Genomic DNA, 276,768 nt, shown 5'->3' with positions numbered 1-276,768 from the left:
CCCCCAGAGCACATCTCTGTGCCAGGGTGACTGCAGGGACAGAGCACTGAGCGTGCCAGGTGTGTCACCCTCATGTCCCCCCCAGAGCACATCTCTGTGCCAGGGTGGCTGCAGGGACAGAGCACTGAGCGTGCCAGGTGCGTCACCCCCATGTCCCCGCCGTGTTCCCGCAGTGCACATACCTGGAGATCGAGCAGGTGGAGCACACCCACGCCGTGGTGCTGAGCCGCCCTGCCTGGCTCTGGGGTGCCGAGATGGGCGCCAACGACTGCGGTGTCTGCGTGGGCAACGAGGGCGTGTGGACCCGTGAGCCCACGGGTGAGGCTGAGGCACTGCTGGGCATGGACCTGGTGAGGTGAGGATGGTGAGGATGATGACAATGAGGATGATGAGGATGATGAGGTTGGTGAAGATGGTGAGGACAGTGAGGATGGTGACACGTTGATGAGGATGTTGAGGACAGCAAGGACAGCGAGGACAGCACCGTGTCCCCGCTGTCCCAGCCCCCAGCGCTGTCTGACGGGCTCTGCCGGCACAGGCTGGGTTTGGAGCGGGGCGGCTCCGCCCGGGAGGCTCTGGAGGTGATCACGGCTCTGCTGGAGCGCTACGGCCAAGGCGGGAGCTGCAAGGAGGAGCCGGTGCCCTTCGTGTACCACAACACCTTCCTGCTGGCCGACCGCACCGAGGCCTGGGTCCTGGAGACTGCCGGGCGCTACTGGGCGGCACAGCGGATCCGCGGTGAGCGGGGACTGGGAGGACTGGGAGCACGGGGTGTCCCGGAGTGCCCCGAGTGACCCCTCCGGCCCGGCTGGCACAGAGGGCAGCCGCAACATCTCCAACCAGCTGAGCATCGGCAGCGACATCACGGCCGAGCACACGGGGCTGCGGGAGCGCGCGCGGAGCCAGGGATGGTGGAACGGGGACGGCGAGTTCAGCTTCGCTCAAGTTTTCTCCCTGGAGAAGCAGCCCCCGCGCATGGAGGCTGCCAGGGCGAGGTTCCAGGCTGGGAAGGAGCTGCTGCAGCAGCATGCAGGTGGGGAGAGGGGTGGGGATGAGATGGGGATGGGGACAGGACTGGGACAGGGATGGGGATAGCACAGGGACAGGGATGTGGACAGGACAAGGAGAGGGGTGTGGACAGGACTGGGACAGGGATGGGGATGGGAACAGGAACAGGAACAGGACAGGGACAGGAAGGGGGAAAGCACAGGGACAGGGATGGGGACAGGACTGGGACAGGGGTTGGGACAGGACAAGGACAGGGCTGTGAGCAAAACAGGAACAGGGATGGGAACAGGATAGAGACAGGAATGGGGATGAGGACAGGACAGAGGCAGGAGGGGGAGAGCACAGGGACAGGAATGGGGACAGGACAAGGACAGGGACTGGGATACCCATCCATGGCTCCCCAAGGACTGCTTCCATGCTGGCAAGGAGCTCTTGTGGCAGCACTCAAGTGAGGACAGGGATGGGGACAGCACAGGGATGGGAACAGGGATGGCCACCCATGGCTCATCAAGGACTGCTCCTGTGCTGGCAATTCCTGGGGACAGGGCCTGGGATGGAGATGGCCACCCAGTGTGTCCCCACTGCCCATGGCCAAGCTGGCAGTGCTGAGGTGGCTCTGCCTGTCCCTCCAGGTGACATCACTGCAGAGACGTTGATGTCCATCCTGCGGGACAAGGACAGCGGGATCTGCGTGGACACCGAGGGGTTCCGCACAGCCGGCAGCATGGTGTCCGTGCTGCCCCGTGACCCCGCCCTGCCCTGCGTCCACTTCTTCACCGCCACCCCTGACCCCTCCAGGTGAGCCCCACGGGCTGGGGACAGGCATGTGGCATTCCCAGGAATTCTGCTCTCTTATCCCGGCTTCTCCTCCAGGTCTGTCTTCAAGCCCTTTGTGTTCGTGGCTGGCATCAAGCCGGTGCCGCAGGTGAGATCCCCGACCTTCCTGCAGGATCCTGCCAAGCAGATCCCGAGATTCCAGAGCTCCGTGGATCGGCGGCACGAGCTGTACCGCCGGCATCAGGCAGCGCTGGAGCTCATGGAGCAGGACTGGGTACTGCAGACCCCACAGATCTCTGAGACCCCACAAACCCTGCAGACCCCACAGACCCCACAGATCTTGGAGACCCCACAGACCTTGGAGATCCCACAGACCCTGAAGACCCCACAGACCCCACAGACCTCACAGACCCTACAAACCTCACAGACCTTTCCCAACCCTGCAATGGGATCAAACCCTGAGCTCTCTGATCCCACTCTGGATGGGAACAAACTCCCTGAGCTCTCTGATCCCACCCTGATCCCACCAGGAGCGGGGTCAGAAGCTGCTGGAGATGCTGCAGGAGCTGGAGAGGCAGGGCCTGGAGGGGATGAGGGAGCTGCTGCAGGGCACTGTGACCCCCTGCCCAGAGGAGCTGGCTGACCTCTTCTTCGACTGCGTGGAGGCTGAGATGAAGTTTTACACCTAAACCCCACACAGGTGGGTGGACTGGGCTTCCCCCATGGCATTTTTCATGGATAAGGAACCACAAAACATTCCCAGAGTCTGACTCTGACTCTTCCTGACTCCCTCCATGGGTGCCAGCCCCCAGTTTACCCTGGAGGAAGCACCAAGAGGTGGCCACGGCCTGGAATGAGGTGCAAGGGGAAGGACGGGGATAGGGTATGGGATTGGGATCCCTGCCCACAGCTCTGTGTGTGCTTTCCCCCATTTCCAGCCCCGCAGGATGGCTGTAGGGTGACATCCAGGTGGACTGGGATGGGAATAAAACCTTTATTCCTGGCTGCTGCTGCGGGATATTTGGGATAATTTCCCATTCTGTGCTCCTCTGGCACCGGTCTCCTTCTCCAGAGCTTTGCCTGGGGGCTGGATGGTGCCAGGAGCTCGCTGGGACTCACTGGATGCCACCAGAGGTGACAGCTGTGCCCTTGGGGACTGTGTCCCTCGGGGGCGGAGCTGACACCGTTCGGGTGTGTCGGTGGCTCCTTCCTCTGGCAGCTCCAGCAGCATTGCCCGGCGCTCCCACAGCTCCTGCAGCCGGGCCCGGTGCTCGTCCAGATTCTTCCTCCGCCTCTGCCGCGCCCGCCCCGTCAGCTCCCGGCGCAATTCCGTGAGGAAATCTGCCAGGGAGGCACGGAAGGACAGGAATTCCAGGAGATGTGGCACTGGCAGCCCCGAGACCGAGAGTGCTGCGTGTCCTGTTCCCCACCCAGGCACCTCTGTCAAAAGTGAAAGGAGTCCTCTGCTCAGGGTGCAGCTCATCCTCCTCCTCCTCCTCACTGCTGCGAGAGCCTCCTCCTGCCTCTTCCTCAGCTGTGTTTTCATGGATGGGCTGGAAATCCAGCTGCAGGAGGTTGGGCAGGGCTGCCAGCACCAGATCCCTGTGGAAAAAAATGAAGGAAAAGCCAAATTTTCTGTAGCTGTGGGATGGGGAGTGGGTGTCCCATCCTCCTTCAGCCCACCAGAGCCTGGCCTGGGTTTGGAGAGCAGGGATTTGAATCCTTGGTGTTTGGAGAGCAGGGATTCAAATCCCTGGGGATTGGAGAGCAGGGATTCAGAAATGGAATGATTTGGGTGGGAAGGGACCTTAAATCCCATCCAGGGACACATTCCACTGTCCCAGGTTGCTCCAAACTGTCCTGGGACACTTCCAGGGATCCAGAGGCAGCCACAGCTTCTCTGGGAATTCCATTCCATCCTCTCCCCACCCTCCCAGCCAGGAATTCCTTCCTAAAATCCCCTCTGGCAATGTGAATCCATTCCCCCTTGTCCCGTCCCTCCACCCTTGCCCAAAATCTCTTTCCCAGCTCTCCTAGAGGCACTAAAAGGCCACAGCTGGGTCATCCCGAGGCTTCTCCCAGTTTGTGGGGGGTTGTTCTCCCTCTCCTGCCTCTCCTGACCCACCTGTATCCATCCTGCTGGGTGCACTTGTTCCCTGTCAGGTCGAGGATCTGGAGGCTGCGGGGCAGCTCCTCTGCCAGGATAAAGGGAAGCACAGAGGGGTTGAACGGGGAGCTGAATCCCTCCAGCCAAAACTCCCAAACTCCCACGGCTCTTCTCTCATTCCTGAGGCAACTCCCAAAGCAGCACCCAGGGAAACTGAGACAGGGAGGGCGGGGGATGTGAATTCCACACATCCTGGCATCCCCCTGGATCTGTTCCTGCTTCTCACCTGTGTCCAGCACCCGGATCAGGTTGTGGGACAGGTCCAGAGCGCTCAGGTGGGGCAGGGCCTGAAGGTTTTCCACTTTCTGGATGCGGTTCCCAGCCAGGCAGAGGAACCTGGAGAGCACATGGAGGGTGAAGGGGGGAATGTCATAACCCCCAAGTGTCCCAAGGGCTGGAATTTGACTCCCTTCCCCAGCCAAGGGCACCCATGGAAATAAATCTTTGGGAGCAGGAGCTGCTGTACCTCAGGTTGGGAAAAGACTCCAAATTCTCCATCTTCTCAATTTGGTTCTGGAAAATAAAATAGGGAAAAAAACCCAAAACAAACAAAAAAAACCCCAACGTGTTTTTGCCTACTGTGTGAAAAGAAATCACATTTTGGGAATGCTCTGAGATAGGTCCAACCAATCCTGGGGGCACTGGAGATTCTGGAGTGGGAATGGGGTGGGGGAACCCCAAAATTCAGGACCCTGAGTATCCTCCTGTGGCTTTGGAAACATGAGAATTCCAGTGGGGTTGGCAATGGATGGGAGGGAATCGGGAGTGGGGCTCAGAGACCTCCAGAGTGGGACTGGGGTGGGGGGGTCACTGGGAGAAAACCCTCCAGGGTGAGGGGAAAATGCTCACTTCTGGATATTTGGAGGGAAAATGGGAGCAGAAGTGGGGGTATCTGTGCCCCCCAGGAGCAGGGCTGGTGCCGCACAGCTCTGTACCTGCTGCAGGTAGAGGCTGTGGATCCCTGCCATCCTCTGAAGCTTTCCAATGGAGGAGATGTTCTCCCGATCCAAGCGGATGCTGGAGGTGGGCAGCGGCCCCATGGATCTAAAAGAACACAAGAGAGGGTTTGGGGTGCCCTGAGCCCCCTCCCTGCCAGCCCAGGCTCTGTGGGATCCTCACCTGATCTGGGTCATGATGAGGCTGTCGCTGAGGGTCATTCCTGAGGATGGCTCCTCAGGGGCTGTGAGAATTCAGAGGGAGGGTCCAGACCAGGGGTGCAGCCCTCTCTGTCCCCTCCCTGCCTGGGATGAACTCCCCCAAATGTCAAACTTACCCCCACAAAGGCTGTCCCCTTGCTCAGCCATGGTGGGGATGGCCTGGAGGTCCATGTCCTCTCCTCCGGTGGGGGTTTGAGGGGGATGCAGGAAGGGGAAGGGTCTGTGGGAAAAGAAGGTGAAAAACCTGTGGATTGAGGATGTCAGTGGGGAAAGGATTGCTGGGATAGGGGTCAGTGCTGGGACCCCACAGTGGGGCAGAGGGGCTCTGTATCCAGAGGGATTATGGCACTGGAACTGAGGGGGACCAGTGAGACAAGGAGCCCCGGTCTGGGCATCTCATAGACCCCACAATGGGACTGGAGGGGTCACCGGCACCAGGCCCCACTTGAGGGGGAGGCTCTTAGAGACACCTGAGATGGAGCCACGGCAGCTCAGCCGGAGCGGGTACCACGTGTTTGAGGCTCAGAGACCCTCGGAAAGGCTAAAGGGGGGCTCACCGGGATCGATTCCCCGGGTTTGGAACTCAGACTCCCTCACTTTGGGAGGCTCAACCACCCCCGGTACGGGCTCGGAGGCGCCCAGGCCGCGCCGCGCCGTTGCTACGGAGACGGGCGCACCGGAAGTGGCGGGTCCTCCAACTTCCCACAGGCCCTTGCGCTGTCCCGGCCAAGATGGCGGCGCTGGGTGGCGGCGGGACGCGATGGAGGAGGGGTGAGAGACCGGGAACGGGAAAGGCAGTGGGAACGAGGCTGGGACAGGAACGGGAACGGCAATGCGAATGGGAATGGGACCGGGACTGGAAATGGGAATGGGAATAAGAACGGGGCTGGGACAGGAATGGGAACGGGGCTGGGACAGGAATGGGAACGGGAATGAGAATGGGAATGGGGCTGGGACAAGAGTGGGGACGGGACTGTGACAGGGGCTTGGAATGGGAACGGGCCTGGGACAGGGGTGGCAATGGGACAGGGATGGGACAGGGAATGAGAAGGGGCAGAGACCGGGAAAACAGGAGCAGGTCCGGGGCAAGGAGTGAGAGCAGGCCCGAGGCATGGCCAGACCCTGGACCCACATAGCCCCGGGGAGCAGCCGGTACCGGTGCCGGTGCTGAGCGCTGCCCCGCAGCCTGGCTGCCCTCCCTGCAGCTCCTGCGGCGCGGTTCCAAGGCGGTGACGCGGCACTGGAAGGCCATGCACTTCCAGCGGCAGAAGCTGATGGCTGTCACCGAGTACCTGCCCCCACGGCCGGCCGTGCCCCCGCGTTGCCTGCCCCGTCCCAGCACCGGGGCACAGCAGGTGAGGCACGGCCTGGCCCTGCCTAGGCTCTGCAGGGACTGGGGGAGGTGGGACAGAACCTGGCTGGAGCCTGGGAAGATCATCCCAGGGTGTGGAATGCCATGGTTAGGATGTGGTGGGTGGATGGAAGAGCTTTGGCAGGTGCTGGAAGCCAGGTGAGGCCCCATCTGCGGAGTCTTGAGATCTGTGGGGGAAGCTTGAGATCCATGGGAACAACTCAAGATTCATGGAATCACCTCATGGTCCATGAGAGCACCTCGAGGTCCGTGGGAACACCTAATGATCCACGGAACCGCCTCAAAATCCATGGCATCACCTCACAACCCCTGGGACCATCTCCCCCCAGCGCCTCCAGCTGTGGGATCACAGCAGGGGTCCCATCCCATTCCCCTTTCCCATATTCTACATTCCCTGTCCCCTGAAGGGGTCACAGGGGTAGTCCCACATCCCACATTCCCCATCCCATATCCCACATTCCCTGTCCTCCGTCCCCATATCTCACATTCCCCGTCCCACATCCCGCCTTCCCCATCCAATACCCCACATGCCCCGTCCCATATCCCACATTCCCTGCCCCAGGAGGACGGCCAGGTGCGGGTGCTGCGGCGCCAGGTGGAGGAGACGCTGCGGGGCAGCCGCATAGTGGCCGTGTGCCAGTACAACTCCATGCCGGACGAGGACGTGGCCATGTTCCGGCACTACCTGCGCAAGCACAACATCCACGTCAAGTTCGTCCTCAACGAGGTGGGGGCCGGTCCCTGATGGGGGGCTCGGGGCTATGCCTGTGGTTCCAGGGCTGTTCCAGGGCTATCCCGGTGGTTCCAGGGCTATCCTGGTGGTTCCGGGGCTATCTTGTGGTTCCTTGGGTGTCCCGGTGGTTCCAGGTGTATCCTGATGGTTCCAGGGCTTCCTGGTGGTTTCAGGGTATCCTGGTTGTTCCTGGGGTGTCCCGGTGGTTCCAGTAGTATCTGGTGGATCCAGGGGTGTCCTGGTGGTTCCAGGAGTATCCAGTGGTCCCAGGGTTATCCCAGTGGTTCCAGGGGTGTCCTGGTTGTTCCAGGGGTATCCTGGTGGTTCCAGGGTTATCCCAGTGGTTCCAGGGCTATCCTGGTGGTTCCCTGGATATCTCAGTGGTTCCTGGGTGGTTCCAGGGCTATCCCAGTGGTTCTGTGCCTCATCCTCGGCTCTGTTCCAGATTGTCAGGCCGGTGCTGGCGCAGTCCAAGTACCGCAATCTGCTGCCGCTGTTCGTGTGCCAGAACATCCTGCTGGTGAGCCCGGAGACTCGGGCCAGGGAGATGCTGCGTGTGCTCAAGGGAGTGCCCCAGGTCAACCTGCTGGGTGAGAGCCTGCCCTGAGCACAGAGCTGGGCTCATCCAAGGCTGGGAGTGGGGGCCCAGGGCTCAGGAAACTCATCCGGGGCTGGGAATGGGGGGCCAGGACTGGGCATGGGGCCCAGGGCTTGGGGGGCTCATCTGGGGATGGGAATGGAGGCTCAGGGTTTGGGGGGCTCATCCAGGGCAGGGAATGTGGGCCCAGGGCTGGGAATGTGGGCCCAAGGGCTGGGAATGAGGGCCTTCTGACAGAGCTGCACCCCAAAGGAGGAGGGGTAGGCAGCCTGCAGGAGCGAGCAGTCCTTTCCTGAAGGGCTCTGCTATTGCATGCCCATCCCAAGCTCCCGTTTTCCAGGTGCCTGCATCGACGACACGATCCTGAGCCGGAAGGGAGTGGAGAACTTTGCCCAGCTGCCATCCCTGGAGGTGTCCCAGGGGCAGACGGTGGCAGCCCTGTCCCTGCTGTCCTCCCAGACCTCGTCCCTGCTCCAGCGGGGTCCAGCTCACCTCACGGCACTCCTGGATGAGCACATCCGACGGCTGCGGGACACGGGGGGAGCCACGGAGCCTCCCCCAGGCCAGAGCACTGGGAATCTCTGATGCTGGAAACTGGGAACCAGTTCCTTCCCTGGTTGTGGGACATGGAGAGCCCCCCCCCGATAAGGGATTGGGGGATCATGGACACATGGAATCAGCTCCAGCTCCAGAGAGAGGGGTCAGGGACTGGAGGTTTGACCCTGAGGGTCTTGTGGGCCCCCCCCCAGTCCCGTCAGGGAGTCGTGGCTTTCCTTTGTGCTCCCTTGAGAATGTTCCAGCTGTGATCAGGGACCTCTGGGATCAGCCAGAGGAGGAGGAGGAGCACAGAATGGACCCCCCACGGGGGATTTTGGGCACTCCAAGCCCCTTGCCTTTGGAATGGGGGTGTGCTGGAACACTCATCCCACCCGTGGGATCACTGTCATGTCCATTAAAGCTTCTGTGTGGAGATGCCAAGGCCTCGTCTGGAATTTTGGGGGGTGGGTGGAGGGCTATTCCTACCCCCTGAGGGTGGGGGGAGAGGCCAGGGCTGCTCCAAGGGTCCAGGGTGGGAGAGGGAAATCCCAGGGTGGGAATGACCTGGGATCACCTTGGAGGGGTGATCCCAGATAACCCCCGTGGGTCAGTGATTCCTGGGACTTCTGTGGGGTGGTGATCCCTGAAGAGACTTCCATGGGGTGGTAATTCCAGGGATCCCCATGGGGTGCTGAGCCCAGCGGACTCCCATGGGATGATGATCCTGAGACCCCCGTGAGTTGGTTATTCCTGGGATCCCGGTGGGTCAAGTGATCCCGAGACCCTCGTGGGTTGGTGATCCCCAAGCTATCCATGGGATGATGATCCCAAGACCCTCAGCCATCCTGCGACCCCTGCGAGTTGGCGCTTTTAGGGACTACCGTGTATCGGTGATCCCCAAAACCCCCATGGAATAACCAAACTTGGCACCCCCGTGCGCCGCTGTCCCTCCCGGTGGTCTCCCCATCCCTTTCCTCGGGGCTGCGTGACCGGAGCTTCCCCGGTTCCGTGGCCGCTCTCGGTATCCCGGCGGCTCCCGGCGGCTCCCGGCGCCAGCGGCTCCGGTCCTCCACGGAGCAGGGGGCAGAGCCGAGCGGCTCCGGACCGCCCTCCGTGTTCCGCTTCCTGCCGCCGCCGCCGCCGCCACCGGGCAGGATGCGATCGGCCCCCGCCGCCCGCCCGCCGCCCGCCCAGGTGAGAACCGGAGACCGGCACGGGGGGAAGGTCCGGGCCCCGCGATCCCCGGTCCCCGCTGGCTCGGGGGGTGACACCGGTGCGGGGACACAGCGATGGGCTTTGCCCCGCTCGGGGGATGGAGACCCCCGGTGTTACCGGCACAGCCCCGTTCCGGTGCGAGGGGTCGGTGCCGATCCCCGGTAGCGTCTGCGGGAGAGAGCCGGGAGACCCCCGGTGCCTTCCCCTCGGAGCTGCGGGGCGCGGAGCCGCCGATACCGGTACCGGTGCCGGGTTATCTATGGCAGAGTGGTTATCTGCCGGTGCCGTGGTTACCGGTGCCGTGGCTGCGGGTACGGCCGTGACCCGTGCCGCGGTTACCGGCACGGTGGTCGGCGGTGCCGGGGCTTGGCCGCTGTCCCGGGGTTATCCCAGGATCCATCCTGCAGCAGCTTTCGGGACACACGAAAGCCCCGTCAGGAACAGCGCCAGGGGGCATGGCAAGGCCAGGAGAAGCTTCCCCGTGCCTCAGTTTCCCATTCTGGAATCGTGAAGGGCAAATGGAACTAAACGCCCTGCTGGGAGGGCTTTGGAGGGGCCGTGTCCTGGCTTTGGGGGGGGGTACCGGATGGAGCCGGGGTTGATCTCGGTCTTTGCACCGGTGTCACCCTCCTGGCCGTGCCGCGGTTGCCCCGGTGGTGCCCGGTCCGTGGGGCGGCGGGGCCGGACTCTGGACCCGGACTGGGCGGTGCAGCCGAGATAGTGCAGGGAGGGTCAAAGGCTCCGGCTCACGCAGAAGTTTCTGGGTGCCGGCGGCGGTGCCATGCAGGGTGCCCCGGGAGCGGGGGACGGTGGGATCCCTGCCACCCCCTGTCCCAGCCGGGGTGCAGATGCCATCCCTGAGCTCCCTGACCTGCCGTCCCCTCCCCGCAGCGGCTCCCGCCGTGACGGCAGAGCTCGGACCCGCGGCCCCGCAGCCCGGACGAGAGGGGGGGCTCGGCCCGGTGCCCCCTGCCCCCTCTGCTCGCCGACCATGGGCAGCCACGAGAAGGACCCGTCCTCTCCGAAAAGGGCCCTGTCCCGCTCCAACAGCACCGTGTCTTCCAAGCACAGCAGCGTCCAGCAGGTTGGAGGATTTGGGTCTGGAGGGCTCAGAAGGGTCAGAGGGAGGCTTTGGGGGGTTCCCAAACCCCCCTGGGGGTTAGGATGATGCCCCTTAGGGGACCAAATGTCCCTGCCTGGGGATGAGGTGGGCAGCAGCCTCTGGTGCTCGGGACCCCCACGCTGACCCCCATCCCTGCAGGGCTCAGAGAGCTGGGAGGTGGTGGAGGAGCCCCGTGCCCGGGGCAGCCCCGGGCAGCAGCCGCAGCGGCACGAGGGGTACCTGCTCAAGAAGAGGAAATGGCCCCTGAAGGGCTGGCACAAGGTAACAGGCTGAGCTGATACCAGGAGCCGTGATACCAGCTGGTCCTGGCACGATTTGGGCAGGGTGGGCCGGCTGTAGGGACTGCTCTCTGCACCCCCTCCCCCCAAAAAAAACCCTTTCTCCCTCTATCCCCAGCGGTACTTCGTGCTGGAAAATGGGATCCTGAAATATTCCACCACGCGCCAGGATGTGAGTGTGTGCCCAGGCTGTGGCCACGCAGCCTCCCCAGGGACTCAGGGCTGGGGACACCCCCATGGTCCCCCTGAGAAAGGGGGAGGGTCTTCCCCCTGACAGGCGTCCCTGGGCACCCCCAGGTCCTGAAGGGCAAACTGCACGGTGCCATCGATGTCCGGCAGTCCGTCATGTCCGTCAACAAGAAGGCGCAGAGGGTTGACCTGGACACAGAGGACAATATTTATCACCTCAAGGTGTCACTGAGGGGCTGGAGCTGGGATGGGACAAGCTTGGGGACATCAGGTTGTGTCCTCCAACTTGCCCCTGCCCCCTAGATCAAGACCCCGGAGCTATTCTCCAGCTGGGTGAACAGCCTCTGCACCCACCACCACGGCGAGCGGCCGGAGACATGTCCCCATGGGGGTCCCACGGGGACCAGCACGAAGGTGGGTGACAATTCGGGGTGACAGCACCACTCAGGTCCTGGGCAAATGGATCCTGACAGCGACCTTCTGTGCCCTGCTGCAGGGCCAGTGGACACGGATCCTGCCCTCGGGCAGTGCCCCTGCCCTGTCCACACTGTCCAGCTCCCGGGACAAAGTGAACGCCTGGCTGAAGGACAGCGAGGGGCTGGAGCGCTGCTCGGCCGGTGAGCGGAGCCCGAGGGGCTGCACGGGGCCGGGTGGGTGCCCCGTGCCCTCTCCCTGACCTCTGTACCCCGGCAGAGCTGTCGGACTGCCAGGCCAAGCTGCAGGAGCTGACGGGAATGCTCCAACACCTGGAGGCCCTGCACCGCATCCCCTCAGCCCCGCTCATCCCCAGCAGCCAGGTGAGAGGGGCAGCCAGGTGAGGGCGTCCCGTGCCCCTACCCCTCTTCCTGGGGAGGGTCCGGCTGCAGCCCCCTCCTCTCTCTCACAGCCCTCGGCTGCTACGGAGAGGCCGAAGAAGGGCCGGAGGACCACCAGGATCTGGTGCACTCAGAGCTTTGCCAAGGATGACACCATCGGCAGGGTGAGGGTGAGCTGGAACCCCCTGAGCTCTGCCACTGCTTGGCCACAGAGCCCCAGCAGCTGACCCCGCTGACCCCCGTGTCCCCTCAGGTGGGTCGCCTGCACGGCTCTGTCCCCAACCTGTCCCGCTACCTGGAGTCATCGCAGAGCCAGCTGCCCTTCAGCCTCCCCCCGGAGTACAGCCAGCTGCAGCGCAGCTTCTGGGTCCTGGCCCAGAAAGGTGCGATGGGGTGGGGAGCCTGAGCCTGGGAGGGGGTCTCAGGGCAGGTTTTGGGGTGCTGACCCTCCCGGCCCGTGTCCCCTGGCAGTGCACGGCTCGCTCAGCAGCGTGGTGGCCGCTCTGGTGGTCGAGAGGGCTCGTCTGGAGGAGATGCGGCAAGCGCTGGACCGGCAGTGTCCGGCCCCACGCCCCGGCAGCGCCGGCACCGCTGGGGTGAGGGATCACAGAGGACCTTGGGGTGCTGCTGCTGGGGTCTCGGCAGGGTTCTGGGTGACCCCTGTCCCTGTCAGCCCTGTCCTGGCTGGAGGGGACTCGGCTCAAGCCTCCCCCTTCCCACAGCCCGCCCTGCGCCGCTTCCACTCCCTCTCAGTCTCCTCCGACACCACGCTGGACTCGTTTGCCTCGCTGCACCCGGATGAGGTCAGGGGGGTGGGATGGAGCGGGCTGGGGGTGCTGTGGCCCCCCCTGGGATGGGAGCTGAGCCGGTGGCTGTCCCCGCAGCCGGACGCGCTGCCTGCCAAGGGCCGGGAGCAGCAGCTCTCCAACCGCAGCATCGTCTCGCTGGCCGACTCCCACACCGAGTTCTTTGATGCCTGCGAGGTTTTCCTCTCCGCCAGCTCCTCTGAGAACGAGGTGAGGGGGAATTGGGGGGGGACTCTGCTGGTTTGGGGAGGGGCTGTGCTGGTGGGGGGCTCTGTGGACCCCTTGCCATGCTTCATTTCTCTGGGTTCATCTCTTCCCTTTCTTTTCCCCGTCCCACCTCATTAGTTGGCCCGAGAGCCGCTCCCCATGTCCCCCTCAGCCTCTGGACCCCCCCTGCTCCCCGTGTCCCCCCCAGCCCCCCGGACCCCCCTCCCTCCCTGCTCTCGGGGTCTCCGCAGTCTCTGAACCCGGTGGCGGGGGCTGGCTGCTGCTGGTGCCCCCCACCCCCACCACTGCTTCCCATCCTCATCCCAGCATCCCCAGCCCATCCCAGGATCCCGGGGCTCATCCCACCCTTTTGGAGGGGGGTCCTTCCCGGTAGCGCCCCAGTCTCCCCCTTCATGGGGTCCCCCCTACATCCTCCCCATCCCTCCGAGACCCCCGAAGCCTCCGACGGTCCCTGCGCCTCCTCAGCCCTCGGAGGACGAGTCGTGCATCAGCGAGGTCACCACCAGCGTCTGCGAGGAGACCACCGAGCCGGGGGGGCCGGGCCGCCCCCCGACAGGTACGGGGAGCACCGGGGAAGGAATGAGCACCGGTGGGAGAACCGAGGGGAAGTGAGCTCTGCTCCCCGACAGCTACGGGGAGGGGGGCACCGGGGAGGGGGGCACCGGGGACGGCTTCATCCCACCGCCCGCTGCCCGGCAGGAGCGGAGCGCCCGGAGGAGCCGGCGGAGCCGCCGCCGCTGGAGCCGCCGCTGGAGCTACCGGGACCGGACCCGCGGCGGAGGAACCGCCTGCCCGCACCCCCCGCACCCTCGGGGGATGTGAGCCTGTGGGGGCTCCTGCGGAGCAGCGTGGGCAAGGATTTGTCCCGCGTGGCGCTGCCCGTGCAGCTGAACGAGCCGCTGAACACCCTGCAGCGGCTCTGCGAGGAGCTGGAGTACAGCTCGCTGCTCGACAGAGCCAGCCGTGCCCGCGACCCCCGGCAGCGCCTGGTGAGGGGGGCGAGCCGGGGGAACCGGGGACACGGGGGGGCTCGGGAAGGATTGGAGGTTCAGAGGGTATGGGGGGATTGGAGGCTCGGGGGATGTGGGGGATTGGGGACACGAGGGGGATTTAGGGGAGCTCGGGGGCAGGAGGACTCGAGGGACTTTGAGGACAAGGAGGGCACGGGGAGGTCGAGGGCAAGGGGGACCCAGGGGGTTTGGGGGATACTGGGGGTTCATGGGGTGTAAAAGGAACTCAGGGGGCGACAGAGGAAGGACTTGGGGGACAGGGTGGGCATTGGGAGGTTGAGGACACAGGGATGTAGAAGGAGCTCAGGGGACACTGGAAGTTTGGGGGATGTGATGGGACTTAGGGAGTTTGAGGATTTAGGGGCCACAGGGAAGCCTGAGGTCATGTGAGGACAGGGAGAATTTGAAGATTTTGGGGACATGTGGAGGGAAAATGGGGGGAGTTTGAGGATTTAGGGACCTGTGGGACATGGGGAAGCCCAAGAACATGTGGGGACAGGGAGAATTTGAGAATTCTGGGGAAATGGGGAAGCCCGAGGTCGTGTGGGGACAGGGAGAATTTGAGGATTTAGTGAGCTCAGAGTCACTTGAGGACACGTGGGTCTCTTGGGACTTGCGGGACCACGGGAGGACACGCGTGTGTCCGTCCCGGACGAGGTGACAGCGGTGTGGTGGCCATGGGGACAGGTGTACGTGGCCGCCTTCGCCGTGTCCGCCTACGCCTCCACCTACTACCGAGCGGGCAGCAAACCCTTCAACCCCGTGCTGGGTGAGACCTACGAGTGCGTGCGGCCCGACCGCGGCTTCCGCTTCATCAGCGAGCAGGTGGGCACTGGGGAGGGTCCCAGGGGGGCACCCCGCAGCTGGATGGGGCGCTGGCATGTCCCTCCTTGTCCCCTCAGGTGTCTCACCACCCTCCCATCTCAGCCTGCCACGCTGAGTCTGACAATTTTGTCTTCTGGCAAGGTGAGTGCCTAGGAAGGTGTTGGGTACTGGGAGGGTCCCCTCAGAGCTGGGGGAACTGTTGGGGGGCGGGGTCTCAACTCTTCCTCTTCCTCTTCCTGCACCTCCAGACATGAGATGGAAGAACAAATTCTGGGGTAAATCCCTGGAGATCGTCCCCGTGGGCACCGTCAATGTCCAGTTACCCAGGTGAGACCCCAACCCTGCAGGTGAGGTCCCCCCATCCCCCCCCTTGCCCTCCATGCCCACCCACGAGCTCGGAGGTGCCCACAGGACTGGGGACCACTACGAGTGGAACAAGGTGACCACGTGCATCCACAACGTGCTGAGCGGGCCCCGCTGGATCGAGCACTATGGGGAGGTGCTGATCCGCAACATCCGCGACGCCTCCTACCACTGCAAGCTCACCTTCTGCAAGGTGTGCCCCGCCCTGCCCCGCCCCTTGGCCCCCAGGCTCCGCCCACACACTGCTCTAACCCCACCCCTCTGCATTATCACTGGCCCCGCCCTGCCAGGTGTGGCCCCGCCCCATGACTGATTGGTAATTAAACACTGTGGTTTTGGCCCCACCTCTCACTTATGGCCCCACCCCTTCCTAATAGCCACGCCCTTTCCCCAAGTGGCCCCGCCTCCCTTAGTGCCCCACCCTTTCCCAGTAGCCACATCCTTTCCCAGTGCTCATGCCCTTTCCAGAAGCCTCCACCCATCACTCTTTGCCCCTTCCTTTTCCAATAGCCGTATCCTCTCCCAGTGGCCCCGCCCTTTCCCAGTGGCCACACCCTTTCCCAGTTACTCCCCTCTTTCCAGAAGATTCCTCCTCGTGGCCCCACCCTTTCCTCAATAGCCCCCAGTCTTTCTCAATTGCCCCACCCTTTTCCAATGACTCCACCGATTTCCAATGACTCACCTGTGTGCCCGAAAATTCCTCCCATCACTCCTGGCCCCACCCCTTTCCCAATAACCCCACCCCTTTCCCAATAGCCCCACCCTTCCCCAATGACCCCACCCCATCATAGCCACAGCCTCTCCCAGTAGCCCCACCCTTTCCTACTGACCCCACCCTCCCGGCCCCGCCCTTCGCCCTGGCCACCCCCGCTCAGGTCCCGGTGGCCACAGGCTCGGTACTGGGGCGCGGGGGCCAACGAGGTTCAGGGGGCCGTGCTGAGCCGCAGCGGGACGGCCGTGGAGCGCCTGGCCGGCAAGTGGCACGAGGGGCTGCACCGCGGGCCCACCCCGGGCCAGTGCGTCTGGAAAGCCAGTAAGGACCTGGGGAGACCGCCCTGAGGGGGTTACCCCATCCTGGGGAGGGGGGTCTCTCACTTCCCTGTACCCCCCACCACCACATGCAGACCCCATGCCCCGTGACCACGAGAGGAATTACGGCTTCACGCAGTTCGCGCTGGAGCTGAACGAGCTCACGCCGGAGCTCCGCAGGGTCCTGCCCTCCACGGACACGCGCCTGCGGCCGGACCAGCGGTCAGCAGAGCACCCGGGGGTGTGGGGTGGGGTGGGTTGAGGCTGGCCAGCTGGTCACAACCCCGTCCTGTGTCCCCACAGGTACCTGGAGGAGGGGAACGTGCCGGCGGCCGAGGCGCAGAAGCGCCAGATCGAGCAGCTCCAGAGGGACCGGCGCCGTGTCATGGAGGAGAACAACATCACCCACCAGGCTCGGTTCTTCAGGTCTGGGGGGTGCTCTCAGGGCTGGGGGAGCCATGGAGCAAGGGGGATGTGGGGGTCTTGTGGAGTGGGGAGACATTCTGGGACTGCTGAGGGTGCCTCTTGGCTCAGGGCGGCGTGGGGCTCTCAGGGAATGGAAAAACTCCCTGGAAGTCTTGAGGACACCCCATGGCTCAGGGGGATGTGGAGGGGTTTTAAGGGAATAGGGAGATCCCTTGGGAGTCTTGGGATCACCCCATGGCTCAGGGGGATGTGGGGCTCACAGGGAATGGGGAAATGCCCCCGTGGGAGTCCTGAGGGCACCTCTTGGCTCAAGGGGATGTGGAGCTCTCAGGGGAAGGTGGGGCTCTTATGGGATGGGGAGACTTTTCCCAGGTGTCTTTAGGACACCCCATGGTTCAGGGGATGTGGGGCTCACAAGGAATGGAAAAGCTCCCTGGAAGTCCTGAGGACACCCCATGGTTCAGGGGGATGTGGGGCTCTCAGGGGGATGTGGGGCTCTCAGTGTATGGGGAAACCCCCCCATGAGAGTCCTGAGGGCACCCCGAGGCTCAAGAGGATGTGGGGCTTTCAGGGAATGGAGACAGCCCCCCATGAGAGTCCTGAGGCCACTCCACAGTTCAGGGATTTGTCGGGGATTTAAGGGAATGGAGAGACCCTCTGGAGACCTCGTGGCTCAGAGGAGTGTGGGGCTCTCAGGGAATGGGAAAACCCCCCTGGAAGTCCCAGCCCTACCCCTCCCACCTCATCCCCAGGCGTCTGACGGATGCTAATGGCAAGGAGTCCTGGGTCACCAACAACACCTACTGGAAGCTGCGCCTGAACCCCGGCTTCGCCCACCTGGACAGCGCAGTGCTCTGGTAGCCACCCCCAAAACGGGGGCGTGCTGAGCCCCCCCAGCTTCTCACAGCAGTGCCCAGCAGCGGGGCTGGTCCCCCCAACACCTGGGGGGTGCAGAATCCCACCCCCCTCCCCCCCTTTCCGAGCCATTTTGTCGGCGTTTCGATAAAACTGTGATACAAAAACGGGTGGGGGGCACTGGCAATGCCTCCCCCCGGCCCAGGGCAGAGCCTTGGGGACAGCTGAGGCACTTTGGGGGCAGGGGCTGGCAGTGCCCCCCTGCCCCGGGGGCACAGGATGATAAGGGGGGGGTTAAGGGGGTTGCAGGGTGCCCGCGGGCGGGAAGACCCCACTGCTCCCCCCACCTCCCCTCCCCAAAATTGTGCACAGGGGCTGCTCTAATAAAGGCTGTGAAGAGTTGGGATGTGCAGAGATTCCTTCTCCATGCCCCCCCTCCCATCACCACTCCCGGGGGGCTCAGGGCCCCCCCTCCCAAATCAGGATGGGGATGCACGAATCCCTCACACACCCCCCCCACCCCAGCCCGTGCCTCAGTTTCCCTTCCCACACGCACAGCATTGACCAGAGCAGTGTCCCACAGTGTCCCCCCCCTTTTATTGCGATATGCTGCAGCCCCCCCCCACCCCACACTGAGCGTGGGGGAGGGGGTGTCTCAATAAATACTTCAGCATTAACCCCCCTCCCTTAAAAACCACCAACACAAAAAGAAAAACAAAAAAAAAAACCAAAACCAAAACCTCACCACCATCCATCCCCCCTCCCCGACCCCTCCCCGCTCACCCCCGTGGCCCCACCGGGGTGGCACCGGGGGCTGATTGTCAGGCTGAGCCCCCCCTCCGCTCAAATGTTAAATACCGGACGGGGTGGGAGGTGCACACGGGACCCATTTACACCCAGATTTGGGGTGCCCGGGGAGGGTCTGACCCCTCCTATTCCACCCCCCATCCTCCGGGATGGCTCAGTTGCCGTAGAAGCCATAGTAGCCCCCATCGGTGACCGGGTCCTTGTCGTAGAGGTCGCCGTTTCGGGGCGGGGGGGAGCTCTCGGTGCTGGAGGGGTAGGGGGACACTCGCCTCCGCTTGCACTCGTACAGCCCCGAGTCCGACGAGTCCCCCGAGACCACAGCAGCGTGGGGCTCGGTAGCCCAACCCTCCACCTCCTTCCCCTTCTCCTCACGGGGCTCCCGGTACCAGCCCAGAGCCGCGGCACCACCCTTGGGGCCGTACTGCCCGGGGCTCCAGCCCCCCGTCACCCCAAAACCCCCCGGCCCCTCGGGGTAATAGGGTAGGGGCGGGTGTGGGGTGGGCGGCAGCGCGAAGGGTTTCACCCCATAGGGCACCAGTTTGCTCCCTCCGTAGCCACCCTCGTAGCCACCGTACTCCAGAGCTCCTGGGGCAGGGGGCTGCTGCGGGGGGAAGTACCAGTGGGGCGGATCTTTGGGGGGCAGGGGCAGCGCAGCCCCCCGGTCCCCACCGAAAAATCGACCCGGGGGCAGCGGGTATTGCTCGGGTAGGAAGGGCTGGAAACGCGGGGCTGGCAGGAGCTGCTGGCAGCCGGCAGCCTCGGGAGGGGATGGGGTGAGGCGGTCACTCTCCGAGGCCGTGTACATCCTGGGAAAGAGGGGGAACATTTTTTGGTTTTGTTTTTTTTTTTTTTTTTTTTTTTTTTGATTTCTGGGGTTTGGGGCGGGGAGGGGTCCTCCTGCCAGATGAGGCCGGGAGGAGGGGGTGACACTCACGAGTCAAAGTTGTCCCGGAATCCTTTGGCGAAAGGGTTGTGGTCGATCTTCAGCTGGGTGATCTGGGGGGACATGGGGATGGGGGCGTGCTGCTGGCAGCTTGTCTCTCCTCTGGGATGTCCCCCCTCTCTCCCTTTCCCCCCATCTCAGCAGAATCCCACTCTTTGCCAGCTCAGGGGGTGCTGGGGGGGGCTGTGGGATGCTGGAGGGATTTAGGGAGGGAGGTACTGGGATGTGTGGGATGCTCCAGGGGGGATAGTGGGGAATCCAGGGGGAGGCTGAAGGGATCCAGGGGGTGGTTCTGGAAATCTGAGGGGACACGGGCAGAACTGGGAGGCCTCTGGGATGCTGGAGGGATGCAGGGAGAGACCGTGGGATGCTGAGAGAATGTGTGGGACGGTTCTGGGATGGATAGTGGTATTCTGAAGGGATCCAGGGGGTGGTTCTGGAAGTTTGGGGGGATACGGGCAGCACTGGGAGGCCTCTGGGTTGCTGAGGGGTTGTAGCTGGGGTCGCAGGGATACATCCTTGGAGTGCTGTCAGACAGGGATGGCCTGGGGGAAGGCCAGAGGGGTTTTCCTGAAGCTGAGGACATCTTAGAGGGTGCTGGGGGAAAGTAATGGGGCTGCTCTGGGACGGGGTTTGGGTTGCTGTGATGACCCTGGGATATTCTATCCCTGGTTTCTGGGAGGATGCTGGGGGGAATTGCTGGAGTTTTTTGTGCTGTTGGGGGGGCTGTTTTCGGGGGGCTCCACCCATGCTGGGGACGGGGAGGGGATCTCGTACTCACGTCGGCGTTCTGGTAGGCGGTGACGGCGATGAACTGGGTCTCGGGGAAGGCGAAGGTGTGGGTGTGCGGGGTGGGGTACCCGTCCTCCCCCTCGCCCTCCTTCACCTCCGTGACGTGCAGCCGCGGCTGGTACTTGTGCAGCGACTGCAGCACGATCATCTGGGCGTGGAAGGGGAAAAAAGGGGGCAGCGAGCAATCAGGGTGGGGGTCACAGGGAGCTGCCACGACTGCGGGACCCTCCCCTCACCTGTCCGACGTTGTTGGAGGCCCCCTTGTTGTTGGTGAGCTTCAACTTCCCGAAGGAAACCTCCTGCCTCATCCAGTGCGCGCCCGTGTTGGGCGAATCGGGGTGCAGGTACAGGCGGTTCCCTGGGGAGGGGACAGAGGGGACAGCGTCACGCCCACCCCACCAGCACCACGAGGATGAGGAAGGTGATGAAGAGCCCGTACCTGGCATGTTGCCCTCGGCTTTCCCGCACTGCACCCATTTTCCACCCTGGTAACGCCAGTGGTGTTGATCCACCAGCACCACGTCCACGCAGACGCTGTAGTGAGCCACGGGGTTGAGCCCCGACAGGTTGAAGCTGAGGAAGGGGAACATGCGCCTGGGGAGGGGACAGAGGCACAGACACTGTCACCCCCTCCCGCCGCCCCGTTCGGCCCTCGGCGCAGCTTTGGGCGGGGAGTGGGTGATGATGATGATGATGATGATGATTGATGATGATGATGATGGGGAAACTGAGGCAGAGCGGTGTCCTCCCCCTCCCCCGTCCTGCGCCCGGCTGGGTGCCCGTGAGGAGCTGAGTGACCCCGGCAGCTGGGGGGATGCTGTCGGGGCCGATCCCCCCCTCCTCCCCTCCCCGGTATCCTCCTCCCCCTCCCCAAGCACCTTCCGGATCGGAAACCAACACCGCTGCTATTTCGGGCTGGGCGCCAGCCTGCGCCAAGGGCAGGAAGGGGACACGATGGGACCGGGGGGGACCACAGGGTGGCAGCTGCCACCCCCACACCCCCCTCTTTCCCGGGGGAGGCTGAACCCCGCGTCCCCCTCCCCCGGGTGTCCCCTCAAATCGCAGAGATCTCTGCTCCCCGCTCGTGTCCATCACTGAGCACTCGACCCCCAGTAGCCCCAGTAGCCACCAGTGGCCAGCTCAGGTTCGCGGCGGAGCCTCTCAGACGTAGCTGCGGGCACGGGTTCAGCTCCCGCGTGGCTTTCCAGCCATGGAATTTTGGCAACTTCTGGAGCTGGACATCAACGTGTCCCCCCCTCGCCCCTCCTGCTCGGCCACCCCGTTAATGTCACCTCCAGCTGAAAGCCACCACCGGACACCCCCAAACCGGCACGGGGCATCTCCCATACAGGGGAATATTCTTCCCAAATTCCTGAGGGGAGAGGGGAAAAGGGGGGGGTCCGGGAGCCGGGAGGGAGAGGGGGGGGATCGACCCTGGCCCCCGCAGGAAGCGGGGCTCCGGCAGCGCTGGGTGAAGAGCAGTGGAAAGAAAAGTCAGCGGGTGGCGGCTGACTCAAAATTACCCTTGCGAGAGAGTGAGGAATAGAAAAAGAAAGAGAAAAAAAAGTGGAAAAAAATAGAAAGAGAAATTTAAAAAAAAAGAGAAGAAAAGAAAAAAAAAGAAAAAACAAGAAAGCGAAGATTAAGAAAATGAAGATTAATAAAACGAAGATTAATAAAAAGAATGGGGGAAAGGAAGGGGGGGGAAGAAGAAAAAATAACAGGAAAAAAGAAAATTAAAGAAAAAAGAAGAGGAAAAAAAGAAGAAAAAATCAGGATGAGAAGAGGGAAATGGAGAGGAGGGAAAAGGAGAAGATAAAAAAAGACTAAACCCAAGGAGATAAAATGAGTAAAAAGAGGAATAAAAAGAAGATAAAGGAAAAGATAAACAAAAATACAAAGATAAAAAGAGAAAGAAGCGGAGGAAGCAGCAGCCGTGGTGAGGAGCTGCGGGTGCTCCCCGCGCTCAGGACCGACGCTGGTCCCGAGCATCCCGAGGTCCCCCCGACCCCTCGCAGACCCCATTTTCCCCTTTCGTATCCCCAAAACCGCCCGTCCCCTCTGGAGCGAGCACGACGCGGCCGCGCCGAGGAAAGGGGGGAGCTCCAGCCGCTGATAAAAAAAATTTCAACCACATTAAAAACCACCTGGGTACCACCGGAGCCCTGAGCCGAAATACCGGGCCGAGCTCCCAGCGCGGCTGCTGCACCAGCCCGAGCTGCTGCAAGGAGCAGAGATGAAGAAAACAGCATTTTTTTTTCTTTTGGGGGGGGGATGTTAGGTTTTTTTTTTTCCTTCTTCTTTTTTTTTCTTTTTTTTTTTTTTTTTTTTTTTTTTTGCCTTTTGCGCGTTCTCCGGTGCTGCCAGCGGAGCAGCCGGCGCGGCTCGGAGCTCACACGCTGCTGCTGCCGCGGGGAAACCGCACGGGCCCGGCTGGGCACGGCAGGGTGGGGACAAGACCCGAAACTGCGCTCGCTTCGCCTTTATTTTTAAATCCCGCGGTGCTCGAGCCCCGGCTCGGGCAGGACTCAGAGCCCCGGGGTTGGGTCATTGCGGTTTGGGAGGTGCCCACCCCAAACAAACAAACCAAAAAAGATGGGTGGGCACCGCTGGTTTCAGCCTTTGAGGGTTTTGTTTCGGGGCTCTCGGAATTTGTCCTGGTGTGAACCCCTCGGTTCGGGGCGTCACGGGGAGTTGGGGACACCGAGGGGAGAGCTGGTGACACTGCGGTGGTGGGGACAGGGAACAGGGTGGACCCAGGTGGGAGATCGAGGAGATGAAAACTCCCCCCCACCTCAGGCAGGCACGGGGGGGCTGCGGCTTCCTGAGCCTCCTCCTCCTCCTCCTCCTTCGACGGCAGCGCGGGGACCGCAGGAGCCACCACGGGCATGTGGGACATGTCCCAGCCCCCCCTGCACGGCGGCGGGGCACAGGTGTAGGGCTGGGTGACACGGTGTGGTGGCACCACAGTGCAGGGCACGGTGACATGGTGTGGCTGCTGGACATGGGATGGTGACACGGCACGGTGACATAACATGGTGACACACCAATGCAAGGCATGGTGACACACCAACACATGGCACGGTGACACAGCATGGTGACAGGGTGACAGAGTGACACATGGCACGGTGACATGGCGTGGCTGCTGGACACAGCACAGTAACATGGCATGGTGACACACCAGTGCAGGACATGGTGACATGGAACACCTGCTGGACATGGCACAGTGACACAGCATGGTGACATGGGATGGTGTCACACCAGTGCACGGCCCGGTGACATGGCATGGAGACACGGAATGGTGACACAACAGCGCATGGCACGGTGACACGGAATGGTGACACACCAGTGCATGGCACGGTAACATGGAATGGTGACACCAGTGCATGGCACGGTGACACGGAATGGTGACACACCAGTGCATGGCACAGTAACACGGGATGGTGACACCAGTGCATGGCACGGTGACATGGCAATGGCCACTGGACACGACATGGTGACATGGCAATGCCCGCCGTGGTGCCACAGCACGGTGGCACAGCAGGACGAGTCCCGGTGACACGGCACAGCTGCACTGCCCGGTGAGGGTGACAGGCCACAGCTGAATGTCACAGCGCAGCAGGACACAGTGACAAGTCACAACACGGCCTCACCAACCCTGCCGAGCTGCCAGCCGGGCACTGCGTGTCCCCTGCCCAGCCCTCACGGGGACAGCTGCTGCCATCCCCGAGTGTCCCCAAAAGGTGCTGCTGGCTCTGGTGTCCCTCCTCATGCACAGCCATCCCTCAGATCAAAGCCACCCGTCGTGTTTGTGTCCCCAGAGCCACCCCCAGCATCCTCCCCAAAGGCAAAGCCATCCCTTGTGTCCCCGACCTCCGAGAGAGCCCCTGCACCCCGCAAAGGCAGCACAGAGTCACCCCCAAGGGCAAGGACAGCCCTTATGTGTCCCCAAGCGACAGGGACAGCCCCTTGCGTCCCCTCGAAATGCAAAGCCAGCCCCTCGTGTAACCCCAAAACACAGGGCCGGCCCTTTGTGTAACCCCAAAATGTAAAAACAGCCCCTTGTGTAACCCCAAAACTCAGGGCCAGCCCTTTGTGTCACCCCAAAGGACAGAGACAGCCCCTGAGCATCCCCAAAATGCAAAGACAGGCCTTGCATCTCCCCAAAAGGCCCCTGAGCATCCCCAAAATGCAAAGACAGGCCCTGCATCTCCCCAAAAGGCCCCTGAGCATCCCCAAACTGCAGAGCCAGCCCCCGGCTCTGCTGAAGAACCCCACGGCAGGAATTCCCCGTGCCCATCGCTGCCGGGGTGCCGGCGAGTCCTCGGGGTTTTCCAGAAATCCTGCCCTGCCGAGCCCCGAGAGCCACGGGGGACAGAGCGGGGACGGGGACAGGTGTGGGAAACCAGCAGGAGATGGTCTGGACTGGGATGGTTGGGGTGGGATGGCTCAGGACGCTGCGGGATGACACTGGGACAGCAGGAAAAGTGGTAAATCCCAGTGCCTGGCCAGGTTCATCCCAGTGCCATCAAGGTAAATCCCAGTACCACCATGTGTCCCCCCACAAGCCTCAACTCCTTCTCAGGGGTCCACGGGGGGCTGCACCCCATCAGTGCTGAGGAACCAGCAAGATGGGAACATCTCCCCTTGCCCTGCCCCAGAGCGCCCCAGCCTGTTTTGGGGTTCAGGTACCCCTCGGGTCCCCATTTGGGGTTCACGTCCCCCCTCGAGCACCCTGCTGGGGTTTTTCCTGTGTCTCAGCAGCGCTGCAGCTCGGGCCTGCACACTGAGAGCTGCAAAATTAAAAAAAAAAAAAAACCAAAAAAAAAAACAAAAGGCAGCTCAGAGTTGGGGGAAACGGATGTTTTGTGACTCTGAGTTTGTGGCTCTCCACAGCCTGGGGTTGCTGTGAGCCCCCTCCTGCACAGAGCGAACCCCTCCTAAGCCCGCAGCCCCTTCATCGTGGGGGATGGAGATGGGAAAAAAAATCCCCAAAACCAGTTTTCAGGTTGGGTGATGAAAGCAGAGGTGCAGCAGGGTAGGTGGGACCAAGATCTGTAGGGCCACTATAATTTCCAGACCCCCAGCACCAGGTCCTGACACAGCAGGGAGACCACTTCCCCAACTGGGAAAGAGAGAAAAAAAGGGGGCGGGGGGGAAAAATCTGAATTTCAGCACTTTCCTGCACGGCCTGAAGGGTGGTGGGCAACAAACAACAATTTGGGGTGCCCGCCACCCCTTGGGTGACACTGGGGACGTGTCACAGCATCCGTGCCGGAGCTGGTTCTCTCGGAGCATCCCCGAGCACAGCCGGGGGAGCTGGGCCGGGCACGGCCGTGGCAAACCAAGCGGCCTTAACGTGTTTAGACTTCCAACACATTAAGCAGGTCGGGCTCAGCATCGAAGTGACACCATCTGTCTCTCGGCCGAGAGAGCCGAGGGGCAGCCCCGGCGCTGGCTGGGCAGAAAGGGACCCCCTGGGCACGGGGATGGGGCTGGGCAGGGGGGGCAGCGCGGCAGGAGAGGTCGGGGAGGGGTCTGTGCCAGCTGCTGAGGGCACAGCGGGGGGATGCAGCACTGGAACGGGGTTTTGGGATCCCCTCGGGATGAGCTGGTGGTGGTTGAGCTCTGTGTCCGGCCCTGCTGCGATGCCATTCCCAGCGTGATCCCACCGAGACCCCCAAAGCGCAGCCCCCAGGGTCTGGTTCCCCTCATCTTCATCAGCCCGAGGTGAGGCTCAAGGATGGGTTCAGTATTTTGGGCTCCTCTTGGCCCAAATCGTGGCGGCTCCACGGTCCCACAGGGCCTGTATGGCACCCAGACCCCCCAGATCAGAGTTTTGGCAGACCCCCCAAAAATCCCCCGGTTCTCTCCCAGCCCCGGGATCCTGCAGCCCAAACCGGAGGCAGCACGAAGGGGACAGCGAGTGCCCGGCTGTGGCGTCACCAAGAGCGTTTTTGGCAACCAGGACGTGGCCAAAACGCTTCCCCTTCCCTGGTCAGAGATGGGGCAGCCGGGCTCTGCCTGCCCCACAGAGCAGCGGCGGGGCTCCCACCCCAGAGAGGGGACAGGGACAGGGGCTCACCCACCCCCCCACGGCGCTGTGGGGTGGCAGCAGCTCCTCACCACTTGTTGCAGCGCCGAGCTCCGGATCCGGCCCGTGGGTTGGGGCCGGATCAAAGCTGCCTGCAGGCCCCTGGCACCTTTTCCACCCTCCTGACACCGAGGGTCCGGACCCCCCTGTCCCTCCCTGATACAAGTGGGGACAGCCCCAGACCCTTTTCTCCTTCCCACATGCCTCCACTCCCCAAGGAAACAACCCCAGGGGACGTCCGGCATGCTTTGCCTCCTCCTCCTCCCAGGCTTTTCTTGAAACTCAGGAGGAGATGGGGGTCCATAAACACTTCCCAGCCCTTTGGGGAGACGAAGCAGGAGCGCTCAGCGCCCCCGACCTGTCCGACCCCTCTCACTGCCGGTGTTCCCACCCCCGCGCCCCCAGTGCCGGCCCGCACCGGACCCCGCCGCCCCCGGTGCCTGTGCGGGTCCCGGTGGCGCTGCCGGTCTCTGTCGCGGTGCCCCCGTTCCCCCGCTGCTCTCAGGTTCCCCTCGGTGTCCCCATCTCGTCCCCTCCGCTGCCTCACGCGTCCTGCGACAGTTCCCTCTCCCCTCCGATCCCCTGTCCCGGTGCGCTCCAGCCCACCCCAGTCCCCTCCAGTCCCTCCCAGTGCCCCTCTGCCCTCCAGTCCCGCTTCCCCTCGGTGCTCCGATCGTCCCCTAGATCCGCCCCCCCGGTCCCCACGGCTCACCTGCCCTGCTTGGTGATGATCATCTCGGTCTGGTGCTTGTGGAACTTGGCCCAGAGCTGGTAATTGTTGAGCATCACCTGCACCTTCCCGGCCGCCCGGTACCCGGGCAGGGCACAGAGCGGGGGGCACAGCGGGGCCCCCCCTCCGCCGAAACCGCCCTCGGCACCCGCGTAACCTTCCACCGGCCCGGCGGGAGGCGGCGGTGCCCGGTACGGTGGGCACGGCCCCAAGAACCGACCGCCAAAACCGCCGGGAGCTCCGTAGGGGAGTGGGGGGGCTCCCGGTTCCGGTCCCCCCCCGTCACCGAAGAAAGCGGCGGCGGCGTCCCGGGGTCCCGGTGGCTCCTTGGCGAAGCTGGTGGCGGTGCTGAGCATGGGGGGGGCGGGCCGGGGGGCTCCGGTGCCCGGCTCCAGCGCGCCCATGGACGGGCGGGGGGCACCGGCCCCGCTCAGCCGCTCATGGGGGTCCCCACCGGCGGCGACCCCGGGACGCGGCGCCGGTCAGAGCTGCTCGCTTGGCCGAGCTCCCGCCGACCCCTCCATGACCGGTGGTCCCGGGAAGGGTCCCCGAGCGGAGGTAGCCCTGGGACAGCCAAGAGGTAGTGGGGGCAAAAAAAAAAAAAGAAAAAAAATAAAAAAAAAATCCCAACCCCGCAAAAAACACCCGGAAAACCCCCAAAAGTGCCGTGGGGGGAGGGTGGGGGGGGGGGGGCCGTGCCGTGCCGGTGCTCTCACACGCTCCACCTGCCCATCCCCGCGGCCCCGCGCCTCTTATCCAAAGAAGCGGCTCCGCACCGGGAGCTCCGCCCTCCAAGTCCTCCCCACCCCCGCGGGGGCGGCCCCAAACCGGGGCGGGCAGGGGGCGGGGAGGGGACCGCGACACGCGGGGACCGCGACACGCGGGGAGCGAGGGACGGGACGGGCGACACGTGGAGGGGACGTGGGGCACGGCGGGAGGAGATGGGGGACGCGGGAGGAGCGGTGGGACAGAGGCAAGGGTGGGGACACGGGAGGGGACAGGGACAGCGTGGGGACAGAGTGACAAGGGTGCCCACGCTCTGCTGCCCGTGTTTTGGGGTGTGAGGGGTCACAGCGAAGGGATAATTCGGGTCCGCCCCTACTCTGGTGTCGCTGCAAGGGTGACACGCCTGAGGGATGGCACTGAGACCCCCTTCTGGTCCCCCCTCCCGTTCTGCTGTTTTTTGGGGTGGTCTGAGATCCCCGCGAAGCTCAGCCAAGCCATGCCACCCCCCGTGCCCACCGCCGTGCCCTGTCCCGTGCCCATCCCGAGGCCAGGCCTTCCCGGCACCTGTCCTTGACCCCGTAGTGCCTGGGGAAGTCCCGGTGTCCCCTGGAGCCATCACCGAGGCATTTGGCTCTGCCCTGGCCGCTTCCCTTGGCACACGCCCAGCTCTGCTCCCGTCAATACTTTCCATTCCCAGTGGGGCAGAGCCGCACTGGGGGAGGGTGGGGGGTGGCTCGGTGACACCCCGCCGCTCCCACAGCGCATGGAAGGACGGGTGACACTGCCACTGTCCCCACTCCTGGCACCCGGGCTCCTTCCCGACACCTGCTGGATCCTGGAGCTGCGGTGGGGAAGGAGGGAAAGGGGGACCCACACCTGAACCCCTCTGGAGTCCGTGGTGATCCCCCGGGAACAGTGGGAGTAACTGGGGACAGGGATAGGGATGGGGACAAGGGACAGGAATGGGGACAGGGATAGGGATGGAGACAGGAATGGGGATGGGAATAAAGATGGGGACAAGGGACAGGAATGGGGGTGGGGACAGGGATAGGGACAGGAATAGGAACAGGGATAGGGATGGGGATAGGACAGGACTGAGGATGGGAACAGGGACAAGGGACAGGACTGGGGTCAGGGACAGGAATGGGGACAGGGACAAGGGACAGGAATGGGGATGGGACAGGACTGGGGATGGAAGTAGGGATGGTGACAGGAATGGGGACGAAGATAAGGATGGGAACAAGGTGGCAGGAATGGAGATGAAGATGGGCTGAGGACAGGGGACAGGAGTGGGGGTAGGGATGGGAATGGAGACAAAGGACAGGAATGGGGATGGGAACACGGATGAGGATGACAGGGGGGAGATGGGGACACAGAATAGGATGGGGACAGGGATGAGGATGCGGCCCAGGATGGGGACAGGTCAATCACAGGGACAGAGATGAGGAGTGGGGACATCCCTGCTTCTCCCCAGCTCAGCCCAGCTGTGGGGCAGGAGGAAATGGGGAGTTAAGAATGCGCAGGGCGGCCGTGGGGGGTGGATGGACGGGAGGACGGGACCCCCGGGTCCCCATGGGGCAGGCTCGGGAGTGTCCCGGGGGTTGTGTATTGGCCCAGCAGACACAGCTTAGCAGCCATTCGGGCCGGCTTTTCAGCAGCGCCACTGCTCGGAGGGGTCCCGGCCTTCAATCTCTATTCAACCCCCCCTCCCTGCTGACCCCCACCGCCCCCTCCCCACACTTTTTCCGGTTCCCTGAGGTTGGCAGTGGAGACAACATCGCCCCGTTCAGCTTTTCCTCACCCTCCTGGGGCACCCCCAGACCACCAGGGCGCTGCCACCCCCTCCCAACCCACCAAGGAGAGACCCTCACCCGCCGAGTTCCCAAGTGAGAAGGAGAAGGAAAACAAGGAAATTGCCAGAATTATTTATTTCTAGGAGGGGAAATAAAGGCCAGAGGGGGGTTAAGGATGAGGGGGGAGCGGCTCATTAACGGGGGGGTGGGAAACGAGCGCTGAGGCACAAGTGCTCCTGATGTCACCACGTGCTAATTCATTCCCGTTTTACCATCGCCGCCGAGGATAAATTCACAGGGACACCCCCCCGCTGCGGGATCGGCCGGCGTGGCCACCCAGAGGGTGTCGGGCCCGCCAGTGTCCCCACCGTGCCCACAGCTGGGGACCTGCCACCACCACCCTGGGGGTCCCGGTCCTGGATGGTGCCAGCAGCGGGGTCCGCAGGGGCGGGACAAGGACTGTGGCCCTGTCCTCAGGATGTCACGCCCTTGAGTCTCCCCCCTGCCACGGTAAAGTGACACCAGGGACACTGGAAGACGCGGCAGGACTCCTGGGGAGATAGTTGTCACAAGTGTCCCCGAGCAGGGAGGAGTTGCGGAGGGGCAGGAGGGACAGGAGGGACAGGAGCCGTGTCCTGACCGTCACCTTGAACAGCCCCCAACCGTCCCATTGGCCGGCGACAGGGATGCTCTGGGACATCCCGGACACCTCCGGGACACAGCGTCCTTTGGCATGGGACATTCCAAGTGGCCTGAGCTCGGCCCTCCACAAGGAGCGACCAGCGGGATTTGGGGTCCAAACCTCCCCGCAGCTGAGCATCCTCACCCACAGAGCCCTTCCTGGAGTGCAGGAGCTCCGGGACCTCCTCGGGGTTAAATCCCCTCCTTTCCCAGCCCCGTGCCTCAGTTTCCCCTCTGCGGGTGGCTGATGCACGTCGCACATCCGAGCGTCCCCGGTGGGGACTGGTGGTGGCCGAGGCCAGCACCTTGTGGTCGCCGTGCCCGGTCCCTCCTGGCCACCCGTGTGACTTCGGGTACTCTCTGAACGCCCCGCACAGAGGGGCCAGTGGCTCGGCTGTAGGATACGCCCCAGGGCCGGGGACACATTTGTCACCACGGGCCACATCCCTTCCCAAAGCGGCCCGTGTCCATGCCGGGCAGGATTCCCGGGATCCCAAAAATCCTTGAGCCAACCCTGGCATAGCCCCGTTCCTCAGTCTCTCCCAACCCCGGGGTCTCCAGCGCCTGCAGCGGATGGGGGTTGGACCCTTCATGGGGGGATTATCCCGGGTGTCCCCTGTCGCCTCTGGGGAATGTCACCATCCCGCTCCTCCCCGATCCTGGGCATCATCCCACTGATCCGGGGACCAAAACCCTGCAGAGGGACTGAGCAGAGGGTTGTACCCAGCCAGGGGTGCAATTCTGAAGTCCCCAAAGTGTCCCCAAACGCCGCTGTCCCCACACCTCCCTCCAGTCCTGCCCCCAGGCAGGTTCTGGCTCTGCCGTGGAAGGACGAAGCAGGAATTTGGCTTCTGGGCACCGAGGGGAAACTTGGGGGTAATTTTCTTAGTCAATGGCATCGTTCCTGTTTTCATTATTAAAATGAGCGCGAGGGCACCGGGCACCCGCGGGGGCTAAATTTGGTCTCAGGGAAAACCAAAAACGCTGCCCCCACCCCGGAGGAATTTGCATCTCGCTGCTGCTCGAAGGCAGAGCGGTGCCGAGAGGTTCATGGAGGCATGAATTACAAACCGCAGGGCCCCCAGCCCGGCCCGGCCACCTGCCACCCACCCGGGGGACCCCCGGCCCCGGCGCTGCATCCGCCGCCCACCTGCAGCCAGAGCCGGCTGGGAGGGACGGAGCCGCATCCCCGGTTCCCCCCGAGCCGTACTCCGGAGCAGAGCGACGCTGGGAGCCCTCCCAAAAGCTCCCTCCAGGGCTCCCACCCCTCCTGTCCCACAGTCAGGCCACCCCAAGTATTTTGTCCCCCCCCCTCAAAACCTGGCTGCCACCAACAGCGTCCTCTGAGTCACGGCGGGCTGGGGAAATCGAGTCACGGGCGGTGACGAGTGGGCAACAGGCAGATCCAGGGGTGCGTTTGGGGGGGGCTCAGCTCCCCCCCGTGGAGGGTCCCCCCAACTCTGCAGCTCCTCATGCTGCACCCCGGCGTTGTCACCCCCCTTCTCCCTGTCCCAAACCACCCGGGCAGCCCCGCTTTTGGGGGATCCCCACGGTGGGGGTGACCCGGAGGGAAGGAGGGGAGTGGGGTGGGGGTCGTGGCGAGCTCGTTGCCCGTTGAGGATCCTCGAAGAACCCCCCTGCCCAACTCCTGAGCAGCGCTGGGAGGATGCTCAGCCCCGCCGGACCTCACGGGAAAAGGGGGCACCCAAGGGTGACAGGGGTGGGTGTCCCTTCCCCAGCGCTCCCAGGGCCAGCCGGGGGTGACAATTTGGTGACAGCTCCGTGAGGCGGAGGGGGGGGGGTCGGGTCAGCGGTGAGGGGAGCAGACGGCTCCTTAATCTCGGGGAAGGAAGCGGCTCTGGTTACGGAGCTGCCCTCGGTGTAAAAGGAGAGCGACAGGAAGAAAACTCATTAACATCGTTCCAGCCGCTGCCATCCAAAACCCTGCTGGTGCTGAGCCTCTCGCCGCCAGCACCGTCGTCTCCCGTGTCCCTCGTGTCCCCCTCGTGTCCCCCCGTGTCCCCCCGTGTCCCCCTGAACCAACGCCGCTGTCACTGCGCCCCCGGGGAGCGCTGGCTTTGGGTGCCACCGAGGGTCCCGCCAGGAGATCCCCCCCAAAAACTCCTCCCCGGGGTGGTCCCGCTGCCGGAGCTCAGCGCTGCCGTGTCACTGGTCCCTCCTGCGGGACCGATCCTGTCCCCTCTCCCCCGGAGAACCGATCCGCCGTTCGGCTCCGGTCCCTCCTCCTCTTCCTCACCCTGGCCATGGCAGCCAGCGTGGGAGGTTCCACACGGCTTCCCACCGTGTCCCTGGCTCGGTGACACCGCGTTCGGGTGTCACCGTGTCCGGGGTGCCCCCCGTGCGTGGGGCGGGAACACCGGCGGGGGGATCAATGGCTGCGTGGGTGTGCAAGAGTGTGCTGGGGGGTGTCCGTGGGTGTGCGAAGGGGTGTGACGGGCTCTGGGCGGTGGGTGGGGCGTGCCAGGGGGGGTCTGGGGCTCGGGAATGCAAAGAGGGTCCTTGAGTGTGAGACGGGGCTCGGGTGTGCAAGGGGGGGGGGGGGGTCCCCCAAGTGTGAGAGGGGGCCGGGTGGGTGTCTGGGTGTGCGAGGACGCAGCTGTGCCCGTGTGCGCGCATCAGGCTCCGCCGTGCGCGGCTCGGGGGGGGTTCCGTGGGCCGGGGGGAGTCCGTTTCACCCCCCGCCGTCATCCCCGGCCCCTCGCCCCGCTCCTGTACGAGGCGATTTTCTTCAGCGGGAGCCGCATCCTCGGCGAAGAGCCGCGGCTCCCTGGGGAGCGCCGGGGGGCTGCAGCCCCTGTCCGCCCGGCTTAGCGTGACGGGGGCGCGGGGGGCTCCGGGCTGGCGCCCCCGGCCCTTCCTCTTCGTCAGCGGGAGGCGAGGGCCGGGGAGTGATGTGCGCTGCCCGGGCGGGGGGACGGCGGGCGAGACACGGGCTACAGCTTCTGACAACACGCGGGCCCCGCGGGCACGCGCGTGTGCGGGATCACCCGCCCCGCTGCCACAGCCCTCCCCAAAGTTCTCCCCCGTCGGTCGGGGATCCGACCAGGGGAGGGGTCCCGAGGGCTGGGGGACATGGGTGACGTGGGGACATGTGGGGCTGGACCCCTCTGGGATGGGGATGAGGATGGTCCTGCCCCACTGGGATCAATCCTGACCAAGTGAGACCAATCCTGTGCCACTGCAATCACTCCTGCCCCATAGGGATCCATCCTGACCAATTGGGGTCAATCCTGCCCTACTGGGATCAAGCCTGACCCACTGGGATCAATCCTACCCCACAGGGATCAATCCTGCCCCACAGGGGACCGTCCCGCCTGTCAGATCCCATCCTGTCCTACAGAAATCCCATCGCGGTCTGGAAGATCCAACCCTGCTGGGTCCCATCTTCCCCCACAGCGTCCGATCCTGCCCCATGGAGCCTATTCCGGCTTTCCAGTCCCCCATCCTGCCCTATAGGGTCCAATCCTGCTCCAAAGGCTCCCCTCCTGTGATGCAGGGCAGGACGAGTCTCACCCTGATTCCCTGGGGATTGAGGTCCCATCCCACTCTGTGGGGTCTCATCCTGTTTTTTGGGGGCTGATATCCTCCATGGGATCCCATCCTTCCCTGTGCGATCCCGCCCTGTCCTGCACGTCCCCCTCCCGCTCTGTGGGGTCCCACCCTGCTCTGATCATCCCCAGCAGGGTCCATTCCTGCCCCGTGCAGGCCCGGAGGAGCCGATGCGGTTCCGAAGGGTCCGGCTCTGCCCCCGGAGGGGGGGGGGGGGGGGGGGGCGGGGCGGACCGGGGGAGGCAGCTGGAGGCCGGACAGCGGCGGGGACGGACGGACGGACGGACGGACAGACGGGCGGACACTCAACGCGTGCCAAGCGGCAGAGCCGGGAGTTAAAAATACCCGTGGGGGCCCTGCCGACGGAAGTGGAGGTGTCGGCACCGGCTGCTCGGAGCCGGGCGGGGTGGGGGGGGGGGCTGGACTCGGGTGTCCCGGCCCCCGCCAGCGACCCCCGTACCCAGCACCGGGACCACACCGAGATGGGGGCAGCAGCAGTGGCCTCCAGGTCCCCGCTCCCCCCCACCAAAAAAAGCCACAAAAGGGGTAGGAGAAGCATCCTCATCACCCTCACCCCGGGGGGGGGGGGGGGTCACCCCCAGCCCGGCGTGCGCCCCCCGCCACCGCCGCGGTGACGGCGAGGGGTCCTTGGGGAAATGCAAAGTGACAAATGACGCCCCGCGAGAGTTAATTGATGTGACGCGGGGATGACACCGCGGTCGCACCCGGGGCCGGAGCGCGGGAAGAGAGAGGAAAGGAGGAGAAAAAATAATAATAATAAAAAAAATATATAAAAACAACCGAATTCCAATCAAATGTTAAAAATAGGTCACGGCGAAGGAGCCGGTTTCATTTCAGCCGCGGGTTAAAAGGAGCCGCCCGTGGGTCCCCGGAGAGCTCGGACGGTGGCGGGGGGACAACGAAAAGGAAGGAGCGGGGGAGATGGAGGTGATGGGAACGGGACACGCCACCCACACCACGAACCTCTGCCAGGGCCGTGGGACCCCAGCCCCAAATCCCACCTACCTGGCACCCTGCTCCTGCGACCAGGCAGGGCCAGAGTGTCTCCAAAACGGCGCTGTGGCAGCCCTGGAGGGCTCTGGGACACCCCCAGTTTCCCCGTGGGGGAATCGGAGCAGGATCCGTCCGGGAGCGCTGGGCTGTGACCTCATGAGGGTGGCCCGGTGCTGGGGTGGCCCCGCGGTGGCCGCAGCCACGGTCCCGATGGGTCACCGGGAGTTCAGGCTGCCGCTGCCCGTGGCCCCCCGCTCGCCCGGCGGCTGCTGGATTTTGGGCCAGCGGCCAGAGCGGGGCCAGCCGCGGGTCATGTCCCTCACGGCCCCACGCGTCCCCATGGCCGCGGTGACCCGCAGCTCCCCGGGGACGCGTCAGCCACGGGGCCACCGCCATGCCTGGCCACCAGCGCTGCCGTCCCCGAGAGCCACGCAAGGACCGGGGGACACCTTCACCGTCCCTCCTCAGAGCGTCACCCCCTGCGTCCCACCCTGCGGACAACAGGGGGTTCCAGGACACGGAGCTATTTGGGGAGGGGGGTGTTCCTTTCCCGTCACCCCCCCCCCCTCCCTTTTGGATGCTCGATCGGGGTGACCCCGAGTTTAACCCCACTTTACGGCGCCGGCAGACGCTGCCCCGGACGCAGATGGGTTGTGACAACCGAGAAGTCCCCCCCGGCGGGCGCTGGCGAGGCGCTGGCCGTGGCGAGGGGGGGTCCGCGAGCCCCGTGTCACGGCGCGTTGGCTCCGTCACCTCCCCGCAGAGAGGCGGCGGGTCCGGGAGCGGCCCGCGGGTCCCCGAGGGGCCCGGTGGCACTTGTCTCTCCGCAGCAGCCGTGATGGCGCTGGGCACATGGCAGCCGGGGCTGTGTTTGTGTTCCTGTGTCACCCACCCCCCTCCCCGCGCTGTCATTTGAGGCCGCGGCCCCCCGCGATGGCTGGGGACAGGGATGGGGAGGAGGTCGGGGAGGATGGATGCAAAGAGCCGAACCCATCACGGGCATCGGGGAGGCTGCAGTGGTGTGGACAGGAGGGGACACGGCGTGTCCTCCTCCCCCAGGCCGGGGTGCGCTGGGTGTGAAGGGCAGGAGGTCCCCGGGCACTGCGGGGGACGCCAGCGCTGTCCCCCCTGCCCAGGTGTGCAAACTTTGTGTGTCTCCAGGAAGAACCTCTGCCAGAGGTCAGGAGCTGCTGGCACAAGTGTGGGACAGGGACAGGGACAGGGACAGGAGAACCGGGGGGATGCAAGGAGCATCCCCGCTTGGGGTGTGGGTCCCTCACGGTGAGGCAGAGTGGCACCTGGGGTGATGTGGGCAGCGTGGACGGGTGCTGGCACCTGGAATGCAGCTGGATACAGGGATAGCAGGAACCTGTTATCCTGCTGGACACGGGTACCATGGAGTGACCAGGGCACCCTGGGGTGATGCTGGCACCGGGGTGATGGTGACACTGGACATCCAGCCCAGACTTCGCCACCCAGGAGTGATGCTGGTACCAGGTACCAGCTGGGTGAAGTACCTGGCGTCACCTCAGTGTGATATGGACACCCTCGGGTGGTTTGGGCACTTCGGGAAGATCCCGGCACCCCTGGAGAAGGGCTGAGCTGCGAGGCTGAAGGGCAGCAGCGCCGGGCTCTTGGCAGAAAACGCGGGTTAAGATCCGAGCCAGGGAGCCAAAGGAGTTGTCCCCAAGGGGGTGGGCACAACCGCGGTGCCAGCTGGGGTCCCTCCCCACTTCAGGGCAACCCCTCCATTTCTTATAAACGCCTCTGGCACGGCTGCCCCGTGACACGGCAGCTCTGGGGCTTGTGGTTAAACCCCAGGGCTCCGGCTTTGAGTCACACCGGATCCCCGGCACTGAGGGGCCTTTCGGGGCGCCCACGGCTGGAAAGAAACGCTCACCGGAGCAGGAGAGCCGGGCGCTTCCTCGCAGAGCCGTTTCCTATAAACCCCGACCGAGGGGACGCGGGGACGAGCTGCCACCGTGTCCCCCGAGCCCAGCTTGGGGAGGGTCCCTGGAGCTCCCCTGGATCCGTGGGGATTCCTGCTTTGTTGTGCTTGTAGGTGATCCCTTTGGAAAGACGAAGGATCAGCCGGGAATGAGATTCCAGCAGGACCTTACGGGACATTAGAGAATTTTCCTGTGCGACAGCCAGGGGGACCAGGACAGTCCCATCCCTGCGTGGAGCCGGCTCCGAGCTCCCAGCACAGCACCAGGAGCAACCTCGGTCCCCGTGTCCTTCCCCGCTGCCGGGGAAAGCAGGACCTGAGCAGTGAGAATTGTTTCGTTTTTCCCCTAAATGATAAAAACACTGAGAAAAGGGGGAAAAAACCCCCCAAAAACCAAAACAAACAACAACAACAAAAAAAAACCAACCCAACTGAAAGCGGGAAAAAGAAACCTTAGAGGTGCCCAAAATAAGAGGGGGTTTTGCTGGGAAAAACAATAAAATAAAGTTGTCGCCTAGGAAACGGTGAGGTGTGACCCACTGGCATAGGGACATGGCGTGTGGGGCACGGGGGACACGGGGACACGGAGCCAGGTGTGTCCCACCAGGGGTGGGGGGCACAGCCGGGGTGGCAGGGCGCTGCACACCCATGGGTGGCTCTGGGAACAGTGCCCTGTGCCACTGCTGTGACATCCCCGGCCTTTAGTGGGGACAATTCCACCGGGGGTGTTCTCGCTGCCCCCGGGACAGGCGGGAGGCGACAGACCCCAGCCCCTGTCACCGCAAGAAGCCCCCACAGCCCACCCCTCTCAAAGCTGAGCCAGGCCTGGCTTGTCCCTTGTCACCGCAGCTGGCACTGCCAGGCCACGCAGTGTCTCCAGCAGGACTCGGCACCTCACCAAGAGCCACCAAACGCCACCTCGTCCCCTGCCCCGCACCGTGGGGACAGCGGGGTCACATCCCCCGCAGCAGCCTTGGGGCAGAGCAGCTGAGGGGGGCTGCAGGGTGGCTTTGGGGACAGCGTGGGGGTGGCAGGGCGGTGGTCGGGCACTGCAGGGTGGGGAGGACACTCCTTGGGACAGTGCTGTCACCAAAGGCACAGCCCAGCGCTGCGGTTGGCAGCTCCGGGAGGGGGGTGTCACAGGAAATGGGGCCACGAACTCCCTCCCCGGACACCCCCACTTCCCTCCTCAGTGGGCAGCGGAGTCGCGGCGGGGTGGGAAAGGTAAACTGAGGCACGGGGGGGAGGGGGGGGAAAGCCGTGGGAGCCGCTCCCACTCTCGGTGGGGAGGGCTCAAAGTCACCCCACAAGGCCGGGTGGTCCCCACGGGTGACAGAGGGGGTGCAGTGCCCTCACCCTGATGGAGGGAGGTGACAAAATGCCCAGCATGGCACCGAGCCCCCATACCCGCTGCGAGCATCTAGGGATCCCCCAGGAGCAGGGAGAACCCCCAGGAAGCGGCTTTGGGGTTCTGGGACCCCCAGACTCACGCGAGCATCGTGGGGACACTGCTGTACCAGGTGACACATCCCGGAGCTCCTCCCGCCTGAAGGGACGGTGGTTTTGGGGGACCCGGGGGGGGAGCCCGGCAGGTGCTGAGTCAGCAGCAGCCGCCCCCGGGGGGAAGCGGTGCCGGGAGTGCCGGGATGAGTAACGGCAGCGGCGTTTGGCATTTATCACGTGATTTCCAAAAAAACGAGAAAAAGAGAAAAAATCCGGGAGGAGGGAGAAGGTGGGGGGTGGTGAGGAGGGGGGGCCGGGCACCCCCTGACCGCAGCCAGAGCCCGCCGCGCCTCCATCCCAGTCCGAACTGGGAGACAGGACGGGAAGGAGCCCGGTCACACCCTGGGCGCAGCTCAGGCGTCGTTCCCACGCGGGTGATTTTGGGGACCCTTCCCTGCAGCATCACGGTGTCCCCGGTTCTTCCCCCTCTCTCAGGTCCCCCTGGGGCTGCCTGTGCCCACCCGGGGGGGGTGTGGAAGGTGGGCAGGGGCTGCTCTTCCTGCGCCGTGCCCCGGCAGACGCGGAGATGAGGCGGAGATAAAGTTGTGGCGCCGCGCCTTATCTCCTTCACACCATCGCCCCGCGGCACTGGGAACCGCCTTCGCACCCTGCTCGGGGCCGGGCTGAGCTCGGAGAGCCGGGATGGGACCCCCCCTTCCCCCTCCCTGCAACCTCCCCGGCCGGAGAACGGAGCTCAGCCCAGGGGTGCTCCCTGCCCAGCCGGGCTCTGCCCGGGGAGCGGGGTAAAAACCAGCCGGGGGTCGCACAGGGCTGGTCCGGACCCCCCAGCCCGCAGGAGGGGGGGCTGTAGAACCTGCAGGACACAGGGGATGTCCCGGTGCTGCTGCTGGACAGAGGGACAGAGATGTCCCTGCCCAGATCCTTCTCCCAGGAAAACCGGGAGAATGGCACCCCGCCATCCATAGCCCCCCACCCCGGGACCCCCTGATCCTGCCACGCCGGGGTCTGGCCGTGTCCCTTCTGTCACCGACAGCCTGGGGAGTTTTTTTTTGTTTCTGTTTGTCCCGTTTTGTGTCACTCACCTGCCCGAAACGAGCCGGGAGCGGGGACATGGCTGCAGGACACCCTAAACCCTGTCACGCCCAGGGCCACCTTGGCAACACAAGCTGGCTCTGTGGAGCCCCAAACTCCTTCCCCATCCCAACCCCATCCCCGGGGTGGGGGGGTGGGGGGTGCACCTACAGCCGGACCCCCCCCTCTCTTTACCCAGGGACCCCAAGAGAGGAGATGCCTTCACCCCCTCCGGGGAATTTTGGGCGCTGGAAAGGTTTTATTGAAGTCGGTGGCGTCGCAGCGAGGGCGGGTTCCTCCTCCCGGGGGTCCCGGGGGTCCCGGGGGTCCCGGCGTTTCGTGGGGCGGGGGGGGGATGTGCGCTGTGACACGGGGGGGACATGCAGCGCGGAGCGGCTCGGTGAGGGGGGACAGTGCTGTGGACCCCCCCTCTCCCGGCGGCTTTGAGGTAGATCGAACGTGGGGGGGACGGGGGTGACAGGGTGGGGGGCTCAGGGTGAGCAGCAGCCTGCAGCCCCCGGCTAAAGCAGGGGGAAGGGGGATGGGGGGGCTGCCGGGGGGCTGCGCTGTCCCCACGCCGCACTGGAGGTGGGAGGGTGGTCGGGGGGAGCCCCAGGGAGCCCAGTGCAATGCTGGGGGGTGGGAGGGGGGGAGGGGGGGTCCATGCTGCTCCTCGGGGTTCGTTTCTCAGCAGCATCGTTGTGGGGAGGGCGGGGAGAATTTTGGGGGGCGGGGGGTGCTTTGAATGTAAAAGAGTGGAAAGGTGCTTGAACCGGCGGGACGAGGCAAAGGGGACCGAGAACAAGCAGCTGCCCCCGCCCCTTCAAATCCCGACCCCAGCTCTGACCCCACAACCGGGGAAGGGGCAGCCCCTTCCCCTCACCTGCTTCCTGGGGGCCGGACCCGGGACCCGGCCCCTCGGATCCTCCCTGAGATCAAACGGCGACGCTCGAGGGTGCAGAGGACACCCAGGGACACACACGGGTCCCCTCCGGCCACCAAATGGGCACGGCGTGACCCTGGTACCCGCGCTGGAACATCCAAACCTGGCACGGGGGGCGGGGATGAACCCACTCCGAGGAGGCTGGGGGGGCTCCGGGGGGCTCTGGGGTGAGGAGTGGTGAGGGGCTCAGTTTTTTCCGTAGCTACTGAAGACTTGGAGGTATTTCGGGAGCCGGGCGCTCCCGGTGTGTTTCCATGCAGCATCCAAAGGTCGGGAAGTGGGGAGGGTGGGCAAGGCTCAGATCTTGCTGTTCTCCAGGTGCGAGTCGATGTGTTTGACCAGGGCATCGTCCGGGTACCCGATGGGGAAGGCCAGCTGGCACAGCGGGCAGCTCCGCACCTCCGAGTCCACCGTCTCCAGCAGCAGCTGCGTGGGGAGGGGGCACAGAGCCATGCTGAGGTGGCGGCCGCATCTGTCACCCCCTCCCAAAACTCTCCCAAGCCGGGGGAAACTGAGGCACGTCGCCTCACTCAGAGGTGTCACCGCGCTAAGCTTGGAGGGGAGGGGGGGTTCCATCCATACTCCCCACCCCCCAAAACCCCGCGAGGAGATTGGGGAGGGGTCCTTCTTACATTGATGGAAGGCCAGGACTGGGCGTGCTCGGCCCGGGCGTAGGCGGCCGCCGTCCGGTGCACGGTGTCGGCGTCGGGCACGGGGAAACCGGCGCAGAAGGAGGCGCAGCGGATGGCACCGGCCTCGGGGCTGGGTGGGCTGGGCAGCGCCCACTCCTCCTCATCCGACGACTGCTTCTCGAAGCGGACGTGCTCCTCGAAAGGCTCGTGGGCGCTCAGAGGGGCTCCAGCCCCCCCCAGATAAACCTCGCCGTAGGGCCGGTGCTTGGGGAGCGTGGAGGCTTCGGGCTGCAGCCAGAGCGAGCGGCTCTGCTGGTACAGGGCCACGTTGGTCACCTCCGAGTAGCTGCGGCGGCCCTGGAAGCCGGCCTTGATGTGGCGACTCGAGGGTTTGGCGTAGCCCAGCTCCATCCTCTCGCCGGGCAGGCGGTGCGGGGACGCCGAGGTTGGGGACGGGCAAGGCGGAGGTGGCGGCGCTGGCGAGCGGCGCTGCTGGGCGGGCGACTGGCTCGGGGGTGGCACCGGGGAGCGGCGCTGCTGGGCAGGGGACTGGCAAGGGCCGGGGGCCGGCGAGCGGCGCTGCTGGGCCGGAGATTGGCTCGGGGGTCCCGGTGAGCGGCGTTGGAGAACGGGAGATTGGCACTGGGAGCGTCCCGGTGGAACGGGCGAGGGGCACTGCGGGGCGGGCGAGCGGCGCTGCTGAGCCGGGGAGTGACACTGGGACAGCGGCGAGTGGCGCTGGCCTGGCAGGGGACAAGGGGGACACGCGCGGGAAGTGTTCCGCGTTAGATCGGGGCCTCGGGGAATGCGGGGAATAAAAAAGTGTGCCTGGGCATCCGCGGGAGTCCCGGAGGGAAGGGGGGAATCGGCTGTGGGGACCCCCGGAGGGACGGGAGATTCTGGGGTGGGGGGAATGCGGCCAGGGATAGGTTTTCCCAGGGATGGATATTCTGGGATGGGTTTTCCCAGGTGTGGATGCTCCCAGGCATGGATATTTTGGGATGGGTTTTCCCAGGGATGGATATTTTGGGATGGATACTCTTAGGATGGGATACTCCTAGGAATGAATATTCTTGGGATGGAATGCTCCCAGGTATGGATACCCTTGGGATGGGACATTCCCAGGGATGGATTCTCCCAGCTAGAGATGCCCTCGGTGTGGGACCTTCCCAGGGCTGGCCACCCTTGGAGAATTCATCCCCACATGCAGGACGAGGTCACCCATCCCCTTTTCCGGGTGTTTGTGCCCCCCTGTCCCTGTCCAGCACCCCCCGGACCCCCCTCACCACCGTTGAGACTCTTTTCCTGCAGCAGCGCCCGCAGGATCTGGCTCTGCAGGGAGCTGAGGTTCCGCAGGCGGCACAGCTCCTCCGTCAGCTCCGTGTAGGCCAGGGCCAGGTTCACCCTGTGGAGCAGAGGAAACCCGGGATCGATGGGATTCATCGGGGAGGAACCCTTCAGCAGGGATAAATCCTATTAAATCCCTCAGCAGGGGTGAAATCCTTCAGTAGGGCTTGACCTCCCCGCTGCAATTTTGGTTTTGTCTGTCTCTCCTTTTTATTTTTTTTTTAATAATAAATACGATTAAAATAGGTTTAGTGCTACTGCCTGGATGTCACGTCCATCACTGCTCCAGCAAGTTCCTAAGGAAATAACGACCCAGGGTAAAGAAAAGCCACCTCAGGGTGTCCGAAGTTCCCCCTCTCCACCCGGCCAACAGCACCAGATCCAGAGGACAATTCCCAAAAGGGGACGCGGTGGCTTTGCCCCGCTATCCTCCCCCCCCAGAACCAACTCAAAACCAACCCAAATTCACTTTTTTTTTAACTCGAAAGGGAAAAGTTGCAGCCGCGGATCTCGCACCGGGAGCAGCCAGGACGGGGCGGGTGCTGCTCCCCCCTCCCCCCCCCCCCCCCCGCTCCGGGCGCTTGGAAGCGCTGCCAAAATCATCAATTCTGCCCCAAGTTGGTGTCGCTTTCCGAGCCGGGATTCTCGGCGGGGACGCGAAGGGAGAAGGGCCCCGCGGGGTCGGAGCTCGGCGCGTCCCGGCGCGGTCCCGCTGAGCTGTTGTGACACCGCGGGGACCCGGAGCCGCCGCTCGTAACCGCAGCTGACAGCACCGGGCCCGGCCGAACCCCCCGGGACACAGAGAGAGAGGTGGGAAAGGAGGAGGAGAAGGAGAAAGTGAGGGGAAGGATGAGGGGAAGGAGGGGAAAGAGTGTAGGGGGAAAGAAGAGAGAGAGAGAGAGGGAAGATTGGCGGAGAAGCAAAAGGAAAAGGAGGCAAAGGAAAATAATGAAAAGAAGGAAAAAGGAGGAAAAAGAGGAATAGGAGGAAAAGGAGGAAAGGAAGAGAAAGGAGGAAAAGGAAGAAAAGAATGGAAAGGAGGAAAAGAATGGAAAGGAGGAAAAGAATGGAAAGGAGGAAAAGAAGGAAAAGAAGGGAAAAGAGGAAAAGAAGGAAAAGAAGGGGAAGAAGGAAAAGAAGGAAAAGAAAGGGAAGAAGGAAAAGAAGGAAAAGAAGGAAAAGAAGGAAAAGAAGGAAAAGAAGGAAAAGAATGGAAAAGAATGGAAAGGAGGAAAAGAAGGACAATAAGGGAAAATAGGAAAAGAAGGGGAATAAGGAAAAGAAGGAAAAGAAAGGGAAGAAGGAAAAGAAGGAAAATAATGAAAAGAAAGAAAAGAAAGAGGGAAAAGAGGGAAAATAGGGAAAAGAAGGAAAAGAATGGAAAGGAGGAAAAGAAGGAAAATAAGGGAAAAGAGGAAAAGAAGGGGAAGAAGGAAAAGAAGGAAAAGAAAGAAAAGAAGGAAAAAAGGAAAAGAAGGAAAAGAAGGAAAAGAAAGAAAAGAAAGAAAAGAAAGAAAAGAAAGAAAAGAAAGAAAAGAAAGAAAAGAAAGAGGTAAAAGAGGGAAAGGAGGAAAAGAAAGAAAAGAAGGAAAAGAAGGAAAAGAAAGAAAAGAAGGAAAAGAGGGGAAAAAAAAGAAAAGAAGGAAAAGTAGGAAAAGAAGGAAAATAATAGAGAGAGAAAAAAAAATAGGTGGAGAAGAAAAGGATAAGTAGGGAAAAGAAAAGGAGGAAAAAGAGGGAAAAAAAGGAAAGCAGGAAAAGAAGAAAAAGGAGAAAAAGAAGAAAAGGAGGAAAGGAAAAGAAAAAAAACCCCAAACCAAACCCCCAGAAGCCCGGGGGGCACGCAGAGGATGCCACCTTTGTGTTCCCCAGGCCCCTCTTTGCTGCAGAGCTGGAGGAGCCAGGGATGGGGACATGTCCAGCATTGGCACCCATGGGTGCAAGAGACATTAAAATCCACAAAATCTCCCCAAAAATGTAAGGTGTGGAAGTGGGAGGAATGGTCTGAACCTCCCCCCCCACCCCTCCCCTCCAAAATTCCCACCCTGCTCTTTCCAGGTTTTTCCTCAAGATTTGGTTCCTGGTTTTTCCCGGGAGGGAACGCGAGAGGGAATAACCGCGAGCTCGTAAAGCCTAAAAAAAAAAAATTAAAAAAAAAAAATCTAAACCCCAGAAAAGAAACCAAAAAAAAAAAAAAAAAAGAAGACCTGGACGCGGGGGGACCCCCGCCCCACGCACACCGCAGCAGAAGCACCAGAAAATCACCCGGAGACGGAAAACGCCGATAAGGCGCTTTTCACACCCAAAAAAAAAAAAAAAAAACCAAAAAAAAAAACAGTGGCGGAGAGAGGCAGGTGACAAAAAAAGAGCTGAATCGGCAAGAAAAGAGCGCGGAGGGAAAAACTGTGCCCGGGGAGGGGGGAAGGTGCCCCCGGGGAGAGGGGGTGAGGAGCCAGCCGTGCCTCAGTTTCCCCATCCCAGAGTGGTGAATTTGGCCTTAAAAATAAAGATTTTGGGGATTGGGGGATTTTAATGGAGATATTTGAGAGTTTTGATTTCCGTGGGTATTGTGGGAAGGGGGTGAGAGGGGTGGGGGTGGGGGGGGGGGGAGGACAATCAGGGGGTGAGCTCGGGAGAGGGAATTTTATGGAAATGAAGGGAATTGAGGAAGGGAAGGGAGAGACGGGAACCCCCCAGGGAAGGATCCAGCCCCCTCCCCCCCCCCCCCCCCCGGATCCCCACGTTCTGGGGGTGAGCTCGGGAGAGGGAATTTTATGGAAATGAAGGGAATTGAGGAAGGGAAGGGAGAGACGGGAACCCCCCAGGGAAGGATCCAGCCCCCTCCCCCCCCCCCCCCCCCGGATCCCCACGTTCTGATCTGCGCCAGGACGACAGGAAAAGGCAGCAGCATCCAACACCTCTGGGAAAGGAGGGGATGGATGCAGCCCCCCACAACAACACCCCAGCACCTTCCCGGCCCCGTGTGTCACCTTTCATCTGTCCTCAGCTCGGTCCCGCTGCCCGGGGGGCGCTGCCAGGTCCCCGCTGTCACCTCCCGGCGTGGGGACAGCGGGGAACGGGGACAGCGCTGAGTTGAAGCGGGGACAACGCCCCCGTCTCGGTGTCACCGTGAGCCCTTGGGGGTTTGGGGGGGTCTGGGGACATCGACCCCACCTCGGTGTCACCTTTCGGGGTTTGGGGGAGTCTGGGAGGGTTTAAGGGGTCGGGGGACGCTGTCATCACCTCGGTGCCACCATTGAGGGTTCAAGGAATCCGGGGACATCGCCCCCGTGTCGGTGTCACCTTTGGGGGTTTGGGGGAGGTCCGGGGAGTCTCGGTGCCACCATTGAGGGTTTTAGGGGTCCGGGGACACTGTCACCACCTCGGTGCCACCTCTGGGGGTTTGAGGGCTCCGGGAACCCACCTCGGTGCCACCGTCAGCCCTTAGAGATTCAAAGGGTCTGCCCACGGCCCCCTCTCCCCTCAGCTTTCCCAGGATTTGGGGTATTTTGACTCAAAGCCCCAAATCTGTGGGCTCCAAGTACCCGTCCCAGCACCCCACAGTGCCCGGGGATGCCCGGGGACGCCCCTAGAATTTGTGGCTGCCACAAAGGGGACACCGGGAAGTGACAGTGAAGGACAGAGGAGAGCCCTGCCCCCAGCACTGGCACCCAAAACCGGCCGGAGGAAACGCTCGGGTGGGGTTTGGAGCAGAGCTGGAGATGGAACAGCGGCTCCAAGGGGCCGGGAAACGCTCCCGGGCCTGCCCAGGCTGGAGCGTGGCTGGGATGGGTCGGTGCCCGGTGCTTGGGGTGGATCCGTGCCCGGTGCTTGGGACGGTTTGGTTTGGCAGGAATTGGTGCCACGGGGGTGGCGCGGACTGGGGCCGCTCGGTGCCTCCCGGTGACCGCCGGTGCCTCCCGGTGACCGCCGGTGCCGCTCTCTCGGCAGCCGCGGGCCGTCAGTGCCCTCTGGAGGCAGCGCCGAGCCGATACCGGGCACCGGGACATCACATTGACACCGGGAATGGGCCACGGGACATCACACTGACACCGGGAATGGGCCACGGGACATCACACTGACACCGGGAACGGGCCACGGGACATCACACTGACACCGGGAATGGGCCACGGGACATCACATTGACACCGGGAATGGGCCACGGGACATCACACTGACACCGGGAACGGGGCACGGGACATCACACTGACACCGGGAATGGGCCACGGGACATCACATTGACACCGGGAATGGGCCACGGGACATCACACTGACACCGGGAACGGGGCACGGGACATCACATTGACACCGGGAACGGGGCACGGGACATCACACTGACACCGGGAATGGGCCACGGGACATCACACTGACACCGGGAATGGGCCACGGGACATCACATTGACACCGGGAACGGGGCACGGGACATCACACTGACACCGGGAATGGGCCACGGGACATCACACTGACACCGGGAACGGGGCACCGGATACTGGGACAGTGCACAGGCACCGGGAACTGGGCACTGGACACCGGCACAACGCACGGCACCCAGCACCAGGCACCGGGCACCGGACCCTGGGAACGGGGCACCGGACACCGGGACAACGCACGGCACCGGGCACTGGACACTGGGCATAGGGCACCGGGAACCGGGCACCCCGCCCCCACTCAGCTCCAAACCCCGGGGCACAGCGGGTGATTTTGGGGTGCAGGATCCCTCCACTGCAGCACTTCAATTCGGGGACCCCCCCCCCCGGGACCCTGTGCAAAGGTGTGGGGTGAGCCCGTCGTGCCCCAAAGCTGCTCCCGTGTGTCCTCACCCCTCCCTGCCAGCGCGGGGCTCCCCCAGCCCCCGGCCCAGTCCCCTCCCAGCACTTACTGGTCATCGCCCACCTTCTTCACCCAGGCCATGTTCAGCTCCGACTGCTCCTGGGGACAGCAGAGCCCCGGTCAGCACCGGACCCCCACCCTGGGCATGGGGGGAGGGGGTTCTGTGGGGTCAGACCCTGCTCCCAGACACCCCTCAGCACCCAAACCCCACCCACCGGGAATTTGGGATCCTGTGGGGTCACACCCTGCTCCCAGACACCCCTCAGCATCCAAACCCCACCCACCGGGAATTTGGGATCCTGTGGGGTCACACCCTGCTCCCAGACACCCCTCAGCACCCAAACCCCACCCACCGGGAACTGGGGATGGTCCCCAGGGCCGGCCCTGCCCCGCACCTGCTCCCGGGTGTCCTGCAGGTGCTTCAGCTCCTCCTGCAGCCTCTCGCACTCTGCCTTGAGATGCTCCTCGCGGTGCTGGGCTCGCTGGTTCTCCTGCCGCGCCGCCTCCAGCTCAGCCTCCAGCCCGCGGCTCTGCCAGCCCCCGGCTCGCTCCAGCACTGCGGGCACCGCTCGGTTCAGCCCCCGGCAGCGCCGCGGGGTCCCGGGGGGGCTCTGCGGGGCGGGGAGGGGGCGGCTCACCGTGGCTCAGGCCGGGGTTGGGGTGCAGGGCGATGAAAGGCACGTCCTGGGTGCCCAGCCCGGGGAAGGCGCCGCTGTCGCGCTGCCTCAGCTGCTGCTCCAAGCTGCGGATGCGGCTCAGGTGCGTCTCCACCAGCGCCCGCTGCACGGGGAGGGGACAGGGGCTGTGCCCCAGGGCTCATCCTGCCCCCTCCCAGCCCCTCACGCACGGATTTCGGGATGGGTTTTGGATGCGGGGATAGTGGCACGGCAGGAGTTGTTCCCTGGCTGGGAAAGGGGAGCCGGGGGTGCCCGGCTGATCCTGGCACCAGGACAGCGGAGCTGGGATCATCCCTTGGGAAGATGGATAAATCTGAGCATCCCTAAACCCCCCGATGTGGCCGAAACACCACGTCCCCCTCCCCCAAGGATGGGGGACACCACAGGCACGGATGCTGTCGTGGAGAAGGGAAGGGGACCCCGCTGTCCCCCGCTGGTGGCTGTCACCCACCATCTCTCCCAGCTCGGTCTCCAGGTCCGCCTTCTCCACGCACAGCTTCTCGTACGCCTGGATCATCTCCTCCAGCTGCTCCTCCCGCTCTTTGCTCTTCTGCAGCTGCCGGGGGGAAGGTGCAGGGGATTTGGGGGTGGGTGGGTGGCTCAGGGACCACCCCAAACTCCCCCCAAGTCCCCTGTCTCCGCTCACCTCGTGCTGGAACTGGTTGAGCTGCTGCTGCAGCGACGCCTTCTCGCTCTTGAGCAGCGAATTCTCCTTGGCCTCGTAGAGGGAGAAGATGTGCTCCTCGCCGAATTCGCCGATCAGGGGGTACTGGGGCCGCGGGGCAGGCGGTCAGAGGGGTCCCCCCGGCCCCACACGCCCCCCCCCCGGGGCTCCCCCTGACCCCTCACCTTGACCTCGTACATCTTGAGGCGGCGCTTGAGCGTGGAGTTCTCCCTCTCGAGCCCCGTGAGCCGGTTCTTGATGTCATCGTAGGCGGTGATGAGGGCGAAGTGCGAGGCCGAGCACATCTCTCCCGACAGGTCGGTGTTGGGGCTGTCCAGCCAGTCCTCGTCCGGCCCCAGCGCCTCCTGTGTCAGGATGCTGATGTCGTCCTCGAACATGGAGTCCATGTCCTGCCTGCGGGGACACCGGGCACACCGGTGACACCGGGCCAGGCTGGGGACAATGGGGTGGGATCCGGGCTGGGGCAGAAGGAGCTCAGGTGGGTCACAGCGGGGTCTGCCGGAGCTCAGCCTGTCCCAGTGGCAGCGGGTGACAGTCCCAGGAGCTGCCACCGGCAGCGGCTCCGACCCCGCGCTGTCCCCTGGGGTGACAAGGGGGACTCTGGCCACGCGCTCACCTCCGTCCCCACCAGAAAAAGAGAGGACAAAACTCCTGACACTCCCCGCCAGCCTCCATCAGGATGAGGGTGGGAGCGAGGAGCACCTCCGGCAGAGCCCCGCGAGGGGGGGACACGGTGACTTTCCTCACGTCCCCTCCCGGGAACCAGCCCCAGAAATAGCGTCCGGTGCCGCTGCCTCCCGCCCTGCGCCGCACGCGAGCTGCTTCCCGGCCTCCCACGCCTCGCGCAGCCGTGCCCTAAATACCGGCACTGCCGCTCACCCCCCCCGGGAGCCACCTGGCCCCCGGCACCGTCCCCAACCCCTCCCGGGGGACCCCACCCCTCCTGGCCCGCTCTGCCGCAGCGCTTGCCCCCCGCACGAGGGTTCGGGGTGGCCGAGGCTCCCGAAGCCGCTGCCTCCGGTGGCTCCCGGGGTGTTTTCCCGGTGGGAAAAGAGCTTCAAACCAGCGCAGCCCGCTCAGGCGTTGTCCCCCGTCCCAGCCGGGGATCCCGCGGGCACCGGGGCGGCCGCCGGGCACGCGCAGCCCGGGCGGCTTGGCAGACATCTGGGAGCACCGCCGCACAAATAATTCATGGCACAAAGCTGGCAGAGGGAGGAGAGATCTGCAGGGTGATGAGGGGGGGCACAGCACGGTCCCCTCGAGCCGCTGGTGAAGCCTGGGGACAGCCCGACCTTCCCCCCCCCCCCCCCCCACAGGCCGGGGGTCCCGTGGGCAGCTGGGGGCTGCGGCAGCGTCCGCCTGGACACGGAGAGTAAATCATGGACAGACCCTCGGAACTGCGACCCCTCCAGGGGTCTTAAATCCAGCCCCGGGGCGGTGACAGAGGGGACACACCTCTGCTCGGGCAGGGAGGGCACTGCCACCACCCCCTGGGGAAACTGAGGCACCGCCAAAGCCAAGATGAGACTCCCCAAGCTCTGGTGAACCGCCCCTCCCCCAAAATTAAGATCCCTTGGGGGGGTTCCCAGGCCCTGCCAGCGGTGGCACCGTAAGGACAGGACCCTCTTTGTCCCCAGCACACAGCGGCGTGTCCCCAACCCGACCCAGAGAGCTCTCCAGATTGCCGTGCCTCAGTTTCCCCGCCCCGCTGGGGACACCTGCCTTGCAGCGGGCCCCAGGCGTGGGGCGAAGCGGCGCGGGCTGGGCAGGGCTGCGGCGCGGGCACGGGCGTGTCACAGGTGTGTCACAGGCGTGTCACAGGTGTGTCACAGGGCTGACACCGGCGCGTCTCAGGTGCGGGAGCTCCGGACATCGGGCACGAGAGGATGGGCGGGAGCCGGAGCTGCTCTCATCGGGCTCCAGGCAGGGTCCCCGCGGCACCGCCGCTCCCTCCGCGCTCCCGGCCCCTCCTCGAGGCCTGCAAATGCCTTGGGAAAAAAAGGAAAAATGAGGCTCTCCAGGAGTGGGACACTGCAGGAGGGCTCGGCCGGCTCAGAGCTCCGGTGGGGATGGGGATGGGGATGGGGATGGGGATGGGGATGGGGATGGGGATGGGATGGGATGGGGATGGAATGGGGATGGAATGGGATGAGCCAGGCTGTGGGTGCTGCTGGACCGTTGACTCCTGGCTGAGTGTGAGACAGGATTTGGCTCCCCCAAAAAACCTTTTGGGGGTCGGGAGGATGCACTCGGTAGGACCCGGCCTAGGGCAGCCCCTCCTGCCCCGACCCTCGGTGACCGCGGCCGGGAAGAGCCCCCTCCTCACTGCTGGCAGCCCCCGGGCGCTGTCCCGGTTCTGAGGAGCTGGGGGGGGGAGAGGCGCGGGGAGGGGCTGGGGGCACCGCCATGGCCACGAACGAGAGCAGCGGGCGTGGAACCGGCGCGGAACCGGGGGAGAACCGGCGGAGAACCGGCGGGGAAAGGGGGACGGGTCGAGAGCGCTCCCGACCCCGGGGGCCGGGCCCGGTGCGCGGGTGAGCGCGGCCGGGGGTCGCAGTGGGGTGATGTGGGGAGGGGGGGGGATCCGGCCTGCGACGGCCCCGGAGCCTCCGGGAAACCGTCCCCGAACGGCCCCGGCCCGGCCCGGTGCCGCCCGCCCCCCCCCCCCCCGCGCCCGGCCCGGGGGTCGCCGGGCGGGGGACGGGGACGGAAACGCAGGAGGGGTCCGGGGCGGAGCCGGGACGGGATGAGGATGAGGATGGAGCCGGGGATGGGGATGGGGATGAGGATGGAGCAGGAGATGGGGATGGAAGCGGGATGGAACCAGGGGTGGAGATGGGAACGGAACCGGGGATGGGGAAGAGGATGAAGATGCGAATCCAGCCGGGGATGGAGACGGGGATGAGGATGGGGATGAGGATGGAGCCGCGGATGAGGATGAAGCGGGGATGGTGAAGGCGGCGGGGGGCGATGGAGCTGAGGCCGGGGCTGGGGTCGCGCTGTGCCGGGAGAGGACAGGCCCGGTGGGGCGGGGGCTGCCCGCTCTGCGTCCCCCGGCCCCTCCCGCTGTCCCCCGGCCCAGGCCCCGCACTCACCGGCGCTGCTGCTGCTGCTGCGCTGCGGCGGCGCCCGCCGGGATGCGGCTCCGTCCCCGCCCCGCCGGGTCCCGCTGCCGTTCCCGGTCCCCGCCGCAGCCCCGGCCCCGCCGCCGTTTCTTCCGCTCCGGAGACACCGACGAACCACGTGGGCACCGGGCGGCCGCCAGCCCCTCCCCCGCCACGCGCCGGGGCCGCCCCCGGGGCTGTGACCCCCCCCAACCCCCCCACCTCCGGGGCACGGCCGGTCCCGGTGATGCTCGGGAGGGGGGGGGGGGGGGGGGGGGCGGGCGACCCTCACACCCCTCCCGTGACCTGCCCCGGTAACGGCACCACAGACCCCCGGACCCCTCCCGTGCCCGGCGGAGACCCCGAGGGCCGGGGGGCTTCTCCCTTCATCCCGGGGGTCACCGGCATCGCGGAGCCGCATCCCCGCGTGGCGGGGGCTGGGGTCCCGCCTGCCCCCGCCCCTCCAAATCCCCCCCTCTCTCCCCGAACATTTTATTCCGTGAATTGTTCCCGGAGCTGCTTCCATTACGGAATTACATCTTTTCCCTGTGCTGTGCTGGGTTATTAATAGCTGCTCTCCTTTCGCCGCGACTGCCGGGGGGCTCCGGGGGACAGACATCGGGAGGGGGCACAGACCCCCAGACCCGGGGAGAGCACGGATGGATCCATGGCACGGAGAGACACTGGGATGGCACGGATGGATCCATGGCATGGAGAGACACTGGGATGGCACGGATGGATCCATGGCATGGAGAGACACTGGGATGGCACAGATGGATCCATGGCATGGAGAGACACTGGGATGGCACGGATGGATCCATGGCACGGAGACATCAACTCATCCATGGCTCTGAGTGACCCTGGTGGCACAAGATTCCAGCCAGGGCCTCATCCTGTCCCGGAGGACAGGCCGGGAATGGGAAGCAGAGTCCCAGGGATGTGAGATCCTGGCATTCCAAACATCCCTGCCAAGGCCTCTGGAGGAGCTGGGGAGGAAGAGCAGCTCCAGGGATGGGCACTGAGGGGGATCCGGCAGCAAAGCCAAGCTGGGAGCTGTCAGCACCGAGAAATCCTGGTCCTGACCATAGCTCATGTCACGACAAAGGAAAAGGAATCGCTGAAAAAAATCCATCTCGGGATTTTGGGTCCCACCAGGAGGCTCAAAGGGAGCAAAGCTTCGAGCTGGGAGCACCCACGGGATTCCAAATCCAGATTCCCTTTCCTGGTGCTCTGTTCAGCTCTGGGATGACGCCTTGGATATCCTGGAGAGAGCCTGGAGGGGCACGGACAGACCCCTGGCGTGGGGGGTACCACCCATGGGATGCCGAGATTCCAGGAGGTTCCCAAGGGAGCTAAAAACGCACCACGAGGCCTGGGATATTTTTCCAGGGGGGCACGGAGCTGCTCTGACCCTTCCCGTTCCCGCTGGAATTTCCACCAGGGAATCGCGCTCCGCCCTCGGTGCGCGGCCTAGGGAAGGAAAACCTTTGGAATGTCACCTTTGGGAGAGAGAGCAGAGGGGAAGGGCAGGCGGGATCCGCAGGGACGGGATCTGCCGCAAACAGGTCCCCGGCAAAAATTTAAAAAAAAAAAAAAATCCCCAGCGACTCCTCCGGAGGATTTGCTGCAAAGCGCTTTGAAGTGCAAATGAAGGATTTCCGTCGGGTCGGAAGTTAATCTGGAAGCGAAGGAAACATCCCGGAGTGCCCGGGATGGATGCACATCCCAAGGGGACCCCCACGGGGGACACAGGAGGGCCCTGGGAGCTGGGGACAAACCTTGGAGCCACCCCGGGAACTGTCACAGTGTGGGTGTGGGGAGCAGGAGCAGAGGGAGGCAGGATTCCAGATCCAAGATTCTGGAATGGTCTCTCACCTGAGCTGTTCCCTGGGGTTTGGGGTCCTCACAGACTCTACGGACATCCCATGGGATTCCCTGCTCTTCTCAGGGCTGAGTTTTCCATGAAGCCCCATCGGGACATCAGGGAGGAAAGGGGAGCACCGGGAATTCCCCCTTTGATTCCCATGGCCTTTTTTTCCTCCTCTTCCCAACATTTTCTGGGAATTTTGAAGCCAAAGGCAAGGGGATCCCTTGGATCCCTCTGGAATGTTCGGGATCGGCAAAGGAAAGAGCCCCCAGGACCAAGGGGGGACTGCAGCACCCCCGGACATTTGGGGTGCAGGGGCTGAAGGATGCCCCGAGGGATGGGGACGGCTCCAGAGCCACCTCTGCTGCCCGGTTCCATGGGAACCCTTGGGAAAACAGGGAAAACCAGTCCTCCCTTCCCAGCAGCGGGGATTCAGGCAGGGGTGAGGACAGGAATGGGGCAGGAATAGGGCAGGGATAGGGCAGGGATAGGGCAGGGATCCGGGCAGGAATGGGGACAGGAATAGGGACAGGAATAGGGATAGGAATAGGGACAGGAATAGGGCAGGGATGGGGACAGGAATAGGGCAGGGATAGGGCAGGAATGAAGGCAGGGATGGGACAGGAATAGGGACAGGAATAGGGACAGGAATAGGGCAGGAATAGGGCAGGAATAGGGACAGGAATAGGGACAGGAATAGGGCAGGAATAGGGACAGGAATAGGGACAGGAATAGGGCAGGAATAGGGACAGGAATAGGGCAGGGATAGGGCAGGAATGAAGGCAGGGATGGGACAGGAATAGGGACAGGAATAGGGACAGGAATAGGGCAGGAATAGGGACAGGAATAGGGCAGGAATAGGGCAGGAATAGGGCAGGGATGGGGACAGGAATAGGGCAGGGATAGGGCAGGAATGAAGGCAGGGATGGGACAGGAATAGGGACAGGAATAGGGACAGGAATAGGGCAGGAATAGGGCAGGAATAGGGACAGGAATAGGGCAGGGATAGGGCAGGAATAGGGACAGGAATAGGGACAGGAATAGGGCAGGAATAGGGACAGGAATAGGGCAGGGATAGGGCAGGAATGAAGGCAGGGATGGGACAGGAATAGGGACAGGAATAGGGACAGGAATAGGGCAGGAATAGGGCAGGAATAGGGACAGGAATAGGGACAGGAATAGGGCAGGAATAGGGACAGGAATAGGGCAGGGATGAAGGCAGGGATGAAGGCAGGGATGAAGGCAGGGATGAAGGCAGGGATGACAGGGATTAGGGCAGGGATGTGGACAGGGATCCAGGCAGGGATTCAAGCAGGGTGGTGGCACTGAGGGCTCTGGTGACGCAGCGCTGTCACCCCTGAGGCTCCAAAAATCCACTCGTGGCTCTTTTTTTTTTTTTTTTTTTTTTTTTTTTTTTGCCAATTTTCCAAGGAAAATCAACTTTTCCTTCTCTGTTCGGGCTTAGTTGAAACCATTAACCCGCTCCTGGATAAATCCAACGTCCCGGGAATGATCCCGGGAATGACGGCAGTGTCCCCGGGCAGGGTGGTGGCACTGGTGGCACTGGTGACACAGCGCTGTCACCTCCGTTTCTCCCGGAGAGGAAACGCGAGCTCCCCTCCCACGGCGTCTCCGAGCGGGGGCAGGAGCCTGGCAGAGACTCCCGGGAAATGAAACAGCAGGAAAAAAAAAAAAATAAAAATTAAATTAGGGAAAATAAAAATAATTTTTTTTGTTTTTGTTTTATTTGGGAGGTGAATAAACGGATCCTGCCCGTGGTTTGTTTTACCAGGGTTTTTATAGAGCTGGAGGAGCGTCCAGGGGGGTTCGTTTGCTGGTTAATTGATTGATTAATTAATTAATTAATTAATATGGAACTGTAGTTTTTGGGTTTTGGCGGTGGGGGATGAGGGGATTCATGCCGAGGGAAAGGTATCAGGGCAGGATGGATGGAGCAGAATCCTCAGGAATTTGGGAATCTCCGGCGGCGATCCCAGAATTTGCAGGAGTTTGGGATCTCTGGGAATGTGGAATTTGGGAGGTTCAGCAGTTTGGGATCTCTGGGAGCAGGGAATTTTCAACACCACCAAATTCTTCGTGATATAGCCACCCCCCCCCCCCCCCCAAAAAAAAAAGCAATCTCCCCAAAAATGCCAGAACTCCCCCCCAAAAAAAGATGCTGGAAGAGTTTGATCCATGGCCAGGCAGAGATGGGATTGAGGAGGGATGGGTTTGAGGAAGAAATTCCTTGAGATACAGCCCGAAAAACGCCCCTAAAAAAGCCCAATCCTCCCCAAAAAACAGGCCCCAAAAAAGGCCAAAAAACACCCCAGAAAAGGCAAAAAAACCCCAAACCAAAACAAAACAAAAACAAACAAAAAACCCCACCCAATCCAACCCTCAAAAAGCTCAAAAGATGTCCCAGAAATCCATTCCAAAAGCCCCAAAAACTCCAGAAAGGCCCAAGAAAATTCCCCCAAAACTCCCCAAGAAGGCAAAAAATCCAAAAAAAGACCCCAACAACCAAAAAAAGGCTCCCTAGATGGCCAAGAAAACCCTCCAAAAAAACCCCAAAAAACGAAACAAAACAAAACGAGTCCCCAAAGCCTCCCAAAAGGCCCCAAAAAAACCTTTCAAAAAGCTGAAAATTTCCCCAAAATCCTCCCCAGAGAAGAATCCGCAGCCGGGTTTTGCACTGCTCTCAGTGTTTATTCTGCACCGCCTCAGCGGGAACGGAACCGGAACCGGAACCGGCCACCGGAACCGGAACCGGCCACCGGAACCGGAACCGGCCACCAGAACCGGCCACCGGAACCGGAACCGGCCACCGGAACCGGAACCGGCCACCGGAACCGGAACCGGCCACCAGAACCGGAACCGGCACCGGAACCGGCCACCGGAACCGGCACCGGAACCGGCACCGGAACCGGCCACCGGAACCGGCCACCGGAACCGGCCACCGGAACCGGAACCGGCCACCGGAACCGGCCACCGGAACCGGAACCGGCACCGGAACCGGCCACCGGAACCGGAACCGGCCACCGGAACCGGCACCGGCACCGGCCACCGGAACCGGAACCGGCCACCGGAACCGGCCACCGGAACCGGAACCGGCCACCGGAACCGGCCACCAGAACCGGAACCGGCCACCGGAACCGGCCACCGGAACCGGAACCGGCCACCGGAACCGGCCACCAGAACAGGAACCGGCCACTGGAACCGGCCACCAGAACCGGAACCGGCCACCGGAACCGGCCACCGGAACCGGAACCGGCAACCGGAACCGGCCACCGGAACCGGCCACCGGAACCGGAACCGGCCACTGGAACCGGCACCGGAACCGGCCTCCGGAACCGGCCACCAGAACCGGAACCGGCCACCGGCCACCAGAACCTGCCACCGGAACCGGCCATGGAACTGGCCACCGGAACCGGACACCGGAACCGGCCACCGGAACCGGCACCGGAACCGGCCACAGGAACCGGAACCGGCCACCAGAACCGGAACCGGCCACTGGAACCGGCCACCGACACCGGAACCGGCCACCGGAACTGGAACCGGCCACCAGAACCGGCCACCAGAACCTGCCACCGGAACCGGACCCGGAACCAGAACCGGAACCGGCCACCGGACCCGGAACCAGAACCGGAACCGGCCACCGGACCCGGAACCAGAACCAGAACCTGCCACCGGAACCGGACATGGAACTGGCCACCGGACCCGGCCACCGGAACCGGCACCAGAACCGGAACCGGCCACCAGAACCAGAACCAGCACTGGCCACCAGGAGCGGTTCCGGCGCCGCTCGGCTCCTCCCACCCAAGAACTTTTTTTTTTTTTTTTTTTTAATATAATTTTTTTAAAGTAATTTTTAAAAATTTTAATTTTTTTTTCCCCTTGAATTTTTTGTTCCACCTTTGGGAATCGCCGCCCCCGGGCTGAACTAAAAAGGCAAAAGGCGTGGCTGGGATTGCCGGGGTTTGTTTTTAATTTTTTTTTTTTTTTACCTGGATTTGGGGTGATTTCTGTGAATTTTGGGGTATTTTTTTTTGTCGGTTCTGCACGTGGGGCAGAGCACTGAAGGCACATTCATGTCTGATACCCTGTACGAGCTGGGGCAGGGAAAAGGAATCGAAAAAGGGATGGGGAGGAGGAAAAACGGGGAGAAATTTAAAAAAAAAATAAAAATAAAAGGCAAATGGGGAAAGAAAAAAAAAATGAGAAGTGGGGGAAAAGGTGAAGAGAAAAGGGAAAAAAAAATGAAGGAAAAGTGAAAAAATATTTGAATAAATGGGGAAGAAGGGATGAAAAAAATTAGAGGGAGTGGAAAAAATAAATAAGAAAAATGGGGGGAATAAAGGGAGAAAAATGGGGGAAAATGGAAAAAGGAAGAAAAATGGGAGGAAAGAAAAGGGGAAATAAAAAGGGAAAAAGGAAGAAAATGCAGAAAAGAAGAAAAATGGGGGGGGAAAGGGAAAAAAAAGAAGAAAAAAAAGAAAAAAGAAAAAAGAAGAAAAAAGAAGAAAAAAGAAGAAGAAGAAAAAAGAAAAAAGAAGAAAAAAGAAGAAAAAAGAAGAAAAAAGGAAAAAAGAAGAAAAAAGAAGAAAAAAGAAAAAAGAAAAATGAAGAAAAAAGAAAAAAGAAAAAGAAGAAAAAAGAAAAGAAAAAAAGAAGAAAAAAGAAGAAAAAAAGAAGAAAAAAGAAGAAAAAAAGAATAAAAAAGAACAAAAAAGAAAAAAGTAGAAAAAAGAAAAAATAAGAGAAATGGGGAAAAAATGAAGAAAAAATGAAGAAAAATGGGGGGAAAATGAAGAAAAAAAAAAGAAAAATGGGGAAAATGAAGTGGGAAAAATAAATTTAAAATGAAAAAAATTAAAAGAAATGGAAATAAAATAAAAGTGGAAAAAATAAAGGGAAAATAAAGATAGATGGAAAGGGAAAAATAAAGAGAAGGGAAAAAGCAAAAAGAGAGAAAGAGAAAAAAATAGGAACAGGATTAAAAAAATGAAAAGAAAAATAAAAGAAAAACTTGAAGAAAAAAACATCAAGAAAAAATAAAGAACAAAGGGAAAAACTGATGAAGAATTGAAGGGAAAAAAAATAAGAAAAAAAGAATAAAAGGGAAAAGAAAAAAAAAAACGGGGGGAAAGGAGAAAAAAGAAAATATTGGAATATGAAGGGAAAAAAAATGGAATAAAAGGGGGAAATAAAGGAAAAAAAAAATAATTAAAAAAAAAAGAAATTAAAAAAAAATAAAACCTCCAAGAACCAAATCCTGCCCATTTTTCCTGCTCCCCCTCCCAGGAGCTTTCCCGACACCTCCAGAGCTGCAAAGTGAAAATTCCAAATCTCCAAACCCTCCTAAAAATAAAATTTATTTCTTCTTCTTCTTCTTCTCCTCGTTGTTTTTTTGTTTTTATTTTTTTTTGTTTTGTTTCCCCCCTCCCCCCCCCCCTCCTTTTTTATTTTCCTTTTTTCCAGAGGAAAAATTCCGCTCCCGACCCGGCGAGAAATTCGGGAAGAGGCAAAGAAAAAAATATTAAAAATTTCAAAAAAAAAAAAAAAAAATTATTTATTTGGGGATTATTGGGAAAAAACTCCCAAAATCCACCAAAAAAAAAAAAAAAAAATTTAAAAAAAATCCCAAATTTTTTTTTTTCTTATCCTGGGTTTCCCTCTGGAAAAGAGCCAAGAATATCCCAAAAAAAAAAAAAAAAAAAAATTAAAAAATTTCTTTTTTAAAAAAAGGAAAATATTGGGGAATGTTTGACACCATTTTATTCATCTTCAACTGCAGTGGAAAAATAGAAACCTTTTACAAGCGCCGGCGTTGTCAGCTCAACTCAAGTTATATATTTATATATTTTATATAAATTTCTTTTTTTTTTTTTCTCCTTTTTTTTTTTCCTGTTTTTTATTTTTTTCCTCGTGGTTTTTTTTTTTTTTTTTCCAAGTGCAGCAAGAGACCAAAAAACCACATCGAGCCTGATCCCAATCGAACCCCGAAAAAGCAAAAAAAAAAAAAAAAAAAAAAAAGGCAAAAAAAAGCAAAAAAAAAAATCCCAAATAATTCCAAATAAACGGTTTTTAATCCCTTTTTTTTTTTTTTTTGGGTTTTTTTTTTTTTTCAACTTCAATTTCTTCTCCAAACATCACCTGAATTTTTTCATTTTTTTTCCTTCTTTTTGTACGTATTTTTACCTCCGTTTTTGTTTTTTTTTTTTTTTTTCCCCCCACCCCCACATCTTTTTGAACTCTTTGGCACAATTTTGATTCTGCTACAATCCGAGCCAGATCTCCCAATTCGCAGCACTTTAAAAAAAAAAAAAAAAAAAAAAAAAAATTCTGATTTTTTTTTTTCAATTTTTTTTTTTTCCTGACCTTTTATATATATATTTTTTTTTTTGTTTATTTTTTTTTTTTTTGGAATTTTTGAAGCCTGAAACTCGCTGGACAAATGGGATTTTTCTATTCCCTGCAACCCCAAAATTGTGTTTTTTTTCCCCCATTTCTACATTCACAGTTGAATATTTAAGGAAGGAAAGGCGCTTTTGTTGCTGAGCAGGACAAGCCAAGAGCTCCAAACATTCAGCATTCCCTAAAAATAAAATCCCTAAAAAAGCGACTTTCCTGAAATTTTTTTTTTTATTATTTTTTTTATTATTTTTTTTTTCCTCTTTTCTACTATTTTTTCCCCATCTCTTACTGCCTGAACCTCAGTTATGAAATGCAACAGCTGAACCTTTAAATTTTCTGTATATTTTACATTTTTTTCTTTTTTTTGTATTTTTTTTTAATTCTTTTTTTTTTTCCCAGTATAAATTTTTTTTTTTTTTTGTGGTTTTTTTGGGAAAAAAAAAAAAAGCAAGAAACTGCAACGAATTCGAATTTTTTTGTTGTTGGTTTTTTTTGTTTGTTTTTGTTTTGTTTGTTTGGTTTTTTTTTGGGAAGTTGAGAATGTGGATATGACCTCACTCACACACACTCACTCCTCTGGAAAATTCCTTCTCTCTCCTTTTGGGATTCGCCTCATCCCGGAGATTCCCAAATCCCAGGAAACTCCCAAATCCCGGGAAATTCCCATTTTTTCCACCTCTCTCTCTCTCCAGCAACCAAAACCTCACAGAGCACCACTTGAATCCCAATTTTCCCCGTTTTTCCCTCATTTTCTCCTCCGAGTTCAGCCGCTCTTGGGAATTTTGGGGTTGTTTTTTTTTTTTTTTCCCCCCCCCTTTTTTTTGTTGGATTTTTTTTTTTTTTTGGGGGGGAGGGGAGGGGGTGGGAAATACAGAATTCCCTCCTGGATGCCAAAAGTTGGGATTTTTGTTCCGAGCCTCACTCACTCATCCTCAGCATCCTCTCACTCCCAAACATTCCGCACACGTCCTCACTCCCGGGGTTTTTGGGGGGTTTTGTAGGAGATTGGAGATTTTTTTTTTTTTTTTTTCCTTTTTTTGTCTTTTCTTGGTGGTGTTGTCGTTTGTTTTGTTGTTGTTGTTGTTTTTGTTTGGTGGTTTTTTGTTTTTTTTTTTTTTTTTCTTCCAGTGGGGGTCCTCAGGTGTCGTCCCAATGGTGAAGATCTGGGAAAGAGGAGGGGAAAAGGAAAAAAAAAAAAGAAAAAAAAAAAAAAGGGATTTAAGGGGAGAAAAATGAGGGTTTGGGGGATTTAGGGGGGAAAGGGATTGAGGGGGAGAATGGAATGGGGGAGGGAGGTCAGGGGGATTTAGGGAGGAAAGGGGGAAAAAAAAGAAAAAAATAAGGGAAAAAAGGGGGGGGAAAAAGGGGGGGGAAAAAGGGGGGGGAAAAAGGGGGGGGAAAAAGGGGGGAGGGAAAAGGGGGGGGAAAAAGGGGGAGGGAAAAGGGGGAGGGAAAAGGGGGAGGGAAAAGGGGGAGGGAAAAGGGGGAGGGAAAAGGGGGAGGGAAAAGGGGGAGGGAAAGGGGGGCGAAAAAAGGGGGGGGAGAAATGGGGGGGGAAAAAAGGGGGGGAAAAAAAGGGGGGGGAAAAAAAGGGGGGGAAAAAAAGGGGGGGGAAGGGGGGGAAAAAAGGGGGAGGGAAAAGGGGGGGAAAAAAAGGGGGGGAAAAAAAGGGGGGGAAAAAAAGGGGGGGAAAAAAAGGGGGGGAAAAAAAGGGGGGGAAAAAAAGGGGGGGAAAAAAAGGGGGGGAAAAAAAGGGGGGGAAAAAAGGGGGGGGAAAAAGGGGGGGGAAAAAAGGGGGGGGGAGAAAAGGGGGAAAAGGGGAATTAAGAGGTAAAAATATCCAGGGAATTAAGGGGGAAAAGGGAATTCAGGGAGAAAAAGAATATTCAGACAATGAAAATGAAGAAAGCGAATTCCAGGGGGAAAAAAAAAAAAAAAAAAAAGAATTCAGGCAATTAAAGGATTTAAAAATGTGGAGATGTGGCTCTTGGGTTGGGCTCCATCTTGGAGATTTTTCCAAATTTCACAATTTCAGGATTACAAAAAAAAAAAAAACAAAACAAAACAAAAAAACCAACAAACCCCCCCCCCCCCCCCCAGAAAACCAGGAAAACAGAACTTTGGGAATTTTATGACTCTTGTCAGGCTCTGCTGAGCCAATAAATTGATTTTTCAGGTGGGGGGGGGGGAAAAAAAAAAAATAAAATCAGGATGAGCCCTCACCAAGCTTGGTTCTTGAGTTTTCTCAGCTCTTTCGTGGCCCAGGTGGCGAGGGTTTTTGTTTTGTTCGTCTTGGATCTCCTCCCTTCTGTTAGCAGCTCATGGATCATGGGTCTGGCTTCTACTAATTTCAGGACATCCTTCCCAAAAGCTGTACACAAATCCCTGGAAGCAGAGAAAAATTAGTGGGGTGAAAAAAAAAAAAATAAAAATAAAAAAAAATTTAAGTGGTACGAAATGCTGGTCAGTTTATTTTGGGAAAATGGCGATTTAAAATCGTGGTTAAAAAATGTTTCAGATTCTTGGTGGAATGTTGATTTCTACGTTCTCCTTAAATTCAGCAGGGAAAATGAAAGGAAGTCAAGATGGGATTCTCTGTTCTTCCCTCAGGGTAAAGAGGTTTTTTTTTTTGGTTTTTTTTTTTTTTTTTTTTTTGGTTCTGAACTCTTGGAAAAATCCTAAATCTGGGAATTTTGTGATGACTTTTTTTACCTTTGGAATTGCTTCACACCTGGAGCCAAACCCCCAAATCCCAACCCCAAAACTGGCACTAAACCCTTCATCCATTCAGGAAAAAAAAGGGGCAAATTCCAAGATTTCAGCCCAATTTCCTCTGCTCCCTCAAGATCAGGGGGTGTCTTTTTTGTTCCTAAATTTCTGGAAAAATCCCTAAATCCAAGATTTTTTTACGATGACTTTCTCACCTTTGCAATCGCTTCACACCTGGAGCCAAACCCCCAAAACTGGCACTAAACCCTTCATCCATTCAGGAAAAAAAAGGGGAAAATTCCAATATTTCAACCCAATTTCCTCTGCTCCCTCAGGATCAGGGGGTGTCTTTTTTGTTCCTAAATTTCTGGAAAAATCCTAGATCTGAGATTTTTTTTTTTTTATGACGACTTTCTCACCTTTGCAATCGCTTCACACCTGGAGCCAAACCCCCAAATCCCAACCCCAAAACTGACACTAAACCCTTCACCCATTCAGGAAAAAAAAGGGGCAAATTCCAAGATTTCAGCCCAATTTCCTCTACTCCCTAAGGATGAGGGGTTTGTTTTTTTTTTTTTTTTGTTCCTAAATTTCTTGGAAAAACCCTAAATCCGGGATTTTTTTACGACGACTTTCTCACCTTTGCAATCGCTTCACACCTGGAGCCAAACCCCCAAAACTGACACTAAACCCTTCATCCATTCAGGAAAAAAAGGGGAAAATTCCAAGATTTCAGCCCAATTTCCTCTACTCCCTAAGGATGAGGGTTTGTTTTTTTTTTTTTTTTTTGGTCCTAATCTCCTGGAAAATCCCTAAATCCGGGATTTTTTTACGACGACTTTCTCACCTTTGCAATCGCTTCACACCTGGAGCCAAACCCCCAAAACTGGCACTAAACCCTTCATCCATTCAGGAAAAAAAAGGGGAAAATTCCAATATTTCAGCCCAATTTCCTCTGCTCCCTAAGGATCAGGGGGTGTCTTTTTTGTTCCTAAATTTCTGGAAAAATCCTAGATCTGAGATTTTTTTTTTTTTTTTTAATGACGACTTTCTCACCTTTGCAATCGCTTCACACCTGGAGCCAAACCCCCAAATCCCAACCCCAAAACTGGCACTAAACCCTTCACCCATTCAGGAAAAAAAGGGAAAATTCCAAGATTTCAGCCCAATTTCCTCTACTCCCTAAGGATGAGGGTTTTTTTTTTTTTTTTGTTCCTAAATTTCTTGGAAAATCCCTAAATCCAAGATTTTTTTACGATGACTTTCTCACCTTTGCAATCGCTTCACACCTGGAGCCAAACCCCCAAAACTGACACTAAACCCTTCATCCATTCAGGAAAAAAAGGGGAAATTCCAAGATTTCAGCCCAATTTCCTCTACTCCCTAAGGATGAGGGTTTTTTTTTTTTTTTTTGTTCCTAAATTTCTTGGAAAATCCCTAAATCCGGGATTTTTTTACGACGACTTTCTCACCTTTGCAATCGCTTCACACCTGGAGCCAAACCCCCAAAACTGACACTAAACCCTTCACCCATTCAGAAAAAAAAGGGGAAAATTCCAAGATTTCAGCCCAATTTCCTCTGCTCCCTCAGGATAAGGTGGGGGTTTTTTTTTTGTTCCTAAATTTCTTGGAAAATCCCTAAATCCAGGATTTTTTTACGACGACTTTCTCACCTTTGCAATCGCTTCACACCTGGAGCCAAACCCCCAAAACTGACACTAAACCCTTCACCCATTCAGAAAAAAAAGGGGAAAATTCCAAGATTTCAGCCCAATTTCCTCTGCTCCCTCAGGATAAGGTGGGGGTTTTTTTTTTGTTCCTAAATTTCTTGGAAAATCCCTAAATCCAGGATTTTTTTACGACGACTTTCTCACCTTTGCAATCGCTTCACACCTGGAGCCAAACCCCCAAAACTGGCACTAAACCCTTCATCCATTCAGGAAAAAATGGGAAAATTCCAAGATTTCAGCCCAATTTCCTCTGCTCCCTCAGGATCAGGGGGTGTCTTTTTTGTTCCTAAATTTCTGGAAAAATCCTAGATCTGAGATTTTTTTTTTTTTTTTTATGACGACTTTCTCACCTTTGCAATCGCTTCACACCTGGAGCCAAACCCCCAAATCCCAACCCCAAAACTGGCACTAAACCCTTCACCCATTCAGGAAAAAAAGGGAAAATTCCAAGATTTCAGCCCAATTTCCTCTACTCCCTAAGGATGAGGGTTTGGTTTTTTTTTTTTTTGGTCCTAATCTCCTGGAAAATCCCTAAATCCGGGATTTTTTTACGACGACTTTCTCACCTTTGCAATCGCTTCACACCTGGAGCCAAACCCCCAAAACTGACACTAAACCCTTCATCCATTCAGGAAAAAAAGGGGAAAATTCCAAGATTTCAGCCCAATTTCCTCTGCTCCCTCAGGATAAGGTGTTTTTTTTTTGGTTTTTTTTTTTGTTCCTAAATTTCTTGGAAAATCCCTAAATCCGGGATTTTTTTACGACGACTTTCTCACCTTTGCAATCGCTTCACACCTGGAGCCAAACCCCCAAAACTGACACTAAACCCTTCATCCATTCAGGAAAAAAAGGGGAAAATTCCAAGATTTCAGCCCAATTTCCTCTGCTCCCTCAGGATAAGGTGTTTTTTTTTTGGTTTTTTTTTTTGTTCCTAAATTTCTTGGAAAATCCCTAAATCCGGGATTTTTTTACGACGACTTTCTCACCTTTGCAATCGCTTCACACCTGGAGCCAAACCCCCAAAACTGACACTAAACCCTTCATCCATTCAGGAAAAAAAGGGGACAATCCCAGGATTCCTCCTGGCAGGAATGGGATGGGGAGGCCTCACCCTATGAGCCCAGCAGCACAGGCCACCACCCCGTCCGTGTGATCCTCGTCCCCCGCGATGTGGTCAATGTAGGACAGGATAAATTCCACCCTGGGCTGCACCAGCATCACGTCAGCTGCAGGGGAGAGGCTTGGTCAGAGCTGGGGAGTTGTGGGATGGATGTTTTGTGTTCCCAAAACAACCTGGATCCCAGCTGGAGTGGCTGCTCTGGGTGGGATGGGGAAACCATCTTGGGTTATTTGGGGTTTTTGGTGTTCTCTGCTTTGTTGTTGGATGGGGCAGGGATGTGGTAAACCCAAAAGCTCAAGGGGAAGTCCTGGAATTATGGAAATGTCCCTGGAATGATGGGGTGTGGGACTGGGAGTTAAGGGGAAAAAAATAAAAAATTAAAAAAAAAAAATAAAAAAAGGGGTTCAGGGGATTAAAGGGAGAAAAGGGAATTTGGGGGAAAAAAATGGGGGAAAGGGAATTTAGGGGATTAAGGGAAAGAAAAGGGAATTCAAGAAAAAAAACAGGGGAAAAGGGAATTCAGGGAAAAGAGGTAATTCAGGGAAAAGAGGTAATTCAGGGGAAAAACAGGGGGAAAAGGGAATTCAGGGGATTAAGGGGAAAAAGGGGATTCAGGGGATTAAAGGGAGAAAAAGTTAATTCAGGGGATTAAAGGGAGAAAAAGGGAATTCAGGGAATTAAAGGGAGAAAAAGGAATTCAGGGGATTAAAGGGAGAAAAGGGAATTCAGGGAAAAAAGGGAATTCAGGGGATTAAAGGGAGAAAAGGGAATTCAGGAAAAAAATGGGGAAAAAAACAAGGAAAAAAGGGAATTCAGGGGGAAAAAAGGGATTCAGGGAAATAAAGGGAAAAGAGGGGAAGGGGTTTGGAGGTGAACTGGATTTTAAAGGAAGGGAAGGAGCAGGGATGTGCCCATGGATGTGACAAACCCCAAAAGAAGACTTTTAGCAGATTTTTGGGAATATTTCTCCATTAGAAGAGATCTAAGTGCCTAAAAATCAGGTGGACGTGGCACAGGGATGTGACAAGGTTTTGATCAGATTTTTGGGAATGTTTCTCCATCAGAAATGCCCAAAAGCCAGGTGGGTGTGGCACGGGGACGTGACAAGGTTTTGATCAGATTTTTGGGAATATTTCTCCATCAGAAATGCCCAAAAGCCAGGTGGGTGTGGCACGGGGACACACGGCAGGAATGTGACAAGGTTTTGATCAGATTTTTGGGAATGTTTCTCCATCAGAAATGCCCAAAAGCCAGGTGGGTGTGGCACGGGGACGTGACAAGGTTTTGATCAGATTTTTGGGAATGTTTCTCCATCAGAAATGCCCAAAAGCCAGGTGGGTGTGGCACGGGGATGTGACAAGGTTTTGATCAGATTTTTGGGAATATTTCTCCATCAGAAATGCCCAAAAGCCAGGTGGACGTGGCACGGGGACACACGGCAGGAATGTGACAAGGTTTTGATCAGATTTTTGGGAATGTTTCTCCATCAGAAATGCCCAAAAGCCAGGTGGGTGTGGCACGGGGATGTGACAAGGTTTTGATCAGATTTTTGGGAATGTTTCTCCATCAGAAATGCCCAAAAGCCAGGTGGACGTGGCACGGGGACACACGGCAGGAATGTGACAAGGTTTTGATCAGATTTTTGGGAATGTTTCTCCATCAGAAATGCCCAAAAGCCAGGTGGGTGTGGCACGGGGATGTGACAAGGTTTTGATCAGGTTTTTGGGAATGTTTCTCCATCAGAAATGCCCAAAAGCCAGGTGGACGTGGCACGGGGACACACGGCAGGGAGGTGCCAGTGCCTGGTGATTGTCAGGATCATTCCCCAGGATCTCGGGGAGGATCCCAGCAGGTTCCCAGCAGGATCCCAGCCCGGGGCACTCACGGTGAACGTTCTCCTGGTCTCCCTTGAGCCCCTGGATGATCCCAGTGTAGGCCTCCAGGCAGCCCTCCCGCAGCTCGTTCAGGTAATCCACCATGTCGTAGTCGGACTGGGGATGGACACAGGGATACCTTGAGGTTTGGTTTTGAGGTTTTTCAGATTCTGCACTGCATTAGTACAGAACTCTGAACTTCGCGTGCTCAAAACACAAAAAACAAATTTTTTTTTTTTTTTCCCAGCCCACAGAATCAAGGACAGCGCTGCAGCTTCAGCCCCAAAAAGTGCAAAGAGCAGAGAATTGAGGAGAGAATCTGGGACTGCAGAACCTGGATCTGGAATTGGTCAATAAACCCCAACTTATAAACTTATAAAACTGAGAATTCTGAGTCCATCTTGGCCAGGCTCTTGCACTGCCCAAGGCGAATCCTTGGAAGGACTTTAATAAATCCCTGCTTTACTCCTTTAACTCTGTCCAGCCTCTGCTCCCAAGCATCAGGGTGAGACCCTGGGAATGCCCCCTGGGATTTGGGACAGCTCACCTTGTCCACCTGGGCCTGGGATGCCTGCTGGAGGGTGTTGAGCACCACGTCCAGGTACTTCTTGAACTCGCCCCCGATGGCCAGGGCGATGTCCCCGAACACCGAGAGGATCTGTGGCTTCACCGACCTGTGCACGTTCTCATTCTGGGGAAATAAAAAATTTAAATATCCCAAAATATCCCTGGATCGGTGTGGGAAGGGGGAAAGGAAAAGAGGGAATGGAGTCAAGATGCGCCAGGGGGTTTGCGTGGGATATTTTGGAATGTTGCTCCAGTGGAAGGGTTGTGAAATGTTGGAGCAAGTACACCCAGGGGTGGGAAAATGCCTGGAAGTGTCCTGGGAATGTGGGAGAGGGAGGGGGGAAAGGGGAGGGGAAGGGGAGGGAGGGATTCAGAAGGAAAAAAGGAACTGGAAGAATTCAGAATTTGGAAGGAATTCAAGAGGAAAGGAGGGAGGAATTTGGAAGGAAGGAATCCAGAAGGAATTCAGGAAGGAAGGGAGAGAAAGGGAGTGGGAGAGATGGAGAGAGCAAGGAGTTCAGGAGGAATTCAGGAAGGAAGGAGTCAGGAAAGGATTCAGGAATTTGGGGAGGGATTCAGGAATTCGGGAAGTTTGGAAGGGATTCAGGAATTCAGGATTCAAAAAGTCACGACGGAATTCAGGAAGTCGAGGAGGGATTCAGGAATTTGGGATTCAGAAATTCAGGAAGTCAGGAAGGGAATCAGGAAGTCGAGGAGGGATTCAGGAATTGGGGATTCAGGGATTCAGAAATTCAGGATTCAGGAATTCGGGAAGTCGGGAAGGGATTCAGGAAGTCAGGAATTCGGGATTCAGAAATTCAGGAAGCCAGGAAGGGACTCAGGAAGTCGAGGAGGGATTCAGGAATTTGGGATTCAGAAATTCAGGAAGCCAGGAAGGGAATCAGGAAGTCAAGGAGGGATTCAGGAATTTGGGATTCAGAAATTCAGGAAGTCAGGAAGGGAATCAGGAAGTCGAGGAGGGATTCAGGAATTGGGGATTCAGGGATTCAGAAATTCAGGATTCAGGAATTCAGGAAGTTGGGAAGGGATTCGAGAATTCAGGACTCAGGAAGTCGAGGAGGGATTCAGGAATTGGGGATTCAGGAATTGGGGATTCAGGAATTCGGGAAGGGAGAGAGAGCTGGGGAGTAGGAGAGAGTGAGTGAGGAATTTGGGAACGGAAGAAGGAATTCATGCAGCAGCCCAGGGAGCTGACAAACGAGACATTCCCTCAGAACCCAAACCCCTTCCTCCCCAAACACCTCCTGGCCGCCGTTCAAACCGCGCGGCGCCGCTGCCAAGCACGAGACGTTCCCGGCGGATTCCTCCCACTTTTCCCAAGCTTCTCCCACCTCCCACTCCCCCGGGGAAGTGTGTGCACCCAAGTGTTACTCGGGAATCTCCCACTCACCCCCAGGTTCTCCAGGAGCAGCTGCATCACCTCGTCGCAGAAGGGGAGGATGTTGGACTGCAGGGCTCGGCACAGGTCCCCCACCAGCCCCACTGCCGACAGGCAGACCTGCAACAGGGATCAGCTCCAGGATCTGGGATCGTCCCCTGGCAATTCAGGGTTGTCCCAGAGCATCCAGAGGGATGGGAGGGTGATTAAATCCTGGGGGTAACGAGCTGGATGACAGCGTGGAGGTGAGGCACGAGCGAAGCACATCCGGGACGGGCAGGGATTCGGGTTGGAAAAATATCCCCAGTTTCCAAAGGGAAATGCCAGCCAGGATTTGGGGCTGGGAAAACAACTCCAAAATGCTCATGGAGGACACCAGGATTTGATATTCCAAGAAGAAATCCCAGCCAGGATTTGGGGCTGGGAAAACAACTCCAAAATGCTCATGGAGGACACCAGGATTTGATATTCCAAGGGGAAATCCCAGCCAGGATTTGATATTCCAAGAAGAAATCCCAGCCAGGATTTGGGGCTGGGAAAACAACTCCAAAATGCTCATGGAGGACACCAGGATTTGATATTCCAAGGGGAAATCCCAGCCAGGATTTGGGGCTGGGAAAACAACTCCAAAATCCTCATGGAGGACACCAGGATTTGATATTCCAAGGGGAAATCCCAGCCAGGATTTGATATTCTGAGGAGAAATCCCAGCCAGGATTTGATATTCCAGGGGCAAATCCCAGATAGGATTTGGGCTGGGGGGAAAAAAAAAAAAAAAAAAAAAAACCTCCAAATTCCCCTGGAGGGCACCTGGATTTAACATTCCAAGAGGAATCTGCTGCCTTATCCACACTTTTCCTTGGAAGCAGCAAAGAAAAGGTAAGAAGCTAAAATTCCATACTCCGAGGTGGTTTGGATTTTAGAATCCTGGGATTGTTTGGATTGGAAGTGACCCCACTGGATAGGCAGGGACACCTTTCAATATCCCAAAACTCATCCGGCCTGGCCCTGGAAAATTCCAGGGATGGGGCAGCCACAATTTCCCTGGATAAAAGCAAAGGTTGGATCCATACCTGGTACTCAGCGTAGTTTTTCAGCCCAATCCCAAGGAAAGGCTTGAAGGCATCCATGTACTTCAGGAATTCTCCACCCAGGACTGTGTAGGGAAAAAAAAAATGAAAAAAAAAAAAAAATCCCAATTTTTTGGGTATTTGCCATAAACAACAAATCAGATTTCCCTCAAATTGCACCCAAACCCAGTGAAAACCAACTCTCCACTCAACAGCTGGGAACAGCTGGAATGGATAAATTCCCAGATTCTTATTGGAAGTAATAAGAAAATACACCAGATGACAATTCCATGCTCCAAGGTGGTTTAGATTTTAGAATCCCAGTATTTCTTGAGATGAAGGGGACATTAAAGTGACACCTTCCACTATTCCAAATTGTTCCAAACCTTGTCCAACTTGGCCTTGGACACTCCAGCCATGTGAACACTGCATCAGTCCCATTTTTCTTTAAAAATAATAAGAAAACACACACACACAAAAATTTCTGTGCTCCAAGGTGGTTTAGATTTTAGAATCCCAGAATTTCTTGAGATGAAGGGGTCATTAAAGTGACACCTTCCACTATTCCAAATTGTTCCAAACCTTGTCCAACCTGGCCTTGGACACTCCAGCCATGCGAATACTGCATTATCCACATTTTTCTTTGGAAACAATAAGAAAAAACAAAACTCCATGCTCCAAGACGGTTTAGATTTCAGAATCCCAGAATTTCATGGGATGAAGGGGACATTAAAGTGACACTTTCCACTAACCCAGGTCGCTCCAAGCTCATGGAGCACACCCCCACTTTCCCCACACCACCCAGCCATAAAAAAATGCCATTTTTTTATCAAATTGCCCAAAATTCCCGGATCCAAGCCCACTGCTGACCTTCCACCAGGGTGCTGACGGCCATCAGGGCGTCCTCCTGCACCCCCCCGGAGCCGGCCGTGCTCTGGAACATTCGGAGCAGCGACGCCATCACCACGTCCGAGATCTGCAGCGCGTCCTGGTGCTGCACCTTCCGCAGCACGTTCTGAGGGAAGAACCAGGGAAAATGGGCAAAAAACATCAATAATCCCACAGGTAAAGTGTTCCCGTACACAGCCCTGGGTGCTGCAAGTTCTGAGGGAAAAATCATGGAAAACGTGCAAAAAATATCAATAATCCCACAGGTAAAGTGTTCCCGTACACAGCCCTGGGTGTTGCACCTTCCGCAGCACGTTCTGAGGGAAGAACCAGGGAAAATGGGCAAAAAACATCAATAATCCCACAGGTAAAGTGTTCCCGTACACAGGCCTGGGTGCTGCAAGTTCTGAGGGAAAAATCATGGAAAACAAGCAAAAAATATCAATAATCCCACAGGTAAAGTGTTCCCGTACACAGCCCTGGGTGTTGCACCTTCTGCAGCACGTTCTGAGGGAAGAACCAGGGAAAAGGGGCAAAAAACATCAATAATCCCACAGGTAAAGTGTTCCCGTACACAGGCCTGGGTGCTGCAAGTTCTGAGGGAAAAATCATGGAAAACAAGCAAAAAATATCAATAATCCCACAGGTAAAGTGTTCCCGTACACAGCCCTGGGTGCTGCAAGTTCTGAGGGAAAAATCATAGAAAATGGACAAAAAAATATCAGATAAAGCATCCCCACAGCCCTGGGAGCTGTGCTGAGGATGAAAGAGCTGCTGTTTGAACCCTTCTGCTGCCAAAAAAAAAATCTGCTTTTGTGGTTGCACAGTCCCGTTCATTTGGCTGCATTCAGATTTTCCAGCTGAATTTCCCTTTCCTGCTGCATGGGCTGTTCTCAAAGCTTTGCCATTTGTAAGCTGGAATTAAATGTGACTAGCCCAAATTTAGCCTATTAAAAAAATAAAAAAAAAAAAAACTCAACAACATAATAATGAAATATCTTTTTTTTTTTTCTGTAGCAGCTGAGCTCAAGTTTGACTTCTGAATTAAAGTTTAGAAATGCTTGAAGTGGTTAAAATACAACAATCCCCAGGAAAAGAAAAAAAAATCTTAATTTCCAGAGTAAAATAATTATTGAAAGTTTAATTTTGCACTCCACAGAGATGGACTTTGGCTGTTTATATAATTAAGACCCGATTTATGGAATTACAGGTTGGTTTGGGTGTTTAAAAATCCCGAAATTCCATGGGCAGGAACACATTCCAATAAACCAAGTTGTTTCCTTCAGGGATGGGATTTTTCTCACTTAATTTTAAGTATCAACAAATGTTTTTCCAGCAAAACAACAACAAAAAATTAGGTAAAAGAACAATATATTTGATTTTTCTAATACTACAAAAAGCCCCTCTGCTGAGTATTAATCAGTGTTTTTTTAAGTATTTGATGCAAGTGAGTGAAAAAAGTCGGGTGCAGGAACAATAAAATAGAAATGATAATTAAATTAATTATTTAAATAATAATGAAAAATTAAAAATTTAATTTAAAATTAATTTAAATAAATAATTAAATTAATAGTTTAAATTGTAAATAATAATTAAAACAGGCAGCTTAATTCCACCTGGACTCCACTCCCCTGGCAGAGATCAGTGCCTACCCTGTGGGATTCCAGGGTGAAAATTCCCCATTAAAACTCTTCCTAAGGACAGAATATTCCCATTTCCCATTATTTTCAAAAAACTACCCCAAAACTGGAGAATGAAAACAACCACAAAGCTTTTGAGGATGAAATTCAGGATTTCTCACATCAGTCTGGGTTGCTCTGAGCTGATTTTTAGGATAAAAAACCCTTTTTTGAGTGGTGTTTGCAGCAGTAAGCACTGCACTGGTGGCTCCTGCTCGTTAGCAGATGTTTAATTGGGAATTCTGAGGACACTGAGAACATTTTAATTGGTGCCATTTGGATCAGGAGCACCAAGCAAGAGAGGCAGATGAAGGAATCAAAGCCACGAGGGAATTTTTGTTGTCGTTGTCTGTGGGATTGTTGAGGCTTTAGCCAATCCAAGAACCAACCTGACAGCGCAGACAATCTTTATAAAATCCCCAACAGCATTTTTGAGTCACATTACCCTGAATTTTGTCACTAGAGCACAACTTAGAGACTTCTGAACCTTGCATCACCTCCCACGTGTCAGCTGGGACCCAAAATCCACTTTTTTCATTCAATTCTCAGCACCTCAGCAGCTGAGGTTGGAGCCCCAGGGGCACCAAAAAGCATCGAAAAATCACTTTATTCCCACAACAAACCCAGGAGAGAGGAATTTACCTGGAGAGTAGCACAGAGAAGGGACTGGAGATCATTGAACTGGATTCTGTCAGAGGTGCTCTGGATGTGAGACTGGAACAAGAACAAAACCCCACGTGTGAAGAGGCTGCCTGGGATCCTGGCAGCTCCAGGGAGAGCCAGGTTGTACTTTAAATATTTGTTCTTTTTAGCTTTCAGAGCAGAGAGGCTGTGAAGAAGCTGAATATAGAATCCCTGAGTGGTTTGGGACCTTAAATCCCATCCATTCCCATGGGCAGGGAACACCTCCCACCATCCACCATGAATTTTGGACACTCCCAGGGATAGAACATCCACGATTTTCCCTTTTTAAAATCAGAATTTACCCACCTCCATCTGCAGCACTTGCTGGAGCCTCTCCATGATGACCAGCGTGGTTTTTTGGACAGCAGGATAACAGTCCTTGGCACTGTTTTTCACTATTTCCATCAGGGATTCATAGGCAGAACTCCTCAAGTTATTCTGGTGTCCATCAGGTCTGCAACAGAAGGAGGAAAATTTGCAGCTCCCAGTGCTTGGAAACAATTTTTTTTTTTTTTTATTTTAGTAAACCAGCAACAGCTCCATTTGAGTGCTGTGACAAGCAGGAGCCCCTTGAAATAAAGGGGATTTGTGAAGCCACTTCTGGCACATTTCTTTTTAGTGATTTTTTTTTGTTTGTTTGTTTTTAAAATGATTTTTCAGTAGCTCTCACAACAAGGAGAGGGACAGAAGGAGCCTTGGAGTTGATGTAAGGTGAGCAGCACTTCAGAGTCACTCCCCAGACACCTCTGAGGGTGTGAAATTTGAAATTAAGGCACCTGAGATGATTGATGAGCTCCAGACACTCCACTCCCGGCTGGATGTAAATAAAAACAGGGAAAGAGTTTAAATTTTGGACTGGGATAATTTTTTTTAAGGAGAATCAGCAGCAAAAAGGCTCCATCAGTCCATGGAGCTGACCCAGGGATTGAACCTGAAGATGTCAGATTTATGTGACCTCCAAGCCACCACAAAATTTTGAGTTTTAGCTTTCTTTTTCTCCATGAGAGCAAACTATTTAGCCTCATCCGTTTTCTGTTTCAGCTGGGATGTGAACAGGAGATGAAGTTGGGAAGGGATGGAACCCACACAGAAATAATCAGGAAAAGGAACAAACAGGGATCCCTGATAATGTCCTGCTGCAATTCCTGATTATCTTGTGACTGCACAAAAAGGGTACAGTCTTAAAAGCGTGGGGTTAAACTTGGAGATGTGAGGGGAAAATGGGAGGAGAAAATGGGGGAAGTGTGAGGAGAAAATGGGGCAGATGTGAGGGGAAAATGGGGGAGATGTGAGGAGAAAATGGGGGAGATGTGAGGAGAAAATGGGGGAGATGTGAGGGGGGAAATGGGGGAAACGTGAGGGGGGAAATGGGGGAAACGTGAGGGGGGAAATGGGAGGAGAAAAAGGGGGAAGTGTGAGGGGGAAACGTGAGGGGGAAAATGGGGGAGACGCGAGCGGAGGAAACGGGAGGAGAAAATGGGGGAAGCGTGAGGGGAAAATGTGAGGGGGAAATGGGGGAGATGTGAGGGGAAAATGGGGGAAACATGAGGGGGGAAATGGGGGGAGAAAAAAGGGGGAAGTGTGAGGGGGAAACGTGAGGGGAGGAAACGGGGGAGACGCGAGGGGGAAAACGGGAGGAGAAAATGGGGGAAGTGTGAGGGGAAAATGGGGGAAACGTGAGGGGGGAAATGGGAGGAGAAAATGGGGGAAGTTTGAGGGGGAAATGTGGGGGGGAAATGGGGGAAATTCAAAGGAAAACAGGAATGAGACACTCCTGGACTTCCTAAAACCAGATATGGACAAAATGATGAGAAACTGTTCAGTGGGACGAGCTGTTTTCCTGGGATTTGTATCCTCTATTCATCTCATTTGTTTTTGTGGTTTTTTTTTTTTTTTTTCATTACCAAATAAAGCCACGCTTTAATCCAATACCAGATCTCAGCTGCCAGGAACAGCTCAAGATTGTGGAATGGGAAATAAATGAAAAAAGTTGGCTTTTTTGGGTTTTTTTTTGAGAAGTTTTTACCTGTCTGCAGTCTCCAGCAGTTTCTGCACTATCAGCTCGAAGGAGGAGGATAAGCAGTAGGTTGCTGGTTCTTCCTGATCATCAGCCACATCTGCAGCTTCATAGGCAGCTTCAGCAAGGCTGGAGAAGGCCTGAAAAACAAAATATCTATTGGTTTTCCACCCTCACAGATCCAGATTTCCAAATCTGATTCCCAAATTCAAGTTCCAGCAGTTTTCATTCCAAAAAAAAGAAAAAAAAAAGAAAAAAAAAAATCAAAAAATCCAACGAACAAATGCACGTGCAAATAAAAAACCACCAAACTAAAAAACCCACCAAAAAACCAAAACACCCACCAAACAGAAGAATACTAAACAAAAAATCACCAACCCAACAAAAAAACACCAAAGGAAAAAAAGCAAACAAAAAACCCAGCAAACAAAAAAAAAAAACCACCAAACAAAAAATTCCTCAAACAAAAAACATAAAGAAACACAGAACAAAAAAAAAAATCAGGAAAAAAAAAACCAAAAAAACCCACCAAACAAAACAACCAAATAAACCACCAAATAAAAACAAAACAGATGCAAAAAAAAAAACAAGTTAAAAAACCCCACCAAAAAAAAACCATTTAAAAAAACCCCACCAAAGAAAAAAAACACCAAACAAAAAAACCACACACACACACACACAAAACCCCCCCCAAAATCCCCAGTCTAAAAAGTGTGCAGAATGAACAAGTCCAGAGCAGTTTAACTGTTCTCTAGGTGGGTGAGAGGAACTCAAATCTAAAACAGGTGAGCACATAAGAACCAACAGAGCTCAGCAAAACCCTCCCAGAGATGACAGCAAGAAATAAAACCTGAAATAATTCACAGGAACCAAAATCTGAAATAATCCACAGATGAACAACCAATAGAGCTCAGCAAATCCCTTTTAGACCTGGCAGCAGGAACTAAAACCTGAAATAATTCACAGGAACTAAAATCTGAAATAATTCACAGGTGAAGAACCAATAGAGCTCAGCAAAACCCTTCTAGAGATGGCAGCAGGAACTAAAATCTGAAATAATCCACAGATGAAGAACCAACACAGCTCAGCAAAACCCTTCTAGAGATGTCAGCAAGAAATAAAACCTGAAATAATTCATGGGAACTAAAATGTGAAATAATTCACAGGTGAAGAACCAATAGAGCCCAGCACATCCCCTCCAGAGCTGGAGCAGGAACTAAAATGTGAAATAATTCACAGGAAATAAAATGTGAAATAATCCACAGATGAAGAACCAATAGAGCTCAGCAAAACCCTTCTAGAGATGACAGCAAGAACTAAAATGTGAAATAATTCACAGGTGAGCACAGAATAAGCAGCAGAGCCCAGCACATCCCTCCCAGAGCTGGGGCAGGAACTAATATGTGAAATAATTCACAGGAACTAAAATGTGAAATAATCCACAGATGAAGAACCAATAGAGCCCAGCACATCCCCTCCAGAGCTGGAGCAGGAACTCAAATGTGAAATAATTCACAGGAAATAAAATGTGAAATAATTCACAGGTGAGCACAGAATAAGCAGCAGAGCCCAGCACATCCCCCCCAGAGCTGGAGCAGGAACTCAAATGTGAAATAATCCACAGATGAAGAACCAATAGAGCTCAGCAAAACTCTTCTAGAACTGGCAGCAGGAACTCAAATGTGAAATAATTCACAGGAACCCAAATGTGAAATAATTCACAGGAACTCAAATGTGAAATAATTCACAGGAACTCAAATGTGAAATAATTCACAGGTGAAGAACCAATAGAGCCCAGCACATCCCCTCCAGAGCTGGAGCAGGAACTCAAATGTGAAATAATTCACAGGAACTCAAATGTGAAATAATTCACAGGAACTCAAATGTGAAATAATTCACAGGAACTCAAATGTGAAATAATTCACAGGAACTCAAATGTGAAATAATTCACAGGTGAAGAACCAATAGAGCCCAGCACATCCCCTCCAGAGCTGGAGCAGGAACTCAAATGTGAAATAATTCACAGGAACTCAAATGTGAAATAATTCACAGGCGAGCACAGAATAAGCAGCAGAGCCCAGCACATCCCCCCCAGAGCTGGAGCAGGAACTAAAATGTGAAATAATTCACAGGAACTCAAATGTGAAATAATTCACAGATGAAGAACCAATAGAGCCCAGCACATCCCCCCCAGAGCTGGAGCAGGAACTCAAATGTGAAATAATTCACAGGAACTCAAATGTGAAATAATTCACAGGTGAGCACAGAATAAGCAGCAGAGCCCAGCACATCCCCCCCAGAGCTGGAGCAGGAGCTTTCCCAGCGGACGCGCTCCCGGAGGGCTCTGGGGGCTCCTCACCCAGCAGACGTTGGTGGCCACCCTGGGCTCAGCACCCAGCCCCTCCATCAGGCACTGCAGCAGCGGGGCCAGGTAGATGTCGTTGATGGCGGCCTCAGGTAACATCTCACAGATCCTGCCCACGGTCCAGGCTGTCGTGTCCCTGACCACCACGCTGGGATCCTTCATCAGCTCTATCAACGTTGGCATGGCCTGGGGAAGAACCGGGTGAGGAAGAATATTCAGTGTTTATCTGGATTTTGTGGTTTATTTAGGATGTATTTTATTTGATATTTATGTTTCTAATTATTCTCTACGTGACGTCTTTTCCGAACATCTTCAGCAAGGAGGGTTTTACTTGGCGTGCTCGAAGTGAAGGTGAATTCTATATTCAGTAAATATTTTAATTTTCACTCATTCAAGGGAATTTCCTCCCATATTTCTTCCTATCAGAGTCCCAGAGGAGATTTGAGGTAGATCTGGGTTTTGGATCTGCATTTCAGATGTTCAGATTTGGGTTTTGGATCTGCATTTCAGATGTTCAGATCTGGGTTTTGGATCTGCATTCCAGATGTTCAGATCTGGGTTTTGGATCTGCATTCCAGATGTTCAGATTTGGGTTTTGGATCTGCATTCCAGATGTTCAGATCTGGGTTTTGGATCTGCATTCCAGATGTTCAGATTTGGGACATGGATCTGCATTCCAGATGTTCAGATTTGGGACATGGATCTGCATTTCAGATGTTCAGATCTGGGTTTTGGATCTGCATTCCAGATGTTCAGATCTGGGTTTTGGATCTGCATTTCAGATGTTCAGATCTGGGTTTTGGATCTGCATTCCAGATGTTCAGATTTGGGTTTTGGATCTGCATTTCAGATGTTCAGATCTGGGTTTTGGATCTGCATTTCAGATGCTCAGATTTGGGACATGGATCTGCATTTCAGATGTTCAGATTTGGGACATGGATCTGCATTCCAGATGTTCAGATCTGGGTTTTGGATCTGCATTTCTGCATTTCAGATGTTCTCCTCTAATTAACCCAGGGCTCTAAAACTCTCCAAAACCAGGTAAAATCCTTTCAATTTCATTATTTTTTCCATTTTTCACCACCACCCTTCCCAAACCCTCACCTACACCCATTTATTTTATTTATTTACTTTTTTCCACCTCCACCTCCCCAAACCCTCACCTACACCCATCTATATAATTTTTTTTGACTTTTTCCACCTCCACCTCCCCAAACCCTCACCTACACCCATTGATTTTTACTTTTTCCACCTCCACCTCCCCAAACCCTCACCTCCACCCATTTATTTTTTACTTCTTCCCACCTCCACCTCCCCAAACCCTCACCTCCACCCATCTATATCAATTTTTTTTTAATTCTTCCACCTCCACCTCCCCAAACCCTCACCTACACCCATTGATTTTTACTTTTTCCACCTCCACCTCCCCAAACCCTCACCTCCACCCATCTATATCAATTTTTTTTTTACTTCTTTCCACCTCCACCTCCCCAAACCCTCACCTCCACCCATCTACATCAATTTTTTTTGACTTTTTCCACCTCCACCTCCCTAAACCCTCACCTCCACCCATTTATTTTTTACTTCTTCCCACCTCCACCTCCCCAAACCCTCACCTCCACCCATCTATATCAATTTTTTTTTAATTCTTCCACCTCCACCTCCCCAAACCCTCACCTCCACCCATTGATTTTTACTTTTTCCACCTCCACCTCCCCAAACCCTCACCTCCACCCATCTATATCAATTTTTTTTTTACTTCTTTCCACCTCCACCTCCCCAAACCCTCACCTACACCCATTTATTTTATTTATTGTTTACTTTTTTCCACCTCCACCTCCCCAAACCCTCACCTCCACCCATCTACATCAATTTTTTTTGACTTTTTCCACCTCCACCTCCCCAAACCCTCACCTACACCCATTTTTTTTTACTTTTTCCACCTCCACCTCCCCAAACCCTCACTTCCACCCATCTACATCAATTTTTTTTTTAATTCTTCCACCTCCACCTCCCCAAACCCCTCACCTCCACCCATCCATTTCCACTTCTCACTTACTTCTGCCCCCTACCCCATCCCCAGCAGCTGACCTGAATGACCAGAGGTTTGAGCTGGCTGGGCTCTGGCCCCTCCAGGATGCAGCCGAAGGCCATGACGGCGGCGTCGCGGTAGCGCCAGTCGGGGTTCTTGATGTGCTCCTTGATGAAGGGCAGCACGTGGGGCACGATGTCGTCCTCGCAGCACGTGGCCAGCAGCATCAGGCACACCCCTGCAGCCTTGCACGGGTTCCAGTCGTCGTCGTCGTCGTTCTCGTCCTGCCCCGAGGGAGGAAAGAGCAGTTTTTAATATGGGGAAAGGGTTTTGTGGGGTTGGGGAGGGAGAAGTGAGGAGGAGATGGTGAAATCCAAGGGGAAAGTGAGGAAATAAAGGTGAAGGAGACAGAAAAAGGGTTTTGTGGGGTTGGGGAGGGAGAAGTGAGGAGGAGATGGAGAAATCCAAAGGGAAAATAAGGAAATAAAGGTGAAGGAGACAGGAAAAGGAAATGAAAGGGTTTTGTGGGGTTGGGGAGGGAGAAGTGAGGAGGAGATGGAGAAATCCAAAGGGAAAATAAGGAAATAAAGGTGAAGGAGACAGGAAAAGGAAGGGAAAGGGTTTTGTGGGGTTGGGGAGGGAGAAGTGAGGAGGAGATGGTGAAATCCAAGGGGAAAGTGAGGAAATCCCAGGGATTGGGAGCTCTGTGAGGCAGGGGATGTGCAATATTGGGATTAAGATCCCAAATATTCCCAACAGGGATACAGGGAATCACCAAACTCCTTCAGAAATCACAAATGCTGGGAAGCACAGCCCAAATAAATCCCTGGAAGTTTTTAATAGGGAGTAAATAAATCCAGCCTCAAAAATCCCAGGGATTGGGAGCTCTGTGAGGCAGGGGATGTGCAATATTGGGGTTAAGATCCCAAATATTCCCAACAGGGATACAGGGAATCACCAAACCCTTTCAGAAATCACAAATCCAGGGATGTGATCAGGAAAAAAAGGAGGCAGGTCCCAGTCTCAGCCCAAAACTTGCTGCATCACTGGCTCAGAGTGGTGCATGAAAGCTCATCCCAGACCAGGGACTGCCTCATCCTGGGGCGTTTTTGGGGTCAGAGGAACCCCAAAGCCAATTCCCAAAGGATGCAGGGGAGCAGGAAAAGCTCCAGAGCTGCAGTTCCCTCGGGGAATGTGGCACTCACCTGTTTTGTTAAGGTCTGGGTCAAAATAGGGACCAAATACTGCAGAGCCCCCTTGGCATAGAACTTGCTGGTGTGCTCTGGGGGCCGTCCTTGTTCTGCTGCCTGCAGACAAGAAAAAGAGGTGAAAAGTTTATTTTCATCAATATTTTTATCTAGTTTTATTTTTTTTTCAACACTAAGAGGTTGAATGATTAACTCCACAAGGCACAAATTCACTTTTTTTTTTTTTCTTTTTTTTTTTTTTTTTTCAAATCCCCCTTCCTACCCAGCAGGAAATCTGAGTTGCCTCAAGGGCACTTTGCACCGAGTTAAATATTCCAAAAGCCACTTTAATTCCTCATCCCTCCTCACAGGGTACAATTATCCTCATTTTCACTTGTCAGGTGTAATTACCAAATGACCCCGAGGTGAAGGAGCAAAAGGTTTGGAGCAGATAAACCCCACCCCACTGCTGCTGCCTGTCCTTTTATCCTTGATTTTTTTTTTTCCTTTTAATTTTAATTTTTTTTTGGGAATCCAAGCATAAACACAGATTTAGGTACTTTAAAAAAAAAAAGGATGGGATTCATGCATAGCCTTTCAAAATTTCATTTGTTATTGACCTCCACAGATAATTTCTGCAAAGAGCATCTGCATGCACAACAAATTCCTCAATTTCCATTCCAGCTCCAGCCACTCCACAGGATAATTACTTTTATTTCTTCCAGAATTCCAGGTTTGACTTTTAAATCATGGATTTTAGGGAATGTGAGCTATCTTTTTGGGAAAAAAAAACCAAAAAAAACAAAAAAAAAACCAAAAAAACCCCAAGCCTCATGGCTCTGACAGACACAAAAATTCAAGGGTGCTCCCAAAATCAGCAGGGAATGAAAAGATTTGCTCTTAATTCCATGGGATAATTACTTTTATTTCTCCCAAAATTTCAGATTTGACTTGTAACTCATGGATTTTAGGGAACGTGAGCCATCTTTTGGCATAAAATTCCTTATGGTTGTGACAGATCCCAAAATACTTGTCTTTATTTCATTAATCCCACAGATTATTTCCCTGTGATAAGAGCTGCACGTGGATTTAGGTGGAAATAGGGAATTAAGAATGGTAAAATTGGGTCAATTGAACAAAACCCACCAGGTTGGAGAGGGCTGGGAACAAGCTGGGATTTTTCCAACCCAAACCATTCCAGGATTTTGGGATTAACAGGAATTCCAAGTGCAGAGTCAGTTAAAAATCCCCAATTTATTTGGGGGAGCAGAACAATGAATTCCACTGAGCTCCTAATCCCAAATATTTGGGGGATCCATTAACAAAACAAGGGGAACAGACCCACACAGCAATGATTTTCAGGGAATTCCATCCCATCCCAAATCCCATCCCAAATCCCATCCCATGCCCATGGCCAGGTCCATCTCCAGGAGCTGTGATGGGAACAGAACCACCCAGAAATGGTTTTTAGGGAATTCCATCCCAAATCCCATCCCATGCCATGGGCAGGTGCAGCTCCTGGCACACCCTGGAGCTCCAATGGGAGCAAAACCACCCCAAGGTGGTTTTTAGGGAATCCCATTATCCCGTTATCCCATTATCCCGTTATCCCGTTATCAGCCCCTGGAACTCGGATGGGAACAGAACCACCCCAAGGTGGTTTTTAGGGAATCCCATCCCATTATCCCATTATCCCGTTATCAGCCCCTGGAGCTGGGATGGGAACACAGCCACCCCAAGGTGGTTTTTAGGGAATCCCATCCCATTATCCCATTGTCCCATTGTCCCATTATCCCAGCTCCAGGAGCAGCCCCTGGAGCTGGGATGGGAACACAGCCACCCCAAGGTGGTTTTTAGGGAATCCCATTATCCCATTATCCCGTTATCCCATTATCCCGTTGTCCCATTATCCCGTTATCAGCCCCTGGAGCTGGGATGGGAACAGAACCACCCCAAGGTGGTTTTTAGGGAATCCCATCCCATTATCCCGTTATCCCATTATCAGCCCCTGGAGCTCCGATGGGAACACAGCCACCCCAAGGTGGTTTTTAGGGAATCCCATTATCCCATTATCCCGTTATCCCGTTATCAGCCCCTGGAGCTGGGATGGGAACAGAACCACCCCAAGGTGGTTTTTAGGGAATCCCATCCCATTATCCCGTTATCCCATTATCCCGTTATCCTGTTATCAGCCCCTGGAGCTGGGATGGGAACACAGCCACCCCAAGGTGGTTTTTAGGGAATCCCATTATCCCGTTATCCCATTATCCCATTATCCCGTTATCCCATTATCCCATTATCCCGTTATCAGCCCCTGGAGCTCCGATGGGAACAGAACCACCCCAAGGTGGTTTTTAGGGAATCCCATTATCCCATTATCCCATTATCAGCCCCTGGAGCTGGGATGGGAACAGAACCACCCCAAGGTGGTTTTTAGGGAATCCCATTATCCCGTTATCCCGTTATCCCATTATCCCGTTATCAGCCCCTGGAGCTGGGATGGGAACAGAACCACCCCAAGGTGTTTTTAGGGAATCCCATTATCCCGTTATCCCATTATCAGCCCCTGGAGCTCCGATGGGAACACAGCCACCCCAAGGTGTTTTTAGGGAATCCCATTATCCCGTTATCCCGTTATCAGCCCCTGGAGCTCCGATGGGAACACAGCCACCCCAAGGTGTTTTTAGGGAATCCCATTATCCCGTTATCCCGTTATCCCATTACCCCGTTATCAGCCCCTGGAGCTGGGATGGGAACAGAACCACCCCAAGGTGGTTTTTAGGGAATCCCATTATCCCATTATCCCGTTATCCCATTATCAGCCCCTGGAGCTGGGATGGGAACACAGCCACCCCAAGGTGTTTTTAGGGAATCCCATTATCCCGTTATCCCGTTATCAGCCCCTGGAGCTCCGATGGGAACACAGCCACCCCAAGGTGGTTTTTAGGGAATCCCATTATCCCGTTATCCCGTTATCCCATTATCCCGTTATCCCATTATCAGCCCCTGGAACTCAGATGGGAACACAACCACCCCAAGGTGGTTTTTAGGGAATCCCATTATCCCGTTATCCCGTTATCCCATTATCCCATTATCCCATTATCAGCCCCTGGAGCTCCGATGGGAACACAACCACCCCAAGGTGTTTTTAGGGAGCTGCAGGCCGTGCCCACCTCCGAGGCCTCGATGGCCAGGTCCATCTCCTCGTCGCACACGTTGGACCAGAACTCGATGCCCTGCAGAGCCACCTCGTCTATGTCGCTTTTCATCGCCTCAATCGTGATCTGCACGGCCGCAAAATGCAGGAAAAACCGAGAGGTTGTTTTTTTTTGTTTTGTTTTGTTTTTTTTTTTTCAGGATTTATGCTGGAGTACAGCTTGTTTATCAACGCTGTCGATATCAGCAGTTTGTTCTGTGAGGGTTTTTGTTTCTGTTTGTTTGTTTTGGTGTTTACGAGCCCTGGCGTTCCATCCCTCGTGTCAGCGAAACGCACCCAAAGATGATAAAAAATTAAATTCAACACACGGTTTCCGCTTGGAACAGTACCAAAAATAAAAAAAAAAAAAATAAAAAAATTTAAATTTAAAGTTTTGTTTAATGAATTTAACAGAAGACCAACCTCCACCCCTAAATATTTCACCATAATAACATCAAATTTTTTCTATCATCAATTTACTTGACCTGATTACTTAATACGTGTTTTGCTCATTTCCTCCCCTAATTAATTTTATCTGAAAGCTGGAAAATTTCAAATTAATGAACCAAAAACCACTACAATCCCTCCTGAAATTCCTCCTGATTTTTTTGGCTGGTCGGGAGGAGGTTCTGGATTGTGGAAAATTCAAGTTATTGTGGTTTAAAATTCCAAATAATCTGATTTTTTTCTTTTTTTTTTTTTTTTTGCCTGCTTTATCACCTCTAAACCTTTAGGAAGGCTGTGGGTTTTTGTCCTAATTGGAATCTCCAGGCTGGAAAAGCTGATGGGGTTTTTTAGGGATTTTGCTGGGATTGGGATTCCCAGAGAAATAAAGGAAAATCAGGAATGAAAGTTTTTAAAGAGATGGACAGGACCCTCAGATAAATAAAAATGGAAAATGTAAATAGAAATTAAGGGGAAATAAATATCAGAAATATCAGCATAAATAGAGAGAGCAGAGAAATAAATATGATAGAAATAAGAATAAATATGATAAATATAAATATGATAAATATCAATATGAAAAATATAAGTATAAATACAATTATAAATATAAATGTAAGAAAATCAGATTAATAAATATGAGAAATATCAATACAAATAGAGAGAGAGCAGAGAAATGAATATGAGCATTATAAATACAAATGGGGGAGAAATCAGTGAAATAAATGTGAGAAATATAAATACAAATAAACACGAGGAATATAAATAAAAATGGGCAGAAATCAGAGAAATAAACCTGAGAAATATAAATAGAAATGGGGAGAAATCAGAGAAATAAATGTGAGAAATATAAACACAAATGGGGAGAAATCAGAGAAATAAATGTGAAAATTATAAATAGAACTGGGGAGAAATCAGAGAAATAAATGTGATAATTCAAACCACAAATAAATATGAGAACTATGAGTGCAACAGGGCAGAAATCAGAGAAATAAATGTGAAAATTAAAAATACAAGTGGGGAGAAATCAGAGAAATAAATGTGAAAATTAAAAATACAGGTGGCGAGAAATCAGAGAAATAAATGTGAAAATTATAAATACAAGAGGGGAGAAAACAGAGAAATAAATGTGAAAATTATAAATAGAAATGGGGAGAAATCAGAGAAATAAATATAATTCAAAACACAAATAAATATGAGAACTATGAGTGCAACAGGGCAGAAATCAGAGAAATAACAGTGAAAATTATAAATAGAACTGGGGAGAAATCAGAGAAATAAATGTGAGAAATATAAATACCAATGGGGAGAAATCAGAGAAATAAATGTGAAAATTGCAAATGCAACTGGGGAGAAATCAGAGAAATAAATGTGAAAATTATAAACATAAATGGGGAGAAATCAGAGAAATAACAGCGAAAATTAAAAATACAAGTGGGGAGAAATCACAGAAATAAATGTGAAAATTAAAAATACAGGTGGGGAGAAATCAGAGAAATAAATGTGAAAATTAAAAATACAAGTGGGGAGAAATCAGAGAAATAAATATAATTAAAAACACAAATAAATATGAGAACTATGAGTGCAACAGGGCAGAAATCAGAGAAATAACAGTGAAAATTCAAGATATGATTAATTAGAAAGCACTCACAGCAAAGAGGGCAGGCCCCATGTAGGTCTCCATATATTGATAATAAAGGGACATTATCTTCACCAGGTTCTGCAAGGCAGCCACTCGTACCTGCACACAAAAATGACAAAATAAACCCATTTTAAATTCATTCTTTATTTTCATTTCTTTTTTTTTTTTTTTTTAATTATTATTTTTTTTTTTATATAACGGGATTTTGAATTCACTCACCCTCGTGTCTGGACACTGTGTGGCTTCACAGACTACTTGCATAATAAAGTGCCTTTCAGACTGAAAAAATAAAAATAAAGAGTGATAAATTAATATTAAAATGGGGTTTAAAAAGAATTTAAAAGTTTTCGCAGCGAGGGGGAATTTAGGTCTGGACTAGCACAGGTACAGGGCAGCTCTCCCTGCTTTATTTTAATTTTTTTCCTCAAAATGGGAATTGTTTCTTCCCCAAAAATGGGAAAATTTCCCTCCTCAAAAATGGGAATTTCCCTCCTCAAAAATGGGAATATTTCCAACCTCAAAAATGGGAATTTCCCTCCTCAAAAATGGGAATTTCCCTCCTCAAAAATGGGAATTTCCCTCCCCAAAAATGGGAATTTATCTCTCCTCAAAAATGGGAATTTCCCTCCTCAAAAATGGGAATTTCCCTCCTCAAAAATGGGAATTTATCTCTCCTCAAAAATGGGAATTTATCTCTCCTCAAAAATGGGAATTTATCTCTCCTCAAAAATGGGAATTTCCCTCCTCAAAAATGGGAATTTCCCTCCCCAAAAATGGGAATTTATCTCTCCTCAAAAATGGGAATTTCCCTCCCCAAAAATGGGAATTTATCTCTCCTCAAAAATGGGAATTTCCAACCTCAAAAAAGGGAATTTCCCTCCGCAAAAATGGGAATTTCCCTCCTCAAAAATGGGAATTTATCTCTCCTCAAAAATGGGAATTTCCCTCCCCAAAAATGGGAATTTATCTCTCCTCAAAAATGGGAATTTCCCTCCCCAAAAATGGGAATTTATCTCTCCTCAAAAATGGGAATTTCCCTCCCCAAAAATGGGAATTTATCTCTCCTCAAAAATGGGAATTTCCAACCTCAAAAAAGGGAATTTCCCTCCGCAAAAATGGGAATTTCCCTCCTCAAAAATGGGAATTTATCTCTCCTCAAAAATGGGAATTTATCTCTCCTCAAAAATGGGAATTTATCTCTCCTCAAAAATGGGAATTTCCCTCCTCAAAAATGGGAATTTCCCTCCTCAAAAATGGGAATTTATCTCTCCTCAAAAATGGGAATTTATCTCTCCTCAAAAATGGGAATTTATCTCTCCTCAAAAATGGGAATTTCCCTCCCCAAAAATGGGAATTTCCCTCCCCAAAAATGGGAATATTTCCCTCCCCGAAAACGGGAATTAAAAAATATATCATTAATTATAAAAAGTAAAACGAAGTAAAGTAAAACAAAGCAAAATAAAGTCAAATAAAAGAAATAAATTAAGTAAAATAAACTAAAGTGAAATCAAATCACTAAATTAAGTAAATTAAAATAAAATAAATGAAAGGATAAGAAAAGAAAAGAAAATGTCCAGGAATGAGGCAGTTGGGGCAGCCAGGGAGCTCCTGATGGGAACATTTTTATTTCCTTCCCCTTGGATTTTCAGGGGCAAAGTTGGAACCTGGTCAGGGGGGGGTTAAGGGAAAGGCTGATCCCAGTTGGGACTGGGATTGGGAACTGGGATTGGGATTGGGGACTGGGATTGGGATTGGGGACTGGGATTGGGAACTGGGATTGGGAACTGGGATTGGGATTGGGGACTGGGATTGGGATTGGGGACTGGGATTGGGAACTGGGATTGGGATTGGGGACTGGGATTGGGAACTGGGATTGGGGACTGGGATTGGGAACTGGGATTGGGATTGGGGACTGGGATTGGGAACTGGGATTGGGGACTGGGACTGGGATTGGGGACTGGGATTGGGGACTGGGATTGGGATTGGGGACTGGGATTGGGGACTGGGATTGGGATTGGGGACTGGGAACTGGGACTGGGATTGGGGACTGGGATTGGGGACTGGGACTGGGATTGGGGACTGGGACTGGGATTGGGGACTGGGATTGGGGACTGGGATTGGGATTGGGGACTGGGACTGGGATTGGGGACTGGGATTGGGATTGGGGACTGGGATTGGGATTGGGGACTGGGATTGGGAACTGGGATTGGGATTGGGGACTGGGATTGGGATTGGGGACTGGGATTGGGAACTGGGATTGGGATTGGGGACTGGGATTGGGAACTGGGATTGGGGACTGGGATTGGGAACTGGGATTGGGATTGGGGACTGGGATTGGGAACTGGGATTGGGGACTGGGACTGGGATTGGGGACTGGGATTGGGGACTGGGATTGGGATTGGGGACTGGGATTGGGGACTGGGATTGGGATTGGGGACTGGGAACTGGGACTGGGATTGGGGACTGGGATTGGGGACTGGGACTGGGATTGGGGACTGGGACTGGGATTGGGGACTGGGATTGGGGACTGGGATTGGGATTGGGGACTGGGACTGGGATTGGGGACTGGGATTGGGATTGGGGACTGGGATTGGGATTGGGATTGGGATTGGGGACTGGGATTGGGGACTGGGACTGGGATTGGGGACTGGGATTGGGGACTGGGATTGGGATTGGGATTGGGATTGGGGACTGGGATTGGGGACTGGGATTGGGATTGGGATTGGGGACTGGGGCTGGGATTGGGGATTGGGATTGGGGACTGGGATTGGGGACTGGGGACTGGGATTGGGGACTGGGACTGGGGACTGGGATTGGGGACTGGGATTGGGATTGGGGACTGGGATTGGGGACTGGGATTGGGGACTGGGATTGGGATTGGGATTGGGGACTGGGAACTGGGACTGGGGATTGGGGATTGAGATTGGGGACTGGGATTGGAATTGGGGACTGGGATTGGGGACTGGGATTGGGATTGGGGACTGGGATTGGGATTGGGGACTGGGGCTGGGATTGGGGACTGGGGCTGGGATTGGGGACTGGGGCTGGGATTGGGATCAGGGATTGGGATTAGGAGTCATCCCATGGGATCAGCTCTGGAGTCATCTGGGAACAGAGGGGAAAAGGGGGAGAGGGAAAAAAGGGGGAGAAAGAAAAAAGGGGGAGAAAACAACAAAAAAAAAAGGGAATAAAAAAGCCACTGCTCCCCTTCCCTGAGAATTCCCAGCATTCCTGAATTCCAGGAAGGCCCCAGAGCTGAATCCAAGTCTCAGTTTCCAGTGGATTTATCCATCAAAACTCAGCGTGGTGCATGAACCCTCATCACTGACCACGGACTCAGCAGCCCCAAAAAAATCCCACCCCGGGATTTGAGGATTTGGGGATTTTGGGATTTTTTTTTTTTTTCCCCCATTCCTTTTTTTCTCACCTCTTTGTCAAAGTTTGCTTTGGTGAATTCCAAAGAGTTCAGGAGTGCGTTGGTAGCTGCAAGCTTCACATTGTTGCTGGGCTCTTCCTTTCTCATTCCCTGGATTATGGCAGTCAGGATTTCATTGGATTTGTCCTGGAGCTGCTCTGGATCCTGTGGAATAATAATAATAAAAAAAAAAAAAATTAAAAAAAAAAATTAAATTAAAAAAAAATTAAAAAAAAAAATTAGAAATTGGACGGTTAACTCATGATTTCAACAGATTTTTCCATGTTTTCAAGCAGCAGAATCGACAGATAAAAAGGGGATTTTTTAATTTTTTTTTTTTTTTTTTTTTTGCCAGAATCTACAAATAAAAGTTTATAGGATTTGTGAGGGTAAACCAGGAAATGGTGGGAAATCCAAGGAATTCTTGCAGCTCTTGGGATGGGAAGGAGAAACCTGAACTGAGCACAAACCCTCCAGAAATCCAAGTGAAAAATGCCAAATAAATCCCACTGGATCCTACAACCAAACTCCAGGATTTGACTTCATTCATAAAAAGTTTAAAAAAATGCTGATTTCCAAATAATTTATTCATTGGGCAGAGACTTTTAGTGCTAAATTTTCCAATTTTTTCCCCAGACACAGAACAAAAAAATTGCAGCAAGGCCAAGAACTGCAAACAATTAAATCTTTAAATATTAAATAATTGTGAAACCACCAAGGTTTAAAAGAATAAAGTTGTCAGCAAGCACTAAAAACTCAATTTTAATTCGTGGTAAATTTGAGACACAAATAATGGGATGAATTCACCTCAGGATTTATCCAAGGGATGGATTTGAGATTCCCAAACTCTGTCACAAATGGAAAACTTTAAGGCAGGATTTTAAATAGAAATATTTCAATGAACAAATTCAGCCAAAAAAAAAAAAAAAAAAAAAATAAATAAATAAATAAATAAATAAAAATCCAGAGGTGAGTGGATTCCACAAAAGAAAAGGGAAAAAAAAAAAAAAAAAAAAAAAAAAGCAACAAACCCTCCAGAATTCCAGGGATTTCTCACAACCAAATTTCCTCTTTTATTTCTTTTTCTCTCTCTCTCTCTCTCTCTCTTGAAAATAAAATCCAAATAAAAGCTGCAAACTCAAGATTTCTTTTTGCTGCATCTCTGCACTGAGATTCCAGCAGGGAATATTTGGTGGCTCCCAAAAAAAAAAAAAAGCAGCTCCCAATCCCATTTTCCAGTGGCAGCTTGGAGTTTTCCAAGAAATTCACATTAAATTCTGCAAATCCTTGATAAACTCAATGGAGATTTGATGGAAGTTGTCTCAAAGTGCAAAATATTCCTTCAAAATGAGAAATGTTCCCTCAAAAATTGAAATAGTCCCTCAAAAATTGAAATATTACCTCAAAAAGTGAAATATTCCCTCAAAAAGTGAAATATTCCCCCAAATATTCCCACAAAAAGTGAAATATTCCCTCAAAAATTGAAATATTTCCTCAAATATTCCCACAAAAACTGAAATATTCCCCTCAAAAAGCAAAATATTCCCTCAAATATTCCCTCAAAAATGGAAATATTCCCTCAAAAATGGAAATATTCCCCCAAAAATTGAAATATTCCCTCAAAAAGTGAAATAGTCCCTCAAAAATCGAAATATTCCCTCAAAAATTGAAATATTCCCTCAAAAATTGAAATATTCCCTCAAAAATTCCCTCAAAAGTGGAAATATTCCCTCAAAATTGAAATATTTCCCCAAATATTCCCTCAAAAATTGAAATATTCCCTCAAAAATTGAAATATTCCCTCAAAAAGTGAAATATTCCCTCAAGTATTCCCTCAAAAATTGAAATATTCCCTTGAATCTTCCTATAAATATTGAAATATTCCCTCAAATATTCCCTCAAAAATGGAAATATTCCCTCCAAAATTGAAATATTTCCCCAAATATTCCCTCAAAAATTGAAATATTCCCCCAAAAATGGAAATATTCCCTCCAAAATTGAAATATCCCCCCAAATATTCCCAGAATATTCCCTGAGAAATCAGGGAATCCTCTCCAGGAGCAGAAAATTCCCTGGGAAATCAAGGAATTCCCTCCAGGAGCACAAAAATCTCTGGGATTCCTCTCCAGGGTCATCGAAGTTTCTTGGAAATCAGGAAATTCCCTCCAGGAGCAGAAAATTTTCTTGGGAATCCTCACCAGGAGCAGAAAAGTTTCTTGGAAATCAGGGAATCCCTGCCAGGAGCAGAAAATTCTCCTGGGAATCCCTTCCAGAGTCATAAAATTCTCCTGGAAATCAGGAAATCTCCTCCTGGTGCATAAAAGTTTCTTGGAAATCAAGGATTCCTCTCCAGGATCATAAAAGACTCAGTGAAATCAGGGAATCCTTAAGGTTGGGAAAGCCCAAGATCCTAAAAATCTCCTGGAATTGTGGTTGGGAAAGCTCTCCAGGATCATAAAAGCCTCCTGGAAATGAGGGAATCCTCAAGGTCAGGGAAATCCTCCAGAACCATAAAAGTCTCCAGGAAATCATGGAATCCTTAAGGCTGGGAAAACCATCCAAGATAATAAAAGTTTGATGGAAATGAGGAATTCCTTAAGGTGGTGAAAACTTTGCAAGGTCATAAAAATCTCCTGGAAATCAGGGAATTCCCTCCAGGATCACGAAAGCCTCCTGGAAATCTCTGAGGGCAGGAAAGCCTTTCAGGATCATAAAATTCTCCTGGAAATCAGGGAATTCCCTCCAGGAGTGTAAAAGTCTCTGGGAAATCAGAGAATCCTCAAGGTGAGGAGAGCCCTCAAAGATCATAAAATTCTCCTGGAAATCAGGGAATCCTTAAGTTCAGGAATTCCCTCCAGGAGTGAAAAAGTCTCCGGGAAATCAGAGAATCTTCAAGGTCAGGAAAGCCCTCAAATATCATAAAATTCTCCTGGAAATCAGGGAATCCTCAAACTTGGGAAAACCCTCCAGGATCACCCATTGGGGAATCCTGGAACGTCCTGATGGGATCACCCAGCCCAAATCTTGGACACCCCAAAATCCTGGAGCTCTGGCAGGTTTGGGATCACAATAATTCCCTGGAGAGCTGCTCCAGTGCCTGACAACCCTCTGGGGAGAAACCCGAAATCCAACCCAAAAAAAATCCAACCTCAAAAAACTCAACCCTAAAACCAACCCAACAAATCCAAAATCAAACCAGAAGTCCAACCTAAAAAAGTCCAACCCTAAACCAAATCCAACAAATAAAATTCAGCCCAAAAGTCCTACCCAAAGGATCTAAGCCTAAACCCGACCCAAAAAACCCGAAAAACACAAGAAACCCAAAATCCAAACCAAAAGTCCAACCTGAAGAATCCAAGACAAAACCAATCCCAAACCAAACAAACCCAGAAAGTCCAACCCAAAAATCTCAACTCTAAACCCAACCCGACAAACCCCAAACCAAACCCAAAGTCCAACCCAAAGAATCCAAGACAAAACCCAACCCAACAAACCCAAAGTCCAACCCAAAACCCAATCAAACAAACCCAACCCAACAAACTCAAAATCAAACCCCAAGTGTAACCCAAAAAAATCCAACCCACCAAACCCAAAAATCTCAAACCTAAACCCAACCAAACTGAATCGAAAAAACTCAAAACCAAACCCAAAGAATCCAACCCACCAAACCAAAAAACTCAACCCTAAACCCAACCCAACAAACCCAACCCAACAAACCCAACAAACCCAACCCAACAAACTCAACCCAACAAACCCAACCCAACAAACCCAAAAAACTCAACCCTAAACCCAACCCAACAAACCCAACCCAACAAACCCAAAAAACTCAACCTAAACCCAACCCAACAAACTCAACCCTAAACCAAACCCAACAAACCCAACCCACCAAACCAAAAAACTCAACCCTAAACCCAACCCAACAAACCCAACCCAACAAACCCAACCCAACAAAGCCAAAAAAACTCAACCCTAAACACAACCCAACAAACCCAACCCAACAAACCCAAAAACCTCAACCCTAAACCCAACCCAACAAACCCAACCCAAAAAACTCAACCCTAAACCCAACCCAACAAACCCAACCCAAAAAACTCAACCCTAAACCCAACCCAACAAACCCAACCCAACAAACCCAAAAAACTCAAACCTAAACCCAACCCAACAAACTCAAAAAACTCAACCCTAAACCAAACCCAACAAACCCAACCCAACAAACCCAACCCAACCCTTCCCGGCACAGCCTGCCGACCCATCTGGAGCCGCGCCGGGAGATCCGAAACGCCGGGGAATCTTTCCCGACCCCGAAGCCCGGTGCACTCACGATGTCCTGGCAGATGTAACCGATGGCCTCGAGCGTGGACTCCTTCATGTGCTCGGTGCTGTGCTGGTTGGTGACGTTGGCCACCAGCTGCGGGATCAGCTCTGGCCACTGGTTCATGGGGATCTCGGCGCAGGCGATGCCGGCCACGCACTGCGACGCCGAGCTGGGCCGGTACGTCTCGGTGCCCAGGGTCTGTAGAACCTGGAATGGGGTCAGGGAATGGGATCGGGGCATGGAAAAAAAAAAAAAAAACACCAAAAAAAAAAAACAAAATCCCACGGCTCCACCCCAAATCCTTCCTCTCAAATCCACGTGTTCCTGCTGGAAAAGCGGTGGTGGGGATGTCAAGATTCCAGCTGGGATTTCTCGGAGCCCGCGGTAAAGGGAGGTGTGAGAAGTTGGATAAATCGGGGTTAAATTCACCCCAAATGGTAAATTTTTAATTTAAAAGTCCAGGTAGTTTTGTTGTGTGTTGGGATGGATCAGGAAGATTTTTGGTGGTGGGCTTTGAGAACTTCTCCTTTGAAAATAAAGGGAGAGGAATCCTTCCTTGATTTTTTCAGCTTTTCCTGTTGCACGCCTAAAAAAATTTTCTTTAAAATATAGAGGGAGGGATTTGCATTTTTCCTCCTTTTTAGTTATACACCAATAATTCATTCATTAAAAAAACAGTGGGATTTTTACAGCATTTCCCAGTCATTCACCAATAAAACTTTCTTTTAAAAACAAAGGGAGGAAGTTTCATTTTCCCATAATTTTTAGTTATACACCAATAACCTTCTCTAAAAAATGGAGGGACATGGGATGATTTTTTTTTCAGCATTGCCAGTCATACACCAAAAACTTATAAAAAAATTGAGTTGTTTTTTTTTTTTGTTACTTCCCCTTGGACACCAATAAGATTTTCTATAAAAATGGAGGAAGGGATTTGCATTTTTCCAATATTTTTGGATGCACACCGAGAAAACTTTCTTTAAAAAAATAAAGAAATAGGGAATAATTTTTTTAAATTTTTTTTTTTGTTCGATTCCAGTGCACAAGGACAGCTCCTGGTGCCAGTAAAATTCCATGGAAATAAAGGATCAAAGGTGCTCTATCATCTCTCACCCGAATTTATCCCTCGGATGTGGCCGCCCCTGGATCCCTGGAATGTCCAAGGCCACGTTGGATTGGCCTTGGAGCACCCTGGGATAGGGGAAAGGTGGGAATGGATGGAATTTAAGATTCTCCCAACCCAAATAATTCTGGGATTATAGAGAGACATTCTACTAACACACACAAAAAAAATAAATATAAAGCTGACGGCCGAGCTGAATCAATCACAGAACACTGCACAAATCCCAGCACCGTTTTTTTGCTCCCATCAGCCAAAAAAAAAAAAAAAAAACCCAACAAAACAAAAACCACTGAGCCACCACTTCTGTCCCTGCTCTGAACTCCAACTGGCACAGGACAAAAAAAAGGAACCTCGGGAAAAAATCCATTTTTTTTTTCCTAATTTTCTACCTGGAATTTGCAAATTTTTTCCTATTTTTCACTCTCAAATCTTCCTGGGCCTCATGTGAATCTTGTTGAGACTCAGAGCGTTTCAAAGGTGTGGATGGGGGTTGGAGAGCACTTGGGGAAGCTCTTCTCCAGAAAAGGAAGAAAAATCTTCCTTAAAAAGCATCTCCTGCAGAAAAATCAACGCCCAGCCCAGCCGCAGGGGAAGCCAGGGAATCCTGGAGTGGTTTGGGTGGGAAGGGACCTTAAATCCCATCCCGTGCCACGGGCAGGAACGTTCTCCACCATCCCAGGCTGCTCCAAAGCCCGTCCAGCCTGGCCTGGGACAATTCCAGGGATCCAGGGGCAGCCACAGCTGCTCTGGGAAATCCCTGCAGTGTTTTTAGAGCCTCCTTGTAAAAATCTTCTGCCAAAAATCTCATCTCCATCAATTCTCTTCCCCTTTAAAACCATCCTCCCCCGTCCTACGGCAGCGTTCCCTAAATCCTGGAATGTCCTGAGCTGGAAGGGACCCCCAGGGATCATCCAGCCCAGCTCCTGTCCCTGCAGGACACCCCAAAATCCCACCCTGTGCACCCCTGCCAGCGCTGCCCAAACATTCCTGGAGCTTTGCAAGCTTTGGGATCGCAACCGTGCCATGGGCAGCTGCTCCACTGCCCAAACACCCTCCAGGGAAAACCCCAAAATCCAACCCAAATCTCCTGGAGCTCTGAGAGTTTTGGGATCGCGACCGTGCCATGAGGAGCTGTTCCAGCTCTTGAACACGCTCTGAGGGAAACCCCAAAATCCAACCCAAAATATCCAACCCAAATCTCCTGGAGCTCTGAGAGTTTTGGGATCGCGACCGTGCCATGGGCAGCTGCTCCACTGCCCAAACACCCTCCAGGGAAAACCCCAAAATCCAACCAAAAATATCCATCCCAAATCTCCTGGAGCTCTGAGAGTTTTGGGATCACAACCCCTCCAGAAGGAGCTGTCCCAGCCCCCAAAAAACCCTCCGGATGAACCCCCAAATCCCAACCCAATAAATCCAACCCCGTAGCTCTGGAATCTTTGGGATCACAACCATTCCATCGGGAGCTGTCCCACCACTCAACCAACCTCTGGGGCCAAACATCTTGGTCCAAATTCCACCTCAAAACCCATCCAAACAAACCCAACTCCCGGAAGCAGCTACGGGAAAACTTCTCAGGTGGAAAACCACGGACGACGCACCTCACCGACCTCCCCGCCCCCCTCCCAAGGGTGGAAAAAAAGGGGGGGGGGAAAAAAAAAGAGGGAATAAACCAAAAACTTACAAAGTTCTTGACCTCCCTGCGCGCGTTGGCGTCGATGGCGAGCCATCTCTGCTGGTACTGGGCCTTGATGTCGGGATCCTTGGAGGTCAGCGAGTTCTTGATCTGCAGCCCGGCGGCCACGCGCGCGACCTGGCTGTTCCCGGGGTTTGCCAGCACTTTGGACAGTTCCACCAGGAATGTGGGCTGGAGGAGACAGCGGGGTCAACCCCCAGCCACCCCACAAACCTCCCCTGGCCCCCCTAAAGCCTCCCCCAGCCCGGATCTAGCCCCAGATTAATGGTTAAGCTCCTCACGAGAAGCGACGCCGGGAAGCGCCGGAACCTCCGGTGGGATTTTATTTTTTTATTTTTTTTTTAGAGCTGACGCTGAAGCCCAGTTGCCTTCCCTGCTCCTGGCATGCCCTGAGAATTCTTTTAAATAAATGGATTTATGGGGTTAAAAAAAAAAAAAATAATGGTTGTTCTAGGTGGGAATTCAGTGTGGAAAGGAGGAATTCCCTGCTCGTCGTTTTGGTGATTTCACACCAAAACTGGGATTGGTAAAATGTGGATTCTGTGATTTGTGACTTTCTGAAGTCTCTGCTGATCAAAATCATTATTAAGCCCTCAAAACCATGATAAACCCTTCAAAACGATGATTAACCCCCCCCCTAAAAAAAAACCACCCAAGTGCACACAAAACCCCCGGCATTGCTGCCACTTCCTTTGCTAAAACCTTTCATTTTGAAACCTTTTCTTTGAAACCTTTTCTTAAATTTCTCCACGTTTCAGAGGCTTCCCTGAAGTCACGTCTCAGCAGAGAACTTTTATTTTTCCTGAATATTTTTTTCCTCAAAAGCTTTTTGCCTGCTCAGAAAACCCTTCCTAGGAAACACCGGGAGCAGACGCATCGCTTCCCAAACCTTTTTACACCAAGCAGAAATGTGATTTTCCTAAAAACCTTCAGGTTTTTAAATAAATCCGTTTCTCAAATCTCTTAAAAGAAATCTTACGATACACCTTAAAACCCTAATCCTAAAAATTTTAGGGCACCAAAACCTCATTTTTATAACTAACCCAACATTCAGAAGTTCAACAAACGACCCCAGTGCCTTGGACTCCACGTTTTCAATGCCCAAGCCAAGCTCTTGAGACAAAATTCATTTTAGTCGTTCCATCCCCTACTCTTCAACGTTTAAACTGCACAAGTTGGGGTCCAAAAAATGGGGGAAAACTTAAAGGGATTGGGTGCAAGGCTTTGGAAATATTTTCAATTTAATGCAGTACAATAAATCCTACAAACAGGCCCCACCAAGCTACTTCAAACCAAATTTGAAAGTCTGATTTTATTAGGAGTGAGGAACCAGCCAGAATTAGTTCACAGGACAACCCAGAAGTGTCGCTGCCACCTTGGACAAGAAAACTCCTGAAATTCACAGGTGAAGAAACACCCTTGGGATTTTCACCCATAAATTACCAGGAAAATTTTGTCTTTTCATGAGGCTTTTTGGGCTGAATTCAACAACAACAACAAGAAAAGGGCAGAATCACATGAAACCTCCCAGACTTGAGAGAGAAAGCAAAGGCAGATGTGCCTCACCTGGCTCCCACCTGCAGAGGTGGCAGGGAACAGCTCAGGTAAAAGGGATAAGTTAACTAAAAGGGGATAAATTAGGGGTGAAGAAGAGGAAGGGGATGAGGAAGAGCAGGAGGCTCCATCAGGGAACTGAGAGATGCTCCCAGCTCCTGGGGCTCTCCTGTCCCTTCCCACCCATCCTGTGGTGGGGACAGGCCTGAATTCCACATCCTCATCCTCCTCCTTCATCCCCACCCTCCTCCTCCTCCTCCAGGACTCACCCCCCTCCCAGCCTGGACCATTCCAGGTCCCCGTCCCACACAAATCCTCGGTCCCAGCCCAAGCTCTGCTCTCACCCAGTCCTGCCTGTCACAAAGTAAAAGTAAAAACGGAAGCTCGCAGTAATCCCACAAAGGCAAAGAGGAAAAATGAAAATCCACATCTCCCTCAGCTCTTCCCAACACCTGGAAATCAGGACCACGAGCAGCTCCTGCCCATCACCCCAAAATCCCTCACACCTCACAGCGCTGGAGCTCCAGGCTCAGCTGGGGGGGTTCTGAGATTCCACCAGCACCAAGCCACAGGATTTTTCCCTCTAAAGTCAGGTTCAGCACAAAGGCTGCATCAATCCCGATGCCGAGGGGGCCTCACTCTCCTTCCAAGAGCAGCAGAAACACAGAACCTCTGTGGCTTTCCCCACTCCCACCAAGCCAGGGGAGGGAACTGCAGGTGGGGGGGACAGGTGACAGTTTTGGGGGTGATAATGGGGGTGTGACAGGGACAGCACCGAGACACCAGGCCCCAGCACCCCCCAGTGCTCCCTACCCCTGCAAGGACCAGCCAGAGCTGCAGCCCCACACCTTGACTAAGCAAAAACCCTTCTCAAGCACCACCAGCCTCAAATCCCCCGCTGCAGCACGGCGGCTGCACCCGGGAATTCGGGCTTTATTTCTTCCTCTTTCTTTCCATTTTTCAGATTTCTTTCCCTCCTCACGTTTAAGGTCACCGGGGGTGCAACTCCCCCTGCCCAGCAGAGCCTCCCTCCCCCACCACACGCCCCTGAGCTCCTCCCCAGGCTCCCGACGCTCCGATCCCGCCCGGCCGGGGCTCTCGAGGGGATGCGGCGGCCCGGACAGGGGTCCCGCAGGCAGCAGAACTGGGCAGCAGGACTGGGCGGAAATTTTACGGGCAGTAGGACCGGACACTATAACCGGGCAGCAGGACTGGGCAAGGATCCCACGGACAGCAGGGGTGGGAAAGGGTCCCGTTAAGACCGGGTGCTAGAACCGGCCGGGGATCCCGCGGACAACTCGGAGCGGAGGGTGGGAGCGGGCAGGCGGACTGGGCGGCGGTGCTGCCGGCACTCGGGCCTATCAAGGGTCCCGCGGGCGCTGGAAGCGGCCGGCGGGGCCGCTCCGGGGTCCCCGAGGGCAGCCGGGCTTTAGGACCGGGCGGCGCCCGGGGCCGCGATGGCCGCGGTGGCCGCACATGGCCCGCGGCCGCTCCCGCACCGGCCCCGCCCCCAGGCCCGGCGCCGCGCGCTGATTGGCTGCCGGGTCCTCAGGGCGCGCGGTGATTGGCCGGCGCGGCCGCCGGGCGCGGGCAGGGGCGGCAGCGGCCATGGCGGCCGGGCCGGGCCGGGCCGGGCCGAGCCGGGCGGGGCGGGGAGGCCGCGGAGCGCTCGGGGCAACGCCGGCCCCGGGACCGCCCCGAGCGCTCACCAGGTTCTCGATGGCCGCCTGCTCCAGGAACTTCTGCGCCGCCTCGAGCTCCGAGCAGTCTGCGGAGGGGAAACCGGCGTCAGCCGCGGCCCAACCACCCGGGTCCTCAGGCTCCGAGCGCGCTCCTCACCGTGCCCGGGAGCCTCCCCGCCGCCACGGTTCCCGCCCGCCCCAAGGCCTTCCCCGCCGCCCACGCCCTCCCCGGGGCTGCGGGCGCGGCCTCGGCCGCCCCCCGGGTCGCGCGGCCCCCGCCCCGCCCGGCACCGCAGGGCCTGCCCGCCCCGGGGCCCTCAGCCCTCAGCCCGCGCCCTACCCGGCGAGACCGTCTTCTCTAGGATGGTGATGAGCTCCATGGCGGCGGCGTGGCGGCTCCGGCGCCGGCGGGAGGAGGAGGAGGAGAAGGGGAAGGGGAGGGGGGGGGGGGGGAAGCGGGGCGGGCCGGAGGAGGGGAGGGAGGGAGGGGAAGGGCGGAAAGCCGGGGCCTGCCCCGCGGAGGCGGCGGGCGGAGGCCGGGGCGGAGGCGGTGGTGGCTCCCGGTGCGGCTTTGGGGCGGTGGCGGGAGATTATTGGAGAAAAAAAAAAAAAAAAAAAAAGAAAAAAAAAAAGGGAAAAAAAAAAAAAAAAAAAGGGCCGCGCGAGCGGGGAGGCAGCGGCGCGCGCGCGCACCGGGCGGCGGAGGGATACGCCAGGAGGCCCCGCGCGCGCGCCCCGCGCCCGCCGCGCTGATTGGCCGGCGGGGCTCCCCGGGGCGGTGCGCTCGGCTTCCCATTGGTCGGGCCGGCGGCGCGAGGCCATTGGCGGGGGGAGGGAGGGGGGGTCCCCAAGGTGGGGGGAGCAGGGGAGGAAAGAGAAGGGGCGGAGCTTCCGGCGGCGCGCGCGGGGATTGGGCGGGGCCGGGCCGAGACCATTGCCGCGGGACGGGGGGAGGGGGGGGGATGTGAGGCGCGACCACATGGGGAGCGGGAGCGGGGGGCGACACCGGGATGGCCCGGACGGGCAGCGCGGTCACCGGCGCTGCCACCGGGTCTCGGCCATCCCCGGAGCAGCTCCGGGCACCGGAACCGGCTTGGGAGGAGCCACGTGCGCGGCGCGCATAGCGGGAAGCGGAGCCGGCGCGGGGTTCCCGGGGCCGGGGATGTGTCCGGTGTCTGCCCGGCCGTGTCCGGTGTTTGTCTGAGCCGTGTCCGGTGTCTGCCCGGCCGTGTCCGGTGTCTGTCCGAGCCGTGTCCGGGTGACCCCTGCAGGGTCGCTGTGGCCCGGGTATCCCGCAAGAACCGGCGCTGTGTCCCGCGGGCCGGTGCCGGTGAGCGGGGGTGGCTCCGGTCCGGTCAGCACCGGGCACCGGCGGCGCGGACTGAAGCGCTCCCCGCGGAGACGGCCCCGCCGGAACCCGCCCTGCACCGACCCCGGTGTCCGCCGAGCGCCCCCGCACCGGGCTCGGCACGGACACCGGGGGTCCCTCCGCATCCCGGCGTGTCCCCAAAGCGGGGTGACACCGGGCACGGCCCGGGGCTGGACCCGCATCCTTGGGATGCGGGAATGGGAAGGAAAAGAGGGAGAACGGGATAGCAGGAGAAGGGCAGGACGAACTGCGGGTGGCCAATTAACGGGCCGTGATGGGGAGTGCTAATTAGTGACACGTGCCGTAAAGAGCAGAGGCCGCGGGGACAAGCGACAATTCCCGGGACACAGCCCCGGGAAGGGAAAGGGAAAGGGAAAAGGAAGGGGAAGGGAAAGGGAAGGGAAAGGGGAAGGGAAAGGGAAGGGAAAGGGAAAGAGGAAGGGAAGGAAAGGAAAGAGGAAGGGAAGGAAAGAGGAAGGGAAAGGAAAGGAAAGGAAAGGAAAGGAAAGGAAAGGAAAGGAAAGGAAAGGAAAGGAAAGGAAAGGAAAGGAAAAAGGAAGGATGAGCGTCCCGGGCGGGGAGAGGCTCTTGGATCAACCGCAGGATTCCAAGTTCCTGGGAAAGGGACGCGCTCCAGAAACGGGATCCGATGGAATGCGGGGGAGAAGCAGAAGGGAGAGCCCGGCTGGGAGAGGGCGGGGTTGGACAGGGCTGGGGGAAGGAATTCCTCCCTGGAAGAGGGATTTTTGGGTTGCGTTTGGTAGGTTTGGGGGGTTTCCTCCAGACGGTGTTCGAGCAGTGGAGCAGCTGCCCATGGCACGGTCGCGATCCCAAAACTCTCAGAGCTCCAGGAGATTTGGGATGGATATTTTGGGTTGGATTTTGGGGTTTTCCCTGGAGGGTGTTCGAGCAGTGGAGCAGCTGCCCATGGCACGGTCGCGATCCCAAAACTCTCAGAGCTCCAGGAGATTTGGGTTGGATATTTTGGGTTGGATTTTGGGGTTTTCCCTGGAGGGTGTTTGGGCAGTGGAGCAGCTGCCCATGGCACGGTCGCGATCCCAAAGCTTGCAAAGCTCCAGGAATGTTTGGGCAGCGCTGGCAGGGGTGCACAGGGTGGGATTTTGGGGTGTCCTGCAGGGACAGGAGCTGGGCTGGATGATCCCTGGGGGTCCCTTCCAGCTCAGGACATTCCAGGATTTAGGGAACGCTGCCGTAGGACGGGGGAGGATGGTTTTAAAGGGGAAGAGAATTGATGGAGATGAGATTTTTGGCAGAAGATTTTTACACGGAGGCTCTAAAAACACTGCAGGGATTTCCCAGAGCAGCTGTGGCTGCCCCTGGATCCCTGGAATTGTCCCAGGCCAGGCTGGACGGGCTTTGGAGCAGCCTGGGATGGTGGAGAACGTTCCTGCCCGTGGCACGGGATGGGATTTAAGGTCCCTTCCCACCCAAACCACTCCAGGATTCAATGACCCAGGGAAAACCCTGGAGTGAGAAACCCCTGGGAGCAGCTGGCCCCAAAATTCCCGTTCCAGCTGCCAACATCTGCCTCCATCCAGGGGCTCTGAGCAGATCCCGGCTGCTTCCCAAGCCCAGGGCGTGCAGAGGAGGAGTAGCAGCTCCCAGAGTTTCCCTTCCCGTGGGGCTGAATCCAGAATTCCCGGCTGGATCCAGCTGGAAGCTCAGGAAAATCTGCCCGGTCAGGTCCGCGGTGCCCGCAGGGCTCCCCTGCCCGACCCAGCAGCGATTCCCCACAGCCTGCAGCCATTCCCTGAGGGAATTCTGGCCCCCAAGGGGGGATTTTATTCATTCCTGGGGAAATGGGTTCGCCCAGGGCTCCAGGGAATGCCTGGCATTCCCTGAAAAAATCCGGGTTACAGGGAATGGTCAGCATCCCTCCCCAAAATCTGGGTTACAGGGAATATCCAGAATTCCCTAAAAAAATCTGGGTTACAGCGCTGTCCATCATTCCTCAAATAATCCAGGTTACAGGGAATATCCAACGTTCCCTAAAAAAAAAAAAAAAAAAAAAAAAAAAATCCGGGTTACAGGGAATATCCAGAATTCCCAAAAAAAAAAAAAAAAAAAAAAAAAAAAAAATCAGGATTATGGGGATGTCCATCATTCCTCGAAATAACCCAGGTTGTAGGGAACGGCCAGCATTCCCTAACAAATCCGGGTTACAGGCTATGCCCATCGTTCCCCCCCCAAAAAAATCTGAATTCCAGGGAACGTCCACCATTCCCTAAAAATTCCGTGTCCCAGGGAATCCGGTGGATCCCTCGTTGGATCCCTCAGATGTCCCTGGTGGGATCCTCAGCCCCAGGGAACGCTCCCAAACCCCGTGGGCAAAATCAGGGAATTGTGGAATGGTTTGGGTGGGAAGGGGATGAAATCTCATCCAGTGGTGTGGCCACTTCCAGGGATGTGGCAGCCACAATTCCCTGCTTAATGAACACGATTCCCTCACCAATTTCCCCCAAACTCCATCTCAGCCCCTCCCTCACCCCAAAAATCTTCTCTGTCCTCATCCTGCCCTTTTCCCTGGCATCACTTTGCCTCTGAATTTCCCATGGAAAGAACAAATCCCGAAGTTATTTTAATTGGGAATTAAAGTCCCCTCAGGCCCAGCCCTTCCCTGACCCCCCAAACCCCATCTCAGCCCTTCCCTCACCCCAAAATTCCTCTGTCCTCATCCTGATTTTCTCCCCAGCACCTCTTTGCCTTTGGCATTAAAAATAGAAATTTCCAATGGAAAGAACAAATCCCGAAGTTATTTTAATTGGGAATTAAAGTCCCCTCAGGCCCAGCCCTTCCCTGACCCCAAAATTCCTCTGTCCCCGTCCTGATTTTCTCCCCAGCACCTCTGCATCCAGCAATAAAAATAAAGATTTCCCATGGAAAGAACAAATCCCAAAGCTCAGTTCTGGGGTCCTGGGGGTAAAACAACCCCACATTTGGGTCCTTTTGGGGTAAAAACATCCCCAGATTTGGGTCCTTTTGGGGTAAAAACAACCCCAGATTTGGGTCCTTTTGGGGTAAAAACATCCCCAGATTTGGGTCCTTTTGGGGTAAAAACAACCCCAGATTTGGGTCCTTTTGGGGTAAAACAACCCCACATTTGGGTCCTTTTGGGGTAAAAACATCCCCAGATTTGGGTCCTTTTGGGGTAAAAACAACCCCAGATTTGGGTCCTTTTGGGGTAAAACAACCCCACATTTGGGTCCTTTTGGGGTAAAACAACCCCACATTTGGGTCCTTTTGGGGTAAAACAACCCCAGATTTGGGTCCTTTTGGGGTAAAAACATCCCCAGATTTGGGTCCTTTTGGGGTAAAACAACCCCACGTTTGGGTCCTTTTGGGGTAAAACAACCCCAGATTTGGGTCCTTTTGGGGTAAAACAACCCCACATTTGGGTCCTTTTGGGGTAAAACAACCCCACATTTGGGTCCTTTTGGGGTAAAACAACCCCACGTTTGGGTCCTTTTGGGGTAAAACAACCCCAGATTTGGGTCCTTTTGGGGTAAAACAACCCCACATTTGGGTCCTTTTGGGGTAAAAACAACCCCAGATTTGGGTCCTTTCAGGGTTTAAATTGAACCCAGTTTTGGGTCCTTTTAGGCTAAAAATAAACCCAGATTTGGGTCCTTTCAGGGTCTAGATTAAACTAAATTTTGGGTCTTTTTGGGCTCCAAATAACCCCAGATTTGGGTCCTTTTGGGCTGAAAATAAACCCAATTTTGGGTCCTTTCAGGGTGTAAATGAAACCCAATTTTGGGTCCTTTCAGGGTGTACATTTGGGTCCTTTTGGGGTAAAAACATCCCCAGATTTGGGTCCTTTCAGGGTTTAAATTGAACCCAGTTTTGGGTCCTTTTAGGCTAAAAATAAACCCAGATTTGGGTCCTTTCAGGGTCTAGATTAAACTAAATTTTGGGTCTTTTTGGGCTCCAAATAACCCCAGATTTGGGTCCTTTTGGGCTGAAAATAAACCCAATTTTGGGTCCTTTCAGGGTGTAAATGAAACCAAATTTTGGGTCCTTTCAGGGTCAAAATTAAACCAAATTTTGGGTCCTTTCAGGGTGTAAATGAAACCCAATTTTGGGTCCTTTCAGGGTATAAATGAAACCCAATTTTGGGTCCTTTTAGGTTAAAAATAAACCCAATTTTGGGTCCTTTCAGGGTGTAAATTAAACCCAATTTTGGGTCCTTTTAGGTTAAAAATAAACCCAATTTTGGGTCCTTTCAGGGTGTAAATTAAACCCAGATTTGGGTCCTTTTAGGTTAAAAATAAACCCAATTTTGGGTCCTTTCAGCCTCCAAACAGAGCACAAGCTGAGGACGTGAATTTCACATTGACATTTTTATTAACCCCAACCGTTTGAAATTTTTTTTTTTTGTTTATTTTTTTTTTGTTAATTATTATTTTCTACTCTTTTTCTGTCGATTTTTTAAATAGATTTTTTTTTTTTCCCCCGAGGGATTTTATTTTTTTTTTTTCCGCCCCCCGAAATCCTTTTTTTTTTTTTTAAACAACGGCACAAAAAACATCCCCCTCCCCCCCCCCAAAAAAAAAAAAAAAAAAAAAAACAAAATAAAACCCAAAAAAAAAAAAAAACCCAACTGCTCTGGGAGGGGGGGACGGCAGAGCTTCTTCTTCATCATCTTCATCATCTTCATCATCCTCATCATCCTCATCATCCTCACTGCTTTAAGGCTTCAAAATCCAAAAAAAGCCCCGGGCTGGAAGGGGGAGGGGAGTGGGGAAACACAACTTGGGAGGGGGGAGGGGGTGGAGAATTTTGGGGTTTTTTTTTTTGGAGGTGGGATTTTAATTTTATTTTTAATTTTTTTAATTTTTTTTTTTTTTGGTGGGATTTGAATTTTTTTTAAATTTTTTAAATTTTTTTTTTTTTTTGGTGGGATTTTAATTTTTTGAATATTTTAATTTTTTTTTTTTTTTGGTGGGATTTGAATTTTTTTAAATTTTTAATTTTTTTTTTTTTCCCGTGGGATTTGAAATTTTTTTAAATTTTATTTTTTTTTTTTTTGTGGGATTTTAATTTTTTGAATATTTAATTTTTTTTTTTTTTGTGGGATTTGAATTTTTTAAAATTTTTAAAAATTTTTTTTTTGGTGGGATTTGAATTTTTTAAAATTTTTAATTTTTTTTTTTCGTGGGATTTGAATTTTTTTAAAATTTTAATTTTTTTTTTTGTGGGATTTTAATTTTTTGAATATTTTAATTTTTTTTGTGGGATTTTAATTTTTTGAATATTTAAATTTTTTTTTGTTTTTGGTGGGATTTGAATTTTTTAAAATTTTTTAAAAATTTTTGGTGGGATTTGAATTGTTTTTAAATTTTAATTTTTTTTTGGTGGGATTTTAATATTTTTTTAAATTTTTTAAATTTTTTTTTTTTTGGTAGGATTTTAATTTTTTTAATTTTTAATTTTTTTTTTCTGGTGGGATTTTATTATTTTTAATTTTTTTTTCCTGGGATTTTAACATTTTTAAATTTTTTTAAATTTTTTTGAGGGATTTTAATTTTTCTTTCTGGGATTTTAATTATTTTTTTAAATTTTTAAATTTTATTTTGTGGGATTTTAATTTTCAATTTTTTTAAATTTTTGTTTTGTGGGATTTTAATGTTTTTAATTTTTTTTATTTTATTTTTGAGGGATTTTAATTTTTTAAATTTTTTTTAACTTCTAATTTTTTTGGTGGGATTTCAATGTTATTTTCATTTTTTTTTGGTGGGATTTAAATTTTTTTTTTGGTGGGATTTTAATTTTTTTAAAAAACTTTTTTTTATTTTGGCCGCATTTTAAAGTTTTTAATTTTTTGGTGGCATTTTAATATAATTTTTTTTTTATATTTTTAGGTAGAATTTATTTATTTTTTATCAAATTTCTTCTAAAATTTTTTTGGGTGAAATTTTCAATTTTCTTCAATTTTTTATTTTTTTGGTGAGCTTTTAATTTATTTTTTATCATTTTTATTTTTTTATCATTTTTATTTTTTATTTTAATTTTTTGTTTTCATTTTTAATTTTTTTATTTTAAATATTTTTTAATTTTAAATTTTTTTTCATTCTAAATATTTTTTTCATTTTTAATTCTTTTTTTCATTTTAAATCTTTCTTTCATTTTTAATTCTTTTTTATTTTAAATCTTTTTTTCATTTTTAATTCTTTTTTATTTTAAATCTTTTTTTTCATTTTTAATTCTTTTTTATTTTAAATCTTTTTTTCATTTTTAACTTTTTTTCATTTTAAATCTTTTTTTCATTTTTAACTTTTTTTCATTTTTAACTTTTTTTCATTTTAAATCTTTTTTTCATTTTTAATTCTTTTTTCATTTTAAATATTTTTTTTTCATTTTAAATTCTTTTTTATTTTAAATCTTTTTTTCATTTTTAACCTTTTTTCATTTTTATTCTTTTTTCATTTTTATTTTTTTTTCATTTTTAATTTTTTTTTTCATTTTTAATTTTTTTTTCATTTTAATTTTTTTCTTTTTTGGGGGGGGGCGTTTTGTATTTTTTTCCCAATTTTTTTTTTTTTTTAAACAGCGAGATAACACCAAAAGGGTAAAAAAAAAACCCCAAAAAAAACCAAAAATAGGAGGGGAACCCCAAGATCCTCAGGGTGGGGAAGGCCTCGAGGAATCTCCCAAAAAAACCCAAAATTCTTTCAAACCAACCCACTCTGCCTCAGCCTCTCCCTGACCTCAAAACCCCAAGTTTCACTTTTTTAAAATTTTTTTTATTTTATTTTTAATTTTTTTTTTTTGGGGGGGGGGGGGGGGGAGGTGTGAAAGGTGTAAAAAAAAAAAAAAAAAACAAACAAAAAAAAAAAAAAAAACCCAAAAATGTGTCCAATAAGTGTCAGGAAAAGGAAAGGGTTAAATATTTTAAGCACTGAGGAATTTTCACAGTTTTGTTATGCTCTATTTTATTACTATCATATTTACAGATTGGTTTTTTTTTTTTCTCTCTCTCTCTTTTTTATTTTTTTATTTTTATTTTTGTTGGGTTTTTTATTTTATTTTTTTCTCTCTCTCTCTGTTTCTCTCTTTCTGTAGAATCGTTGATAAATTTATTTTTTTTTGTTGTTGTTGTTGTTGTTTTTTTTTTTTTTTCCCCAAATAGAATTTTCTCAAATTCTTGGAGTGTGAGCAGGAATTGGTTAAATTCTACATTCATGGTCCAATCCCCAAGGGCTTGAGGAGGAGGAGGAGGAGGAGGAAGGAAATAAAGGAAAAATAAAAATAAAAAAAAAAAAAAGAGGGGGAAAAGGAGGGAAAAAAAACAAAAAGGGAAAAAAGGAGGAAATAAAAATAAAAAGGAGAGGAAAAAATAAAAAAAAGGGGAAAAAAACGAAACAAAAAAAATAAAAAGAGGGAAAAAAGGAGGAAAAAAAGAGGAGGGAAAAAATAAAAGAAAAGGAGGAAAAAAAGAGGAGGGAAAAAATAAAAGAAAAAGAGGGAAAAAATAAGGAAAAAACAAAAAGGGAAAAAAAAGAGGAAAAAAAAGGGAAAAAAGGAGGGGAAAAATAAAAAGGAGGGAAAAAAAAAAGGGGAAAAAAGGAAACAAAAAAAATAAAAAAAGAGGGAAAAAAGGAGAAAAAAAAGAGGAGGGAAAAAATAAAAGAAAAAGAGGGAAAAAATAAGGAAAAAACAAAAAGGGAAAAAAAAGAGGAAAAAAAAGGGAAAAAAGGAGGGAAAAAAATAAAAAAAAAGGGGAAAAAAGGAAACAAAAAAATAAAAAAAGAGGGAAAAAAGGAGGAAAAGGAGGGAAAAAATAAAAAAAAAGGGGAAAAAATGAAACAAAAAAAAGGAGGAAAAAAGAGGAATAAAACAAAAAAATGAGAAAGAAACAAAAAAAAAGAGAAAATAAAAAATAGAGGAAGAAAGAAAAAAAGTTAGGGGAAAAACAAAGGGGGAAAATAAATAAAAATACGAAAAAAAGGAGGAAAAAAAAGTGGGAAAATAAACAAAAATGCAGGGAAAAAATAAAAAAAAATTAGGGAAAAAACAAGAAACAAGGGGGAAGAAAACCAAGAAAGGAGAAATTAAAGGAAAAAAAAAAAGGAGAAAAAAAACAAAAAAAAAGGAGGAAAAAAATCAAAACAAGAGCGGGAAAATAAAAAAAATACAGAAAAAACAAAAAACAATAGGGGGAAAAAAGCAAGGGGGGGGAAAAGGAAAAAAAGGAGAAATAAATAAAGGGAGAAAAAACAAAAAATAAGGAAAAAACAAAAAAATAGGAAAGACAAAGAAGGAAAAGCAAAAAAAAGGAGAAAAAAAAGAACAAAAAAGAAGAAAAACCAAAATAAGAGTGGGGAAATAAACAAAAAAAAAAACAGGGAAAAACAAAAAAAAAATAGGGGAAAAAACTCAAAAAAAGAGGGGAAATAAACCAAAAGAAAAGGAGGAAAAAAAATAAAAAAGGGGAAATAAACCAAAAAAAAGGAGGAAAAAATGAAAAAAAAAGGAGAATTAAACCAAAAGAAAAGGAGGAAAAAAACCCCAAAAAAGGAGGAAAAAAAACAAAAAAGGAGGAAAAAAAGAAAGAAAAAAGGAGAAATAAACAAAAAAAAGGAGAATTAAACCAAAAAAAAAAAAAAGGAAAAAAACAAAAAAAAAAGGGGAAATAAATGAACAAAAAAAAAGGAGAAAAAACCCAAGAAAAAGGAGTAAAAAAAAACCCCAAAAAAAGGAGAAATAAACCAAAATGAAAGGAGGAAAAAGCTAAAGAAAAGGAGAAATAAACCCACAGAAAAGGAGGAAAAAACCAAAAAAAAAAGGGAAAATAAACCAAAAAAAAAGAGAAATGAACTAAAAAAAGGAAAATGAACTAAAAAAAGGAAAATGAACCCAAAGGAAAGGAGAAATAAACAAAAAGGAGGAAAAAACAAAAAAGGGAAAATAAACCAAAAAAAAAAAAAGAAATGAACTAAAAAAAAAAAAGGAAAATGAACCAAAAAAAGGAAAATGAACCAAAAAAAAAGAGAAATGACCCAAAACAAGGAGAAATGAACCCAAAGGAAAGGAGAGATAAACAAAAAGGAAAGGAGGAAAAAAACAAAAAAAAAGGGAAAATAAACAAAAAAAAAAGGAGAAATGAACTAAAAAAAGGAAAATGAACCAAAAAAGGAAAATGAACCAAAAAAAGGAGAAATGAACCCAAAGGAAAGGAGAAATAAACAAAAAGGAGGAAAAAAACAACAAAAAAAAAGGGAAAATAAACCAAAAAAAAAGGAGAAATGAACCAAAAAAAAAGGAGAAATGACCAAAAAAAAAGGAGAAATGACCAAAAAAAAAGGAAAATGAACCAAAAAAAGGAAAATGAACCAAAAAAAGGAAAATGAACCAAAAAAAGGAGAAATGAACCCAAAGGAAAGGAGCGATAAACAAAAAGGAGGAAAAAAACAAAGGGAAAATAAACAAAAAAAAAAAGGAGAAATGAACCAAAAAAAAAGGAGAAATGAACAAAAAAAACGGGGAAATGACCCAAAACAGGAGAAATGACCCAAAACAGGAGAAATGACCCAAAAAAAGGAGGAAGGAGCCCAAAGGAAGGAGGGGGAAGCCAAGGGGCAGAGAGCACAGGAGAGAGGCGGAGCCGCGGGGATCAGCGGGGGAGGCCGCAGAGCGGCGCTCAAAGCCCCAAGCCCCGGTGGAGCTGCGGGGTCACCGGGGGCTATCCCGGGGCTATCCCGGGGTTATCCCGGGGTTATCCCGGGGCTGGCCCGGCTCCCCCCGGCTCTCCCGGTTCTCCCCGGCTCACTCGGGGCCGCGGCGCTGCCGCAGGAAGCGCTGGATGCAGTCGGAGTCGCGGCGGAGCCAGGCGCAGTTGAGCAGGATGTTCTCGCAAACCGTGCGCTCCGCCGAGGGAGCCGGGTGGCTCTCGAAAAACGCCTGGGGGGACAAAAGGGACACGGCCGCAGGTGAGCGGAGAGACCGGGGGACATCCCCAGAGAGACCGGGAACATCTCCAGGGACACCGGGGGACATCCCCAGAGAGACCGGGGGACGTCCTCAGAGAGACCGGGGACGTCCTCAGAGAGACCGGGGACATCCCCAGGGACACCGGGGGACATCCTCAGAGAGACCGGGGGACATCTCCAGAGAGACCAGGGGACATCCTCAGAGAGACCGGGGACATCTCCAGAGAGACCGGGGACATCCCCAGAGAGACCAGGGACATCCCCAGGGACACCGGGGGACATCCTCAGAGAGACCGGGGGACATCTCCAGAGAGACCGGGGGACATCCTCAGAGAGACCGGGGACATCTCCAGAGAGACCGGGGGACATCCTCAGAGAGACCGGGGGACATCTCCAGAGAGACCGGGGGACATCCTCAGAGAGACCGGGGACATCTCCAGAGAGACCGGGGACATCCCCAGAGAGACCGGGGACATCCCCAGAGAGACCAGGGACATCCCCAGGGACACCGGGGACATCCCCAGAGAGACCGGGGACATCCCCAGAGAGACCGGGGACATCCCCAGGGACACCGGGGACATCCCCAGAGAGACCGGGGACATCCCCAGAGAGACCGGGGACATCCCCAGAGCCCCTGGGTTCATCCATGGAGCTCTGGGTTCATCCATGGAGCTCTGGGTTCATCCATGGAGCTCCTGGATTCATCCATGGAGCCCCTGGATTCATCCATGGAGCCCTGGGTTCATCCATGGAGCTCTGGGTTCATCCCCAGAGCTCCTGGGTTCATCCATGGAGCTCCTGGGTTCATCCATGGAGCCCCTGGATTCATCCATGGAGCCCCTGGGTTCATCCATGGAGCCCTGGGTTCATCCATGGAGCCCCTGGATTCATCCATGGAGCCCTGGATTCATCCATGGAGCCCTGGGTTCATCCATGGAGCCCTGGGTTCATCCATGGAGCTCTGGGTTCATCCCCAGAGCTCTGGGTTCATCCATGGAGCCCTGGGTTCATCCATGGAGCCCTGGGTTCATCCATGGAGCTCTGGGTTCATCCCCAGAGCTCCTGGGTTCATCCATGGAGCTCCTGGGTTCATCCATGGAGCCCCTGGATTCATCCATGGAGCCCCTGGGTTCATCCATGGAGCCCTGGGTTCATCCATGGAGCCCCTGGATTCATCCATGGAGCCCCTGGGTTCATCCATGGAGCCCCTGGGTTCATCCATGGAGCCCTGGGTTCATCCCCGGAGCCCCTGGATTCATCTGGGTTCCCTTTGTGCTCCATTAGAGCTCCCCATGGATTCCCTCTGGGTTCCCCATGGGTTCCTCTCTGTTCCCCCTGGGCTCCCCATGGTTTCCCCATGGATTTGGGATCGGGGACTGGGGCTCAGCCGTGATGCTGAAGCTGAGGTGTTGGGTTGGGGTGAGGGAGGTGAAAAATCACCCGGAGCTGGTTCTGGAAGTTTGTCCAGAGCCTGGGGCGGCTCGGGATGGGAACCTGCAGGGATTGGGGAGTTCCTGAAGGGGACTGGGGAAAAATCCTGCAGGAGAGATGGGAAAAATCCTGCAGGGATGGGGAAAGAATTCCAGGGACGAGGACAGTGACTACCAGTTTAACTGGGCTCTCTCCCCAGTTTCACTGGGCTCTCTTCCCCCAGTTTAGCTGGGCTCTCTCCCCCAGTTTAACTGGGCTCTCTCCCCCAGTTTAACTGGGCTCTCTCCCCAGTTTAACTGGGCTCTCTCCCCAGTTTCACTGGGCTCTCTCCCCCAGTGTCACTGGGCTCTCTCCCCCAGTGTCACTGGGCTCTCTCCCCAGTTTAACTGGGCTCTCTCCCCCAGTGTCACTGGGTTCTCTCCCCAGTTTCACTGGGTTCTCTCCCCCAGTGTCACTGGGCTCTCTCCCCAGTTTAACTGGGCTTTCTCCCCCAGTTTAACTGGGCTCTCTCCCCCAGTTTAACTGGGCTCTCTCCCCAGTTTCACTGGGCTCTCTCCCCAGTTTCACTGGGTTCTCTCCCCCAGTTTAACTGGGCTCTCTCCCCAGTTTCACTGGGCTCTCTCCCCCAGTTTCACTGGGCTCTCTCCCCAGTTTAACTGGGCTTTCTCCCCCAGTTTAACTGGGCTCTCTCCCCCAGTTTAACTGGGCTCTCTCCCCAGTTTCACTGGGCTCTCTCCCCAGTTTCACTGGGTTCTCTCCCCCAGTTTCACTGGGCTCTCTCCCCAGTTTCACTGGGCTCTCTCCCCAGTTTCACTGGGCTCTCTCCCCCAGTTTAGCTGGGCTCTCTCCCCCAGTTTAACTGGGCTCTCTCCCCCAGTTTAACTGGGCTCTCTCCCCAGTTTAACTGGGCTCTCTCCCCAGTTTCCTGCTGGAGCTGCTGTGACATTCTGCAGGGACAGGATCTGCCCCTGCTCCCTCCCAGCAGCTTTTCCAGCCAGAGCATCCCAAGTTTATCAATGACTAATTAACAAATTAATTAATTAAAGCTTCTTACCTTCACTTCTGCAGCCATTTTATCATTTGCAAATCCATCCACTGTGAGCTGAAGGGGGAAAAAAAACCAACCAAACAAAAAAAAAAAAAAAAAACCAAAAAAAAAAAACCAACAATTCAAGGTGAAATCCAACATTTCCACGGCCAGGTGGGAGGGAAAGGCTTTTCCTCAGGGCCCTTTATTACCTTTATTAATCTGGATATTAAAAATCCACCTTGGTATCGATTATAAAGCTCCTCCCAGTTGTCCCTTACGAATTTCCAAGCAGCTTTCCTGCCCTGCTTGCTGCCTCCAGCCACTCCTCCAATCACTGACACCGTGTCCTGGGGACGTACCTCTTCCTGGGGAACCAAAAATTACCAATATTCCACATTTTCCCAACAATTCCAGCACTTGGGGTTTAGGTTTTTTTAAGGAATTTGTCAATTAAAGTTGTTTTTTTTTTTTTTTTTTTTTTTTTTTGGGGGGGGGGGGGTGTTCTGTTTTTTTTTTAATAAATAAATAAATATATTTATAGTTGTTGTTGTTGTTTGGGTTTTTTTTAATAAATAAATATATATATTTATATATATATATATTTTTTTTTATATATATATACCCGGAAATTTTAATGTACGACTCAAAGAGTGAAGGAAAACTAAAGGTCTGAGTCACCCCTCAGGCTGCACCAGAAAAAAAAAAATTATTTTTCTTAATTTGGAAGCAGCTCATTAAAGATTTTTATTAATTTGGAACCAGTTGATTAAAATTTTTCTTAATTTGGAACCAGCTCATTTAAGATTTTTGTTAATTTGGGACCAGTTCATTAAAGAATTTTGTTAATTTGGAACCAGTTCATTAAAAATCTTTCTTAATTTGGAACCAGTTCATTAAAGAATTTTGTTAATTTGGGACCAGCTCATTAAAGATTTTGTTAATTTGGGACCAGTTCATTAAAGAATTTTGTTAATTTGGGACCAGTTCATTAAAGAATTTTGTTAATTTGGAACCAGCTCATTAAAGATTTTTATTAATTTGGAACCAGTTCATTAAAAATTTTCTTAATTTGGAGCTAACTCTCTCAGGTTTTTGTTAATTTGGAACCAGTTCATTAAAAATCTTTCTTAATTTGGAACCAGTTCATTAAAGAATTTTGTTAATTTGGGACCAGCTCATTAAAGAGTTTTCGTAATTTGGAACCAGCTCATTAAAGATTTTTGTTAATTTGGAAGCAGCTCATTAAAGATTTTTGTTAATTTGGAACCAGCTCATTAAAGAATTTTGTTAATTTGGAGCTATCTCTCTCAGGTTTTTGTTAATTTGGACCCACCTCAGTTAATTTTCATTAATTAGGACCCACCTCAGTCAATTTAATCTTCGTTAATTAAAACCCTTCTCACTCCCCACTTTCCCCCAGAAATTTCAATTTCTCAAACTCAAATTTCTCAATTCCCCCAGAAAAAAAAAAACAAAAAACCAAACCCAAAAATCGACCCCAAAACCCCAGAATTCCTCCCCTTCCCCCTCTCTGGACCTGTCCCTCGGGAATTCCCTGGGAATTTTCCAGGGAATGTCTGGAATTCCCTCGGGAATTTTCCAGAGGATATTTGGAATTCCCAGGGAGTTTTGCAGGGAACTTTCCAGGGAATATTTGGAATTCCCTCAGAATTTTCCAGGGAATCCTGGGCATTCCCAGGGAGCTTTCCAGGGAATTCTGGCCATTCCCAGGGCACATTCCCAGACCCATTCCCATTTCCCCCATTCCCCCATATCCCCCCCATTCCCATTCCCCCCTTTTCCCCCCCCATTCCCATTTCCCCCATAATCTCCCCCATTCCCATTCCCCATATCCCCCCATTATCCCCATGTCCCCATGATCCCCCCATACCCCCCATTCCCAGACCCCATTTCCACACCCCCCATTCCCATTATCCCCCCATACCCCATTCCCATACCCCCCATTCCCAGACCCCATTCCCATGACCCCCATTCCCATTATTCCCTCATTCCCCATTATCCCCATTCCCATGACCCCCCATTATCCCTATTCCCCCATTCTCCATTATCCCCATTATCCCCATTCCCACTCCCCCATTCCCCATTATCCCCATTCCCATGACCCCCCCATGATCCCCATTATCCCCATTCCCATTATTCCCATTCCCATTTCCCCCATGCTCCATTCCCATTATCCCCCCATGATCCCCATTCCCACTCCCCCCATTCCCATGACCCCCCCATTATCCCCACTCCCCCATTCCCACTGCCCCCATTCCCAGGACCCCACCATGATCCCCATTATCCCCATTCCCATTTCCATTCCCATTATTCCCCCATTCCCATGATCCCCCTATTATCCCCATTATCCCTATTCCCACTCCCCCCATTCCCATTCCCCCATTCCCATGACCCCCCCACGATCCCCATTCCCCCATTCCCACTCCCCCCATTCCCATGACCCCCCCATTATTCCCACTATCCCCACTGCCCCATTCCCAGTCCCCCCATCCCCATGACCCCCCCATGATCCCCATTCCCATGATCCCCCCCATTCCCCCATTCCCACCGCCCCATTCCCAGTCCCCCATTCCCATGACCCCCCCCCATTATCCCCACTCCCCCCATTCCCATTACCCCCCCATGACCCCCCCCATTATTCCCACTATCCCCATTCCCCCATTCCCAGTCCCCCATCCCCATGACCCCCCCCATTATCCCCCCATTATCCCCACTCCCCCATGATCCCCGTGACCCCCCCCATTATCCCCACGATCCCCAGTCCCCCCATTATCCCCCGTCCCCCCATCCCCGTGACCCCCCCCACTATCCCCATTCCCCCCACTACCCCCAGTCCCCCCATTATCCCCAGTCCCCCCCATTATCCCCCCACTATCCCCACTCCCCCCACTATCCCCAATCCCCCCACTCCCCCCACTATCCCCATTCCCCCCACTACCCCCAATCCCCCCATTATCCCCCGTCCCCCCCATCCCCGTGACCCCCCCCACTATCCCCAGTCCCCCCACTAGCCCCAGTCCCCCCCACTCCCCCCAGCCCCCCCATTATCCCCACTCCCCCCACTCCCCCCAGCCCCTCCATTATCCCCACTCCCCCCACTACCCCCAATCCCCCCATTATCCCCACTCCCCCCACTACCCCCAGCCCCCCCATTATCCCCAGTCCCCCCACTAGCCCCAGTCCCCCCCACTCCCCCCAGCCCCCCCATTATCCCCACTCCCCCCACTCCCCCCAGCCCCCCCATTATCCCCAGTCCCCCCACTACCCCCAGCCCCCCCCACTCCCCCCAGCCCCCCCCGACCCCCGTGGCCCCCCCACTCACGGACAGGGCGAAGCCCAGCACCCGGTGCAGCAGCTCGGGCTGTCCCAGCGCCCCCAGGGCGCGCTCGATGCGGTTCCGCTCCTCCTGCAGGTCAGCCTGGCGGTGCAGCTGGGGGGAGCTCGTGAGCAGCGCCCCGGGGCTGCTGATCACTGCTGATGGCTGCTAATGGCTGCTAATTACTGCTAATTACTGCTAATTACTGCTAATGGCTGCTAATTACTGCTAATGACTGCTAATTACTGCTGATCACTGCTAATGGCTGCTAATTACTGCTAATTACTGCTAATTACTGCTGATCACTGCTAATGGCTGCTAATGGCTGCTAATTACTGCTAATTACTGCTAATGACTGCTAATGACTGCTGATCACTGCTGATGGCTGCTAATGGCTGCTAATTACTGCTAATTACTGCTAATGGCTGCTAATTACTGCTAATTACTGCTAATTACTGCTAATGACTGCTAATTACTGCTGATCACTGCTGATGGCTGCTAATGGCTGCTAATTACTGCTAATTACTGCTGATTACTGCTAATTACTGCTAATTACTGCTAATGACTGCTAATGACTGCTAATGACTGCTGATCACTGCTAATGGCTGCTAATGGCTGCTAATTGCGGCTAATTACTGCTGATTACTGCTAATTACTGCTAATTACTGCTAATGACTGCTAATTACTGCTGATCACTGCTGATGGCTGCTAATGGCTGCTAATTACTGCTAATTACTGCTAATTACTGCTGATCACTGCTAATGGCTGCTAATTACTGCTAATTACTGCTAATTACTGCTAATTACTGCTAATTACTGCTAATTACTGCTGATTACTGCTAATGACTGCTGATTACTGCTAATGGCTGCTAATGACTGCTGATTACTGCTAATTACTGCTAATGACTGCTAATTACTGCTAATGACTGCTGATTACTGCTAATGGCTGCTAATTACTGCTGATTACTGCTAATTACTGCTAATTACTGCTAATGACTGCTAATTACTGCTGATCACTGCTGATGGCTGCTAATGGCTGCTAATTACTGCTAATTACTGCTAATTACTGCTGATCACTGCTAATGGCTGCTAATTACTGCTAATTACTGCTAATTACTGCTAATTACTGCTAATTACTGCTAATTACTGCTGATTACTGCTAATGACTGCTGATTACTGCTAATGGCTGCTAATGACTGCTGATTACTGCTAATTACTGCTAATGACTGCTAATTACTGCTAATGACTGCTGATTACTGCTAATGGCTGCTAATTACTGCTGATTACTGCTAATTACTGCTAATTACTGCTAATTACTGCTGATTACTGCTAATGACTGCTGATTACTGCTAATGGCTGCTAATGACTGCTGATTACTGCTAATTACTGCTAATGACTGCTAATTACTGCTAATTACTGCTAATGACTGCTAATGACTGCTAATTACTGCTAATTACTGCTGATCACTGCTGATGGCTGCTAATGGCTGCTAATTACTGCTAATTACTGCTAATTACTGCTAATTACTGCTAATTACTGCTAATTACTGCTGATCGCTGCTAATGGCTGCTAATGGCTGCTAATTACTGCTAATTACTGCTAATTACTGCTGATTACTGCTAATTACTGCTGATTACTGCTAATGGCTGCTAATTACTGCTAATTACTGCTAATGACTGCTAATGACTGCTAATGACTGCTGATGGCTGCTAATGGCTGCTAATTACTGCTAATTACTGCTAATTACTGCTAATTACTGCTAATTACTGCTGATTACTGCTAATTACTGCTAATTACTGCTAATTACTGCTAATTACTGCTAATTACTGCTGATTACTGCTAATGGCTGCTAATGACTGCTAATGACTGCTGATGGCTGCTAATGGCTGCTAATTACTGCTAATTACTGCTAATTACTGCTAATTACTGCTAATTACTGCTAATTACTGCTGATCGCTGCTAATGGCTGCTAATGGCTGCTAATTACTGCTAATTACTGCTAATGACTGCTAATTACTGCTAATGACTGCTAATTACTGCTAATTACTGCTAATGGCTGCTAATTACTGCTAATTACTGCTAATTGCTGCTAATGGCTGCTAATGGCTGCTAATTACTGCTAATTGCTGCTAATTACTGCTGATTACTGCTAATTACTGCTAATGACTGCTAATGACTGCTAATGACTGCTGATGGCTGCTAATGGCTGCTAATTACTGCTAATTACTGCTAATTACTGCTAATTACTGCTAATTACTGCTGATTACTGCTAATTACTGCTGATTACTGCTAATGACTGCTAATGACTGCTAATTACTGCTAATGACTGCTAATTACTGCTAATTACTGCTGATCACTGCTAATGGCTGCTAATGGCTGCTAATTACTGCTAATTACTGCTAATTGCTGCTAATGGCTGCTAATGGCTGCTAATGGCTGCTAATTACTGCTAATTACTGCTAATTACTGCTAATGGCTGCTAATTACTGCTAATTACTGCTAATGGCTGCTAATGGCTGCTAATGGCTGCTAATTACTGCTAATTGCTGCTAATTACTGCTGATTGCTGCTGATCACTGCTAATGACTGCTAATGGCTGCTAATTACTGCTAATTACTGCTAATTACTGCTAATGGCTGCTAATTACTGCTAATTACTGCTGATTGCTGCTGATCACTGCTAATGGCTGCTAATGGCTGCTAATTACTGCTAATTACTGCTGATTGCTGCTGATTACTGCTAATGGCTGCTAATTACTGCTAATTACTGCTAATTACTGCTAATTACTGCTAATTACTGCTAATTACTGCTGATCACTGCTGATGGCTGCTAATGGCTGCTAATTACTGCTAATTGCTGCTAATTACTGCTAATGACTGCTAATGACTGCTAATGACTGCTAATGACTGCTAATGACTGCTAATGACTGCTAATTACTGCTGATCACTGCTGATGGCTGCTAATGGCTGCTAATTACTGCTAATTACTGCTAATGGCTGCTAATTACTGCTAATTACTGCTAATTACTGCTAATTACTGCTAATTACTGCTAATTACTGCTGATTACTGCTAATTACTGCTAATGGCTGCTAATTACTGCTAATTACTGCTGATTACTGCTAATTACTGCTGATCACTGCTAATGACTGCTCATTACTGCTAATTACTGCTGATTACTGCTCATTAACCCATTACTGCTAATTAATGGATTACTGCTCATTAATGTAATGCTGCTACCTAATTACTGCTAATGAGTGACACCACTAATTAATTACTGCTAATGAGTGACACCACTAATTGCTGCTAATGAGTGACAGCCCCCCTAATTAATTACTGCTAATGAGTGACACCAGTAATTAATTACTGCTATTGAGTGACAGCCCCCCCTAATTAATTACTGCTAATGAGTGACACTGATAATTAATGACTGCTCATCTCTGGAATAATCTGATTTTTTAGTGAGGATAAATCCCAGCAATAATTCCTCATCTCTGGAATAATCTGATTTTTTAGTGTGAGGATAAATCCCAGCAATAATTCCTCATCTCTGGAATAATCTGATTTTTTAGTGAGAGTAAATCCCAGAAATAATTCCTCATCTCAGGAATAATCTGATTTTTTAGTGAGAGTAAATCCCAGCAATAATTCCTCATCTCTGGAATAATCTGATTTTTTAGTGAGGATAAATCCCAGCAATAATTCCTCATCTCTGGAATTATCTGATTTTTTTTAGTCTGGGGAAATCCCAGAAATAATTCCTCATCTCAGGAATAATCTGATTTTTTTTAGTGAGGATAAATCCCAGAAATAATTCCTCATCTCTGGAATAATCTGATTTTTTTTAGTGAGGATAAATCCCAGCAATAATTCCTCATCTCAGGAATAATCTGATTTTTTTTAGTGAGGATAAATCCCAGCAATAATTCCTCATCTCTGGAATAATCTGATTTTTTTTAGTGAGGATAAATCCCAGAAATAATTCCTCATCTCTGGAATAATCTGATTTTTTAGTGAGGATAAATCCCAGAAATAATTCCTCATCTCTGGAATAATCTGATTTTTTAGTGAGGATAAATCCCAGCAATAATTCCTCATCTCAGGAATAATCTGATTTTTTAGTGAGAGTAAATCCCAGAAATAATTCCTCATCTCTGGAATAATCTGATTTTTTAGTGAGAGTAAATCCCAGAAATAATTCCTCATCTCTGGAATAATCTGATTTTTTAGTGAGAGTAAATCCCAGCAATAATTCCTCATCTCTGGAATAATCTGATTTTTTAGTGAGGATAAATCCCAGCAATAATTCCTCATCTCTGGAATTATCTGATTTTTTTTAGTCTGGGGAAATCCCAGAAATAATTCCTCATCTCAGGAATAATCTGATTTTTTTTAGTGAGGATAAATCCCAGAAATAATTCCTCATCTCTGGAATAATCTGATTTTTTTTAGTGAGGATAAATCCCAGCAATAATTCCTCATCTCTGGAATAATCTGATTTTTTTTAGTGAGGATAAATCCCAGAAATAATTCCTCATCTCAGGAATAATCTGATTTTTTTTTAGTGAGGATAAATCCCAGCAATAATTCCTCATCTCAGGAATAATCTGATTTTTTAGTGAGGATAAATCCCAGAAATAATTCCTCATCTCTGGAATAATCTGATTTTTTAGTGTGAGGATAAATCCCAGAAATAATTCCTCACCTCTGGAATAATCTGATTTTTTAGAGTGTGGGTAAATCCCAGAAATAATTCCTCATCTCAGGAATAATCTGATTTTTTTTAGTGAGGATAAATCCCAGCAATAATTCCTCATCTCTGGAATAATCTGATTTTTTAGTGAGAGTAAATCCCAGAAATAATTCCTCATCTCTGGAATAATCTGATTTTTTTTAGTCTGGGGAAATCCCAGCAATAATTCCTCATCTCTGGAATAATCTGATTTTTTTTAGTGAGGATAAATCCCAGCAATAATTCCTCATCTCTGGAATAATCTGATTTTTTTTAGTGAGGATAAATCCCAGCAATAATTCCTCATCTCTGGAATAATCTGATTTTTTTTAGTGAGGATAAATCCCAGAAATAATTCCTCATCTCAGGAATAATCTGATTTTTTTTAGTGTGGGTAAATCCCAGCCCCCAGGGAGGATTTTTTTGGGAAATTGGGATTTTGGGGAGGGGGCACTGACCTTGAGCATGGTGTCCAGGGTGGAGCTGTCCCCGTGCTTCAGCACTGTCACATACACCTGGGGGAACAGCAGGGCTCAGAAACAGCACGAATAAAAGAGGGATGAAAGGAAGAAATTGAAAAAAAAAAAACCAGAAAAAAAAAACAAACAAAAAAAACCCCACCAAAAAATAAAACAAAAAAAAAAAAAAACAAAAAAACAAACAAAAAACAGCAAAAAAACAAAAAAAAAAAAGAAAAAAAAAACAAAAACAAAAAACAAAAAACATAAAACTCACAAAGAAATAAAAAAACAAAACAGAAAGAAAACAAAACACCAAATAACCCAAAAAACAAACAAAAAAACAAAACAAAAAACAAAACAAAAAACCAAAACAAAACAAAAAAAACCAAAAAACCCAAAAAACCACAAAGAAATAAAAAAACCAAAAAGAAAACAAAACAAAACACCAAATAACCCAAAAAACAAACAAAAAAACAAAACAAAAAACAAAACAAAAAACCAAAACAAAACAAAAAAAAACAAAAAACCCAAAAAACCACAAAGAAATAAAAAAACCAAAAAGAAAACAGAACAAAACACCAAAAAAACCAAAAAACAAACATAAAAACAAAACAAAAACCAAAACAAAAAAAAAAACAAAAAAAACCCAAAAAAACCAAAAAACCACAAAGAATTAAAAACAAAAGAAAACAAAGCAAAACACCAAAAAACAAAACAAAAAACAAAACAAAAAACAAAACAAAAAACAAAACAAAAAAATCAAAACAAAACAAAAAACAAAACAAAACAAAACAAAAAACCAAAAAACCCAAAAAACCACAAAGAAATAAAAAAAACAAAAAGAAAACAAAACAAAACACCAAAAAACCCAAAAAACAAACATAAAAAACAAAACAAAAAACAAAACAAAAACCACAAAAAACAAAAAAAAACCAAAAAACAAAGCAAACAAAAACAAAACAAAAAAAATCACAAAAAACCAAAAAATAAAAAACAAAAAAACCGAAAAAAACAAAGCAAAAACGAAACAAAAAAACCATAAAAACCCAAAAAAAACAAAAAAGACCAAACAAACAAAAAAAAAAAAGCAAAAAAAACAAAAAATCCCCCCAAAAATCAAAAAACCCAACAAAACAAAAACAAAAAAACCCAAAAAACCCAAAAACCCAAAAAAACCCAAAAAAACCCAAAAAAGCAAAAAGAACCCAAAACAAAAAAAACCCTTAAAAATCAAAAAAAACCCCAAAACAAAAAAAAAATACAATAAAAAGCAAAAAAAAATCAAAAATCCCCAAAAAAACAAAACCAAAAAAAACCAAAAAAAGAACAAAAAAACAAACAAACAAAAAAAAAAACAGAAAAAAACACCACAAAGGAAAAAAAAAAAAAACAAAATCAAAAGAACCAAAAAAACCCCAAAAAACCCCAAAAATCCCCAAATAAAAATCCTGATTGAATTTGAGATTCAATTAAAAAATATTCCTTCATTATTGCTTTAATTTCAGGTTAAAGTGAAGATTATTCCCTGATTATTGTCAATTCTGGGGGATGCAAATTTTGGGGATTCAATTTTGGGGATGCAAATTTTGGGGATGCAAATTTTGGGGATGCGAATTTTGGGGATGCAAATTTTAGGGATTCAAATTTTGGGGATGCAAATTTTGGGGATGCAAATTTTGGGGATTCAAATTTTGGGGATTCAATTTTGGGGATTCAAATTTTAGGGATTCAAATTTTGGAGATGCGAATTTTGGGGATTCGAATTTTGGGGATTCAAATTTTGGGATTTGAATTTTGGGGATGCAAATTTTGGGGATTCGAATTTTGGGGATGCAAATTTTAGGGATTCAAATTTTGGGGATGCAAATTTTGGGGATTCAAATTTTGGGGATGCGAATTTTGGGGATTCAAATTTTGGGGATGCAAATTTTGGGGATTCGAATTTTGGGGATGCAAATTTTAGGGATTCAAATTTTGGGGATGCAAATTCTGGGGGTGCCAATTCTGGGGGTGCCAATTTTGGGGATTCAAATTTTGGGAGTCCCAATTTTGGGGGTGCCAACTTTGGGGGCGCCAATTTTAAGGTGCCAATTTTGGGGATTCAGATTCTGGGGATTCAAATTTTGGGGATGGAAATTCTGGGCATTCAGATTTTGGGGATTCAAATTTTGGGGATTCAAATTGTGGAGATGCCAATTCTGGGCATTCAGATTTTGGGGATTCAGATTTTGGGGATGCCAATTTTGGGGATTCAAATTTTGGGGATTCTAATTTTGAAGTGCCAATTTTGGGGGTGCCAATTTTAAGGTGCCAATTTTGTGGATGGAAATTCTGGGGATGGAAATTTTGGGGATTCAAATTTTGGGAATGGCAATTTTGGGGTTGCCAATTTTGGGGATGGAAATTCTGGGGATTCAAATTTTGGCGATTCAAACTTTGGAGATTCAAATTCTGGGGATTCAAATTTTGGTGTTTCAAATTTTGGGGGTGCCAATTTTGGGGATTCAAATTTTGGGGATTCAAATTTTGGGGATTCAAATTTTGGAGATGCCAATTCTGGGCATTCAGATTTTGGGGATTCTAATTTTGGGGATTCAAATTTTGGAGATGCCAATTCTGGGCATTCAGATTTTGGGGATGCTAATTTTGGGGATGCAAATTTTGGGGATTCAAATTTTAGGGATTCAGATTTTGAAGTGCCAATTTTGGGGGTGCCAATTTTAAGGTGCCAATTTTGGGGATGGAAATTCTGAGGATGGAAATTTTGGGGATTCAAATTTTGGGAATGGCAATTTTGGGGTTGCCAATTTTGGGGATGGAAATTCTGGGGATGCCAATTTTGGCGATTCAAACTTTGGAGATTCAAATTCTGGGGATTCAAATTTTGGTGTTTCAAATTTTGGGGGTGCCAATTTTGGGGATTCAAATTTTGGGGATTCAAATTTTGGAGATGCCAATTCTGGGCATTCAGATTTTGGGGATTCTAATTTTGGGGATTCAAATTTTGGAGATGCCAATTCTGGGCATTCAGATTTTGGGGATGCCAATTTTGGGGACAGAAATTCTGGGGATTCAAATTTTAGGGATTCAGATTTTGAAGTGCCAATTTTGGGGGTGCCAATTTTAAGGTGCCAATTTCGGGGATGGAAATTCTGAGGATGGAAATTTTGGGGATTCAAATTTTGGGAATGGAAATTTTGGGGGTGCCAATTTTGGGGATTCAAATTTTGGGGATTCAAATTTTGGAGATGCCAATTCTGGGGATTCAGATTTTGGGGATTCTAATTTTGGGGATTCAAATTTTGGAGATGCCAATTCTGGGCATTCAGATTTTGGGGATTCTAATTTTGGGGATTCAAATTTTGGAGATGCCAATTCTGGGCATTCAGATTTTGGGGATGCCAATTTTGGGGACAGAAATTCTGGGGATTCAAATTTTAGGGATTCAGATTTTGAAGTGCCAATTTTGGGGGTGCCAATTTTAAGGTGCCAATTTCGGGGATGGAAATTCTGAGGATGGAAATTTTGGGGATTCAAATTTTGGGAATGGAAATTTTGGGGGTGCCAATTTTGGGGATTCAAATTTTGGGGATTCAAATTTTGGAGATGCCAATTCTGGGGATTCAGATTTTGGGGATTCTAATTTTGGGGATTCAAATTTTGGAGATGCCAATTCTGGGGATTCAGATTTTGGGGATTCTAATTTTGGGGATTCAAATTTTGGAGATGCCAATTCTGGGCATTCAGATTTTGGGGATTCTAATTTTGGGGATTCAAATTTTGGAGATGCCAATTCTGGGCATTCAGATTTTGGGGATGCCAATTTTGGGGACAGAAATTCTGGGGATTCAAATTTTGGGGATTCTAATTTTGAAGTGCCAATTTTGGGGGTGCCAATTTTAAGGTGCCAATTTCGGGGATGGAAATTCTGAGGATGGAAATTTTGGGGATTCAAATTTTGGGAATGGCAATTTTGGGGTTGCCAATTTTGGGGATGGAAATTCTGGGGATGCCAATTTTGGCGATTCAAACTTTGGAGATTCAAATTCTGGGGATTCAAATTTTGGTGTTTCAAATTTTGGGGGTGCCAATTTTGGGGATTCAAATTTTGGAGATGCCAATTCTGGGCATTCAGATTTTGGGGATTCTAATTTTGGGGATTCAAATTTTGGGGATGCCAATTCTGGGCATTCAGATTTTGGGGATTCTAATTTTGGAGATTCAAATTTTGGAGATGCCAATTCTGGGCATTCAGATTTTGGGGACAGAAATTCTGGGGATTCAAATTTTAGGGATTCAGATTTTGAAGTGCCAATTTTGGGGGTGCCAATTTTAAGGTGCCAATTTCGGGGATGGAAATTCTGAGGATGGAAATTTTGGGGATTCAAATTTTGGGAATGGAAATTTTGGGGGTGCCAATTTTGGGGATTCAAATTTTGGGGATTCAAATTTTGGAGATGCCAATTCTGGGGATTCAGATTTTGGGGATTCTAATTTTGGGGATGCAAATTTTGGGGATTCAAATTTTGGAGATGCCAATTCTGGGCATTCAGATTTTGGGGATTCTAATTTTGGGGATGCCAATTTTGGGGATGCAAATTTTGGGGATTCAAATTTTGGAGATGCCAATTCTGGGCATTCAGATTTTGGGGACAGAAATTCTGGGGATTCAAATTTTAGGGATTCAGATTTTGAAGTGCCAATTTCGGGGGTGCCAATTTTAAGGTGCCAATTTCGGGGATGGAAATTCTGAGGATGGAAATTTTGGGGATTCAAATTTTGGGAATGGAAATTTTGGGGGTGCCAATTTTGGGGATTCAAATTTTGGGGATTCAAATTTTGGAGATGCCAATTCTGGGGATTCAGATTTTGGGGATTCTAATTTTGGGGATGCAAATTTTGGGGATTCAAATTTTGGAGATGCCAATTCTGGGCATTCAGATTTTGGGGATTCTAATTTTGGAGATTCAAATTTTGGAGATGCCAATTCTGGGCATTCAGATTTTGGGGATTCTAATTTTGGGGATGCCAATTTTGGGGATGCAAATTTTGGGGATTCAAATTTTGGAGATGCCAATTCTGGGCATTCAGATTTTGGGGACAGAAATTCTGGGGATTCAAATTTTAGGGATTCAGATTTTGAAGTGCCAATTTCGGGGGTGCCAATTTTAAGGTGCCAATTTCGGGGATGGAAATTCTGAGGATGGAAATTTTGGGGATTCAAATTTTGGGAATGGAAATTTTGGGGGTGCCAATTTTGGGGATTCAAATTTTGGGGATTCAAATTTTGGAGATGCCAATTCTGGGGATTCAGATTTTGGGGATTCTAATTTTGGGGATGCAAATTTTGGGGATTCAAATTTTGGAGATGCCAATTCTGGGCATTCAGATTTTGGGGATTCTAATTTTGGAGATTCAAATTTTGGAGATGCCAATTCTGGGCATTCAGATTTTGGGGATTCTAATTTTGGGGATGCCAATTTTGGGGATGCAAATTTTGGGGATTCAAATTTTGGAGATGCCAATTCTGGGCATTCAGATTTTGGGGACAGAAATTCTGGGGATTCAAATTTTAGGGATTCAGATTTTGAAGTGCCAATTTCGGGGGTGCCAATTTTAAGGTGCCAATTTCGGGGATGGAAATTCTGAGGATGGAAATTTTGGGGATTCAAATTTTGGGAATGGCAATTTTGGGGATTCAAATTTTGGGAATGGCAATTTTGGGGATTCAAATTTTGGGAATGGCAATTTTGGGGATTCAAATTTTGGGAATGGCAATTTTGTGCTGCCAGGACCTACAGGACTCCTCAGGTCAGCGGGCAGGATTTGCTTCCCCTCCACGTGGTCCCTGAAGCGGCGCCGAGCCTCCTCCAGCGTGCCCTTGTGCCCAGCCTTGCCCAGTTTGCCCAGTACCAAACCCCTCAGGAGGGCATCCAGGTGACCTGGGAAGGAGAAAAAAAGGGGAAAATTGGGATTATCGGGGACGTTTCATAAAATTAAACCACTCAAAAGGGCGTCTGGGAGTGAAAAATAAGGCAAAAAATTGGATTGTTTGGGAGATTTTCCAATATTAAACCCCTAAAAAGGGCATCTGGGAGCGAGGAAAAAGGGAAAATTTGGATTATTTGGGAGCTTTGCCCAACTTTTCCAAAACCAAACCTCTCAAAAGGGCATCTGGGAACCCCCGACAATTCCTGAACTCCCCACATTCCCAAACCCCATAATCCAATCCCCCCACACCGCTGCTGACCCGTGCACCCCCTCCCCATAACCCCCCATCCCCCCATCCCCCCAACCCCCCATAACCCCCCATCCCCCTATTCCCATAACCCCCATCCCCATAACCCCCATCCCCCCATCCCCATAACCCCCCATCCCCCCATCCCCATAACCCCCCATAACCCCCCATCCCCCCATCCCCCCATCCCCATAACCCCCCATAACCCCCCATCCCCCTATTCCCATAACCCCCATCCCCATAACCCCCCATCCCCCCATCCCCATAACCCCCATCCCCCCATCCCCATAACCCCCCATCCCCCTATTCCCATAACCCCCATCCCCCCATCCCCCCATCCCCCTATGCCCCCATCCCCATAACCCCCTATCCCCCTATCCCCCTATCCCCATGTCCCCATATCCCCATATCCCCCTCTTCCCCTGTCCCCATGTCCCCCTGTCCCCATATCCCCATATCCCCATATCCCCATATCCCCCTGTCCCCCTGTCCCCCTGTCCCCATGTCCCCATGTCCCCCTGTCCCCATATCCCCATATCCCCATATCCCCATATCCCCCTGTCCCCCTGTCCCCCTGTCCCCATATCCCCATATCCCCCTGTCCCCCTGTCCCCCTGTCCCCATATCCCCATGTCCCCCTGTCCCCATATCCCCATATCCCCATATCCCCATATCCCCATATCCCCCTGTCCCCCTGTCCCCATATCCCCATCTCCCCCTGTCCCCCTGTCCCCCTGTCCCCCTATCCCCATATCCCCCTGTCCCCATCTCCCCCTGTCCCCCTATCCCCATATCCCCATCTCCCCATATCCCCATCTCCCCATGTCCCCATCTCCCCATATCCCCATATCCCCCTGTCCCCATATCCCCATATCCCCCTGTCCCCCTGTCCCCACGTCCCCATCTCCCCATCTCCCCCTGTCCCCCTGTCCCCATGTCCCCATAACCCCATATCCCCACGTCCCCATCTCCCCATGTCCCCATCTCCCCCTGTCCCCCTGTCCCCATGTCCCCATATCCCCCTGTCCCCACGTCCCCATCTCCCCATCTCCCCCTGTCCCCCTGTCCCCCTGTCCCCCCCCCACGTCCCGTACCCTCCCCAGGTTTGGGGTCCCAGCCCAGCCTGTCCCCGATGGGGGAGAAGACGTCTCTGACGAAGGCCTGCATGTCCTCGTGGAAGTCGGTGTGGGACAGCAGCGTGCCCAGGATGCCCAGGTTGCAGCTCAGGTCGCTCCACACCGTGTAGTTGGGCTCGTTCACAAAAGCTTCCATCACTTTGAGCACTTCCACCGTGCTGATGATCCCAGCTCGGGCCTGCAAAGAGAGGGAAAACCGCAGTGACCGCCGGGCCTTGGTTAATGTTGTTAGTGGGATCAGCAACAGAGGGATAAATCCCATAATTAATGGTGTGCAGGGTTCTTGTAGTGATCTGTGGGGGAACAGAGGGATAAATCCCATAATTAATGGTGTGTAGGGTCCTTGTAGTGATCTGTGGGGGAATGCAGGGATAAATCCCATTATTAATGGTGTGTAGGGTCCTTGTAGTGATCTGTGGGGGAACAGAGGGATAAATCCCATTATTAATGGTGTGCAGGGTCCTTGTAGTGATCTGTGGGGGAATGCAGGGATAAATCCCATTATTAATGGTGTGCAGGGTCCTTGTAGTGATCTGTGGGGGAACAGAGGGATAAATCCCATTATTAATGGTGTGCAGGGTCCTTGTAGTGATCTGTGGGGGAACAGAGGGATAAATCCCATTATTAATGGTGTGCAGGGTCCTTGTAGTGATCTGTGGGGGAACAGAGGGATAAATCCCATTATTAATGGTGTGTAGGGTCCTTGTAGTGATCTGTGGGGGAATGCAGGGATAAATCCCATTATTAATGGTGTGTAGGGTCCTTGTAGTGATCTGTGGGGGAATGCAGGGATAAATCCCATTATTAATGGTGTGCAGGGTCCTTGTAGTGATCTGTGGGGGAACAGAGGGATAAATCCCATTATTAATGGTGTGCAGGGTCCTTGTAGTGATCTGTGGGGGAATGCAGGGATAAATCCCATAATTAATGGTGTGTAGGGTCCTTGTAGTGATCTGTGGGGGAACAGAGGGATAAATCCCATTATTAATGGTGTGCAGGGTCCTTGTAGTGATCTGTGGGGGAACAGAGGGATAAATCCCATTATTAATGGTGTGCAGGGTTCTTGTAGTGATCTGTGGGGGAATGCAGGGATAAATCCCATTATTAATGGTGTGCAGGGTTCTTGTAGTGATCTGTGGGGGAACAGAGGGATAAATCCCATTATTAATGGTGTGCAGGGTCCTTGTAGTGATCTGTGGGGGAACAGAGGGATAAATCCCATTATTAATGGTGTGCAGGGTTCTTGTAGTGATCTGTGGGGGAATGCAGGGATAAATCCCATTATTAATGGTGTGCAGGGTTCTTGTAGTGATCTGTGGGGGAACAGAGGGATAAATCCCATTATTAATGGTGTGTAGGGTTCTTGTAGTGATCTGTGGGGGAACAGAGGGATAAATCCCATTATTGATGGTGTGTAGGGTTCTTGTAGTGATCTGTGGGGGAACAGAGGGATAAATCCCATTATTAATGGTGTGCAGGGTTCTTGTAGTGATCTGTGGGGGAATGCAGGGATAAATCCCATTATTAATGGTGTGCAGGGTTCTTGTAGTGATCTGTGGGGGAATGCAGGGATAAATCCCATTTATAGCTCATCGTTTTTCCCCAATCCCAGGGTATTTTCCCCCCAATCCCAGGGAATATTTTCCCCCAATCCCAGGGTATTTTTCCCCCAATCCCAGGGTATTTTTCCCCCAATCCCGGGGTATTTTTCCCCCAATCCCAGGGTATTTTTTCCCCAATCCCAGGGTATTTTTCCCCAATCCCAGGGTATATTTTCCCCCCAATCCCAGGGTGTTCTTTCCCCAATCCCAGGGTATTTTTCCCCCAATCCCAGGGTATTTTTTCCCCAATCCCAGGGTATATTTTCCCCAATCCCAGGGTATTTTCCCCCCAATCCCAGGGTATATTTTCCCCAATCCCAGGGTATTTTCCCCAATCCCAGGGTATATTTTCCCCCCAATCCCAGGGTGTTCTTTCCCCAATCCCAGGGTATTTTTCCCCCAATCCCAGGGTATTTTTTCCCCAATCCCAGGGTATATTTTCCCCAATCCCAGGGTATATTTTCCCCCAATCCCAGGGTATATTTTCCCCAATCCCAGGGTATTTTTCCCCCAATCCCAGGGTATATTTTCCCCAATCCCAGGGTATATTTTCCCCCCAATCCCAGGGTATTTTTCCCCAATCCCAGGGTATTTTTCCCCCAATCCCAGGGTATTTTTTCCCCAATCCCAGGGTATATTTTCCCCAATCCCAGGGTATTTTTCCCCAATCCCAGGGTATATTTTCCCCCCAATCCCAGGGTATTTTCTCACCAGGGAGAAGAGGTCGTTCTGCAGCCCCAGCCTGTCCACGGGGGGCAGGGACAGGTCCCTGATGGCCGGGATGAGGCTCTGCAGCATGGCCGGGCTGTACTGCGTGCGGTAGAACCCCACGGTGCCCACGTTCAGCTGGGAGACAGACAGCAACAGTGACAGTGACAACCAGAACATGAACAGGAACACGTGAACCAGAACATGAGAACCAGAACATGAACCAGAACATGAACACGTGAACCAGAACATGAGAACCAGAACATGGAACAGTTCTGTAGAACCCCACGGTGCCCACGTTCAGCTGGGAGACAGACAGCAACAGTGACAGTGACAACCAGAACATGAACATGAACAGGAACATGAACATGAACATGAACGTGAACATGAACAGGAACATGAACATGAGAGCCAGAACATGAACCAGAACATGAACCAGAACCACAATACGAACCAGAACCAGAACATGAACCAGAACATGAGAACCAGAACATGAGAGCCAGAACGTGAACATGAACCAGAACATGAACATGAACCAAAACCAGAACATGAGAACCAGAACATGAACCAGAACCAGAACCAGAACATGAACCAGAACATGAGAACCAGAACATGAGAGCCAGAACGTGAACATGAACCAGAACCAGAACCAGAACATGAACCAGAACCAGAACCAGAACATGAACCAGAACATGAGAACCAGAACATGAGAGCCAGAACGTGAACATGAACCAGAACCAGAACATGAACCAGAACATGAGAACCAGAACCAGAACACGAGAACCAGAACACGAGAGCCAGAACATGAACATGAACATGAACATGAACATGAACATGAACATGAACATGAACCAGAACCACAAAAGCCAGCACAGCCCAACCCAACCCCTCCCTTCAATGTCACATTTTTCCACGCTAAATTCTCAAACAATTCCAGGTGACACTGTCGGAAAATCGGAAAAGAAGCCAGAAAGGAGGAGGAGCTGGAAGGAAGCAGCAGCAGCAGAGGCAGGAAATCCCGAATTCCAGAGGGAGGGAAACAAAAGCTGGAATGTTGGGGCTCACCTTGACCCAGTGCTCGGGCTTGGTGTCCTTGAGCACCACGGTGAGCTCGGCCTTGTCCATCAGAACCTGAATTTTGGGAGAGCCGGGGTCCTCGCTGGTGCAGATACTGATGGGAACCATCCACGTGGGGAAATCGTCCCCTGGGAAAGGGAAACCAGGGATGAGGGGTGGGGAAAATGGGAAAAATGGGAAAAATGGGAAAAATGGGGGAGTGGGGAATGGGGGAATGGGAATGGGGAATGGGGAATGGGGAATGGGAATGGGGATGGGAATGGGAATGGGGAATGGGGAATGGGGAATGGGAATGGGGAATGGGGAATGGGAATGGGGAATGGGGAATGGGGAATGGGAATGGGGATGGGAATGGGAATGGGGAATGGGGAATGGGGAATGGGAATGGGGAATGGGGAATGGGAATGGGGAATGGGGAATGGGGAATGGGGAATGGGAATGGGAATGGGGGAATGGGAATGGGGAATGGGGAATGGGGAATGGGAATGGGAATGGGGGAATGGGAATGGGGAATGGGAATAGGGAATGGGAATGGGAATGGGGAATGGGAATGGGAATGGGAATGGGGAATGGGAATGGGGAATGGGGGAATGGGAATGGGGAATGGGGAATGGGGGAATGGGGAATGGGAATGGGGAATGAGAATGGGGAATGGGAATGGGGAATGGGAATGGGGAATGGGGATGGTGATGGGAATGGGAATAGGGAATGGGAATGGGGATGGGGAATGGGGAATGGGGAATGGGGAATGGGAATGGGAATGGGGAAATGGGAATGGGGATGGGAATGGGGAATGGGGAATGGGGAATGGGAATGGGAATGGGAATGGGGAATGGGAATGGGGAATGGGGAATGGGGAAAATGGAAAAAAATTGCAAAAAAACCAGAAAAAATGGGGAAAATGGGGAAAAATGGGAAGAATTGTGGGGAAACGGGAAAAAATTGGGAAAAATGGGGGCAACGTGGGGAAATGCAAAAAAAAAGGGAGAAAAATGGGGGAAAAATTTTGGGAAAATGGAAAAAAATTGGAAAAAAAAGGAAAAATATTGGTAAAAAATGGGGGGAGAAAATGGAAAAAAATGGAAACAAATTGGAAAAAAAGGAAAGAATGGGGAAAAATGGGGAAAAATGGGGAAAAATGGGGGAAAAGGAAAAAAGGGAAAAAAGAGAAAAAAATTGAATAAATGGGGGAAAATGGAAAAAAATGGAAAAAATCAGGGAAAAAATGAAAAAAATGGGGAAAATTGGGGAAAAAAATGGGAAAACAATGGGGAAAAAATGAGAATAAAATGGGAAAAAATGAGTTCAGCCAAGCCCCAGGTGCAGGTTCCGAACTGAAAATGGAATTGGAAATAAAGGTGCAAATCTGAAATGTCAAATTTTACTGCTCTGAGGGAAACGTCAGGTTTAGAGTGAAAAATTTGATTGAAAATGTCAATTTTAGAGACAAAAATCTGTGGGAAATGTCAATTTTAGAGACAAAAATCTGAAGGAAAATGACAATTTTAGACACAAAAATTTGATTGAAAATGTTGATTTTAGAGACAAAAATTTGAGGGGAAAATGACAATTTTAGAGACAAAAATTTGAGGGAAAATGTCAATTTTAGACACAAAAATTTGAGGGAAAATGTCAATTTTAGATACAAAAATTTGTTTGAAAATGTCAATTTTAGAGACAAAAATCAGAGGGGAAATGTCAATTTTAGAGACAAAAATTTGAAAATGTCAATTTTAGAGACAAAAATCTGATTGAAAATGTCAATTTTAGAGACAAAAGTTTGATTGAAAATGTCAATTTTGGACACAAAAATTTGAGTGAAAATGTCAATTTTAGACACAAAAATTTGAGGGGAAAATGTCAATTTTAGAGACAAAAGTTTGATTGAAAATGTCAATTTTAGACACAAAAATTTGATTGAAAATGTCAATTTTAGAGACAAAAATCTGTGGGAAATGTCAATTTTACAGACAAAAATTTGATTGAAAATGTCAATTTTAGACACAAAAATCTGAGGGAAAATGTCAATTTTAGATACAAAAATTTGAGGGGAAAGTGACAATTTTAGACACAAAAATTTGATTGAAAATGACAATTTTAGACACAAAAATTTGATTGAAAATGTCAATTTTAGAGACAAAAATCTGGGGGAAAATGTCAATTTTAGAGACAAAAATCTGTGGGAAATGTCAATTTTAGAGACAAAAATTTGATTGAAAATGTCAATTTTAGACACAAAAATCTGAGGGAAAATGTCAATTTTAGATACAAAAATTTGAGGGGAAAATGTCAATTTTAGACACAAAAATTTGATTGAAAATGACAATTTTAGACACAAAAATTTGATTGAAAATGTTGATTTTAGAGACAAAAATTTGAGGGGAAAATGACAATTTTAGACACAAAAATTTGATTGAAAATGTCAATTTTAGAGACAAAAATCTGGGGGAAAATGTCAATTTTAGAGACAAAAATCTGTGGGAAATGTCAATTTTAGAGACAAAAATTTGATTGAAAATGTCAATTTTAGACACAAAAATCTGAGGGAAAATGTCAATTTTAGATACAAAAATTTGAGGGGAAAATGTCAATTTTAGACACAAAAATTTGAGGGGAAATGTCAATTTTAGACACAAAAATTTGAGGGGAAAGTGACAATTTTAGAGACAAAAATTTGAGGGGAAAATGTCAATTTTAGACACAAAAATTTGAGGGGAAAGTGACAATTTTAGAGACAAAAATTTGAGGGGAAAATGTCAATTTTAGAGACAAAAATTTGATTGAAAATGACAATTTTAGACACAAAAATTTGATTGAAAATGTTGATTTTAGAGACAAAAATTTGAGGGGAAAATGACAATTTTAGACACAAAAATTTGAGGGAAAATGTCAATTTTAGAGACAAAAATCTGGGGGAAAATGTCAATTTTAGAGACAAAAATCTGTGGGAAATGTCAATTTTAGAGACAAAAATTTGATTGAAAATGTCAATTTTAGACACAAAAATTTGAGGGAAAATGTCAATTTTAGAGACAAAAATTTGAGGGGAAATGTCAATTTTAGAGACAAAAATCAGAGGGAAAATGTCAATTTTAGAGACAAAAATTTGTTTGAAAATGTCAATTTTAGAGACAAAAATCAGAGGGGAAATGTCAATTTTAGAGACAAAAATTTGAAAATGTCAATTTTAGAGACAAAAATCTGATTGAAAATGTCAATTTTAGAGACAAAAGTTTGATTGAAAATGTCAATTTTGGACACAAAAATTTGATTGAAAATGTCAATTTTAGACACAAAAATCTGAGGGAAAATGTCAATTTTAGATACAAAAATTTGAGGGGAAAATGTCAATTTTAGAGACAAAAATTTGATTGAAAATGACAATTTTAGACACAAAAATTTGATTGAAAATGTTGATTTTAGAGACAAAAATTTGAGGGGAAAATGACAATTTTAGACACAAAAATTTGATTGAAAATGTCAATTTTAGAGACAAAAATCTGGGGGAAAATGTCAATTTTAGAGACAAAAATCTGTGGGAAATGTCAATTTTAGAGACAAAAATTTGATTGAAAATGTCAATTTTAGACACAAAAATCTGAGGGAAAATGTCAATTTTAGATACAAAAATTTGAGGGGAAAATGTCAATTTTAGACACAAAAATTTGAGGGGAAATGTCAATTTTAGACACAAAAATTTGAGGGGAAAGTGACAATTTTAGACACAAAAATTTGAGGGGAAAGTGACAATTTTAGAGACAAAAATTTGAGGGGAAAATGTCAATTTTAGAGACAAAAGTTTGATTGAAAATGTCAATTTTAGACACAAAAATTTGATTGAAAATGTCAATTTTAGAGACAAAAATCTGTGGGAAATGTCAATTTTACAGACAAAAATTTGATTGAAAATGTCAATTTTAGACACAAAAATCTGAGGGAAAATGTCAATTTTAGAGACAAAAATTTGAGGGGAAAATGTCAATTTTAGAGACAAAAATTTGTTTGAAAATGTCAATTTTAGAGACAAAAATCAGAGGGGAAATGTCAATTTTAGATACAAAAATTTGAGGGAAAATGTCAATTTTAGATACAAAAATTTGAGGGGAAAATGTCAATTTTAGACACAAAAATTTGAGGGAAAATGTCAATTTTAGATACAAAAATTTGAGGGAAAATGTCAATTTTAGAGACAAAAGTTTGATTGAAAATGTCAATTTTAGACACAAAAATCAGAGGGGAAATGTCAATTTTAGAGACAAAAATTTGATTGAAAATGTCAATTTTAGAGACAAAAATTTGATTGAAAATGACAATTTTAGACACAAAAATTTGATTGAAAATGACAATTTTAGAGACAAAAATTTGAGGGAAAATGTCAATTTTAGAGACAAAAGTTTGATTGAAAATGTCAATTTTAGAGACAAAAATCTGAGGGAAAATGTCAATTTTAGAGACAAAAATTTGATTGAAAATGTCAATTTTAGAGACAAAAATTTGATTGAAAATGTCAATTTTGGACACAAAAATTTGATTGAAAATGTCAATTTTAGACACAAAAATTTGATTGAAAATGTCAATTTTAGAGACAAAAGTTTGATTGAAAATATCAATTTTGGACACAAAAATTTGATTGAAAATGTCAATTTTCCAAGTAAAAAACCTGATGCTCCTCCCGAAATTTCTGGAATTTCATTTATTTCAGGACAGAAACTAATTCAATAAATAAATTTTTAATAACTTTTTTATTTATTTCTAAACCGATTTCTTTTCATCGCCGCCAAGCAGCTGCTTTTCAAAACCTCTCAGATCGGGGAAAAATTGATATTTTTGAAAGAATTTCAAAAATTTCTTGAAAGAATTTCAAAAATTTCATGCCTGGAATATCGAAAATGTTAAAAGTTGAATTTTCCACTTTGGATGAAAGGTAAAGCACGGGATGAAAAACCAAGAAAAATTATCAATATCCCTCCAAAATTTGGAATATTTTGTATTTTTGTGATTTGCTCTTACCTGTGTATGGTCCACTGGCACAGAATTTTTTCTGAACCAATTTCAACACTTTGTCATCTTCTTGCTGAGGGGAAAAAAAAAAATATATAAAAAATATAAATATAAATATAAATATAAATATAAATATAAATATAAATATAAATATAAATATAAATATAAACATAGATATAAATATAAATATAAATATAAATAAAAATATACATATAGATATAGATATAAATATAAATATAAATATAAATATAAATATAAATATAAATATAAAATATATATACACACACATCTAAAATCGAAATTAAAAATATAAAATTAAAAAATTAAATTTTTAAAACTGAAAATGAAAAATGACAAATGACAAGTTGGAAATCAAAAAATTCAAAATTTCGGATTGAAAACTGCAAATTGCAAATTTCAAATTCGAAATTAAGAATTGAAAAATTGAAAAGTTAAAGTGAGAAATTTAAAATATAAAATGAAAAATTTAAAAATTAAAATGAAAAGTTTAAAATTTAAAATGAAAAATTAAGATGCAAAATGAAAAATTTAGAATTTTAAATGAAAAATGAGAAATGAAAAATTTAAAATTTAAAGCTAAGAACTTAGAAAATTAAAAATAAAAATTAAACATTTAAAGTTAAAATTTCAAAATTTAAAATTTAAAATTAAAAAATTAAAATTAAAATTTAAAAATGAAAAAATTACAATTAAAAATTAAAATTTAAAATTAAAAAATGTAAAATAAAAATTTAAAATTTAAAGCGAAAAATTAAAAATTTAAAAGGAAAAATTAAAAATTTAAAGCGAAAAATCAAAAATTTAAAGTGAAAAATGAAAAACTGAAAATGAAAAATTTAAAACTAAATAATTAAAAATTTAAAAATAAAAATTGAAAACAAAAAATAAAAAAATAAATTTTAGTAAAGAAATTAAAATTAAAAATACAAAATTAAAAATTTAAAATGAACAATTTAAGATTTAAAATTAAAAATTAAAAATCTAAATGAAAAATTTAAAACTTAAAATTAAAAATTTAAAAAAAAATTAAAAATTAAAATTTAAAATTAAAAAATGTAAAATAAAAATTTAAAATTTAAAGCGAAAAATTAAAAATTTAAAAGGAAAAATTAAAAATTTAAAGCGAAAAATCAAAAATTTAAAGTGAAAAATTAAAAACTGAAAATGAAAAATTTAAAACTAAATAATTAAAAATTTAAAAATAAAAATTAAAAACAAAAAAAAAAAATTTTAGTAAAGAAATTAAAATTAAAAATACAAAATTAAAAATTTAAAATGAACAATTTAAGATTTAAAATTAAAAATTAAAAATCTAAATGAAAAATTTAAAACTTAAAATTAAAAATTTAAAAAAAAAATTAAAAATTAAAATTTAAAATTAAAAAATGTAAAATAAAAATTTAAAATTTAAAGCGAAAAATTAAAAATTTAAAAGGAAAAATTAAAAATTTAAAGCGAAAAAACAAAAATTTAAAGTGAAAAATTAAAAACTGAAAATGAAAAATTTAAAACTAAATAATTAAAAATTTAAAAATAAAAATTGAAAACAAAAAATAAAAAAATAAATTTTAGTAAAGAAATTAAAATTAAAAATACAAAATTAAAAATTTAAAATGAACAATTTAAGATTTAAAATTAAAAATTAAAAATCTAAATGAAAAATTTAAAACTTAAAATTAAAAATTTTTAAAAAAAATTAAAAATTAAAATTTAAAATTAAAAAAAAAAATAATAGAAGGGGGGATGATTAGCAGGTTTAATTTTCATCCTCTGTTTTGAGGAATAATTTTGGTTTTTTTCCCACTCAGAAAAAGGCTCTGCCTGTTCAATGTTGTGCAATTTGATCTGAAATTAAAACACAATTTAATTTTTACCACTCCTGATCAAGATAAATTAAATTAAAACCATGGAATACTGTTAAAACTTCACTGAAATTAAAATAAAATTCCATTTTTTACCATCCCTGACCCGAGGCAATGCTCCAAATCACGGAATATTTTAAAGTTTGATCCCAAATTAGAGAGGAAATCCCATTTTTACCATCCCTGATTGGAGAGAATTCCCCAAATCACGGAATATTTTTCAATTTTCCCCAAAACGAAGACAAAATTCCATTTTTAGCACGCCCCAATCCGGCAGAGGAACCGCTCAAAATTATGGAATATTTTAGAATTTTCACCGAAATTAAGGCAAAATTCCATTTTTATCATCGCTGATTTGAGAGAATCCTCCAAACCACGGAACATTTCCCACTTTTCCCCAAAACGAAGACAAAACTCCATTATTGACCACCCCAATCCAAGGCAATTCCCCGAATCACGGAACATTTCCCACTTTTCCCCAAAACGAAGACAAAACTCCATTTTTGACCACCCCAATCCAAGGCAATTCCCCGAATCACGGAACATTTCCCACTTTTCCCCAAAACGAAGACAAAACTCCATTATTGACCAACCCAATCCAAGGCAATTCCCCGAATCACGGAACATTTCCCACTTTTCCCCAAAACGAAGACAAAACTCCATTTTTGACCACCCCAATCCAAGGCAATTCCCCGAATCACGGAACATTTCCCACTTTTCCCCAAAACGAAGACAAAACTCCATTATTGACCAACCCAATCCAAGGCAATTCCCCGAATCACGGAACATTTCCCACTTTTCCCCAAAACGAAGACAAAACTCCATTATTGACCACCCCAATCCAAGGCAATGCCCCGAATCACGGAACATTTCCCACTTTTCCCCAAAACGAAGACAAAACTCCATTTTTGACCACCCCAATCCAAGGCAATGCCCCGAACCACGGAACATTTCCCACTTTTCCCCAAAACGAAGACAAAACTCCATTTTTGACCACCCCAATCCAAGGCAATTCCCCGAATCACGGAACATTTCCCACTTTTCCCCAAAACGACGACAAAACTCCATTTTTGACCACCCCAATCCAAGGCAATGCCCCGAATCACGGAACATTTCCCACTTTTCCCCAAAACAAAGACAAAACTCCATTTTTGACCACCCCAATCCAAGGCAATTCCCCGAACCACGGAACATTTCCCACTTTTCCCCAAAACGAAGACAAAACTCCATTATTGACCACCCCAATCCAAGGCAATTCCCCGAATCACGGAACATTTCCCACTTTTCCCCAAAACGAAGACAAAACTCCATTTTTGACCACCCCAATCCAAGGCAATTCCCCGAATCACGGAACATTTCCCACTTTTCCCCAAAACGAAGACAAAACTCCATTATTGACCAACCCAATCCAAGGCAATTCCCCGAATCACGGAACATTTCCCACTTTTCCCCAAAACGAAGACAAAACTCCATTATTGACCACCCCAATCCAAGGCAATGCCCCGAATCACGGAACATTTCCCACTTTTCCCCAAAACGAAGACAAAACTCCATTTTTGACCACCCCAATCCAAGGCAATGCCCCGAACCACGGAACATTTCCCACTTTTCCCCAAAACGAAGACAAAACTCCATTTTTGACCACCCCAATCCAAGGCAATTCCCCGAATCACGGAACATTTCCCACTTTTCCCCAAAACGACGACAAAACTCCATTTTTGACCACCCCAATCCAAGGCAATGCCCCGAATCACGGAACATTTCCCACTTTTCCCCAAAACAAAGACAAAACTCCATTTTTGACCACCCCAATCCAAGGCAATTCCCCGAACCACGGAACATTTCCCACTTTTCCCCAAAACGAAGACAAAACTCCATTATTGACCACCCCAATCCAAGGCAATTCCCCGAATCACGGAACATTTCCCACTTTTCCCCAAAACGAAGACAAAACTCCATTTTTGACCACCCCAATCCAAGGCAATTCCCCGAATCACGGAACATTTCCCACTTTTCCCCAAAACGAAGACAAAACTCCATTATTGACCACCCCAATCCAAGGCAATGCCCCGAATCACGGAACATTTCCCACTTTTCACCAAAACGAAGACAAAACTCCATTATTGACCTCCCAAATCCAAGGCAATTCCCCGAATCACGGAACATTTCCCACTTCTACCCAAAACGAAGACAAAACTCCATTATTGACCTCCCAAATCCAAGGCAATTCCCCGAATCACGGAACATTTCCCACTTCTACCCAAAACAAAGACAAAACTCCATTATTGACCACCCCAATCCAAGGCAATTCCCCGAACCACGGAACATTTCCCACTTTTCACCAAAACGAAGACAAAACTCCATTTTTGACCACCCCAATCCAAGGCAATTCCCCGAATCACGGAACATTTCCCACTTTTCACCAAAACGACGACAAAACTCCATTATTGACCTCCCAAATCCAAGGCAATTCCCCGAATCACGGAACATTTCCCACTTCTACCCAAAACGAAGACAAAACTCCATTATTGACCAACCCAATCCAAGGCAATTCCCCGAATCACGGAACATTTCCCACTTTTCCCCAAAACGAAGACAAAACTCCATTTTTGACCACCCCAATCCAAGGCAATTCCCCGAATCACGGAACATTTCCCACTTTTCCCCAAAACGAAGACAAAACTCCATTTTTGACCACCCCAATCCAAGGCAATTCCCCGAACCACGGAACATTTCCCACTTTTCCCCAAAACGAAGACAAAACTCCATTATTGACCAACCCAATCCAAGGCAATTCCCCGAATCACGGAACATTTCCCACTTTTCCCCAAAACGAAGACAAAACTCCATTTTTGACCACCCCAATCCAAGGCAATTCCCCGAATCACGGAACATTTCCCACTTTTCCCCAAAACGAAGACAAAACTCCATTTTTGACCACCCCAATCCAAGGCAATTCCCCGAATCACGAAACATTTCCCACTTTTCCCCAAAACGAAGACAAAACTCCATTATTGACCAACCCAATCCAAGGCAATTCCCCGAATCACGGAACATTTCCCACTTTTCCCCAAAACGAAGACAAAACTCCATTATTGACCACCCCAATCCAAGGCAATGCCCCGAATCACGGAACATTTCCCACTTTTCCCCAGAACGAAGACAAAACTCCATTTTTGACCACCCCAATCCAAGGCAATTCCCCGAATCACGGAACATTTCCCACTTTTCCCCAAAACGACGACAAAACTCCATTATTGACCACCCCAATCCAAGGCAATTCCCCGAATCACGGAACATTTCCCACTTTTCCCCAAAACGGAGACAAAACTCCATTATTGACCACCCCAATCCAAGGCAATTCCCCGAATCACGGAACATTTCCCACTTTTCCCCAAAACGAAGACAAAACTCCATTTTTGACCAACCCAATCCAAGGCAATTCCCCGAATCACGGAACATTTCCCACTTTTCCCCAAAACGAAGACAAAACTCCATTTTTGACCACCCCAATCCAAGGCAATGCCCCGAATCACGGAACATTTCCCACTTTTCCCCAAAACGAAGACAAAACTCCATTTTTGACCACCCCAATCCAAGGCAATTCCCCGAATCACGGAACATTTCCCACTTTTCCCCAAAACGACGACAAAACTCCATTTTTGACCTCCCAAATCCAAGGCAATTCCCCGAATCACGGAACATTTCCCACTTTTCCCCAAAACGAAGACAAAACTCCATTTTTGACCACCCCAATCCAAGGCAATTCCCCGAACCACGGAACATTTCCCACTTTTCCCCAAAACGAAGACAAAACTCCATTTTTGACCACCCCAATCCAAGGCAATGCCCCGAATCACGGAACATTTCCCACTTTTCCCCAAAACGAAGACAAAACTCCATTTTTGACCACCCCAATCCAAGGCAATTCCCCGAATCACGGAACATTTCCCACTTTTACCCAAAACGGAGACAAAACTCCATTTTTGACCACCCCAATCCAAGGCAATTCCCCGAATCACGGAACATTTCCCACTTTTCACCAAAACGACGACAAAACTCCATTTTTGACCAACCCAATCCAAGGCAATTCCCCGAATCACGGAACATTTCCCACTTTTCCCCAAAACGAAGACAAAACTCCATTTTTGACCACCCCAATCCAAGGCAATGCCCCGAACCACGGAACATTTCCCACTTTTCCCCAAAACGAAGACCGAAGCCGCGCTCTCACCTGCTCGGCCTGCACGGAGATGAGAGGGAAGCCCATCTGCTTGGTCCACGTGCCCATGACGGCCGCGATGGGTTTTCCGCTGGCTCTTTCCAAGCTCTCCCAGAGATCTTCTGCGACCATCAAAGAGCCGAGTCAGCGCGGGCGGCCCCGGTCGGGGTCCCCTTCCCTCCAGCCCCGCGCCGGGGGGTTCGGGGACGGCGAGCGCGGCGCCGGGGAAGGCAGGGAAGGAATGGGAATTTTCTCCCGGAACGCGGAGGGGAGAAGAGGGGTTTGGCGCCGTTGGGCGCCGCCGGTGCATTGAGGTTGGGTCAACAAAGTGAAATGTCCCCAGAGGGTAACGCGGGACCGCGGCGCTCCTCGGGGCGTTGCTAAAATGCCGTTGGGCTTCTTTATTCTCTTTTGGGGATTTTATTTCTTTTATTGTTATTGTATTTTTACTTTCTTTTATTTTTGTTATTTCCGTATTTTGTTCGTTCATGGGTTTTATTTATTTTATTATACTTATTTTATGATATTTATTTTATTATGTTCATTTTATTATATTTATTTTGATATTTATTTTATTATATTTATTTTATTATATCTATTATATTTATTATTTTTATTTTATTATATTTATAGTTTGATTTTATTTAGTTATTTCGGTATTTTATTGATTCATTGGTTTTATTTATTTTATTATACTTATTTTATGATATTTATTTTATTATATTCTTTTTATTATATTTATTTTGATATTTATTTTATTATATTTATTTATTATATCTATTATATTTATTATTTTTATTTTATCATATTTATAGATTGATTTTATTTAGTTATTTCGGTATTTTATTGATTCATTGGTTTTATTTATTTTATGATATTTATTTTATGATATTTATTTTATTATGTTCATTATTTTTATTATTTTATTATATCTATAGATTTATTTTATTCCTTTATTTCAGTATTTTCTTCATGTATGGATTTTTATTTATTTTATTATATTTATTTTATTATATTTACAGATTGATTTCATTTTGTTATTTCGGTATTTTATTCAATCATTGGTTTTATTTATTTTATCATATTTATATTATTGTATTTATTAGGTTTACTTTATTATATTTATTATTTTTATTATTTTATTATATTTATAGATTGATTTTATTTTGTTATTTCGGTATTTTATTCCTTTATGCGTTTTATTTCTCTTATTACATTTATTTTATTATATTGATTTATTATATTTATAGATTGATTTTATTTATTTATTTCGGTATTTTATTCATTTATTGGTTTTATTTACTTTATTATATTTACTTTATTAAATATATCATTTTTATTATTATATCTATAGATTTATTTTATTCCTTTTTATTTATATTTTATGTTTTTAATAAAAATACATATTTTTTATTTCTAATTTAAAAAAAATATAATATTTTATATTTGTAATATATTTTTATTTTTTATCCATGCTCATTGGAAAATCCAAGCACACACACAAAAAAATAAATAATAAAAAAAAATCCCCAGGTGAAAACCAGGAATTTTTAAGTTTGAAATGGGAATTTTTGAAACCCAGAAATGAATTTTTTTTTTTTGTTTTGTTTTTTTTTTGTTTTTTTTTTGTGCTCACTGCAGTTACCTGTGGAAGCATTTTTGTGCTGGAACTTGGTCAGGTACAGGTTCATTCCTTTCCGAAAATCCTGGGAAAACAAAGAAAAAAATTGGGAAAATCTTCACCTGGGTAATTAAAAAAAACAGCCTGGAAATTTGGGAATAATTAAAAAAAAAAACCCTGGAAATTTCAGAGTAATTTAAAAAAAAAAAACAGGGAAATTTGGGAGTAAATTTAAAAAAATGGCCTGGAAATTTGGGAATAATTGAAAAAAAATAGGCTGGAAATTTGGGAATGATTAAATGATTAATGACTGATGAGTGATGACTGATGAGTGATGACTGATGAGTGATGAGTGATGACTAATGACTAATGACTGATGACTAATGACTGATGACTGATGACTGATGAGTGATGACTAATGACTGATGACTGATGACTGATGACTAATGACTAATGAGTGATGACTAATGAGTGATGACTAATGACTAATGACTAATGACTGATGACTAATGACTGATGACTAATGAGTGATGACTGATGACTAATGAGTGATGACTAATGAGTGATGACTAATGAGTGATGACTGATGACTGATGACTAATGACTGATGACTGATGACTGATGACTAATGACTAACGACTGATGACTAATGACTGATGACTAATGACTGATGACTAATGACTAATGACTGATGACTGATGACTGATGACTAATGAGTGATGACTGATGACTAATGAGTGATGACTAATGACTGATGACTAATGACTAACGACTGATGACTAATGAGTGATGACTAATGACTGATGACTAATGACTAATGACTGATGACTGATGACTAATGACTGATGACTAATGACTGATGACTGATGACTAATGAGTGATGACTAATGAGTGATGACTGATGACTAATGACTGATGACTAATGAGTGATGACTAATGACTAACGACTGATGACTAATGACTGATGACTGATGACTGATGACTAATGAGTGATGACTAATGACTGATGACTAATGACTAACGACTGATGACTAATGAGTGATGACTAATGACTGATGACTAATGACTAATGACTGATGACTGATGACTAATGACTGATGACTGATGACTAATGACTAATGACTGATGACTGATGACTAATGACTGATGACTAATGACTGATGACTGATGACTAATGAGTGATGACTAATGAGTGATGACTGATGACTAATGACTGATGACTAATGAGTGATGACTAATGACTAACGACTGATGACTAATGACTGATGACTGATGACTAATGACTGATGACTGATGACTAATGACTGATGACTGATGACTAATGAGTGATGACTGATGACTAATGACTGATGACTGATGACTGATGACTAATGACTAACGACTGATGACTGATGACTGATGACTGATGACTAATGACTAATGACTAACGACTGATGACTAATGACTGATGACTAATGACTAATGACTGATGACTGATGACTGATGACTGATGACTGATGACTGATGACTAATGACTAATGACTAATGACTAATGACTGATGACTAAGGATGCCCCCGTGCTCACCTCGTCTCCGATGTACTCGTGCAGCATGCGGATCACCGAGGCCCCTTTGCTGTAGGAAATGGCGTCAAAAATCTCATCCACCTCGGAGGGGTGGCCCACGCTGACCTGCAACCCCAAACACCGAAACCCAGCTCGGCCTCGGGGCTTTATGGGGGAATGGGGGGGAAATATGGGGGATATGGGGGGGATATGGGGAAATATGGGGGGTATGGGAGGATATGGGGGGATATGGGGGGATATGAGGGGGTATGGGCAGATATGGGGGGGTATGGGGAAATAGGGGGGATATGGGGGGATCAGATCTTTATGGGGGGATCAGATCTCTATGGAAGAAAAATCAACTTTTTTGGGGGGGAATACAGGGGAAAAAATCCGATTTTTTGGGGGGGAAATATGAAGGGAAAAAATCAAACTTTTTGGGGGGAAATATGGGAGGGAAAATTCAGATTTTCTTTGGGGGCAAAATCAGATTTCAAGTGGAGATCTAGGGGGAAAAAAATCAGATTTAGCGCGGAATTGAGGTTTTTAGGAATTAAATCTTTAAGAATGAGATCTTTAGGAATTAAATCTTCAGGAAGGAGATCACACAGAATTCCAGGGAGTTTTCTGGGGGGCAGAACCCCCAGAGAGCGGGCACTAACGAGGTCCCCGTTAATTAATACATTGTGAATTAACAATTAACAGGTTTAAAGCACATGGCCGGGCACTAACGAGGTCCCCGTTAATTAATACATTGTCAATTAATACATTGTTAATTAATAATTAACAGGTTTAAAGCACATGCCCGGGCACTAACGAGGTCCCCGTTAATGAATAGATCATTAATTAATAATTAACAGGTTTAAAGCACATGCCCGGGCACTAACGAGGTCCCCGTTAATTAATACATTGTGAATTAACAATTAACAGGTTTAAAGCACATGGCCGGGCACTAACGAGGTCCCCGTTAATTAATACATTGTCAATTAATACATTGTTAATTAATAATTAACAGGTTTAAAGCACATGCCCGGGCACTAACGAGGTCCCCGTTAATTAATACATTGTTAATTAATACATTGTTAATTAATACATTGTTAATTAACAATTAACAGGTTTAAAGCACATGCCCGGGCACTAACGAGGTCCCCGTTAATTAATACATTGTCAATTAATACATTGTTAATTAATAATTAACAGGTTTAAAGCACATGCCCGGGCACTAACGAGGTCCCCGTTAATGAATAGATCATTAATTAATAATTAACAGGTTTAAAGCACATGCCCGGGCACTAACGAGGTCCCCGTTAATTAATACATTGTTAATTAATAATTAACAGGTTTAAAGCACATGCCCGGGCACTAACGAGGTCCCCGTTAATTAATAGATCATTAATTAATAATTAACAGGTTTAAAGCACATGCCCGGGCACTAACGAGGTCCCCGTTAATTAATACATTGTGAATTAATAATTAACAGGTTTAAAGCACATGGCCGGGCACTAACGAGGTCCCCGTTAATTAATACATTGTGAATTAATAATTAACAGGTTTAAAGCACATGGCCGGGCACTAACGAGGTCCCCGTTAATTAATACATTGTCAATTAATACATTGTTAATTAATAATTAACAGGTTTAAAGCACATGGCCGGGCACTAACAAGGTCCCCGTTAATTAATACATTGTTAATTAATACATTGTTAATTAATACATTGTTAATTAACAATTAACAGGTTTAAAGCACATGCCCGGGCACTAACGAGGTCCCCGTTAATTAATAGATCATTAATTAATAATTAACAGGTTTAAAGCACATGGCCGGGCACTAACGAGGTCCCCGTTAATTAATACATTGTTAATTAATAATTAACAGGTTTAAAGCACTTGGCCGGGCACTAACGAGGTCCCCGTTAATTAATACATTGTTAATTAATAATTAACAGGTTTAAAGCACATGCCCGGGCACTAACGAGGTCCCCGTTAATTAATAGATCATTAATTAATAATTAACAGGTTTAAAGCACATGGCCGGGCACTAACGAGGTCCCCGTTAATTAATACATTGTTAATTAATAATTAACAGGTTTAAAGCACTTGGCCGGGCACTAACGAGGTTCCAATTAATGATCCCGTTAATGGGTTTGGGACAGCAGTAACGGGGTCCCCGTTAAGGATCCCGTTAATGGGTTTGGGGCGGTGTTAACGGGGTCCCCGTTAAGGATCCCGTTAATGGGTTTGGGGCGGTGTTAACGAGGTCCCCGTTAAGGATCCCGTTAATGGGTTTGGGGCGGTGTTAACGAGGTCCCCGTTAAGGATCCCGTTAATGGGTTTGGGGCGGTGTTAACGAGGTCCCCGTTAATGATCCCATTAATGGGTTTGGGACAGCAATAACGGGGTCCCCGTTAAGGATCCCGTTAATGGGTTTGGGACAGCAATAACGGGGTCCCCGTTAAGGATCCCGTTAATGGGTTTGGGTCAGCCATAACGGGGTCCCCGTTAAGGATCCCGTTAATGGGTTTGGGACAGCGTTAACGAGGTCCCCGTTAAGGATCCCGTTAATGGGTTTGGGGCGGTGTTAACGAGGTCCCCGTTAATGATCCCATTAATGGGTTTGGGACAGCCATAACGGGGTCCCCGTTAAGGATCCCGTTAATGGGTTTGGGTCAGCAATAACGGGGTCCCCGTTAAGGATCCCGTCAATGGGTTTGGGACAGCAATAACGGGGTCCCCGTTAAGGATCCCGTTAATGGGTTTGGGACAGCAATAACGAGGTCCCCGTTAAGGATCCCGTTAATGGGTTTGGGACAGCCATAACGGGGTCCCCGTTAAGGATCCCGTTAATGGGTTTGGGACAGCAATAACGAGGTCCCCGTTAATGATCCCGTTAATGGGTTTGGGACAGCCATAACGGGGTCCCCGTTAAGGATCCCGTTAATGGGTTTGGGTCAGCAATAACGGGGTCCCCGTTAAGGATCCCGTTAATGGGTTTGGGACAGCAATAACGGGGTCCCCGTTAAGGATCCCGTTAATGGGTTTGGGACAGCCATAACGAGGTCCCCGTTAAGGATCCCGTTAATGGGTTTGGGTCAGCCATAACGGGGTCCCCGTTAAGGATCCCGTTAATGGGTTTGGGGGAGCGGGGCGGGCGCTGGCCTCGATGGGGTGGCTGCTGGCCAGCGCGTCCAGCTCCTGCGCGCGGCTGTAGTCGGCCGACACGAACTGGCTCCAGATGGCGAACTCGGGGAAGCAGTGATCCACGCACAGGTACTCGATCCACGACGCAAAACCCTCGTTCAGCCACAGGTGCGTCCACCACTCCTGCGGCAGAACACGGGAAGGTGGCAGGGAACGGGGAAAGGGGAAAGGGGAATGGGGTAAGGGGGATGGGAACAGAAGAACAGGGAATGGGGATGGGAGAACGGGGAACGGGGAATGGGGATGGGAATGGGGAATGGGAATGGGGAATGGGAATGGGGATGGGGAATGGGGAATGGGGAATGGGGATGGGAATGGGAATGGGAATGGGAATGGGAATGGGGAATGGGGAATGGGAATGGGGAATGGGAATGGGGATGGGGATGGGAATGGGGATGGGAATGGGGAATGGGAATGGGGATGGGAATGGGGAATGGGAATGGGAATGGGGATGGGAATGGGGAATGGGGATGGGGATGGGGAATGGGGAATGGGGAATGGGGAATGGGGGAATGGGAATGGGGATGGGAATGGGAATGGGAATGGGAATGGGGAATGGGGAATGGGGATGGGAATGGGGAATGGGGATGGGAATGGGGATGGGAATGGGGAATGGGGATGGGGATGGGGAATGGGGAATGGGGAATGGGGAATGGGGGAATGGGAATGGGGATGGGAATGGGAATGGGAATGGGAATGGGGAATGGGGAATGGGAATGGGGATGGGAATGGGGAATGGGAATGGGGATGGGAATGGGGAATGGGAATGGGAATGGGAATGGGAATGGGAATGGGGATGGGAATGGGGAATGGGAATGGGAATGGGAATGGGAATGGGAATGGGGATGGGAATGGGGTAAGGGGGATGGGAATGGGGAAAGGGGTAAAGGGGTAAAGGGGATGGGAATGGGGATGGGAACAGAACAGGGAATGGGGATGGGAGAACGGGGAATGGGGAATGGGGATGGGAATGGGGAATGGGAATGGGGATGGGAATGGGGATGGGGGATGGGAGAACAGGGGATGGGAACGGGAACGGGAATAGAAATAGAAAAGGAAATAAATACAAACAAATACAAACACAAAACCCAAACCCAGGTTTTGGTCAGGACAAGAATCAGATTTGAGCAATAAATGAAATTTTGGATATTTTCGGTACCATGGTGACGAGGTTCCCAAACCACTGGTGTGCCAGCTCGTGCCCCACCACCAGAGCCACCCACTGGCGCGACGAGGAGCAGGAATTTTTGGGATCAATGAGCAGGGCAGTCTCCCTGGGGAGGAGAGAAAGAACTCAGCAAAGTCAGGGAAAATAACCTGCAAAAAAACACAAAAAAATAATAAATCCTAAAAGGGTGGGGTTGTTGGAATAAGGGGGAAAGGGAGGGGGAAAAATAAACAGAAAATAAAAATAAAAATAAATCCTAAAGCGGGTGGAATTGTCTAAATAAGGGGAAAAATAACCTGAAAAATAAAAATAAAAATAAATCCTAAAGGGGATGGAATTATCTAAATAAAGGGAAAGGGAGGGGGAAAAATAAACAGAAAATAAAAATAAAAATAAATCCTAAAGCGGGTGGAATTGTCTAAATAAGGGGAAAAATAACCTGAAAAATAAAAATAAAAATACATCCTAAAGGGGATGGAATTATCTAAATAAAGGGAAAGGGAGGGGGAAAAATAAACAGAAAATAAAAATAAAAATAAATCCTAAAGGGGATGGAATTGTCTAAATAAGGGGAAAATAAGAGGAAAAATAACCTGAAAAATAAAAAATAAATCCTAAAGGGGTGAAAATACTGAAATAAGGGGAAAAATGATGGAAAAAAATAACCTGAAAATAGAAATAAAAATAAATCCTAAAGGGGGAGAAATTATTTAAATAAAGGGAAAAAAGAAGAAAAAAAAACCTGAAAAATAGAAATAAAAATAAATCCTAAAGGGGGAGGAATTTTTTAAATAAGGGGAAAAAAAAGGAAAAAAAAAAAAAAAAACCCCAGAAAAGAAAATTTAAAAAATATTAAAAATTATATTTCAGAGTATTTATTTTTTATTATATAGGAATTAATAATAATAATAATAATTGGAATTATTTTATGGCATGGAAGAAGTAGGGAAAAATAACCAGGAAGAAAGAGGAAAATGTGATTTTCTTTTTTTTTTTATTATTAGTTATGAAAATGCTGCACTGGGGAAGTTTTTGGGGGAAAAAATTGGAGATTTTGGGGAAAAAAAATCGAATTTTTAGGGGAAAAAAAAAGGGAAATTTTGGGGGAAAATATTTGGAAATTTTGGAAAAAAATGTGTAGATTTTTGGGGAAAAAATTGGATTTTTGAGGAAAAATTTGGAAATTTGGGAATAAAATTGGAAGTTTGGGGGAAAAAAATTGGAGATTTTGGAAAACATTTGAAATTTTGGCCAAAAAAAAGTGGAAATTTTGGGAAAATAATTGGAAATTTTGGAAAAAAATGTGAAGCATTGGGGGGAAAATGCTGGAAATTGTAAGAGAAAAAATTTGGAAGTTTTGGAAAAAAGTTTGGGAATTTTGGGAAATAAATTTGTAGATTTTAGGAAAACATTTGGAAATTTTGGGAGGAATTTGGGAAAAATTAGGCATTTTAGGAAAAAAATGGGAATTTTTGGGGAAAAATGGAGAATTTGGGAAAAAAATGGGAAATTTTTGGGAAAAAAATTGGAAATGCTGGGGAAAATTTTGGGGGGAAAATTTGGAAATTTTGGGGGGAAAAAAACCTGGAAATTTTAGGGAAAAAAAATTGTAGTTTTGGAAAAAAAGTTTGGAAATTTTTGGAAATAAATTTGTAGATTTTAGGAAAAAAAAATTGGAAATTTTGGGGGGAAAATGGAGAATTTAGGGAAAATTTGGATATTTTGGTGGTAAAAATTTGGAAATTTTAGGAAAAAATTATGAAATTTTGGGAAAAAATGGAATATTTAGGGAAAAATTTGGAAATTAGGGGGGGAAAAATGGAAAATTTAGGAAAAAAATTGGGAATTTTTGGGGAAAAAAATGGGGAAATTTTTTTTGGAAAAATAAAAAAATCACAAATCAAAATTACAAATAAAAAATTACAAATAAAAAATTACAAAAAAAATTACAAATAAAAAATTACAAATAAGAATTAGAAATAAGAATTACAAATAATTACAAATAAAAACTAGAAAGAAGAATTACAAATAAAAACTAAAAATAAAAAATTACAAATCAAAACTACAAATAAATAATTAGAAATCAGAACTAGAAATAAAAATTTAGAAATAAAATTTAGAACTAAAAAATTAGCAATAAAAACTAGAAATAAACATTAACAATAAAAGCTAGAAATAAAAACGAGAAATAAAAATTAACAATAAAAATTAGAAATTAAATAATAGCAATAAAAATTAGAGATTAAAAATTAGAAATCAGAAATTAGCAATAAAGATTAGCAATAAAAATTAGAAATTAAAACTTAGAAATTAAAACTTAGCAATAAAAATTAGCAATAAAAATTAGAAATTAAAAATTAGAAATTAAAACTTAGCAATAAAAATTAGCAATAAAAATTAGAAATTAAAAATTAGAAATTAAAACTTAGCAATAAAAATTAGCAATAAAAATTAGAAATTAAAAATTAGAAATTAAAACTTAGCAATAAAAATTAGCAATAAAAATTAGCAATAAAAATTAGAAATTAGAACTTAGCAATAAAAATTAACAATAAAATATTAGAAATTAAAAATTAGCAATAAAAACTAGAAATCAAAACTTAGAAATTCAAAATTAGCAATTAACAATTAGAAATTAACAATTAGAAATTAAAGCAGCAATAAAAAAATATCAATTAGCAATTAACAATTAACAATTAACAATTGGCAATAAAAGATTAGCAATAAAAATTAGCAATTATCAATTAACAATTATCAATTATCAATTAACAATTATCAATTAACACTTGGCAATTATCAATTATCACTTATCGATTATCAATTATCAATTATCACTAATCAATTATCAATTATCACTTATCGATTATCAATTATCAGTTATCAATTATCAATTAACAGTTATCAATTATCAATTATCACTTATCACTTATCAATTATCGATTATCAATTATCACTTATCAGTTATCGATTATCAATTATCAATTATCGGTTATCAATTATCAATTATCCATCATCGATTATCAGTTATCAATTATCCATTATCGATTGTCAATTATCGATTATCAATTATCAATTAGCAGTTACCAATTATCGATTATCAATTATCAATTATCGATTATCAGTTATCACTTACCAATTATCATTTATCAATTATCAATTATCCATTATCGATTATCAATTATCCATTATCCATTATCCATTATCCATTATCAATTATCAGTTATCAATTATCGATTATCTATTATCACTTATCGATTATCGATTATCAATTATCAGTTATCAGTTATCGATTATCGATTATCAGTTATCTATTATCAATTATCAATTATCACTTATCGATTATCAATTATCAGTTATAAATTATCGATTATCACTTATCGATTATCGATTATCAGTTATCGATTATCGATTATCAGTTATCGATTATCAGTTATCGATTATCAGTTATCAGTTATCGATTATCGATTATCAGTTATCGATTATCGATTATCGGTTATCGATTATCAGTTATCGATTATCGATTATCAGTTATCGATTATCAGTTATCTATTATCGATTATCAGTTATCGATTATCAGTTATCGATTATCAGTTATCGGTTATCGATTATCAGTTATCGATTATCACTCAGCAGCGAAGGGCAGCAGGGAATCCTCACCTGTAGGTGACGAGGCCCCAGTTCTCCATGGCACCTGCAGGTAAGGGAGGAGCCGTCTCACGTCTCACCTGTGCTCTGCTCTCACCTGCCCGGCCTCGGCAGCGGGGAGGGGGGGGGGGAGGGGGGGAGGGGTCGGGAGGGGGGGAGGGAGGGCGGGAGGGGAGGGGAGGGGAGGGGAGGGGGGGAGGGATGGGGGGAGGGGAGGGAGGGGGGGAGGGGGGGAGGGGAGGGGAGGGGAGGGGGGGAGGGGAGGAATGGGGGAGGGAAGGGATGGGGGAGGGGAGGAATGGGGGAGGGGAGGGATGGGGGAGGGGAGGGATGGGGGGAGGGGAGGAATGGGGGAGGGGAGGAATGGGGGAGGGGAGGGATGGGGGAGGGGAGGGATGGGGGAGGGGAGGGATGGGGGAGGGCAGGGATGGGGGAGGGGAGGGATGGGGGAGGGGAGGGATGGGGGAGGGCAGGGATGGGGGAGGGGAGGGATGGGGGGAGGGGAGGGATGGGGGAGGGCAGGGATGGGGGAGGGGTGGGATGGGGGAGGGCAGGGATGGGGGAGGGGAGGATTGGGGGAGGGGAGGGATGGGGGAGGGCAGGGATGGGGGAGGGGAGGAATGGGGGGAGGGGAGGGATGGGGGAGGGGAGGGATGGGGGAGGGGAGGGATGGGGGGAGGGGAGGGATGGGGGAGGGGAGGGATGGGGGAGGGGAGGAATGGGGGGAGGGGAGGAATGGGGGAGGGGAGGGATCCCAGCAAGGAAAGGGAACTTTACCCGCAGCGAAATCGGCGATAGCGATGAGATCGATCTTGGGCAGGGGGTAGGGAACGTTGAAATAATCCTTGTAGAAAGGAAGAGTCTTAGCAGCAACCTGCACGGGGAACCAAAATACAGCCCGAAATTAAAAATAAACACCCAAAATACAGCCCGAAATTAAAAATAAACACCCAAAATACAGCCCGAAATTAAAAATAAACACCCAAAATACAGCCCGAAATTAAAAATAAACACCCAAAATACAGCCCGAAATTAAAAATAAACACCCAAAATACAGCCCGAAATTAAAAATAAACACCCAAAATACAGCCCGAAATTAAAAATAAACACCCAAAATACAGCCCGAAATTAAAAATAAACACCCAAAATACAGCCCGAAATTAAAAATAAACACCCAAAATACAGCCCGAAATTAAAAATAAACACCCAAAATACAGCCCGAAATTAAAAATAAACACCCAAAATACAGCCCGAAATTAAAAATAAACACCCAAAATACAGCCCGAAATTAAAAATAAACACCCAAAATACAGCCCGAAATTAAAAATAAACACCCAAAATACAGCCCGAAATTAAAAATAAACACCCAAAATACAGCCCGAAATTAAAAATAAACACCCAAAATACAGCCCGAAATTAAAAATAAACACCCAAAATACAGCCCGAAATTAAAAATAAACACCCAAAATACAGCCCGAAATTAAAAATAAACACCCAAAATACAGCCCGAAATTAAAAATAAACACCCAAAATACAGCCCGAAATTAAAAATAAACACCCAAAATACAGCCCGAAATTAAAAATAAACACCCAAAATACAGCCCAAAATTAAAAATAAACACCCGAAATACACCCCGAAATTAAAAATAAACACCCGAAATACAGCCCGAAATTAAAAATAAACACCCAAAATACAGCCCGAAATTAAAAATAAACACCCAAAATACAGCCCGAAATTAAAAATAAACACCCAAAATACAGCCCGAAATTAAAAATAAACACCCAAAATACAGCCCGAAATTAAAAATAAACACCCAAAATACAGCCCGAAATTAAAAATAAACACCCAAAATACAGCCCGAAATTAAAAATAAACACCCAAAATACAGCCCGAAATTAAAAATAAACACTGGGGAAAAGGAATTAAATATTGAAATTAGATTAGAAATAATGGAAGAGAAATTCCAAATCAGAAATTAAATAAGAAATCGTGGAAGGGAAATTTGGGATTGGGATTGGGAAATTTGGGATTGGGATTAGGAAATTTGGGTGGAATTGGGAAATTTGGGATTGGGATTGGGAAATTTGGGTTGGAATTGGGAAATTTGGGTTGGAATTGGGATTGGGAAATTTGGGGTTGGGAAATTTGGGAAATTTGGGATTGGGAAATTAGGGATTGGGATTGGGAAATTTGGGATTGGGATTCGGAAATTTGGGATTGGGAAATTTGGGTTGGAATTGGGAAAGGGAAATTTGGGTGGAATTGGGAAATTTGGGGTTGGATTTGGGAAATTTGGGATTGGGAAATTTGGGATTGGGATTGGGAAATTTGGGTTGGAATTGGGAAATTTGGGTTGGAATTGGGATTGGGAAATTTGGGGTTGGGAAATTTGGGAAATTTGGGATTGGGAAATTAGGGATTGGGATTGGGAAATTTGGGATTGGGATTCGGAAATTTGGGATTGGGAAATTTGGGTTGGAATTGGGAAAGGGAAATTTGGGTGGAATTGGGAAATTTGGGGTTGGATTTGGGAAATTTGGGATTGGGAAATTTGGGATTGGGATTGGGAAATTTGGGATTGGGAAATTTGGGTTGGAATTGGGAAAGGGAAATTTGGGTGGAATTGGGAAATTTGGGTGGAATTGGGAAATTTGGGGTTGGATTTGGGAAATTTGGGGTTCGAATTGGGAAATTTGGGATTGGGAAATTTGGGATTGGGAAATTTGGGATTGGGATTGGGAAGATTGGGATTGGGAAATTTGGGGTTGGGATTGGGAAATTTGGGATTGGGAAATTTGGGAAATGCTGACTGGAATTATGAAATTATGATCAGAACCAAGAATTTATGACTGAAATTGGGAAATTCTGGTTGAAAATGAGGAATCAGGATTGAGTATAAAGAATTACAAGAGAAATTCTGAAATTTTGATTCAAACTAAGACATTAATCCCCAAAAAATAACAACAACAACAAAAAAAAAAAAAAAAAAATCCCACCCGATCAGCATGAAAAATCTCCAAAAAAAAAACAAACTTTAAAAATCTCCAAAAAAATAACGAAAAATCTCCCAAAAAAACCAAAAAATCTCAAAAAAAATGAAAAATCTCCAAAAAAAGAACAAAAAAAAATCCCTGAAAAAAGAATGAAAAATCCCCCCCCCAAAAAAGAGGAAATTAATCCCAAAATAGCACGGAAAATCTCCGACAAAACAACGAAAAATCCCTAAAAAATCAACCTAAAGTCCCCAGAAAATGAACGAAAAATCCCCCAAAATACAACAAGAAATCCTCAAAGGAAGAGGAAAAAAAAGAAACAAAATCACCATGAAAAATCTCCAAAAAACCAATAAAAATCATAAAAAAAGAGGAAAAAAATACCCCAAAAACACCCTGAAAAATCTCCAAAAAAGAATGAACAATCCCTAAAAAAAGAGGAAAAAACTCCCAAAAAAGAACAAAAAAAACCCTAAAAACACAATGAAAAATTCCCCAAAAAATCTCCAAAAAGAGAAGGAAAAATCCTCAAAAACCAACGAAAAATCCCCAAAAAAGGAACGCAAAATCCCTGAAAAAATAATGAAAAATCTCCCCAAAAAACAAGGAAAAATACCCAAAAAAACCCCCATAAAAATCCGCAAAAAAAGGAAAAAAACCCGAAAAACACCATGAAAAATCTCCCAAAAAGAACGAAAAATCCCCAAAAACCAACAAAAAAAAATCCCTGAAAAAAGAACGCAAAATCCCAAAAAAAAGAGGAAAAAACACCCCAAAACCCCATGAAAAAATCTCTAAAAAAGAACAAAAATTCCCTAAAAATACAACTAAAAAAATCTGCAAAAAAAACCGAAAAATCCCAAAGAAAAATCCCATGAAAAACCTCTGAAAAAGAATGAAAAATCCCTCCCCAAAAAAAACACAATGAAAAATCCCTAAAAATAAAATAAAAATCCCCAAAAAATACAACTAAAACCCCCCCAAAAAAAGAATGAAAAATCCCAAAAACACCACGAAAAACCACGAAAAATCCCCAAGAAAAAGAACGAAAAATTCCACAAAAAGAGAACGAAAAATTCCCCCCCCCAAAAAAAGGAGGAGAAAAAAAAATCCATAAACACGGTGAAAAAAATCTCAACAACACCGAGAAAAAAAATCCTTAAAAAACCAACAAAAAATCCTTAAAAAAACAACAAAAAATCCTTAAAAAAACAAAAAATCCTTAAAAAACCAACAAAAAATCCTTAAACAACCAACAAAAAAATCCTTAAAAAACCAACAAAAAATCCTTAAAAAACCAATAAAAAATCCTTAAAAAACCAACAAAAAATCCTTAAAAAACCAACAAAAAAATCCTTAAAAAAACAACAAAAAATCCTTAAAAAAACAACAAAAAATCCTTAAAAAAACCAACAAAAAAATCCTTAAAAAACCAACAAAAAAATCCTTAAAAAACCAACAAAAAAATCCTTAAAAAACCAACAAAAAATCCTTAAAAAAACAACAAAAAAATCCTTAAAAAACCAACAAAAAATCCTTAAAAAACCAACAAAAAAATCCTTAAAAAACCAATAAAAAAATCCTTAAAAAACCAACAAAAAATCCTTAAAAAAACAACAAAAAAATCCTTAAAAAAACCAACAAAAAATCCTTAAAAAAACAACAAAAAAATCCTTAAAAAACCAACAAAAAATCCTTAAAAAACCAATAAAAAATCCTTAAAAAACCAACAAAATATCACCCAAAAAAATAAAAAAAAAAACCCTCTAAAAATCCCCCAAATCCACAACAGCGTCCTGGAGACGTCGATGAATCGGAATTAAAAGGAATTAAATGGAATTAAACTGAATTAGATGGAATTAAATGGAATTAAACTGAATTAGATGGAATTAAACGGAATTAAAGTGAATTAAACGGAATTAAAGCGAATTAAACGGAATCAAACGGAATTAAACGGAATTAGATGGAATTAAAGTGAATTAAACGGAATCAAACGGAATTAAACGGAATCAAAGGGAATCAAACGGAATTAAACGGAATCAAAGGGAATCAAACGGAATCAAACGGAATCAAAGGGAATCAAAGGGAATCAAACGGAATCAAATGGAATTAAATGGAATCAAACGGAATCAAAGGGAATTAAATGGAATCAAATGGAATCAAAGCAAATCAAAGGGAATCAAACGGAATCAAATGGAATTAAATGGAATCAAACGGAATCAAAGGGAATTAAATGGAATAAAAGAGAATCAAAGGGAATCAAAGCGAATCAAAGGCAATCAAAGGGAATCAAAGGCAATCAAAGCGAATCAAAGCGAATCAAGGCGAATCAAAGCGAATCAAAGTGAATCAAAGGCAATCAAAGGCAATCAAAGGGAATCAAAGGCAATCAAAGGGAATCAAAGGCAATCAAAGCGAATCAAAGGCAATCAATCAAGGCGAATCAAGGCGAATCAAAGGGAATCAAAGTGAATCAAGGCGAATCAAAGGCAATCAAAGGCAATCAAAGCGAATCAAAGCGAATCAAAGGGAATCAAAGGCAATCAAAGGGAATCAAAGGCAATCAAAGGGAATCAAAGCGAATCAAGGCGAATCAAAGGCAATCAAAGGCAATCAAAGGCAATCAAAGTGAATCAAGGCGAATCAAAGGCAATCAAAGGCAATCAAAGGCAATCAAAGGGAATCAAGGCGAATCAAAGGCAATCAAAGGCAATCAAAGGCAATCAAAGGCAATCAAAGGCAATCAAAGGCAATCAAAGGGAACTGGACCAGGCGTTACCTCGAGGGCGAACTTGCCCTGCTCGGCCTTGCCCAGCGGCGTGTAGACGCGCACCAGCACGCCGTCCTGCGAGCGCGCCTCCACGAAGTCGTACTCGCCCACCACGAAGGCCACCAGGTAGGTGGACATGACCGGAGAGCGCGCGAACTTCACCTCCACCAGGCTGTCGTCGTCGGGGTACGGCCGGCGCTCCAGAACGTTCTGGGGGGACACGGGGGGAGGGGGGGGTGCGGGTTAAGGAGTTGAATTGGAAGGAGGTCGACGAGGGTTCGCCGGGGCGATTTCCGATGGCGGCGGAGCGCGAGCGACGGTCAGGATTGCGGGTGGGAATTTGGATTTCGGATTGAAAGTTCAGGTCGGAATCGGGGTTTCTAATCAAAAATTCAGGTTGGAATTGGGGTTTCTGATCAGAATTTCAGGTCGGAATTGGGAATTCGGATTAAAAATTCAGGTCGGAATTGGGGTTTCTGATCAAAAGTTCAGGTTGGAATTGGGGTTTCTAATCAGAATTTCAGGTCGGAATTGGGAATTCTGATTAAAAAATCAGGTCAGAATTGGGATTTCTGATTAAAAATTCAGGTCGGAATTGGGGTTTCTGATCAGAATTTCAGGTCGGAATTGGGAATTCGGATTAAAAATTCAGGTCAGAATTGGGGTTTCTGATCAAAAATTCAGGTCAGAATTGGGGTTTCTGATCAAAAATTCAGGTCGGAATTGGGGTTTCTGATCAAAAATTCAGGTCAGAATTGGGATTTCTAATCAAAATTTCAGGTCGGAATTGGGGCTTTTAAAAATTCAGGTCTGAATTGGGGTTTCAAATCAGAATTTCAGGTTGGAATTGGGAATTCTGATTAAAAATTCAGGTCGGAATTGGGGTTTCTGATTAAAAATTCAGGTTGGAATCGGGGTTTCTAATTAAAAATTCAGGTCAGATTTAGGATTTCTGATCAAAAGTTCAGGTCGGAATTGGGGATTCTGATCAAAATTTCAGGTCGGAATTGGGGTTTCTGATCAAAAATCCAGATCAATGTCACAATTTCTAATCGGAATTTCAGATCAAAATGGCAATTTCTAACCAAAATTCCAGATCAAAATCAGGATTCCTAATCAAAATTTCAGGTCAAAGTCACAATTTGTAATAAAAGTTTCAGATCAAAGTCACAATTTCTAATCAAGATTTCAGGTGAAAAATCACAATTTCAGATCAAAATTTCAGATCAAAATTTCAGATCAAAATTTCAGATAGAAATCGCGATTTCTAATCAAAAATTCAGATCAAAATCACAATTTCTAATCAAAAATTCAGATCAAAATCACGATTTCCAATCAGAATTTCAGGTGAAAATCAGGATTCTCATCAAAATTTCACATCAAAATCACGATTTCCAATCACATTTTCAGTTCAAAAATCATAATTTCAGATCAAAATTACAATTTCAGATCAAAATTTCAGATCAAAATCACGATTTCAGATCAAAATTTCAGGTGAAAATCAGGATTTCTAATCAAAAATTCACATAGAAATTGTAATTTCTAATCAAAATTCCAGATCAAAATCACAATTTCAGATCAAAATTGCCATTTCAGATCAAAATTTCACATCAAAATCACGATTTCCAATCAAATTTTCAGTTCAAAATCATAATTTCAGATCAAAATCACGATTTCCAATCAGAATTTCAGATCAAAATCACAATTTCAGATCAAAATTTCAGACAGAAATTGCCATTTCCAATCAAATTTTCAGATCAAAATCACAATTTCCAATCAAAAGTTCCAATTGTCCCCAAATCCCCACCAGAGCAGTTTGGGGATCCAAAATTTGGATTTTTTTTTTTACCTAAATGTTGTTTTTTTGTTTTTGTTTTTTTTTTTTACAGCATAAAAGAGTTTTGGGAGATGTGGGGTGGGTGGGAATTTAAAGTTTTTTATGGGATTTGGGAAAAGGAATAACCAGAGAAAGCTGAAATAAGAAATTGTCACCAGAGTCCCTGAAAATTCAGAATTTTAGCATTAAAAACACAAAAGGGAAACCCACAAAAAGCAAAGAAACAACAAAGAAAAAAACCAAGGAAGAAAACCCCTCCAAAAAACAAAAAAAAAAAAAGAAAAAAAATTTAAAAAAAAATTTAAAAAAAAAGAAACAACCTCAAAAAAAAAAAAAAGGAAAAAAGGGGGGGGGGAAAAAACCCAAAAATGAAATTTCCAAATGGAATTTCTTCCTGGACTTCATTCCTGCAGCTTCCCAGATGAATAAAGTAATTAAAATTCAATAAAAAATTCCCCTAAAAGGAATTAAATCTCAAAGCATTCGGGCAGGTGCTGCTGATTTAACCCAAAAAGAATTCAGAAATTCCCATTAGGAGCAAATTTTTCAGCTCCAGGACTGGAATTATTTGGGATAAAAGTGCTCAGGTGCATCGTGGCTGCTCCAAAGTGGGAATTTCCCCAATTAATTAATGAAATAATTCATTAATTAAAATAATGAAGGAATCAATCACGTGCTGGAGTAACCATTTCCTCCTTGGGGTTAAAAATTCAAGGAATTTGGGGTTTTTTGTTTGTTTTTTTTTTTGGGGGGGGTGTTTTTAATGGCTGAAGTGCTCATCCCAGCTGGAGGGGTGATTTAATGATCATGAAATATTAATTAATAATATAAATTCTAATGCAATTATTAATATTAATATTAGGATGATGGTAGAGATTTTATTACATTTCAATTCTATCCCATTAGGAACTAAAGAGCATCAATCAAATCCCAGCAAAGTTCCCTAAATCCTGACAAAAAAACCTCGTGCTCAGGACCAGGCCAGCCATTATTTATTCATAAATAAATTGATTTATAATTTATTTCTTTATAATTTATTTCCAAATGAATAAAATTTCTTTTTAACCTGATTCTTCTCCAGCAACATCACCTAAAAATCCGTGCAGGCAGCAAATTAAAAACACTCATTTGTGTTTATTTGTGTTTATTTTTCCTTCTGGACAGAAATTCTGAGGATATTTTTTTTTTTTTTCCCCCCCCACGTCTTAATCAAATTATCAAATAATTAATCATTTTTTTTTTTTTTTAAATTAAATAAAACCTGCAGAGGTTTAAAGCAGCTCAGTTTTTGTACTTGAGGCCTCAGATGAAGTTTTGTGTTTCTCTCATTTCTCGCCGTAACCAAGGCCAAGGATTAATTCTCAATTAGCAGAGCTCTAATGAAGACGTTCATTAATTGGAACATCAACACTCACCATATTTGACAAAGCCACTCTGTCTTTGGGAACCACCAGAGAAATATCAAACGTTGCTTTAATTGCAGGTTCATCCCAGCAGGGGAAAGCTCTGCGAGCATCTGTAGCCTGGAACAAAACGAAACAAAAAGAGAATTAAAGAGAATTAATTCAAGGAATCCATCCCAGGAGATGGTGGTGAAAAAAGCTCAGAAATTCAGTTTATTTCCAGCAGAAAGAGGGAATTCTTTCCAGCAGTGGTTTGGTACTCCTGACCTCTGAGTTAGGTTTTAATTCTGGTTTTAAATAAAATGCAGTCATTTCTTAAAAAAAAAATAAAAAAAACATTTCTTTAAAATATTTTTGGTGTTTATTCAGAGGGTGTAGATGAAGTTGAGAAAAAGTCTTTGCCTCTGGCAAGCATAAATTCTGCTTGGAAGTGAAAATAAAAATGAAAATAAAGAATTAAAATGAGGAGGAGAAAATGAAGGTGAAGAAGAAGGAAAAGAAAGAAAACGAAGAAAGAAGAAGACAGAAAAAGAAGAAAGAAATAGAAGAAAAACAAAAACAAAGAAAAAAAGAAAAAACCAGAAAGCAAAAAAAATAAAAATAAAAAAGGAAAAGGAAAAGATTTTAAAATTAAAATGACAAAAATATAAACAAAATTAAAATAAAAAAAAATAAAAAATAAAAAACCATAAATATACAAATAAAAATAATAAAAATAAGGGGACCAAAGCAGAGCAGAGAGCAGAGCGCCAGCACAGCCCATCCCAAATCCCATCCCATCCCAAATCCCATCCCATGGATCCCATCCCATCCCATCCCATCCCATCCCATCCCAAATCCCATCCCATCCCAAATCCCATCCCATGGATCCCATCCCATCCCATCCCATCCCATCCCATCCCATCCCATCCCATCCCATCCCAAATCCCATCCCATCCCAAATCCCATCCCATGGATCCCATCCCATCCCATCCCATCCCATCCCATCCCATCCCATCCCATCCCATCCCATCCCAAATCCCATCCCATCCCAAATCCCATCCCATGGATCCCATCCCATCCCATCCCATCCCATCCTATCCCATCCCATCCCATCCCATCCCATCCCATCCCATGATCCCATCAACCCCATTATCCCATGACCCCTTGACCCACAATCCCATCAATCCCATGACCCCATCGATCCCATGATCCATGACCCCATCGATCCCGTGACCCCATCAATCCCATGATCCATGACCCCATCAATCCCATGACCCCACCGATCCCATGACCCCATCAATCCCATGATCCATGACCCCATCAATCCCATCAATCCCATGATCCATGACCCCATCAATCCCATCGATCCCATGACCCCATCGATCCCATGACCCCATCAATCCCATGATCCATGACCCCATCAATCCCACGACCCATGACCCCATCGATCCCATGATCCATGACCCCATCGATCCCATGACCCCATCAATCCCATCGATCCCATGATCCATGACCCCATCAATCCCATGATCCATGACCCCATCGATCCCATGACCCACAACCCCATCGATCCCATGATCCATGACCCCATCAATCCCATCGATCCCATGACCCCATCAATCCCATGATCCATGACCCCATCAATCCCATCGATCCCATGACCCCATCAATCCCATCGATCCCATGACCCCATCAATCCCATGATCCATGACCCCATCAATCCCATCGATCCCATGACCCCATCAATCCCATCGATCCCATGACCCCATCAATCCCATCGATCCCATGACCCCATCAATCCCACCAATCCCATGACCCCACCGATCCCATGATCCATGACCCCATCAATCCCATGACCCCACCGATCCCATGACCCCATCAATCCCATCGATCCCATGACCCCACCGATCCCATGACCCCATCAATCCCATCGATCCCATGACCCCATCAATCCCATGACCCCATCAATCCCATCAATCCCATGACCCCATCAATCCCATCAATCCCATGACCCCATCAATCCCATGACCCACGACCCCATCGATCCCATGACCCATGACCCCATCAATCCCATGACCCACGACCCCATCGATCCCATGACCCATGACCCCATCGATCCCATGACCCCATCAATCCCATCGATCCCATGACCCCATCAATCCCATCGATCCCATGACCCCATCAATCCCATCGATCCCATGACCCCATCGATCCCATGACCCACGACCCCATCGATCCCATGATCCATGACCCCAGGGATCCCACGAGCCACGACCCCGCTGTCCCAGCCGTACCTCGAACTGGGTGACAGCAGCGTAGCGCGTGTCCCCGCTGGCCGTGCTGTACTTGCTGCGGTAGAAGCCCTTCATCTTGTCATTCAGCTCCCCCACAAAGTCAATCTTCAGCGTCCCCGGCCCTGCACGCCAACACAAACCCCCATCGGCAGGTGACAACGATAAAAGAAAGAATAAAGGGTTTGGGGTGGGTTTGGTTCCCTACCAAATACAAACACAAACCCCCATCGGCAGGTGACAACGATAAAAGAAAGAATAAAGGGTTTGGGGTGGGTTTGGTTCCCTACCCCAAAACAAACTCAAACCCCATCGGCAGGTGACAACAATAAAATAAAAAATAAAGGGTTTGGGGTGGGTTCGGTTCCCTACCAAATACAAACTCAAACCCCATCGGCAGGTGACAACGATAAAATAAAAAATAAAGGGTTTGGGGTGGGCTTGGTTCCCTACCAAAAACAAACACAAACCCAGCATCGGCAGGTGACAACAATAAAATAAAAAATAAAGGGTTTGGGGTGGGTTCGGTTCCCTACCAAATACAAACCCCACACCAGCAGGTGACAACGATAAAAAATAAAGGGTTTGGGGTGGGCTTGGTTCCCTACCCCAAAACAAACAAACCCCACATCAGCAGGCGACAACAATAAAATAAAACAGGATTTGGGATGGGTTTGGTTCTCTACCCAAAAAGAAATCCCAGTAGAAACTGCAGAATTTTTTGATCCTGTGCAAAGAAATCCCAGGATATCAGCAGGGTCCCCTCAGGAGTTTTGGGTTTTTTAATCCCAGGTGGGGTGGACCCCAAAGGTCCATCTGGCAATCCTCACCCCGCAGGAGTTTGTGAAACGCGGGGATTTCGGGAATTGTGGGAAGTGACGGAATTCCCAAAGGCAGCCTGGAATTCGGGCCGGGCCAAAGCCCCGCACCAGGTCAGGGCCAGTGCTGCCCTCGCAGGAAAGGGAAAGCTTCATCATCGTCATCATCATCATCATCATCATCCCACAGGAACAAACACTGCTTCATCACCGTCATCGTCATCATCATCATCATCATCATCATCCCACAGGATCAAACACTGCATCATCATCGTCGTCATCATCATCATCATCATCATCCCACAGGATCAAACACTGCATCATCATCGTCATCATCATCATCATCATCCCACAGGATCAAACACTGCATCATCATCGTCATCATCATCATCATCATCATCCCACAGGATCAAACACTGCATCATCATCGTCATCATCATCATCATCATCATCATCATCATCATCATCATCCCACAGGAACAAACACTGCATCATCATCGTCATCATCATCATCATCATCATCATCCCACAGGATCAAACACTGCATCATCATCGTCATCATCATCATCATCATCATCATCATCATCATCCCACAGGAACAAACACTGCATCATCATCATCATCATCATCATCATCATCATCATCCCACAGGATCAAACACTGCATCATCATCATCGTCATCATCATCATCATCATCATCATCATCATCATCATTCCCCCCCACAGGATCAAACACTGCATCATCATCATCATCATCATCATCATCATCATCATCATCATCATTCCCCCCACAGGATCAAACACTGCATCATCATCATCATCGTCATCATCATCGTCGTCATCATCATCATCATCATCCCACAGGATCAAACACTGCATCATCATCATCATCATCATCATCCCACAGGATCAAACACTGCATCATCATCATCATCATCATCATCATTCCCCCCACAGGATCAAACACTGCATCATCATCATTATCATTACCATTATCATCATCATCAACAACAACAACATCATCATCATCACTGACCCACAGGATCAAATATTACATCATCATCATCCCAGTGCCAATCCCAAATTCCCAGAGCCAATCCCAAATTCCCAGTGCCAATCCCAAACTTCCATGTTCCCAGAGCAGTGGCAGGAATCCCAATCATTTCTCAGGGTGCTGGAGACAAATTTCCCCCAAACCTGCAATTCCCGAGGTGCCAGATGCCCGGGGGGGAATTGCAGGGCAGGAATTGCAGGGCAGGAATTCCAGGACAGGAATTGCAGGGCAGGAATGGCAGGGCAGGAATTCCAGGACAGGAATCGCAGGGCAGGAATGGCAGGGCAGGAATTCCAGGACAGGAATGGCAGGGCAGGAATTGCAGGGCAGGAATGGCAGGGCAGGAATTCCAGGACAGGAATTGCAGGGCAGGAATTCCAGGACAGGAATTCCAGGGCAGGAATTGCAGGGCAGGAATGGCAGGGCAGGAATTCCAGGACAGGAATTCCAGGACAGGAATTCCAGGACAGGAATTCCAGGACAGGAATTCCAGGGCAGGAATTGCAGGGCAGGAATTCCAGGACAGGAATTCCAGGACAGGAATTCCAGGACAGGAATTGCAGGGCAGGAATGGCAGGGCAGGAATTCCAGGACAGGAATCGCAGGGCAGGAATTGCAGGGCAGGAATTGCAGGGCAGGAATTGCAGGACAGGAATTGCAGGACAGGAATTCCAGGACAGGAATTCCAAGACAGGAATTGCAGGACAGGAATTCCAGGACAGGAATTGCAGGGCAGGAATTCCAGGACAGGAATTCCAGGACAGGAATTGCAGGACAGGAATTGCAGGGCAGGAATTGCAGGGCAGGAATTGCAGGACAGGAATTGCAGGACAGGAATTCCAGGACAGGAATTCCAGGACAGGAATGGCAGGGCAGGAATTCCAGGACAGGAATTGCAGGACAGGAATTGCAGGACAGGTATTCCAGGACAGGAATTCCAGGACAGGAATGGCAGGGCAGGAATTCCAGGACAGGAATTGCAGGACAGGAATTGCAGGACAGGTATTCCAGGACAGGAATTGCAGGACAGGAATTGCAGGACAGGAATTCCAGGACAGGAATTCCAGGACAGGAATTGCAGGACAGGAATTGCAGGACAGGAATTCCAGGACAGGAATTCCAAGACAGGAATTGCAGGACAGGAATTCCAGGACAGGAATTGCAGGGCAGGAATTCCAGGACAGGAATTCCAGGACAGGAATGGCAGGACAGGAATTGCAGGGCAGGAATTGCAGGGCAGGAATTGCAGGACAGGAATTGCAGGACAGGAATTCCAGGACAGGAATTGCAGGGCAGGAATTCCAGGACAGGAATTCCAGGACAGGAATTGCAGGACAGGAATTGCAGGACAGGAATTGCAGGGCAGGAATTCCAGGACAGGAATTGCAGGACAGGAATTGCAGGACAGGAATTGCAGGACAGGAATTCCAGGACAGGAATTGCAGGGCAGGAATTCCAGGACAGGAATTGCAGGACAGGAATTGCAGGGCAGGAATTGCAGGGCAGGAATTGCAGGGCAGGAATTCCAGGACAGGAATTGCAGGACAGGAATTCCAGGACAGGAATTCCAAGACAGGAATTGCAGGACAGGAATTCCAGGACAGGAATTGCAGGGCAGGAATTCCAGGACAGGAATTCCAGGACAGGAATTGCAGGACAGGAATTGCAGGGCAGGAATTGCAGGGCAGGAATTGCAGGACAGGAATTGCAGGACAGGAATTCCAGGACAGGAATTCCAGGACAGGAATGGCAGGGCAGGAATTCCAGGACAGGAATTGCAGGACAGGAATTGCAGGACAGGTATTCCAGGACAGGAATTCCAGGACAGGAATGGCAGGGCAGGAATTCCAGGACAGGAATTGCAGGACAGGAATTGCAGGACAGGTATTCCAGGACAGGAATTGCAGGACAGGAATTGCAGGACAGGAATTCCAGGACAGGAATTCCAGGACAGGAATTGCAGGACAGGAATTGCAGGACAGGAATTCCAGGACAGGAATTCCAAGACAGGAATTGCAGGACAGGAATTCCAGGACAGGAATTGCAGGGCAGGAATTCCAGGACAGGAATTCCAGGACAGGAATGGCAGGACAGGAATTGCAGGGCAGGAATTGCAGGGCAGGAATTGCAGGACAGGAATTGCAGGACAGGAATTCCAGGACAGGAATTGCAGGGCAGGAATTCCAGGACAGGAATTCCAGGACAGGAATTGCAGGACAGGAATTGCAGGACAGGAATTCCAGGACAGGAATTCCAGGACAGGAATGGCAGGGCAGGAATTCCAGGACAGGAATTGCAGGACAGGAATTGCAGGACAGGTATTCCAGGACAGGAATTGCAGGACAGGAATTGCAGGACAGGAATTCCAGGACAGGAATTCCAGGACAGGAATTGCAGGACAGGAATTGCTGTCCCAGCCCAGGCCTTGCAGGGACCAGCCCCTCTTACCTTTCTGCAAGGTGCTGGGGAAGGACAGAGTGACCTTCTCATCTTCATTCTGATAGTTGAACCCTGTGGCGTGAATTTCTGCAACAGGAAAAAAACAAAACAAAAAAACCAGCGGGATTAGAACCATCCTGGAAAGAGCTTTGTGCTCAAAACTCTTCAAATTTACCCCAGAAAAGAAGAAAACAAACAAAAAAACAACAACAACAAAAAAAAAAAAAACCCAGCAGCTGAGCTCAACAAGTCGGGATCAGTTCTGGGTGATTCAGTGGGAGGAAACACAGGAACGAGCTCGTGGTGGGAACTGGACAGCAGGGAAAGTTCCTGCAGCACCAAAAAGTGAAGGTTGTGCTCAAAAACCTGCAGGAAAAAATGGGATCTGAATGTTGTGGTGGGAATTCCACAGCAGGAAAAGTTCCTGCAGCAGCCAGGAGTGAAAACTGTGCTGAGAAATCCCAAAATGCAGGAAAAATGGGATTTGTAACCCAGGAATGTTGTGATGGGAATTCCAAAGCAGGAAAAGTTCCTGCAACAGCCAGGAGTGAAAGGTGTGCTCAAAAACCCCAAAATGCTGGAAAAAAATGGGATCTGAATTTTGTGGTGGAATCCCACAGTAGAGGAAGTTCTAACAGCAGCCAGGAGTGAAAGTTGTGCTGAAAAAACCCAAAATGCAGGAAAAATGGGAACTGTGAATGGTGAAATCTGCCCCAAATTTCCCCTCTTGCTGTTAAATGCTCCCATGAGTGCAGCAGGATTCAAATTAATTATCCCAAACAGGATGCTTAAGATTTATTTACCTAATTTATGACTCTCACTTTGAAAATGCCATCCATCTCCAGAGCAAAGGGTGGGGGATTTGCTTGGATTGAACCACAAAATAAATGTTGATTTTATTTCAGAAATATCCTCGGGAGTAGGGTCCTACACTGGGGTTCCAAGAAAATCCCAAAGCCACCCAAAATGAGAAACACTTTGGTGTTTAACATAGCACAGGAATTGTTTGTGGATGCAAAAATCCCAACTGTGAGGCCAGGCTGGGAATCTGCACAGGAATTAAAACTCTTAAACTCTTAAATTAAAAAAAAAAAAAAGAAAAAGCTAAAATGAGAATTAAAGTCTTAAATTAAAAAAGGGATTTTGGCAGAGGTAGGAGGGAGCACCTGGTGCTGCTTTTCCCTTCCTGATCCATCAAATCCTCTCTGAATCCCAGGGGATGTGGATCTGTTCTCCAAAAAAAAAAAAACCAAACAATAAAAACCTGGACTGACCCTACAGACCCTCACTTTGCAAGCTTTGCTCCCTCCACGTTCCACCTCTGCTGCAAAGCTGTAAAAAAACGATCATTTCAAAACTTGAAACCTTGCTCCAAATCAGCGCCTTCAACCTCCAAACTCTGCAAGGCCGCACACGGGGAAGGGTTTTCCACGGCAAAACAAAAAAGCTGCCACTCAGGTGAGGTGTAGGATGACAAAAGGTGCTGAGAGAGGATCATTTGAGCCACAGGAGTTCTCCTTTTCCAGGCTCAGGTGTCGCTCCACACGCGGCACGGGGAAACGGAGACGTGGTTTTTATTGTTTTGTTGTGGTGAAATTCCCAGCGCTGTTTATTCAGAGTGTGTGATTTCACCTTTAAATCCCAGTTCCTTCCAACCTCTGCTCCGTGCAGGAGCACCAGCGATCAATTAGGGGTAAGTTTTACAGGGTTTTGTTTTTTTTTTTGTTTGTTTGTTTTTGCAGGTTTTACAGAGCTCTGCTCCGTGTTTAATCTGATTTAATCACCCTGCTGGGGCGCAGAGCACTGAAAGGCTCCAAGAAAAAAACACAATGCAGAAATAAATTACAGAAAAAAAAAAATAAATAAATGCAATCCCTACAGGATGAATTTGATGCTCTCCTGATCTGTGCTGAGGAGTTCCAAGATTTTAAAAACCAGCTGTAGCAGGGATAAAACTGAGCACAGAAGAAGAATCCAAACCAAGGACAGGCGGCAAACACTGGGCAACCAAAAAGAAAAAAATTGAATTTTCTTCTTCAAAACAGGGACGGTGAGGTAGAAAACGAGCCAGGAGAGGAGAGAAAATGAGAGGAAGAATTTAAAGAGAAGAGCCCTGGTGCACTGGAATTGTGAGAGGAGCTGGGGCTGACTCCAGGTGGATTTTGACCCTGATTATTCCCAGAGTCCAACACAGCAGTGAGGGGCACCCTGGCCACAGGGGGTTGGACACTTGTTGGCAATTCATTTATTAATTTATTAATTAATTTATCCACAGGAATGCAGCAATGCTCCTCATGGGGGTTTTCAAACACCACAAAAATTTTTTTTTTCTTTTTTTTTTTTCTTTTTTTTTTTTTTTTTTTATCCTGGAACCAAACTGCAGCAGGAGCTGAGGATCAGAGTTCCTGAAAGTCAGGAACACTCAGGAATGTGCCTGGTGTGGATATTGAGTTTCCTCCTCCTCCTCCTCCTCCTCCTCCTCCTCTCTCAGTTTTGAGGATCTCTAAATGTGTTTGAATTCCTGCATCTGCTGCTGTGGGAATTTTAACTTCTAGAAAACACAGAGGTGAACATCACCAAGGCTGGAAGATAAAAACCTGAAAACTTCAGGGGTTTCTACACCTCCTTAAAAACCAAACCCCAAAACAACAGGATATAAACCCAAAGATTCCAAGTTAATTTTTCTATTTTTATTTTTTGTTGTTGTTGTTTAAACTTCTTATTCAGTGCCAATAATTTAATCCAGAGCAACAGAACCATGGAAAACCATTAAAAATAATTTTTTGTTGAAGGGAGCTGCTTCTAATAAAAATGTGACTGCAGCAAAAATTCTGTCTGAATTCCTAACTCTGGGATACAAAAGCTCCTGGAGAGAACGAGCCCAGCTTGGAGGAAAGGAAAGGAAAGGAAAGGAAAGGAAAGGAAAGGAAAGGAAAGGAAAGGAAAGGAAAGGAAAGGAAAGGAAAGGAAAGGAAAGGAAAGGAAAGGAAAGGAAAGGAAAGGAAAGGAAAGGAAAGGAAAGGAAAGGAAAGGAAAGGAAAGGAAAGGAAAGGAAAGGAAAGGAAAGGAAAGGAAAGGAAAGGAAAGGAAAGGAAAGGAAAGGAAAGGAAAGGAAAGGAAAGGAAAGGAAAGGAAAGGAAGTTGCTGGTGGCTCCATGGATTTGGGACAGGAAAATAACAATTTTTTTTTTGTTTGGTTTGGGGTTTTTTTGTTTGTTTTTGTCATGGAGAAAAAGAAAATAAATGAGAAAATGGAAATAAAGGGAAGCAGCTCCTAAGAGTAAGATAATCACATAAAATAGAGAGTTCTGAGGTAGGAGAAGTGGGAGCACCTCAAATCCTACAACAGCATTTGGAATAAATCCCATTTCCTTCATTTCCACAAATCCCATTTCCTCCATTTCCACAAATCCCATTTCCTCCATTTCCACAAATCCCATTTCCTCCATTTCCACAAATCCCATTTCCTTCATTTCCTTAAATCCCATTTCCTTCATTTCCACAAATCCCATTTCCTTCATTTCCACAAATCCCATTCCCTCCATTTCCACAAATCCCATTTCCTTCATTTCCACAAATCCCATTTCCTCCATTTCCACAAATCCCATTTCCTTCATTTCCACAAATCCCATTTCCTTCATTTCCACAAATCCCATTTCCTTCATTTCCTTAAATCCCATTTCCTTCATTTCCACAAATCCCATTTCCTTCATTTCCTTAAATCCCATTTCCTTCATTTCCACAAATCCCATTTCCTTCATTTCCACAAATCCCATTTCCTCCATTTCCACAAATCCCATTTCCTTCATTTCCTTAAATCCCATTTCCTTCATTTCCACAAATCCCATTTCCTCCATTTCCACAAATCCCATTTCCTCCATTTCCACAAATCCCATTCCCTCCATTTCCACAAATCCCATTTCCTCCATTTCCACAAATCCCATTTCCTCCATTTCCACAAATCCCATTTCCTCCATTTCCACAAATCCCATTCCCTTCATTTCCTTAAATCCCATTTCCTCCATTTCCACAAATCCCATTCCCTCCATTTCCACAAATCCCATTTCCTTCATTTCCACAAATCCCATTTCCTTCATTTCCACAAATCCCATTTCCTTCATTTCCTTAAATCCCATTTCCTCCATTTCCACAAATCCCATTTCCTCCATTTCCTTAAATCCCATTTCCTCCATTTCCACAAATCCCATTTCCTTCATTTCCTTAAATCCCATTTCCTCCATTTCCACAAATCCCATTTCCTCCATTTCCACAAATCCCATTTCCTCCATTTCCACAAATCCCATTTCCTTCATTTCCACAAATCCCATTTCCTTCATTTCCACAAATCCCATTTCCTCCATTTCCACAAATCCCATTTCCTCCATTTCCACAAATCCCATTTCCTTCATTTCCACAAATCCCATTTCCTTCATTTCCACAAATCCCATTTCCTTCATTTCCTTAAATCCCATTCCCTCCATTTCCACAAATCCCATTCCCTCCATTTCCACAAATCCCATTCCCTCCATTTCCACAAATCCCATTTCCTGCAGAGAGACAAATCCATGAAACCACGGAATTTTTCCCTCAGGTAATTAAGGTTTGGTGGTTTAATGACCCTGCATTCCCAAATTAACCACATTCCCTAAATCATCCCTGTGCTGAGCCAGCACATCCCAATCCCAGGAATGCTGAAGTTTTTGGTTTTTTTCCAAGATTTCCCACTTTTTCTGATTCTAAAATCCCACAAGAATCAGAATTATTCTCACCTAGCAGAGATTCCCAGCTGGGAATAATTAAATATTTCTCCTTAAAATCCTGCATTAAAACTCTGTCACTTCGAGGCCTCTCCAGAAAAAAATAAATAAATAAATAAATAAACTTGGATTTATCCTCCAAAATTATTATTTTTTTAAATTTTCCCCTGTAGAGGCAGTTTCCTGATCCACTGCCAGGAGAGGGGACAGGCACTGAATTTTTGGGATTTTTTTGGTTGATTTGATTGGGTTATGGGGTTTTTTTGGTTGATTTGGTTTGGGGTTTTTTGGTTGATTTGGTTTGGGGTTTTTTGGTTGATTCGGTTTGGGGTTTTGAGGGTTTTTTTTATTGGTTTGGCTTTTTGAGGTTTTTTTTTTTCTTGATTTGGTTTTCAGGTGGTTTTTTTTTGTTGATTTGGTTTGAGTTTTGGGGTTTTTTTATTGGTTTGGTTTTTTGAGGGTTTTTTTTTTCCTTGATTTGGCTTTTTGGGTATTTTTTCTGTTTGATTCGGTTTGGTTTCAGGACTTCTTTTTTGATTGATTTGGTTTGGATTTTGGGAATTTTTTTTGTTGATTTGGTTTGAGTTTGGGGCTTTTTCTTGGTTGTTCTGGTTTGGTTTTTTTTAGGTTTTTTTTTTTTGTTTGGTTTTTTAGGGGTTTTTTTTCCTTGATTTGTTTTTTTGTTTGTTTTTTTTCTGGCTGATTTGCTTTGGGTTTTGGGGTTTTGTTGTTTTTGTTTTTGTCATTGTTGTTGTTGATTTGGTTTGAGTTTTGGGGCTTTTTGGTTGGTTTGTTTTGATTTTTTGAGTTTTTTGTTTGTTTGTTTTTTATTTTAATCACCAGCCAAAGCTCTGCTGTAACATCCAGGCACATCCCCACCACAGTGGGAAGGGAAAGACCAAAACAATTAATTCTGGCCTTAAAAACCCAAATTCCCTCGGGATCTGAGGAGATTCCAAACAAATTCATCAATTCCATCACGAATTCACAGCTGCTCAGGACAGGGGGAGATTCACAGGAAACTCCAAATTCCTTCACATTCCCCAAGGATGAAACTCAAGCCCTTCCAAAAATCTGAAAATCCAACAGTCCAAATGTCCAAAAACCCAAACATCCAAAAACCCAACAATCCCAAAAACCCAAACATCCAAAACCCAACAGTCCCAAAAACCCAAACATCCAAAAACCCGACAATCCCAAAAACCCAAACATCCAGAAGTCAAAAAAACCCAAACATCCAAAAACCCAACAATCCCAAAAACCCAAACATCCAAAAAAACAACAATCCAAAAGTCCAAAAACCCACAGTCCAACAGTCCAACCATCCAAATGTCCCAAAGTCCAAACATCCAAAAATCCAAATGTTCAAACGTCCAAAAACCCAAACATCCAAAAATCCAAATATCCAAAAATCCAAATATCCCAAACATCCAAAAACCCAACAATCCAAAAATCCAAGCAATCCAAACTATCCAAAAACCCAAACGTCCCAAAATCCAACAGTCCAAACATCCCAAATTTCAAACATCCAAATATCCCAAAGTCCCAGCGTCCCAAAATCCCAATGTCCAAAAGCCTCAATATCCAAAAGTCCAACAGTCCAACAGCCCCAAGACCCAAAAATCCAAACATCCAACAGTCCAAACATCCCAAAATCCCAAAGTCCAAATGTCCCAAAATCCAAATAATCCAAACATCCCAACAATCCCAAACATCCAAAAAATCCCAACAGTCCCAAAAGTCCAACAGTCCCAAAAGTCCAACAGCCCCAAAAGTCCAACCATCCAAACATGCCAAAGTCCAAACGTCCCAAACCCTAATGTCCATAAACCCAAAAGTCCAACAATCCCAAAAATCCTAAAAGTCCCAAAAATCCAACAGTCCCAAAGTCGAACAATCCAACCATCCAAACGTGCCAAAGTCCAAACATCCCAAACCCAAACATCCAAAAACCCAAACGTCCAACAGTCCCAAAGTCCAAACGTCCAAAAATCCCAAAGTCCAAAAATGCAAACATCCAAACATCCAAAAACCCAAAACTCCAACAGTCCAAGTGTCCAAAAATACAAACAGCCAAAAATCCCAAAGTCCAAACATCCAAAAATCTCAACATCCAAAAGTCCAAATGTTCAAATGTCCAAAAATCCCAACATCCAAAAATCCAAATGTTCAAATGTCCAAAAATCTCAACATCCAAAAGTCCAAATGTTCAAATGTCCAAAAATCCAAATGTTCAAATGTCCAAAAATCTAACCATCCAAAAATCCAAATGGTCAAACGTCCAAAAATCTCAACATCCAAAAATCCAAATGGTCAAATGTCCAAAAATCTCAACATCCAAAAATCCAAATGTTCAAACATCCAAAAATCTCAACATCCAAAAATCAAAATGTTCAAATGTCCAAAAATCTAACCATCCAAAAATCCAAATGGTCAAACGTCCAAAAATCTCAACATCCAAAAATCCCAGAGTCCAAACCATTAAAAAAATCAAAAATCCCAAATGTCCAAAACAAAACCTGAACAGGATTCAGAATTTCCTGCAGGAATTCCCAGTGCTCTTCTCCTGGCTGCCCTGCACAGATGGAATTGTCCATGGGATAACAGCAGGGCAGCAGACCTGGGCTCGTCCCCAGAATTTCCTGCAGGAATTCCCAGTGCCCTTCTCCTGGCAGCCCTGCACAGATGGAATTGTCCATGGGATAACAGCAGGGCAGCAGACCTGGGCTCCTCCCCAGAATTTCCTGCAGGAATTCCCAGTGCCCTTCTCCTGGCTGCTCTGCACAGATGGAATTGTCCATGGGATAACAGCAGGGCAGCAGAACTGGGCTCGTCCCCAGAATTTCCTGCAGGAATTCCCAGTGCCCTTCTCCTGGCAGCCCTGCACAGATGGAATTGTCCATGGGATAACAGCAGGGCAGCAGAACTGGGCTCGTCCCCAGAATTTCCTGCAGGAATTCCCAGTGCCCTTCTCCTGGCTGCCCTGCACAGATGGAATTGTCCATGGGATAACAGCAGGGCAGCAGACCTGGGCTCCTCCCCAGAATTTCCTGCAGGAATTCCCAGTGCCCTTGCCCTGCAGGTGCTGAACGTGGCCCTGAGCTGCACCTGCTGCAGCAGTTGCACAATCCAGGTAAGGCGGAATCCGAAGCTCGCTTCCCTCCGTCCCCCTCCCTTCATCCCCAGCCCCGCGTGGAACCCAGCGCTCCGTGGCACAGGCTGTGGGATTTTCCTCGAGGAAAGGGAAGCCCTGCACCTTCCTGTCCCCTGGAGGGTTTCAGGAGCTGCTCCCTGAGAAGCCCAGGAAGGCTCAGCTCACCCTGACACCACCGAGTTTGTTTTCCACACCTCCTTCATTTCGTGCTCCAGCTGCTAAAGCCCTTTTTTTTTTTTTGCCTTTGCTAATGCTGCCCAAATATAACCGGGCAGGTGAAGGACTGCAGCTGAGCTGTGTTACAAACTTCTCCAGGAGCTTTCATTCCTGCAGCAGCTTCCAGCCTTTTCCTGAGCCAGACCCCACCCTGCTCTCCTGCACACAATCATCACCCAGGTCCATGCTGGCCAGCACTCAGAAAATCCTGCTAAATGCCAATTAAGTGTTTTCTGGGCTCTCCAAACCCTTTCCTGCACCTATTTCCTACTGCAGGTCATTATTGATGCGTTCCCTGGCAGGGATTTTTGTCAATATTCCCAAATCCATAAGTGCAGATGATGTTCTTAAAAGTTTACATGATATCCAGATATAAAAATAATATCAAACCAGTCCAGCATCCTCTGCCTGCACCCCTCAGGAGAGGTGGGGGAGACTGAAGGAGTTTCTTTACCAAAACACAGCTCAAGGAATTTCTTCACCACAACACAGCTCAAGGAATTTCTCCACTGAAGGAATTTTTTACCATAACACAACTCAAGGAATTTCTCCACTGAAGGAATTTTTTACCATAACACAACTGAAGGAATTTCTCCACTGAAGGAATTTTTTACCATAACACAGCTCAAGGAATTTCTCCACTGAAGGAATTTTTTACCATAACACAACTCAAGGAATTTCTCCACTGAAGGAATTTTTTACCATAACACAACTGAAGGAATTTCTCCACTGAAGGAATTTTTTACCATAACACAACTGAAGGAATTTCTCCAGTGAAGGAATTTTTTACCATAACACAACTGAAGGAATTTCTCCAGTGAAGGAATTTTTTACCATAACACAACTCAAGGAATTTCTCCACTGAAGGAATTTTTTACCATAACACAACTGAAGGAATTTCTCCACTGAAGGAATTTTTTACCATAAAACAACTGAAGGAATTTCTCCACTGAAGGAATTTTTTACCATAACACAACTGAAGGAATTTCTTCACTGAAGGAATTTTTTACCATAACACAGCTCAAGGAATTTCTCCACTGAAGGAATTTTTTACCATAAAACAACTGAAGGAATTTCTCCACTGAAGGAATTTTTTACCATAACACAACTGAAGGAATTTCTTCACTGAAGGAATTTTTTACCATAACACAACTGGCAGCGATGAGAGCCAGCAGGGGATGAAGATAAGGAATTCTGTGCTTCCAGGGGCAGGGCTGAGCTTATCAGAGCATGCCATCATTTTGTTATCAGAGCTGCCAGGGGCAGGAGCAGGAGCAGAAACCAAGCAGGTTCCTACCTTCGTCTCCTTCCGGGGCGTAGGACGCGGTGATGATGTCGATGTCGGCGCAGTTCATCACTATTTGGTTGGTTGCATTTTTCACCTGCAAGAGAAAAATCCATCAGAATGGGGGAGAAAAGGGAATTCCCAGCTCTCATCCATCTAAAAGCCAGCAGGAGCTGTTTGAAGGAGAATTGGGATGGTGAAAGAGGAGGTGCTGCGGGGCTCAGTCACTCATCTCTCCACTGGGAAATGTTTAATGCTGGGGAAAACAAACAAACAAACAAACAAACAAACAAAAAAAAAACCAAAAAAAAAACCAGGGCTGAAAACTTCACAATGGGGCCTGGGAATCCAAACCCAATAAAAACACATCCTGAGCCCATCAGCCTCCTCTGGGGATGGCCTAAGGGACACCAGAGTGGAGCTCTTGGAGCACAGACAGGGGTCTTTGGGAGATGAAGCCCCACACAACCTCTGTGCGTGCTCTCAGAGCTCCTCAGCTCAAAAACATCTGCCAGGAGATTCTCCTTCCCTTTTTCCTGGGACCTTCCCTTCTGCCAGCTCTTGGCTCCACACACTTTGCTTTATTTACCAAGTGCCAGCTCCCAGCGTAGGAATAAACCGTGGGGCCGTGCCAGTTCTCTGTTTGAATGCAGAGGAATTCAAATTAAATATAAATTCATTACAAAGGGGTGAAATATTTGGGAGTTAGGCAGAAATTTATGGCTGGAATCACCAGAATGATCAGGCTGGATCTAGCTGGGAATCCTGCTTGTCCCAGGATGGGATTTCTAGCAGGAGACACCAGCAGTTTCTTAAATAAAGGAGTAGCAATTTCTGTAACAGATTGAACACGGGTACAAAGAAATTCGTTGCTACCCCAGAATCAGCTCATTAAAGCCTAAAAAACTCCGTCCTTTGCTTTCCCCTCCCCACTGTTATAACCTCAAAATGCCCTGTGAACAGCTGGAGCCACCACTGCAGTACCAGGTCTGGACTGGGAACCTGGAGCTGCTCCAGCTCTGGGATCCGGGCACGGAAAGGACAAGGAGAGATCAGAGGGATGGAGCAAAAACTGGGAACATTGGGAGGAGGAGGTTCAGGGGTTAACTGGGTTTAAGGAGTGCCAGTGCCTGAAAGGAGCCAGGAAGGAAAATGGGATGAATTTCACGGAGTGCCAGGAAAGGGGGGAATGGGTTTGCACTGCCAGAGAACGAGGCTGGGGGGGCTTTGAGGGGCGAGTCCTTCCCCAGGAGGCTGGGATGGATTTGCTGGAGAAGCTGGGGCTGCCCCCGGACCCCTGGAATTGTCCACTGGACACCTTGGATCAGCAGGACCGGATGGGATTGAAGGTCCCCTCCAACCCCAATCCCATCAGCCCAAACCTCTGTGCACGCTCACAGCTCCCTCTATCCCATTATTATGACGTATTAGATAATAGTCCATTGTTATCGGATCAGAAATCATTTTATTTCCTTTATAAAACCCCACAGAAGGGCTCAGGTGTCCCCTCGCTTCTCCCTGTGCCATCAGGGACCTGGCAATAAATAACCCAGGGATGGCTCCTCAGCCACCTGGGAGAGAAAAACCAAATCTGAGTTTATTTATGGATGAGGGAGGATTGAAGGAATTGAAATTTGGGATTTAACAGGTGCCCCCACATCCCTAAGGATGCTCCATCCACGAGCCACCACCTCATGCACTTTCAGCCCAGGAATTTCTCCCTGACCTCTCTGACCTAACAAACATCCCCGATTTATCCCCAGCGATGGAACTGTTTAATTAATAAATATGAATTAAGCAGGAATAAATGCTGTAAGGTTTACACTTTTGGAGCTCCTGCTCCCCTGCACTGGTGTCACACCAAGAGCTGCAGCACAGCTCATTTCACCTCCTCATGGACTTCAAATCCAACTCATTTCAATTAATAAACCCAACCTGATCACGAAAACAAAGTTTTCTTGCTAAGCGCTGAGAGCAAGTCTAACAGCTGAGGTGACACAAGAAAAAAAAAAAAAAAATCTGATTTTTTTCCAGGAAAGATTTGCAACCCAAAATCCATTTTCCCACCCCCCCCCCCCCAATTCTGAGCGCATCGAACTGAAAAATTAAAACTCTTCCCCCAAACCCAAAAATCAAAGCTTAATTTTTACCACAATAATGCAGCTTGGGGGTTTTTATCAAGGTTTTTCTAAAATGCAGAATGATCAGGATGAGAAAAGTTTTTTATAAAAATGTCTGGAGACTTTTATTCAGTTTATAAATCCAAATCTCTCTGGATTTGGAGCTGTCCAAATTCCAGACAATGTGAGTTTAACAATGGGCTTCATCTCTGAAAAAACAACTTTTTCCAGGACACAACTTTCAGCCTGTAAAATAAAAAAAAAAAATTTAGGTTTAAGCACAGAAAAAAGCCAGAGGCTCCTTAAACAGGCAATTACCTATTTTTAGATTTTTTTTTTTCTTTACTTCTTACCAATATCAAGCCAGTTTTATAAAGGGCAGCATAGTAGAAAATATCTAAAAAAAAAAAAAAAACAGGAGGGTAAAAAAGTTCATTTTTAACTATCCCAAAAGAGTGGGTGAAATTCAGTGTACAGGCAGAAATTCTGTCTGGAGATCACCCCTCAAAAAAAAATCCAGAAATTCAGTGTACAGTCAGGAATTCTGTCTGGAGATCACCCCTCAAAAAAAAATCCAGAAATTCAGTGTACAGGCAGGAATTCTGCCTGGAGAGTTCCCTTAAAAAGGGGTGAAATTCACTGGAGATCTCCCTAAAAAAAATAATCCTGAAATTCAGTGTACAGGCAGGAATTCTGCCTGGAGATCACCCTAAAATAATCCTGAAATTCAGTGTACAGGTAGGAATTCTGCCTGGAGAGTTCCCTTAAAAAGAGGTGAAATTGAATTTACAGGTAGCTTGTAGATCTCCCAAAAAAAAAAGGCTGAAATTCAGTGTACAGGCAGGAATTCTGGCTGGAGATCATCCTTCCAAAAAAATCCAGAAATTCAGTGTACAGGCAGGAATTCTGCCTGGAGATTTCCCCTAAAAAGGGGTGAAATTCACTGGAGATCTCCCTAAAAAAAATAATCCTGAAATTCAGTGTACAGGCAGGAATTCTGCCTGGAGAGTTCCCTTAAAAAGGGGTGAAATTGAATTTACAGGTAGCTTGTAGATCTCCCAAAAAAAAAAGGCTGAAATTCAGTGTACAGGCAGAAATTCTGGCTGGAGATCATCCTTCAAAAAAAAATCCAGAAATTCAGTGTACAGGCAGGAATTCTGTCTGGAGAGTTCCCTTAAAAAGGGGTGAAATTCACTGGAGATCTCCTTAAAAAAAAATCCAGAAATTCAGTGTACAGGCAGGAATTCTGCCTGGAGATCACCCTAAAATAATCCAGAAATTCAGTGTACAGGCAGGAATTCTGCCTGGAGAGTTCCCCTAAAAAGGGGTGAAATTCACTGGAGATCTCCCTAAAAAAAATAATCCTGAAATTCAGTGTACAGGCAGGAATTCTGCCTGGAGATCACCCTAAAATAATCCAGAAATTCAGTGTACAGGCAGGAATTCTGCCTGGAGATCACCCTAAAATAATCCTGAAATTCAGTGTACAGGCAGAAATTCTGCCTGGAGATCTCAGCACCTTCTGAGAATTTAATTCAGAGGGGAAAAGAAATTTTTCCTGTTGCCACCTCCCAGCAGCCACACCTGGGAGAACAAAAGCAAAAGAGGAGCAGAACCAGCCCCAGCATGGTTCACTCATGACCAGGAACTGCTCAAAAATGAATTTATCTTTTTTTTATCCCTTCAAAATGACACGTTCTGGAAGGCAGGTGTGCTGGGAAAGCAGTGATTTTTAGCTATTAAATGCCAAAAAAAAAAAAAAGAAGCAGATTTTTGCATAAAATATAAGCAGTCAACGAGGGGGATGTGTGGGGTTGTCACCCTGCTTCACCTTGCTCTGGAATATAAAATAATAAATATAATAAATTGACTTTTCAGCAAGGAAAGGTTCATTGAGAGAAGGGCAGCTCTGCATAGCTCAGAAATCAGGTGGGTCAAGAAAATCTGGAGGGAAGGAATAATTTAGGATTGTAAACTCCTGGATTTTGATGAATTAAATTGAATATTGAATTAAATCAGAATTCAAACACCACTAGCAGGGAAGGGAAAACTCATCCAGCAGGAGAAAACAGCTGAAATCCCCCCCCCCAAAAAAAAAAAAAAATTAATATTTGATGGGAGAAGAGCTAAAAATGTGGATTATTTGGCTGTGCCAAAGAAAAGCTAAAAGTGCTGCAAACCTCTTGGTGGTCAAAGCAGCAAAGGATTTGCTGGAAAATATTTTTCCAATTTTTTTTTTCTTTTCTTTTTTCTTTTTTTTTTTTTTTTTTTTTTTTTTTTTTTTAGGATATTAGGAACAGAGATTTGAAATCCAGGATGAGGTGCATCCAAAGGGAGCCAAAATTAATTCTCCAGAGCTCAGATAATTCCAATCTTGTCACGTGGCTCCTTTTCTAAAAGCAGCACTACAACAACTGCGTGTGGTTCTTTTTTTTTTTTTTTAGCAGGTTTTTTTTAATCTAAAAATAGACACCTAAATTTACTCTGGTTTTGGGTTCCAGGGCGTGTCTTTTGTAAGAATTCAAACCTTCAATGAGGAGAGAAATAAAGAGATTTATTAACCTGTAAATCTCCAGCAAATTCTGGTGGAGTAAAATTAACAAGGCCAGGATTAATTGGCCTGCTGGAAAAATTTCCTTTTATTCCAAAGAACATCCAGCTCCAGAGGTGTGGGATTCACAGGGATGAGAAAATCCCTTCTGTGATCCAAACCCATCCCAGCTTCAGGAATTATGGGGCTGAAGGAGACTTTTTGGGGAAAAAAGGTGAAAATTATGGGGCTGAAGGAGCCTTTTTGGGGAGGAAAAAGTAAAAATTATGGGGCTGAAAGAGACTTTTTGGGGGGAAAATGTAAAAATTATGGGGCTGAAGGAGACTTTTTGGGGGAAAAGGGTGAAAATTATGGGGCTGAAGGAGCCTTTTTGGAGGGAAAAAAGTAAAAATTATGGGGCTGAAGGAGACTTTTTTGGGGGAGGAAAAAGTAAAAATTATGGGGCTGAAGGAGCCTTTTTGGAGGGGAAAAGGGTGAAAATTATGGGGCTGAAGGAGACTTTTTGGAGGGAAAAAAAGTAAAAATTATGGGGCTGAAGGAGACTTTTTGGAGGGAAAAAAGTAAAAATTATGGGGCTGAAGGAGACTTTTTGGGGGAAAAGGTGAAAATTATGGGGTTGAAAGAGACTTTTTTGGGGAGGAAAAAGTAAAAATTATGGGGCTGAAGGAGACTTTTTTGGGGAAAAAAGGTGAAAATTATGGGGCTGAAGGAACCTTTTTGGAGGGAAAAAAGGTGATAATTATGGGGCTGAAGGAGCCTTTTTGACAGAAAAAAGGGTGAAAATTATGGGGCTGAAGGAGCCTTTTTGGGGGCTAAAGGTTACAAAAACCTTCCTTTTGAGCTGCTGACAGCAGGAGAGCCCCGAGGTGCTGCCAGGCCCTTTAACCCTGCACTCCAGGTTTAACTCCACGTGCTGGAAATGCAGATTCCACCCCTGGACACCAAAGGATTTCTGCTGGATGAGTTCCCCACTCCCCAGGAGCACAAATACTACACCCAGCGAGCTCCACTTCCCCAGGATTCCACAGCAGAGTGTCACAATTAATCTTTAACCAGCAGGATCACTCTCTGGATTCCTTAGGCCAGCAGATATTGCATAATTAACCTATAAAAAGCAGCAGACAACCAGTTAAATATCACTAAATATGCCAGAGATGCTTTAAAGGCGCTGCAAAAGGGATTTCAAAGAGCCCAGGTTGTAAATAGTTCCCAGATAAATGTTCTGCAACCAAGGAACACCTCGGTGGAGTTTCCAGGCAGGGATGTGAATCAGCTCCAAGGAAGGGAATTTATGGGTAAGGAAACACCTGGAAGTTGGGAGGCAGCCCTGCCCCTCACAGGTGTGTTGAAAATTTGGATTTAAAAGCCTAAAGCTGGAAGCAGCTTTGTTTTTTTGTTGGTTTTTTTTTTTTTTTTTTTGCTGCTGGATAACACCAGGGCCACACATCCCCTCTTTGTTTCAGCCCTCCCAGGAGCCAAAAATTAAAATAATAAATAAATAAATAAATAAAATAAAAAGAAGTTTGACCCAGACACTGAGTAATGCAAGCGCCCCGTGCTGATAACCAGGCCCTGAGAGTCATAATTAAAGCTCCAACTAACAGAGGAATAATATCAATGAACCATTTCCACCCCACAACCTTAACTGGGCTGGTGGAGAGGCATCCCCACACCCTCAACAAATCAAAGCTGAAAGGCTGGGAGATGCCAGAAGTGGCAGAACAATCCCAGGAGTGTGAGCAGGAGACTGCTGCAGCTCGGGCTCTCCCACAGCCACACTTTGTCCCAGCTGGGAGCAGGGCTCCTTGTGAAACAGTTCATTTAAGGATTTTTTTTTATTATTTTTTTATTTTTTTTTAGGGGTTTTTTTTTTCAGCTGTGATAAATGGGAATTATGTACTGTCAGTTTATGTAATTGTTACACAACTGCACGGACTTCAAAAGTATTCGTGTGGCTGCACATTGTATTATTGAAAAATCTGGAATAACCGGTCACAATTTTAATAGATGGGTCACCAGAGCTCCTGAAAGGGCTGTGAAATTCAATTTGTCAAGATTTCAGCATCATTCCTTGATCCAGGGGGGACAATTCCCTGAGCTAGAACACACCACAAACAGGTCCCACTCCTTTTTCCTGCCTTTCAAACCTGCTGCCACCTCTTATCTTCCACACCAGCAGAGGTTTTATCCTCTGAAGATTATCTGGAGTTGCCATGCAAGTGGCAACATTTATTATTGTGGCACAAAGTGTTTCAGGTTATTTATAGGTCCTAAAGCCAACACAAGAGTCCTGCCCCAAAGCCAAGGCTGGGATGTTTATTTATTTATTTATTTTAGGGTTTGAAAGCCCCAAATTCTCCACAGAGGGCTGCAAATCCTATTAGTGGAGTGAGTAAGAATGATCAAGTGTTTCTTTGTAATAGCTTGACTAAACACCACACACTGCACCAATTCCACTCTGCCCTTAAAGATGCCAAATGAAAAAAAGAAAAAAAGCAGCACTTTGGAGGTTCTGGAAACCTTTTCCCAGTTTTTTGTTTGGGTTTTTTGGTGTTTTTTTTTTTTTTTTTTTTTTTTCGGTGTCAAAGTCCATGGGTCAAAAAGCATCACTGGTGTGGATTATTGTCATTTTCCAGCTGGGATAGAGCAGAGGAGCTGGCAATTATTATTGATTGGTATTAAAAAATTATTAAAAAAAATTTTAAAAAAAATTAAAAAATCAAAACAACAGCTGGATCTTCAAGAGGAAGCAGCACATGTATTTTCCCCAGTCAAAGATCAAAAATCTGGTGCTTTAACATAAATCCACTTTTGCCTCGATGAGTTTTCAAAGCTCTCAGGGGGTGCTGGAAACAGGAAACATCTCTGGTGAGCTCAGGTTGAGCTAGACAAGGCCCACAGGTCCTTCACTGAAGTCATTTGACCCCAAAACCACCCAAATCTCTTATTTTCTAGACCAGCTCAACACAAACACGCCGACAGTTATTCTTTTTATTATTTTTTGTTCATCAAGCCTTGCACAGAAAGCATCCTGCTGGTGAGCTGGTTGCTCCTCTCCCCATCAAGGTGCAGAGCATTTCCCCTCGGATTTTTCTGGGGTTTCCCTGTGCTTTGGGCACTTGGCAGCTCCAGGAAACCTGTCCAGATTCCCAGCCCTACTCGGGCAGGTGAACTCACCCCTGGATCCACTTTCCAGGAGCTGGGGAGGTGGCTCCTCCTCAACTCACGGTGCTAAAAGTTATCCAAAATAAAGATACATTCTTTAGATCTGTTTCAAAAACCTCGCCCTCTGGGGTTTGGTTTTTGTTTTTTGGGGTTGTTTTTTTTTTTTTTATTATTTTCCCCCCTCCTCTCTGCAGTGGGAACACCAGAGCAGCTCTCTGGGATGTGAACAAGGGTTTTTTTCACAGCCTGGAAACTTGTGGGGGTTCACTGCTTTTTCCTCAGCCCGTGGCCTCGCTGGTGGTGGGGAAGTGCAGGATTCCACATCTCCATGTGGAACCCACCTGGACACGGCAGGACATCCAAAAAAAAAAAAAAAAAAAAAAAAAAAAATCCTCCCCAAGGAATAAAACCTGCAAAGCAACCAGCCCTGCCAGGAGGAACTCCGGGTAATTCCTGCATCCCAGCAAAGTTCCCAAGGCTGCTGCTCACCGCTCCTCTCCTCAGCACTGGCTTAAAAAGCCACTGCTCCCCTCCCCCCGAGTGTTATTTTTAACCTGGATGATTTCAGTGATCCCATTTACAGCCCCACAGCTGGAACAGGGCCGGGGAGCAGGAATAGGTGTCTGGGATTAAAGGAGGAAAAGATCAGCAATTTCTCAAACCCAAAACAAACCCCAAAAGGCAGCAAGAGCGGCCGCGGGGCTGGAACCAAACCCCTGAGCCAGGATCAAATCCGCCAGGAGATTTAGGTTTTCAATATTTCTGTCACATGACACAAAGTTCCTCGTGTCTGGTTGGGTTCCTTGCAGGTCCCCAAAGTCACAAGATTGCCCATCATCCCCAGCTCGCACAGACACTCCCCAGGGAAGAACTCGCCCTCCTCTCTACCTGTCTTTCTTTTATTGCCTCCCTCCATTTATTACCTCGCTTTAAAACCAGGTTGAACCACCCCTTCATCGCAGCAAGGCTTAGATCTGCTCACATCTCAAGACTTAAAACCTCCCTCAGTTATTTTTTTTTTTTAGCTCTATGTGCGACCATCCAAATTTAAGGGAATAAATAAATAAATAAACCAAACCAACCAGTTATCCCTTAATAATTCTGTACCTATCTCAACTCCCAAGATAAAAAAAACAAGCACGTGAAAGCAAATTCGGGAAATCTTGGCAGAGCAGCCAATGAGAATGACTGGGAGAGACTTGAAGGATTTCACAGAACTGGTTCCGGCTCCGAAGCACGAGCACGGCGAGGATTTTTCTCTCCTTGCAGAAAAACGCGGCGTTTCGGCTCCGCAATCCCTTTTTTTTTTTTTTTTTTTTTTTCTCCCGGCCGCTTATCCCCAGCCTCTCCCCTCCCAGCTCTCCATGGCACCGAGGCCTACCCTGAGCGAGCCATCACCGGGCGAGGTGGGGGGGGGGGGGACTTCTCCTTTCACCGCTTATTTGGCTTTTCCAGCAAAATCCCGATCCATCCCCACACCCGCACGGAGCCCCCGTGGGGCAGGGCAGGACTTGGGGGGGGGGGGGGGGTTCCCTGAGGAGCTGGGGGGGACCGGGAACATCCCGGGGCTCCCGCAGCCCGGCCCGGGCCAGCGCTGCCCCGGGAGGAGCCGCCCGGGGGGGACCCGCAGCGGGGCTGGGCGGGGCTGTGCCCCCCTACACCAGAGCCAAGACAGGTTTAGGGGGGCCTGGAAGGGTTTTTTTGGGGGGGGGGGGGGGCATGAGGAGGGGTTTGTCCATCCGTGCTGAACGGAAACACAGCGAGGAGGCGCGGGGGAGCCCCGAGGGGCCTCCCTGCACCTGCCCGGCCGGGCCCTGGAGCTGAGGGCTGGGGGAATGGGGGAGCCGAGTGAGGGAGGAGGGGGGGGATCCCTGAGGGCACGGCAGGGAGAGGGGAAAAGGGGCTCCGTGAGGGCGGGACCGGGGGAAGCACCCTCGGGGCTGGGAAGGGGATTGAGGGGTCCCCCGGGAGGGACGGAGGGATCGCCTCGGGGAGAGGAGGGGGGGTCCGCGGGCTGGCGGGACCCCTTGGGGACGGGGTAGGAGGAGGAGGAGGATGAAGAAGGAGGGGGAGGGGGCTCTACCTGCACGGCGGCCTCCAGCTTGCCCTCGAAGGTAAAGTCGATGAGGTCCGGCTTGAGGCAGAGCCCATAGTTGATGGGGGACACGTCGGCGGGCAGCCGCTCGAACGGCCGCTTCTCCGGCATGGCGGGAGCGCGGGGGGTGCGGGGCTGCGCCCCCCCCGGCGGGGCGGCGGCGGCGGGGGGGGCGGGGAGGGCGGAGGGGGGGGGGGGGGGGGGATGGCGCGGGAAGGGCGACGCGGCCGCTCCGCACGGACACACCGAGAGGGAGCAGCGGCGGCAGCGGAGGAGGAAGATGAGGATGAGGAGGAGGGAGGGGCGGGGGCGCGCGCGCGCGCTCCCGGCTCGAGGCGGCCCCGGCGGGGGAGTGCGGGGAGAGGAGAGCGGAGGAAGGAGGGAGGGAGGCACGCACGCGGACGGCGCGTGCGCGTGCGCGCGGCGGCGCCACGCGGCCGCGCACGTAGCGCGCGCGAGGGGGGGGGGGGGGTGTGAAAGGCGGCGGGAGGACTTGCGTAAGGGGCGGACACCAGTGCGCCTGCGCGAAGGACACCCCGAGAGGACACGCCCTCCCCGGCCGTGGTCACGCCCCCTCTCCCGGTGCTGCGGGGCGGGACGGGACCGGTAACGGGGATGAGTGTATGAGTGAGAGTGTGTGTGTGTGTGTGTGTGTGTGTGTGTGTGTGTGTGTGTGTGTGAGTGTGAGTGTGAATGGGGATCACTGTGTGTGTATGTGTGTATGTGTGTGTGTTAATGGGGATCACTCTGTGTGTTTGTGTGTGTGTGTGTGTGTGTGTTAATGGGGATCACTGTGTGTGTGTGTGTGTGTGTGTGTGTGTTAATGGGGATCACTGTGTGTGTGTGTGTGTGTGTGTGTGTTAATGGGGATCACTGTGTGTGTGTGTGTGTGTTAATGGGGATCACTGTGTGTGTTTGTGTGTGTGTGTGTTAATGGGGATCACTGTGTGTGTTTGTGTGTGTGTGTGTGTTAATGGGGATCACTGTGTGTGTGTGTGTGTGTGTGTTAATGGGGATCACTGTGTGTGTGTGTGTGTGTGTTAATGGGGATCACTGTGTGTGTGTGTGTGTGTTTTAATGGGGATCACTGTGTGTGTGTGTGTGTGTGTGTGTGTGTTAATGGGGATCACTGTGTGTGTGTGTGTGTGTGTGTGTGTGTTAATGGGGATCACTGTGTGTGTTTGTGTGTGTGTGTGTGTGTTAATGGGGATCACTGTGTGTGTGTGTGTGTGTGTGTGTGTTAATGGGGATCACTGTGTGTGTGTGTGTGTGTGTGTGTGTTAATGGGGATCACTGTGTGTGTGTGTGTGTGTTAATGGGGATCACTGTGTGTGTGTGTGTGTGTGTGTTAATGGGGATCACTGTGTGTGTGTGTGTGTGTGTGTGTGTGTGTGTGTGTGTTAATGGGGATCACTCTGTGTGTTTGTGTGTGTGTGTGTGTGTGTGTGTGTGTGTGTTAATGGGGATCACTCTGTGTGTTTGTGTGTGTGTGTGTGTGTGTGTGTGTGTTAATGGGGATCACTGTGTGTGTTTGTGTGTGTGTGTGTTAATGGGGATCACTCTGTGTGTTTGTGTGTGTGTGTGTGTGTGTGTGTTAATGGGGATCACTCTGTGTGTTTGTGTGTGTGTGTGTTAATGGGGATCACTGTGTGTGTTTGTGTGTGTGTGTGTTAATGGGGATCACTCTGTGTGTTTGTGTGTGTGTGTGTGTGTGTTAATGGGGATCACTGTGTGTGTGTGTGTGTGTGTGTGTGTGTGTGTGTGAATGGGGATCACTGTGTGTGTGTGTGTGTTAATGGGGATCACTCTGTGTGTTTGTGTGTGTGTGTGTGTTAATGGGGATCACTGTGTGTGTGTGTGTGTGTGTTAATGGGGATCACTGTGTGTGTTTGTGTGTGTGTGTGTGTGTTAATGGGGATCACTCTGTGTGTTTGTGTGTGTGTGTGTTAATGGGGATCACTGTGTGTGTGTGTGTGTGTGTGTTTTAATGGGGATCACTGTGTGTGTGTGTGTGTGTGTGTGTGTGTTAATGGGGATCACTGTGTGTGTTTGTGTGTGTGTGTGTGTGTGTGTGTGTGTTAATGGGGATCACTCTGTGTGTTTGTGTGTGTGTGTGTGTGTGTGTTAATTGGGATCCTGGTGTGAGCTGGAATGGTGCCCCCATTACTGAACCACCCAGTTTTCCCTCTTTGCCCTCTATATTTCATTTCTCGCTTTTCCCAGAGATCCCAAACCAGCACATGCGTATTGGGGTTTCTGCAGGGCTCCCGTTTTCCCATCCAGCCCTCTGAGCACCCCCGGCCCCGGGCAGTGCCTGCTCCTGGTTTCTGGAGGACACACGTCCCTTTCTCCAGGGCTTCAGCCACTTCTGGGTCCCCCTGACCCAGACAAGAGAGCAAAGCTCGGGGTGTAACTGTCACCAACCTCCAGCACCAAAAAATTGTGAAATCACATAAAACCTCTTGGATTTTGCCACAAAAATGGGATGTTTGGAGCAGGGAGGTGTTCTGTCCACCAGGCTTGTCCTGGCAGCAGCGTTGGGTTGGTTTTCTCCCCACCCTGAGTCTACAACCACTCTCTTCCTCCTCTTCTTCCTCGTGCCTGAAATGCAGCATCCAGGTAAATCCTGGGTGTCGCAGGACTTCCAGGATAACCCTCCTGGGAAAGCCCTTTGTGGCCAGGCTCGTGTACTAGAAATTTTGTTTTAAATCTGAATTTCTTGGGCAGGAAGACCCCGAGGTCCTGCAGTACTTTGGGGCTCACTCTGGGGTCTCCTGGGAGATGCTCCACAAGGAATCCAGCTGGAAAAGCCTTGCACACATTGCAGGGAGCAGAAATCCAGGGAAATACCTGTCCCGAGTCAGTGCTGTGGGACACCTGGTCAGGCGTGTGACAATCTCCAATAGCAAGTTTAAAAATCGACAACTAAAGCTTTAATTTTGGGGGGGAGGGTAAAGGGTGAAAAATTCCAGCTGCTTTTCCTGCACCCCACTTTTGGGGCAACAGCCCCAGCCCTGCTCTGGAATTTGGATCCAGGAACTCATCCGCTGGCTCCATAGGGGGCTAAATATGGATTTAATTAATCTCAGCCCCCCGAAAGGGCTGTGAAGGGTTTGGGGGTGGCATAATCACCCTCGTTTTAGGAAGGACACTGGGAATCATTCTTAGCCTTCCAACACTGGAAAGTGGGATTGATTTTTATTTTTTTTTAATCCCGTTCCTTCCCCAACGAGATTTATTTCTGTTAAAGTGGTTACTTTGTTGTTTAAAAAAGATAATATAGTGCTGAGCCAGGGAGGGAGCGAGCAGGGAGTGGAGAAAGTGAGCAGGGATTTGAGGAGGGGAGTTGGATTCGAGGTAGGGAGCAGGAATTTGAGGAGGGAATGGGGATTTTAGGAAGGAAAAGAGATTTGAGGAGGAAAACGGGATTCGAGGAGGGGACTGGAGATTCAAGGCAGGGAGGAGCAGGGATTTGAGGGAGGGAGCAGGGATTCACTGAGACCTGGCGGAGCCGGCGGCACGAACTGGGGCAGGGAGAAAGTACAGACAGCTCTCAGCACATCGTTACAAAATCCCAGCGCTGCCCAGCCCGGGTTCATCCGGGGCTGCCGCGGGGCCGCATTGTGCTGCAGAGCCCCGGGGAGGGAAAGGGAGACAAGGGAACAGCTGGAAACAGCTGGAAACAGCTGGAGCCGCGCGGGGCATTCAGGCGGCGGCCGCCCTGCTCCATCCTGCCAGTTCCCAGTGCCTCGGAGGGGTGCGGAGCGCCGGGGGACACGGGGACACGGGCAGGCTGAGGGATGGGGGGGACATCGGCGCTGGCACCTGGTCCAGGGGATTTTTCAGGATTTTACGGAATCCTGGCGAGGGAAGGGCTGAAAGTCCCGTCTTGCCCTGCAGCGAGGGAAGGGCTGGACCCCACGGTTTGGCGAGGAGGCTCCTTGTGGGATTTGCAGCTGGGATGGATGGATGGATGGATGGATGGATGGATGGATGGATGGATGGATGGATGGATGGATGGATGGAATTGGACTCAGCCTGGTCCAATTGTCTGTGCTGGGGACACCCCGAGGCCACCGCAGCAGGACGGCAAGAGGAGCCCAGCTGTGACACAGCCGTGCTGGAGGACACTGCCAGGGCAAAAACCCCGTCCCCTCCCGCCTTGCCTGGGAGCTGGCACCGCGTGTGGCCGCGGGTGACTGTCCCTGGCAGAACCACTGGAAGGTCAGGGGCAGGATAAAACTATTCCTGGAGCAGAGCTGCTGGGCTCCGCGGGAGGGAAGCCGAGGGGATTGTCTCCTCTGAGCTTTCATTCCCGTCCCGGGTGGCCGCGGGGTCACTGGGTGCCCTCCTGGCCCGCGAGGGGGGTCTCAGTGGCCACGGGGCTTGTGTTTTGCCAAGGGCTCCGGGTGCACTGTGGGTGTTGCTCGGCACGGGAGATGCTGGGAGGTGACAGATACTGCTGTCAGCAATAATCCAGAAAGAAAAATAAAAAGAAGGAAGAAAGCGAGAGGCTCCAAGGAGAAAGCCGGGGGGAAGCCTCCTCCTCCTCCTCCTCCTCCTCCTCCTCCTCCTCCTCCTCCTCCTCCTCTGCCGTGTCCTGACCAAACCGGGTTCTCCTGTAGTGCCAGACTGGGGAGGGCCCGGGGACAAACGCAGGGGACTGGGTGGAAACCAGGGACTGTAATTATCCCTGAGCCTCTGCAGCCACCAACCGCTGTCAGTGCTCCCTTCTAATTAGAAAAAAAAAAAAAAAAAAAAAAAAAGGAGGGGAAGAAAGAAAGAAAGAAAGAAAGAAAAGAAAGAAAGAAAGAAAGAAAAGAAAGAAAGAAAAGAAAGAAAGAAAGAAAGAAAGAAAGAAAGAAAGAAAGAAAGAAAGAAAGAAAGAAAGAAAGAAAGAAAGAAAATTCCCAAGAGAAACTTTTCTTCTCTATCTCTCTTCGGAGTTTTGGTTGTTGCTGGCGGGAGCGGGAGCAGCCGGAGGGCACCGGCTAATCCTGCCTCGCAGGTCTGGGCCGCCGGCTTAGGGCTGGAATCTCTGGTATTCGGGAGCGCGGGGACAGCAGCGCTCCGAGCTCTCGGGGCCTCTCGCTCCGCGGGTCATTCCCGGGGGGGTTGGGAGGGAGGCGTTTTTCCCTGGATTTTCCCCTCTCCAGTGTGTGCGTGCGGCTCTGCCCGTCCCCTCCCGCCTCCCCGCGGGGCACCTGGGACAAGTTGCACAAGGATGGAGGCAAATGTGGCCAAACCTCTGCCTGGAGCTGGCGGGGACATTTTAGGGCGGGTGCCGAGCCCTGATGCCAGCCCTGATCCCGCTCTCCCACGGGACAAATCCCCGCGTGGTGGTTTTGCACGGAGAAAGGCACAGGTGGGCTGGGGACATCACCCAGTGGCATCTCCACGGCTCCATCCCAAATTGTCTCGGGGATGTCCCCGGGCCGAGCCCCCCAGGAGCCCCCCAGGGCCAAGGCTGTGGCTCCAGGGGGGTTCCAGAACCTCCCCAGCTTTGCCCACGGAGGTGAAAGCGGCCGGGATGGCATCCCAGGGCAGCCGGGAGAGCCAGCTGGGCTGGGAAAATCCAGCCCCACGAGTCCGGAGCCGTGGGAAAGCGCCGGAGCCGTGGGGCTCTGGGCCGGTGACTCAGCCCCGGCTGCTCCAGGTCCGGCTCCACAGCCCCGGGGGTTCATCCCAGTTTTCCAGAGTGCTCCACTTTTCCCACCGGGAGTGCCGCGGGAAGCGCTCTCTGTTATTCTTCGCCCCCCCCCCCAGTGAGCATCGCGCCGAATTTTGGGAGGTGCTGGCGGGCTGCAGACGCCATCCCCCCACCCAGGGGTGCCCGGCTCCCCCCACGCCCCCCGGCCCAGCCCCGCACGGCCGCTCCCGGCTCATCCCCGCTGCCGCCGGCTCAGATAAGGGCTCGGGCCGGGATCAACGGTCTCGGCCACAGCGGAGCCGTCACTACACATTAACCAGCTGTCCGATGGAGCAACGCGTCCTCGGAGCCAAGATCAACAGTCCCCAAAGCAAACTGGGAGCGGGGCCAGGCGCAGCGAGCGCGGCCGGAGCCTCCGGGCGAGCCCCCCGCTCCAAAGGGGCCCCCCCGGGCTTCGCACCCCCGGGCTGGGCTCGCCTTTGGCTCTGCGGGCCGGGCCGGGACCTCGCCCCGCGGGCGTGGGCGGGTGACGAGCATCCCCAGGGTGTCCCTGCGGTTCCCAGGGATGGGGTTTTAAGGGAAGAGAGGGTTTGGGATGAGCCGGTTTGTGTTTTAGGGCGGGGGTGCTGCATCGTGGGTTGTCCCCCGGGATGTTCGGAGGGACCCTCGGGCTCCCCAGCAGCATCCCGGGGGTGCCGCTTCCCGGTGTGCCAGCCTGTCCCGGGGACATCCGAGGATCCCCTGTCCCCGACCCCCCTCCGCCACCAGCGCCAGGGGCTGCTGCCGTGCGGAATCCCAAAAGCATCGGACAAAACCCACGGAGCTGCTGGGGGGGTGGGGGGGGGGGGGAATTCTGCGGATCGTGGGGGGCTCTGCAGGTCTGGGGGAGGCTCTGGAAATCCGGGGGAGTCCTGCGTGTACAGGGGGGCTATGCAGACCGGGGGGGGGGGGGGGGGGGGGGGGGGGGGGCTGTGTGTGTCCAGGCGGAGCTCTGCGGGTTTTGGGAAGGAGGGGGGGGGTCACTACAGATCCGGGGGGGGGTCCCGACACCCGCAGCATCCCCCGCTATGGGGCAAGGGGGGGGGGGTCCCCTCGCCTGCCGCACGTGACCCGTGGGGGGGATGGGGGGGTAACATTTTCCCCCCCCCTCCCCCCCCTCACTGCACCACGCACTGGGGACCCCCCTCCGTGAGCTGGGGGGAAGGGGAGGTGTGTGGGCGGAGCCTCCCTCTCTGGCCCCGCCCCCCTCGGCTCCGCAGCCGATGGAATTTTCCACTCGCGGGCGCGGCGCGGGCTCCCGCCGGCCACGCCCCTTCCCCGCCCCCCCCGCCCCCGCGCGCGCGCGCGCTCCCCGCGCGGCCCCGCCCCCGCCCTCTTCCCGCCATCCCCCACGGCGGGGAAAAGATGGCGGCCGCCATGGTGGCGGGGCTGGGCCGCAAGGCCCCGCGCTTCTGCTGGAAGGTGGGGCCGGGAGGAGCGGGGTGAGGGGCACTGGGGAGCTCCGAGGGGCCGCGGGATGAGCGGTGGGGGTGAGGGAGAGCGCGGAGAGCCGTGGTGCGTGCGAGGCGTGAGGGGAAATAAATGAAGGTGCTGGCGGTACTGGACTCACTCCGGGCTCTGCTGTTGCCTCTCCTCAGGCTGCGGAGTCGCTGCTCCGTCCCGGGGCCGTCCCGTCCTGTGTCGTTGTGCCGGTGAGGGGCAGGAGGAAGCGCCCGCCGGTGCCCGAGTGGGCCCGGGAGCTGAGCCCTGAGGAGAGGGAGAGGAGGCTCAAGTCCGCGGCTCCCGTCTTCCCGGACGAGCGCATAGAGCGCACATTCTTCTTGGCCTGCACGGGTACGGCACAACCAGGGAGCCAGTCTGGGCCGGTTGATGGTCTGAGAGAGAGAATCACGCGGAATTCCTTACTCACGTTCCTTCTGGCCAGCGGGAGAGGCTTCCATGCCTGATGGCCAAAGCTTCTTGAATCCTGGAGTTCCACAGGCGTTTGGGTTGGGACAGCCCGTCCAGTGCCACTCCTGCCATGGAAGGGACAGCTCCCACTGTCCCTGGGTGCTCCAGCCTGGCCTGGGACACTCCCAGGGATCCAGAGGCGGCCACAGCTTCTCTAGGAATTCAATCCCAGCCTCTCCCTACCCTCTCAGGGAGGAATTCCTTCCCAAAATCCCCTCTAAACTTCATCTTGAAGCCATTTCCCCCCTCTTCTCTGAGTTGTGAAGGAAGAGCAGAGAGCAGCACCCGTGGATGAGCTTAGCTCAGGAATTCTCAGCGTGCTCCGATTTCCCCTCTTCATTCCCTTGGTTCTGAGCCTCCTCCTGAGCTGCTTTTCCTAATCCCAGCTGAAATCATGGATCCCTATGTCCCTCCCGAGGGCGATGCCCGCCTGACCTCGCTGTCCAAGGACGGTGTGAAGCAGCAGATGCAGAAGCTGAGGCAAACAGCGGCGTCCCAGCTGGCGTACGTACCCCTCGTTAGCTAATTAGTGCAATTAGCCTGCTGTAGCAGCTCTGTTTGGCTTGTCCTGCCTCTGTCCCTGGGAGATATTCCTCCCCCAGTTCCTCCAGGCCACCCAGGACCCCCCAAAAATCCCCCAGATCTTCCCAGGAGCCCCCTGTGTCCCCCGTAGGTTACCTCTAGGCCACCCAGGATCCCCCAAATCCCCTCAAAACTCCCCCAAATCCCCTCAAAACTCCCCCAAATCCCCTCAAAACTCCCCCAAATCCCCTAGGGTCCCCCCATGTTTTCCCCCTAGGTTACCTCTAGGCCACCCAGGATCCCCCAAATCCCCTCAAAACTCCCCCAAATCCCCCCAGGATCCCCATGTTTTCCCCCTAGGTCAACCAGGACCCCCAAATCCCCCCAGGACCCCTCAACCCCCACCAAACCCTCTCTGTGAGGGAGCTGGGGGTTCTCTGGATGATTTTAGGATTAAGGAGTTGTTTTATGCTGTTTCCCATTCCCTGCTTTTCCCATTGTTGTTGTTCCCCTTCCCCAGGGTTTCCCACCTCTCCTGCTGGGAATGGCCACGCTATGCACTCCGAATTTTTTTTAGTATTCTTTGTATCTGGCTCTTTTATGACCACCTGAAGGTTTTTTCTTAGTGGGGGATGTCCAGTTCTCAGCTGGTAAAAGCTGGGATTGAATCCTGTAGGATCCAAACATCCAGGACAGCTTTCATTTGTTCTTCCCTTGAATTTTTTTTTTATTTATTTTTTTTTTTTCCCCAGCCTGCGGAAGATCAAAGATCATGACCCGGATTTCAGCACCAAAACTTTCCCTGAGAAAGCTCAGGAGATATTTATTGAGGCCCACAACTCCCTGGCAAAGTAAGGCCCTTCCCTGACCCGTGTGGGAAAGGTGGGAATTTGTGAGGGAAAAAGGAATTTGTGGGTTGGGAAAACAGGAATTTGTGAGGGAAAAGGCAGGAATTTCTGGGTTGGGAAAGCAAGAATTTTTGTGGGGGGAAAAGGGGGAATTTATGGGTTGGGAAAACAGGAATTTGTGTGGGGAAAAGGGGGGATTTGTGAGGGGGAAAGGTGGGAATTTGTGAGGGAAAAAGGAATTTGTGGGTTGGGAAAGCAAGAATTTGTGTGGGGGGAAAAGGGGGAATTTGTGGGTTGGGAAAACAGGAATTTGTGTGGGGAAAAGGGGGGATTCGTGGGGGGATTTGTGAGGGGGAAAAGTGGGAATTTGTGAGGGAAAAGGCAGGAATTTCTGGGTTGGGAAAGCAAGAATTTGTGTGGGGAAAAGGCAGGAATTTGTGGGGGTATTTGTGAGGAGGAAAAGTGGGAATTTGTGAGGGGAAAAGGGGGAATTTGGGGGGATTTGTGAGGAGGAAAGGTGGGAATTTGTGAGGGGAAAAGGGGGAATTTGGGGGGATTTGTGAGGAGGAAAGGTGGGAATTTGTGAGGGAAAAGGCAGGAATTTGTGGGTTGGGAAAGCAGGAATTTGTGTGGGGGAAAAGGGGGGATTTGTGAGGGGGAAAGGTGGGAATTTGTGTGGGGAAAAGGGGGAATTTGAGGGTTGGGAAAGGCGGGAATTTATGGGTTGGGCAAGCGGGAATTTATGAGGGAAAAGGCAGGAATTTGTGGGTTGGGAAAGGGGAAATTTATGAGGGAAGAAGTGAGAATTTGTTGGGGAAAAAGGTGGGAATTTGTGAGGGAAAAGGCAGGAATTTGTGGGGGGACAGGAATTTGTAGTTTGGAATAGGTGGGAATTTGTGAGTGGGATGCAGAAAATTGTGAGGGGAAAGGGGGAATTTATGGGGAAAAAGTGGGAATTTGTGGGGAACATATTTTTTTTTTTTCTTTTTTTTTTCTTTTTTTTTTTTCTCTTTGCAGCTTTAACAAGCAGAAGCTTCACTCCCTGGTAACTGAGCGCTGTTACCCCGTAAGTGCCTGGAATTTTGGGATATCCTCAGCTGGAAGGGACCCCCAGAGATCATCAATCCAACCCTGGCCCTTCACAGCACAATCCCAACAATCCCATCCCTGGGAGCATTGTCTAAACACTCTCACATTTGGGGTCATGATCATTCCAGTGCCCAAAAACCCTCAGGATGAAGAACTTTCCCCTGAAATGCAGCCTCACTTTTCCCTGAAATGCAGCCTCACTTTCCCCTGAAATGCAGCCTCACTTTTCCCTGAAATCCAGCCTAACCTTTCCCTGGCACAGCTCCAGCCATTCCCTGGATTCTGTCCGAGGGATCAATGCCTGCATCACTTCCATGACATTTAAAACTCTCTAATGAGAGAGTCTCTAATAGAGAGTCTGTCTCGTTTTTTAATGGATTTTTTTCCATGATTTTTTTTTTTTAAGGCTTTCTAAACCTGACGATGCCTTATTTTTTTTTCTGGATACAGCAAAGAGGGAAAACCCAAAACTAATCAACAACCAATGAAACGTTTGTGGTGTTTTCTCAGTTTGCATCCGGACCGAGTCGGAGCTGATTTTCACTGGCAGCAGCGAACAGATCGTTAATTATTTTAATTAATTCCAAGCTGATTTCTCCTGGCAGGACATGGTGCGTGGGAACAGGTACAGAACCATCCGCTGGAGGTTTGTGGAGTCCCTGGAGCCCCCCAGGGTGGTGCACCTGCGCTGTGAGGGCGTCATGAACCGGGGCAACCTCTACGGGCAGGTGACGGTGAGGATGCACAGCCGCCAGGTGAGCCCAGCTGGGGGATCCTGGGCTGGGTTTGGAGGGAAGGGACCTTAAATCCCATCTCGGGGAGGAGTTTCTTCCTTACATCCCATCTAAACTTGAGTTTGGAGCCATTTCTCCCTGTTGGTTTTTCCTCTCCGTGTTTGGTGTCAGATCCTTCGGGACCTAAAACTGTTCTACTCCAGGCTGATCGATTCTAATTTTTCCAGCCTTTCCTCCTAGGAAAATCCATTTCTCTGTGTTCCCTCACCAACCCCAACCTGCTGCCAGCCCAGGGCTGAGAATCCCAATGTTTTTTAGGTTGGAAAACCCTAAATCCCATCCCATTCCACCCCTGCCATGGGCAGGGACACCTCTCACTGTCCCAGGGTGCTGCAGCCTGGCTGGGGACACTTCCAGGGTGGAGCAGCCACAGGTTCCCTGGGAAATCCATTCCTGCCCTCACAGGGAGGAATTTCTTCCTTGCATCCCATCTAAAGCTGGATTTGGAGCCATTTCTCCTTGTCATTTGTTCCTCTCCATGTTTGTTGTCAGATCCTTCAGGACCTGGAAGGTCACCCTAAAACTGTTCTTCTCCAGGCTGTTCAATCCCAATTTTCCCAGCCTTTCCTCCTAGGAAAATCCATCCCTCCATCTTCCCTCACCAACCCCAACCTGCTGCCAGCCCAGGGATGAGAATCCCAATCTTTTTTGGGTCGGAAAGTTTTTAAATCCTATCCCATGGGCAGGGACACCTCCTGCTATCCCAGGTTGCTCCTAACCCCATCCATCCTAGGTTTTTTTGGTTTATTTGTTTTTGTTTTTTTTTTGATCTTTTGCCAGATTTTGGCCATCTATGACCGCTTTGGGCGGCTCATGTATGGTGGAGAGGAGATTCCCAAGGATGTTCTGGAATATGTTGTGTTTGAGAGGTACCTGGTGAACCCCTATGGAACGTGGAGGATGCATGGGAAGATTGTCCCAGAGTGGGCTCCACCCAAGGATCCCATCATTAAGGTGGGAAAATGGAGATCCCCGGGATGGGGAGGGGAAGAAAGGATGGAGATCCCTAGGGAACATTCTGGACAAGGCTGGGCTGCCTGGGGGGTTGAAGGTGAGGGGTTCATCCACGGGCAGAGCTGTTTGGAATGTCCATGGAATTGTTCCCTGGAGCACCTGGGAGCTGGAATGGGAGGCTGAGGGCCTGGAATGGCTGAGGGCCAGGTGTGGGATAATTTTGGGAATTATTTCCCCCTGTGCCCAACTTGGAAAAGTGTTTGGGCCTCCCTGTGTTACTAAAAACAGATCTTGGAGGAGGAGGGGAGAATTCCAGCACAATTCAAGGCTTCCCATCCCGTTCCCTTCTCCTGCCTCCATCTGATCCTCACCTTCTTCCCTTTCCAGAGCCCCCCTGCTCCCCTTTTTCCCTGCTGATTTTTGTCCCTTGCTTTTCCAGACGGTGATGATTCCTGGCCCAGCCCCGGATCCCTCCGAGGAGCATGAAAAAGTGAAGTAGAAAGTTCTGGAACGTGGACAGGGACGACAAACAGGCCGGGAGGGGGAGGATTGGGAACGTGCTGGATGTGACTGTGCCTTCCCTGGGAGCAAACTGGGGAATGGGCTCCAGCCACTCCAGATTTCAAGGAACCAGAGGGGCTGGGAGGGGGATCTGGAGGAGCTCTGGAAGAGCTTGGCTCTGTCCCAGCACACTCTGTGTGCTTCAGCCTCACCCTCGCTGGGTTTCCCTGAGGATGAGGAGCCTCAGGAGCATCCACGGGCCACCCTCTGTCCTGGAATTCCATGGGAGAGCCCTTGGAATATTTGTCACCTCTATGAGAGGTGCACAGACCTGCTGGTCAGTCATTAAAACTTCACCAGTGGCTTTTAGCACAAGTGGTTTTTTTTTTTTTTTTTCCCCCATCTCTTCTGATTCCCAAACTCCTCTATTTTTTTAAACAAAAACCAGGAAGGGTTTAAATCGAGTTCTGTGGTGGAGGGGGTGGGTGCTGCCATTGGAATCTTCCAGAGGAGCTGCTGCACAGCTGATAATTGGATTTAATTTCACTTCTGGTTCCTCAGGAGGGGCTGGGGTTGGTGTTGGTGTTGGTGTCAGAGCTTGCACTGTCACTGAGGGACTGGCACCATCCTGTGGACACGGTGACATCTGCAGCTGTCCCTGCTTTTCCAGGATGCCTGGGTTGGGAAAACACTTTTGGATTTTTTTTTTTTTTTTTTTATTTCCCATGGTTGGGAATAAACCTGTGAGGCTCCTGGTCAGCTCAGCCTGTTCTCCTCACTCACAACAAAATCCTCCCTGCTCACCCAAGAACAAACCATTTTCTCCTTTTTGTCCTGCTTTTTAACTCGGCCACTTGCAGAGCGTGGGAGAGTTCAGGGAATTTTTGTTTCTTCCTTGAGGGGGATTTTGCAGAGCTGTAAAAAGAGGAGGTGTGGCTCCTTTTTGCTTCTCGGTGTTCCTTTTGGGAGGGCAGGACCTCCTCGTTGTGCTGTGCTGGGAGAGGAGCCAGCAGTGGAATCCCTGCCATGGCCTTTGAGAAGTCACAGGGGTGTCACAATCCCTCTGTTCCTAAAAAAAAAAAACCAATCATTTTCTGTGGAGCCTCTGCCTCGCTGAGTGTGGGAGCTCAGCTCCTTCCTTGGTTTTGTCTGGTGGAGCTCAGGATGGGAGGGGATGGAATTCCTGAAAACCCAGAGGGAGGAGAGGGTTGGGATTGTTCAGGCTGGAAAAGGGGATTTTTGGGGTGACCTCATTGAGAATTGCAGTCCCTGAGGGAGCTGTGGGAAAGATGGAGAGAGGGATGAAAGGACAGGACACAGGGAATGGATTCCGAGTGCCACAGGGCAGGGATAGGTGGGATTTTGGTAGGGAATTCCTGGCTGGGAGGGCAGGGAGGGGCTGGGATGGAATTCCCAGAGAAGCTGTGGCTGCCCTTGGATCCCTGGGAGTGTCCAAGGCCAGGTTGGAGCGCCCTGGGACACGGGGATGTCCCTGGATGGGCTTTAAGGTCCCTTCCCTCCAAAGCTGGGATGTGTGGGGTTCCCCAGCCCTGGCTCCAAATGAAAAAGGGGATTTTGGGTGGAATGTGGCTTTTTTTGGAGAATGGCTTTTCCTTCCAGAGCCAACCCCTCTCCAACCTGTGCCACTCAACCCCTCCACTGCTGGATTTCCTCTCCAGCCCCTTCCCTGGGGATATCCCAGCTCTTCCCCACTGCACAGCCATCACCTCCAAGCACACTCCATAGTTAATTCCATTTATTTCCTGTATTTACACATAATTACACAACAGGACCTTCAGCCTCACACCCCCAGACCCCCAATCCAACACCAGGGCTGGGCAGGGGGGAGCAGCCTCCAGCTCCAGCTTTTCCCTTCCTGATGGGATGGATGGATCCATGGATGCAAGGATGGATAGATGGAGGGACATATGGAAGGATGGATGATAGATGGGTCCATGGATGGAGCTGCTGCTGCCGGGATCCCCTCACACCCCACCCTCATCCCGGGGGCTCCCCCCAGCTCTGCCCTGCCCGGGGCAGGACCGTGAGCGATCCGTGCTCTCCTCCTCCCATGGACACACCTCGGAGCTTTTCCTCGTGTCCGAGCTGGGCTTGGTGGGTGCTGATGGAGCCTCTCCAGCTTCCCAAGGACAAACCTGAGCCAGGCCAGTGCTGGGGCTGCAGCTGCTGCCCACCCCTGGGTGCTGGATGCTGGGCTGGAGCCGGCACAGGGGCTTGTGCTCAGCTTCTCTGTGGGATCTGCCCCTGGATTTTTCTACAAGTGTTGGAGACAGAGCGGAGGAAACTCGGTGGGCTCCCTGTGGCTGCACACCTGGCTGGGAGGTTTCCTCCTCTGACCCAAGGGGCTCTGCTGCTTCCCAGGGGCAAATTTCAGATTTCCTGCTCTCCCTGCTGCTGGATTTCTTGAATGGCTCCTTTCCCACTGCAGTTTTCAGGGAGAGCTCCTCTGTGTCCGGGCTCTCCCATGGACAGATGGACTCTCGGTCTCTGCTCCCCGTCTCCAAAACTCTGGAAGCTTCTCTTGCTGGAAGCTTCTCCTTACTTGGGTCAGTTCCTTTCACCAGCTGAGGTTCAGCCCCTTCCCAGGGACAGATCTCGGATTTATCACTGGATTCAACCTCCCAGGGACAGATCTCTGCCTTCTCCGAGCTCTGGGATTTCCCTGGAGCTGCTTTGAGCAGTTCTGAGCTCCCAGTGCAGGGTTTGGCCGGGGGCAGCTCCGTGTCCGGGCTGTCCCAAGGACAGATGGACACTCGCTCTCTGCTCCCCTTCTCCAGAGCTTTGGAGGCTTCTTTTCCTGGGAGTGTCCCCTTCCCTGGGGCTGTTCCTTTCTCCAGCCGAGGTTCAGTCACCTCCCATGGACAGATTTCAGCTTTATCATTGGATTTCAGATCCTGAGACTCCCAAGGACAGATTTCAGTTTTATCACTGGATTTCAGATCCTGTGACTCCCAGGGACAGATTTCAGCTTTATCACTGGATTTAGAGTCCTGTGACTCCCAAGGACAGATTTCAGCTTTGTCACTGGATTTGGATTCCTGAGTCTCCCAGGGACAGATCTCTGCCCTCAGGCTCTCTGTGCTCTGGGACTTCCCTGGAGCTGCTTTGAGCAGTTCTGAGCTCCCCGTGCGGGGTTTGGACAGAGGCTGCTCCGTGTCTGGGCTGTCCCAAGGAGAGATGGATTCCCTGTCTCTGCTCCCCTTCTCCAGAGCTCTGGTGGTTTGTTTTCGTGGGAGTCTCTTCTTACCTGGGGTTGCTGTTTTCTCCAGCTGATGTGCAACCACCTCCCAGAGAGAGATTTCAGCTTTGTCACTGGATTTAGAGTCCTGTGACTCCCAAGGACAGATTTCAGTTTTATCACTGGATTTCAGATCCTGAGACTCCCAGGGACAGATTTCAGCTTTGTCACTGGATTTGGATTCCTGAGTCTCCCAGGGACAGATCTCTGCCCTCAGGCTCTCTGTGCTCTGGGATTTCCCTGGTGCTGCTTTGAGCAGTTCTGAGCTCCCCGTGCGGGGTTTGGACAGAGGCTGCTCCGTGTCTGGGCTGTCCCAAGGACAGATGGACACTCGCTCTCTGCTGTCCAGGGATCTGTCCGGGCTGGCCAGCGCTGCCTGGCGCGTGATGCGCTTGTCCCCCTTGGAGCCCCCACCAGGGACCTGCTTTGCCTTTGGCTGCTGGGAGGGAGGTTCAGCCCCTTCCCAGGGACAGATCTCGGATTTATCACTGGATTCAACCTCCCAGGGACAGATCTCTGCCTTCTCCGAGCTCTGGGATTTCCCTGGAGCTGCTTTGAGCAGTTCTGAGCTCCCAGTGCAGGGTTTGGCCGGGGGCTGCTCCGTGTCCGGGCTGTCCCAAGGACAGATGGACACTCGCTCTCTGCTCCCCTTCTCCAGAGCTTTGGAGGCTTCTTTTCCTGGGAGTGTCCCCTTCCCTGGGGCTGTTCCTTTCTCCAGCCGAGGTTCAGTCACCTCCCAGGGACAGATTTCAGCTTTATCACTGGATTTAGACTCCTGGGATTCCCAGGGACAGATTTCAGCTTTATCACTGGATTTCAGATCCTGAGAGTCCCAGGGACAGATTTCAGCTTTGTCACTGGATTTGGATTCCTGAGTCTCCCAGGGACAGATCTCTGCCTTCTCTGAGCTCTGGGATTTTCCCGAAGGAGATTTGGGCAGGAGTTTAGCTGGGGGCTGCTTTCCTTTTTCCAGTGCTCCGGATTCCACTTTTTCTTCTCCTTTGGAAAAGTCCCGTGTGTCCTGCCTCAATTTCTCCTTCCCCGACAGAGCCGGAGCCTCTTCCCAGGGGCAGATCTCTGTTTTTGGGCGCAGCTCATCCTCCACCTCCCAGGGACAGATGTTTGCCTTTTTGCTCTCTGTGGTTCCAGCCCGTTGCGATGAGGCTTTGAGCCGAGCTAGGGTTTTTCCTGCGAGCCCCATCCCAGGCTGCTCCACACCTTCTCCAGGTATGGGGAATCCCTGCCCCTCCTGCTCCAGCCGAGCCCCCTCTGCATCCCAGGGGCAGATTTCTGCTCGGACACTCCTTCCCTGTTCCCTGCTCTCCCACGGGCACACCTCAGCCCTCCTTCCCTCCGCTTGCCTCTCGGCCTCTCTCGGCAGCTCTGGTGGTTTTTCCACTGCCGCAGAGCGCTGAGAATCCCCCTCACTGCCGCCCTTCCCAGGGCAGATTCCTGCTTTGCAGCTGGAATCTCCCCGCGTTCCCCCAGGACTGAGCTCTCGCTGCGCGCTCCCGGCTCCTCTCCAGCTCCCCCCAGGGCCCCGCTCGGGCTCGGGCTCGCTGCTCCCTTTTCCCAGCGCCTTGTCCGGGCTCTCTGGGATCCCACCATCCTCCCGGGCAGCGATCGCCTCCTGGCGCAGCAAGGTTCCCCTTCCTGCCGGCATTCCGGGCGGACAAACCTCGGCCCGCGGCTTCGCCCCCGCCGCGCCCCGCACGCTGCTCGGGGTGGGCTTTACCGGCGGCTGCTTCTCCTCCGGGTGCTCCCGGGGCTGCAAGGACCCGCCGGTCCCCTCGAGCTGCCCGAGTGTCCCTTCCTCCTCTGTGGCTCCGGGAATGTCCTCCCCTACATCCACTGCAGGGGTCTCGTTCCCTCCCTGGCGCTGTACCCGTGCCACCTCCGCGGGACGTGCGGCTCCTTGGTGGCCCGCGCTGGGTGGCTCCAGACTCCCACCGGTACCCGCGTCCCTTCGGGCAGCGCTGGGCTCCTCTGCCGCTTCGTCCCCATCGCCTGTCCCTGGGGCCAGACTGTCCCATCGTCCTCCCGTCCCGCTGTCCCCCCAGTCCGCGGCTTCCCCGGGGATGGCGGCGTTGTTGTTGTGCTGGAGAGCGAGGCCCTGCCCGCTCCCCTCGGGGCTTTTGGCAGCGGGGTCTGGACTGACATCCCCGAGGGACACGGCCGAGGCCTCTGCCAGGCCGGACTTCTCCCTCCTGCTGCTCCCCGTCTTCCTGAGGCTCCCCTCGCTTTTCCCTTTCAGGATGCTCTTCCCCCTGGAGCGGTTCAGGGCTTTGATGGCGAGTCCCAGGCTCCGGAAACTCTTCTGGGAGGGCGGCTTGGGGCCGGGGCTGGTGGCCGCTGTATCACCGGGAGTCCCTGACTCTGCTGCCTCGGCCGCTTTTTGTTTCCTGCTCAGGATCTCTTCCTGGACCAGCTCCCAGGGACAGACGTGTGCCGGGGTGGCGCTCGGGGTCAGCAGCCTGCCCTTCCCTGCCGGGGGGGACGCGAGCTCCGGTTCGTCCCCCGCTGTCCCCTCCGCTTCTCCCGCCTGTGCCGGGGGACCCGAGGCTGGCTCCGGGCCGTCCCCGAGCGTCCCCGAGCGCTGCAGGCTCTGGTAGCGGACGGGGGGCGGCGGGGGTGTTTTCTTCACGGTCACCCGCACCCTCCTGGGCGGGTGGGCGCTGTCAACGCTGACGCTCTTGACGGGCCCGTAGGTGACGTGTTTGTGTCCCTTGGCGTCGCCCAGCAGGGCCACGTCCCCCTGCGAGCCCCTCTCGGTGGGGCCCTGCGGTGTCGCCGTGCCGCTGGGGACCCTCGGGGCCGGCGCGGAGAGGTGGCGGCTGCCGTGCCACTCGTCCCGGGCTGCCAGCAGCGCCACTTCCCGAGCCCCGGCGACAACGCTGTGCGACTTCTGCAAGGGCGGAGCGCGGCCCGGGGGTCGCCGCCAGTGCCCCGCCAGATTTTGGGCGCTGGCCGATTTGCACAGGAGCGGGGCGGCATCCAGCGAGTCGCTGTCGGATTGCTCCGGGTCTATCACGGCCGCCGGCGGAGGCTCCTCGGGCGGGCTGGGGGTGCGCGATCTTCGGCGGGGCTCCCGCGGGGGCCCCTCGGAGCTGCGGGATTTGCGCAGGGCTGAGGAGCGGCGCCGGGAACTTTCGTCCCGCATCCTCAGGCTGGTCCCTGCGGCATCCAAGAGCCGCTTGGCCGAGGAGCTGCGGCGGGACGCGGTCCCCGAGCGGTCCCCGGCGCTGCTGCGGCGGGACGCGCTCTCGGGCAGCTCGGCTCCGCCGCGGCGCAGGATGGAGCGGGCGAGGCTGCGGCGGGAGCCGCGCTTCTTGGCCAGGTGAGGGTTGTTGGTCGCCATCCGCCACGTCTTGTGCACCTCCAGCTGTCGGTAAAGTTTCTTCAGCTCCTCCTGCTCCGCGGGCGGGGGGGACGCGGCAGAGAAGAGAGAAGAGAGAGCCTACAGCGGGGGCTGCGGGCGGGACCGCCCCGCCGAGCCCCGCGTTATCCCCGTGTCCCTAAACCCCTCCGCGCTGCCCAGAGGACGAGGAGGGTTTGCCCACCCGGGTGGGGGTCACCCTGCACCCCCTCGTCTCCCCTCCCTCTGCTTTTCATCAGGAAAAGATTGCGAAAGGCACCTCTTACTCTGCACAGCTAGCGTCAAAAGAAGGTCCTGAGTGTGCCACCCACCCGAATGTCATCGGGGTCGAGACTGTGCTCGCTCCAGGCGGACGCGATGCTGCTGTTCATGCAGGAGCCCGAGTGCCGCATGTCCAGCTCGTCCTCGTACACCTCGGCCGTGATCTCCTCCCGCAGCGGCGAGCCCGTGTGCAGGAACTGCGCGGGGACAGGGGGGAGTCACTCACTCAGGGGCTCCTTGCTCCCCGGGTCTCTGGGATGGGTGTTAGTGATGGAATCGTGGAATTGGTGAGGCTGGAAATGCTCTCCGAGGTCAGTGGGTCCAAAGGGTGACAAAGCCACCGCTTACCCACGTCCCCAAGTGCCACATCCAAACGTTCTCCAGCACTTCCAGGATGGGGACTTAACTTGTTCCGATGTCTGATCGCCCTTTCCATGAGAAATTTCCCCAGTATCCAACACAAACCTCCCCTGGCACAAGCTGAGGCCGTTCCCTCTCCTCTTGTCCCTGTTCCCTGGGAGCAGAGCCTGACCCTCCCCGGCTGTCCCCTCCTGTCAGGGAGTTGTGCAGAGCCACAAGGTCCTCCCTGAGCCTCCTCTTCTCCTGGCTGAGCCCCTTTCTCAGCTCCCTCAGCCTCTTGTGGTGCTCCAGCCCCTTCCCCAGCTCCATTCCTCCCCTGAATACCTTGGGAATGAAGAGCAGGGCCAGGGTCATGGTGATGGTGCCGTGGGTGTGAGCGAAGAAGAGCAGCAGTGTCCAGTCCGGATGCAGCGAGGGGACAATCAGGAACCTGGAAGGGACCAGGAGGTCAGTGCCAGGTCCCACCAGAGCCCCCTCCCCACCTCCAGACCCCACAGCCTCCCCCGTGTCTGGGCACTCAAATCCTTCCCCCTGTGGGAGTCCCAAACCCCCTTTCCTTTGGAGATCCTGAGCACCCAAATCCTCCTCACCTCGGGATGGCTCCCGAGCATCCCTAGGGGTGATCAGACCTTGATTTCCAGCCCTACCTGACCACGTGGAAGGCAGCAGAGACCATGAGCTCGTTGTGGAGGGCGATGCCCATGTAGCGGGGCTCGTGGAAGGCCGAGGGCACGGCACGTGTGGCGTAGCACAGGAAGCTGCCCCACAGCAGGAACAGCATCTCGGCTGTGGGGCAGAGAGGGAGACGCCCTGAGCAGCCACACACAACCCTGGCAGCTTTTGGGGGGGCTCAGCTGCTGCCCACCATCCTCACCCCGGGTGTTGTCAGAATGGCGATGGGTGGGAACGGGTCTGGAGCATCCCAAAGTTTGGAACTCAACACCTGCACCAGGGGATGCTCAGGGGTGAGGGTAGGAGGCGGCTGGGGCACCCCAAATCTCATTGAAAAATCCAGGAGGATTAAAGGGACAAGGGAATGAAAGCCTCACAGTTATGGGATGGGGTCCTGAGGCTGTGGGGATTCAGGGTCCTTGCAGACTCCAGGAGGAATAAAAGGACAAGGGAATGAAAGCCCCACAATTATGGGATGGGGTCCTAGGACCATGGGGACCCCCAGATCCTTGCAGTTTTCAGGGAGATTAAATGGATAAGTGGATGAAAGTCCCATATTTATGGGATTGGGTCTTAGGGCTCTGGGACCCCCAGATTCTTGCAGTTTCCAGGCAGATCAAACAGACAAGGGAATAAAATCCCCACAGTTATGGGAAGGGGTCCTGGCACTGTGGAGACCCCCAGATCCTTGCAGCTTTCAGGAAGATTAAAAGGATAAGAGAATGAAAGCCCCACATTTCCAGGGTGGGGTCCCGGGGCCGTGGGGACCCCCAGGACACATCGGGGGCCGGTCTCACCAATGACCATCATGTAATCCCAGCAGTCGTGGCCACAGATGGAGAAGTGGAGGCCACGGTTGGTCTGGGCACGGATGACCAGCGGGATGTTCTTGTGGCTGTTCTCCAGCATCCCGATGGTCCAGGCTGCCAGGAACCACAGCACCAGGAGCAGGATGGGCGCCAGCATCCTCAGCACCCGCCCGCTCGACACGTAGGGAGCGCGCTGGGCCGTGCGGGACAGGAACACCTTCAGCACCCTGCAGGTGTGGAGGGGTGAGACCCCAGCCCTGCCCAGTGAGACCCCAGCCCATCCTACTGAGATCCCATCCCATCCCATCCCATCCCATCCCATCCCATCCCATCCCATCCCATCCCATCCCATCCCATCCCATCCCATCCCATCCCATCCCATCCCATCCCATCCCATCCCATCCCATCCCATCCCATCCCATCCCATCATGGCTGTTCCAAGCCCCTCAGCCTCTTACTGCAGGGATCCTGAGCACCCCTCACTATGGGGGTCCTGAACCCCAAGTCCTCCCCACCAGGAGGGTCCAAATCCCCCCAACTGCTCCCCATCATGGGGGTCCTAAGTAGCCAACACCATCTCCCTCCCCAGGGGTCCCCAGCACCCAAACCCTCCCCATTGTGGGGGTCCTGAGGCCCCACTCCACTCTGGGTGTCCTTAGCACCCAAACCCTTCCCCCCGTGGGGGTCTCAAGCCCCCAGCCCCCCATCCCAGCTACCTGTAGAGCTTGAGGGTGATGGTGCCGTAGACGATGGCGAAGCCGAGCATCCGCACCCAGCGCAGGACGATGCAGCGGAAGATGCTGGGCTTGAAGTACAGGATGAACACCTGGAGCAGTGGAAAGGGGGATCACGGCTGGATCCCCCCTCAGCAACCACCTGCTTTTCAGGCCAGCCCTGTGCCACCCTCCCCCGTGACCCGCTGCAGCTCCTGCGGGAGGGGACAGCGGATTTGGGCAGGGATTAATTCCCACAGTCAGCGGGAGAAAAGGGATTTGGTTTTCTGAGAAGGTTTATACGGCAGTCCCCAGGGACCGTGCCAGTAAAATTAACAATTAGGTGGAGCTGTGCCCGTGCCCTGCTTTGGGCAGCCCCACCCTGGAAACCCCATCCTGGAGCTTTCCAGCCCAGGGGACAGCTGGATACTCACGGGGAAGTAGAGGAGGAGGGAGCCGAAGAGGATGGTCTCCAGCAGGATGATTCCTGATGTCCGGATCCTCTGCAGGGATGGAAGTGTGAGGGTGCAGCCTCAGAGGGGCCGGGTCCAGGGCGAGGAGACCCCTGAGGCTGCAGTTTTTGGGGTGCCAGTGGAGCAGGGGGACACGGGGACACCTTGCCTTGCTCCGTCGGAAGTGGTAGGACACGAGCATGCTGAGGAAGATGGCCAGCATGCAGCAGGCCTGGCACGACAGCACCGCTGCCCGCAGCACCTGGTCCTCCTGGATCAGGCAGGGAGCGTCGTCCTCGCAGGTGGCACAGCCCGGGTGGCACGGCCGGCACCCCAGGCGGGACCCCCTGTCTGTGCCCACCACACCTGGGGACAGAGCGACAGGGGGGGATCAGCACATCCCGGTGGGATCAGCACATCCCGGGTGGGATTAACACATCCAGGTGGGATCAACACATCCTGGTGGGATCAACACATCCCAGGGGGGATCAGCACATCCCGGGTGGGATCAGCACATCCTGGTGGGATCAGCACATCCCAGGGGGGATCAGCACATCCCGGGTGGGATCAGCACATCCTGGTGGGATCAGCACATCCCAGGGGGGATCAGCACATCCCTGGGCCTGGTGCCCCCCATGCCAAGGCACATGTTCTGTGTCCCCAAAGCCCCCCAGCCCTGGCCCCCACTGCTGTGTCCGTGTGCCACTGGGGACAGCAGGAGCCCCGGGCCATGGCGGCACCCACCTGCCCAGGCACCGCTGGCCACTCCGCCGGCCCCATAAAAACCCGGCTTGCACCTGCACAGGTACCTCCCGAGGACGAAGCCGCGGCTCTCCTGGGGGACACACTGAAGGAGACACCCTGAGACACATCTCCCACCCCCTGTGTCCCCCCATCCCCAAATCCCCCCGCCCCAGCGCCTCCAGCAGCCCCCACCTCGCGGCTACCTGACCCCACACCATCCTCCCCCACGGCCGCGAGGAATCAGTGGTTAAACATTTCAGAATTAAAACCCGAAGCTTGGCCCCAAATCCCTCCCTAAAACCTAAATGGACACCTAATGCAGCCGAGCGCCCTAATCCTGCCCAGCCGTGACGGCAGCCTCGGGCCGGGCACTGCTCCCTAATCCCCCCCGGCCGCATCCTGCCCCAGCGGGCCGCGCTGGCGGCTCCGCTGCCCATTGTTGTTTCCTGGAGGGATGCCCGGCGCACAGCCCGGCCCTCTGGAAGGCATGACTGGTAGGAAACAGGAGCTGGCGACGCCTTTCCCGCTTGGAGACAGCTCTGGATGGGACTCCCAGTGCTGGGGGGCTGCGGGGTTCTCCCTGTCTGGAGGCGCTGCTGGTTGTGCCAAGCCCTGAGACGCTCGGGCACCGCTGTCTCGCTGTGCTGGGCACTGCTGGAGTGGCCGGGGTGATGCTGCCAGCTCCCCGTCCCCGCCGTGCCCGCGGTGCCCGGGCAGGGAGCAGCCGGCTCACACGGCGGTGGGCAGGGGAAGATTTGCACAATAAACCGCTCGCCGCGGTGCGGGAGCAGCTGAGCGAAGCAGATGGATCGCCCGGGAGAGAGGATAAAGCTCAGCCCGGAGGGAGGGACGTGGGGCACGGGCAACCCGCCCGGGGCTACGGGGGGTGGTTGGGTGCGGGGTACCCCGGTCCCGGCGGGGGAGAGGATGGGGTGCGGGGTGCGGGGTGCCAGGGGCCGCTACCTGGGTGCTGTTGAGGTCACAGCGATGCGTGTCCGAGAACCAGCCCGGCCCGCTGGAGCACTGGTCGATGGCCACATCCCTCAGCTCCACGTCCACCCGCACGACCCCCCTGTGACCGGGGACTGGGGGTCAGCCCGGGGGTGGCGTGGGGCATCCCTGTGCCCACGCCGTGCCCCCCACCCAGAACCGCTGAGCCCCTGGGCCAGCCGCGGTGGGGCTGGGGCACGGACCAGGGGGGCACTGACAGCGGCCAGCGATGTCCCCAGATCCCCGGACAGGCGCATTGTCCCTCGGAGCCGTGTCTGGGGATGCTGGAGCTGGGGCAGGGGCAGAGGCAGCAGCTCCTGGGTGTGAATTCTGCCCCTCGAGAGGGATTTTGATGTAAGCGATCGGGAAATGGGAGCCGCTGGGGTGGCCGCCCACGGGACCAACGCTTTTCCCTTGGAAATGGGGCCGTGTTCCCGCTCTGGGACTGATCCCAGCTGACCCCTTCCCTCCCCACCGCCTCCCTCTGTGGCTCCTCACGCAGCGGGGTGCAGGAGGGACCCCCCCCCTCAATCCCGGGGACACCCCCAGCTCCCAGGAGGGGATCCCAGCGCGGCTCACCCCCCCCCCCCCCCCCCAACGCGGCAGGGACAGGGGGGTGACACCGCAAGGTGGGCAGCACAGGGGACACCCAAGGGACACAGGCGGTCACCCCCGTGCCTGGGGATGTGTAAAAACACCCGCAGGTGCAGGAACGAGCAGAGGGACACGGGCAGGGCGCTGGTGACACCCCGGTATGGGTGACACATCCAGCTGCACCCCCAGCACACACAGAGGGGGCTGTGTGCACTCCCCCCCCCCACACCGCTTTTCGCATCCCCCAGACCCCTCCGGTCTCCTCTTACTTGAACTCGGGGCTGAGGTCCGGCTTGAGCCCGTAGAAGGCGGAGGAGAGCGTGACCACCCAGGTGGGCAGGAACTGGCCCTCGCGGCACTCCAGGAACGGCGGGGACCAGCGCACGTGGCCCGGGTCCCCCACGTAACTGTCCCCCCGCTGCCACTTGGGGGTCTCCAGGCTGCGCAGGTCATTGCTGAGCACCCGCTTGCGGAGCGCCGGGACCCTCTGCGCCTTGAGGGCGTTGAACCACTCGTTATCCCAGCTGAGGTTGCCCAGGCTGGGAGCGGCGCTGGAAACATCCTGCAGCAGGATCTGGCTGTCCCCCTTGGTGGCCTGCAGCATCAGCCGGGGCTTGGGGGCCAGCGGGTGGGCGTCGAGGGCCAGCACCGCCCTGCGCACCCACGGGTGCCCCTCTGCCAGGCTGCGGACCAGCGCCTGGTACCACTCCACGTCCTCGGCCACGCTGGCCTCGCGGATGTCGTTGGTCTGGAAGAGCATGTTGAGGAAATTGGCGGCGTGGGCCAGAGCCTCGGGGGCGGCTCTCAGGGCTGCCCGCAGCGCCGGGGGGGGCCCGGCCCCGGGGGCCCCCGCCGAGACAGCCCCGCTGCAGTTGGCCCGGGCCAGGCGCTCGGCATCGCCCGTGCGCAGGAACGCCAGCGCCGCCGCCGAGCCCTCGCTGTCCCCCGGCGATCCCGGCTCCAGGGTGGGCGCCCATGAGGATGAGGGGGACGGCGACCATCCCGCCGGCCGCGGGGGTCTCTCCTGCGGCCGCTGCCCCGCCGCGAGAACGGCGACCTGCACCAGCGCCGCGTGGAAGCCCCAGAGCAGCGGCCACCGGCACGGCCCCATGGCTGGGGCTCAGCGGAGCCCCCCGGCCCCCGGCGGCCTCCCCGGCCGGCCCGGGGGGCTCATGGCGGGCAGGGACCCCGAGCTGCCCGGAGCCGGCCCCGCGCTCTGCCCGCCCGTTCTTCTCCCTCGGCGATGCCGGAGCAGACGTCACCGGCTCCAAACCGTGTTCAGCGGCTGGCGCTGCCCCGAGCCCCCCCCCCCACCCCCGTCCCCCCCGCCCGCCCCTGCGCTCCCGCTCGGGCGGCAGCGCTGCCCGGAGCCCCCCGGTCTGAGCCCCGTGGGGACCCCGCACCGAGCTCCGAGGGGACCCCGCGTCCCGGCCCCTCGGGCTGGCCGTGATGCAAGCGCATCCTGACGGGAAGCCATGGCAACGGCGACGGGAATTTTCCTGCCCGTATTCCCCGTCCCTGCGGCCCCTCGGCAGCCGGGGGGAGCAGGGCGCCCGCGGGGTCCCCGTACGGTGGAGGAGATCGCGGGATCCAACCCCGCAGTGCCCGGCCCCGCACCGGACCATGGGGTGGGAATTGGGGGTGGCATCTTCGCAGGGTGTCCCTGTGGGGCAGGGGGTGGTGGGCGCGGGCAGGAGCAGGATCTGAAGCCCCTAACCCTTACCCTAGCCCACCCCCCAAGTGTGATGTCCCGCGCGGCAGACCCGGGGTGAAGAGGGGAAACTGAGGCACGGGAGGGTGCTCCGTTTATCTTGCTGCAACCTCAAGTAATCATGATTTTCCCAGCCCGCGGGGAGGTGTGGGGAAAGCCGATCCCCGTCCTCTCTGCTCCGCCAGAACCGGGCGGGAACCGCACAGGGCTCGAACTACGAAGCGTGGCGTGCCCGTGCCTCAGTTTCCCCCACCGCATCCCCCGGTCCCGGCGCGCGGGACGAGTCCGTTGTTTCACGGACGGAGCTGCGTGTCCGGGAGCGCTCGGTGCCCCCCGGCTCCACCATCCGTGACCCCCGAGTTCCCGTGGGTGCCGGGACAGCCGGTGGGTGCGGGGGCTCGGAACCGGTCCCGGCACTCGGAGCGGGTCCGGCCCGTGAATGCCGGTGCCAACCTTGGGTGCCGCGCCGCCGGTGGGTGCGGGGGCTCGGAGCAGCTCCCGGTGCTCGGTGCGTGCCCCGCTGCCCGCCGCGTGTCCCCGCGTGTCCCCACCGCCCCTCCACGTGCGATCGGGGGGGCTCGGGGGCGCGGCCTCCGCGCCGGGGTGGGACCACAACCACCGGGAGAGGCGGGACCGGCACCGGGGGGGCGCGGCCAGCGGCGGAAGCGCGGGGGCGGAGCGGCGGCGGCGGCGGCGGCGTTGGGGGGGGGGGGGGGGGTCGCAGCGGCCGTGCGAGGGCGGCGGCGGCCGCCGGTCCCCGTGCGGTCCCGGTCCCGGTGCGGTCCCGGTCCGCGTCCCCGCGGGCCATGCGGCGGCCGTAGCCATGCAGCGCGATGGGGATGCGGCGGCGGCGGCCGCGGCCTCGTACCGGGTGCTCAGCCGGCTGCTGGGCTATGGCACCGGGCCGGAGGCGGGCGCGGCGGGCGGCGCCGGTGCCGGTACCGGCGCGGGGAGCGCGGGGCCCGGCGGCGGGGGGAGGTTGCCGGGGATCGGGCCGGCGCTGCGGAGCCCTCGGCCGCAGCTGATGGTTTTCCGCAACGCGGCGGCCGAGGGCCGGCCCGGCGAGGACTGCGGCCCGGCGGCGGCGGCGGCGGCGGCGGCGGGCGGGGGGATCCCGGGGGGCGGCGGGGCCGAGCTGTGCCCGCGGCACCGCTGCGCTCTGGAGCCCAAAGCGGGGACGGGCTGGGGAGCGGCGGCGCAGAACGGGCTGGAGCTGCAGCTGGCGGCGCTGGGGCTGCGCCCACCGGGGCTGGGGGCGAAGGGGGCGGCGGGCGCTCCCTGCCCGTGCCTCGGGCCGCCCGCCGGCGAGGAAACCAGCGATGCTCTGCTGGTGCTCGAAGCGCTGGAGCCCGACGAGGGTGGCAGCGGCTCCGAGGACGAGCCGGGGTCCCCCGGCCGCGGGGCAGCCCGTGCCGCCGGCAGAGCCGCAGCTCCCGGCCCCGCTCCGCTGCCCGCGGGCACCGGCCCCGGCCCCGGTCCCGGCCCCGGTCCCGGCCCCGGCGGCAGGAAGGGCTCGCTCCGCATCCGCCTCAGTCGCCTCTTCCGCACCAAGAGCTGCAGCGGCGGATCGGCCACCGGGGACGCCGCCAGCGCCGCCGCCTCGGCCGGGAGCCTGACGGATGTGTGCGGGGCCCGCGGCCGGGAGCAGGAACCGGGCAGGTACGGGGGGCACCGGCGGTGGGGTGGGGGGGAAGGTGCGGGGCCAGCGCGGGGTGCGGGCCGTGGCCGGGGCCGACCCCGGGGCCGTGTCCCCGTGTCCCCGTGGCTGACCCCGGGGCCGTGTCCCCGTGGCTGACCCCTGGGCCGTGCCGTGATGCTTTGCTGGAGGGGAACGGGAGGCACCGGGACCATCCCGCCCGGCGGGTCCCGGTTGGGATCGCAAGCTCTCGGAGCAGCTGCCGAGGCCTCCCGGGAGAGGCTGGCGGGGCAGGGTCGTGCTGATCCGAGCCTGCATCCCTGACTAAAGGTGGTGGGAAAACCTCTGGGAACAGCGCCGGGAGCAGAGCTTGGAGCATCAGTCCCGAGAGGAGCTGGGGGGGCTCCGCCTGGGGAAGAGGAGGCTCGGGGGGGGACCTTTTTGCTCCCAAAATTCCTGACAGGAAGATGCAGCCAGGTGATGGTCCAGGGAACAAGGGATGGGGTGACTCAAGTTGTGCCCAGGGGAGGTTTAGGTTGGATGCTGGGCAGGATTTTTTGATGGAGAATGTGGTCAGGCGCTGGGGCTGCCCATGGAAAGGGTGAAATCTCCATCCCTGGTGTTCAGCGGATGTGTGGATGTGACACCTGGGGACACGGCGTGGTGGCCACGGTGAGGTTCTGTGGAAGGTTGGGCTCGCTGATCTCAGGAGGTTTTCCAGTGATTCTGTGACCGATGAGGGGACGGGTGGCTTGGGGTGCTGCAGGTGCTGTCCCCCCTGGTGACACTACTGCCCCTGAGGGATCCCTGTTCTGTCACCTCCCGTGCCTTCCAGGGAGGTTTCCCCAAACTCAGGTGCTGGTGGGGGCTCAGCTCTCCCTCCCAGTGCCCTCCCAGTGCCCTCTCGTGCAGGAGGAATCATTTCCAGCCAGAGCTTGGCTGGGATGGGGAGAACAAATCCCGAGATTCCTCAGTGTGGGACGTCCCTCCTGTCCCTCATCCCTGTTCTGTCAACTCCAGCAGGGCAGGAGCTGCTCGGGCCCAGCTGTGGCCGGTCCAGGGCTGCTCTGTCCCTGCTTCCCAGGCTCTGGAACCACTTCCCACAGCATTCCCAGCAGCAGAGTTGAGATTTCTCCTGGAGAAGCCCAGGTCCATGCAGCAGGGAATAAAGGGATGGATTTGGTGCCACAGCACAGCCCTGGGAAGAGTGGGGGCTCACAGGGATTTTGGGGTGTGCTGCCTCCTCCTGCTGCTGGATGAGCAGGAAGCTTTTCTCCAGGCTGCAGCTGCTGACCCGGGGTCAGGCGTGACCTGCAGCCCTGGCGTGTGGGGACAGCGCCCTTTGGCAGCCCGAGGAGGCCAAAATTACCCCCAAATGAGCTCCCCTTTGAAGCAGGGGGTGGGTGGTGAGCTGGCAGCTCCCAGCCCTGCAGCTGGGCAGGTGCTGAGGCCTCTCTGGAGCTCCCGTGGCCTCAAGGAGCCTCCCTGGGCACATGGGGAGCTGGAGCAGCTCCTTGCCTAAAATGACTCAAACAGCCCCAAACGAGGTGCCTGGAATGGCAGAAAGCTTTGCTGGTGGCATTGGGATTGTTCCAGCAGTCCTGGGAGCAGGGAAACACCTGGGAATGCTGCCTGGTCTTCCTCTGCTCGGGGGGTTTGGTGGTCACTGATGGTCACTTTGGTGGTCACTTTGGTGGTTGCTTCTCGTGCAGCTCCTCGTGCTAATCAGGCATTTTTTACAAAGGGTACTTCAGGGTGCCCAATGCAGCAACTCCCGTGGGTCAAACAGAACTCTGCTGCCTCCAGTTCCAGGAATCCCATCCTGGCAGTGAGGGATGGGTCACTGCAGAAATCCCATCCTGGTGACGAAGGTTCTGGTGGTGGAAAATGTTCTCCTGGTTGGAGAAGGTTCTGGTTGAAGGTTCTGATGTCTGGAGAAGGTTCTGGCTGGAGAAGGTTCTGGTTTAGGGTTTTGGTGACTGGTTGAAGGTTCTGGTTAAAGGTTCTGTTTTAGGGTTCTGATGTCTGGAGAAGGTTCTGGTTTAGGGTTTTGGTGACTGGTTGAAGGTTCTGGTTGAAGGTTCTGATGTCTGGAGAAGGTTCTGGTTTAGGGTTTTGGTGACTGGTTGAAGGTTCTGGTTGAAGGTTCTGATGTCTGGAGAAGGTACTGGTTAAAGGTTCTGGTTTAGGGTTTTGGTGACTGGTTGAAGGTTCTGGTTAAAGGTTCTGGTTTACGGTTCTGGTGCCTGTTTGAAGGTTCCATGGCTGGAGAAGGTTTTGGTTTAGGGTTCTGGTTGAAGGCTCTGGTGTCTGGAGAAGTCTCTCCTGGTTTTCTCCTGGCGGGATTCCATCTCCTCGTCTCTTTTCCCTCTCTCCCAGGAAACACCGCCTGACCAGAACCCAAAGTGCCTTTTCCCCGGTTGTGTTCAGCCCCCTCTTCACAGGTGAGTGTTTGGGGTGGATTCCTGCAAGTTTGGAGGTGGGTTTTTTTAATTTTTAAAATTTTATTTATTTATTTATTTATTTATTTTGGCGCGGAATTCCTGCCCTTTCCGCCCGTGCTCATCCCGGGGGTTTTTCCATCCCCTTTTCCAGGTGAGACCGTGTCTCTGGTGGATGTGGACATTTCCCAGCGGGGGCTCAGCTCCCCTCACCCCCCGACCCCGCCCCCACCGCCACGCCGGAGCCTCAGCCTGCTGGGTACTAACTGGGAATACTGGGAATACTGGGAATGGTGCTGGGAGTGGTCCTGGGAATGCTGCTGGGAGTGATCCTGGGAATACTGGGGATGGTGCTGGGAATGCTGAGAATGCTGCTGGGAGCACTGAGAATGGTCCTGGGGAAACTGGGAATGATCCTGGGAGTGCTGGGAACGTCCTTGGAAAACTCAGATGGTCCTGGGAAAACTGGGAATTGTCCAGGGAGAATTGGGAATTGTCCCTGGAGACCTCGGAATTGTGCTGGGAAAACTGGGAATGGTCCTGCTAACCTTGGAATGCCCTCGGAGTGCTGGGAATGTCCTTGGAACCCTGACAATGTGGGCTCCTCCTTCCCTGTGCTGGTGGGAATCCCAAATCCCCTTTTCCCGGGCAGTTCCACTATCCCAGTCTCCTCCTCCATTCCCAAATCCCCTTTTCCCGGGCAGTTTCCCATCCCAATCTCCTCCTCCATTCCCAAATCCCCTTTTCCCGGGCAGTTTCCCATCCCAATCTCCTCCTCCATTCCCAAATCCCCTTTTCCCGGGCAGTTTCCCATCCCAGTCTCCTCCTCCATTCCCAAATCCCCTTTTCCCGGGCAGTTTCCCATCCCAATCTCCTCCTCCATTCCCAAATCCCCTTTTCCCGGGCAGTTTCCCATCCCAGTCTCCTCCTCCATTCCCAAATCCCCTTTTCCCGGGCTGTTCCCCTATCCCAATCTCCTCCTCCATTCCCAAATCCCCTTTCCCGGGCAGTTTCCCATCCCAGTCTCCTCCTCCATTCCCAAATCCCCTTTTCCCGGGCAGTTTCCCATCCCAATCTCCTCCTCCATTCCCAAATCCCCTTTTCCCGGGCAGTTCCCCATCCCAGTCTCCTCCTCCATTCCCAAATCCCCTTTTCCCGGGCAGTTCCCCATCCCAGTCTCCTCCTCCATTCCCAAATCCCCTTTTCCCGGGCAGTTTCCCATCCCAGTCTCCTCCTCCATTCCCAAATCCCCTTTTCCCGGGCAGTTCCCCATCCCAGTCTCCTAGTCCATTCCCAAATCCCCTTTTCCCGGGCAGTTCCACTATCCCAGTCTCCTCCTCCATTCCCAAATCCCCTTTTCCCGGGCAGCTCCCCATCCCAATCTCCTCCTCTATTCCCAAATCCCCTTTTCCCGGGCAGTTTCCCATCCCAATCACCTCCTCCATTCCCAAATCCCCTTTTCCCGGGCAGTTTCCCATCCCAGTCTCCTCCTCCATTCCCAAATCCCCTTTTCCCGGGCAGTTTCCCATCCCAATCTCCTCCTCCATTCCCAAATCCCCTTTTCCCGGGCAGTTTCCCATCCCAATCTCCTCCTCCATTCCCAAATCCCCTTTTCCCGGGCAGTTCCCCATCCCAGTCTCCTCCTCCATTCCCAAATCCCCTTTTCCCGGGCAGTTCCCCATCCCAGTCTCCTCCTCCATTCCCAAATCCCCTTTTCCCGGGCAGTTTCCCATCCCAGTCTCCTCCTCCATTCCCAAATCCCCTTTTCCCGGGCCGTTTCCCATCCCAGTCTCCTCCTCCATTCCCAAATCCCCTTTTCCCGGGCAGTTTCCCATCCCAATCTCCTCCTCCATTCCCAAATCCCCTTTTCCCGGGCAGTTCCCCATCCCTGAGTCCCGGTGCTCTCTCTTTCCCAGATGATTTCAGCGGGACGCTGCCCCCGGTGCTGCCGGGCTCCTCCCTGCACTCCTTCCCTCTGCCCCCGCCGCCCCCGCCCCACGCCCCAGGTCAGCTCCGCTCCGGCCCCTTCGCTTTTTCAAACGTTTTATTTGTATTTTCTATTATTTTTTATTTTTTTTGGTGTTTTATTGCTTTTTCAGTTTAATTGTGGTTTATTGTGTTTTATTGTTGTTACGTTGTTTATATTGATATTAATTTTAAATTTCGCATTTATTAGTGTTTTTATTTTTATTTTTATTTTTATTTTTATTTTTATTTTTATTTTTATTTTTATTTTTATTTTTTATTTTTTATTTTTATTTTTTTCCTGGGATTCCTGACATTGACAGTGACAGTGTCCTAGTGACAGTGACCCCGGTGTCCCTTTTAGGGACAATGACAGTGACAATGACAGTGTCCCCTGTCTCTGTGTGACAGTAACAGTGACAGTGTCCCATCTCTGTGTGACAGTGACAGTGACAGTGTCCCCTGTGTCTGTGTGACAATGACAGTGACAGTGTCCCCTGTGTCTGTGTGACAGTGACAGTGACAGTGTCCCCTGTCTCTGTGTGACAGTGACAGTGTCCCCTGTGTCTGTGTGACAATGACAGTGACACTGACAGTGACAATGTCCCTGTGTCTCTGTGTGACAGTGGCAGTGACAATGTCCCCTGTGTCTGTGTGACAATGACAGTGCCAATGACAGTGACAATGTCCCTGTGTCTCTGTGTGACAGTGACAGTGACAATGTCCCCTGTGTCTGTGTGACAATGACAGTGCCAATGACAGTGACAATGTCCCTGTGTCTCTGTGTGACAGTGACAGTGACAATGTCCCCTGTGTCTGTGTGACAGTGACAGTGACAATGACAGTGACAATGTCCCTGTGTCTCTGTGTGACAGTAACAATGACAGTGACAATGTCCCCTGTGTCTGTGTGACAATGACAGTGCCAATGACAGTGACAATGTCCCTGTGTCTCTGTGTGACAGTAACAATGACAGTGACAATGTCCCCTGTGTCTGTGTGACAATGACAGTGCCAATGACAGTGACAATGTCCCTGTGTCTCTGTGTGACAGTGATAGTGACAATGTCCCCTGTGTCTGTGTGACAATGACAGTGACACTGACAGTGACAATGTCCCTGTGTCTGTGTGACAGTGACAGTGACAGTGACAATGTCCCCTGTGTCTGTGTGACAGTGACAATGACAGTGACAATGTCCCCTGTGTCTGTGTGACAGTGACAGTGACACTGACAGTGACAATGTCCCTGTGTCTGTGTGACAGTGGCAGTGACAATGTCCCCTGTGTCTGTGTGACAATGACAGTGACACTGACAGTGACAATGTCCCTGTGTCTGTGTGACAGTGACAGTGACAATGACAGTGACAATGTCCCTGTGTCTCTGTGTGACAGTGACAGTGACAATGTCCCCTGTGTCTGTGTGACAGTGACAGTGACAGTGATAGTGACAATGTCCCCTGTGTCTGTGTGACAATGACAGTGACACTGACAGTGACAATGTCCCTGTGTCTCTGTGTGACAGTGACAGTGACAATGTCCCCTGTGTCTGTGTGACAATGACAGTGACACTGACAGTGACAATGTCCCTGTGTCTCTGTGTGACAGTGACAGTGACAGTGACAATGTCCCCTGTGTCTGTGTGACAGTGACAATGACAGTGACAATGTCCCCTGTGTCTGTGTGACAGTGACAGTGACAGTGACAATGTCCCCTGTGTCTGTGTGACAGTGACAGTGACACTGACAGTGACAATGTCCCTGTGTCTGTGTGACAGTGGCAGTGACAATGTCCCCTGTGTCTGTGTGACAATGACAGTGACACTGACAGTGACAATGTCCCTGTGTCTGTGTGACAGTGACAGTGACAATGACAGTGACAATGTCCCTGTGTCTCTGTGTGACAGTGACAGTGACAATGTCCCCTGTGTCTGTGTGACAGTGACAGTGACAGTGATAGTGACAATGTCCCCTGTGTCTGTGTGACAATGACAGTGACACTGACAGTGACAATGTCCCTGTGTCTCTGTGTGACAGTGACAGTGACAATGTCCCCTGTGTCTGTGTGACAATGACAGTGACACTGACAGTGACAATGTCCCTGTGTCTCTGTGTGACAGTGACAGTGACAATGTCCCCTGTGTCTGTGTGACAATGACAGTGACAATGACAGTGACAATGTCCCTGTGTCTCTGTGTGACAGTGACAGTGACAGTGTCCCCTTCTCTCCCTGCAGACGCCTTGCCCCGGGCCGTGTCCCTGCGGCCACCGGAGGTCCCGGGCCAGCAGCCCCCGGCCCTGCAGTGTCCCCTGGCCCGCCCCGACCCCGGCAGCTTCGCCGCCAGCCTGAGGGAGCTGGAGAAGGTACCGGGAACGGGACTGGGAATGCGGCCCCGCTGGGATTGGGAATCTGATCCCATTGGGAACGGGACTGGGAATGCGGCCCCGCTGGGATTGGGAATCTGATCCCATTGGGAACGGGACTGGGAATGTGGCCCCGCTGGGATTGGGACTGGGAATCTGATCCCTCTGGGACTGGGAATCTGATCCCTCTGGGATTGGGAATCCTGCCTCTTTGGTTTTGGGTTTAGGAATCCAATCCCTCAGGGGTTGGGAATCTGGCCCCTCAGGGATTGGGTTTGGGCCATTCCCAGCCCCTTCTCTAGGATTGCGGTTTGGGAATTTGACCCCTTTAGGATTTGGTTTGGTGCATCCCATCCCCTCTGGGATTTGGTTTGGTCTATCCCATTCCTTCTAGGACTGGGTTTGGGAATCTGACTCATTTGGTATTGGGGTTTGTGCCATCTCATCCCCCCAGAGACTGAGGTTTCGCCCATCCCATCCCATCCCATCCCATCCCATCCCATCCCATCCCATCCCATCCCATCCCATCCCATCCCATCCCATCCCATCCCATCCCATCCCATCCCATCCCATCCCATCCCATCCCACCCCACCCCATCCCATCCCATCCCATCCCATCCCATCCCATCCCATCCCATCCCATCCCACCCCACCCCACCCCACCCCATCCCATCCCATCCCATCCCATCCCATCCCATCCCATCCCATCCCATCCCATCCCATCCCATCCCATCCCATGTAGGATGGGGTTTGGTCCACCCCATCCCCTCTAGGACTGGGTTTGGGAATCTTGACTCCTCTGGGATTGGGGTTTGTTCCACACCAACCCCTCCCGCCCCTCTCTGTTCCCAGTGTGGCTGGTACTGGGGCCCCATGACCTGGGAGGACGCGGAGATGAAGCTGAAGGGAAAATCCGACGGCTCCTTCCTGGTGCGGGACAGCTCCGACCCTCGCTACATCCTGAGCCTGAGCTTCCGCTCGCAGGGCGTGACCCATCACACCCGCATGGAGCACTACCGGGGTGAGAACGGCCTAACGAGCTGCTCCTAATTAATAGAGAGTAATAATTAATGGTGCCGTGTGCATGGAGCACTACCGGGGTGAGAACGGCCTAACGAGCTGCTCCTAATTAATAGAGAGTAATAATTAATGGTGCCGTGTGCATGGAGCACTACCGGGGTGAGAACGGCCTAACGAGCTGCTCCTAATTAATAGAGAGTAATAATTAATGGTGCTGTGTGCATGGAGCACTACCGGGGTGAGAACGGCCTAACGAGCTGCTCCTAATTAATACGGAGTAATAATTAATGGTGCTGTGTGCATGGAGCACTACCGGGGTGAGAACGGCCTAACGAGCTGCTCCTAATTAATACGGAGTAATAATTAATGGTGCCGTGTGCATGGAGCACTACCGGGGTGAGAACGGCCTAACGAGCTGCTCCTAATTAATAGAGAGTAATAATTAATGGTGCTGTGTGCATGGAGCACTACCGGGGTGAGAACGGCCTAACGAGCTGCTCCTAATTAATAGAGAGTAATAATTAATGGTGCTGTGTGCATGGAGCACTACCGGGGTGAGAACGGCCTAACGAGCTGCTCCTAATTAATACGGAGTAATAATTAATGGTGCTGTGTGCATGGAGCACTACCGGGGTGAGAACGGCCTAACGAGCTGCTCCTAATTAATACGGAGTAATAATTAATGGTGCTGTGTGCATGGAGCACTACCGGGGTGAGAACGGCCTAACGAGCTGCTCCTAATTAATAGAGAGTAATAATTAATGGTACCGTGTGCATGGAGCACTACCGGGGTGAGAACGGCCTAACGAGCTGCTCCTAATTAATAGAGAGTAATAATTAATGGTGCCGTGTGCATGGAGCACTACCGGGGTGAGAACGGCCTAACGAGCTGCTCCTAATTAATACTGAGTAATAATTAATGGTGCTGTGTGCATGGAGCACTACCGGGGTGAGAACGGCCTAACGAGCTGCTCCTAATTAATACGGAGTAATAATTAATGGTGCTTGTGCATGGAGCACTACCGGGGTGAGAACGGCCTAACGAGCTGCTCCTAATTAATAGAGAGTAATAATTAATGGTGCTGTGTGCATGGAGCACTACCGGGGTGAGAACGGCCTAACGAGCTGCTCCTAATTAATAGAGAGTAATAATTAATGGTGCTGTGTGCATGGAGCACTACCGGGGTGAGAACGGCCTAACGAGCTGCTCCTAATTAATACGGAGTAATAATTAATGGTGCCGTGTGCATGGAGCACTACCGGGGTGAGAACGGCCTAACGAGCTGCTCCTAATTAATACGGAGTAATAATTAATGGTGCTGTGTGCATGGAGCACTACGGGGTGAGAACGGCCTAACGAGCTGCTCCTAATTAATAGAGAGTAATAATTAATGGTGCTGTGTGCATGGAGCACTACCGGGGTGAGAACGGCCTAACGAGCTGCTCCTAATTAATAGAGAGTAATAATTAATGGTGCCGTGTGCATGGAGCACTACCGGGGTGAGAACGGCCTAACGAGCTGCTCCTAATTAATAGAGAGTAATAATTAATGGTGCCGTGTGCATGGAGCACTACCGGGGTGAGGAATGGGGTAAGGAGCTGCCCCTAATTAACGTGTAATTGTAATTAATGGTGTTGTGAGCATGGAGCACTGCTGGGTGTTATATTGATGATATAACAATATTATTAATAATACTATTGATTATATTAATTATTCTCCTCTGCAATCCCACAAATCCTTTGGGATGAGGGTAACAATTCCCCTGTGCGTTCCTGAAAATCTGATGGAATAAGGGGAATAACTCTTGTGTGCATTCCCAGAGATCCCCTGGGATCAGGATCACAATTCCCGTGTGCATTCCCAGAGATCCCCTGGGATCAGGTTCACAATTCCCGTGTGCATTCCCAGAGATCAATCCCCTGGGATCAGGATCACAATTCCCGTGTGCATTCCCAGAGATCAATCCCCTGGGATCAGGATCACAATTCCCATGTGCATTCCCAGAGATCCCCTGGGATCAGGATCACAATTCCCGTGTGCATTCCCAGAGATCCCCTGGGATCAGGATCACAATTCCCATGTGCATTCCCAGAGATCCATCCCCTGGGATCAGGATCACAATTCCCGTGTGCATTCCCAGAGATCCATCCCCTGGGATCAGGATCACAATTCCCATGTGCATTCCCAGAGATCAATCCTCTGGGATCAGGATCACAATTCCCGGTGTTTTCCTGGCAGGAACCTTCAGCCTGTGGTGCCATCCCAAGTTCGAGGATCGCTGCCAGTCCGTGGTGGAGTTCATCAAGAGGGCGATCATGCATTCCAAGAACGGGAAATTCCTCTACTTCCTGCGCTCCAGGGTTCCAGGTGGGACTGGGAACGGGGATTTACTGGGATTGGGGATCCAGGTGGGACTGGGAACGGGGATTTACTGGGATTGGGGATCCAGGTGGGACTGGGAACGGGGATTTACTGGGATTGGGGATCCAGGTGGGACTGGGAACGGGGATTTACTGGGATCGGGGATCCAGGTGGGACTGGGAACGGGGATTTACTGGGATCGGGGATCCAGGTGGGAATGGGGAATTTACTGGGATTGGGGATCCATGTGGGACTGGGAACAGGGATTTACTGGGATTGGGGATCCATGTGGGACTGGGAACGGGGATTTACTGGGATTGGGGATCCAGGTAGGACTGGGAACAGGGATTTACTGGGATCGGGGATCCATGTGGGACTGGGAACAGGGATTTACTGGGATCGGGGATCCAGGTGGGAATGGGAACGGGGATTTACTGGGATTGGGGATCCATGTGGGACTGGGAACGGGGATTTACTGGGATTGGGGATCCAGGTAGGACTGGGAACGGGGATTTACTGGGATTGGGGATCCATGTGGGACTGGGAACGGGGATTTACTGGGATTGGGGATCCATGTGGGACTGGGAACGGGGATTTACTGGGATTGGGGATCCATGTGGGACTGGGAACGGGGATTTACTGGGATTGGGGATCCAGGTGGGAATGGGAACAGGGATTTACTGGGATTGGCGATCCAGGTGGGAATGGGAATGAGATTTTCCAGGGATCCAGGTGAGCCTGGGAGCGGGATTATCCCGGGATCCCTGTGCCTTCCCAAAAATCCCCTGGAGTAACGGGAATAACTCCCCTGTGCATTCCCAAAAATCCCTTGGGGCAGACCAGCTTGGAGCCATCCGGGACAGTGGAAGGTTCGAGGTGGGGCTGGCTGATCCTGGGAGCCCCTCCCAACCCAAACCATTCCACGGAATTCCACGGAACCATTCCAACAGCCACCAGCAATTCCACCATTCCTGACGGATCCCGGCCTTGCCGAGCTCTCCTCATTCCCAGCTCCGGCCCTTCCCTTGGGAATCGGCTGCGCTTCCCTTTCCACCATTTCCCAGCGTGATCCCGAGTTCCAAAATCTCCTTTTTTTTGCCCCAATCCAGGTCTCCCTCCGACGCCCGTCCAGCTCCTCTATCCCGTCTCCAGGTTCAGCAACGTCAAATCCCTGCAGCACCTTTGCCGCTTCCGCATCCGACAGCTCGTCCGGATCGACCACATTCCCGAGCTCCCCCTGCCCAAGTGAGTCCCAGAATTCCCACCTGGATCAATCCCTGGAATTCCCTCCCTCCTCCCCTCCCAGCATCTGTGAGCGCAGATCCCGGTGGGAATAAATGGCTTTTCCAGATTTTGGGATAGCGGGATCGATGCGCTGTGGGGGTTTGGGGGGGGTGTGGTGGGAATTGTGGGTGGTTTGGGAATGAGGAATTTCCTGTTCTGGCAGGGATTTGGGAAGCAGATCCTGTTCTTGTGGGGGGACTGGGAATGCTGGAGGGGGTGGGAATGTTGGGGGGGCTGTGGCTCAGGGTTCTGGCTCTTCCTGGGCTTTTTCCTGGAAAGGGCTCTGGTTGAATTTTGGGAATTTCCAGCTCAGGGATTCGGGTCTTCTCGTTATTTTTTTCCTGGAATATGCTCTGGTTGTATTTTGGGAATTTCTGGCTCAGGGATCCAGCTCTTCCCATTATTTTTCCTGGGAGGGGGCTCCAGTGATATTTTGGGAATTTCTGGCTCAGGGATCCAGATCTTCCCAATGTTTTTCCTGGAAGAGCCCCTGGTTGTATTTTGGGAATTTCCAGCTCAGGAATTCGGCTCTTCCCGTTTTTTTTTTTTTTTTCCTGGAATATGCTCTGGTTGTATTTTGGGAATTTCCAGCTCAGGGATTTGGCTCTTCCCAATGTTTTTCCTGGAAGAGCCCCTGGTTGTACTTTGGGAATTTCCAACTCAGGAATTCGGGTCTTCTCGTTATTTTTTTCCTGGAATATGCTCTGGTTGTACTTTGGGAATTTCCAGCTCAGGGATTTGGCTCTTCCCAATGTTTTTCCTGGAAGAGCCCCTGGTTGTACTTTGGGAATTTCTGGCTCAGGGATCCAGCTCTTCCCATTATTTTTCCTGGGAGGGGGCTCCAGTGATATTTTGGGAATTTCTGGCTCAGGGATCCAGATCTTCCCAATGTTTTTCCTGGAAGAGCCCCTGGTTGTATTTTGGGAATTTCCAGCTCAGGGATTCGGCTCTTCCCAATGTTTTTCCTGGAAGAGCCCCTGGCTGTATTTTGGGAATTTCCAGCTCAGGAATTCGGCTCTTCCCGTTTTTTTTTTTTTTTCCTGGAATATGCTCTGGTTGTATTTTGGGAATTTCCAGCTCAGGGATTTGGCTCTTCCCAATGTTTTTCCTGGAAGAGCCCCTGGTTGTATTTTGGGAATTTCCAGCTCAGGAATTTGGCTCTTCCCATTTTTTTTTTTTTCCTGGAATATGCTCTGGTTGTACTTTGGGAATTTCCAGCTCAGGGATCCGGCTGTTCCCGCTGTTTTTCCAGGCCCCTGATCTCCTACATCCGTAAGTTCTACTACTACGACCCGCAGGAGGAGCAGTACCTGTCCCTCAAGGAGGCCCAGCTCATCTCCCGACACAGGCAGGAGCCGGAATCCTCCGTGGAATCTTCCACGTAGCAGAGGGAGCGGCACCCACGGTGCGGGAATGACTCGGGGAATGCTCAGGAGTGGTCTGGGGGTGGTGGGGAATGGTCTGGGAATGGACCTGGATGGTCTGGGAATGATCTGGAATGGTCTGGGAATGGTCAGGGAATGGTCTGGGAATGGTCAGGGAATGGTCAGGGAATGGTCTGGGAATGATCTGGGAATGATCTGGGAATGGTCTGGGAATGGTCAGGGAATGGTCTGGGAATGGACCTGGATGGTCTGGGAATGGTCTGGGAATGGTCAGGGAATGGTCTGGGAATGATCTGGGAATGATCTGGAATGGTCTGGGAATGGTCTGGGAATGGTCAGGGAATGGTCTGGGAATGGTCAGGGAATGGTCAGGGAATGGTCTGGGAATGATCTGGGAATGGTCTGGGAATGGTCAGGGAATGGTCTGGAATGGTCTGGGAATGATCTGGGAATGATCTGGAATGGTCTGGGAATGGTCAGGGAATGGTCAGGGAATGGTCTGGGAATGGTCTGGGAATGGTCTGGGAATGGTCTGGGAATAATCTGGGAATGGTCTGGGAATGGTCAGGGAATGGTCTGGGAATGGTCAGGGAATGGTCAGGGAATGGTCTGGGAATGATCTGGGAATGGTCTGGGAATGGTCAGGGAATGGTCTGGAATGGTCTGGGAATGGTCAGGGAATGGTCTGGGAATGATCTGGAATGGTCTGGGAATGGTCTGGGAATGGTCAGGGAATGGTCTGGGAATGGTCTGGGAATGGTCTGGGAATGGTCTGGGAATGATCTGGAATGGTCTGGGAATGGTCAGGGAATGGTCTGGGAATGGACCTGGATGGTCTGGGAATGGACCTGGAATGGTCTGGGAATGGTCAGGGAATGGTCTGGGAATGGACCTCGATGGTCTGGGAATGATCTGGAATGGTCTGGGAATGGTCTGGGAATGGTCAGGGAATGGTCTGGGAATGATCTGGGAATGGTCTGGGAATGGTCAGGGAATGGTCAGGGAATGATCTGGGAATGGTCTGGGAATGGTCAGGGAATGGTCAGGGAATGGTCTGGGAATGGTCAGGGAATGGTCTGGGAATGGTCAGGGAATGATCTGGGAATGGTCTGGGAATGGTCAGGGAATGGTCAGGGAATGGTCAGGGAATGGTCTGGGAATGGTCTGGGAATGATCTGGGAATGATCTGGGAATGGTCTGGGAATGGTCAGGGAATGGTCTGGGAATGGACCTGGATGGTCTGGGAATGATCTGGAATGGTCTGGGAATGGTCAGGGAATGGTCTGGGAATGGTCAGGGAATGGTCAGGGAATGGTCTGGGAATGGACCTGGATGGTCTGGGAATGGTCAGGGAATGGTCTGGGAATGGACCTCGATGGTCTGGGAATGATCTGGAATGGTCTGGGAATGGTCTGGGAATGGTCAGGGAATGGACCTGGATGGTCTGGGAATGATCTGGAATAGTCAGGAATGGTGTGAGAATAGAACAGGAGTGAGTGGGAATGGTCTGGGAATGGTTGAGAAGGGTCTGGGAATGACAACCACTCCCACTCCCATTCCCACCTTGTTCCCCATTCCCAATCTCATTCCCATTCCCACCTTGTTTCCCCATCCCCATTCCCATTTCCACCTCATTCCTATTCCCCATTCTCCATTCCCCATCCCCATTCCCATCCCCAATCCCATCTCCCATCTCCCATTCCCCCTTTCCCCCAATCCCTCCCAACCCCATCTGATCCTGACTCCCGGTGTTTTTTCCTGGCAGGAATTTGGTTGTTGCCCTCCTGCCATGCTGGGGACGAGGCCAAGCTCCTGCTGCCGCTGCTCCTGGAGGAGAGGGCCCAGCATTCCCGGGAATCCCAGCGTTCCCAGGAATCCCAGCATTCCCAGGAAACCCAGCAGAGCAGGATCCAGAGTCGCAGCTCCTGGGAAAAGAAATCCTGGGGGAACCGAGCCCGGCCCCGCGAGATCCCCGCGGAACAAAGAATGTCATGGCACTATTCCCAAGTTTTCCTGGAAGATTTCAGTTTGGATGTTTCTGGAATTTTTTTTTTTTTAATTTTTTTTTTTTTTTTTTGGATTTTCAGCATGAGGAAAGAAACTGAGCCTGCTGGATTTTCTGATCCCGTTGGATTTTCCAATCCCGCTGGATTTTCTGATCCCACCTTGGGAATTTCGAAGTGGGGGAGAGGGAGGATTAAAAAAAAAAAAAAAAAAAAAAGGGGGAATTCTTTGGGAAGATCCATCTGCTCTGAGGCGTCGTGGCCAGGCTTTGATCCTCACTGGAGAGCTGCAAACGGAGCCAGGGGGATGGAAAAACCCCTGGGAATAACCTCTGGGAATAATTAAATTGTGGAGTTCTGAGCAGCTCCACAGCTCCCCCGCTTCCCAGGATTTGGGAAAAGAGATCCAAACCCTTTAGGATTGGCGGGAGCATCCTGGGAAAAGCTGGAGCCATGGAAGAGAGGAAGGAAGAGCGTGGGATGTGATGGATCCAAAGGGAACATTCCTGGAGCAAACACGGGGAGGATTCCCCTGGGAAGGTGGAAAAGCTGCTGCTGGAATTGCTGGAGTTATCCCAGGATCCTGCAGGGATCCCAGACTTGGAGAGCTGTGGGATGGGCACTCCCAGCCTGTCCCTGGTGGATTCCAGAGGCTGGGAATGATTTCCTTTGGAGCGCTGAGGATTCTCCTGGAGCAGCTTCCTCCTCTCCTTGGGACACTGGGAACAGCAAATCCAGGAGAGTTGGTTTTGGGCACAAAAAATCCCTGGTTTTGGACACAAAATTCCTGGTTCTGGACACAAAATCCCTGGTTCTGGACACAAAATCCCTGGTTTTGGACACAAAATCCCTGGTTTTGGACACAAAATTCCTGGTTTTGGATACAAAATCCCTGGTTCTGGACACAAATTCCCTCCTTCACCTGCTGCTGCTCCATCCCCTGAGCAGGAATTCTGTGCAGGGGCTGAGAATTCTGGAAATTCTGGGAATTCTCTTCCCTCCTGTGTTTCTAGGAGCAGCATGCCAATGCTCTGAATCCAAGGAATTGCTGCTGGATTCTGAGGATTCCCTGGACCCTGGGGGATGAACCCTGCCCTGGAATTCCTGTGGATTTTAATGGAAAAAAAAAAAAAATTCCTCTGGCCGAGCTGCTTTGCCACAAAAGGTGCTACAACTCCTGCCCTCCCTCCTTCCTCCAGCTGGGATTTGGAGGGAAAAACCACAATCCTTAAAAAAATTCCAGGTGAAACTGAGCTTCAAAATCCATGGAAATACCTCATGGGACTGTGTGAGGGAAAACCTTCCCGAGAGCTGAGCCTGCTTCACCTTTTCTTCTTCCCCCTCCCCCCCCAAAAAAAAGACCCTGGAAAAAGGAAAAAAGGCATGGATCAGGGATGGAGAATGGGATACAGGGAATTGGGAAAGCTGTGGGAGTCTGCAGGGAAAATCCTTGGAAAATCCAGGGGAAATCCATGGAAAATCCAGTTCTCCCCATGGTGTGGTGGTGGCAGCATTCCCACTGCATCCTTCCTGTGCTGTTCTGGGATGGAGAGGTTTGGGAACGGGGGAGAGGTTTGGGAATGGAGAGGTTTGGGAATGGGGGAGAGGTTTGGGAACGGGGGAGAGGTTTGGGAAGAGGGAGAGGTTTGGGAACGGGGGAGAGGTTTGGGAATGGGGGAGAGGTTTGGGAACAGGGAGAGGTTTGGGAATGGGGGAGAGGTTTGGGAATGGGGGAGAGGTTTGGGAACAGGGAGAGGTTTGGGAACGGGGGAGAGGTTTGGGAATGGGGAGCCCTGGATCAGGGAATGGGAGCTGGGATTGTTCTGGGGGGGGGAACTCCGGATCCTGCTCAGGAATGGGGCTTGGGAGAATTCCTGCAGTTCCCCATCTCTGTATCCCATCCCTGTGTCCCACCTTATCCCAGTGTCCCATCCCAGTATCCCAGGAACTTCCTGGATTCCATCCCTGCATCCCATCCCATCCCATCCCATCCCATCCCATCCCATCCCATCCCATCCCATCCCATCCCATCCCATCCCATCCCATCCCATCCCATCCCATCCCATCCCATCCCATCCCATCCCATCCCACTGTCCCATCTCCGTGTCCATTCCTGTGTCCCATCCCAGTATCCCAGGAACTCCCAGTGTCCCATCCCAGTGTCCCCAGAACTCCTGTGAGGTCCCTTGGGGTCTGTGTGGGATTCCCTTCCCAAAAAATCCCTTGGGATCGGGGGATGCTGGCAGTGCTGCCTTTGGCTGCAGAGCACAACCAGTGCTCCCAGTACCACCCTGGGATGCTCCCAGTGCCACCCTGGGATGCTCCCAGTACTCCCAGTGCCACTCTGGGATGTTCCCAGTGCTCCCAGTGCCACCCTGGGATGTTCCCCGAGCTCCCAGTGCCACCCTGGGTTGTTCCCAGTGCTCCCAGTACCACCCTGGGTTGTTCCCAGTGCTCCCAGTACCACCCTGGGTTGTTCCCAGTGCTCCCAGTACCACCCTGGGATGTTCCCAGAGCTCCCAGTGCCACCCTGGGATGTTCCAAGAGCTCCCAGTACCACCCTGGGATGCTCCCAGTACTCCCAGTGCCACCTTGGGATGCTCCCAGTGCCACCCTGGGATGTTCCCCGAGCTCCCAGTGCCACCCTGATGTGTTTCCAGTGCTCCCAGTGCCACCCTGGGCAGTTCCCAGTGCTCCCAGTGCCACCCTGGGCAGTTTCCAGTGCTCCCAGTACCACCCTGGGATGTTCCCAGTACTCCCAGTGCCACCTTGGGATGCTCCCAGTGCCACCCTGGGATGTTCCCAGTACTCCCAGTGCCACCCTGGGCAGTTCCCAGTGCTCCCAGTGCCACCCTGATGTGTTTCCAGTGCTCCCAGTGCCACCCTGGGCAGTTCCCAGTGCTCCCAGTGCCACACTGGGTTGTTCCCAGTGCTCCCAGTACCACCCTGGGCAGTTTCCAGTGCTCCCAGTGCCACACTGGGTTGTTCCCAGTGCTCCCAGTCCAGGGCTTCACCCCAAACCCCAGGAATTTTCCAGCCTCTCCTTTGGAGGAGGAATGAGGAGATTCCAGCAGGAACTCGGCAGGATTTTGGGAATCACCCTTTGAAATTTAACAAAAAAAAAAAAAAAAACAACAAAAAAGCAGCTTTTGCTTGATTTTATTTTTAATTTAATTTTTTTTTTGTGTGTGTGTGTTTAATTTATTTGAATAGTGGCTGTATAATTTATTTTCATAAATATATGAGAAAAGTTACTAAATGGTTAAAAAAAAAAATAATAATAATAATAATAAAACCAAACGGACTTTGCAGGCCAATCTTTCAGATTTAATGAAGAAAAAAATTAATAATAATAATATTAATAATAACGGTTTTTGATATGAACCACAAATGCACTTTTGGGTGTGTTTGGTTATTTTTTGGGGTGGGGAGCTGTGGGGTTTGTGTGTAAATATTGTATTTATAGGCATGTTTGGCCTCTCGTGGGGGATTTTAGGAACTGCTGGCGTGGAATTGCTGGATTTGGGGGATTTTGGGATTTTTTTTTTTTTGGGGGGGGGAGGGAGGAGTTTGCTACGGGGTCAGCCAGGAAGAGCTGACTTGGTGTTTGTAAAACTCATTTTTAGCATCGTTTTTTGGGGTTTTTTTTGGGAGGTTCTTTGGGAATTTTTTTTTTGTTTGTTTGGTTGGGGTTTTTTTGTTTTATTTTTTTTTTTCTGTGGGGGTGTGGGAAGGGAAGAAAGAAAGGGTTTGAAATAAAAATCTTGGAAATTGTTGGAATTTTTTCTGTGGTGCATTCTGAGTCTGTGACATCCTCCCTGCCCCTCCAGGGATGGGGAATGAGGCAGATTTGGGGTCCCCAGGATGGGGCAGGTTTGGGATCTCAGGGATGGAGAGTGAAGAAGATTTGGGGTCCCCGGGATGGGGCAGATTTGGGATCTCAGGGATGGAGAGTGAAGAAGATTTGGGGTCCCCGGGATGGGGCAGATTTGGGATCTCAGGGATGGAGAGTGAAGAAGATTTGGGGTCCCTGGCATGGAGAGTGAAGAAGATTTGGGGTCCCCGGGATGGGGCAGATTTGGGATCTCAGGGATGGAGAGTGAAGAAGATTTGGGGTCCCCGGGATGGGGCGGATTTGGGATCTCAGGGATGGAGAGTGAAGAAGATTTGGGGTCCCCGGGATGGGGCAGATTTGGGATCTCAGGGATGGAGAGTGAAGAAGATTTGGGGTCCCTGGCATGGAGAGTGAAGAAGATTTGGGGTCCCTGGGATGGGGCGGATTTGGGATCCCCAGCATGAGGAATGGGGCAGATTTGGGGTCTCAAGGTTGAGGTGGATTTGGGATCTCAGGAATGAGGAGTGAGGCAGATTTGGGGTCCCAGGGATGGAGAGTGAAGATTTGGGGTCTCCAGGATGGGGCAGATTTGGGGTCCCCGGGGTGAGAAGTGAAGCAGATTTGGGGTCTCAGAAATGAGAAGCGAAGCCAAATTAAGATCCCTGGGATGGGGCAGATTTGGGGTCCCTGGGATGGGGAACAGGGCAGATTTGGGGTCCCCGAGGTGGGAAGTAAAGCAGATTTGGGGTCTCGGGGTCTCAGGGACGAGGCGGATTTGGGGTCTCAGGGACAAAGCAGATTTGGGGTGTCAGGGATGAAGCGGATTTTGGGTGTCAGGGACAAAGAAGATTTGGGGTCTCAGGGACGAGGCGGATTTGGGATCTCAGGGACAAAGCAGATTTGGGGTGTCAGGGATGAAGCGGATTTGGGGTGTCAGGGACAAAGCAGATTTGGGGTCTCAGGGACAAGGCGGATTTGGGGTGTCAGGGACGAGGCAGATTTGGGATCTCAGGGATGAAGAGCGTGGCCAATCCAGGGTCCCCACAGCCCCGAGGAATCTTTGGGGCGGTGCTGAACACGGGATCCCGGGAATGCTCCGGGAATGCGGGACCCCACGGCCCGGAGGAGCCCACGGGGAACCGGGGCACCCCCTCGCTGCCCCCTCGGCCCCCCAAAAAAAGCCGCTTTTGTGCGGCCGCCTCCGAGCGCGGCTGGAAAAGCCCCAGCAAGGCCGGAGTTTTATTTTTAGAGTTCATTTGCATCAGAAAAGCGGCGGCCCCGGACAAAAGGCGCTTTCTTCCCATTCTCCTCCCCGCTCCGACCCCAATCCCGCGGGTGCTGCTGCGCCCTCCGGGATCCCAGAATGGGGTTCAGGGAAAAGGGGGGGGATGATCCTGGTGGTTCCCAGCCTGTGAAAAAAATCCCGATGGGTGTTAGGGTGCTGTTCGCCGGGTTTAAATTCCATCCTAAAATTCCGGCTCTAAATCCCATCCCAATCCCAGCCCTAAATCCCAACCCAAAAGTCCCATTCCTAAATCCCATCCGAATCCCAGATCTAAATCCCATCCTAAAATTCCGGCTCTAAATCCCAACCCAAAAGTCCCATTCCTAAATCCCATCCCAGTCCCAGCTCTAAATCCCATCCTAAAATTCCGGCTCTAAATCCCATCCCAATCCTGGCCCTAAATCCCATCCTAAAATTCCGGTCCTAAATCCCCTCCTTGGCCTCAGTCATCCCAGTGTGCTGAGGGAACGAGGGAAACTGAGGCACGGGGTGGGGACATCCGAGAGAAACTGAGGCCCAGGATCAATTCAAGGGAAACTGAGGCATGGCCCAGGATCAGTCCCAGGGAAACTGAGGCACGGGGTGGGATCAATCCCAGGGAAACTGAGGCACGGGGTGGGAATCAATCCCAGGGAAACTGAGGCACAGCCCAGGGCCGTGCCAGGGCAGCCGAGGCCGAGCTCGGGGCCGTGCCCGGGGCTCTGAGGACGGGCACGGTGCCCGCTGTCCCCGGGCAGGCGCTGGCAGTGCCCCAGGGGTCACCAGGCCTGGCACCGGCGCTGCTCCGAGATAACATTTACCCAGCCCCGAGGGCTTGGCTGCCACAGCCCTGTGACAGTGCCACCACAGCCCTGTCACAGTGCCACCACAGCCCTGGGCACAGCCACCACAGCCCTGTCACAGTGCCACCACAGCCCTGGGCACGGCCACCACAGCCCTGTCACAGTGCCACCACAGCCCTGTCACAGTGCCACCACAGCCCTGGGCACGGCCACCAGCAAGCCCTGGAGCTGCAGAGCACCTGGGAAATCTGGGAGAACGGAGATGGGAAAGGGATGGATGAATGGATGGATGGATGGATGGATGGATGGATGGATGGATGATGGATGGATGGATGGATGGATGGATGATGGATGGATGGATGGATGGATGGATGGATGGATGGATGATGGATGAAGGATGATGGATGGATGGATGGATGGATGGATGATGGATGGATGGATGATGGATGGATGGATGGATGGATGATGGATGAAGGATGATGGATGGATGGATGGATGGATGGATGGATGGATGATGGATGGATGGGTGGATGGATGGATGGATGGATGGATGGATGATGGATGGATGGATGGGTGGATGATGAACGGATGGATCCATGGATCCATGGATGGATGAAGGAGTGGAAGGACTGATGGAGGGATGGATGGAAGATTCGGAGCAGAGCCGGGCGCCAGGGGCAGGTGGGAGGCGGGATGCAGAGGGAGGATGGAGGGAGGGATGGAGGGAGGGGGAGGGAAGCAGCGGGATGGGTCTGGCGGGGTCCCGGGGGGGCTGGGCGGAGGGGAGGGAGGGGAGGGCGGTGTCGGGGCCCGGGTGGGGCCGGCGGGGCCCCCTCCCGTCGCCGCTCACATGACGCCGCTCCCGGGATGCGCCGGGCGGCGCCGGGCGTGGGCGGCGGCGGCGAGAGGCGGCGGCAGCGGGACCGCACCGGGGCGCGCCGGTTCCGCCACCGACACCGCCACCGACACCGCCACCGGGACCGCCACCGGGACCGCCACCGGGACCGGGACCGGCTCATGGCCCGCGGCCGGACAGCCGTGCCCGCCCCATGAGCGGCCCCATGGAGCAGGTAGGATCGGAACCGGGCTAAGGAGCGGCACCACCGCAGGGAACGGGACCGGAGCCGGAGCCGCCGCGGCGGGGACCGGAACGGCTCCAGCACCCACGGGCACGCCGCCATTCCGGGGCTCCGACACCCCCGGGGACCCCTCCTGCTGCTGGAGGGACCCCACCTGCCCCCGCCGTGCTCCCCACCTGCTGCTTTCCGCCTTGCCGGGTCCCCACCCACCTTCCCCCGACCCCCGGCGTCACCCCCCCGCCCTGTCCCCGCCGCCCACCTGCTGCCCCGGCATCACCTGAGCCCCACCGCAGCATCGCCCTCCTCGGCATCACCCCCTGAGACCCCCGGCGCCCCCCGAGTGCCTCACCCAGCCCGGGTGTGCCATGGCACCCGCTCCCTGCTCTGCCACCGCTACCTGGCACAGCCCGGCGTGGGTCTCGCCCGCGATTTGGGGAGGGGGTTTCTGCTCGGGGAAGGGGCTGGAGCCGCCCTAGGGTGTGGAAAAACCTCGGGGAAGTTCCCCTGTCTCCCCATCCCGTTATTCACCGGCCAACGCCTCCGGCCCCCGTCCCGCTCCGGCCGGGCTCTGCTGTCCTCGCTCCTCGCTGCCCACCCCGAGCTGGGTCTCTCTCGGATCCCCCCAAGCCGTGTTTCTGCGTGGACAGGAGGGTCCCCTGGGGTGGGGGCGGTCACCCCCGTCCCTACCCCCCATGCCCCCCCTCCAGTTTTAAGGTCCAGCTCCTTCCCCGCAGCCCCCGGGGGCTCTGCCTCGTGTTTCCCCCGCCTCCCCCATCCCTCCGGCTCAGCCCACATCCCAGAGCAGGATTTGATGCCTCGAGGGTGCCCAGCACCCCTCGATCCTCCGCGGGCCTTGAAGGGGCTTGGGCAGCTCTGGGGACCCGCACGGAGCCACCGCTGCGGGCACGACACGTCCCCAGCACGCAGCGAGCTCTGCCCGCACGTTGGGGGCCGCGTGCTGCAAAATCCAGGGAGGATGGGGGGGGGCAGCACCGGGGGTGTCACAGCGTGGAGATGTCACCCAGCCGGGTGACCACCCGCCATCATCACCCCGTCACCCCACACCCCGGACCCACGCGGTGTCCCCAAGCCCCACCGGCAAAGCCACATCGAGGGGAGACATCGAGGGGTCCCCCCGGGGAGGGGGCTACCAGCTCCCGGCTCCGCCGCTGCCGGCTGGAAAAATCCCTTCTTCCCACATCCAGCTGCAATGCAGAGGAGCTCCCGAGCCGCCCGCACGCCTTTCCCCGCCGCCCTGATTGGCGGCGACGCCTCTGGGAAGGGGCCGTGGTAATTTTAGGCCGTGAGCGGCAGCAGGTTGGCATGTGCCCGCCGGCACCGGGCACGGCCGGGAGGCTCCGGCAGCGCTGCCCTCCCTCCCTCCCTCCCTCCGTCCCTCCCTCCCTTCTCCCGGAGAGCTGCACCCACATCCCACGGCATCTGGGGATGCTGCGCAGCACGCGGGGCACCCCAAATCCCGGCAGGATCGCGGCCCCTCCCTGATGTGGGATGAGCACGTAAGTCCCGGCTGTCCCCCCTCCACCTCCCCGCCTGGCTCCCGGGATTCCCGGCCGCTCCCGGCCCCGAGCCCCCCCTCCTTGGGCTCGCTGTTGTTTATCCCGACGGCCCCGCCGGCGGGCAGGGAAGGAGGGGCTGGGGCCGTAACCCTTTCGTCTCGCCGCCCGCTCAAAATGGCTTCGTGCTGCTGCTGCTGCTGCTGCTGCTGCCGCCGCCAGGGAATGGGAGCTGCCAGCTGGAAGCGCCAGCCTGGAGCCGGGAGGGCGCTGGGGGGGCACCCGGAGAGACCCCACCCCAGCGGGGACCCCCTGGTCACTCTCTCCGGCCTCGCCACACCCCGACTCCGTAACCCCCCACCCACCCCCACCTCCTGCCCGCGCCCCGCTTTTGCTTTTTTTTTTCATTTTAATTCCCGGGATTAGGTTAAAACCCATCTTCCAGGCAGGATTCCCCTCTCGCTCCCTTTGTCTGCGGCGCGGAAGCGGCTCCGCAGGGAGCGGGTGGGCGAGGGGCTCCTGCTCGCCCCCCCCCCTCCCTCCCACCCCAGATCCGCTCCTGCAGCTGCCGGGATTTGGGATTTGGGGGGTTCGAGGAGCGATGGATGTGAGGAGGGAAGCAGGGCGGTGATTTTCGGGTGGATGGTCACGGAATGGGGCGTGGGGGAGCCCTGCCAGGTGCGTGCCGCTGTCCCACCCTGCACGTGGGGACACAAGGGCGGGGTGTCCCCGGGGGGGGCTGCGAGGAGCTGGGGTGGGGCTGGGGGAGACAAAGAATGGGAATTCTTCGCAATGAGGAGGGAGCATCTGGGGCATGCTGGCACCTGCGCCTTGGGGACACCTGTGGGGACACTGCTCATGGGCGGGGATGGGGTTGGGGACTCTCCTGGAGCCCCCCCCGTCCCCAGATGTGCACCCCGGGATGGGGCTCAGCCCTCACCGCGTCCTTGTCCCTGACCGGTCAGTCCCGGTCTCTGCAGAGAGAGGGGCCACGGGGCCACCTCAGGTGGTGTCACCTCGCTGGGTGGCACTGGGGACATCAGGAGGGGACTCAGATCCTCAGCTTTTCCACGGATAGGGTCCAGGGGACAAGTGGCCAGTGGCTTTTCCGTGCTGGGTTCCTCTGGCCCCGGGGGCTGCCGGGGGGTGTCACAGGTCAGATGTGGCAGTGTGTCCCCTCATGGGGACACGGCAAGAGGGACCCCCGGGAGTGGCACTGCTATGTGAGTGGGTGGCACAACTGGAAGAGGTCTCTGCTCATCCCATGGCCTGTCCTCTCAAAGGGACAGACACTGTTTGGGTTGTCCCTCGCTGCCAAACCCAGCCGCAGGGGACATTTCCTGGAAAGTCCCTCTGGAGAGTGGCCAGTGGCAGCCGGCCGGGGTGGCCAGTCCTGCGTGGCCGGGCAGACAGAGGGCAGCCATTGGCACATCCCGCCTGGCACATCCCAGGGACGTGTCCCGGGCAGGGTCTGGTGACACGGGGACCCCCTGTGGGTGCCACAGTGGGGTGTGGGTGTCCGGCTGTGCCATATGGGGAGGAAAGCCCCGTCACTCACATCCCACTCTTTGTCCCCTCTTGCTTCCCAAGGCCAGGAAGGGGACAGCAGTGGTGGCAGTGACCCCGTGGGTCCCCTCAATGCTGGCACCCACATTTCCACAGGGAAAGTTTCTTCCATCCCACCCCTGGGTGCTGTGGGTGGTAGCAGGGTGGCACCATCCCTGTCCTCATCCCTGGATGACACGTCCCTGTCCTCATCCTCATCCCTGGGTGACCCCTGTCCATCCCTCGGTGACACATCCCTATCCTCATCCGTGGGTGACACATCCCTGTTCCCATCCTCATCGCTGGTTGACTTCTGTCCATCCCCAGGTGTCCCCTGTCCATCCCCGTGTCCCCTGTCCATCCCCAGGTGTCCCCTGTCTATCCCTTGGTGTCCCCTGTCCATCCCCGAGTGTCCCCCGTCCATCCCCAGGTGTCCCCTGTCCATTCCCAGGTGTCCCCCGTCCATCCCCTGGTGTCCCCTGTCCATCCCCAGGTGTCCCCTGTCCATCCCTTGGTGTCCCCTGTCCATTCCCAGGTGTCCCCCGTCCATCCCCAGGTATCCCCTGTCCATCCCCGAGTGTCCCCCGTCCATCCCCAGGTGTCCCCTGTCCATCCCCAGGTGTCCCCTGTCCATCCCTTGGTGTCCCCTGTCCATTCCCAGGTGTCCCCCGTCCATCCCCAGGTATCCCCTGTCCATCCCCGAGTGTCCCCCGTCCATCCCCAGGTGTCCCCTGTCCATCCCCAGGTGTCCCCTGTCCATCCCTTGGTGTCCCCTGTCCATTCCCAGGTGTCCCCCGTCCATCCCCAGGTGTCCCCTGTCCATCCCCGAGTGTCCCCCGTCCATCCCCAGGTGTCCCCTGTCCATCCCCAGGTGTCCCCCGTCCATCCCCAGGTGTCCCATGTCCATCCTTGCTTTCTCAATGTCCTTTGTGGTCCCACCCCGGGTTTTCCTTGTCCCTTCCCTGCCTGTCCTGGCTGTCCCCTGCCCATCCCAGCTGCAATGACAGCTGTGGGAGCTGCCACCCCGGGAGCGGCTCCTGTCCCTGCAGCCTCTGTCCGGCCCCGAATTCCCGGCGTTTCCGCGGCGGTTCGGGATTCTATTTGTGCTGCTGGGGCCGCGCCTGCTCCGGCGCGAGGAGGAAGTTGTTGTTGACACGGGAATTTCTTAATGGTGTCACGGGAAACTCGCGCTTGGCAGCCGCGGTGTCACGGGCTGGCATTCCCGGGAATGCGAACTGGCACGGGATGGCATTCCCGGGAATGCGAACTGGCACGGGATGGAAACGCCTGCTCGGGAGGGACTCAGGGTGTGGCTCTGGCAGTGACACGGGGACATCGCGTGGAGGTGCCAGAGCCCTTGGCACCATCCCAGCTGCAGGATTTGGGATTCTGCACCCCTCTGGAATTCTCGTGGGGTGCTCGGGGGGGAGGGGGTTATTCTGACCCCCACCTTCGTCCCACACGTGGAGCTCTGTCCCTTTTGGGGACAGAGTGGGGACAATGACCCCTGCCAGCAGCGGAGGAGCCATCTCAGGGTGCTGTCGGGGGGTGCTGGGGGATGATCCCGCTGTGCCCTGCCCCGAGCCCCTCCCTGGGCTCATCTGCCCCTCTTGGCTCCAGCCCTGGCACTGGGGTGACTCTGTCATCCCCCCCCCGCCATGTCCCTGTGTCCCCAAGGGTTGTGGCTGTCATTCCTCCCGGTTTTCTGCACCTCCTCCTGCTTTCCTGGCACACGTGGCTCCCTTTCCCTCCCAAAATTGCCTTCCCCCCCCCCCCCCCAGGGCCAGTGTCGGGTCCTGGCTGTGCCAGCTGGTGCCACAGCTGACTCAGGGCTGGTGTCACGGTCTTGGTGTCACCTCCTGCCACCACGGAGCCTTTGAGGTGTCGGAACTGGAGTGTGCGACTCATTTCCTCAGCAGGTCCTCCACGGTGGTTTTGGGATGCTCTGCTGTGTCCGAGCCAGGCCAGGCCCTGCTGGCTGTCCCCACCCCATCTGTCCCCATGCTGGCTGTCCCCATCCCTCTGTCTGCCAGGCCAGGTTCCACGTCCATCTGTCTGTCTGTCCAGCTGTTTCCTGTCCTCGCTGTTTCCTTTCCCTGCAGGTCTGGGTCAGCCTTTGTCCATCCGGCTGTTTCCGTCCCCGTGTCTGCCAGTGCCGGTCCCCGTCACTCCTGTCCCTCTGTCCTGGTGCGTCTTGTCCGTGTGTCCTTCCGTGCCTCTCCTCCAGCAGTGCCTGGCCTTGGTCTTGCCCTGCTGCTGCTTTCCCTGTCCTGCTTCTCCTGGCATCCCTCTGCCAGCTCCCTCTGTGCCCTTCCTGCTCAGCTCATGGTCCCTGTCCCTCTGTCCTGGCTGCTCCTGTCCTGGCTGTCCCCTGTCCATCCCTGGGTGACACATCCCTGTACCCATCCTCATTCTTGGGTGTCCCCTGTCCATCCCTGGGTGTCCCACTCCTCTCCTGGTCCTTGTGTGCCCTATCCTGGTCCCTGGATGTCCCTTGCCCGGTCCTGTTCCTGGGAGTCCCTTGCCCATCCCGGTCCCGGTGTCCCCTGCTGGTGCCAGCTCAGTACTGGTTCCTGCTGTCCCGGTGTTGGTGCTGGTTCCCGTTCTCACCCCACCGTCCCGGTGCTGGTTCTCGTTGTCCTGGTGCCAGTGCCGGTTCTCTTTCCCACTCTTCTGTCCCGGTGCTGGTGCCAGTCCCCGTTCCTGTCCCGCCACCCCAGTGCTGGTCTCCATTCCCACCCTGCCATCCCGGTGCCAGTTTTGCTGTCCCGGTGCCGGTTCCTGTTCGCACCCCGGTGCCGGTGCCAGTTCCGCTGTCCCGGTACCGGTTCTGCTGTCCGGGCGCTGGTTCCTGTTCCCACCCCGCCATCTCGGTGCCGGTTGCTCTGTCCCGGTGCCGGTTCCTGTTCCCATCCCGGTGCCGGTTCCGCTGTGCCGGTGCCGGTTCCCGTTCACATCCCGGTGCCGGTGCCGTGCCGTGCCGTGCCGTGCCGTGCCGTGCCGGTCCCTCCCGCCGGGCGGGCCGTACCGAGCCGCCCCGCGCCCCGCCCGCCGCCGCGGGCGCCCGGAGGAGGCGGAGCCGCGACCGGGGCCGGGGCCGCCACCGGCCCAGCCCGAGCCGAGCTGAGCCGAGCTAAGCTCAGTCGGACCGCACCGTGCCGGGCCGGGCCGGGCCGGGCCGAACCCAACGGGAACGCTCCGTGCGGGGCGGCACCGGGCAGCGGCCGTGCCGAGCCGAGCCGTGCGGAGCCGGGCCGGGCCGGGCCGGGCCGAGCCGAGCCCGCCCGCCGCGCCCCGATGAATGGGATCGCCTTCTGCCTGGTCGGGATCCCGCCGTCCGCCCCCGCGGTGAGCGCCGCCGGGGACACCGGGGACACCGGGAACGCGGGAGGAGGGACTGGGAGCGGCGCTGGGGGGTACTGGGTGGACTGGGGAGGGTGTAGGCTCGGCGTAGTGGGGTCTAGGAAGAACTGGGAGATACTGGGAGGACTGGGGAGGGTGTAGGCTCGGCGTAGTGGGGTCTAGGAGGAACTGGGAGATACTGGGAGGACTGGGGAGGGTGTAGGCTCGGGGAAAGAGGGGCTGGGAGGAAATGGAGACTCTGGGTGAGCTGTAGCTTGGGGGGAAAAATAAGAAGTGAGGGGAACTGGGAGGTACTGGGAGAGTGTGGAGCCGCGACTGGGAGCGCTGGGATGGCGCCGAGGGCTGACAGTGGGAGATGCCCCTCGGGGACAGGACCGCGACCGAGCCGGTTCCCCCTGGGGCTGCACTGTGGGTCGGGACCGGCGGGGCCGGGTGGTGTCCGGCCACCCACGCCATGCCACAGGCGTTGGTGGCCACGGTGGCCTGTCCCCAGCCACAGCGGCATCGTGGCAGGGCGGAGGGGCTGTGGAGCCATGGATCCGGCCCCGGAGCTTGCGGGGAGACCCCGGGAAGGAGCTGCCCCTTCCCGGGACGAGACCCACAGACATTTCCTCCGAATTTCCCTGCCGGGCTGGCTCCGTATGGCTCCGGCCGGTCCATCCCCGCCAGCGCTCGCCTTTAGGCAAGCAGCAGTCCCCCAGCGTGCCCGGGAAGCCCTGGAGGACAAATCCATCCCCCTCCCCAGCTCCGAGAAGCCCCCCGGGATTTGCTGACCCGCGCGTGGCCATCGGCATCGCCCGGAGGGCGATTCCCGTCTCCCAGTGCTGCCAGGGAAGACCAGCCCAGCCCTGGCTAAATCCCCATTTCCTGCCCGTTTTATGCCAGATCCTGACAAAACCTTGGGGTCGGGATGAAGGCAGCGCTGGGGGGTGTGGGGCGGGGGTCTGGTGGCCGTGGGGACCCCGCGTTGTGGGACTGGCACATCCTGAGCTGAATTTGGCCTCTGTTGCTCAGTTCCTGGGTTTTTTTTTTTTTTTTTTTTTTTTTTTTTTTTTTTTTTTTTTTTTTTTTAACTCGGCTTCCTCGGCCCCGGCCGCGGGGGTAATAACCGGCCTCAAAGGATTAATTGGGGTGTGCGAAATGGGGATGAGGAGCTGCTGGCCGAGCATTAATCATGGTTCCTCCTCGGCTCCGTTCTGCTGAGCGCTGGCGCTCAGGTTTTTGGGATATGGGGGATGTGTGTGTGTGTGTGAATATTGAAATCGACTTTTCTGCCGCCTTTTGGGGTGAAATGTGCCCTCCTTGAGGGCAGCACCTGGGGAAAGGCTCGAGTCGCTGATTTGGGGTGCTGGGGGGTTTGGGATGCTGGAGGGTTTGGGGATGACTTTGGAAGGGTTCATTACCCACCACGTGTGGGGATGAAGGCTCTTTGCCATCTTCCTGTGAGGATTTAGTGCTGTGCCAGCAGAAATCCTTCCCCCAGGGCAGGGATGGTGTCCCAATGTCCCCAGTGTCCCCAAACCCTCACCCAGCGGCTCCTGCCCTCACCCCCTTGTGCTCCCTCACCCCTTTTGCTGCCTCTGCTCGACAAATCAAATTTCTTAACGCCTTTTTTCTTTTTTTCTTTTTTTTTTTTTTTTTTTTTTTCTCCCCTCCTTTCTCTCTGAACCCTGAACTTGAAAGACAGGAAAAGCCTGTGCTCGGGGCTGCTGCTGCAATCCCGCCTCGCCAGCGCGAAACCTGGCACGGGCACCGGGCTGGGGCACACGGCTCGGTGCCACCCCGGGGTCCCGCTGGTCACACCGGGCTTGTGGCAGCCCCGGCTGCGAGGGTTTCCACCTCTGTGGTTTAATCCTGGCCCGTGTCACCGCTGGCACCCGGCCCCACGGGGGGACCGGGGGGTGATTTGTGATCCCAAACCCCTCCTGGGGTTGGCAGCGCTGCTCGGTGCTGTCATTCAGGCTCAGCTGCCAGGCCGGGCTTAATTTGGGGTTTGGGGACTGTGGGTTTGGGGTCTGTGGGTTTGGGGAATTGGGCCTGGGGGTTCAGCTGGGACTGGGGTCAGTGTGGGGGATGGTGAGTGTGGGATGGGCTCCAAACTGGGATTTGGAGCCTCTCCCCAGTTCACGTGGAGCTGCTCACTGGGAGAAAACACTCAGGGATGAGGGGGGGTTATCCTGGGAAGCTGCTGAGCCCTGGGATGGCCTTTTCTTCTCATTAAAAGGGGAAAAAACAGGATTAGGTTTCAAGTCGGTGCCGTCCCATTAATAAACCAAGTTTGTCTTCGGCAAGGCAGCAAGACCTGATTTAAAAAGGAATGGAGATAGATGACCTATTTTAAGCTCTCAAGTTGGAAAATATCGACCTGGCTGCCTCCAGCCAGCCAGCGGCGGGGCTGGCTGTGCCAGCTGGGCCACGCTGCGCTCCCAAAACCTGCCAGGCCTTCCCAAAACCTGCCGGGCTTTCCCAAAACCTGCCAGGCTCTCCAAAACCTGCCAGGCTCTCCCAAAACCTGCCAGGCTCTCCCAAAACCTGCCAGGCTTTCCCAAAACCTGCCGGGCCTTCCCAAAACCTGCCAGGCCTTCCCAAAACCTGCCAGGCTCTCCCAAAACCTGCCAGGCTTTCCCAAAACCTGCCAGGCTTTCCCAAAACCTGCCGGGCTTTCCCAAAACGTGCCAGGCTCTCCAAAACCTGCCAGGCCTTCCCAAAACCTGCCAGGCTTTCCCAAAACCTGCCAGGCTCTCCAAAACCTGCCAGGCCTTCCCAAAACCTGCCAGGCTCTCCAAAACCTGCCAGGCCTTCCCAAAACCTGCCAGGCTCTCAAAAACCTGCCAGGCTCTCCCAAAACCTGCCAGGCTCTCCAAAACCTGCCAGGCCTTCCCAAAACCTGCCAGGCTCTCCCAAAACCAGCCTGGCTCCCCAAAACCTGCCAGGCTCTTCCAAAATAAGTCTGGCTCCCCAGAATCCTCCTGGCTCTCCCAAAACCTCCCAAAACCCTCCTGGATCTTCCCAAAACCTGCCCACCTTTCCCAAAACCTCCCAAAATTCTTCTGGTTGTCCCAAAACCCACCCAGCTCTCCCAAAACCCTCCCAGCTCTCCCAAAACCCTTCTGGCTCCCCCAAAATACACCCAGCTCCCCCAAAACCCACCTGGTTCCCCCAAAACCCACGTGGCTCCCCCAAAACCCACCTGGCCCTCCCAAAACCCACCCAGCTCCCCCAAAACCCATCCAGCTCAGGATGCCCCAGGTGACCACTTCAAACGCGCCGCCGAGCTCCTGCCCGGAGCACCTGGAGCGGTCGCCTCCTTTCCTCGTGGCGCCTTCTCCCCAGAAGTTCATTAAGTCCTCCCTAATTGCCAGCCTGGGCACACCTTGGCGTGGCTCAAGACCTGCGGTGGCAAGGGCCGGCAGCTCGGTGCCACCGCGGCCGCGCCGGGATCGGTGACATTCCCCAAGGGTTTGGTGTCACCAGGATTTGGGGAGGGAGGGGTTAGGGATGGAGGGTGTTGGGTTTTTAGGGATGGAGGGTGATGGGTGTGAGGTTTTTAGGGATGGAGGGTGTTGGGTGTTGGGTTTTTAGGGATGGAGGGTGTTGGGTTTTTAGGGATGGAGGGTGTTGGGTGTTGGGTTTTTAGGGATGGAGGGTGTTGGGTTTTTAGGGATGGAGGGTGATTGGTGTGAGGTTTTTAGGGATGGAGGGTGTTGGGTGTGGGGTTGGCCTCAATCTGTGGGAGGGTGAAGCTGGACCTGGGCTGGCCTTGGGGAAGAGGGGGTCAGTTGTTCCAAAATGACCAAAATGAGGCAGTGGTGGCCGTGGGGACAGCCCTGGTGACTGTAGGGATGGCCCTGGTGACCTTGAGCATAGACCCTGCTCTCACCCCAGGATGGCACCCGATGGAATCCCTTTCCCAAGCGCACCAGGAAAGATTCGGGATTCCAGGAGCCATCCCAGGGCAGAGAATCGATCCCTGCCATAATCCTGAGCCCTGTGATCGTGTCCCCTTCAGTCACCAGCTGGGTCCCCATCACCCCTCCGGTCACCCACCACCAGTGGCACCCCCTGACCTGTCACCGCGCACCCCGGGGTGCCCACGGTGACCGATCCCCCTCCTCCCACCATCCCCCGAGGGCCACAGAGGGTCCCTTGATGGGGCCGAGCGCGTGGGGCAGCCCCGGGGTGGGTGGGACAGAGCCCGGTGGCTTCGGGGGACAATCGGGCCATTGTGGCACATAGTGGCTCTTTCTCTGTCACGCCGGGCGGGGGCTGGGCCGCGGTGCCAGCGCTGTTCAGGGCCGAGCGTGGTCCCCGGCGGGGCTGGCGGCGACTGGTGTGGCAGCAGTGGCAGGACATCGATGTCCCCAGCAGGGGAGGGGACACGGGCTGGACGTCCGGGCGATGGATGCCGTGTGGGCTGGAGAAGAATGTTGGGTTGCTCCTAATCCCAGGAAAACGCTGCTGGGGAGTTTGGTGTATTCCCAAAGGTGCGTCCCCAAAGCCACCTCCTGTCCGTGTTGTGGTCGGGGGGAAGCTCAGGATCCCTTTTGGCTCCTTGTTTTCACCATCCAGCGAGGGCTGTGGGATTTGGTGCTCTCTGTGCTTCCTCCCAAACCCTCAGGCATCACCCCGACGGTGTCCCTCACGTGTGTGGGGGGTTCAAAGCCACTGTCCCCACCCCAGACCCCCCATCCTTGAGCGGGGTAGAGGCTGGAAGGATCTGCAGCCTCCCCCTGACCTCTCCGGGTCGGATTTTCCGCCGTGGAGGAGCGGGAGCGGAGCGCAAGGTGCCTCTCGGAGCCGCCGGAGGAAATGGCTCATTGTTAGTCCGGCTGAAAAAAACAGAGACCCAAAAAACGGCCATAATGAGGCCAGCTTCTATTTGAGGTTTTCCATGGGAAAAACAGGAAATGGAATCCTGTTACTTTTCTAGGGCCCGCTGCTGATAACGCCGTTTTTAGGACGGGGCAGAGGAGGAGGAGGAGGAGTTGGAGATGAAGGCAGCTCCAGCATGGCCTTTGTGGTCCTGTTTCCTCATGGGCTGGGAGATAAAAACTCCTTCTTGGAATGGCTCTTGGCTCCGTGGTTCCCGTCTCTCTGCTGTGTCCCCAAGTTGGTCCCTGCTGGCGCTGGCTGTTGGGGACAATCCATGAGGGATGAGGAGTTGGGATTTGGGAATGGCCGGAGCACAGCGCCGTGGGGAGGGATTCGCTGCCTTCAGGGGGTGCAGTGTCCCCAGAACTGCTCCTGGCTGTCCTGGGGTGTGGCCCTGAGTGTCCCACAGCCCTTTGGGTCTGTCCCTTGTCCCCAGCACCCAGAATTGCTCCCGTGGGATTCAGGAGGGTTGGGATGGAGTCACGTCCTGCCCTGGATTTGTGACGTGGAGGATCCGAGCGCATGCCGTCACCTGAGCGCGGTGACATCAGCTGGTGACACCTGCAGGGCTGTTCAGGGGGACAATCCAACAATTCCAGCCCAGGAATTCTGACAGGGACCGGCACAGGCAGAGCCACGTGGTGAGGAGAGCCCGGGAAAGGGAATGAGGCTCTCATTTGGAATTTGGAATGAAATTCCCAAATTTCTCAGGATGTGGCAGCCGGGACCCCCTGCCTGGGTGAGCTGGAGCTGCTGCTTTGAGATGTGTCGGGAATGAGATCCCTGGGGATCCAGGGGTGGGGTCCTGGGAGGGACAATGCCAGGAGGGAACTCGGTTTGGGGACAGGACGGAGCCACGTGGGGACCCGGTGTGATGGTGGAGGGGCTGGAGGGGAGACGGTGTCCGGGGAAAAAATGGTGTTGGGAAGGAAGGAAGAATTCCAGGAAGGATTCCAGGAAGGGAGGAAGGATGGATTCCAGGGCTCCAGGAAGGATTCCAGGAAGGATCCCAGGACTCCAGGAAGGATTCCAGGATTCCAGGAAGGGAGGAAGGAAGGATTCCAGGAGGGAAGGAAGGATTCCAGGAAGAATTCCAGGAAGAATTCCATGAAGAATTCCAGGAAGAATCCCAGGATTCCAGGAAGAATTCCAGAAAGGATTCCCGGAAGGATTTCAGGAAGGATCCCAGGATTCCCGGAAGGATTCCAGGAAGGATCCCAGGATTCCAGAAAGGATTTCATGAAGAATTCCAGGAAGGATCCCAGGATTCCAGGAAGGATTCCCGGAAGGATTCCAGGAAGGATCCCAGGATTCCAGAAAAAATTACATGAAGAATTCCAGGAAGGATCCCAGGATTCCAGGAAGGATTCCAGGAAGGATCCCAGGATTCCAGAAAAAATTACATGAAGAATTCCAGGAAGGATCCCAGGATTCCAGGAAGGATTCCAGGAAGGATCCCAGGATTCCAGGATTCCAGAAAGGATTCCTGGAAGGATTCCAGGAAGGATCCCAGGATTCCAGGAAGGATTCCTGGAAGGATTCCCGGAAGGATTCTAGGAAGGATCCCAGGATTCCAGGAAGGATTCCAGGAAGGATTCCAGGATTCCAGAAAGAATTCCAGGAAGGATTCCAGGAAGGATCCCAGGATTCCAGGAAGGATTCCAAGAAGGATTTCCTTGCCCACGTTAACACCCAGCCTGGAGCAGCAGGAATGTCACAGGGGTGGTTGGTGGCATCTCCCTGGCTCCGGTGTCACCTGGCAGTGTCACCCTCTCCTGGCTGCTCCGGGGGTGACGGGGATGTGGATGTGGATCCTTGTGCAACGTGGGGTGGGATTTTGGATGGGGGCAGTGCCCATCCGGCCCTCGGTGCTGGATCTTCCATGGGATCCCTGTCCTGGGCTGTCCCCAGAGCTGGCAATGAGGACAGGGACCCCAGCCCTGGGCCCTGGTGGCTTTTCCAGGTCCCCCATAGGGTCAGAGAGGTTTGTGGGGTCCCAGTGGTGCTGTGAGGGGCTCGGGGGATGCTGTTGACAGCCAGGCCGTGGGAAAGAGCCTGTTGGGAATCTCCACAGATGCTTGGAGCAAACCCTGGCATCAGCTGAGAATCATCCCCAGCACTCCCACCCTCCCCAGGGGTGGTGCATCCATCCCAAGGGATCCTGCCTGGGCTGGGACACGGCGCAGGGAGGCACCTGGGGGGGTTTTTCTCTCCATCACGGAGGTGGTTTTCCCTTCTTCTCTCTCCTTTTCCACCCTTTTCCCTCCTTTCCCCTCCTTCTCCCTCCTTTTCCCAGCAGTTCTGCTCCCACCTGGGCTGTGCCTCCACTCCCAGAGCTCCCACCTTGCCTTCCCCCCATTCCCAGCAGGATCCAGGTCTGTGGGATTGGGGTGGGGGTATTCCGGGGGGCTGCGGCATCCCGGGATTTGGGGTGGTGGGGGGGGTGTTGGGGCATGCGCTGCCCCTAAAAATCCCCGCTGAGCTGCAAAGCTCCTCAGCCCCGGTTTGAGTTAAAGAGAATTAAAATGCTTTCTCCCGCCGATCCCTAATCCCAAAGGCTGGACCAAGGCCAGCAGCGATGCCCGGATGCTCCTGGCGTTGTTGTCACCTGTCCCCACCCCCGTTCTGCTGTCACTTCACCCCTCCCCTCTTCAGGTCAAGTCGCGCTGCCGGAGCATCGCCTGCCCTGCTCCTGCCTGCAGGGGAGCATCGATCTTGGCTCTTTTTAGGGGTGCAACCCCCCCCCCCCAAACACTGCCTAGAGCCCAGGGAGGGCGTGTGGGACCCCCGACCCCTTTCCCCATGGCAGGTGGGAGCCGGCAGCAACTTTGCCATAAAAGGGCTGGAAATGGGTGATTGTCTCAGCAGGGCTTTCTCCTCCCCCAAAATCCTATTAAAACCTCATTTTTCTGACCCTAATCTCAGCTGGCTCTTGGGGGGGATTAGTGGTTGTGTCCCCGTCCCCCCCCCCGGCTCCAGCCCCGGGAGAAGCACGGCCGGAGGAGGGCGGCGGTGTGGCAGCGCTGCCTGTCCCTGTCCCTGTCCCTGTCCCTGTCCCTGTCCCTGTCCCCTCCCTGTCCCTGTCCCATCCCTGTCCCTGCCCAAAGAGTGACGTTATCCTTGCCGTGTGCCAGGGCCGGTGATGGCGTGGCTGGCGCAGACCCAGGGCTGCAGCTGGTGACATGTCCCCGGCTGGGACCACCGGCTGCATCCCGGCGATGTCACCTCACTCAGGGCAGGGCCAGCAGGGCTGGCACAGGGGGTGACATCGGGGGAGAGTGTGGAGATCTCTCGGTACAGGCAGGTGTGGGAGCAGGGCCGTGTGTGCCTCTGGCCGTGTCTGTCCATGTCCATGTGTCCCCCTGTCTGTGTGACCCCATGTGCTGTGTGTCCCCGTTTCCATGTGTCCCCATGTCCATATGACACTCTGTCCCTGTGTCCCCCTCTCCCTGTATCCCCTGTCCGTGTGTCACTCTGTCCGTGTGTCACTCTCTCCATGTGTCACTCTCTCCATGTGTCCCCCGTCCGTGTGTCCCCTGTCCCTGTATCCCCCTGTCCGTGTGTCCCATGTCCGTGTATCCCCTGTCCGTGTGTCCCCCTGTCCGTGTGTCACTCTCTCCATGTGTCACTCTGTCCGTGTATCCCCATGTCCGTGTGTCCCCTGTCCGTGTGTCCCCCTGTCCGTGTGTCACTCTGTCCGTGTGTCCCCATGTCCGTGTGTCCCCCTGTCCGTGTGTCCCCTGTCCGTGTGTCCCGGTGCATGCCGGGAGCTCCTGTTTGGCCGCGCATTTAGGACACTCCTGTACAAAACACGAACATTTTGGAAGGCGTCCAGGCGCGCTCGCATTCCTCGGGGTGGAATCTGCCCCCGCGAACGCCGCCTGACCTTTCCCGCTTTGGGCTGCGGGAACAATCCCAGGGCTCGTCCCCTCCCTGTCCCCCCGGCCGGGCCTTGGGGACCCCCTCCCCAGGAGCCTCCGGGCGGCTGGGGCAGCTCAGGAGGTGAGGGAGGTGACAGCATGGCACCCATTGTCCCCGGCGCTGCTCCAGCTGGCGCGGGACCCCCGGCCGGATCCAGCCCCGCATTCCCGGCTGGATTTTCCCCCCCCTTTGAGCCGGGAAGCGAAGCCCCCGCCCCGGGCGCTGCTCGCACCCACAGCCCTGTCTGGTTGCTCCAGCAGGGCAGCTCTGCGAGCTGGGACACGCCAGCTGCCTGTCCCCGGGCTGGGGCGAGGCCACCGCGCTGTCCCCAGGGGTGGCTCCGGCGGGGGGACCCCCGGCACAGGCACCGGGTGACATCAGGGTGGCCCTGGGGGGAGGTGATGGTGGCAGGGTTTTGGCTCCCAAAATCTCCATCCCGGTTTCTCGGGACGGTGCCATGAGTGGGCAGAGGGGTCTTTGGGGACGCGGCTGTCACCACGCCACCCCACCCAGCCGGACTCTGTGCTGGGGCGGAGCCGCGTCAGTTTTGGGGGGACACTGGGGACATTCTGGACAGCGTGAAGAGTTGGGGGGGGGGGGGGTCAGTGTGACACTGCAGTGTCCCCTCGCTGGTGCCAGCCTGGGGTCTCTGTGACATCTCCGAGGTGCGGTGGGGCTGGAGGGGGGTGGGATGGCGGTGACTCACACGGGGCAGGGGGGGATGCGGGATGCCCGGCCCGGAGGCCGCGGGGCTGCGATCCCAGCAATGCCCGGCATTTCCCCGGCGTGGCCGCACGTGCCTCGCTCTCCTCGGCCTCCAGCACGGCAGGAATGCGGCTCGGGGACCCCCCTCGAGCGGGGACAAGGACAGGCAGAGCGGGACGGGACAGGCCGGGGGGACACCGCCAACCCCCAGCCCCAATCCGAGCTGTGCCCAACCCGCTCTTTTCCTTATTCTTCCCAAATTTTTGGCTGCCGTGGGTGGGAGAGCGGCTTGGGGTGGGGAAGGGGATTTGTCCCCGTGCAGGCAGCAGTGACAAAGGTGGCTTGTTGTCCAGGTGTCCTCAGCGTTGTCATGGAACCACGGGGTGGTGGCTCTGGGGACAACAGGGGACCCGCCACGCCTCGGTATCCCCCAAAATGAGAGGTGGGGCTGGGGAGGGGGTTCTTGGTTTAATTCCAGCTGGGAATTGTCCTTGGAGCCAGCACTTTTTGCCACAGGCACTGAGAGGAGGGTGAGGGGCTGTGTCTGTCTCTGAAGGATAAGTTTGGCCTCTACGGGGCTGTTTTGGTCCCCCCAAAACAGGGGGAGGGGTTTGGCCCTCGGGGTGCAGGATGTGTCCCCCACTCCGCTGCCAGGGCTCTGGGGACAGAGAGGGGACCTGGGGTGTCCCCTTGCAGAACTCGGTGGTGACAGAAGGTGACAACTCTCTGCACCCCGAGGATGTTCCCCTGCTCCGTGTCCTCGGCATCGCCCGGTGCCCTGCGGAAAGGAAGGAAGGAAGGGGCCGGGAGGAGGGAGAGGAGGAAGTAGGGAGGGTGAGATGCTGCCCGGGGTGGTGGAGGAAGAAGGGGGCGGATGGAATAAAAAAAAAAAAAAAAAAAAAAAAAAAGAAAAAATTGAAGGGAAAAAAATAAAGGAGAGAAAAAAAAAAAAAGAAAAAAGGGAAAGTCCTGGCAAAGTGACACCGCAGGCGGCGGGCTGGGGGGCTGGGGGCGGGGGTCTGGCTGGGGGCGGTGGGCTGGGCACTGATCCCTGGCAGCAGCTGGAGCCGCAGCTGGGACGTGTGGCTGCCCGCCCTCCCTCCGTCCATCCTTCCATCCATCCCTCCCTCCCTCTCTCCCTCCCTCTTTCCATCCATCCCTCCCTCTTTCCCTCCCTCCATCCGGGAGGCCGGGGGGTGGCTGGGTGGGGGCTGCGTCGCTCGGGGGTTGGGTGGGGGGAGCTCTGAGCGATCGAGCGGCGATGCGAGCGTGAGGCAGCTCCGCCGGCCTGCGAGCCCTCCACCTGGAGGGGGTGCCTGAGACCCCCATGGGGGTCCTGACCCCCGGCTGAGACCCCCTGAACGCCGACATGGTGGAGGAGAGCGCCGGGGGCTCAGCGCGGGGGTCGCGGCGGGCGCTGCGGGGTCCCTGCCGGCCCCCCCCGGCCCCCAGCCCCAAAAGGCTGTGGAGTGTGGAGCGCTCCGGGAGGGGCTGGCGCCTGGAGCGCCCTGTCGGGGTGGATTGCAGCTCCCCCGAGCCCCGCTGCATCTGGCTGAGCAGCCTGCGCCGCCACGCCGCCGCCCCCGACCCCCGCCCGCCCCCGGGACCCCGGCCCGGCCGCGGGCTGAGAACCGAGCGGTGCCGCCGGGTGAGAGCAGCGATGGTGGGTGCGGTGGGGGGAGGGTTTGGAAGGGTGAAGGGGGGTCCCAGGAGAGGGGGTGGGGTGTCTGTCACTGCTCCCGGATGTCCCCTTCGTCCCCTCGTTTGCCCGAGGAAGGGCTGGGACCAGGGTCCGCTGTAGGGTCCGGGAGTGGGGGCAAATCCTGCGCCCCAGGATGCAGGGACAGCTCTCCTTTGTTGTGCCCGAGGGGGACACTGGCAGGAGATACCTGTCACCACGGTGTCCCCACGGGGGTGGCTCGGTGACGTGAGGGGACAGGGACTTGGTGACAGCTGTGCTGGAGGGTGGAGGAGCTCGCAGAAATTGGGGTGACCCAGCTGGGGGGGGGGGGTCTATATGTCACAGGTACTGGATGGAGGGGCTGCCCCCATCCCTGCAGCGCTGGTGGGATGGGGATTTGGGAGTGCTGGGGTGAGGAGGATGAGGATGCAGCTGGTGGAGCACGGCAGGAACCACCAGGGCGAGGTTAAAATCAAGCCAGAAATTCGGGAGGATGGGCAGGGCTCTGAGGACAAACGGCTGAGGTGACAAACCGGGTGTCAACCCCACCGAGGGGGGAGCTGGAGCATCTCAGCCAGCACTGTGTGGGTGCCCAAGGCCACAACTGGAGGCTTTGAAACCCAAAATCCACCAAATCCTGGTGGTGGAGAGGGAAACCGAGGCAGAGCAGCCAGGCTGGTCCCTGGCAGGGATCACACCTCACACCTGGGCGTGCATCCCTGAGCTGGAGCTGCCTTCACGGCCGTGACACAGGGACACGTCCCCGTCCCCGCGGGCCGGCGCTGCCGCTGGTGTCTGCAGAGATCCGACCCCTCTCTCCGAGCCTGTCTGTGCCGGTTAAAATCAGCGGGGCACATTCAGCTGTCAGCTTAAAAATAATCCGGCGAGCCGGCGGCCGACACAATGGAGGGCGCAGATGGGGCCGGGCGCCGCCGGGATGCTCCCGGCCCCGGAGCCGAGAGCTGGGGGTCTCCCGAGAGCGGGGGGTGCCTGTTGCCATCTGGGTTGGGGTTGTCCGTCGGGATTCGGCAGGGCAGAGAGGGCTCGTGGTGTTTTTGCGGGTTTTTTTTGGCTCTCCCGTGGTGGTGTTTGGGGTTCTGCGTGGTTTGGGGGGAGGTTTGTGGTGCGTGGGAGCAGCCAACTTTTGAAGGGGGTCAGTGAAGTGCCAGAGGTGTGTCTTCAGCTCAGGGACGTCGTTCTCAAGGGGACAAGACCCCGGGCTCCGTGCGGGACGTGCGGGACAGGGGACAGAGCCCGGCCCTGCAGGCAGATCTCCCCACCGGCAGCGAAAAGGCGCACTCAGCACAGGCACACACAAAGGCTTTTTGTGCCTTGTCCCTTTGTGTCCCTTGTCCCTGTCCCCTCCCCGCTGCCCATCCATCGCTTCCACCCAGACAGCCCCTGAATTTTAACACCCTCATCCTAGCACGGGCTGACTCCGGCTGCTGCGGCAGGGAAGGAGCCAGGACCGGGACAGGGTCCCTGTGGATCCCCGACTGTCCCTGCTGCTCCCAGATTCCCAATTCCTCCTGGTTTTGGCGGTACCAGGACATCAGGCAGTGCCCTCTGCTCCCTTCGGCCGTGGAGCTGCTCCCACCCCAGCCAGAGGTGCTGCCAGATGTGCAGCTGTTGGCATTCCAGCTGTTTCTCCGAGCTCCTGCCTCGGTGCCAGGAGAGGTGCTCCGGCTCTGTCACAGCTCCCAGTTCCTCTCCCAGCTCCGGCACTGGGAGCTGTGGGATGCAGCCATGTCCCCTTGGGCCCATCTGCTGCTCTGGGCAGTGTCCCCTGCCAGATCCCAACGTGCTGCCAGGTTCCTGCCCCGTTTTGGGAAGCCTCACTGGTCCCATCACCTCCCTGGTGGCTCTTTCCGGCTTTGCCCAAGGTTATTGCTGTGACATTGTCAAAAGGGACTTTTTGTCCCCAAGTGCCACATCCCGTCCCCTCATCTCCCCTCCTGGGTCCCATCCAGACCCCCAGGCACAGCTCATTTATTTTGATTTCCTTTCCATTCTTCTTCCCAAAGGCCTCACAGGAGGAGTCAGGGGTGGGGGGAGAGGGGCTGGGATTAGTGATGGGGGGGGGTGCAGCATTTTGGGCAGACCTCAGCCCCCAGCACGGGGCTCGGGGTGGATACACTGGGGCTCCCCAAAAGTGACACCTTGTCCTTGTCCCCACAGCCAACGCCGGGCCGGAGAGATGGGGCGTCCCCAAATGCCAACGCACCCCCGGAGGGGGGGTCTTTCCCCTGGGTGGGGCCCAAGACGGTGGCGCTGCGCAAGAGCCCCCAGGGCGGCTTTGGCTTCACCCTCCGCCACTTCATCGTGTACCCTCCGGAATCGGCCGTGCACTCGGCCAAGGTAGGGCTGGGATCCCGGGAATGCCGCAGCGGGAGCGCTTGGATGCAGGATGCTCCTGTTTGGGCTGAGGGTGGGCGGGGAGGTGAGGAGTGCAGTGTCCGGTGTCTGCTTTGTTGGGATTCCTGGAGCTGCCCCCAGACCCTGTAGTGATCCCAGCCTGGGATGGAGGAACCCGTGGAGCGGTTGGGCGAGGAGCTCCAGGCAAATGGCACCTCTGGAGACATCCCGGAGCTTTTCGGGATATGGGATTGTTTGTGGGAATGGAGAGAACCCCTCGGCTCTGGCAGCACTGGGAACAGCAGGAAAAGGCACTTCAGAGCCCCTGAGGCCAGCCAGGGCTGGCGGAATTTTGTCTCCCGGTTTCCTGGCTGCTGGTGGGGATTTTCCAACTGGATCTGCCCTGGGATCTGTGTTCCGGCCGCCTCTCCTGGTGACGTCTTTTGGGAGGACACGGCCCTGCCTTGGCACCTCTGAGCCCCTGATCCGGGCAGCGCCTTTCCCCTCAAGGATGGATCAGTCCCATGGAGCCCCCCAGCAGCAGCTTCCAGCGTGGATGGAGAAGCTTCAGGAATTCGGAACCCTCTTCTCTCCCTATTTCCTGTGGATGACAGGAGGAGAGTCTGGGATATGTGCTGTCCCACGAATCCCTTTCCAAGCTCCAGATCCTTGGATGATCCCATCACCCCCGGAGCTCCAGAGCTGCCCCACGGCTCCGGCGCTGGCAGACAGGGAAGTGCCGTGGGAAGTGAGTCACAGGGTGGGGAGAACCGACTCTCCGGAATCCCCGCTCGCCATCCTCAGGCACGGCCGCTTTTCCCAGGCTCGTTCTGCCTCTCCAAGCCCTTCCTGCGTTGGGAACACGGCCCAGTCTCCAGCAGCGTGGCTCTACCAGAGAGATTTTGTCATGGCAATAGCCTAAAGCTCCTTTAAACCTCTCCACCTCTCCAAAAAAATTGATTCTGCCCCGCTGGGTACCTGATCTGAGCTCTGCCCGGCCTGGAGAGCCGTGTGGGAAGGAGCGGGATCAGCTCCGGGAGCTGGAGATGCTCTTGGAAAGAGGCTGGGAATATCTCCCGGCCGCAGGGTGCGGTGGGGCTGGCTCAGCAGCAGCAGCAGCAGCCGCGGGGACCGGCACCCCGCCAGCTCCGGGGGCTGAGTTTCGGTGGCTTTGACTCAGCAGGGAGGGGGCCGGGAGCAGCGCTCGCCACGCTCGCCACGCTCATCGCCCTGACAGCAGCATTGCCGGGATGTCCCCGGGGCCGGGAAGGGCTCTGAGGTGCCACGGGGCCAGGACGGGCAGGGAGGGGCTCAGTCCGTGCCCGCAGGGGCTCTCGGTGGCCCCACGGGCTCGCTGTGGCTGTGGAATGTGGCTTTTCCTGCGCTGGGCACCTGGAGTGGTGCCGCTGGCGATGTCTGCCCGTCGCACTGGGATGGAGCACTGGGATGGAGACTGGGACCTTCCCAGAGCCCTGGGGGGACCTGGCACCTTGGGGACACCGGGGCACTGTCGCCACTGGCTGGAGGCTGCGGCCAGGCCTGTGTTCCCAGCTGGGCATGGAAAAATCTGGCACTGGTGGGGTGAGAATTCCCCTTCCAGGTGCCCCGATGCCTTCCTGGAGGGGGATGTGAGACCACCCCCCCGATGCCTCACCCCAACCTGGAGGGTCCCCACGGGGGTTTGGGTTAAAAGGGCAGGGATGTGGCACAATTACCGCCCCACGGGACAGATCAGTGCCCACCGCAGTGGTGGCAGCCCCTGCCGTGCTCCCGGAGACTGCAGGGCCGGGCAGGGATGAGGATTCACCCCAGATGAATCCTCTGGAATTCCAGGATCCCTCCCCTGGAGCACCACGACAGGGGTTGGGCTCGGTGGCCTGAGCCGAAGGGTGAGATGCCAGCCTGGGGCTGGCAGGGCCCCTTCCTGCTCCCCTGCCCTAAAACTGGCCCCAAAACCGGCCCCAAACCGGCAGCTGGGTGCGGGGGGCTGCGGCGGGTCCCGCTGCCGGGGCGGATCCGGTGTCAGGAGGTAATTTTAGCCGGGGGCGGCGGAGGGCAGAGGGACGCGCCGGTCCCGCGAAGGGCTTCACGGGGCTGCTACCCCCCGGTCCCCTCTCGGTCCCCTCTCAGTCCCCTTTCGGTCCCCTCGTCACAGCCCTGCCACCAAATCCCACCAAATCAATGCTTTTCTCTCTTTTTTTTTTTTTTTTTTTTTTTTTTTTTCTTCTTCCTGCCAGGAGGAGGAGAATGGGAACCGAGCAGGTGAGCACTGGCATGGGGACCCTGGGGACGGTGGCACGGGTGGCACAGGGTGGCACAGGGGAGAGGGGGTTGTCGCAGCTGTCGCAGATCGCAGCGGGTGTTGCTGTTGTCACCACAGCCCTAAATATCAGCTGGCGGTGAAACCACGCTGTTCTTTGGTGACAGCTTGGTGGCCCTTTGGGGACACCGGCGATGGGCTCGGTGTCCCCAAACCCGCAGGGAGCTTTGCGGGATGTCACACCCGGAGGGGCTGCAGCGTGGCCAGCACCGATCCTCGGCGAGCTCGGGGTGTTTGGGGACAGGGACGCGACCTCGCTGTCCCCTCCCGGCGGCTCGGGGTGACATGAACGAATGTGAAGGTGTCAGAACGGATCGGCGCTGCCGCGGTGACACGGGAAGCTCGCGGTGCCAGACCTGGCACCGGGCACCCGGCTGGGGGTGGGGGAGGGTCCCCGGCCTCGCTCCGGGTGGGATTTGGGATCCCCGATGGGCACCGCTCCCTCCTGGTGGCTTCGGCTCTCGGGAGAAGCCCCGGCTGAGGGTGGTCTGCGGGAGGAGAGGAGGTGACTTCCTGGCCACCGGACGGTGCTGGCTGTGGTGGCAGCTCCCCGACACGCTGTCCCCACGGAGCAGGTCCCGCCCGGAGCCGCCTGGAGCCCATGGACACGATCTTCGTGAAGAACGTGCGGGAGGACGGGCCCGCACACCAGGCGGGGCTGCGCACGGGTGAGAGGGGGAGGCGGAACCGGGGGTGGGATCCTGGGAATGCTCCGCCTCCTCTGCCAGGGAATTTCTTGTTTATTATGCTGTTTTTTTTTTTTTTTTTTTTTTTTTTTTTCCCCGGCATTCCTGCTCTTTCCCGCCCCTTCTCTCTGGTCCTGGGGTGCTCAGAGCAGCCTTGGGGTCTCCGGGTGTTCTTCTGGGTTTGGGGTCCCTAGTTTGCTCCCTTTGCCACGCGGGATCTGCTCAAACCCTGCCCTGGGTGACCGTGGGGACATCTAGGTGCCACCAGTCCCTCATGGTGACACTGTCCCCTTCCTGGGCTCTGCAGGTGACCGGCTGGTCAAGGTGAACGGGGAGAGCATCATCGGCAAAACCTACTCGCAGGTGATCGCCCTGATCCAGAACAGGTGAGTGTTCTTCCCGGGGTGGGAGGTGGCAGGATGGGGACACGTCACAGCAGGCTCTGTCCCTCTGGGTGTCACTGGGATGACAGGGGCCCTGAGGCACTTGGGTGACCAGGGACAGGCAGCAACGTGCTGTCACCATCACGTGGGGACGGGGACATTCGTCTCGTGGGGGATCCAGCCAGGTGTGAGCTTGGGGACAGGTGGGGACTGACCCCTCTGTCCCCTGCCCTGCAGTGATGATGTGCTGGAGCTCTCCATCATGCCCAAGGACGAGGACATCCTCCAGCTGGTGAGTTTGCTGGGCAGGTGCCTTGGGGACACTTGGGGACACTTGGGGACAGGGCTCCACCGGCACCCCTGGACGAGCAATGGGTGCAGAACTGGGGGTGCTGGGGCAGGAGCAGGGGGGATGTGGCCTCTGTGATTTTGGGGGGAGCATCCTCAGGCACAGCTGGAGCACGAGTTGCTCCAGGTTTTAGGGTCTGGCTTATCCTTGGACCCCCCCCCCCAGGTGGCTGTACCATGGGTGTGCCATGATCTGGGGGTGACAGTGGCCCTGGCAGGGTGGTCTGAGCCGACGGGTGTGCAGGGGTCTCCTCCTGATGCCCCTCCCATCCCAACTTGGATTTTCGGTGCCTTTTGGGGTCCCCCCACTGCTTGTCCCCAACCTGGGGGTCCCCTTCCCGTAGGGCTGGGGGGTGTTATGGGGGGGTCCCCATCTCCACCTGCTCCGGGCTCTGGGAATCCCCCGGTGCAGAGTCAGGGGCACCGGGAAAAGTGAAAAGTGAGACGGGCCAGCCAGGCTGGCCGTGCCAGGATATTTTAGGAAGGAGGGGAGGGGACAGCAGAAGGGCTGTGGCTGCTGCCAGCGCTGCTCGGAGCCGGGGGGACCCGGTGGGAAAGCGGGGTGGGTTTGGGGGAGGGGGGGGCTGCATCTAGCTCATCCCAGCCCAGCTGATCCCACCCTCGGGGGTCGGGGGATGCACAGAGCATCCCTACAGCGGGAATTGTGTCCCTGTCCCCCCTCCCTGACCCCCTATCCCCCCCTTTCCCCTATAGGCCTATTCCCAGGACGCCTACCTGAAGGGCAACGAGCCGTACTCCGGGGGGGCTCAGAGCATCCCCGAGCCCCCTCCCATCTGTTACCCAAGGAAAACCTACCCCTTCCAGGCCCGGGGTGCCGATCCCACCCCTGGCCAGCCGCCGGACCCCCGATCCCCCCGCCCGGCCACCACCGGTCCCTCGTCCCCTCTGGGCGCCCGCAGCGACCCCGGCGGCAGCCCCGCGCACCGCCCCGAGGATCCGCAGCCCGGGGGTCCCCCCCCGCGCCCCGCCGCACCCCACGGGCACCCCGGCTCCTCCTCCCGCCCCTCTAACGTCTCATCCTCCGTGCCCGACCGCTACGGGATGTCCCCGGCCACCTCGTCCTGCTACGGTGTCCCCAAGCACCTCCCGGAGCACCGGACTCACTGCGGCTTCAAGGAGGGCATCGGGGGGCTCTCGACAGCCGGGCGGCCCCCCCGGGACGTGTCGGTGGCCCAGCGTGTTCCCGGTCGCCAGGAGTGCCAGCAGGCTCTGTCGCGCTGGTTCTGCAGCCAGGAGCCGCGGCGCAGCGCCTCGGAGGAGCGGCGGCACGCCATGCCCCGCTACCGCAGCGTGTCCCACGACCGCCTCGGGGGCTCCGGGACCGCGGCACCCCGGGGGTGGCCCCACAGCGCCTCGCACGACACCCTGCTGCAGCCCAGCCGCGAGGGCTGCGCCCCCCGAGCCCGCTCCGACCACTACCTGGGCAGGTACGGGCGCTCCATGGAGGCGCTGGAGCCCAGCGCGCTGCTCCCGCCGCACCTCGACCGCTCCGCGTGGCCACCCGAGAGGCTCTGCCGGGCCGCCGTCGCCGTCGCCACCTCCGGACAGCCCATCCCGTCCGGCTCCTTCGCTGTTTCCTCATCCTCCTCTTCCTCCTCATCGCGGGAGCCGGCTCCGGTGCAGAAGCACCCGTCTCAGCCCAACCTGCAGAGCGTGGATGACTCGGGCTACATCGGCTACCGCAGCTATAGCCCGTCCTTCCAGCGCCGCACCGGGCTGCTGCACGCCCTGGCCTGTCGCGACCCGGCCTTCGGGGGGCTACCAACCTTCAACATCGCCCAGCGGGCAGTAGCCCCGCTCAGGGACGGCGTGGCCAGCCCTGTCACCCCCCCTGCGGTCACTCCGGCGGTGTCCAGCGCGCCCCGGGAGCCACGGCCGGAGGGCGGCCGAGCGTCCGAGCAGGCGGAGGAGCGCAGGGAGGAGGTGGTGCTGCGGCAGAAGCCGCCCACGGGCCGCAAGATGCCCGCACCGCTGCGGCAGATGAACTTTGTGTTCCCCGAGGGGGTGAAGGACACGGACATTGGTGACCCCGCCGGGGCCGTGGGCAGAGGGGACAGGCCGGGGAACGAGCGGCCGGGCCGGCGAGTGGCTCCCTTGGCAGCCCCTGAGGATTCGCTGGCGTCCATCCCCTTCATCGGTGAGTCTGGGGTGGGGCTCGCTGGTCACCTCTGGGAAGGGATTTAGGAGGTCCTGTGCCAGGGAGGGGAAGTTTGGGGGTCAGAAGTGCAGGGTATCCATCTGTGGCCAGTGTGGAGATGGAAAAGGGCTGCACCAGCAGCGCCTTCAATGCCCGGTATCCCACAGAATCCCACACCCCACAGTGTCCTGCATCCCACAGAGTCCTGTGCCCCTCTGCACCCCACAGAATCCCACACCCCACAGTGCCCCACACCCCTCTGCACCCCACAGTGTCCCACATCCCTCTGGATTGTCCCCTAGCAGGGCCGGGTGCCAGGTGATGGTGATGGGGTGCCAGGGTTTGGGTTTGAGCACCCTCACCCCTCCCTCTCGTCCTGCACCCCTCCCACTTGCTGGTGCCCCTTACTGGTGTGAACTGGAGCCCTGCTCCAAGGTGGGGACAGGGCTGTCCCTGTCCCTGTCTCACCTGGGATCTCCCTGCCCAGGACACAGATGGATTTGGGAAGCCACAGCTGTCCCCTGTCCCTGCTCCCAGGGAGGAAATAGGATGGAATCCATGGGATGAGATGGGATGGGATGGGATGGGATGGGATGGGATGGGATGGGATGGGATGGGAGTCTCAGGGTTGCTGTGGATGAGGGTCTGGGTGCCCCATCAGCTCCTGGGGGTGGGAGCATTTCCCCACCCAACCCTGACACCAAACCCACCATCCTCAGATATGCTGGGGGGTCCCAGCAGGGACTTCCCCTGCCCCAAACCCCCCTCCAACACTGCCCACCCCCCTCACAGACGAACCCACCAGCCCCAGCATCGACCTGAAGGCCAAGCACGTCCCGGCCTCCTCGGTGGTGTCCAGTGCCATGAACTCAGCCCCCGCCATGGCCACCAGCCCCGCCTCACCCACCTTCGCCTTCGCCCTGTCCCGGCACTACTCCCAGGACTGCAGTAAGTGCTGGGGAGGGGGAACCACCCTGGCAGTCCTGGAGGGGAGCAGCCCCCCGCCCCAGAGCCCTGCCTAGCACCCCCAGGCTGAGCAGGGTGGGCTTTGCCCCCTCCCCACCTCAGGCAGCATCAAGGCCGGCCGCCGCTCCTCCTACCTGCTGGCCATCACCACCGAGCGCTCCAAGTCCTGCGACGACGGTCTGAACGCATTTCGGGATGAGGGCAAGATCCTCAGGTAGGGCTGGAGACCCCCGTGCCGGTCCCACAGCCCCCCCCAGCTCCCACCCAACCCTTCCCCACTGACGGGGGCTGATCTCCCCCCAGGAGGATGCCGAGCCGGGTCCCCAGCCTCCGCATGCTGAGGAGCTTCTTCACCGATGGGGTGAGTGCTGTGCTGGGGCTGCCCTAAAAGAACGGGGTGGGTTCTCTGGTGGAGCAGTGGGTGGCAATGGCCTCACCCCAACCCCTCCCTCTGACCCCTCGCAGTCTCTGGACAGCCTGGGCACATCCGAAGACGCCCGTTCCAAAAGACACTCAACCTCCGACCTCTCGGACGTGCCGTTCAGCGCCGTGAGGAAGGAGGGCTGGCTCCACTGCAAGCAGATCCTCACCAAAAAGGGGAAGGTAGGCTCGGCTTTACCCCCATCCCGGAGTTCAGTGGCCATGCTGGGGAGGTGCCACTCGCTGAGGCCGGAGCTCCATCCCTTCCTTGTCCCTGCAGAAGGTCGGTGGAGGCATCCGGCAGTGGAAGCGCGTGTTCGCCGTGCTGCGCACCCACTCGCTGTACCTGTGCAAGGACAGGCGGGAGGCGGTGACCTGCGCCCCGGCCCCAGGTGAGGAGGAGCCGCCGATCAGCATCCAAGCGTGCCTGGTGGACATCTCCTACAGCGAGACCAAGAGGAAGCACGTCTTCCGCCTGACGACCGCTGACTTCTGTGAATATCTCTTTCAGGCAGAGGATCGGGAAGACATGCTGGCCTGGATCAAAGTCATCAGGGAGAACAGCAAGGCTGAGGGCGAGGTGAGAGCCACATGGGGCTCCCGGCTGCCTCTGGCTCTCCCGGCACTAACCGCCTCGGCTCTCTCCGGCTCTTTGCCTTGTGCTGCTTCCCCAGGCCACGGCCAAGCCCGTGCCGTGCTCCCAGGGCTGTGTGGGGGCTCGTGGCGACCAAGAAGAGCGTGGCCCCACGGCCTCGGCCGGGGCAGGGTGCGCGGGATGCTCGGTGGAGGGGCCGTGGCTCTCCAGGCGGGGCTGGAGCCGGATCCGCCGCGTCGGCGTTTTGGTTGTGCGGCGGCAGAGGAGCCTGTGTGGCTCTGCTGAGGTCTGGTGTGGCTCTGCCAGGGTGTGTCCTGGCTTTGGTGAGGTGTGATGTGGCTGAGTCGTGGTTTGACATGTCTGTGCCATGGTTTGACATGTCCCTGAGCAGTGGTTTGACATGTCCCCGACGTGGTGTGGCCTGTCCCTGCCATGGTGTGATGTGGCTCTGCTGTGGTTTGATGTGTCCCTGCCATGGTTTGATGTGTCCCTGCCATGGTGGCTCTGCTGTGGTTTGTTCATGGACAGAGGTCCGGGCATGGTGTCCCTGTGGTGCTGCTGAGGCCGAGCCCTCCCTGGGCAGCCGTGGCTCTGCAGAGTCTCTCGGGTATGAAATGGCAGAGCCACCCCTGGGGCCACTCTGGGTTCCAGTGGTGGATCCATGGGACAGCCGTGCTGGCACTGGGCCAGCTGTGGTGGCTCAGTTTGTTGGCCATGGTGGCACTGGCCTGGCTGTGGTGCATTGTTTTGGTAGCGCTCTGGGGACAGTGTGGCCAGGTCGGAACCAGAAGGTACTGCCAGGTTAGAACGTGTGGAATTGTCCGAGCAGGCCCCAGCACTGCGGTGCTGTCAGGAGTATCCTGCAGGGATGGCTCCGTGTCCATGCAGGCTGCAAGGGAGGTGTGTGTGCCATGCAAGGACACACCTGTGTCCATCTCTGGTCAGTGCAGGTGTGTGTGCCATGCAAGGACACACCTGTGTCCATCTCTGGTCAGTGGAGCTGTGTGTGCCATGCAAGGACACACCCGTGTCCATCTCTGGTCAGTGGAGCTGTGTGTGCCATGCAAGGACACGCCTGTGTCCATCTCTGGTCAGTGCAGGTGTGTGTGCCATGCAAGGACACACCTGTGTCCATCTCTGGTCAGTGGAGCTGTGTGTGCCATGCAAGGACACGCCTGTGTCCATCTCTGGTCAGTGCAGGTGTGTGTGCCATGCAAGGACACGCCTGTGTCCATCTCTGGTCAGTGCAGGTGTGTGTGCCATGCAAGGACACACCTGTGTCCATCTCTGGTCAGTGGAGGTGTGTGTGCCATGCAAGGACACACCTGTGTCCATCTCTGGTCAGTGGAGCTGTGTGTGCTATGCAAGGACACACCTGTGTCCATCTCTGGTCAGTGGAGGTGTGTGTGCCATGCAAGGACACACCTGTGTCCATCTCTGGTCAGTGGAGCTGTGTGTGCCATGCAAGGACACACCCGTGTCCATCTCTGGTCAGTGGAGCTGTGTGTGCCATGCAAGGACACGCCTGTGTCCATCTCTGGTCAGTGCAGGTGTGTGTGCCATGCAAGGACACACCTGTGTCCATCTCTGGTCAGTGGAGGTGTGTGTGCCATGCAAGGACACACCTGTGTCCATCTCTGGTCAGTGCAGGTGTGTGTGCCATGCAAGGACACACCCGTGTCCATCTCTGGTCAGTGGAGGTGTGTGTGCCATGCAAGGACACACCTGTGTCCATCTCTGGTCAGTGGAGGTGTGTGTGCCATGCAAGGACACACCTGTGTCCATCTCCGTGGCCTGGAGCCATGCCCAGCAGTGGGGCTGTGAGCTCTGGGCTGTCCGGGGACAGCGGGGACCTGGTGCTGCCCTTGCCCGGAGCCGCCCGGCCCCGCGTGGTGCCCGGCAGAGCGTGGACTTGCCCGGGGGTGTCCGGTGGACGCGCTGCTCAAGCTCTCCCTTCCCCTCTTCTCTCTGCCTCCCCAGGACCCCGGTTTTGCCAGCCAAGCCCTTATCAGCAAGAAGTTAAACGACTACCGGAAAGTGAGGTACGGACTGGGGCGGTGGGCACCGAGACCCCCGGGGGCGTCGCTCACCCTGGGGTGACGGTGACGGAGCAAAGCCTGGATGGGGCAGAGATGGAAGAGCTGGCATGGCCTGGGTTCAGCCAAAATGGCACCTGGCACTCGTAACAAGGGTTGGAGTAGCCCGGTGCTCCCCGGGGGTCTCTGTAGGATGCAGGGAGTGATGCTGGCGATGTTCACCGGGAGGTTTTGTGCCGGGCTGGTGCCCCCCTGGCCGTGCCCCCGCCTGAGCCCCCCCCCTGTTCTCCCTGCAGCCCTGCGGGCACCAAGCCTGACTCGTCACCCAAGGGCCCTCGTGGGCTGGGGATCCGAGCCGAGTTCCTGAAGCAGACGGGAACCAGCGTGCCCCGGTCCCCCAGGCAGGACGTGGCTGTCACAAAAGGTACGTGGGACACCCCAGCACAGCATCCCGGGGGTGCTTTGTGTCCCCCAAGGCTGCTGTGCTGCTTGTCCCTCTAGGCCAGCTCTTCCTATTCATCCCAAGTGATCCTGTGGGGTTTTTTTCCCCCCCCCACACCTCAGATGAAAGCAGCTCCCAAAAAGCCCCGTGGGGCATCAACATCATGAAGAAGAACAAGAAATCTGCCCCGCGCGCTTTCGGCGTGAGGCTGGAGGATTGTCAGCCTGCCCCCGACAACAAGGTACGGCCGTGCCACCACCGCCAGCCCTCGGGGACTCTGCACAGCCCTGGCACGCCCTGAGCCCGTCCCTGTCCCTGCAGAACGTGCCCCTGATCGTGGAAGCGTGCTGCAAGGTGGTGGAGGACCGGGGGCTGGAGTACATGGGCATCTACCGCGTGCCCGGCAACAACGCCGTGGTGTCCAGCCTGCAGGAGCAGCTCAACAAGGGAGCCACCGAGATCAACCTGCAGGATGAGGTGAGGGCACGGCAGGTGACTGTCCCCATGGCTGGCTCCATCCCTATCATGCCTCTGGAATGTTCTCCTGGTCTGTGTCATCGTCCCTGTGCCCGTCATCATCCCAGTCCTTGTTATCATCCTTGTTCCTGTCATCATCCTCGTCCCCATTATCCCTGTCCCCATCGTCATCCCTGTCCCCATCATCATCCCTGTCCTGTCATCCCTGTCCCATCTTCCCTTTTCCTGTCATCATCCCAGTCCTTGTTATCATCCCTGTTTCTGTCTCATCCTCCTCGTCTCCATCATCCCAGTCCCCATTATCCCTGTCCCATTACCCCTGACCCACCATCCTTGTCTCTGTTATCCCTGTCCCCACCATCCCTGTCCTGTTATCCCTGACCCGTTATCCCTGTCCCCCTGTCCCTGTCCCCCTGTCCCCCTGTCCCCTGTCCCTGTCCCCTGTCCCCACCATCCCTGTCCCTTTGTCCCTGTCCCCCTGTCCCTGTCCCTGTCCCCACCATCCCTGTCCCATTATCCTTGTCCCATTATCCCTGTCCCCACCATCCCTGTCCCCCTGTCCCTGTCCCCCTGTCCCTGTCCCCTGTCCCCACCATCCCTGTCCCTTTGTCCCTGTCCCCCTGTCCCTGTCCCCTGTCCCCACCATCCATGTCCCATTATCCTTGTCCCATTATCCCTGTCCCTTTGTCCCTGTCCCCCTGTCCCTGTCCCCTGTCCCTGTCCCCTGTCCCCACCATCCCTGTCCCTTTGTCCCTGTCCCCCTGTTCCCGTCCCCCTGTCCCTGTCCCTGTCCCCCTGTCCCTGTCCCCTGTCCCCACCATCCCTGTCCCTTTGTCCCTGTCCCCCTGTCCCTGTCCCCCTGTCCCCAACCCCGTGACCTTCCCTGGAGTGACAGCGCCGCCTAGCGGTAGGTGCCAGCACTGTAGGTGACATCCTGGGGACACTTCTGTCCCCTCGCATCTCGCGGTGGCTCAGGACTTCCCCTGACTGTCGCCGGGGCTGGTTTGTGTCCCTGGCTGTCCCTCTGAGCAGCCTCCTCTGTCCCCCGCAGCGGTGGCAGGACCTGAATGTCATCAGCAGCCTCTTGAAATCCTTCTTCCGAAAGCTGCCCGAGCCCCTCTTCACCGACGGTGAGTCCCTGTCCCCTGGGCCACCAAAGCCCCAGACCCCATCCCCTGTGCTGGGGACCGGCCCCCACACCCAGTGACACAACCACCCCTGGTGGGGACAATGCAGAGCCCCTGTCACCAAGGCCACTTGTCCTTTTCCCTCCTTGCCTCCAGTGGGACCAGCACTGAGACCCTTCCCCAGTATCTCCAGCGGGTTCATCGGGGGGTCCCTGACTGGGGGGGTGGGGGTGGTCTGTCCCCTCCACCCAGCTGTGACACCCTCATGTCCCACTTTCAGATAAATACAACGACTTCATTGAAGCCAACCGGATCGAAGATGCCAGCGAGAGGATGAGGACGCTGCGGAAGCTGGTAGGGACATGGGACAGGGGTGGGGACACCGCCCTGGAGCCCCCCTTGGGTGGGGACAGTGACCAGAGCGGTGACCCAGTGCCTCCCCACAGATCCGGGACCTACCAGGCCACTACTACGAGACCCTCAAATTCCTGGTGGGCCACCTGAAAACCATCGCTGACCACTCGGAGAAGAACAAGGTACTGACCTCCCCCCCATCAATCCTGGGAATCTCCTGCCCCACCTGAAGCTCCCCCAGACCCGGGCTGGGATGCAGCTCTGACCCGGCTCTGGTGACAGATGGAGCCCCGGAACCTGGCGCTGGTGTTCGGGCCCACGCTGGTGCGAACATCCGAGGACAACATGACAGACATGGTGACGCACATGCCCGACCGCTACAAGATCGTGGAGACCCTCATCCAGCACGTGAGTGCTCAGGGGGGGCGGTGGCGTGGCTGGGGAGGGTGGGATCTGCACCCCAAAAATGAGGACGGAGCTGCTGACCCCTGTCCCATCTCCCCCCGCAGTCAGACTGGTTCTTCAGTGACAAGGAGGACAAGGGTGAGAAGGTGAGTCCTGCCCCTCGTCAGCAGGGTCTCGCTGTGGGTCAGGGGGGTGCGGACCCCCCCAGTTGGGAGCTGGGGGGTTCATGGCAGCCCACCCTGATGGTTTTTTCCCTCCCGCAGACCCCCGTGGATGAGAAGGAGGCTCAGTCCGTGCCCAACATTGAGTACCTGCTGCCCAACATCGGCAGGACCGCGGCGCCCGGCGATGCCGCAGGTGAGGGGCAGCGTCCGTGGCACTGTCCCCTCCTGTCCTGGCACCCCGGAGCGCCCCTCCCGACTCTCTGTCCCCCCTTGCCCACATCTGTGGGCAACCAGCCCGGCTCGCCACACCCACAGCCAACCTGGAGCGGGACATCCGGGCGCCCTCCTCTCCAAAAAATGGGAACAACCCCTGGGGATGCCCGACGAGCCCCCTGCCCACCCTGTCCCCCCCCCCCCTTCTCCCCGGTGGCCACTCCTTGTCCCTCAGGGCGCCCTGGCAGTGCCCACCCCGCGGGACCCGTGCCCGCGCTGCCAAACCTGGAGACCGGGAGCCTTTGACAAAGTTGGACTGATTTCTTACGTTCTTTCCTTGAACTTCTCTGTGCTGTCCTCTTCCTCCTCCTCCTCCTCCTCTTCCTCCTCCAGCGGATCTCCTCGAGAGCTAGAGCGGGTACAGTCTGATCCCGGGTGCATTGCTCACGCACTAACCCTTGGGGGGACCACGAGAGAGAGGGAGCAGGGGGGCACAGCGGCAGGGGAGGGGACGCTGTCCTGCCTGGCACTGTCCCCAGGGTCCCCAACACCAGCGGGGGAGCCCCAAATCCCTTTCACTCTGCTTCTCCCACGTCACTGGCCGGTGGTTGTGCCGGCATCTCGCCGCAGGGATGGGTGTGGGGTGTTCCAAATCCCTCCAGTTCTGGGCTGCGAGGTTCCCAAAGCCCCAGGAAGGGTCAGCACCCCCTTTCTGCCTCCCCCTCTCTCGTTGTCAGCTGCTAACCCCGTCCCGGGCATGCGGGGCGGGAGAGGGGTCTGTGTCCTGTCCTTCCTGTCCCCTCTGTGTCCCCTCTTCACCCCATAACCCCCCGGCCTGTCCCAGCCCACCCCAGACCCCTCTCCGAGGCTGGGTGTGGCACGGAGCCACCTCCCCTCCCTCCATCCCGGTGACGCGGCGATGGCAGCGCCCTGTCCCTGTCCCCTCTATGCCCCGTGGCCGCGGGAGGGTTGGGGTCCCACCGCGGGGGTCCTGGCCGTGTGTCCTGGCTGTGTGTGCCTGCGTGTGTCCCCCTTGTCCCCACTGCTCACCCTGGGTGAGGAGGAGCAATGCCAGGGATCCCCCCCCTGTGACCACCGGAGCCCCTCCTGGCACGTCCTGACACGACCCTGCCAGGGGCCAGCCGGTGTGACAGCCCCGGCATGTCCCCATCCTGGTTTGGGGGAACGGAGCGGCACCCCCGACTCGACCCCAGACCCCTCCCCAGCACATTCCCACCGCCGGGACCCCTCTAACCCCCCTCTCTCCCTTCTGCTTTCCAGGCTCGGCCCGCAGCGGCTCCGCCAAACCGAAGGTGAGAGGGGACAACGGAGCGGGGCTGGCAGGGTGGGGACGCGGGGATTCACGGGGACTCTCAGCCCGTCCCTGTCCCTGTCGCTGACCCCGCTGTGTCCCCCCACTCCCAGGGCACGTGGCCGTCGCGCAAAGCTCCGCCGCACCGGGAGCTCCTCGCCATCCCCTTCGTCTCGGCCGCCGCCCGCAAGAGGAAGAAGAGGAGAGAGGCCGAAGGCGTTGGGAGCAGCACCGATGACGACGCGGAGCGCAGGGACAGCCCGGGCCGGCAGCAGGAGCGGGAGGTCCCCGCGGTGACACCCGGCAAATCCCCCCGCGCCGCCAACACCGACCCCGCGACCCCCGGCCCGGCCGGGATGCAGCGGGAATGCTCGGCCGGCTCCGAGCCGGCTCCGGACGCCCGCTCCATCGTGTCCGGCTACTCCACGCTGTCCACCATGGACCGCAGCCTGTGCTCCGAGGTGCACTCGGTGACCGGGAGCCGCGGGGAGGAGGCGGATGACGAGCGCAGCGAGCTCAGCCACATGGAGACGGACACGGAGAGCCGCGAGGGAGCCCGGCCGCGACCGGGACAAGCCGGAGGGGGGACAGGGACGGGCGACGAGGACAAGCCACCCCTGGGCCGCCCTTCCTTCAATTCGCATCTCCTGATCCAGTGCGACACGCTGGCCCGAAGGAAGTTGGGGCGGCCGCGGCCGGCCGGCGACACCGCGGTGGTGGCCAGCACCGGGGACGAGCAGAGCTGGGTGGCCCCGGGGCGAGCGTCGCTGCGGGAGCAGCTCCGGCAGCACCTGCGGGCTTCCACCGATGACACGGGGGTTCTCCTGCGCAGGGCACACTCCCCCGAGACCCGCCGCAAGAAGAGCAGCTGGCGCCGGCACACGGTGGTGGTGCCCGGTGGCCTCAAGGACCTCAACTTCAACGAGTGGAAGGAGCCGCGGGGTCTCGAGGGGACGCCGTGTCGCGATAAAGACTCGGGGCTCAGCAGCCTGGAGTCCACCAAAGCCCGGCCCGCGGTTCCCGGCCCGGTCCCTCCTGGCACTGCTGGCCCGGGCTCGGCTACCAAGAGTCCCCCGGGTAGCCCCGGCCCTGCCCTGCGCTTCCCGCAGTGTCTCTGAGTCCCTCGCCAGTGTTTAATTTAAGGACTGTCCCTTGTCCCCCTATTTAATTGTGCTCCGGAGGAGCTGCTGGTAATTATTTAACAGGTCCCGGTGGCTGGGGTGGGGACAAAGCCACCACAAAGCTTTGGGGACCAGCGGTGGTGCCACTGCACGGTGTCCCAAGCCCCCAGGCAGTGCCAGGAGGGGCGTGGAGGGCTCGGGGGGATTGTCCCCAGTGGTGGCACTGCTGTCCCCAGTGGTGGCACTGCTGTCCCCAGCCGCCGTGGAGCGAAGTGCGGGCACTTCCCTGGGAGCTGGCCCGGGCTGGGGACCCTGGGGGTGTGGGTGTCACAGACCCCTGTCCTGGAGACCTCAGTGTCACAGACCCCTGTGCTGAGGGTCATCGGGGTCAGAGACCTCTACCCTGGGGACCTTGGGGACATCAGGGTCAGAGACCCCTGCCCTGGGGACCTCGGTGTCACAGACCCTTGTTCTGGGGACCTTGGGGACATCAGGGTCAGAGACCCCTGCCCTGGGGACCTCGGTGTCACAGACCCTTGTTCTGGGGACCTTGGGGACATCAGGGTCAGAGACCCCTGCCCTGGGGACCTCGGTGTCACAGACCCTTGTTCTGGGGACCTTGGGGACATCAGGGTCAGAGACCCCTGCCCTGGGGACCTCGGTGTCACAGACCCTTGTTCTGGGGACCTTGGGGACATCAGGGTCAGAGACCCCTGCCCTGGGGACCTCGGTGTCACAGACCCTTGTTCTGGGGACCTTGGGGACATCAGGGTCAGAGACCCCTGCCCTGGGGACCTCGGTGTCACAGACCCTTGTTCTGGGGACCTTGGGGACATCAGGGTCAGAGACCCCTGTCCTGGGGGACCCTGGGGACATCGGGGTCAGATACACTTGTTTTGGGGATCCTGGGGGACATCAAGGTCACAGTCCCCTGCCCTGGGTGACCCTGGTGTCACAAACTCCTGCCCTGGGGAATTTGGGGGCTCTCCATGCCCTGAGCACCTTGGGGATCCCATGACAGATCCCCCCCCCCCCCCCCTTCCGTGTGCCAGCGTCCCTTGGGGACATCAGCGCTGTCACCCTGACCTGGGTGGGCTCTGCTGAGCGGGGGGACCCCTTTGGGGAGGGGGCTGGCACTGAGGGGGGACACCCTGCAGCAGAGGGGGGGGTGACACTGCCATCCTTCACCCCCTCCTGGAGTGTCCCTGTCCCCTCCCATCGCTGTCCCCTTCCTGACCCCCAGGCCAGAAGCACTTTAGGAAGGGGACAGGGGGACCCCCGGGCCGGCC

General features: G+C 52.3%; 13 protein-coding genes across 15 annotated transcripts in view; 7 read left to right on the top strand and 6 right to left on the bottom strand.

Moving 5' to 3' along the window:
• Positions 1–3,151, top strand: part of SCRN2 (secernin 2) — a 4,116-nt gene extending 965 nt beyond the window's left edge. Inside the window, exons 3-9 of the mRNA XM_062508309.1 lie at positions 174–355; positions 539–738; positions 818–1,033; positions 1,641–1,806; positions 1,882–2,059; positions 2,316–2,485; positions 3,035–3,151. Of these exons, the coding sequence (XP_062364293.1) occupies positions 174–355; positions 539–738; positions 818–1,033; positions 1,641–1,806; positions 1,882–2,059; positions 2,316–2,474 (1,101 nt within the window). The 3' untranslated portion in view covers positions 2,475–2,485; positions 3,035–3,151. The remainder of the gene's footprint in view (positions 1–173; positions 356–538; positions 739–817; positions 1,034–1,640; positions 1,807–1,881; positions 2,060–2,315; positions 2,486–3,034) is intronic.
• Positions 2,780–5,280, bottom strand: LRRC46 (leucine rich repeat containing 46). The gene is made up of 8 exons (XM_062508041.1): positions 5,226–5,280; positions 5,072–5,132; positions 4,888–4,996; positions 4,419–4,465; positions 4,179–4,288; positions 3,911–3,980; positions 3,224–3,387; positions 2,780–3,126 (listed from the first exon to the last, which is right to left on the bottom strand). Exons 1-8 carry the CDS (start codon positions 5,278–5,280, stop codon positions 2,780–2,782), a joined length of 963 nt encoding a protein of 320 aa, XP_062364025.1.
• Positions 5,281–5,836: 556 nt separating this feature from the next.
• MRPL10 (mitochondrial ribosomal protein L10) lies at positions 5,837–8,784 on the top strand. Of its 2 annotated transcripts, XM_062508337.1 has the most exons (5): positions 5,837–5,880; positions 6,295–6,464; positions 7,044–7,208; positions 7,660–7,804; positions 8,153–8,784. In XM_062508337.1, exons 1-5 carry the CDS (start codon positions 5,841–5,843, stop codon positions 8,395–8,397), a joined length of 765 nt encoding a protein of 254 aa, XP_062364321.1. In that variant the 5' UTR covers positions 5,837–5,840; the 3' UTR covers positions 8,398–8,784. The 2 variants fall into 2 exon arrangements, with proteins under 2 accessions (XP_062364321.1, XP_062364320.1); XM_062508336.1 differs by lacking the exons at positions 5,837–5,880; positions 6,295–6,464 and having other exon boundaries at positions 6,594–7,208.
• A 1,761-nt stretch (positions 8,785–10,545) lies between these two features.
• OSBPL7 (oxysterol binding protein like 7) lies at positions 10,546–17,839 on the top strand. The gene is made up of 22 exons (XM_062508384.1): positions 10,546–10,648; positions 10,826–10,948; positions 11,084–11,137; positions 11,263–11,376; positions 11,458–11,568; positions 11,651–11,771; positions 11,848–11,951; positions 12,041–12,133; positions 12,223–12,352; positions 12,441–12,527; positions 12,675–12,772; positions 12,854–12,985; positions 13,469–13,559; positions 13,703–13,992; positions 14,701–14,838; positions 14,916–14,979; positions 15,087–15,165; positions 15,250–15,394; positions 16,093–16,234; positions 16,326–16,452; positions 16,534–16,656; positions 17,409–17,839. Exons 1-22 carry the CDS (start codon positions 10,556–10,558, stop codon positions 17,515–17,517), a joined length of 2,568 nt encoding a protein of 855 aa, XP_062364368.1. The 5' UTR covers positions 10,546–10,555; the 3' UTR covers positions 17,518–17,839.
• A 633-nt stretch (positions 17,840–18,472) lies between these two features.
• Positions 18,473–27,281, bottom strand: TBX21 (T-box transcription factor 21). The gene is made up of 6 exons (XM_062508288.1): positions 26,860–27,281; positions 20,493–20,647; positions 20,290–20,411; positions 20,043–20,201; positions 19,253–19,314; positions 18,473–19,124 (listed from the first exon to the last, which is right to left on the bottom strand). The coding sequence occupies exons 1-6, from the start codon at positions 27,279–27,281 to the stop codon at positions 18,473–18,475; spliced, it is 1,572 nt and encodes a 523-aa protein (XP_062364272.1).
• Positions 27,282–40,384: 13,103 nt separating this feature from the next.
• TBKBP1 (TBK1 binding protein 1) lies at positions 40,385–48,644 on the bottom strand. Its single transcript, XM_062508285.1, has 9 exons — positions 48,423–48,644; positions 48,220–48,342; positions 48,025–48,129; positions 47,535–47,676; positions 47,292–47,452; positions 46,946–46,995; positions 42,006–42,124; positions 40,720–41,462; positions 40,385–40,513 (listed from the first exon to the last, which is right to left on the bottom strand). The coding sequence occupies exons 1-9, from the start codon at positions 48,642–48,644 to the stop codon at positions 40,385–40,387; spliced, it is 1,794 nt and encodes a 597-aa protein (XP_062364269.1).
• A 2,562-nt stretch (positions 48,645–51,206) lies between these two features.
• Positions 51,207–58,772, top strand: LOC134053172 (mediator of DNA damage checkpoint protein 1-like). The gene is made up of 6 exons (XM_062508040.1): positions 51,207–51,606; positions 51,692–51,804; positions 52,601–52,669; positions 53,545–53,671; positions 55,957–57,021; positions 58,711–58,772. The coding sequence occupies exons 1-6, from the start codon at positions 51,207–51,209 to the stop codon at positions 58,770–58,772; spliced, it is 1,836 nt and encodes a 611-aa protein (XP_062364024.1).
• Positions 58,773–59,284: 512 nt separating this feature from the next.
• Positions 59,285–100,414, bottom strand: KPNB1 (karyopherin subunit beta 1). 2 transcript variants are annotated; one of them, XM_062508264.1, is made up of 22 exons: positions 100,375–100,414; positions 100,062–100,120; positions 96,787–96,969; positions 93,986–94,186; positions 89,677–89,829; positions 86,469–86,528; positions 86,259–86,348; positions 84,141–84,251; positions 80,986–81,087; positions 79,840–80,064; positions 77,743–77,934; positions 75,393–75,523; positions 73,673–73,820; positions 73,325–73,396; positions 70,986–71,130; positions 70,119–70,201; positions 69,058–69,165; positions 67,627–67,770; positions 67,091–67,196; positions 65,197–65,311; positions 61,870–62,031; positions 59,285–60,809 (listed from the first exon to the last, which is right to left on the bottom strand). In XM_062508264.1, coding segments are annotated over exons 1-22 (2,631 nt in total). In that variant the 3' UTR covers positions 59,285–60,808. The 2 variants fall into 2 exon arrangements, with proteins under 2 accessions (XP_062364248.1, XP_062364247.1); XM_062508263.1 differs by lacking the exon at positions 59,285–60,809 and having other exon boundaries at positions 61,436–62,031.
• A 10,491-nt stretch (positions 100,415–110,905) lies between these two features.
• On the bottom strand, positions 110,906–190,422 carry NPEPPS (aminopeptidase puromycin sensitive). Its single transcript, XM_062508265.1, has 23 exons — positions 190,300–190,422; positions 180,393–180,477; positions 170,978–171,055; positions 166,661–166,782; positions 164,397–164,504; positions 161,154–161,354; positions 156,158–156,254; positions 155,393–155,426; positions 151,727–151,841; positions 150,526–150,690; positions 147,392–147,496; positions 145,852–145,912; positions 144,219–144,328; positions 138,111–138,174; positions 133,089–133,228; positions 132,027–132,161; positions 129,673–129,892; positions 128,140–128,282; positions 122,338–122,394; positions 117,158–117,265; positions 114,024–114,179; positions 113,839–113,886; positions 110,906–111,324 (listed from the first exon to the last, which is right to left on the bottom strand). Exons 1-23 carry the CDS (start codon positions 190,420–190,422, stop codon positions 111,190–111,192), a joined length of 2,610 nt encoding a protein of 869 aa, XP_062364249.1. The 3' UTR covers positions 110,906–111,189.
• A 6,936-nt stretch (positions 190,423–197,358) lies between these two features.
• MRPL45 (mitochondrial ribosomal protein L45) lies at positions 197,359–203,675 on the top strand. The gene is made up of 8 exons (XM_062508333.1): positions 197,359–197,422; positions 197,599–197,794; positions 198,298–198,415; positions 199,186–199,284; positions 200,299–200,347; positions 200,976–201,125; positions 201,945–202,118; positions 202,558–203,675. Exons 1-8 carry the CDS (start codon positions 197,366–197,368, stop codon positions 202,615–202,617), a joined length of 903 nt encoding a protein of 300 aa, XP_062364317.1. The 5' UTR covers positions 197,359–197,365; the 3' UTR covers positions 202,618–203,675.
• Positions 203,676–204,604: 929 nt separating this feature from the next.
• GPR179 (G protein-coupled receptor 179) lies at positions 204,605–215,960 on the bottom strand. The gene is made up of 12 exons (XM_062508383.1): positions 215,119–215,960; positions 214,229–214,337; positions 213,266–213,368; positions 212,691–212,887; positions 212,504–212,572; positions 212,073–212,182; positions 211,345–211,583; positions 210,523–210,661; positions 210,200–210,305; positions 209,566–209,712; positions 205,610–209,287; positions 204,605–205,492 (listed from the first exon to the last, which is right to left on the bottom strand). The coding sequence occupies exons 1-12, from the start codon at positions 215,958–215,960 to the stop codon at positions 204,605–204,607; spliced, it is 6,627 nt and encodes a 2,208-aa protein (XP_062364367.1).
• Positions 215,959–233,113, top strand: SOCS7 (suppressor of cytokine signaling 7). Its single transcript, XM_062508039.1, has 12 exons — positions 215,959–216,300; positions 216,746–216,944; positions 217,382–218,219; positions 220,576–220,640; positions 220,792–220,896; positions 222,554–222,643; positions 224,834–224,961; positions 225,814–225,982; positions 228,221–228,349; positions 229,453–229,588; positions 230,880–231,032; positions 232,778–233,113. Exons 1-11 carry the CDS (start codon positions 215,959–215,961, stop codon positions 231,010–231,012), a joined length of 2,334 nt encoding a protein of 777 aa, XP_062364023.1. The 3' UTR covers positions 231,013–231,032; positions 232,778–233,113.
• Positions 233,114–259,889: 26,776 nt separating this feature from the next.
• On the top strand, positions 259,890–275,476 carry ARHGAP23 (Rho GTPase activating protein 23). The gene is made up of 23 exons (XM_062508259.1): positions 259,890–259,955; positions 262,190–262,214; positions 262,848–262,940; positions 263,266–263,344; positions 263,579–263,633; positions 264,404–265,847; positions 266,640–266,795; positions 266,916–267,027; positions 267,117–267,174; positions 267,279–267,416; positions 267,514–267,813; positions 269,809–269,870; positions 270,161–270,288; positions 270,429–270,547; positions 270,628–270,783; positions 271,835–271,913; positions 272,191–272,264; positions 272,357–272,446; positions 272,547–272,672; positions 272,774–272,815; positions 272,933–273,026; positions 274,328–274,359; positions 274,472–275,476. Exons 3-23 carry the CDS (start codon positions 262,874–262,876, stop codon positions 275,474–275,476), a joined length of 4,416 nt encoding a protein of 1,471 aa, XP_062364243.1. The 5' UTR covers positions 259,890–259,955; positions 262,190–262,214; positions 262,848–262,873.
• The last annotated feature ends 1,292 nt before the right edge of the window (positions 275,477–276,768 follow it).

The sequence above is a fragment of the Cinclus cinclus genome, chromosome 24 (genome assembly GCF_963662255.1).
Source record: "Cinclus cinclus chromosome 24, bCinCin1.1, whole genome shotgun sequence".
Classification (NCBI taxonomy): Eukaryota; Metazoa; Chordata; class Aves; order Passeriformes; family Cinclidae; genus Cinclus; species Cinclus cinclus.
The sequence above is the reverse complement of the archived record's forward strand: the minus strand, read 5'-3'. Positions and strand labels throughout refer to the sequence as shown.

Excerpts from the sequence above, each read along its gene's own strand:
- LRRC46 (XM_062508041.1), bottom strand. The coding sequence starts at position 5,280 with ATGGACCTCCAGGCCATCCCCACCATGGCTGAGCAAGGGGACAGCCTT. Across the intron at positions 4,997-5,071 it reads CTCATCATGACCCAGATCAG|ATCCATGGGGCCGCTGCCCA; the intron begins GTGAGGATCCCA and ends GTGTTCTTTTAG. Across the intron at positions 4,466-4,887 it reads ACAGCCTCTACCTGCAGCAG|AACCAAATTGAGAAGATGGA; the intron begins GTACAGAGCTGT and ends TTTATTTTCCAG.
- MRPL10 (XM_062508336.1), top strand. The coding sequence starts at position 6,711 with ATGAGAGCACCTCGAGGTCCGTGGGAACACCTAATGATCCACGGAACC. Across the intron at positions 7,209-7,659 it reads TCAAGTTCGTCCTCAACGAG|ATTGTCAGGCCGGTGCTGGC; the intron begins GTGGGGGCCGGT and ends GCTCTGTTCCAG. Across the intron at positions 7,805-8,152 it reads GCCCCAGGTCAACCTGCTGG|GTGCCTGCATCGACGACACG; the intron begins GTGAGAGCCTGC and ends CCCGTTTTCCAG.
- OSBPL7 (XM_062508384.1), top strand. The coding sequence starts at position 10,556 with ATGGGCAGCCACGAGAAGGACCCGTCCTCTCCGAAAAGGGCCCTGTCC. Across the intron at positions 11,138-11,262 it reads ATTCCACCACGCGCCAGGAT|GTCCTGAAGGGCAAACTGCA; the intron begins GTGAGTGTGTGC and ends GGGCACCCCCAG. Across the intron at positions 11,772-11,847 it reads GCTGGAGCGCTGCTCGGCCG|AGCTGTCGGACTGCCAGGCC; the intron begins GTGAGCGGAGCC and ends GTACCCCGGCAG.
- TBX21 (XM_062508288.1), bottom strand. The coding sequence starts at position 27,281 with ATGGGCGCGCTGGAGCCGGGCACCGGAGCCCCCCGGCCCGCCCCCCCC. Across the intron at positions 20,648-26,859 it reads ATCATCACCAAGCAGGGCAG|GCGCATGTTCCCCTTCCTCA; the intron begins GTGAGCCGTGGG and ends TCCCCTCCCCAG. Across the intron at positions 19,315-20,042 it reads CCGCCTACCAGAACGCCGAC|ATCACCCAGCTGAAGATCGA; the intron begins GTGAGTACGAGA and ends ATGTCCCCCCAG.
- TBKBP1 (XM_062508285.1), bottom strand. The coding sequence starts at position 48,644 with ATGGACTCCATGTTCGAGGACGACATCAGCATCCTGACACAGGAGGCG. Across the intron at positions 48,343-48,422 it reads TCAAGATGTACGAGGTCAAG|TACCCCCTGATCGGCGAATT; the intron begins GTGAGGGGTCAG and ends CCGCGGCCCCAG. Across the intron at positions 40,514-40,719 it reads AGTCCTGGCCTTCCATCAAT|CTGCTGCTGGAGACGGTGGA; the intron begins GTAAGAAGGACC and ends CTCCCCACGCAG.
- LOC134053172 (XM_062508040.1), top strand. The coding sequence starts at position 51,207 with ATGGTGAAGGCGGCGGGGGGCGATGGAGCTGAGGCCGGGGCTGGGGTC. Across the intron at positions 52,670-53,544 it reads ACAGACCCCTGGCGTGGGGG|GGGCTGAAGGATGCCCCGAG; the intron begins GTACCACCCATG and ends TTTGGGGTGCAG. Across the intron at positions 57,022-58,710 it reads AGCACTGGCCACCAGGAGCG|AGGAAAAATTCCGCTCCCGA; the intron begins GTTCCGGCGCCG and ends CCTTTTTTCCAG.
- KPNB1 (XM_062508263.1), bottom strand. The coding sequence starts at position 100,414 with ATGGAGCTCATCACCATCCTAGAGAAGACGGTCTCGCCGG. Across the intron at positions 89,830-93,985 it reads GTTACATCTGCCAGGACATC|GATCCAGAGCAGCTCCAGGA; the intron begins GTGAGTGCACCG and ends ATTATTCCACAG. Across the intron at positions 71,131-73,324 it reads TTCTCTGTGCTACTCTCCAG|AACGTGCTGCGGAAGGTGCA; the intron begins GTAAATTCCTCT and ends TTCTTCCCTCAG.
- NPEPPS (XM_062508265.1), bottom strand. The coding sequence starts at position 190,422 with ATGCCGGAGAAGCGGCCGTTCGAGCGGCTGCCCGCCGACGTGTCCCCC. Across the intron at positions 156,255-161,153 it reads AGGGCAAGTTCGCCCTCGAG|GTTGCTGCTAAGACTCTTCC; the intron begins GTAACGCCTGGT and ends TTCCCCGTGCAG. Across the intron at positions 117,266-122,337 it reads CCCTGGACACCATGCTCAAG|CTGCACCGCCAGGCTGACCT; the intron begins GTCAGTGCCCCC and ends AGCTCCCCCCAG.
- MRPL45 (XM_062508333.1), top strand. The coding sequence starts at position 197,366 with ATGGCGGCCGCCATGGTGGCGGGGCTGGGCCGCAAGGCCCCGCGCTTC. Across the intron at positions 200,348-200,975 it reads TAACTGAGCGCTGTTACCCC|GACATGGTGCGTGGGAACAG; the intron begins GTAAGTGCCTGG and ends TTCTCCTGGCAG. Across the intron at positions 201,126-201,944 it reads TGAGGATGCACAGCCGCCAG|ATTTTGGCCATCTATGACCG; the intron begins GTGAGCCCAGCT and ends ATCTTTTGCCAG.
- SOCS7 (XM_062508039.1), top strand. The coding sequence starts at position 215,959 with ATGGCTGGGGCTCAGCGGAGCCCCCCGGCCCCCGGCGGCCTCCCCGGC. Across the intron at positions 216,945-217,381 it reads CGTGGGTGCCGGGACAGCCG|CCATGCAGCGCGATGGGGAT; the intron begins GTGGGTGCGGGG and ends CGGCGGCCGTAG. Across the intron at positions 225,983-228,220 it reads CCGCATGGAGCACTACCGGG|GAACCTTCAGCCTGTGGTGC; the intron begins GTGAGAACGGCC and ends TTTTCCTGGCAG.
- GPR179 (XM_062508383.1), bottom strand. The coding sequence starts at position 215,960 with ATGGGGCCGTGCCGGTGGCCGCTGCTCTGGGGCTTCCACGCGGCGCTG. Across the intron at positions 212,888-213,265 it reads GGCCAGCGGTGCCTGGGCAG|GTGTGGTGGGCACAGACAGG; the intron begins GTGGGTGCCGCC and ends CTCTGTCCCCAG. Across the intron at positions 211,584-212,072 it reads ATCACCCTCAAGCTCTACAG|GGTGCTGAAGGTGTTCCTGT; the intron begins GTAGCTGGGATG and ends CCACACCTGCAG.
- ARHGAP23 (XM_062508259.1), top strand. The coding sequence starts at position 262,874 with ATGGACACGATCTTCGTGAAGAACGTGCGGGAGGACGGGCCCGCACAC. Across the intron at positions 265,848-266,639 it reads GGCGTCCATCCCCTTCATCG|ACGAACCCACCAGCCCCAGC; the intron begins GTGAGTCTGGGG and ends CCCCCCTCACAG. Across the intron at positions 270,784-271,834 it reads AGATCAACCTGCAGGATGAG|CGGTGGCAGGACCTGAATGT; the intron begins GTGAGGGCACGG and ends TGTCCCCCGCAG.